At 43.7% G+C, this 281,414-nt stretch overlaps 10 protein-coding genes across 20 annotated transcripts in view; 2 read left to right on the forward strand and 8 right to left on the reverse strand.

Annotated features, from left to right (window-relative positions):
• The window catches only part of kaznb (kazrin, periplakin interacting protein b), a 150,419-nt gene extending 117,563 nt beyond the window's left edge, over positions 1 to 32,856 (reverse strand). The window contains exons 1-2 of one of the 3 annotated variants that reach the window (XR_004210001.1): positions 32,140 to 32,823; positions 7,129 to 7,286 (exon numbers count right to left, since the gene is read on the reverse strand). Coding sequence is in view for 2 of the 3 variants with exons in the window: in XM_020483015.2 (XP_020338604.1) it covers positions 7,129 to 7,286; positions 32,140 to 32,215 (234 nt within the window). In the remaining variant the exon portion in view is untranslated. Of the gene's footprint in view, positions 1 to 7,128; positions 7,287 to 32,139 lie in introns of all 3 variants that reach the window. The other 2 variants (XM_020483015.2, XM_031824851.1) reach the window with 2 other exon arrangements.
• A 4,927-nt stretch (positions 32,857 to 37,783) lies between these two features.
• Positions 37,784 to 58,365, reverse strand: prdm2b (PR domain containing 2, with ZNF domain b). Its single transcript, XM_020483020.2, has 9 exons — positions 58,225 to 58,365; positions 56,787 to 56,837; positions 56,532 to 56,652; positions 55,809 to 55,912; positions 54,336 to 54,488; positions 52,740 to 52,866; positions 50,334 to 50,447; positions 41,085 to 45,727; positions 37,784 to 40,867 (listed from the first exon to the last, which is right to left on the reverse strand). Exons 3-9 carry the CDS (start codon positions 56,644 to 56,646, stop codon positions 40,850 to 40,852), a joined length of 5,274 nt encoding a protein of 1,757 aa, XP_020338609.1. The 5' UTR covers positions 56,647 to 56,652; positions 56,787 to 56,837; positions 58,225 to 58,365; the 3' UTR covers positions 37,784 to 40,849.
• Positions 58,366 to 76,409: 18,044 nt separating this feature from the next.
• Positions 76,410 to 160,313, reverse strand: LOC109890899 (forkhead box protein J3-like). Its single transcript, XM_020483021.2, has 13 exons — positions 160,133 to 160,313; positions 159,270 to 159,515; positions 131,455 to 131,911; positions 101,282 to 101,356; positions 96,909 to 96,992; positions 94,717 to 94,818; positions 89,802 to 89,930; positions 86,744 to 86,918; positions 84,743 to 85,222; positions 84,300 to 84,401; positions 80,999 to 81,199; positions 80,724 to 80,792; positions 76,410 to 80,254 (listed from the first exon to the last, which is right to left on the reverse strand). The coding sequence occupies exons 3-13, from the start codon at positions 131,776 to 131,778 to the stop codon at positions 80,142 to 80,144; spliced, it is 1,854 nt and encodes a 617-aa protein (XP_020338610.1). The 5' UTR covers positions 131,779 to 131,911; positions 159,270 to 159,515; positions 160,133 to 160,313; the 3' UTR covers positions 76,410 to 80,141.
• Positions 160,314 to 163,303: 2,990 nt separating this feature from the next.
• On the forward strand, positions 163,304 to 168,698 carry ppcs (phosphopantothenoylcysteine synthetase). 3 transcript variants are annotated; one of them, XM_020483022.2, is made up of 4 exons: positions 163,304 to 163,439; positions 164,528 to 165,061; positions 165,164 to 165,267; positions 165,354 to 168,698. In XM_020483022.2, the coding sequence occupies exons 1-4, from the start codon at positions 163,337 to 163,339 to the stop codon at positions 165,675 to 165,677; spliced, it is 1,065 nt and encodes a 354-aa protein (XP_020338611.2). In that variant the 5' UTR covers positions 163,304 to 163,336; the 3' UTR covers positions 165,678 to 168,698. The 3 variants fall into 3 exon arrangements, with proteins under 3 accessions (XP_020338611.2, XP_020338612.1, XP_020338613.1); XM_020483023.2 differs by having other exon boundaries at positions 163,363 to 163,439; positions 164,520 to 165,061; XM_020483024.2 differs by having other exon boundaries at positions 163,370 to 163,439; positions 165,359 to 165,736.
• On the reverse strand, positions 167,792 to 175,772 carry utp3 (UTP3 small subunit processome component). 2 transcript variants are annotated; one of them, XM_020483026.2, is made up of 15 exons: positions 175,532 to 175,772; positions 175,124 to 175,211; positions 174,862 to 174,918; positions 174,705 to 174,761; positions 174,489 to 174,594; positions 174,293 to 174,361; positions 174,020 to 174,141; positions 172,210 to 172,350; positions 171,943 to 172,055; positions 171,761 to 171,857; positions 171,480 to 171,611; positions 171,010 to 171,149; positions 168,751 to 168,811; positions 168,357 to 168,464; positions 167,792 to 168,091 (listed from the first exon to the last, which is right to left on the reverse strand). In XM_020483026.2, the coding sequence occupies exons 1-15, from the start codon at positions 175,546 to 175,548 to the stop codon at positions 168,002 to 168,004; spliced, it is 1,398 nt and encodes a 465-aa protein (XP_020338615.1). In that variant the 5' UTR covers positions 175,549 to 175,772; the 3' UTR covers positions 167,792 to 168,001. The 2 variants fall into 2 exon arrangements, with proteins under 2 accessions (XP_020338615.1, XP_020338614.1); XM_020483025.2 differs by having other exon boundaries at positions 168,751 to 168,814; positions 175,532 to 175,767.
• Positions 175,773 to 177,647: 1,875 nt separating this feature from the next.
• On the reverse strand, positions 177,648 to 183,339 carry fam83e (family with sequence similarity 83 member E). The gene is made up of 9 exons (XM_031823876.1): positions 182,450 to 183,339; positions 181,989 to 182,135; positions 180,616 to 180,740; positions 180,073 to 180,522; positions 179,558 to 179,620; positions 179,341 to 179,400; positions 178,954 to 179,200; positions 178,587 to 178,799; positions 177,648 to 178,329 (listed from the first exon to the last, which is right to left on the reverse strand). The coding sequence occupies exons 1-9, from the start codon at positions 182,909 to 182,911 to the stop codon at positions 178,129 to 178,131; spliced, it is 1,968 nt and encodes a 655-aa protein (XP_031679736.1). The 5' UTR covers positions 182,912 to 183,339; the 3' UTR covers positions 177,648 to 178,128.
• A 2,290-nt stretch (positions 183,340 to 185,629) lies between these two features.
• emp3a (epithelial membrane protein 3a (MAM blood group)) lies at positions 185,630 to 197,933 on the reverse strand. Its single transcript, XM_020482131.2, has 5 exons — positions 197,767 to 197,933; positions 188,168 to 188,290; positions 186,633 to 186,735; positions 186,262 to 186,402; positions 185,630 to 186,058 (listed from the first exon to the last, which is right to left on the reverse strand). The coding sequence occupies exons 2-5, from the start codon at positions 188,243 to 188,245 to the stop codon at positions 185,883 to 185,885; spliced, it is 498 nt and encodes a 165-aa protein (XP_020337720.1). The 5' UTR covers positions 188,246 to 188,290; positions 197,767 to 197,933; the 3' UTR covers positions 185,630 to 185,882.
• A 2,933-nt stretch (positions 197,934 to 200,866) lies between these two features.
• On the forward strand, positions 200,867 to 237,730 carry si:dkey-264d12.5 (myosin-11). 4 transcript variants are annotated; one of them, XM_020483027.2, is made up of 21 exons: positions 200,868 to 201,168; positions 201,406 to 201,453; positions 204,115 to 204,291; positions 204,465 to 204,585; positions 205,007 to 205,239; positions 205,577 to 205,660; positions 206,371 to 206,530; positions 206,825 to 206,896; positions 207,115 to 207,230; positions 207,392 to 207,463; positions 207,644 to 207,729; positions 207,896 to 208,292; positions 221,949 to 222,131; positions 222,446 to 222,582; positions 222,740 to 222,905; positions 224,903 to 225,015; positions 225,140 to 225,281; positions 231,088 to 231,224; positions 231,447 to 231,579; positions 236,889 to 236,950; positions 237,095 to 237,730. In XM_020483027.2, the coding sequence occupies exons 1-21, from the start codon at positions 201,154 to 201,156 to the stop codon at positions 237,324 to 237,326; spliced, it is 2,886 nt and encodes a 961-aa protein (XP_020338616.1). In that variant the 5' UTR covers positions 200,868 to 201,153; the 3' UTR covers positions 237,327 to 237,730. The 4 variants fall into 4 exon arrangements, with proteins under 4 accessions (XP_020338618.1, XP_020338616.1, XP_020338617.1 ...); XM_020483028.2 differs by having other exon boundaries at positions 200,868 to 201,453; XM_031824853.1 differs by lacking the exon at positions 201,406 to 201,453.
• Positions 237,731 to 248,746: 11,016 nt separating this feature from the next.
• LOC109890162 (alpha-1,3-galactosyltransferase 2) lies at positions 248,747 to 264,219 on the reverse strand. Of its 3 annotated transcripts, none has more exons than XM_020482132.2 (6): positions 263,639 to 264,219; positions 263,311 to 263,349; positions 262,058 to 262,150; positions 256,957 to 257,052; positions 254,624 to 254,761; positions 248,747 to 254,482 (listed from the first exon to the last, which is right to left on the reverse strand). In XM_020482132.2, exons 2-6 carry the CDS (start codon positions 263,313 to 263,315, stop codon positions 253,795 to 253,797), a joined length of 1,020 nt encoding a protein of 339 aa, XP_020337721.1. In that variant the 5' UTR covers positions 263,316 to 263,349; positions 263,639 to 264,219; the 3' UTR covers positions 248,747 to 253,794. The 3 variants fall into 3 exon arrangements, with proteins under 3 accessions (XP_020337721.1, XP_020337722.1, XP_031680715.1); XM_020482133.2 differs by having other exon boundaries at positions 252,781 to 254,482; positions 262,058 to 262,147; positions 263,639 to 264,147; XM_031824855.1 differs by lacking the exon at positions 262,058 to 262,150 and having other exon boundaries at positions 252,781 to 254,482; positions 263,639 to 264,146.
• A 282-nt stretch (positions 264,220 to 264,501) lies between these two features.
• On the reverse strand, positions 264,502 to 279,634 carry znf362a (zinc finger protein 362a). Its single transcript, XM_020483030.2, has 9 exons — positions 279,520 to 279,634; positions 276,006 to 276,069; positions 275,369 to 275,621; positions 274,859 to 274,984; positions 273,227 to 273,563; positions 272,889 to 273,113; positions 271,087 to 271,165; positions 266,837 to 266,995; positions 264,502 to 266,600 (listed from the first exon to the last, which is right to left on the reverse strand). Exons 2-9 carry the CDS (start codon positions 276,066 to 276,068, stop codon positions 266,484 to 266,486), a joined length of 1,359 nt encoding a protein of 452 aa, XP_020338619.1. The 5' UTR covers position 276,069; positions 279,520 to 279,634; the 3' UTR covers positions 264,502 to 266,483.
• Between the last annotated feature and the right edge of the window lie 1,780 nt (positions 279,635 to 281,414).

The following is a 281,414-nucleotide window of genomic DNA, read 5'->3' on the forward strand; positions in this document are numbered from 1 at the left end:
GAAATCTGTCCTTTGGTCTGATGAATCCAAATTGGAGATTTTTGGTTCCAACCACCATGTCTTTGTGAGGTTGTGTGGTTCCCACCGTGAAGCATGGAGGAGGAGGTATGATGGTGTGGGGCTGCTTTGCTGGTGACACTGTCTGATTTATTTAGAATTCAAGGCACACTTAACCAGCATGGCTATCGCCATCCTTAGTGGGACAATAATTTGTTTTTCAACAGGACAATGACCCAAGACAAGGGCTATTTTACAAAGGAGAGTGATGGAGTTTGAGATGGTTTGGGATGAGTTGGACCGCAGAGTGAAGGAAAAGCAGCCAACAAGTGCTCAGCAAATGTGGGAACTCCTTCAAGACTGTTGGAAAAGCGTTCTAGGTGAAGCTGGTTTAGAGAATGCCAAGAGTGTGCAAATCTGTCATCAAGGCTAAGGGTGGCTACTTTGAAGAATCTCAAATCTCAAATAAAATTAGATTTGTTAAAAAACAAAATAGGTTACTACATGATTCCATATGTGTTATTTAATAGTTTGATGGCTTCACTATTATAATACAATGTAGTAAAATAGTGAGCAATGCAGTTAACCCACTGTTCCCAGGGCGCAGAAGACGTGGATGTTGATTATGGCAGCCCCACCCGCACCGGTCTGATTCATGGGGGTTGGGTTAATAAATTCAGTTGGACAACTGACTAGGTATCCCCCTTTTTCCCTTTCCCTTTGCAGCAATTCAACCATGAAGTCCTGATTCACACAGTCTCCTTTGAACAGTCGATGTTGAAATGTGTCTGTTAATTGAACTCTGTGACGCATTCATTTGAGCTGCAATCTGAGGTGCAGTTAACTCTAATGAACTTATCCTCTGCAGCAGAAGTAACTCTGGGTCTTCCTTTCCTGTGGCGGTCCTCATGAGAGCCAGTTTCATCATAGCGCTTGATGGAGTTTGCGTTTGCACTTGAAGAAACTTTCAAAGTTCTTGAAATGTTCCGTATTGACTGACCTTCATGTCTTAAAGTAATAATGGACTGTCGTTTCTCTTTGCTTATTTGAGCTGTTCTTGCCATAATATGGACTTGGTCTTACACTACCCCTGCCTTGTCACAACACAACTGATTGGCTCAAACACATTAAGAAGGAAAAATATTCCACAAATTAACTTTTAACAAGGCACACATGTTAATTGAAATGCATTCCAAGATACAAACCTCATGAAGCTGGTTGAGAGAATGCCAAGAGTGTGCAAAGCTGTCATCAAGGCAACAGGTGGCTACTTTGAAGAATCTAAAATACAACACTTTTTTGGTTACTACATGATTCCACATGTGTTATTTCATAGTTTTGATGTCTTCACTATTATAATACAATGTAGTAAAATAGTAAAAATAAAGAAAAACCCTTGAATGAGTAGGTGTGTCCACACTTCTGAGTGGTACTGTAGACCATAAGGGATTCTGGTATAGTTTGCCATTGTTTTGATTCATTCAGAAAGGAGAGATGTATGAACAATACCATTAGTTCATTATTTAGCATCTGTATGTCTGTGAGATTTCTTCTCCTGCTGTTGGTGGTGTTGCTTCTTGAGGCCTGGCTGCTCAAGACATCAGCTGCTGTGCACAGACGACCAAGAGGATGGAAGTTTGATGTGAGATTATTATTCTGCACGGTAGAAAATAGTAAAAATAAAGAAGAACCCTTGAATGTGTAGGTGTGTCCAAACTTTTGACTGGTACTGTATGCTGAACTCTGGTGTTGGCAGCATCAGCTTCTCTCTCTCTCTCTCTGAGGACATTCTGCAGCCATCTCCATGCCTCCCCTCAGAGCACTCTCAGAGTTTCCAATGCGAGACGAGTGAACGTATTCCCTTCAACCAGACACAAACAAGACCACAACAAGGGCCCCGAACAGCACAAACACTCTCCCTGTCAGTCAGGAGCAGATGGGTGGGGAGGAAGAGACCTTTTATATCATCAACACTCTCTCTGAAATTGAGGTGAGCACCTTTGGTCTGCAGAAAGAGTGAGTGTAGTGATCCGGATCACCTTTGTGACAGCACTCTCCGTATCTATGGCAACGTGCACACAAGTGATGCTCCAGTTTAAACTGCTTCAACAGGCAGCTTTGGTAAGGGCTTTAGACGACCAAACCCAACCTGTTCATTCACCATCACAAAATTCCTGCATGGAAAGCAAAGGCTTGATCTACCGAGCAATGTGCCCTCAATGTACAGGGGTTATTGGACGTATGATCAGAGATGATATTCTACTGTATTCAAGGGACTTGGGGGACAATGCAAAGAATCACTTACATCTGCGTATCATGCCATTGAAAGGCGGTAATATCCTCAGTGTGATAAAGCAAGTGAAGTATCCAACTGCAGTGCTATTCTGTCCTCCTCCAGGCATAGGAGCCTTGGATATGACAGGTATTTAATTTAAGCAGATTCTCCACAGTTGGGATGGATCCAAAACAGATGTAAAATAACGAATGTATCAGTGGTTTAAAATGCCTAGATCGGTTTGAAAGGGCATATCAGCTCAAACCGCAAAGCTAGAAAATGAACAACCTCCTCTCTTTGAAGTCCAGACCACACCAGTCAATCAAATGAAGAAACCTTGGTTCAGGAAATTATCTCACACCGCCACACGACGAATCAGGTGGCAGAGAAAGTAATGACGGCCAGTCAAATGAGACGAAAGACATTGTCGTTTGCGGAGATGAGATAAGACCTGTGTTCTCCTCTGACAAAACAATGTCATTTCTTTTTTTTTTACCTCGGCAGTAAAGGGTTCACACTTGAAACGAAGGCCGACAAATCTCATACACACCATCCATGGCCTGCAAGGGCTCTAAGTAATGATGAGATGCTAGCTAGGATTTATGGATCAATATTTAACATGGGGCAGCAAATCAACACTCGCCTGGGTCGTTCTTTGTGTGTCTGTTGATCAGTTTATTAGTGCAATATGTGAAGGGCCTGATCCCCCTCTCAGACCCAGACACACACATACACACCTCAGCTGAAGGAGTTGCACAAAGGACTGAGGGCTGGAATCCAAACCCTGCTGGATCAATACCCCAGCCTCCCAATTCATTTTCTCACAGGCCATTGGCTCACATTCCTCCTTAACTCTTGATTGGTCAATAAATAATTTAAAATGGTGACAGTGCCAACAACTCTATAATTGTGCATCAAATTGGCGCCTTACCCATCTGTCTAATCAAAACATGTTTTGTAGCAGCCATAACATAATTCACTGTAGTTGTAAATCGGCACACTCCACCATATTTACTCAATTCTTCCTAAAATGTTGTAATTGACTAGAATGTTTTTGATGTGCATTGCTCATAATGAGACTCCTGTGAACTGACCGTAAGTGGCTGAAGGTGATGGCTAGGATTAATAGCACTTCTAATCATACTACTGCTGCCTCCTGCTCTGGCAGCCTTTTCGCCTCAGTGTTCGTCCAGTATGGAATTTCTAGGCTCTCTGTTTTTGCTTCCACTACAGACTCGGTTCATTGCCAAACAGCCAGACCCTGACCCTGAACGTCCGAGTAGTGGAAGAGAGGGGAGATTAAGGATGTGCAAGGTCTGCAGAACAACCCACCCATAACGCCAGCTCACTGTCCGATCAATACTGTAATCACTTCCTGGTCTCCCATCTAACAGCCTGCCTATAGTGGGCTATCTATTATTCTGTAAAATGGCTCAAAGCCTTTAGCTAATACACAAGGAAAGCTCTCCTGCTTGGACAGAGTGACCATGACACCCAAACGGACAGTGAATGGTGTATGAGTGCCAGGACTGCTCTTTTTGGGGTCTCTAACCAGTCCCAGTTCGGCTTTGTAATTAGTCTGAATCGATTCAGTATTGCAGCAGTTTGAAGTACTGCTCCTGAGCTTGGGTATTGTTTACGGGTACAGTATCTTGACATTCTGAGCAGTGCTAAGTGGTTGAGCAGTGAGTTCTCTTTCCAGCATCATCAGATCAGAACAGCAACCTATGGAAAACCCACTGACACCTCCACCAAAGTAACGCAAGGTAACGCTCCGCTACGTCAAGTCAGTCGCCATACCCACAGAAAGGCTTTGGATTAGTCACCCAGCCACAGCACAGCACATAAATAATGCATCCGTGCAAAATGATTAATGAGGCAATCAATTATGTGACAGCATTCAAAGAGAAACTATTTAAATCCCTTCTCCCCAAATCAATCTGCCTTTTAGTGGACTTTGCCTTGAGAAATTAACAGTTAAAAACGGATCAGATTGTTTTTTTGTTTCATTTATTTGCAGTCAAACCAAATATATGATTTAAAAAAATATTTGATTCAATTTCCAAAGTCAATATTGCTTATTTCACATCATTCGCTTGTGACTAATTCTGTACTTTAGCACTTTGTGAATCCCAACAAGATGGAGTAAACAGATGTGATCATTATGATACAGTGTTTAATGAGAAACATGAATACTTTTGGTGACAGATATCGTCCTTCAGCAGCCCTATGCCTGGCGCTCACGCTCCTCAACCACAAGTAGCACTAATTGGAGTTATCGATCTAATGACCCACAACATGATGGGTGATGAAGTGAGAGCAGGCGCAGGGCTGTGCCGGGCTGGTGACAGCGGGTGATGATGTCAGAGCAGGCTGGAGGGCGGCGAGGTGAGGGTGTGTCGGCTCTTTAAGGTTATGCGGGGCACCAGAACAGCCCAGTCTGGCTCTGCCACATAACCAATTAGACTGAGAGGGGCAGCTGTAGCTCTGCTGTCAGCTAGATGAACTCTGGTTCAGACTTACCCCGAGATTGACGGCTAACACGGATGGAGAGGGGGGGGGGGGGTGATTTCACATTTTTGCCTGCTGCTGCTCTACCCTCAATGAATGCAAAACACTTTGGGTAGACAGGCTGGAAGACAGGCTGGGAGGCAGGCTGGCAGGCACTGCTCCTGTGTAGGTAAATTGAGAATAGTCTCTTGACTTTTCCCACATCCCATTTTGCGAGGTTCCGTGGGTAGAGTCAAACACTACGGACATGAGGATGTAATCACGGTGATCATGACTGATCAAACAGAGCATTGGGCTGCACAGTTCAGAAAGGTCCCAGTGTGCCCGGGGGGGGGGGGGGGGAACGTAACAGAGAGACACTGTGCTGCCCAGACTGATGTGTAAACCTGCCTACCATTCCAAAATTAAGAGAAGGTCCTGTAGAGGACGCATAGCTCATCGCCATGGCAACAGGTAGCTGTCAGTCAAACAGGGGCAGCCTCTACTATAGCTACTCTACTGTGTCTCTACAACTGACAGGGCAGAAGAGGGCATCATGGACGGGCTCAGGTGACAGGATGGGCCTCATGGGGGGGGGGGGAACGGGTGCAAGTGAAGATAGTGGGTCTTACGGGACACAAAGCCAGGGCAACAGGTAGACAATTAGTCAACTTGACTGCTACAAGACGCTTCACTTAACATTGAACTGCTACTAACTTCTCACCCAGATAATCAGCAGTCCATTCGTGGCAGAAGGCCCCTGCTCATCCATCACCCGTACAGTTTTATATCGTTGAGCTACAGAGAAACTGACTGCGGGCTAGCAATCTTTCACCCCGGCTTGCATACGATTGGGCCGAGGAGAAGGCGATGGCCTTTTGCTGAATTACATTCTCTTTAATCAATGACACCGCAGCGTCTCAGACAAATATCTCGGGGAGAATGGCGAGGGGACTCTATATTCATCATGTAAGTGTGTGATGTGACTAAAGGATGAGCCAAATCCATCACTGTGTCAAGTCCCGGCGCACATCTAGCAAAACAAGAACAGAAAAGGAATGAGACGATTCAGGGGTAACTGTAAAGAGGAATTATCAAACGATCCAAGGCAAACCAGAGGACACATGTGGATTGTTGTATTACTTCTTTCTGTAGACATTCCTCACATATTATACATAGAGTCCCTTCTGATGTAGGAAGGATATCCTCATGTTCAGGAAATAACTGTTTAGAAAAGGCAATGGAAAGCATTGTGATTGAAGCAAGCATTTTCCATACATCTTGAAGACGGAGAGAGAAACAATACAATGCTTTAGCTCATGGCCAGACTCCCCTGTACAACAACAATGAAGATAGGCAGCGTCCTGCCAGATTGGAGACAATTTCCAACATGGATGTGCACTGTTGGGTACTTGAGTCGGCATGATATTGGGGCCTTGGTTTATGCGTACTGTAATCCGTGAGCCAGTCCGAGTCACATTATGTCCATATCTGCAGTGCTGATGCTGTCATAGCGGGGGTTGGGGCTAATGATTTCGAAAAGCTCACTTGAATTGAGAGCTTAAAAAGACTGAGAGCCCATTACATTATTTATGCTCCTCTTTGAACGAGGTGACATTCAATTATTCAAACATCGACATTTGGGGACGATTCCGTTTGGTTTGACTTTTGTCTCTCCCAGGTCCTGCATAGAGTTAGCTCGCTCATAGCTGCCCTGTCGGTGACCGTTCCCTGGGAGAAGCTATATCCTCTCCAGAAAAAAAAACACAAGGTGAAAGATTTGAACAAACACCCTAGGACTGCATGAGAACTACCTGCAAAACGTCATCATAACAGTCCGTAATGAAAAGGATGGAGCAGAAGTCAACTGATGTAACAGAGCACATTAACTCGCTTAGTTTGCTGGGAAGGAAATAGTCCGGCATAGTATCAGTTGAAATCCATTTTTTTATTCATGAAATTGGAGTGAATTAACTATAAATACTGTAGTCTTAACAGCCCAAGTATGAGTCATCATAATATGATTGCCCTCTCTCTTTATGTAGTGTTGTGTCTCTCTTGTCGTGATGTGTGTTTTTTCCTATATTTATATTGCTTTTGTTTTAAAAATCCCAGGCCCCCGTCCCCGCAGGAGCCCTTTTGCCTTTTGGTAGGCCGTCATTGTAAATAAGAATTTGTTCTTAACTGACTTGCCTAGTTAAATAAAGGTTAAGTAAAAAATAAATACAATTGCTGTGAAAAGATCCTGCCTCACTGGATTTCAGTAGGCTCCAACAGCAGAGACTTGTTTCCCCTTTGGAGTCTTGCCCTGGTTTTAAAGGAGGTGAATGATCAGGGGTCAGGGATTAGAGATCAGGGGTTAATACCTGTGCGTCCATGAGCAGGTGCCTCATCAGGGCCATGGACTTCTTCAAGGTGTCTCTCTCTCCGGGCATGAAGGCCTCGCCCTCCCGGGACAGAGTGCCGGGCCTGGTCACCATGAAGTGGACTATCTGGTCATTCAGACTGTTCAGGGACTGGACCGCTAGGAGAGAGAGTGAGACAGAGAGAGGGGGGGGGAGGAGGTTCAGGGCCATGCATATTTAATTTGACTCACACACAAGACACACACAACATTTACAACAATAAGACAGTCTGCCTTTCCATCCATTGCCATGGTGACCTGTCAGCTCAACTGATTTCCCTCACGCTGGCTTTGCTCTCCCATCTTCTCCCTCCCTGCCCTGGCTGATCTCTCCCATTTGCATTCTGAGTGCTGAGCTATAATCGCTCCCATCCCCATTGCCACAGCTACAGCACTGCTCCCTCCACTGGTCTCCTCTCAGCATTAATCCCTCTCTCTCACGTAACCATGGGGGGGGCATCATTAGAGTAAGTCCATTACCGGCACACAAGTCTCACTCCAGTCCATTTGCTGCATTTGTTCATGCTGTAAGCTCCGGCGATCATGCAACCCTTTGTTTTTCAGCCACTAGAGTCGAAAGCAACAATATGCGCAGCACTTTCAAACTAACACACTATGTTCACTTCATAGAGACCTCGCCGCAGAGGCTGTAAATGCTCCATTAACCTCTCTGGCCCAAACCCCTGTGATGGGAGCACTAATGTGACCAAGTCCTGTATGATGGATAATGACGGTCTTCACTTCAACAGGCAGCTGTGCAGACCACACAGGCTATAGTAGCTGTCTAGGGGTGAGAGGAGGAGGTTGTGCTTGTCTAAGCAGGTCAGCATATCAGACGTTAGAGCAGATGACATTTGACCTTGTGGTGGGAGGCCACACTGAGGTGAAGAGGAGGGTGACCTGCAGAGTAGGTTGAGAGGTCAGCGGGAAGTGGAACCAACACTGGTCACGTGTGACCCCGTCCCAGATGACAACCAAGGACAGTCTATCAACACAATGATGAAAGATTTATGTTCCCACCTTTCAGCATTTCATTTAACTGCAACAGCATCACACAGGCAGGGAGACATGTTTATGAGCACACAGCCCCGCAGGCAGGCAGCGGCACACATCAAATCAGGGGGAAAATGTAATGTTTATGGCACCGGTTGACGAATGGATTCTAATTTGACATTCAACGTTTACGAGGTGTACAGTACCTCTTTCTGGCTGAAAGACGGGCGGCGGGCAGACAGGCTGCAGTGTAATAAAATGCTGCTGTTGAAAACGACATTCTGCCCAACGTGGGGAACAGACTGTACTCGGAATTTCCATTCAATGCATTCTGTCAAATGACAGAGAGATAGCTCAGCTCAAAAAAAAAGAAGCTATTCTTTAACAATCCAACTTCAATATGGCAAAATAGAGTGAACATGCAGTTCTCTCTCAAATAGGTTCCCACTATTCACATAAGAGGATAAAACAAGCTGAAGGCAGGTTATTACAAAACCATCTTAGAATAATACTCCAGTTCTCCTCTTTACGTCCAAGTAAAGTTCTGTAACAACCTCTAGACTCATAAGACCCGTGACTCCTTACATTAGTGTAGTTCCCGGGTACACAACTCCGGTCCTTGAGGGCCACAGGGTCTGCCGATTTTCATTCTACGCTTTTGATAAACGACTGTTTACCTCTGGGGAAAACAGATATGTACACTCTCTGGGAAATCACTAACATGAATTGATCCGTTATGTTCCCGGTAGAAACGAAAACATGGGCGGCCCTCAAAAAGGACTTGGTGAGGTGCTCTCCTGCACACGTTCCTAGCTTCACGTGTAATCATATTCACAAAGCAAGTGCAAAAGCAGACAAGGAATTAGCATGGAAATGAACACACGCCCCTTTATTCTACAGAGAGTACAACGGTAGAGGAAATGTCAACGCTTGTTTTTCAGATCAATGATTGAATACCTTGCCTAAGCATTCAAATCACCTGGAGAGCTGACCATGTGTGAACTCAAGCATTTGATAAGCATAACTGAGAGAAAATGTTATCACTGCCCTTTCTCAGCAAGCGCTACACGGCTTATATCATTATAAATATAGGGAAATGTCTAGTCCCTTCACTATTTGCTCAAGCATACATCTTTAAAGTCAATAGCGTTTTTGTCTTTCAGATAGCCCTCTGAACAAGGTCTCTGTAATAATTGATGTTCCCAAAATGTACTTTTTACTCCATACATTTTCCCTGACACCCAAAAGTACTCCCTGACACACTTATCAAGAGAACATCCCTGGCTCTGATCTGGCAGACTCACTAAACACATGCTTAGTTTGTAAATTATGTCTGACTGTTGGAGCGTACCCCTGGCTATCAGTAAATGGAAAAAAACAAGAAAATTGTGACGTCTGGTTTGCTCAATATAATAAATTTTAAATGATTTATACTTTTACTTTTGATACTTAAGTATATTTAAAACCAAATAGTTTTATTCAACTAGTATTTTACTGGGTGACTTTCACTTGAGTCATTTTCTATTAAGGTATCTTTACTTTTACTCAAGTATGACAATTGGGTACTTTTTCCAGCACTGCACCTGTGAAACAGATGAGGGGAGCTCATTACAGGGTCTGTAGAGCCACTAAAAGACACAATGGCATCAACAATGAACTGTACTGAGACCAGTCAACAGCAGAATCATAAAACTGTGAGAAAACAGTTAACTCTTATTAATGTAATAGCTCTAGAGGGGCATTTGGCGCTTAATTTCTGTGTTTTGTGATGTTTGTTAAAATATCAATCTGCATAGTGTTTCCTATGGGAGCCAGATTTGTTTCGCTACGGTGTAATAGCAAAACTAAACAATTTAAAAGGTAATGATGTGGTTTTTCACCCAATCCATCGCATCCAGCTCTGCAATCTAGATAAATGAGAATATTCTGCTGGAGCAGAGAGAAATAAAGATGAGCGTTTCAATTCTTCAGCAGCTTTGGGGATCCCTCCCTGCCCTGGTGCTGTGGTACAGTCTCAGAAGCCTGTCTACTGCCAAGGCAATTTAAAATAAGTTCTAAGGACTTCCCTGCAAACAATAATCAGTCGTTAGGACGTCCCAGAGACGTCACAAAACGTTGCCTAAACTCATCAGGACGTTGTGTCAAGGTCCCCTGGAGGTTTGTGCCGGGGTTGTTTTTAGGACGTTCTTGGGACGTTGCGCCATGATCTCCTGGAGGTTTTGTCTTTTTTTTTGTGTGCCTGTTTTGCATGTTATTTTGGCATTCATTCATGTCACATATCAGTTTGCAAACAACGTAAAAAATAATGTGGTCCCTCTCCCCCCTAAGAATTTAGCCTACTGACTTGATGTTGCACATGTATCCTATAGCCTGTTTTAGAGGAATGTCATCCTCGAATATTGTAAGAGCGGCCCATGTTCTGATTTACGTCGCTGTCCATTTCAAAAGGGCTGAACAAATAGTTATATCAACTGCTCGCTCATTAATGTCTGCATCCAAATGACGGCTTGTCTCTTATTGGCTCATCGTTCCCTTATGCCATAGTTTGTCCATCTCAATTGTTATTTTGCCTCATTGGTCTCTCTCATGAATTTCTTATTCATAATTTTAGGAAATGTTGGAATGATTTCATTGTTTTGCTTACTTTGTCTATTATAATTAGCTCATGTGCTTTTCTTCACGAGGAGGGGATACTATATCATGTTGTTGGGTCTGTAACCATGTTTGCCAGTGACAGTCTCTTCCCATAAAAAAATTATAATTCAACATAAAGTTCAGTAGTAGACCCATGTACTTCCAGTTGATATTGCGAGAGTTGTTTAGTTCGCGAAATGCGCTGTCTGTGCACCAGTATATTGTCAATAAAAGTGGATCCATGTGACTGTGTTTTCCTTGCGTAATTAAATAATTGGCCTAATTAAATAATAACGTTGTATAGTGGCTTTGCTGGCATGCATCTAAAAATATTTCCATACTAAAATCGCCACTGGTCATGGTCCCCTGTAGGTTTTGTCTTGTTCCCGGGGACATCACCTGATGGTCTAAAATAAACGTTATAGCTAGGGCAAGCAGACCATAGTTTCATTACACATCCCCCCCCTTATTACTGTTGCCAAGCCCATCGAGGCTCTGATAGGTGACACACTGATCCATTCACAGCTCTTTGTCTTTTGGCAATGCTAAACAGTGCTTTTAACACACATATTTGACACAATTTGACATACATGACATTGTGTATGTTTAGTCATACAGTAATGACTATTTAACATGTCCTCATGTCGGATGTACTCACAACTTGTTGGGTCTGTATCAATGACTGAATTCACCTGTAGGCCTATTCCGACACTTTGCCCATCAAGGTACATTTCAGCTATGTTAAAAATACACTCAAGAAAAACTATTATATTTATCATAGTGATTCCTTGAGTAACATTAAAGCCCCACCAACGTTAGAAAACTAAACAAAAAAAACAAACTCAAAATGCTGAAATAAGTCAATGAAATCAATGAGAGAAGTCAGATTAAGTGATAATTAAAATAGCAGTGCAGTTGGCACTCTTTTGTGGAGAGATGTGTTATAAGTAATTGTGTAGGGAATTCTGTAATTCTTCAGTCTTTGTGGCACAGCAGAAAGATCAGCATACCCCAGATGCAGAGGTTGTGAGTTTAAATCCCAGGTGGGGTCATATTGATATGGTCAAATGTAAACATACTGTCATTGATTTGATATGAACACTATTTTAGCTGAAAAGTGTACAACTTACCTCAAAACCAGATACCATTTCATTACTTTACTTATAATGGTTTGGGACACCTGGAACAATCAGGGGAGCCTCAGGGGACATTGCCACAACGTCCCAAGAATGTTCATGGGAACAAGAAAAAGGTCCCCCAGAAAACATTCCCTTGGGACCATCACACAGCGTTCTTAGAACGTTCTCAGAACGTCAGACGGATAACGTCACACCAAAACCTTTAAAGGACCTAATGGGAACATCGCTGAATGTCCTCAGGACGTCTCCTGTTTGCTGGGTTCACACTTCAAACCCAGGCCCAGGGCTGCATCAATGGATGAGAGGTCTCCAAGGTTCTGAGACCACCAAGAGAATGCCACTCGGCTGCGTCTCAATTGCACCGTTGCCAGGAAAGCACCCAACACAATTATGTTGGGAGAACAAAGCCTGTATTGAATCTAAACTAAAGGCTATACAGTAACATGATCTGTTACTTTCAGAAAGAGGAGAGATTGAGGCTCATTTTGAGGCTTTGGAAAGCTTACAACTGTAATGCTAATTGTAAAGCTGCTCAAACACAGGCATTTGGACAGAACCATTATAGTTTAGAGGTTTGCTTTGCATAAAATAACCCAATCCCGCTCGGTATCTAACAGCGTCCACACAGGCCTGTAATTTTATTGTTTACCACATTGTTCTGCTTCACTATCCGAAGGGTGCAATTCATCCCCCGACTGTCTATGCATCTAAATTCTCCAGAGAAATTGGACACTTTTCTCAAAACCATGCTCCAAACAATATATCTAATTGAGAGCTAAAGTGTCCCCTTAGAGAGAATCAAATGGACCTTGTCGACCTCTCAAAGAATAACTGCATTTATTCTGCAAAAGTAAATCCTTGCTGCAATAGGGATAGCTGCCAAAAACCCTACTATGCATTGACCACAGTGCTGGCTCCAAAATATTTCCTTTCTGAGGATAGAATGACAAATACTTCACCTTGGTAAGCCTCATTCCATGGTCCCCCAGTTCCTCAGAAAGCAACATATCCTGTCACTCTCAACATTGATGTGTGACTGTGTGAAGATGATGCTTAGCAGATGGAGATGTGTGTGTGAAGCTTAGATGTGCTCTATTTTGGGGGCGGAGAAGGAAATAAAAACACAGCACTGACAGCCACTGGATCCAGGAGGCTGATCTAAAAAAGGAACTATACAAGGTTCTGGAATTCTGTGCGTCATGGTTTGTGTTCCCCAGAATCAAGAATCTGAGAATCCACAGACCTCAGTTTATCCAAAACAAACACCCAGACTGGCATACATACAGACAGGCATACATACATACATGACAGGCATACAGACATACATACATACATACATACATACATACATACATACATACATACATACATACACAGATAGACAGGGCTTGGGTTCCCCTGCTTCGCTCTGCTCCATGCCTACCAGCTTGCAGAGATCCCTTGTGTCCTTATCAGATGTGTGATTCCTATGGCGCAACAGTCTTGCTTTGGTTTGTGTGGAACAAAACCTTCGGTTCTAATCACGAGCTCAACACAACACTTCAATCTGTGACAAATGGGAAACACTCACATACTCTATACAGACCACAATATACTAAACACACACCACTGACACTCGTACATTAGCATATTAATAAATCATAGTAGACATGTACTATCGACACCTTTCCTAACGAGGAAAGCTTTTTTAAATAGACACTAAGTGGTTGCTGTAGTGTTAGGGAACAGCACCAGCAGCATTAGCCTAGTGTTGACAGCCCAGCACACACAGCAGAGGCTTTAGTGGAGCTGACTTTAAGGTGCAAAGACGTGCTTGTATACAGCCGAAATCTGGTCCTTACAGGAGTTTACATAGAAAACTCTTGAATGAGCTATACATGCACTTCTGGTTATAGTTTAATGATATACAAGTCTGCTTATAAACTCAGTCAACTATTTATGAATTTGTTCATGTATTTCTTAACATCAGTGAATACATGTGTATAAACCATTTATTACGTTAAGAACCTTCAAATTGCAATCATATTGTATTTAAACGATGAACAACCTTATCGGGCCTCACCCGAACCATGGAAAAGAGCCCAAGATCATTATTCCTCCTCCACCAAACTTTACAGTTGGCACTATGCATTGGGGCATATAGCGATCTCCTGGCACTCCGCCAAACCCAGATTCGTCCGTCGGACTGCCAGATGGTAAAGCGTGATTCATCACTCCAGAGAACGTGTTTCCACTGCTCCAGAGTCCAACGGCGGCGAGTTCTACACCTCTCCAGCCAACGTTTGGCATTAAGCATGGTGATCTTAGGCTTGTGTGGCTGCTCAGCCACAGAAACCCATTTCATGAAGCTCCCGACGAACAGTTATTGTGTTGACTTTGCCTCCAGAAGCAGTTTGGAACTCGGTAGTAAGTGTTGCAACCGAGGACAGATGATTTTTACGCACTTCAGCGGTCCCATTCTGTAAGCTTGTGTGGCCTATCACTTTGGGTCTGAGGCGTTGTTGCTCCTAGACGTTGCCACTTCACAATAACAGCACTTACACTTGCCCGGGGAAGCTCTAGCAGGGCAGAAATTTTACAAACTGACTTGTCGGAAAGGTGGCATCCTATGACAGTATCACTTTGAAAGTCACTGAGCTCTACAGTAAGGCCATTCTACTGCCAATGTTAGTCTATTGAGATGGTGTGGCTGTGTGCTCGATTTTATACACCTGCCAGCAACGGATGTGGCTGAAATAGCCTAATCCACTAATTTGAAGGGGTGTCCACATACTTTTGTATAAATCGCACATCTCAAAGACATTTCTTATCTGAAATTTCACTGTAAAAGTCTGAATCTTATTTTCTTATATGTATTGTTTTCACTGAGCCATACAGCTGTGTCTATTCAATTCCAATACATTGACCACATTCTGCATTCTATCAACATTTTTGTTACCAAGGGAGTGAAAAACAAGAATTGCATTTGCATATTTTACATTGTTTTATTTTACTTCTTGATGTACTAGAGACTCAAATGGCAACGCAATCTATCCTCTTCAAGTATTCCCTATATTCCTTAAACATATAGCAGTATAGATTGAATGTGATTAAATGTGTATAAAACTGAAATGTATCAAAGCATTTCTAGTCCAGCAAATAAATACTAAAGTAGCTCCCTCAGTTTCCCTTGTGGGGGTCCAACTAATTACACTGATAGTTATTCAGCCCTTTCAGTGCTCACCCACGATAAGCCTACAAAGACACCCGCCCACTCCTACTTCTCAACAATGAGGGCTGCTGAAAAAAAAAAAAGAAGGTTTATCCCTCCTTCAAGAAACTCAAAAGTATTTCAACAGGCGCAGTAATCAAAATTCAAATGAAGGCGAAAAAAAGAAAAAAAATCCCACTTACATTTCTAATGAAACTTTTACAGCATATCTCAGTGCTGGTTGCTATGGTGACGGTAGAACCAGAACCTACATCCTCCCTATATGCACTCGTGGGTCTTGATGCCAGCAGGAGCAGGCAGCACTGGCACTGCAACACTTCTTAACCCTCGTACGATCACAATATAACTAAACGCCATTGCATTAACACACGCCTTGAGGGTCACACCAATCAAGTCTCTCTTGAACAGCAGTAGCAGTTCAGTGTCCACGTCCAAAGCAAAAGGTTAAAACCCCTGAAACATCTTGTTGAAGTCATCAGCTGTACTCAGCGATGTTAAATATTCACGTGATACAGCCCACTCAGTCAGCAGGGTTCTGCTTGAATAGGAAAGACATTAAAAAGCTATGCTTTAATCATGCTATGGTGCGTTCAGGTGAGGACCTGACATTACAATATTCTAGCACTTCTCTCTGGGTATACAACCCCTTTGACAAAAACTGGTTGAATCAGCGTTGTTTCCACGTCATTTAAACCATAACAATCTATGTGATGATGTTGAATCCACGTGGAAAGCTGATTGGATTGGCAAAAAGTCATCAACATAAGGGCATTTAGTCTTTTTTTTTTTCAAATCAAATTGTACACGTCACATGCGACGAATACAACAGGTCTAGACTTTACCGTGAAATGCTATCTAAACCCTATCTAAACAATGCAGAGTGTAAAAGTACGTTTAGGACACGGTGAAACATTTTACTGAATTCACGTTAGTTGACAACTCGACCAAATGTAAATCAACACGAGACGTTGAACTGACGCCAGCGCCCAGCAGGAAGGCACATACAGAACTCCTCAAACTGATGTGCAGGCAAAAGAGTATACAAGTTCACAGAAGTGGATAAGTAAGACCAAATCAAAGCATGCACCTTGATTTGTCATTTGAGTTTTCTACATTTGTTTTAAGTATGATCAAATTCTACATGGTAAGCAGACTGAATTGTTAAACAAATCCTGGGTGATTTCAGAGTGCATACCAGTATAGCTGTCACTATGATCCAGCAACATTTCCTTCTGTAAATGTCAACCAATGGCCCCCCAGACCCGAAATTCCAGAAATAAGAGTTTGACCTATGAGGCTTGACCTCTCTATCTGTCAGATTTATCCTTAAAAAGGTCAACAGACAGTTGGCTCTGGTTAGCTATGTGGGTTCATCACTATGTTTTGTTGTTACTGACCTGTTGTTCCAGCAGGTAGCAGGCAAACCTGGGGGAAGGTGAGTTGAGCCCTTAAATAGTCTGTGTACTGCATCATTTATTTCAGCATACACTCCCCGTGTGCAGAGATTCCACCTGACTTTTACAAATCAACACTGCCACCATCTGGTAGTTCCGTGGCATGGTAGGCTTCTGTATGAGCATGGGAGTGGTGTAAATCCTCAAGTCTGGACTATTTTCAAGGGCTTGTTGATCAAATAGTAGATCAAAGCCTACTATAACATCCCTTCAATTTAAAACAGACTGACATCAACTATCACATGCATCACAAATCAAGACGTCCAGATCCACCTCAAATCTTTGCCACACGATCCCTCAGGTGTATCGTCCAGCAAAACCGACGTCTCCAGACGCGGCGTTATCACAGAGAGTTCGGCATTGGGGTCTCCTAAGGTTGTGATTGGAGACAGCGGTAGGACCGAGCTGTGCAGAACAGGATGCCGAGTGAAACAGCGGCGGGAGCAGAGCAGCTCGAGGCAGCCTGGAGGAGAGTGTCCTCCACGGGCCCATCGTGTCTTTGATCAGTGTGCCTGCCACCTAGTGAGACAACCCAGTGAGCAGCACTAGGAGCTGCTCGGATTCGCCGCTTTCAGTCTTGAGCTTTAGATGGAGCAGCACATAAAAGTCTCCTTCGGCCCTTTAATATGATATGCCAAAGGCCTGGCTGCTCCGCACTACCAGGGCTGGAAGAGCTTTTCGGTATTATTACACTGACATTAGTGTGCGTCCACACAGGCCCAGAAAGCCCACAGACTAATTGAAATGAATGACAAATGAGTGCGGCGAGGCGCACATCGAGAAGGTGCATGTAATGGCTCTCATGTATTGGTGCATGTAATGAGAGGGAAGTGAGAGGAGCGTCTGTCTGGTGGTACGAGAGGTCAGGTGTTAGGGAAGGCCAACTTAACCATCTGGATCGATCCTCAGCCGAAGGTCAGCTAACATTAGCATCCCCATCCTTATGCTGCACGCCCACAACAACAACACAGAGCCTACCAGCCCAGAAGCATAATGGAAACTCGGTTACAACAGTCTGTTTTATTCTACTATATATGAAAGGCAAAAGATGAAGAAGAAATTGTTGAAGGATGGGAGTGGCACATGCTGAAGGAAAGAGAAGAAAATAGGCATCTGTGTGTTTCTTCCAGCTGAGAAGAAGAAAGCGTATGAGGATAAGGCTCTTCTCTTTGAGAAGTCAGGGTAAATAGAGCTTGTTAGAGGGGACCCACAGGAACTACACAGCTACACAGACGCCACCGTTGTCATCGGGCACATCAAATCCAGGGGCTGAATTAGGTTCCTTTGGAGAGTCCGGACTATGGGGAGAATATGTGACAAGTCTGCTGCCAATTAGGCCTGTTTGTGTCTCAGACCCTGTGTCTTGTTTGTGTTTGTCATTCAGGGGAAGAAAATAGGGTAGAGGCAGATCTGTTCCTAACTGTGCAGCAGGAAGGAACGCTGTCTGATAGCTAGCAACTCTTCACAACCTAAAATAAGGCTATTGAGAAAACATTTTAGATCTCAGAATTACTCAAATAGTGCACATTGGGACCCATTATACCCACTTTGAAGCTCAAAATCCAATTTCGTAACCATGAAAGTTGATTATATGTCATTCAAAAGGTAGAAAAGTGTTAGCAAAAACTTGGTTATACTGTTTTTATTATATAAGGCTACCAGGTTTATATGAGGCCATACTGTGGTAAACAGCCCCAGAAATTCAAAGGCAACTCAAACCAAAGCATACTGAGCTTGACAGTCCCGAAGAAAAGTTAAAGAGCACTCACATCCTTCATACATCAAACATTCCAAGCTCTCCTCACGCATGCACAGACAGCTCCGTATTCACATGTCTGCTAACAGTGAGATCAGGAGAGAGGTGGAGAGAGGAATGCAGCTTGATGATGCTGACAGTATCTCTCCTACTGAGTGCCTACTGAAGAGCCTATTACTGATTGGATCAGACAGGTTATGCCCGTCTGAAAAGCACAGATAGGGTCTTGATCCTGTGGTCTTGATCTCCAGACCACTGCAGACCATGTAAATGCAGTTTGGACACAGGAACTCTGCCTGGACACAGGAACTCTGCCTAGAAGGCCAGCATTCCGGAGTCGCCTCTTCACTATTGTTGTTGAGACTGGTGTTTTGCGGGTACGATTAAATGAAGCTGCCAGTTGAAGACTTGTGAGGCATCTGTTTCTCAAAGTAGACACTCTAATGTATTTGTCCTCTTGCTCAGTTGTGCACCGGGGCCTCCCACTCCTCTTTCTATTCTGGTTAGCACCAGTTTGTGCTGTTCTGTGAATGGAGGAGTACACAGTGTTGTACAAGATCTTCAGTTTCTTGCCAATTTATCTCATGGAATAGCCTTCATTTCTCAGAACAAGAATAGCCTGACGAGTTTCAGAAGAAAGTTCTTTGTTTCTGGACATTTTGAGCCTGTAATCAAACCCACAAATGCTGATGCTCCAGATACTCAACTAGTCTAAAGAAGGCCAGTTGTATTACTTCTTTAATTAGCACAACAGTTTATGGTTTTCTAATGATCAATTAGCATTTTAAAATGCTAAACTTGGATTGGCTAACACAATGTGCCATTGGAACACAGGAGTGATGGTTGCTGATAATGGGCCTCTGTACGCCTATGTAGATATTCCATAAAAAATCTGCCGTTTCCAGGGAAAATAGTAATTTACAACATTAACAATGTCTACACTGTATTTCGGATCAATTTGATGTTATTTTCATGGACAAATAATGTGCTTTTCTTTCAAAAACAAGGACATTTCTAAGTGACCCCAAACTTTTGAACGGTGGTGTAACATTTCTGAAATTGACCATATTAAATTATCATTGTAATAGCGAACAAAATTGACGTCAGACATGCACCAACCCTGTTGAGGATGACTGGGATGAAAGCAGGAGCAGATTTCAGGAGCAGGACAAGACACCCTCTTTTTGACTGATATAAGGGCATATAAGGGCACTGATATAAGGGCATGCGACAGGCCTATCTGGCTTATATGATTATAATGGTCATAATGCTTATTGACAGTGTCATAGTGTATTTCCTGCAAGTTATTTAAAATATGGTGAGAAAAAAAACATGACTGTAAATAATTAATTACAACAACAAAGGAGGTAAGAAACGTTCACACGAAATTGGATCTCCAGCTGCCCCATATAGTAAAGAACAGGTTGGGAGTCAGACAGGCAGGCAGCGTTTCTCAGCCAGTCCAAATCATGAGTCAGCTGGCATCACTTTCATGGATACATACAAAGAAATGTCAACAGAAAACAGGTCACACTAAACGAAGTCTAGCCACTGTGGTTTGCAGTCTTCCCAGCGTCAGTTTGAAGTGATTGTGTGAGCTGTGTCGTTGGCTAGCTCCTCTGAACAAGTGTTCACATTTTCTATGCTCATTTATTAGCTCATTGTTATGGATGTATCCAAATAAAAACGTCACAATAAAACTTAAACAAATGCAAATGCAGTTACTTTGCTGTTATTCTGGCTGCAAGCAATTGGTTAGCTAGCAAGCAAGGGATAAGAACCTTGCCAGCCAGTATGGCAACAGAACATTTAGAAGAACGTCTGGGTCGCGTCCATAGATACAGAACAAAAAGACTGGACGACTGGTTCGCGTCCATAGATACAGAACAAAAAGACTGGACGACTGGTTCGCGTCCATAGATACAGAACAAAAAGACTGGACGACTGGTTCGCGTCCATAGATACAGAACAAAAAGACTGGACGACTGGTTCGCGTCCATAGATACAGAACAAAAAGACTGGACGACTGGTTCGCGTCCATAGATACAGAACAAAAAGACTGGACGGTTTATATCCTCCAAACACTGGCTTCTCGGGTGTTATCACTCAAATATGTCACAACACAATATGGGTCATGACAGTGTTTTGACCAGGTTATGAAAAGTTATGTCAGCTGTTATGACATGGTTAAGACCCTGTCATAACGTGTTATGACTCTGAGTGTCAAGTGTTACCCTGCTGATACAATGTCGCTGATGCAGAAAACTACATTCTCACTGGCAGTCAGCAAACTGATGTATCTCAGAGAAAGTTGACTGTCAAAAACAGAAAGCATTTGACACACGAGACTGCTTTTTCAGGTTCTGAGAGGCAGCGTATGTAAATTATACTCTCACTTCGTGAGCACTCTCCCCAAAATAAGATCAGTGAGTAAATATACCAGCAGACTCAAACCATTTCAAACCTGCCTCACGTCTGCTATATCTGGCTCTGCATCGGTCTCAGGTCTGTGAATGCCGCGGTGCTGCATGGAGAGTCCTGAAGGTGTGAGAAGAAGAAGCAGCAGCCTACTGTAGCTAAGCCTCATCATCCTCTCGATGGGTTTCTGTGTTTCCTGCGTCATTGAAACGGAGGCTGCCTGTGTCTGCTGACTCCACACATCTGTCTTCCCTATCCAGTACCCAGCGCCGCTGGCCTCCTTTCCCCTTGGTCTGGATTATAAAACCCCTTAGTTACACTGCTGAGTCCTCCACTGCAGATACATGTTGAGATGCTTGCCAAGCCTCCAGTGTTCCTCTAACAAACGATAGAGATACAAACAGGGAGGGGGGGGGGGTGAAAAAAGATAATGACAAAGATAAAAACGACTGTAATAAAAAATGAATATATCCACACTGAGCCACAACACAAAACCATAATGCCACAGTATCCAGAGCACATTACCAATAGTACAAACACCCATACTGTAGGACAATACCTTTATACTGTGCCTTCAGTAAGTATTTACACCCCTTAACCTTTTCCACATTTTGTTGTGTGGGATTCAAATGGATTTATTTGTCATTTTTTGTCAAAAAATCTTGGTTAGAGAAGTATTCAACCCCCTGAGTCAATACATGTTAGAATCACCTTTGGCAGCGATTAGAGCTGTGAGTCTTCCTGGGAAAGGTGAATTTGTCTCCCAGTGTCTGTTGGAAAGCTGTTGGAACCAAGTTTTCCTCTTTGATTTTGCCTGTGCTTAGCTCTATTTTATTTATTTTGTAATCCTAGAAAACTCTCTAGTCCTTACCGATGACAAGCTTACTCATAACATGATGCAGCCACCACCATGCCTGAAAATATGAAAAGTGGTACTCGATATGTTGTGTTGGATTTGCCCCAAACATAAATGCTTTCTATTCAGGACATAAAGTTTATTTCTTTTACACATTTTTAGCAATTTTACTTTAGTGCCTTGTTGGAAACGAGATGCATGTTTTAGAATAGTTGTCATTCTGTACAGGCTTCCTTCTTTTCACTCTGTCAATTAGGTTAGTATTGTGGAGTGACTACAATGTTGATCCATCCTCAGTTTTCTCCTGTCACAGCCATTAAACATGTCTGCTTTTTTAAATTATAAACATGTCTGCTTTATTAAATTTTAAACATGTCTGCTTTATTAAATTTTAAACACGTCTGCTTTTTATTTATTCAGACTATTTCATCTAACAATAGTTGCCCTTTTTTTGCGAGGCATTGAAAAACCTCCCTGGTCTTTGTGGTTGAATCTGTTTGAAATTGACTGCTCGAGTGAGGGACTGTACAGACAATTGTATGTGTGGTGTATATTGAGATGAGGTAGTCATAAAAAAAATGATGTTAAACACTATTATTGCACACAGAGTGAGTCTATGAGTGAGTCTTTGTGGATTGTTAAGCACATTTTTACTCTTGAATTTATTTAGGCTTCCCATAACAAAGGGGTTGAATACTTATTGACTCAGGACATTACAGCTTTTCATTTTTCAATTCCAAAAAACATAATTCCACTTTGAGATGCGATATTGTGTTAACACCAGTGACAAACAAATCTAATTATAATACATGTTGAATGCAGGCTGTAACACAACAAAATGTGGAAAAAGTCAAGGGGTGTAAATATTTTTGCAGAGCTCATAACACAGAGTACAATGCGCTTAAATCCAGTAAGAGAAAACAGAGCCTATTGCATGTAAGTAGCCTACACAGTCCATAGCACAGAACCTATAGCGCATCATCATCATTCTATAGCGCAGAGCCCATAGAACATCAAAGACATTGATAATCCATATTAATTAGCGCATCAGTAGTTAGTCTGGGCTCACGTTGTGGTGAAATATATAGCCTTTACAGCATTCAGTGGCAAACTCTTTAACAGGCAGGGCACGCTCCACACAGATGGGAGTGCACAGAGCAGAGTGTGCATGTTTGTGACAATGAGACAAGGTAACGGAATAGTTGAAATTGGACCGCCTCTATGCATATAGGATCACCGTCTAAGGCATCGCAGTGCTTGAGGTGTCACTACAGACCCGGGTTCGATCCCAGGCTGTGTCACAATCGGCCGTGACCGGGAGTCGCACAGGGCGGCGCACAATTGGCCAAGTGTCGTCCTGGTTAGGGGAGGGTTTGGCCGGGGGGGGCTTTACATGGCTCATCGCGGTCTAGCGACTCTCTGCAGGGCCGGGCACCTGCAGGCTGACTTTGAACCGTGTTTCCTCCGACACACATTGGTGCACCTGGCTTCCGGGTTAATCGGGCGGGTGTTAAGAAGCGTGGTTTCGGAGGACGCATGACTCGAACTTCGCCTCTCCCAAGCTCATTGGGGAGTTGCAGCAATGAGACTTAGACCATAATTGGATATCACAAAATTGGGGAGAAAAGGGTCATATACAAAATAAATAAAGTTATTGTAACCCTGTGTTTTCTGAAGGTTAATTCTTTTTAAAAAATAACCCTTGGCACCACAACTTTTCATTATCTTGTATGAAGGTTCAGTGGTGTTTTTCATTAACGCTGAATCTGTGAGCAGGGTTATAATGAAAAAGTGTCTCCAGCTGTTTCTATTTTCAGCAAAACAACATCAGTCTTTATCATTAGATGGACTCGACCGGGGTGTATTGTGTGCTATTGGTCGTGTTTAAGAGCATGCGTGTACCACAGTGTGCTGCTTGCCACAAGAATTCTGCAACAGAATGGGAAGCTAAGTGTCTGTTAGGAGCTTTTTAATGCCGTATAGAATTGAACAGATCTTAAAACAGCTTGAGCACCGGAGCATGAAAGCAACTGTCTCTAAACAAGCTACTCTTCCTGAGTACAAGCTCTGTGATAACACAGACACCATCTTACATTTTATCACAAAAGAAAAGCAAATTACCGGCTACTATCTTCAAAAAAAAAATGCAGGAAGGTGTGTGTGTGTGTGTGTGTGTGTGTGTGTGTGTGTGTGTGTGTGTGTGTGTGTGTGTGTGTGTGTGTGTGTGTGTGTGTGTGTGTGTGGTATAGAGCAAGAGAGCTCTAAAGCAAGCCCAAAGGTAAATCAATATGAAAGAGAGAAACAATACCGCAATACAATGTGTGAAATCACGATGAGCATCTCAGGCATTTCTCCACATCAAAAGCCTGGGGAGCGTGGTTTGAAGTCAGATTCATTCGAGTCAGATTCTGTCATTGGCTCGGTGCTCCATAAAGGGCTACTGACATCAGCAGGTGTCGGTCTCTCAACGACGACATGATTGGTCAGGGCCAGGGGTTAGACCCACAGATCCCACTTAGGGATGAGCCTCATGCCAATCACGCCCAACATGTGGATTTCCTGTCCAGGGGAGACATCTGTTTCCCTCAGAGTTAGTGTTTTATTGAACCAGCTTAGATAGGAAGGAGGACGGTGCACTAATGAAGAGACCTCGCCCAGCAGTACACTCCTAGCACTAGCCACAACACAACTACACAGACACACACTATGTCTGCAGAATAGCAATTAGACACTTTTGTGGCTACTACACACTTTGCTGTAGTCACTACTTATGCAGACACACATATGCATATATAGATAAATACACAGTATTGACTACCCTGAGACAGTACACACACACACACACACACACACCCCACTGACCCCGTTCTTAAACAGCGACCATTAGAGACATGAGGCCTGCCCATCTCCGCAGTCAGATGCACTAATGTAGTGCTGAAATCCAATACGAGGGATTAGATCCGAGATAAAGAGAGGTATAAATTAAGCCTGTATTTACTCTGATGGAGGGATTAGCAGAACCACTGGGAACACCCAGCGACCACTGTCAATAAGGACCTCTAATCTAAATACAGATATGAAAGCCACTGTGACTGAGCCGTTCATCGTAAGCCTAATAACAAAGTGTGACTGGCTTTTTATTAGGAACTAAGGACACTGCCAACAATATCAAATGTGTCTGGCCGTGATTCGAGACGACACTAATGTTTTAGCAGTCAATCTGGGCACACAGAAAGAGAGTTGGAACATTGGCCGTGCGCCAGCCCCCTACCTCCCTCCCTCTCACACACACACGGGATGAAGACAGTATGAAGAGTTATAGGCTCCTTAGACTTGAATCTGCTGATAACCTTGTTCTCCCTCTGTCCTCTCATCACTGGAATCTAGTGGCGCAGAAAAGGTGACTGGAACTCCTTCATAGGACATTACAGTAGAGTAAAGGGGCTTTTAGCCAGAGCAGACCCAGATATGGGCTTGATTTGAGTGACACGCATTTAATGCATTAAAAAGGCAATCTCCCAACTTTATAGGCCCTTGTGAAATGTGATGGCCCTTGTGAAATGTGATGGCCCTTGTGAAATGTGATGGCCCTTGTGAAATGTGATGGCCCAAGCAGCATTTTTGGCAGAAGTGGGACTAAACATTACCCAAAACGTAAGATGTGTATACAGAATATTTTTGGGGTCAACTCTGGTCCCACATAAAACAATGCGGTCAGAATTAGAGCTCTGCGTTACCTTGTAAACACAATAACACTTCAATGTTACAGCCACCCTTACAATGTTGTTGAGGAGCAGAGAACCGCATTGAAAAGACAAACCTGGAGAACGGCATGGAAATATAAACCTGTAATTGATACAATTCATTCAATGTTGATGAGCGATGATAAACACGCTGCCAAAAACCTACTGGTTACTGTTTTGTGACAACAACCATACCGGATCTGTCATCTAAGAATTCTAACCTGTTGAAATGTTATTTATTAATAACCGCAACTTTACAGATTAGCTGATTTGTATAATTGCATTAGCTAGATAGATTTGGTTAGGCAGAGTGGGCTTGATTGTACAAATCAAGTTACAGTATAGCCGGTGTGACTCAATCAACCCCCCATTTACACAAGTGCAAAAGAACAATTTGTGTGTGTGTGTGTGTGTGTGTGTGTGTGTGTGTGTGTGTGTGTGTGTGTGTGTGTGTGTGTGTGAGAGAACTTTATCCTATTTAGATAGGATAAGGCCTAGCGTTGCTCTCCTAGATACAGAAGAGTCTCATCATCAGCAGTACTTCAAAACCCAGCACACATTTAGTAAAGAGGCTTTGAGCCGCCTGCGATCCTCCAGTCAGCGGCAGAATATTAATCAGGGCCCCGTCACCCCATCCGACAGTAATACGCTACTGAATACCAAACACACTTAATGAGTCCACAGACACATTCAAACAAAGAGCATTATTTATATGCAAAGAGAGGACAGGAACAGAGAGAGAGACACACTCTCGTCAAAGACAACGAACAATATCCCACCAGGCTGGATAAGCTCGTTTATCTTATCAAAATCACTCCATGGCCTGCAGTGAGCAGAGTTGACTAAATCAATCACCAGATAGTAGATATACTACACTGTATCACACCACAGCTCGTTACACCCCGGCAAGGAACATGTGTTAGTGAATTATGTTCTCATTATCACAAACAACTCTCTTTCGGCCCCTTATGCTTTAATAGTGTGAATCCCAATCAAATGGCTTTTACTGCGCGTCTCTGTTGAATTAACGCATTACTGAATCAGGACCGAGGCCTCTCTCTCTCGCCCTCTCTTCCGGTTGTGCAAATAAATACTTCTGAACTATGACGTTAACTTTCTCTAACTTCAATGAGAAAGTACTGTTCAGGTCTCTCTCTCGGACTGCTCTGGCAGTGTTTCATCTGGCAAAGGACGTTCTCATTACCCAACATGCATGTATGTCAGTTTGTACTTATGGCAGAAGGGAGGTATCAAAGGATGTGAGTAAGATCTCTCTGCAAGACCCCAAGAGAGAGAGAGAAAGAGAGAGATATTCAATCTGGAGGCAAGTCAAGGGAAATCATCTGTATTTAGGAGCTATGTGACCCAGAACATTGTTGAATAAGACATCAGCCAAACATGGTTGACATAGAGATGATCAAAAAGTTGCAGAGACCTGTCAACGCATGTGAAAACGTGAAAAAGTAATAGATTTAGCTCAAAATAATTCAGCCTTCAGTTTGGGCAATATACATGTCCTAAATAGTTTCTCAGCCCCCTCACTCTAATGCCTTGAGATTAATACTGTGTAAAAAAAATATATATATATATAATTCTGTCATGAAGGATTAAAAGACAAATACAAGCAGGCAGCTGGAAGAAACTGGAATGGGTTCAGCCACCACTGATATTTTAACTAAATTGGTTAACAGATATTATCGGCAGATATTAGCTTTTCGCATAAATATTTGCATCGGTCTACATTTCACAAATAAAGCGCTGGTACTATATACATAGAACAAATAAATACGTCTGCTCATTTGAGGTCATTTAAAAAAAAAATTCAATGATTGCCTGAAGAGGGCGCTCTACCAGCTGCTGATTGAACATCATTCAGCCCTAAGTCACAACGTGAGAGAGTAGGCATTGTGGTTAACGTAAGTAGCTTGCCACAGCCAACATATTTGAATAAGTAAATAATCAGAAGCACTCTTCATCAAGCAAGCACCTCTGACCTCATCACATTCTCACTTAGTTAACATTAGCTAGCTAGCTAGCTAGCCAGGAAGGCAGTTAACTTAGCTATCTAGCCAGCATGGTACACTACATGGCCAAAAATTGTGGATTTTACTATTTCAGCCACACCCGTTGCTGACAGGTGTATACAATCGAGCACGCAGCCACACAATCTCCATAGACAAACATTGACAGTAGAATAGCCTCACTGAAGAGCTCAGTGACTTTCAATGTGGCACCTTCATAGGATGCCACCTTTCCAACAAGTCAGTGTGTCAAATGTCTGCCCTGCTAGAGATGCCCCGGTCAACTGTAAGTGCTGTCATTGTGAAGTGGAAACATCTAGGACCAACAACGGCTCAGCTGCGAAGTGAAAGTCCACACAAGCTCACAGAATGGGACCGCCGAGTGCTGAAGCACTTACCTCGTAAAAATTGTCTGTCCTCGGTTGCAATACTGACTACCGAGTTCCAAACTGCCTCTGGAAGCAACGTCAGCACAATAACTGTTCATCGGGAGCTTAATGACATGGGCTTCCATGGCCGAGCAGCCTAAGCCACATTGCACAGCATGTGCAATGCCAAGCATCGGCTGGAGTGGTGTAAAGCTCGCCTCCATTGTACTCTGGAACAGTAGAAACGCGTTCTCTGGAGTGATGAATCACACTTCACCATTTGGAAGTCCGACAGACAAATCTGAGTTTGGCGGATGCAAGGAAAACGTTATCTACCCGAATGCATAGTGCCAACTGTAAAGTTTGGTGGAGGAGGAATAATGGTCTGGGGTTGTTTTTCATGGTTCGAGCTACGCCTCTTAGTTCTAGTGAAGGGAAATGTTAATGCTACAGCATACAATGACATTCTAGATGATTCTGTGCTTCAGACATTGTGGCAACAGTTTAGGGAAGGCCCTTTCCTGTTTCAGCATGACAATTCCCCCGTGCACAAAGCGAGGTACATACAGAAATGGTTTGTCATGATCGGTGTGGAAGAACTTGACTGGCCTGCACAGAGCCCTGACCGCAACCCCATAGAACACCTTTGAGATGAATTGGAACACCGACTGCGAGCCAGGCCTAATATCCCAACATCAGTGCCGGATCTCCCTAATGCTTTTGTGTCAATGTTCCGAAATATAGAGGAAAGAGTGGAGACTGTTATAGCAGCAATGGGGGAGGACCAACTCCATATTAATGCCCTTGATTTTGGAAAGAGATATCCAACAAGCAGGTGTCCACACACTTTTGGCAATATGTACTACTTATGTGCTAACACTAGATTGATTGGTGCCAAAGTGAACACTCGCCATTGATACAAAAAAATTATACTGTTACTGCCTGGGTTATTATGTCAGCTAGTGGGCTTATTCAGTTAGTTTACCCAAAATATGCCATCTGCAAAAAGCAAGACAGGTGGTGCAGATCTATCATTCAGGCCATGCACTTGCATTCATGATGAGATAAGTATCTAACGTTAGCTAGCTATCTAAATTAAAATGTGTGACTAAAACCAGTGTGGCAAGCATTTGCCTGAATTTTGTAATGAATAACATGCAGTGCCTTCGGGAAGTATTCAGACCGCTTCATTTTTCCCCACATTTTGTTACGTTACAGCCTTATCCCCCCCAAAAATAGTTTTTTTCCCTCATCAATCTACACACAACACCCCATAATGACAAAGAAAAAACAGGTTTTTAGAAATGTTTGCAAATAATAAAAAACTGAAATATCACATTTAGTATTCAAACCTTTTACTCAGTACTTTGTTGAAGCACCTTTGGCAGCGATTGCAGCCTCGAGTCTTCTTGGGTATGACGCTACAAGCTTGGCACACCTGTATTTGGGGAGTTTCTCCCATTCTTCTCTGCAAATCCCCTCGAGCTCTGTCAGGTTGGATGGGGAGCATCGTTGCAGGGCTATTTTCAGGTCTCTCCAGAGATGTTCGATCAGGTTCAAGTACGGGCTCTGGCTGGGCCACTCAAGGACATTCAGAGACTTGTCCCAAAGCCACTCCTGCATTGTCTTGGCTGTGTGCAAAGGGTCATTGTCCTGTTGGAAGGTGAACATTCACCCCAGTCTGAGGTCCTGAGCGCACTGGAGCAGGTTTTCATCAAGGATCTCTTTATACATTGCTCCATGTATCTTTCCCTCGATCCTGACTAGTCTCCTAGTCCCTGCTGCTAAAAGAATATTGCCACATCATCATCCTGCCACCACCATGCTTCACCGTAGGGCCAGGTGATGAGCGGTGCCTGGTTTCCTCCAGACATGATGCTTGGCATTCAGGCCAAAGAGTTCAATCTTGGTTTCATCAGACCAGAGAATCTTGATTCTCATGGTCAGAGTCCTTTAAGGTGCCTTTTGGCAAACTCCCAGAGGGCTGTGATGTTCCTTTTACTGAGAAGTGGCTTCCATCTGGCCACTCTGACATAAAGGCCTGATTGGTGGAGTGCTGCAGAGATGGTTGTCCTTCTGGAATGTTCTCCCATATCCACAGAGGAACTCTAGAGGTCACGCAGTCAGAGTGACCATTGAGTTCTTGGTCACCTCCCTGACCAAGGCCCTAATACCCCGATTGCTCAGTTTGGCCGGACAGCCAGCTCTAGGAAGAGCCTTGATGGTCCTAAACTTCTTCCATTTAAGAATGATGGAGGCCAATGGGTTCTTGGGGACCTTCAATGCTGCAGAAATGTTTTGGTACCGTTCCCCAGATCTGTGCCTCGACACAATTCTGTCTCGGAGCTCTACAGACAATTCCTTTGACCTCACGGCTTGGTTTTTGCTCTGACAACTGTGGGACCTTATATAGACAGGTGTGTGCCTTTCCAAATCATGTCCAATGAATTGAATTTACCACAGGTGGACTCCAATCAAGTTGTAGAAATATTTCAAGGATGCTCAATGGAAACAGGATGCACCTGAGCACAATTGAGTCTCATAGCAAAAGGTTACGTAAGATCTGTTTTTTATTCGTAATAAAAAAAATCTAAAAACCTGTCTTTGCTTTGTCATTATGGGGTATTGTGTGTAGACCGATTTTATTTTATTTTATCAATTTTAGAATACGGCTGTAACATAACAGAATTTTGAAAAAGTGAAGTGGTCTGAATACTTTTGAATGCACCGTACTTCTTCTCCACTGTACCTAAGGTAAAAAAAAAAAAAAAGTGTTGTATTTACTACCGTAAATATTCCGAACAAGAATATAAACGGAACATGCAACAATTGAAATAAATGTATTATGCCCTAATCTGTGGATTTCACATGACTGGGAATACAGATATGCATATGTTGATCACAGACACTGTACCTTTGAAAAAAAAAGTAGGGGCGTGTGACCACCATTTGCCTCATACAGCACGACACATCTCCTTCGCATAGAGTTGATCAGGCTCTTTATTGTGGCCTGTGGAATGTTGTCCCATTCCTCTTCAATGGCTGTGCAAAGATGCTGGATATTGGTGGGAACTTGAACATGCTGTCGTACACGTCAATCCAGAGCATCCCAAGCATGCTCAACGGGTGACATGACTGCTAAGTATGTAGGCCAGCTTCCAGGAATTGTGTACCGATCCTTGCGAAATGGGGGCACACAGATGAGCTTCCCTGAGGCGGTTTCTGACAGTTTGTGCAGAAATTCTTCAGTTTGAAAACCCACAGTTTCATCAGCTGTCTGGGTGGCTGGTCTCAGACAATCCCGCAGGTGAAGAATCCAGATGTGGAGGTGCTGGGCTAGTGAGGTTACACGTTGTCTGCGGTTGTGTAGCTGGTTAGAAGTACTGCCGAATTCTCTAAAACGACGTTAAGGCAGCTTATGGTAGAGAAATTAACATTAAATTCCCTGGCAACAACTCTGGTTGACATTCCTGCAATCAGCATGCCAATTGGATTATATTGGCAAAGGTGAAACGCTCACTAACAGGGATGTAAACAAATTGTGCCCAAAATTTTAGAGAAATCAGCTTTGAGTGTATGGAACATTTCTGGGGTCTTTTATTTCAGCTCAAGAAATCATCATTTAGAGTATCTGTTAATCCTTTGGGGCACAATTAGTGTAAAAAAGGTCTGTTTTTCATTCCTCCGCAAAAAAAAAACGATATATCGGCAGATACATCAGTAATCCGCCTCCCTAAAATTGGAATCGGACCCAAAAATCCCATATCAGTCGGGCTCCAATTTTAACTTGTCAAACAAGGGAGCAATATACATGTATTTTTTACGGTCGTGAAAATAAAAAAGTGGTGTGTGTCCGTACTGTGAAGAGTGTCTTGGGTGACAACACTGCTGTGAGATGACACCGCTTTAATATAATGAACCTCCTCCTCCACATACTGTACCAACACTTGACATGTATCAGCCGTACTAGTGTTTCACTCAACCCTGCCATTGTTTCAACTCAACACAGCAACAGAGATATTAACCATGAGTACCCGACTACTACACAAACTGCACAGTTCCACATGGGCACAAAAACAAAACATCCTGCAACCTAAAGCCCCTGGGTGCAGACCACTGCATTTTCCCTTCATATCAACCTACAGTACATAGAAACACCAATTTACTCCAGAGAGACTAGAGCAACAGTAATCCCAACTCAGCCTCATCTCTATCTGAAACAGTCTCTCCAAGCACCAGCTCAAGTGACAGCCAGGAGATCCGTTAAAACTGACAGACAGAGCAGGCTTGTTATCGACCTGATCTGGGAGTGATCTCCAGGCAGCCGATGGGGGATAAAACACTGACTTGTTTAACAAAGGTGTATGTTTGGTTACTCACTAGCCTGCATGAGCTGTCCCTGACGTCCGAACACCTGGGAGAAGGTGGCAGGGCTGCAGGTGAGGGTGTCCTCCATGGCTGTCCCACTGGCCCACGCTGTGCACACGAGGGGGATGAAGGTCAGAAACACTGCGTCACGTCGAGGCGGAGAGAGAGGGGAGAGAAAGAGAAGCAAAAAGAGGAGAGAAAGAGAAAGAAAAAAAGAAAAGAAAGAGAGGCTTGTTGAGGGCTTCCAAAGTCCAGAGCGTGAGCTGTCCTGGAGTCTGGAGAGAGCGAGTTGACTGCCCTCCACTGGACCAGTCCTGCTGCTAGTACTGCTGCCGCCAGAGAGAGAAACAGTCCACCGCTCACACCGACACGGGCAGAGCTTCTCACTGCACAGATAGAGAGGGGGTGTGCCTGCGTGAGTGTGTGTGTGTGTGTGTGTGTGTGTGAGCGCTTGCGTGGTAGAGTTCTGGACGTGCCTGTGAGTGTGTGTGTTAAGAGTGAGAGAGTGCCGGAGTGTTGGAGGAAGCAGCAGAGAGAGAGCCCTGAGTGCAGCTGTTCCAGTAGTGCTGTGATCTTGCTCTATGTCTGTGCAAGGTTGACAGCAGGTTCAGTAGCTGAAGGCAAAGAGCAGAGCAGACACAGGCTGGATTCTCCAGCAGGTGAAAGTCACACCTCCCTCCCCTCTCTCTCTCTTCCTCCCTGCGTGTTGGCAGTAGGCAGGAGCCTTGTATTCTGGGCATGGGTGGTGGAAAGACGATTGTTGTTCTCTGATCTGTTGAGCATGCCCCCTTTCTCCCCTCCCTTTGCCTTCCCTCCATTCCTCAACCCTCCCCTCTCTATAACCCTCATTTGCTGTGCTTCAGCAATAACATCTCTCTCCCTCCCTCCCATTGCAAACCCCCTCTATCCATCTTAGAGCCGGAGCTGCTTCTGGGAAACGGATTTCTGCAACCCCAGCTCTTCATTTCTCCCTGGTGCTGGAAAACGGGATGAGGGAGAAAGAGGTTGCATACAAGTATGAATTCTATATTTGTCACCTAAGGCTTCACCTTCAAAAAGCAGAACCGAAAACACTGAATATGAACTGAAAACGAGCAAGTAGCTTACTTGAAACCATTATTAATGTATTATACTGTTACATATAGTATGTACAGAAACTGCTCTGCTGTTGCATTTGACTAATTGCATTTAATGAGATGAGTGCCAATGCTTATACGCATCTGAAAACACATTAATGTCCACCTGTTGAAATGAAGGGAATATCCAATTTAATTGAGAGAATATTACCTCAGATCCTGAGGCACCTTGAAGCGTAGTGCTCATTATTTATGTAGGTGTTGGCATGGAAACCGCCACCCTCAGACAAATGATGACACTATTATTCCTATACAATAATTGAATTATGGCACCGAAACCCATATTCCTCTCAGTGAGTCCACCTCTCTTTCTCTGTTCTGTTCAGGTCCTGAGCCTTTTGCGGGATGTCAGCCAGCTCCTCCGATAGGCTATTTCCCTGTTAGCAAAACTTTCCCAGGAAGCCCATTGTCACTGAGCCCTCTCACACACTGAGGGGACCTGGCCATAGAACTCACATCCTCCTTTTTGAATGAAAAATAAAAAATACAAAAAATCAGGAAACGTTAGAGCAGGACACTCCAACAGTGGGAGATCAGCGCTCGGTTGGCTAGCTAAAGCAGGTGGCCTGCATGTAAAAAGATCTGGCCTTCGACGTTAGCTTGTCAAGTGAATAATTAGCCATAGGCATACACATGCTTCCACCATCTTCAGGTGAACATTCAGCCAATCTAAGACGTTCAAGTAGGTGAACAGTTCACCACATAGTGTAGGTAACTGACACACATGCACAAACACACATGCAGATGGACAGAGGAAAATAGATGCTATAGGGCCAGATATGAACTGAGTCTCTGGTACAGGCTCAGCTGTTGCATGACATGAGCAACGACAACAGACACAGAGAAGATGGCTCCTCACTGACATCTCTGCCTAACTCGGAGTGACGCCCACTGGAATTCATTATTCATCCCCTCTCGAACTTCGTTGCCTTTAATGCCATTCTCTTTGAACAGGAAGTCAGGACTGGGAAAGCTTTTTTTAGGACACAGAAGGCTGGGCGCTGTGATGTGTGAGCAGCAGCAGTCATGCCCCTCCCACAGAGCTCGCTGACACTTTCCTATTGGAAAGACAGACTACTATATTCCTCAGGGTTTAGGAGCAGCAGAGTGTTTGGAACAACGGAGGTTACAGAGCGATGAGGCTTACAGCGCCGCAGAAACTGCACCCCTTTAGGACTAGGATAGGTTCCTGTCTAGGAGGTTACAGTCTTACGGTTATGCTGAATTTGCGTGGTACTTTATATCTGCAGCATTAGTAGTGTGTCCATGCACTTTCTAAATCTGCCAGCTTTCCTCTGTATCATAGTTTATTTAGTGCTCTCTGCCAGCCTGGTACAGAGCTGCATGGGATTGCATTTTTATGAATCCGGCTGAGGCCCTGTACACAGCAATCAGGAGTGCAATGATATTTCATTCTGACAGATGGGGCATGGCACAGCGCTCCTCTCCCCACACACACGGGCTGCAGAGCACCCATAAACAACAACACCGACCCACGAGGGAACCATAAACCAAACCGCCATGGCACCAGGGGAAAGATAAACACGTCGCACCAGCCCACTGAATAAAGACCCTCTCAAATCAAATTCACACACACACGACATTCAATCCCTCATTCGTCTATCAACCGTATAGCTCCACACACCTTTCTAGTGATACAAATTCATTAGAGAAGTTCTAGTCCTGAAGACATTCCAATTCTCCCGCGACCAGTACGGTTTAATGTTGCCGCTGCTTGCTCGTCTAGTGTGTGGGCTTGATCAATCAAAAATCGAATAAAATTCAAGGCCATTAACGCGTGTGAGAGAGTGTGACGGATGGGGCTTGGACAAAACTAATTTCGGCACAGATGCACGCAGGCCAGAACCTGACTCTAAGCGTATTCATGGCAACGCAGCATCAATGTGACGGAGATGCACAGCATTGCATCCAGTAAGCTAACCTGCTTTACTTGCCAGTAAAAGACACATTTTATTTTACTGTGAACGACACTTACTTTGTCCATGGTATCATACAGATCTGAAAAGACAGGGAGAGACTGACCAGAATGTTATCTAACAATAATGGTACCAGTAATATTGCTATTCTCAATATTTAAATCAAAACAGAGGGAAGGGTGTAGTAGAAACTGACGTAGTGGCATAATAAATATGAGCCCTGTGGACTACAGCGAGTTTCGTCTTTCTGATGACTGGCAGCAGCAGTAATGAAAAAGACAGGTAGGATTGAGGAGGTGGCTAGAAAATCCCCCCGCATGTCCAACATCAGCACGAAAGTGTACACCTCAAAATACATGTCTTGAGGGTTCGTGTCAGATGAATGCAGTCCATCCCTGATAAAATGCAGTTTAGACTGCATGCTGTAAAAACCTGAAAACAAAGCTCACAATTAGCATTTGGAACATGAGAAATACATACAGCAAAGTACAATTGGTATTTGGAGGACAGGTGGTTAACATTGTGTAATTTAATGGCAGATGGTTTACATTTCTATGTTACTTTAAAGCTTTTAATCTAGTACTCAAATCTATTATTAACTCTGACCTCTGGTCATATTGATGTCTAACTTGTGTTGCTGTTTTAGCACCAGTCTTAGACGTCTCAAGGTCACGGTGTCCTGGCCATCACTGATTTTTCTGATGAGGTCATTTCCTGGTCAAGCTGCACTGAAACAATACATCTCCTGGAACAAAGACAGCGATTCCACTGTCAGAATAAATCTGATGCAATTTGTATGCAGTGCTCATAACTTTCAAGTAGAAAATTCTGTGACTCTTCAGCAGTTTGCATACTGATAGGTGACTCAGGACTCATTTGCACACAGGTCATTGTTGTTCATGAGGCTGACTGAAAAGTGTCAAGGCTCTATTGCCTGTCCCAGAACAAGCCTTTCACAAGGTATCACCCACGCAGAGGAACGAGGCGAGGGCTGTAGGCATGAGATGACTCACATGTCAAATTTACTGACAAGTGTGCTACACTCAAAATAGACTCAAATCACAGGAGCTAGCAAGCCAGCCATGGTCCTCTGACAGTCCACATATAACTTTTGATACGCCTTGATTACAGTATCTATCTAAACTTTTTTTTTTTTTTTAAGAGAACATTCCAATTGGTCACAACTTGCCAATGCCAAGATAGGCCTAGCTTTATCAGCCACCCAGAATATTACATGATGTACTCTGTCAAGGGTAGACTAAGGAATAAATAAACAGAGCATTTGGCATTCTGACCACAAGCCAACTCCAGCAGCAATGCCTCAGGTAATATTCTGGCTCTACAGCAAACAAATAATGACAGACTACAGCTTTAGCATTACAGCAAGATAGTTCATCTAGAGGGTGCTAATCACGCTTCAGGTAACTTTTGATCTTGATTGAAGAAATTCATATCTATTCTTTGGCATGTCGAGAAGACCCCTTCTCTTTTCCCACATTTTGTTATGTTACAGCCTTATTCTAAAGAGGATTAAATGTAAAAGAAAATGTCCCTCAGTCTAAACACAATACACCATAATGACAATGCGAAAACAGGTTACCCTTCTATATAAGGTCCCACAGTTGACAGTACATGTCAGAGCAAGAACCAAGCCATGAGGTCCAAGGAATTGGCTGTAGAGCTCCAAGACCGGATTGTGTCAAGGGACAGATATGGGGAAGGGTACCAAAATAATGTCTGCAGCATTGAAGATCCCCAAGAACACAGTGGCTTCCATCAGTCTTAAATGGAAGAAGTTTGGAACCACCAAGACTCTTCCTAGAGCGCCGCCCGGACAAACTGAGCAATCTGGGGAGAAGGGCCTTGGTCAGGGAGGTGACCAAGAACCCGATGATCACTGACAGATCTCCAGAGTTCTTCTGTGGAGATGGGAGAACCTTCCAGAAGGACAACCATCTCTGCGGCACTCTATCAATCAGGCCTTCATGGTAGTGGCCAGACGGAAGCCACTTCTCAGTAAAAGGCACATGACAGCCCGCTTGGAGTTTGACAAAAGTCACTTGAAGACACTCAGACCCTGAAAAACTTGATTCGCTGCCAAGCTTGTAGCGTCATACCCAAGAAGTCGAGGATGTAATCGCTGGCAAAGGTGCTTCAACAAAGTACTGAGTAAAGGGTCTGACTACTTATGTAAATGTGATAAAGTGTGCCATTTTTTAAAATAAATACCCATTATGGGGGTATTGTGTGTAGATTGATAAGAAAAAAACATTTAATACATTTTGGAATAAGTGTAATGTAACAAAATGAGGAGAAAGTCAAGGGGTCTGAATACTTTCTGAAGGCACTGTATAAGTAGTGTATCAGTGTTTCTGAAATAGACTACATTTCAGTCAGACGGTGCATAATTACTGTTCAACATATCACTATGCCTCCCAAATAGGCCTAAATACTCACCACCATGTGACCAAGATGAGCAAATCTGTGCCTCGCCTGGCTCAAAACAGATGCCCGAAAGTACGATGACTAAAGTTAAAAAGGACATAACCAAAACATTAAATCATACATGGCAGCACACAGACGGCAAATTGAAAAAGGCTTTAATATATCAATTAGAACAATATGTTTTACATAATGAGGTCAACAGGGATACGTCTTTGTTCATTCATCCTCAAACATATAGTGGAAGATTCTCCATTAATTTCACTCCGAAGAGAATTATCAGGAATACCGATGCAGGAAGGCAACGGAAATATCATAAATTAGCTTTATAATATATATATATATATATATATATATATATATAGTTCAATTACAGTTTTTTTCCCAAACATGCTACAAGCACTTGAGTCATATCCCTCTCCTCTACCTCAGCTGTAAAAGGCAGATGGTCCAGAAGGAACAACAGTGGGGTGAGCATTGTAAACAGGGACAGAATTCCTCTATATAACACATCATGGGATAGATAGGGAATAATCATAATCAAAAGTACAACACTTTGTCAAAGTATAACATGTAATAGGTCTACATATAGATGACATTGAAGAAGATACACTACCTTCCCAGCCACCCTTGACTGTAGGTACAGAAAAAAAACAGCAATCAATTGACCTTACGTAAGGTCTGTTTGCAGCTGCAAGGAACATAAGAACTGAAGCAACTTTTCAAGGCCATCCTTATTACTGGAACACAGTGGCTTCTGCTCTCCCCATCTACAGCCATGACTCCAATTTTCAAACCTTAAACAACAAAAAAATCCTAACATCATCATGGTGGAACATTTTTGGCAATCCTCCACACACGATCACCGCTGCTACATATTTCAGATTAATGCATTTGATTACATCATACGGGTGAAATCAAGTCTGGGGAACTATTCAAAATTGCTCAATCTACAGGGAGTCTTAAACGAGGGCAATATTCCAACGACTATATTTCACTGACTTTCTGAGGCAACCCAGTTCTCAGTCATATGTAATAGAGATCTCCACATTCCATTCTTCACATTTGAACCTAAATCATTCAAGGATTCGTAGCGATTCAATCAAAACAGTTTGGCAGATGTTTTTAAAGTGCTTTCAGACAAGACGACTTATAACCATGTATGACACATCAATAAAAATGTGAGCCTCTGAGAAATCCACAATGTCAATAAACTGGATAAGTGGCAGTGTCCCCCCCCCCACACACACACATTTTCAATGTCATCTTCCCCTATCCCTTCCCAGGGAACTAACTGTCAGAGGTATACGGCTGCATTGTTCTAGTTATCCTCTGATAAGCAACATCAGGAAAACATGCCGGAGAGAAAACAGACATCTCAACTTTGAGATCAAGGGGACAACGGTTGTCAGCCCACACATAAGGTGCAAGCCTACCCATACGCACGTTTGAATGCATATACACACACACACTTGGGACACGCCGTTTCTGACAAGCCATTTCTACAGTTGAAAACAGTTCCGTTTCATCTTGGCTCCCCGACGAAAATAAAAATCTGCCAATGAAGAGATGTTCCAAAATGCATTCTCAACGGAGCATTGCGTGAAATCAAATATACATATTCATTTGCAAATCATGTGTATTAATCAAAGTAGGCGCAGGACTTAACATGGAGACAAGCAGACAAGGGACAGGTCTCTGTCTAGTTCAGCTGGATTCAGCACATGCATTAAGAGACGGAGATGTTGGAGGATTCATCAACCACCAAACAATGGAAAAAACGGAGCGAAAAGAAACACCAGACCAGTTTTGTGAACGGATATAAATGATTGCCATTTGCAATATCAGCTTTTAACCGTTACGGAACCCCAATATCAATGTTACGAGTCAAGTTATGACACACAATATATATATATTATATTTATTCATTGTCATTAATAGTCTGTTTAATCCTTTATTTTTTCTGTTTAAAATCTGCACCCTGTCCCAGGCTCATTTCACAGAGAGTGATGTCGCGCCTCCCTCTGTTCAGCCAACACAGCATGTGATGTGAAGGGAGTAGAGAGCAGAGTTCATGTTGTCCTGTAATGGCGCAAGCACACCTCCAGATCCTCCTGTCTGTCTGTCTGTCTCTGTCTGTGTGTCTGTCTGTGTGTCTGTCTGTCTGTCTGTCTGTCTGTGTGTGTCTGTCTGTCTCTGTGTGTCTGTCTGTCTCTGTGTGTCTGTCTGTCTCTGTGTGTCTGTGTCTGTCTGTCTGTCTGTGTCTGTCTGTCTGTCTGTGTGTCTCTGTCTGTCTGTCTGTCTGTCTCTGTGTGTCTGTCTGTCTGTCTGTCTCTGTGTGTCTGTCTGTCTGTCTGTCTCTGTGTGTCTGTCTGTCTCTGTGTGTCTGTCTGTCTGTCTGTCTCTGTGTGTCTGTCTGTCTCTGTGTGTCTGTCTGTCTCTGTGTGTCTGTCTGTCTCTGTGTGTCTGTCTGTCTGTCTCTGTGTGTCTGTCTGTCTGTCTCTGTGTGTCTGTCTGTCTGTCTCTGTGTGTCTGTCTGTCTGTCTCTGTGTGTCTGTCTGTCTGTCTCTGTGTGTCTGTCTGTCTGTCTCTGTGTGTCTGTCTGTCTGTCTCTGTGTGTCTGTCTGTCTGTCTCTGTGTGTCTGTCTCTGTCTGTCTCTGTGTGTCTGTCTCTGTCTGTCTGTCTCTGTGTGTCTGTCTCTGTGTGTCTGTCTCTGTGTGTCTGTCTCTGTGTGTCTGTCTCTGTGTGTCTGTCTGTCTCTGTGTCTGTCTGTCTGTCTCTGTGTCTGTCTGTCTGTCTCTGTGTCTGTCTGTCTGTCTGTCTCTGTCTGTCTGTCTGTCTCTGTGTCTGTCTGTCTGTCTCTGTCTGTCTGTCTCTGTCTGTCTGTCTCTGTGTCTGTCTCTGTGTCTGTCTCTGTGTCTGTCTGTCTGTCTCTGTCTCTGTGTCTGTCTGTCTGTCTCTGTGTCTGTCTCTGTGTCTGTCTGTCTGTCTATCTGTCTGTCTCTGTGTCTGTCTATCTGTCTGTCTCTGTGTCTGTCTATCTGTCTGTCTCTGTGTCTGTCTGTCTATCTATCTCTGTGTCTGTGTGTCGGTGTCTGTCTGATCCTTGGCAAGGCCAGAGTTTCTCCTCAGAGGCGAGCCAGCACAGCGACATCCTCCTAGCCGGGGACTTGTTAATCCTCAGAATCCACATTTCTCTACCTGGCTCACTTCAGCAAGTACTCCTGGAAGACACGAGACAACAAGTATCAGCTACAGTGATACGTCTTCTCTACCTTGAAGTGCAACACAGAACCTGATTAACAGAACCACCTTGCGTTGAAAGTGCTCTCTAAGACACAGATTATTGTGTAAAGGTTGATTAAAAGTAACTTGCTATGAATTAATTAGGTAATAGTTCTACATGGGCTGAGACTGGACACTGTTTGAAAGTAACCTTACCTGGGTCTCTTCAGGCTCCTGGCTGGAGAGGTCATCTGTTTTCACCTCCACAGGAGCTGCAGTGTTGGCCATCTGTAGGCTCCGGGTCACCGGCCCGACAGCCCGCTCCCTCGCTCTCAGAGAGAACCGTTCCCCTTCTTTCTTAGACGGCACCCGAGACTGCTGCTGTGGGGGCGATTTCACCTCCGCTCCCTTCTTGGGTGGCACTTCCTTGCCCATGCGTTGCTTTGTCTGAGCTGCTGGCCGCAGTGCAGAGTCACTGGGACTCTCGGAGGGCAATGGGGTGGGGGGTAACGATTGAACTTTGCCTTTTTTACTTTTCTTGCTGAGAGAAGCTGTGGCTGCTGGGAAAGAGGCTGGCCTCTTGGTGCACACCTGTGTGGCAGCCATCTTTCCTTTACCCACCAGTGGTGGGGCCTCAGCCTCCGCAGGGCCAGGTCCAGAGTTGCGAGCCCGAGTTTTGCTAAGCGTTTTGGGAACCGGCTCAGCCGGTTCTGGCTGCTGGATCTCAGAGTCTGTGGTTCTCCGTCGAAGGCTCATGTTTTTGTCTACAGCCGGTGTTGCCTCTGTTGCGGCTTCCTTTTTGGCCTTCTTAGAGACTGGCTTCATGGGACAGCTGCCTGCTATATGTTTATTGAGGCTGGCAGGGTAGGTGAACTCTCGGCTGCAGTGAGGGCATACGTGGACCTCCTGCTCTTGCGGCTCCTCCTGTTTAACCTGGCTAGGGGCCTTGTTAACAGTAGCTGCAGTCTCATTCCTTTGCCCGACGGCCTTCTGAACCAGCTGGCTCTTCTTCTTACCGAGGGAACTCATCTTGGTTTTGCCAAGCGGTTCTTGGTTGAAGTTGAGCCTCTTGGGTTGGCCCATTCTGCGGAAGGCGGTGTGCCCTGCATTGGCAGCAGAGGCAGGCGACAGAGAGCCGTTCTGGGGCTTCACTATCTGTCTCAGAGGGATGGGGTTCTTCTTGGGAGTGTACCGCCTCTTATCACTGGCGTTGGCACAGGCTAGTATGTGCTTGTGCAGCTCGGGCATGTTGTCGAAACTCTTGCCGCATTTGGTGCAGCGGATGGCAGTGCTGAATGTCTGGGGGATGTTGTGGGTAGTGAAGTTGGTGGCCGAGGCCACAGAGCCTGCAGCAGTGCGGTTGTGGTAGGGGAAGGGGGGTGGCTTGAAACTGGGGTAGTGTTGATTAATGCCCAGGCGTACGTCTGGGCCTTTAGGCTTGCCTCCCTCAGAGGCCATGATCTTTATAGTAGTGTACAGCTCTTCAGTTAGGTACTCCAGTCCATCCTCCTCATGCTTCCCGTTAGTATCAGGCTCCTCCTTCTTCACATCAGAGACCCCCTGGGAGGAAGCAACTTCAGGAGAGGACTCAGGCCCTGTGGCTACGGTTGAGGAGGGGTTACTCTCCTCTTTGGCCCTGGCTGGGTCTGTGTAGTTCTGTGGCCTGGGCTTGCCGTTCTCCACCGCTGTGTGAGTGCACGGCTGGCTGGGATGCAGGTCCTTCTGGTGCTGCTGGAGGTTGCAGAGGAAGGCGAACTCCTTGGAGCAGACGGAGCAGACAAAGACGCGTCCCACGCCGTGGAGGGCCGTGCGGTGCTCCAGCAGAGCAGGGGCGTTCCCGAACAGCTGCACGCAGAACTCACACTTGTAGGGCCACTCAGCTGCGTGCTCTAGGATGTGCCGACTGAGCTCTTTGATGGCGCGGAAGGGGTCCTCACATACATTACACACAAAGCTCTTACTGAAGGGCTCTGGCGGCGATCCCTCTTCCTCCTCTGACAACGACGAGGGTTTGTCAGCAGCAGCAGACAGAGGTGAAGACCCTGTGCCACTAGGAGAAAGGACTAAGTCAGCCAGTTGTTCACTGTGCTGGGGATCCCCTTTAATCACAGTGCTAGAGAGAGATGGCGGGGAGACCGCTGGTGGAGCTGGGATATCCGATATGGCAGCAGGCGAGGTCGATGAGGCAGAGAGGAGGGATTCTGTTACGGATGATAATACAGGGAGTTCAGAGCATTGGGATTTCTCCTGTCCCTCAGTAATAATCGGTTCCAGGTCTTGATTCACTTGGACATCCAGCTGGTTCCCAGTCCTAGCAGGTTTCGATTGTGTTGAGGACAGACTCAGAGCGACAGCATCAGATACCAAGGAGGTCTCCGTAGAGGGGCTTGAAATAGCTTCCCTGGTAAGGGGATCTGGATTAGAGTCTATTGGCTTATTGATATGTTCCTCATCTCCATAACTGTTACTTACTGCAGCTAACATTGTCTCTGCTGTGGTAGAGTTCGATACGCAAACTGGCTCGTCCTCACCTTGGTCGATAGATCTGGGGGACATTTTGTGGGAGAGGACAGGGAGAGAGCTAATGAGCGTAGGGCAGTCTGGTGAGGGCATGGTGGGTAGGACAGGGGGAGGTGGCGTTGGAGAGGTCAGGCTGGAGCCGCAAGGGGAGGAGGGGTTCATCGTGACGGGCGTTAGAGAGGGGGGAGAGGGATGGGCTGATTCAGAGGGCAGATTGGAAGAGGGACTGTGAGATGCGGTACCTGTACCACTGCCTGCAGTATACTGAGAATCTGGGCTTCCCAGGGGAGAAGAGCCTTCCTCTTCTGCTGGGTTTAAGCCGGCATACTCGTTCATCAACACCTTCTCTAGCATGCTGGTGTTGGGCTTCTTCTTCTTGGTGGGGGGCTGTGCCGGAGATGGACTTCCCTTAGACTCTGCTGTACTCTTCCGACTCATGCTTAAATCCAGCACTACCTCCCCGGGCGTCTTGTTGAAGCTGTCCCTCCTCTTACTGATGCCGCTGGACAGATCCAAGGGCTGCTGATTACACGAGTTCCCTCCGGTCCGAGAGGCAGACCAGCTGCACCCGTCCTTCCCGCTGGGACTCAGTGTGTCCCTCTCCTCCTTGCTGGACAGACTCCAGGCAGGGGACATGCCCAGGGTCTCCAGATTTGGCACCTTGAGGGTGTACGACGAGACCCCCGCCTCATTCTTACAGCCGTTTGCTTTCAGTGCAGGGCTGAGCTGTGGAGATGAGGGGGAAGCTGTTCTTCTCTTGAACCTGCCTGAGGCTGCAGGCAGAGACGTAATGGAGAGAGGGGGAGCTAATCTGTGCCTCTCTGCTATCAGGGCAATGGCAGGTTTCTGACTGTCTGTCTGAGTCTGGAGGAGCTGTTTGAGCTTAGGAGACAGATAGATCGTTTTCTCCTTTTGAAATGCTAATGAGTCTGAGGACTGAGGGAAGACACTTCCCACCAACAAGGTGGATGAGGAAGACGTGGAGGAGGAAGAGGAGGCGGAAGAGGACCCAGTTTCAGACTCCATTTTAAGACTTGGCATGAGCGGGGGTGTCGACGTTCTCCTTTTCGACATGGGCTGGCCGAGATTCGAGACCTGCCTCACAGCACATGTCCTGGTATCCACTTTGAGAGCCTGACTGATCTGATTGGGGCTGATGACCACTGCATCGAGACCAAACAGTGCTGCAGAACTGGAGTCCACTTCGATCACCTCACAGCCACTGACTGAACTAGTGGACAGGATCTTGCCGTCGATGTACAGGCTGAGATTCTCCGAGATGTTATTGGCTATGTCGACCAGGTACTCCTCTCGGTCCCCCTCATCCTCAGTGTCTGCACTGGGCACATAGACGAGGGGTGGGCTGACGCTAGGGGACTGTTCAGGCAGATGATGCAGCTGCTGCTGAGATGGGCTCTCCTGCAGCAGCATGCCTTTCCTGCGGACACCCTTGGGCAGTAAGTGGCGCTCGTGGATTCTGCGCTGGTGTCTGCGCATGTTGGTGTGAGTGCCGAAAGCCTTATTACAGTACTTGCAGGGATGAAGCTCCTTTGTCTCACCATTCTCATCCACGATAAACGGCCGGTCACTCTCAGCCGCAGGGTCCTTCTTCACAACCTCAAGGCTCCCCATAGGTCCTCCAGGGACAGGGGAGCCCCTGACAACATAGTGGCCAGAGACAGTGCCACAGTCTGGGCTCGAACCACCAGCCTGCCCCAGAGGAGTGAGTAAAGTAGCAGTCCCAGCTAGTGAGCCAGGCCTTTGGCCTTTGTTTTTTGGCCCGTTCTCATGCCTCCGCTCATGCCGCCGACGCCCCACCTGCGAGCCGAAAGACTTGCCACAGTAACGGCATTTGAACGTGTGCGTTTGCTGGTTTGCGGTGGCATGGATGTGTGTGTGGCGCTCCAGGCCCTGTTTGGTGGAGAAATGGCGCTCGCAGTGCTGGCAGGGATGGGACTCCTCTCCGTGGGGGTCACCTTCCAGGTCAGGGTCGGGGTCAGGGTCTGCCTCTGGTTCAGCCCTTGGTAGCGATGAGGCAGTCTCAGTGTCATGCTGAAGGCTCCCAGGCCCCTCCTCAACTGGGCTGCTATGGCTTAGTGGCCGATCAGGCTGCTCACTCCTGTCCTCTGGCTCAGCTTCAGTAGCAGACTGAACACTCTGTTGTGTCAGTGACAGCGACTGCTGCAGATCCCCTGGGTCTTCCTCTTCATCATCCTCCTCCGCTTCCCCTCTCATTGCTGCTGAGATGAACTGGGCTTGAGAGGGGCCGTTCCTCCCCATAGGGGAGCTCTCCCGGGTCCCCTGGTGATGGGAGAGTCTCTCGTCTTCCTCATTTGGACCTACAACAACAGCAGAACAACAACAGTTAGTTACATCATTTAAATGTAAAAAATGTCATTGAAAAAATTCTGAGATTTTAAGAGAAGAGTATAGCCGAAACGTTTGAAATACATGAATAACAGGATTTAACTAGCTTATACCTAGGGCTGTTGCGGTGACCGTTTTACCGCCACTAACGACTGCAGTAAAATGCCACATGACATTTGAGTCACGGTAATCTCCTTATGCTCTCAGGTCATGCGTTGGTAGGACCCTAACGACCAGCTGGTCCTAATACACTGGTACTCACCACTATTGTTCCTCTAACCACTCTGACATCAACGCAAATACAATAGAAGATCACATCAAAACAGTATCATCCTTTTAAATCTCAGCATTTCGCTACACTCGCATTAACATCTGCTAACCATGTGTATGTGACAAATAAAATGGTCATTTTGAAGAAAGAAGTTCAACTCAGGTTGAAACGGAGTGTAGAACAGGGTTGTTGTGGATGTTGTTTCAAAGTCTAACAACGAAATGGACAACTCTTTCGAAGGTGGTTACTAATTCATAATACCCATACACATATTAGAGCTTATGAATATGAGCCTGAGCCCGAGCCCCCCCCCCCCCCCCCCCCCCCCCCCCAAAAAAACGGAATCAAAATATGATTGTGCTGTTATACAATACATTGCCTACCGCATATTAAGTATGGCAGGAAAAACATGAAACAAAACTGATTTAAGATGTCTTTGGTACATAATTGGTCGAGCAGCCTATACTCCAAAATGAAATGCATCCACACCTTTGAGTGTGGACTGTATTATTATGCATACTGGATGGACTGGTTACCTTATCCTACGCACCAAACGTTCTATCCATGAGTCTGGGGGAGAACGTCTAGCCCTGGGATACGCGCAATGCCGTCGAGGGAACACAAAATATTTTACTTTTCTTCACATTTTCAAACAGCCCATTTATATTTTCTAACGGAGCTATACTTTTGGGTGAGTAGCCTCATTTCACTGCCAAAAATACAATTAAACCATCTAATGTTCAGCGAAATAACGACACAATATCAAATACAGGTAGCCTAGGCAAATACTGAACATCAAATCACATTAACCGTTACTCTCTCAGCAGGAATTCCACTAACGGTCCGTATGTAGCCAAAAATAGCTGCAGCTCATGTTGGTATCTGTACTGATGGCGCAAAAGCAAAAGCCATGACAGGGAGACGTAGTGGAGTGGTAACGCGCTGACAAGCAGTTTCTCCTGACGCCACTTGGGTACACTGCAGCATCCACCGAGAGGCTCTTGCTAATGCTTTTACAACATACAGAAGTGCGCTAGTTATCAAGGGGCAAAGTATGGAGCTTAAAGTTCTTTACTGACCATCATTTTCACTTGTCTGACCACTTGCATGATGACGAGTTTCTCACGACTCTGGCCTACCTGAATGATCTGAATCTAGGATTACAGGGACTCTCTGCAAAGTATAATCAATGTGCGGGACAAAATTGAGGAGTTGGAGCTGATTAAGAAGTTGGAGCTCTTCTCTGTCTTCATTAACAAGGACAACACACAGGTCTTTCCATCATTGTATGATTTTGTGTGTGCAAATTAACTCAAGCTTACGGACAATGTCAAATGTGATATAGCGAAGCACCTGTGTGAGCAGGTACTTTCCCAAAATGGATGAAACAAACAACTGGATTCATTATCCCTTTCATGCCCTGCCTCCAGTCCACTTACCAATAACTGAACAAGAAAGCTTCATCGAAATTGCAACAAATGGTTCTGTGAAAATTTTATCTAATCAGAAGACACTGACAGATGGATTGGGGTGCGCTCAGAGTATCCTGCCTTGGCAAATCGCGCTGTTAAGACACCGATGCCCTTTGCAACCACGTACCTATGTGAGAGTGGATTCTCGGCCCTCACTAGCATGAAAACTAAATACAGGCAGACTGTGTGGAAAATAATTTAAGACTGAGACTCTCTCCAATACAACATTGCAGAGTTATGTGCATCCTTTCAAGCACACCCATCTCATTAACCTGTGGTGAGTTTTTTTCCATTTTTGATGAACGAAAGGTTTTATATGTAAGATGGTTAAATAAAGAGCAAAATTATTGATTATTATTATTATTATTATTATATGTGCCCTGGTCCTATAAGAGCTCTTTGTCACTTCCCACGAGCCGGGTTGTGACAAAAACATACTAATTCGTATGTTTAATAAATGTATCGTATAGTGTGTGTGGCAGGCTTACAATGACGGCAAAAAACAACATTTGAGAGTGCGCTGACCCTGGTGCTAGAGGGGGTACGCAGCTGGAGGTTGAATGGGGGTACAGGACTACAATAAGTTTGGGAACCACAGCCCTAGGCGATGCTGTTGGTTAACTGATTGTGCAGGGCTGCTTAACAGTTCGCTTACAGTGAATTCCAATATGATTTTGAATAGCCTAGTCATTTTTTCTATTTTCAAAATGAATAGGATGATATTACCTTTAGCTACAGAATCTCACCACCATGCGTTTCCATCTCCTCCCCTGTGTCCTTTATTCCTTTCTGCAGCGTGCAGACTGGCTATCAACAGTTTAGTGAAATATGTTTTGTTATCAAAAACATGGTTTACTAACCAATGTTCCCCAACAGATTTGACTTGTTCTCCCAAATTAAGCACTGAGTAGGTGGTGCAGGAACAGGGTTGGAGAGCCCATGGCATTCAGAGTTGGGGTGGAATATCACCTGTCGCGCAGGGAGAGCATGCTCCTCAAACAGTGGTTGATGTGCGGAGGGAAATAAGTCTTCTTATGTTTATCCCTCAGCTGCTCATATTAAGCACATGCTCAGCTATAAAACCAAAGTAGCCTACCAGGCATCATTGAAAAACGGACTGGCGGGAAAGTGCGAGGCCACCATTCCCTATTTGAGTGCATAGAGATGCCATGTCTTTTTCCCCCTGTTCCTGCCCATTTGATAAAAAGGCCATTCTAAATCGAAACTAATTTGACATATCAGTTTCAATTCTGAATAGTCTGATAGGTGAACATATGTTCACTTGAGAGAACAGCGTGTGCAGCCTGATGCAAGGAACAGAGCGCAGGCTTTTTTTCTGACTTTCTCTTATCATCAATAGCCTATAGTTGCATCATGCAGCCCATATACGTTTTGATTTCTAAGACATTCTAAGGTTTGTATCATTCGCAAGTAAAGTTCCCAATAACTCTAAACCAAGCATATAGGACCTGTTTCAAATTATCACTTTTTACACTCAACATAGCCACATGCACTCTTGCTCCAGAATGGGAAAAATATCCTTTCAGGTAAGTTCAATTATATTCTTCTTACTATAAAATCATATAAAATAAAATAATGGCATGGTACTTATTTATTTATCCTTTATTTTACCAGGTAAGTTGACTGAGAACACTTTCTCATTTGCAGCAACAACCTGGGGAATAGTTACAGGGGAGAGGAGGGGGATGAATGTTGCTCAATTGTAAACTGGGGATTATTAGGTGACCGTGATGGTTTGAAGGCCAGATTGGGAATTTAGCCAGGACACCGGGGTTAACACCCCTACTCTTACGATAAGTGCCATGGGATCTTTAATGACCTCAGAGAGTCAGGACACCTGTTTAACGTCCCATCCGAAAGATGGCACCCTACACAGGGCAGTGTCCCCAATCACTGTCCTGGGGTATTGGGATATTTTTTTTAGACCAGAGGAAAGAGTGCCTCCTACTGGCCCTCCAACACCACTTCCAAGCATATCATTTCAGCTAAATGAACAAGCCAACTGCCAATGAGCATAGCCAGATAACATAGTTGGCCAATTCATATTCTGTTATTCTAAAAAAGATTTTATTCATGTCATAATGTTTCTTTAGTCCTAAAATAAACAATGTATTTATTGTGATGGTGTGTATTAATTTTATTATATATATATTTTTTACCCCCTTTTCACCCCAATTTTGTGGTATCCAATTGGTATTTAGTATTTTCTCAACGCTGCAAATCCCGTATGGACTCGGGAGAGGCGATGGTCGAAAGCCGTGCGTCCTCTGAAACACAACCCAACCAAGCCGCACTGCTTCTTGACACAATACCCACTTTAACCCGGAAGCCAGCCGCACCAATGTGTCGGAGGAAACACCGTGCACCTGGCGACCGTGTCAGCGTACACTGCGCCCGGCCCGCCACAGGAGTCGCTAGTGCGCGATGGGACAAGGACCTCCCTGCCGGCCAAACCCTCCCCAAAACCCAGACAACGCTGGGCCAATTGTGTACCGTACCATGGGTCTCCCAGAATCTCTAGTGGCACAGCTAGCACTGCAATGCAGTGTCTTAGACCACCGAACCACTAGGGAGACCATCAACTTTTTACATGTAGCAGTTCCAAAGGTGCACATCAGCGGCTTGAACGCAGCTGGGATGCGTGGAGATGCTAAACTTGTTTATGTTAATTAACGGTCAATTACCGTGAGACCGGCAGTCTTTTGCATGACAATAATTGGCTGACAAAAAGTCATGACCGCCATAGCCCTACTTACAACCTCAACTAACTCCCAAAATTAAACAAATATCCATAATAATGGGAGAACTACTAACCTTCCTCTGTGTCCCACATCTCTTTGAGAATAGGTTTGGTTACGCCTGTTTGCTTGGGCCCACGGAATGCACCCAAACCAGCCTGTCTTGCTCCCTCCAACAGCTTTCTTCTGGCTAAGGGGGAAAGCACACATCAACCAACAAACATTAGCTAAACTCAAATAAACCATTTCACACCAAAGCAATACTGGTAAGTTGTGGAGTTTAATTATTTCAAAATGTTGACATTGGACTACTTCTATGTAAGGGGGGGGGAGTGTACTAATTCCCTTTCACACCTCAACTCACAACTGTGCTGCGTATTGGTTGGCACTTAAAACCACGTGGAATTACAAACTCATAACATTAAAATGTGGAAAGCAAAGCAAGATTTGACTGCTGAACAGGATCTGAAAAATGTAGGTCAAGTACCACGTGAGCTTATGTAAAAATGTTCTTTGAATATTGACAATGTTTTGTTTTTTACAAGCTGCTGCAGGTTAAAAAGTCTGTTATAAGTCCAATACATTAAAATAAAACGACCGGCCAAAATTACTTTTAGCAGCCTTGATGCCCTCATTCTGAATATTTCAAGAATAAAACACTTGTCTTGGCTACATAATGAACACACAAATGTGAAGTGAATTATGGAATGGCTCATCATTGTGGTATTTATGGCCCTAGGCAGGAGACCATTTTAAGTTTTAATCTCAGCCTGCCTCAAGAGACTGGGCTAGCACCCAGTCATCACTGGAGTTGCTGTGACAAGTAGGTAATCTGGTATGGTCTACAAAGCCTGATTCATGCCACAGAAACACATGCTACAGCTCAGTCATCTGACAAGCATGGTCAAATACATTCTGCAAAATATAAAACTGTGCCACTCAAATGGGTTTCAAGTCAGAAAATGTAACAAGTTTGAGTGCTTGGAAACAAGTATTGAAATGTTGCTAGCATTTAGGCTTTCTGCCTGAAGTACCCACTTATTGTTGGGCATTTGATACAGATATGCTAATATCGTTTAGCATAGAGGGATTGCAGATGAATGACAAGCAGGCTCAATCTCAATATTACACAACTCAGAATGTTGAGACTTCTAACATATCACTGAGTCAATAAATCATACTGCAAATTCAAAAACAGACAAGGGTTGCATGCATAAACCTACACCACATATAGACGTACAGTAGTGAATGTGGATATACTACCAACACTAACATTTTCCTTCATATTGAAAAATAAACACTAGTCCAAATACATGGAGAAAGAATGATCAAATTCTACAGATTTCATTCTAGCAGCTAGCCTAAATCAAAAGATAATTATGGAAAATGCAACTCAATCTGAAGGTTTGAGAAAGGAAGGGTGGGACTTCAGAGCTTGTGCAACTGCATTCATCCAGGGCCTAGTCTGCACTACCTCAACTTTGCATTGGTTTTGGCTGAATAGCTAGCTACCCTCCCTAGGCCAAATGAAAATAGAGCTCACACCTACCTGGGGAAATTAACAAAATATCTAACCGTTCAGCTAAATAGTCTTGGCTACATCGAAAAACTCAAACAAAGTGTGTTTATTTTCAGGGCAGGCATATGTTCGTTGCGATGGTAAAGCCAAAATTGATAACTTATCCAGCTAGCTAACAGTGAGTAGCTGGCTAGATGTAGCTTCCGTTAAGGGTTTACAACACATGTATGACACATACCTTAAGTTATCTACCCTAGCTACTTTTCCCCCCATTATCACAACGGCCTTGTTTTGATCAGTTAGCCATTTGCCTAACACAAAGCCAGCGCTTGCCATCTTCCCTGCACGGGTTGTCTGGCACGTCCGGGCTTGATTTAGCCTGCTAGCTACCTGAACTGGATTGACAGGTCCGATCGAAACAAACAGATCAGACTATGAAATCCATAACCTGCAAGCCTTGTAACAGAACTAACTAGCTGGGTACCTTTAAAATATAGGTAAGTATCTAATGTAATCAACCGATCAGATAACGTGGCTCGCAACTGAGTTGTAAATCTGGAAAGGACGCGTCATATAAAACGACATGATGAGTTAGCTAGCTAACTTATTATTCTGATTTATTTAGCTGACTAGCTAATGTTGACAGTGACGTACTGCCTGTGTTGTTACATAACAACTACCAATTTAGCTGAAATCACACTCTTTATACGAATGAACAGTAGTATAAAAGTATCTAACTTTTTGAGAGAAAGTTTGGAAGAAAAAAATGGACTGCTTCAAAACCTCGCTACAGTTAGCTAAGCTAGCTAGCATGCTATCAATAATTAAACTTTGAAATGGCATAAATACCATTTTCTTCGACTGCTGCTAACCACTGCGAACTACCGTATCGAAAAGGTTGCTGAATAATCTCCTGCAAAATGTATGACAGGATTTGTTTTATTGTAGGGGTGTACGCCTTACCTCGCTTTGCCCTGGGTGAATTTTTCTTGCTCAGACTGCTGCCTCTTTCTTCCTCTAGTGCAGCTGTTATCTCAGGGTTGTCTTCCCCATTGTACAACACCAGCAGCTCATCCCCTGGCCCAATTGGCTGTTACAAGGAAAGAGGAGAGTGTGAACCAATCAGAGACATGTTTGCTAAAAGACAGGACGAAATATTTGGGCCCCCGTCGTGTCTGTCAAGTCAGAGTCCAACAACAGGAATGTTAGGTCTTGACATTTTGGTAGCTACTGTAGTTAGGTGGCAAACGGTATTTTAAAATGTAAAATGTCATTCTTTTTATGTAAATGATTTATTAGCCTACCCAAGTATACCAGAGACAACATGTAAAATTTGCATTAATTATAGAAAGAGGTACATACAATGGTAAACATAGCAAAGACCAAAACGTTGTAATTCTCTCATTTGGCTTCAAAGCAGAAATCAGCTGATGAAACACAAACAAAGCTTTCCCCACCCCTGTTTTCAGTAAAAAGCTGAGGGTTGGGGCAGGACAAATGTAACCACTGTCAAACTCATAGACAGAGCTATGGATGCAAGGACTAACCATCCATGACAACGATGATCGTTTTAACCATGTTTTGAGGCTATATAGTGTTTGTTGACATTTACTTTCTTTACAAACATTGGATCACAACAAGCTTCCATTTTAGATTCTGATGGGGTACGACAGCTGAACTAAGCTAATGGGGCATTTATAAGTTAAGTACCTATTGATTCTTTAAGAATATAGCAGTAATTTGTTAGTCCAAAAATGGATGTAGCAAACTGATTGCCCCTTTAATAAGAATCTAAATAGCCAATACTCTAGATTCACATTAGAGCTGGGACGATAAACCGAAAATCTGACCATACGGATCACTTATCGCATGCATTTTGCTGATATCGTTCATTACAATAAGTAGCCCATAATAGAGAAATGTTAAGTTTGAAATTAAATAAGTTTGCTTATTTGGGTGATAGTTAATGGGACAATTGATGGCTACAACCATCAAAACTAGTAGTAGTAGTTTAAAGGAAAAAAATGTAAAACTATGGTGCACATTAATTATTATAAATATATTCTATTCATCGTTATTGCATCAATTCAAGTAATTTATCCCAATATGGATTTTTGTCCATATTGCCCAGCTCTAATTCACATGCCTAAATAGCAAACCACCCCATCACTCTGCTTTAGTGATCAACTGAATGAGAATAATGCTGCTGCTGCTCTAGTTTCAACTGTTCTGCCTTATTATTATTCGACCATGCTGGTCATTTATGAACATTGAACATCTTGACCATGTTCTGTTATAATCTCCACCCGGCACAGCCAGAAGAGGACTGGCCACCCCACATAGCCTGGTTCCTCTCTAGGTTTCTTCCTAGGTATTGGCCTTTCTAGGGAGTTTTTCCTAGCCACCGTGCTTCTCCACCTGCATTGCTTGCTGTTTGGGGTTTTAGGCTGGGTTTCTGTACAGCACTTTGAGATATCAGCTGATGTACGAAGGGCTATATAAATAAATTTGATTTGATTTGAATACCATTTTACCAGTGAGACTAAATGTCTAACTTACCCGTAACACTTTGTAGTAAATGGCTCGGTTTATCTCCATGGGGAAAAGGTTCTGTTCTTGAGTGGAGTTAGCCCAGTTTACATACCGTTGCCAGTTCCCCTTCATGGGGTCTGTGGCATCCACACACATCCAGCCCCTGGCTGGAAAATACACCTACAGAGGACATCTTGGTTATCTAGCCAATATTCTTTCAAATGTATGTATGAAAATGGATAACAGGATATAAAATAATAGGGAGGGTGCCCTGTGCCTGTAATGTGTACAACCTACAGTGCCAGTCAAAAGTTTGAACACCTACTCATTCAAGGGTTTTTCTTTATTTTTACTATTTTTTTACATTGTCGAATAATAGTAAAGACATCAAAACTATGAAATAACACATATGGAATCATGTAGTAACCAAAAAAAGTGTTAAATTAAAATATGTTTTATATTTGAGACTCTTCAAAGTAGCCACCTTTTGCCATGATGACAGCTTTGCACAGTCTTGGCATTCTCTCAACCAGCTTCATGAGGAATGCTTTTCCAACAGTCTTGAAGGAGTTCCCACATGCTGAGCACTTGTTGGCTGCTTTTCCTTCACTCTGCGGTTCAATTCATCCCAAACCATCTCAATTGGGTTGAGGTCGGGTGATTGTGGAGGCCAGGTCATCTGATGCCTCCCTCCATCACTCTCCTTCTGGGTCAATTAGCCCTAACACAGCCTGGAGGTGTGTTTTGGGTCATTGTCCTGTTGAAAAACAGATGATTGTCCCACTAAGCACAAACCAGACGGGATGGCGTATCGCTGAAGAATGCTGTGGTAGCAGCAAACCAACCCCACACCATCACACCCTTCCTTTCCTGTGGCGGTCCTCATGAGATCCAGTTTCATCATAGCGCTTGATGGTTTTTGCAACTGCACTTGAAGAAACTTTCAAAGTTCTTGACATTTTCCAGATTGACTGACCTTCATGTCTTAAAGCAATGATGTACTGTCATTTCTCTTTGCTTATTTGAGCTGTTCTTGCCATATTATGGACTTGGTCGTTTAGCAAATAGGGCTATCTCCTGTATACCACCCCTACTTTGTCAAAACACAACTGAGTGGCTCAAACGCATTAAGGAAAGAAATTCCACAAATTAACTTTTAAGAAGGCACACCTGTTGATTGAAATGCATTCCAGGTGACTACCTCATGAAGCTGGTTGAGAGAATGCCAAGAGTGTGCAAAGCTATCATCAAGGCAACGGGTGGCTACTTTGAAGAATATCAAATATATTTTGATTTGTTTAACACTTTTTTGGTTACTACATGATTCCATAGGTGTTATTTCATAGTTTTGATGTCTTCACTATAATTATACAATGCAGAAAATAGTATAAATAAAGACAAATCTTGGAATGAGTAGGTGTGTCCAAACTTTTGACTGGTACTGTGGATGTGTGTTAATAAGGTTGATCTGAGGCTATCGCTCTATTCTCTGCTGCTCACCTCCCACATGTATACATTGCTGGACACCTGGGACCGCTTTTTCTTCTCTCCTACAAAAGGGCCGAACCTCTTGCCTTTAGGAATCGACCTAGAGGCCCAGACACCTGGGGAAAAGTTCACCATGCAATAGAGAGAATCTTTCAGTTTCTAAAAATGTGTTAAAATGCTCTGATTCTCTGAGGCATGCCAGGACAGGCTGGAGATGGGTTTTTTTTATAATGTACTCTGCTTCCACTACCTTATCTAGTTCATCCTCTCCCTTGTGATCACTTGTTGTTACTGTATGGTCATCAGTATCAGGAGCTCCACTCGTCCTAGGGTCCTAGGCCCCCGTGTTTTGATTGATAAAGGTTAAAATCCAGGTTAAATTATTTAAAAAGCCTTTTCATCAAACTTTCCCCTTTTATTTTTATGTCAGATGGTCCAACACCATCCTCAGACAATTGCTTCCATTTTTGGTGTAATTATCATTTCTGGAAAATAGTTCAAATGAAAGTTAAAATCCAAGTCATGTTACATGATCAACCAAAACACAGGGCCCTAGACCACACCAGCGAACACCACAGAATCAGAAACCACACAACCACTCACTGCTTATCGTAAGATACACTGCTGCTATTGGAATTTTTATCACAAACAATCAATCACTTGGATCACTTATCTACGAAACTGAAAAGTAATGTGATGTTAGAACAAACCCAAAGTAGCTAATTTTCAACTCACCAATTCGACTTTGATCAACAGCAGAGGGGCTTAGTCTCAGGCCATCGGGCAAGCTCTTCCACACATGGTGTGGAATGTCAGCAAGCGTTTCCATTGTCCCTCCAGGAACAGCCATGGTCACCTAGAATATAACACATCCTCATGTCTCAAACAGACCAACACCCTGAGCAAATTTTTTTTTTTTTAAATGTCACACCGGGAACACTAAAACTCATGTACAGAATGGGCATAAATGTATTGGCTTCTTTAACCTACTCAGGTAAGACTCCACATGGACACTTTCGGCAGGCTGTGCTCACATGGGATCTAAAGGGGAGGCAGCACAGGGGACATGGTAGGATAACAGCATTGAGGCTTACTGCCAATGCCACATGCTGGCAGAGTCACTGTACTGATTATCAAGGGGATAGCTATCATTACTACTCAACTATAATTATGTGTGCATGACACTAAAATGTAAAGATGAACTGCCCCTGTATTAACAACAAAAGGTTGCAGTATATGATCTGCCAATACCACACACATTTCAACAAGCTTGAGGAGAAATATCCTTTTGTAAGTAGTTGTATTTGTTTCTCATGACTGTCCTAGCTGTCACTGGTTCCAAATAACACACTCTCCTTTATGTAGGCTATCGACCAGCTGTGACATGGTTTTCTTCATCGGTGACAAAGTCCTACACAAAGCAGATAACATGTCGGCCAATTGTTTGAAGCTTGCAGACATGCATATATTTGAGATTATAGGATGAATTCAGTGTAATAACTCATTTTTTGTAATAGAGGTGAGTTTATATAGCCTGGAATAGTGATCAACTCAAATAAATTAATCCCATCTCAAAGATGCAAGATAATGTACAGTCTTCAGTCAGCTATATATAGGCTGCACCTCATGTAGAATATAGGGTAGGCTATAAGGAATTCATTTTAAAAACAGATTCCACTGATGATAATTTTAATGAAAAGAGACTGTGGCATATTGCCCATTAGAAAAAATATTATTTATCCAGAACATTCCTAGGCTGTCCACAAATCAGTTAGACCTACAAGAAATATAAAGACGAGCAATTTAAGGTCTGATGGTTAAAAAACGCATACAGGCCTGTATTGTTATCTATATCGTTATCATCGAATACATTGAGACTTAGTTTGTATTGAAAGGTTTGAATTAAGAGATCAAACTACCCTTACCATAAGATAAAATAATGGATATAAGGGAAGTTTCCAAATGTTCTTAGTTCATAAATCAAACAAATCAGCCTTTTAATTTAACCGTATATATTGCTTTAGCCTACTTATATGCTAGAATGGCCCAATAAAAGCCTAGATTTACCACAAAATCTTAACAAAAGGGATTTTATTTTAAATTGCCTACATCATGTGCTTGGAGTTGTATTCCGAGATTAGATATCAAGCAAGTGTTCCATTGTTACAAACAAATAGATACAGAGGATATCACATTTTTTCTTTCAGATTGTGTAACGCGCTTGACCGAAAATTTGCGCGAGATGTCGTGCATCCTGGTCAAATAATATGACAAAAATGTTTTTTATTGTTACCCTTGTATTGCATCGACCATTCGCAGGGTAAGCTATTCCAAGCCGATGCAACCATCGACAAGGCGTTTCTGGTTTTCCAATGTAGGCCTATGTGTCGTCAACAGGTTTGATTGGGATACATATTTGTGGACTTACCGGTTTTATTTTGATCAGCACTGTGATTTTTGTCTACCTGCTTTCAATCTGCTGAAAATGGCGGATGGAGGCTTGAATCGAAATGTTATCCAATAACTATTCGTTCGGTTCGTAGTTGGGAGAGGCAGGCAAGCGTCTCGTGCAACCATCGAGGGGCAATGTTAAATTCGTCTCTTAAAATATTTTTATTCAGTGACTTTGGAAAATGGACAACAGACGTCTCTTGAATTTAAAAAAATTAAATATGAATATTTGTTTTAAAATGTACGCCCCCAAGTCACTAAGTAGCCTAACCTCAAGTGCCAAAGTGTTTGCATAATAATGCCTCACATCATTATTCAAAGTCATATCTAATGGCATTTAGGCTAGATATGACCAGAGATTGATAAATCACATTACATCTTTTAGTGGAACTGTTACATCAGGCAAATAACATTAATTAATAGAGTTGTTGGTGTCAAAAACATTTCCACATTATTTTTTTAAACATATTAGGTCAGTCAGGCCTTTCCTTTCATTTATTACACTCATTGTGTGGAAATGTAAGGTTTATTTTGTATGCATGTGCTGGAGTATTAGGGCTACTCTGTACTTAAAAAGAAAGCAGGATATACTATCACAGAAAAGCAGAAGAAGAGATTGCAGAGATAGCTTTTTTGCTCTACCCAACTCCCAAACACACACACACCTGGGAACCCTGACAAGCCTGCGGTGCAGCACCCCTAGAGCTGTTCTAGGGGTCAAGTGCCTTGCTCAAGGGCACAGTGGCATAATATGGCACCTAGGATACTGATGCCGGCTCACTCCCCAAGAGATTTTCCCTTCGGACTAAGAATGGAAGTACTCTTAAATACACCATCACATTGATTTAATCGCATGGTATCTTATCCAGTTTGTTTTTTACTTTAAGATAATGAAATGCAGTACATATGAAACTAGCTACTGCTTTCGGGGAAAACATTTGTTGTCAATGTTATGTTTCAAACATGTTAGTGGCCACCAGAGGAGGCTGTGTTCCCATGTAATGTAGGTGATGACAGCCGAAACTCCCTTTCCATCTACCAACAGTAGTGCTCTATTGCACACTGTCATTGCAATAAATATTTACAAAGTCACAAGCCTATCAAGAGTATCCAGTTCATAATCCATGGTGAGTTGTCAACCTGTGCAATAAGTATCTCTCATTCATGTTGTTGGCAAACAGATGTAATCATTCATTAGCAAACCCCAGGCATTGTTAAAGGGCAGCTGAACTCAAGAAACAACTTCTCAGGATGAAAACGAACTATGTTGCATCAATATTAGTCAGAAACTTTTATTTTAGTGTTGTGTGTGTGTGTACAAAGTGAGTTGTGTGACATGTACATACACTGAGTGTACAAAGTTCCAACCCGACTTTGCTATTTAGTTACTTTGTCCTTGTTTCTCTTGACTTTTTTTGTACAGAAAGTTCATACTATTATCACATATGACCGTGACGCACTTTTGGACATCAGATCGACAGTTACTAACCTTGATTTCGAGGTTAGTCCAGCGAACCCTGCAACTACTGACAGTCCGGTTGCCTGGGATGGATCTGCGATCCCTGGGACTACAGCCAGTCCAGTCACCTTTGGTGCTCCAGCCAACACCCCAGCTGAGGAGAGAGATGGCACTCCAGCTGCTGCTGCAGCTAAAAATCCAGCCTGTCCGTGGGCCACGAGCACCCTCACCAGATCATCATCAGCCAGAGCTTCCCGGAGAGAGTCTCCAGCAGCAGGGGAGCATCCTCAATCAGGCCTGCTTTCCTCAACTGACCCAGCATAGGGGGCCCTCCTACCTCCCTCCGGGTACACCTTGGGTTGGGGAACCACCGCCACCAAGCCTGCTCTCCTCTGCTGGGGCAAGGCCGTCTCAGTTGGGGAGCCACCACCACCGCACCTGCTCTCCTCCCTGACCCAGGCCACCTGGGCCCTCCTGGCCCACCTTGGCACTGAACGAAAAGGGTCAATATCAGGTGATATACTGTATTTTCTGGATATCTGAGAATTTATTAGAGATAAGAAGTAGACATGCTCCAAATAAAATACGCATGTCCTTAATTTCATATACGAAGCTAGGATATTCTCAGTAATGGGACAGTTTCTACATGCATCCAATCTGGACCTCAGAAATATCCCTGCTACCATATACAGTGCATTCAGAAAGTATTCAGACCCTTTCCCTTTCTCCACATTACAGCCTTATTCTACAATTGATCAAATTATATATTTTTTATCATCAATCTACACACAATACCCCATAATGACAAAGCTAAAACATGTTTTTAGAAATGTTTGCAAATGTATTAAAACAGACTCCTTATTTACATAGATATTCAGACCTTTTGCTATGAGACTCGAAATTGAGCTCAGGTGCATCCTGTTTCCATTGATCATCCTTGAGATGTTTCTACAACTTGATTGGAGTCCACCTGTGGTAAATTCAATTGATTGACCATGATTTGCTAAGGCACACACCTGTCTATATAAGGTCCCACAGTTGACAGTGCATGTCAGAGTAAAAACCAAACCCTGAGGTCGAAGGAATTGTACGTAGAGCTCCAAGGCAGAATTGTGTCGAGGCACAGATCTGGGGAAGTGTAAAATAATTCTGCACCATTGAAGGTCCCAAGAAAACAGTGGCCTCCATCAGTCTTAAATGGAAGAAGTTTGGAACCACCAAGATTCTTCCTAGAGCTGGCCGCCCCGGCCAAACTGAGCAATCAGGAAAGAAGGGCCTTGGTCAGGGAGGAGATGAGAGAACCTTCCAGAAGAACAACTATCTCTGCAGCACATCACCAATCAGGCCTCTATGGTAGTGGCCATAAGGAAGATATTGCTCAGTAAAAGGAACATGACAGCCCACTTGGAGTTTAACAAAATGCACCTGAAGACACTCAGACCATGAGAAACAAGATTCTCTGGTCTGATGAAACCAAGATTGAACTCTTTGACCTGAATGCCAAGCGTCACGTCTGTAAACCTGGCACCATCCCTACGGTGAAGCATGGTGGTGGCAGCATCATACTGTGGGGATGTTTTTCAGTGGCAGGGACTGGGAGACTAGTCAGGATGAACGGAGCAAAGTACAGAGAGATACTTGATGAAAACCTGCTCCAGACCACTCGGGATCTCATACTGGGGTGAAGGTTTACCTTCCAACAGGACAATGACCCTAAGCATATAGCCAAGACAATGCAGGAGTGGTTTCGGGACAAGTCTCCGAATGTCCTTGAGTGTCCCAGGCAGAGCCTGTGCTTGAACCCAATTGAACATCTTTGGAGAGACCTGGAAATAGCTGTGCAGCAACAATTGGCTTTGGGGGTGACCAGTGAGATATACCTGCTAGAGCGCGTGCTGCGGGTGGGTGCTGCTATGGTGATCAGTGAGCTGAGATAAGGCGGGGCATTACCTAGCAATGACTTATAGATGACCTGGAGCCAGTGGGTTTGGCGACGAACATGAAGCGAGGGCCAGTGGTGGGTAGTATATGGGGATTTGGTGACAAAACGGATGGCACCGTGATAGACTGCATCCAATTTGCTGAGTAGAGTGTTGGAGGCTATTTTGTAAATGACATCGCCAAAGTCAAGGATCGGTAGGATAGTCAGTTTTACAAGGTTATGTTTACCAGCATGAGTGAAGGTTGCTTTGTTGCGAAATAGGAAGCTGATTCTAGATTTAATTTTGGATTGGAGATGCTTAATGTGAGTCTGGAAGGAGAGTTTACAGTCTAACCAGACCCCTAGGTATTTGTAGCTGTCCACATATTCTAAGTCAGAACCGTCCAGAGTAGTGATGCTGGACAGGTGGATAGGTGTGGGCAGCGATCGGTGGAAGAGCATGCATTTAGTTTTGCTTGCATTTAAGAGCAGTTGGAGGCCACGGAAGGAGAGTTGTATGGCATTGAAGCTCGTCTGGAGGTTAGTTAACAGTGTCCAAAGAAGGGCCAGAAGTATACAGAATGGTGTCGTCTGCGTAAAGATGGATTTAGAGAATCACCAACAGCAAGAGTGACATCATTGATGTATACAGAGAAAAGAGTCGGCCCGAGAATTGAACCCTGTGGCACCCCCATAGAGACTGCCAGAGGTCCGGACAAGAGGCCCTCCGATTTGACACACTGAACTCTGTCAGAGAAGCCATTGGTGAACCAGGCGAGGCAGTCATTTGAGAAACCAAGGCTGCCGATAAGAATGTGGTGATTGACAGAGTCGAAAGCCTTGGCTAGGTCAATGAATACAGCTGCACAGTAATGTTTCTTAACGATGGAGGTTATGTCTTTTAGTACCTTGAGCATGGCTGAGGTGCACCCATGACCAGCTTGGAAACCAGATTGCATAGCGGAGAAGCTACAGTGGGATTCGAAATGGTCGGTGATCTGTTTGTTAACTTGGCTTTCCAAGACCTTAGAAAGGCAGTGTAGAGTAGATATAGGTCTGTAGCAGTCTGGGTCTAGAGTGTCTCCCCCTTTGAAGAGGGGGATGACCTCGGCAGCTTTCTCAGACGATACGAAAGAGAGGTTGAACAAGCAAGTAATAGGGGTTGCAACAATTTTGGCTGATAATTTTAGGAAGAGAGGGTCCAGATTGTCTAGCCCTGCTGATTTGTAGGGGTCCAGATTTTGCAGCTCTTTCAGAACATCAGCTATCTGGATTTGGGTGAAGGAGAAATGGGGGAGGCTTGGGCAAGTTGCAGTAAGGGGTGCAGTGCTGTTGACGGGGGTAGGGGTAGCCAGGTGGAAAGCATGGCCAGCCGTAGAAAAATGCTAATTGAAATTCTCAATTATCGCGGATTTATCGGTGGTGACAGTGTTTCCTAGCCTCAGTGCAGTGGGCAGCTGGGAGGTGCTCTTATTCTCCATGAACTTTACAGTATCCCAGAACTTTTTGGAGTTCGTGCTACAAGATACAAATTTCTGTTTGAAAAAGCTAGCTTTTGCTTTCCTAACTTCCCTGAGAAGTTGCATATCGCGGGGGCTATTCGATGCTAATGCAGTACGCCACAGGATGTTTTTGTGCTGGTCAAGGGCAGTCAGGTCTGGAGTGAACCAAGGGCTATATCTGTTCCTGGTTCTACATTTTTTGAATGGGGCATACTTATTTAAGATGGGGTAGCAGTTTGGGGTTGCCACTCAGTTGTTTTTATCGGAATAATTCATGTGGTGGTCTTCCAACATGGCCACCGGGAGGCATTAAAAGTCAACTGCAAGCCCTCTATAGGGAAAATATGATAATAACACAACAACTGATGGCAGTAGCCATTACGGCTTTTGGAAGGAGAGGACCAAGATGCAGCATGGTAAGTGTCCATGTTAGATTTATTCGATAAGCTGAACACTGAAACTCAAAGTAAACAAAAGACAACCGAAACAGTCCTGTCTGGTAGAGACACAGAGACAGAAAACATAAAAAGGAACTAAGGTCAGGACGTGATAGTAACAGAACTACCCACCAAAAAAGGACCAAGCAGCGTGGTCACCAGGAGCAGCGTGGAATGGACTCATGGACATGGGAGGACATTCTGGACGGGAAGGGTTCCTATACATGGGAGGAGATCCTGGCTGGAAGGGACCTGAGCCAACTCCCTGTGCTTACAGTGGAGTGAGGTGGACCGGGCAGGCACCGTGTTATGCCGTGAGGCGCACGGTGTCCCCGGTGCGCAGGCATAGCCCGGTGCGCCTCGTATTGGCCGGGCTATAGTGGGCATCGAGCCAGGTGCCATGAAACATCTGGTCTCCAGTGCGTCTCCTCAGGCTGGGGTACATGGCACCAGTCCTACACACGGTGTCCCCGGTTCGCCAGCACAGCCCAGTGCGGTCTGTTCCACCTCACCGCACTAGCCAGGCTCGGTGCTTGCTCGAGACCTCCAGTCCGGTCTATCCGGTGCCTCCTCCACACACCAGGCCTCCGGTGCTCCCTCCTGTCCAGCGCTGCCAGAGTCTCCCTCCTGTCCTGAGCTGCCAGAGTCTCCCTCCCGTCTGTCCTGAGCTGCCAGAGTCTCCCGTCTGTCCTGAGCTGCCAGAGTCGCCCGTCTGTCCTGAGCTGCCAGAGTCGCCCGTCTGTCCTGAGCTGCCAGAGTCGCCCGTCTGTCCTGAGCTGCCAGAGTCGCCCGTCTGTCCTGAGCTGCCAGAGTCGCCCGTCTGTCCTGAGCTGCCAGAGCCGCCCACCAGTCAGGTCCTGAGCTGCCAGAGCCGCCCACCAGTCAGGTCCTGAGCTGCCAGAGCCGCCCGCCAGTCAGGAGCTGCCAGAGCAGCCCGCCAGTCAGGAGCTGCCAGAGCCGCCCGCCAGTCAGGAGCTGCCAGAGCTGCCCGCGAGTCAGGCGCTGCCAGAGCCGCCCTTCACTCCGGCGCTGCCCGAGTCTCCCGTCTATTCGGGGCCCACTGAAAGGGTCCCCAGTCGAGGGTCGCTGCTACAAAGGCGCCACCTAAGTGGGCCCTGACTAAGGTGGAGTGGGGTCCACTACCCGCGCCAGAGCCACCACCGCGGACAGATGCCCACCCAGGCCCTCCCCTATGGGTTTAGGGGGGGGGGGGGGAGGGGGTACTGTCACGTCCTGACCTTAGTTCCTTTTTTACGTTTGCTGTTTTGTCAAGGAGTGTTCCTGTTTTTTGTTGGGATTAACGCTGTACAGAGTATTTACCAGTTAGTACATTGTTGGAGTGTTTTACGCCTGTGTTCGTCACCGGTTCGTGCGCTGTTACTGTATGGAGAATATAGCGGTTTCTCGAATCCTCTGCTCTCTGCGCCTGTCTCTACACCCATCACTCTTCAAGCGTTACAGTAGCTAACTACTGTAGCTAACTTCTGTAGCTAGCCAGTAAACAAGCAACACTAAAGGGATTGCAAGTGGGTTAGCATAACTAGCCCAAAAAAATATGTTTTTCTAAATATTAGCTAGCTGGCTAGCATTTCTGAAACACGTTCCACACATGCTAGGAATGTACAGTATTTCCTCCAACGTTATAATGAAAAGGTGCCTCTCGGTCCCAAAACACACATTTTCTGGACACTTGTGGGAGGAGTGTGTTGTGTTCATCGCTGATTGTCTATTATAACATCCATGATTCGTATCATCGATTGGACAGTCTATTTTGTTTATCGGAAATGACTAGGTGATTTGGTGGCTCTATTTCCGTTGTATTTTGAGATGCTACTCATTGAGATAAAACCTCAGCTTCAACTGAAGACAAATGTTTGTTGAAACATTTGGCAAACGAGGATGGCTGAAAGTATTTCTACAATATCCCTACCTCCACAGGAGCAGTTCTTGATTCAAAGGGCCATTCTTCTCCACTGTCTCGGCACTGAGGGCCTGCTCATCTTCCAAACGCTCGGGGAAGCACACACATATAATGCAGCTGTTGATCTTTTGGATGTACATTTCTCAAAGGAAGAGAAACTCTGAAGAGTTTGGAGAGAGGGAGGCGCGAGCATACATCTGGGCCTGCAAGCGGTGGCACATTTACCTCTACGGATGTTCTTTCACCCGGCGCACCGACCACCAGGCCCTCACATCCTTGATGTCTACCTCCGGGTCAGGTCACAAGCCCCTCTGCATGTATTGCTGGTCAGACCGCCTCCAGCAGTATAACTTTAAGCTGTAGTTTACTCCAGTCAGGGACAATGTGGTGGCCGACCTCCTTTCACGTCAGTTCCCCCAGACCCCACCTGTGCCCAGGTTGACTCCGAGGAGGACCTCATCCAGCTCCTACACTCACTTCTCCAAGACACAGTGTCGCTCAAGGAGCTGACCCAAGAATCAGCCAACAACCCCATCCTCACGACCTTGCGGGAATACGTAGCTAATGGCTGGCCAACACAGCTCCAGTCGGAACTCCAATATGCCAGGTGCTGGGATAACACGTATGGCTCGCGGAAACTGCACCGTCATACCAAGCAGCCTCAGAGGACGAGTGTTGGCCATGGCTCATGAGGGCCACCGTGGCATTGTGAAGCTGAAGCCGCGCTGCCGGAACCTGGTGTGGTGGCCTGGCATCGATCATGATATCGAAGGGCTAGTACATGACTGTGCTTCATGCCTTGTCAGTGGAAAGACAGGCCCACCCTCGGCACCACCACTGCAGCCAGTGGTCTGGCCTTCCTGTCCATGGGAACATATCCAACTGGACATCTGAGGTGAACTCTACAATGTGCCACATGACCAACGCTTCCTGGTGGTTGCATATGACCTTGTCTAGTATAGCAGCCATGATTCGTATCACTGATTGGACAGTCTATTTTGTTTATATGTTTTTTATCAGAAATGACTAGGTGATTTTTGAGATGCTACTTGTTGAGATGAGAACAAGTGTTTTTTTAAAACATAACAGAGTGCTGATGATGTCGCCCACTGTATGCGCTTTCGGTAGTTTGATTGTGTCCAGGCTGAGGAGAAATCTGCATACAATGCAGCCCTGGTCAGCCAGATTTGAACACAATCAGACCACAAAGCGACTTTTGTGTGTCTAGACCAGAGTATGGGAGCAGAGTTTAGCAGTTAGTTATCCTGTTCACGGATAGCGCTCCACTTCCTTTCCAAACACTCAGCTAAAACCAAAACAAAAAAATCACAATTTAACCAACACCCATATATTTTTGTGACTAGCTGGACCTAACATTTGGTTTTGAGGTATTGAAAACAAACCATTTGAATGAAAAGTATAATAAACATTAAAAGGTAAATGTAAGAAGCGCTCATAATTTAAAATAGGCTACATGTCATATTAAACAGCATATAAACACTCTAAATAGGTCAGGAGCCAGACAGGGAACCTAAGAAGGAATTTCAATTAATTATTTAGGCTATATTATTATTTCAAGGCTATAGCCTACAAAGAAATACATTGTAAAGCATTTGCGAGTGCAACACTATAGGCTGGTATGGACATAAAGCGCTCAGCATTTAAACAACATTTCGTTGTTTAAATCATTATATTCTATAAATTGCGCATATCGGCTGTGACTTACTTAGAATTAAATACAAATTAAATGAAACATTCCTTATTAGGCTCAGTCTACAGTGCCTTTGAATTACTTTTTAGAAACAAGAGTTTGGCCAGTCTGTGGCTTCAGGCTGATGCAATGGTGCCTGGAGAGCAGGCCAGCAGCGTTCTCTGAGCTTGCAGAGCCACTGGGGATGCTAAACACCCTTTTGGCCACTCTTGCCAGGCTAGGGAGAGAGTACAGTACAGTATGTTTTAGCAGGGAAGTTTGGTAGGGTGACTTGTTTTTCTAACTATGAAAATAATTTTGTCGAACAGATTGGGAACCCAAAAGTTTGATTCTAGATAGGGAACGATAAATCAAAAATGATTTGGTTTGGTCTGATCAGTGGATAATTCTCATTCTCAACCATGTGCTATAATATAGCGTAATTAATGTGCTTGTCAGCAAGAACACTACTGTTATTCCCCACACTTATTTTTGTAACGTCTGCTTCCAGTTTACACTCTCAAACACGTAGATCCCCTGAACGCAACTCACTCTCCAGATCCCAATCACCTGAATTCTGATCACCTGTAAACACACATGTATGTCATTGTCACACACTATTTATTTCAGTTCTTTGCACTCCATCATTGTGAGGTATTGTTTGTTTTGATAGACATTTCTATTTGGAGTGCTGTTTTTTCCCGTATTAGTCCTCCTGTGTACTGTAGTGTTTGGCCGTCCTCACCGATTCCCTGCCTGTACTTTTGCCTATCAGATTTCCTGTCATCAACCTCTTGCCTGATCTCCCGGACTACGTTATTAGCCTTTTCCCTGTCTGTACTGTTACCTTTTTGGAGTCCCTGTGTATGACCTTCTGCCTGCCCCTGGACCCAGCTACCTGCCTGCTCCTGTGGTCGTTTACTAATAAACACCTGCTGAGCTCTGCGCTTGAAACCAGCTCTCTGTCTCCCATCATATTCATTGCAATTTTATTATTCCACTTCTTCACAATTTTGCCAGTGTAATCACATATTTGAAATTTGATATGCCAACTTGTGTCTTTGAAAATGAATTATATGAGGCTATGTATTTTGGCAGCCATTCATGGACAGTTTTGAATACGTCGTACAAATATGCATGGGATATGCTTAAGGAATCAAATCAAATGTAGGACATTTTAGTATTGTGCACATGCTAGGCAGAAATGGTAGTGGGACTCAACTTTTGTTTATGTAGAGTAAGATAATGGCAAGGATATTCAACTAGTAGGCATAAACCACCTGAATACTGATATTAATTGGGTTTTTCTTAAAGGTTGGATGTTTTTGAGAAATTAATTGTTATAAGAGCATTTTCAAACACTCAACACTTGGGAAACAGATCAGGGGTGGCCAACCCTCCTGGAAGGCAGGATTTTATTCCAGTCCTATTTTAAAGAGATCGTTCACCCAAATGACAAAATATCTACTTACCTTGAAAACAGTCTATCAACAAGGAGACTGCGATCTATGATTTGGTTACCCACTGCCATCAACCACTAATATAAAACATTTCCTGGGCAGAGTCTTGGTGTAGTGGTTGTCCTCCCTGCCACGTGTCGTATACAACTTTCCACCTTAGAACAGGGGTCAATCCCTGCTTCCAACCTTCTGACTTTTTCACCCATTTGCCTGTCTCCCCACCTCATTTAATTAGTGTAAATAAAGTGTCAAACCACCTAAAAAATATTACATTTCATCCCCCTCAAAATCTCAAAGTAACAAAATCGTTGAATTTTGAGTGTTCGTTTAAAGTATCCTGAATTCACCAAATTCACCCTGGTTATAGTCCTAAACCATGTCGAAATACATAGAATTGCAGGAAATTAGCTTTACTGGGGAAGACCAGTTCCCCCCATCTAGGGGTTGTGCCAGAAAATCTCGCACCAAGCTTTCTTCAAAAGTTGACAGCCCTGGTATACTCTAGCCTATTCACTCTATTGTTTGGCGGTGCTTGTCTATTCAACGGCACAACTGTAAGTGCTCATACACAACAATACACGACTAGACTAACCCGGAAGCAGTGGGTGGGACTCTAACCCTTGCCACATCCGACGCTCGTCGGATGTGGCAAGGCTTGAAAACTTTACAGACTACAAAGGGAAGCACAGCTGTGAGTTTCCCAGTGACACGAGCCTACCAGATGAGCTAAATTACTTCTATACTCGCTTCGAGGCAAACAATACTGAAGGACACATGAGAGCATCAGATGTTCCGGACGACTGTGTGATCACGCTCTCCGTAGCCAATGTGAGTAAGACCTTTGAACATGTCAACTTTCACAAAGCCGCAGGGCCAGATGGATTACCAGGACGTGTACTACGAGCATGCGCTGACCAACTGACAAGTGTCTTCACTGACATTTTCAACCTGTCCCTGACTGAGTCTGTAATACAAACATGTTTCAAGCAGACCACCATAGTCTCTGTGCCCAAGAACATTAAGGTAACCTGCCTAAATGACTACCGACCTGTAGCACTCACGTCTGTGGCCATGAAGTGCTTTGAAAGGCCGGTCATGGCTCACATCAACACCATTATCACAGAAACCCTAGACCCACTCCAATTTGCATACCGCCCCAACAGATCCACAGATTATGCAATCTCTATTGCACTCTACACTGCCCTTTCCCACCTGGATAAAAGGAACACCTATGTGAGAATGCTATTCATTGACGACAGCTCAGCGTTCAACACCATAGTGCCCTCAAAGCTCATCACTAAGCTAAGGACCCTGGGACTAAACACCTCCCTCTGCAACTGGATCCTGGACTTTCTGAAGGGCCACCCCCAGGTGGTAAGGGTAGGTAACAACACGTCCATTACGCTGATCCTCAACACGGGGGCCCCTCAGGGGTGCGTGCTCAGTCCCCTCCTGTACTCCCTGTTCACTCATGACTGCATGGCCAGGCACGACACCAACACCCTCATTAAGTTTGCCAATAACACAACAGTGGTAGGCCTGATCACCAACAACGATGAGACAACCTATAGGGAGCAGGTCAGAGACCTGGCCATATGGTGCCAGGATAACAATCTCTCCCTCAATGTGATCAAGACAAAGGAGATGATTGTGGACTACAAGAAAAGGAGGAATGAGCACGCCCTCATTCTCATTGACGGGGCTGTAGTGGAGCAGGTTGAGAGCTTCAAGTTCCTTTGGCTCCTTAACAGCTTCTATCCCCAAGCCATAAGACTCTTGAACAACTAATCAAATGGCTACCCAGACTATTTGCTTTGTCCCCCCCTCTCTTTTATGCTGCCTCTACTCTCTGTTTATTATCTATGCATAGTCACATTAACTCAACCACATGCACATATTACCTCAGTTACCTCAACGAACATGTGCCCCCCCGCACATTGACTCTGTACCGGTACCCCCTGTATATAGCCTCGCTATTGTTATTTTGCTGCTGCTCTTTAATTATTTATGTATTTTTTTTACTTATCTATTTTTTTACTTAATACCTATTTTTCTTAAAACTGCATTGTTGGTTAAGGGCTGCAAGTAAGCATTTCACTGTAAGGTCTACGCCGGTTGCTTTCGGCGCATGTGACAAATAAAATGTTATTTCATTTGGTCTGCTAAACCGGCTGCCATTACCCAACACAAGAAGAGGTTCACCAGCTGAAGAACATTCTGGAACCTGCCTGAAACATTCAACGAACACAACATCCATATGGATTTCAACTGATGTTGTAGTATAATATAGAATGCCTTGTATGCTCACAACTGCATTGTGGTATTGATATTGCTAGCTGTTATACATATGTATATGATGGTGTTTTATGTAATATTTTCTACAAGTGACTAAATGATTCCGGCTGCATCAGAAACCAATAAAGTGTTGAATTCAACTTCTGTATCAATTTAATGTGATATTCATTAAATGTATTTGGATAAACTAGCTTCAATTTTACTGATAAAACAAATGATGTAGGGAATTGGTGTATCATTTAAACTTTAATTTGTTGGCAAGTAAACATGTTTCAATAAAACGGTATATTAGTCTGTCAATATAGCAAATAAGTCGACATATGGCTTGTATTCAATGCAAAGTGTAAGGACAGACACTTGAGTAGAGAAGTAGGTACGGGGAGTCAACATTTAATTGGAACAGACATGGCACAGGACAGGAACAGCGTCAGAACAGGATAATACACAGACGTAAGACAATTAATGCAGAAGCGGGGAACAGAGCTGGGGAACAGACAGATATAGGGGAGATAATAAAACAGGTGATTGAGTCCAGGTGAATCCAATGAATCACTGATGTGCATGACGAGGGAAGGCAGGTGTGCGTAATGATGGTGGCAGGAGTGCGTAATGCAGGGCGCCCTCGAGCACCAGGGGGGAGAGCGGGAGCAGGCGTGACACAAAGTTTATTTGCTCAGGAGATTGAGAGGAGTTCACACAGCAGTATGCAGGAACAGTTATGGCAATGTATCACATATACACAGTAGAATAAAAATATACCACTAACGCCTAATAAATACGACAGTTTTACAAAGGGAATACATGCACATGGTGTGTTTGGGTGGTGCAGTGAGGTGTTCAGAGTCACTTTGATACAAGGGGAGATTGTTGTTATGGGACCTTTCACATCTCCTCTTGAGAGTCATCAGATTTTTGGATCCAAGTGGTATTGTCTGTGAGAGAAAAAACAAAAATGCTATTAGATATTCATGCGCAATCGTTGTCTACTGTCTGTATTCCTGCTGTAGCATCATGGTGTAAAATATGAAACATCCCACAAACACACGTTAGCTAGCTTGCTACAACAATCAGGTATAATTACTCCAAGACTAATATGATTCATAAAGCCAAAGCCATTATTTTACTCTCTACCACCATCATCATCAACATTTCTCCATTTCTACACCTAATGAGAAGCACTGAGGCTAGCTAGGCTAGTAAGCTAGCTATAATGTCAGACTACAGTACATTTTAGGTATAGCAAACACAGCTAAACTTGGCTCGGTTGGCTTGTGGTGGTACTAGCAAGCCCAGTTATGGCCAAATCTATCACAAAATGGCACTGTACTGAACAACGCTGCCTCGTGCAAAAAGAGAGGTTATATTGCAAATGAGTCAACCTAGATATCCTGCAATGTCCTGGCAGATAGGAACATCGTTGAGACCAATGGCTCTATTGAATAAGGACACTCATATCGACTCGCTGCCAGCATGATCATGCAATCGGCGAAACACAAAGGCCACAATAATTGCTATAAAACATGACTCCATTCATTTTTAGATCAGACAGCAGGCTCAATCAACAAATGAAGTCATTGGTTGAACTCTCCTGGTGCGAAAATAAAACAAAATACAGATATAGTGCATAATTGAATGAATTATATGTTTGAATGTATGAAACACCCTCTCATCATTCATAATTATGTAGGGAGACTGGAAAAATACAGGGACACCCACCCCGTAGAGGTTAATGCATTTGAGCCAATCAGTTGTGTTGTGACAAGGTAGGGGTGGCATACAGAAGAAGATAGCCCTATTTGGTAAAAGGCCAAGTATATATTATGTCAAGAACAGCTCAAATAAGCAAAGAGAAACGACAGTTCATCATTACTTTAAGACAAAGGTAGTCAATATGGAACATTTCAAGAACTTTGAAAGTTACTACAAGTGCAGTCGCAAAAACCATCAAGCGCTAAGATGAAACTGGCTCTCACGAGGACCGCCACAGGAAAAGGAAGACACAGAGCTACCTCTGCTGCAGAGGATATGTTCATTAGAGTTACCAGTCTCAGAAATTGCAGTCCAAATAAATGCTTCACAGAGTTCAAGTAACAGACACATCTCAACATCAACTGTTCAGAGGAGACTACGTGAATCAGGCCTTCATGGTCAAATTGCTGCAAAGAAACCACTACTTCAGGACACCAATAATAAGAAGAGACTTGCTTGGGCCAAGAAACACGAACAATGGACATTAGACCGGTGGAAATCTTTCCTTTGGTCTGATGAGTCCAAATGTGAGATTTTTGGTTCCAACTGCCATGTCTTTGTGAGACGCAGAGTAGCTGAACGGATGATCTCCGCATGTGTGGTTCCCATGCAGTGGCGGATTGAGGTATATGCCACATGGGCAGCATCTTTCTGGGGGCGGCACCGGCTGCCCGCACAAAAAAATACGTAATGGTGACATTTGAGGCGATTGGTTTTCTATCGCTCATTTGCACGGCACGTCAATGATATCATGTCACCGTGTGGGACTGTGGGTCAATTAACCTTGTCGGAGTGGGCGCCCTGATTCAAGTTTGTGAGCTCGGCAGGCTACTACCTGGGAAGGTCTCCCACTCAGAAGTACGAGATGGGAGGGGAGCGGGTAAAGTTGACCTCAGGTCTTCCCACTGGAAGCCCGAGGTAGGGGGAGTGGTGGAATCTATCAATTAGCGCACCTCTAACTTTGTCCAGTACTAATGCAATTAGTAAAATCAGTCACACTACGAAATGCTACCAAATCAATCACAAATCATTCATAATACTGTGAATATATAGTTTCACAGACATAATGTTGCATTTCATTAAGAAATCATTAAGAGTAATATAAAACCAGTCTGCACACCACCAAGGTGAATTGGTTAAGTCTTGACTCTTGGTTGACAGTGTTGGGGGATGGGTAATGTGTTGATGCTTGGGTGCAAAATCAACTCAAGTTTTTTTCTATTTGTCTTTGTTACTTCTTTTGATATTTATGAGTCTTACTTTTGTATATATTTTTATAGTCTTAAATGTTATGATTATTTATTTGTGTTTTCCAAATGTCTGAATAAAAATTACAGTTAGTGCAGAATGGTGCTTTTTTTGGGCGGGGGCTGAAGGGGGGGGGGGGGGGGGGGGGGGGTTCGCCCTGGGAGCCATACAAGGTAGAACTGCCACTGAGGAGGTGTGATGGTGCTTTGCTGGTGATGCTGTCATTAGGGCAAAGGATGGCTACTTTGAAGAATCTCAATCTCTTTTGACTGGTAGCGTATATTGTTTTAATTCAGATTTTTCAGGGGGTGCTGCAGCATCCTCAGCGCCCCTATTTCCTGCAGCTATGTGTGGAGGCTCTTCAGTTAGTTATTCACTTCTAATGTACTTCTACCAGTTTGGTCCAAAGAGATGGAGCAGAATTTCCGAAATGAGCATGAAGGCCAGTGTGTCATGGAGGAAGTGTGAAAGTCTCCTGGTGTCATTGAGAGCATGACCTGGACATACACGGACCTGTTCGTCATGTGTAGGGGGTAGGGGAGGGTCTTCGGAGAGCTGGGCGGGGAAAAGGACATGCATGTCTTGATAAACCTTTGATTACTGATATTTAAGGAGGTTCCCATCTTTTTATGCGAGTAAAGTACATATCGGATGAAAAAAATGTAATGACAGGCCTGATAGAAACAGAACATTTTCCGGTAAACTTTCCAAATGTCAACAAAACAAAATATGGTAGACAAGGTAGGGTCTTTTTGTGTAGCTAAAATGAATTATGCGAGAAATGTGCAAATATTGATATAATCATCATATCGAAATAAATGTAAGAGTCGCGCCATGACATGTTGTACTCCCGCTACGACGCGTCGAAAAAGCATGCCGTTAATTAGGCTACAGATTAAATAAATTATTAACTTCACAGGGTAGTGAAAGTGCAAGATGAGCTTGATGCTCCTTTCCAATAAATATCGAGTCTTATTCTAGTGATCATCGATGCGTTGTCATTTGACAAATTAAAATAATCTTGCTATTTTGTCCATAATAATTTAGGCTATAAAAGCACATAGCTATTGGCTAGAGCGCACGTGCCAATTGGATGAAAACCTAGCTAGTAACCGTCCTGGGAGACTATTCTAGTCCAGGAACGTGTGAATGTGGAAAAGAACATATGGAACCTGTCACTAGGCAGATTTCCATTGACCCAGGTTTTTTCGCCAGATGCAATCATTGCGAAATGTGTAGGCCTAATGGAAATGGCAGATACAGGAGAAATGTTCGACATTGTACATTTAAGTAATTTAGCAGACGCTCTTATCCAGAGCGATTTACAGCAGTGAGTTCATACATTTTCATACTTTTTTCCCTTCTTAAGATCGATAACATTTTCATCCGTTCAACAAAAGGTGGATTTGTATTTTTTCTAACTTTTTTTATTACGACAAATGATTTTCTAATCATTTTGACGCAGTGCATGTGATGTCATCACGTAACTATAAAGCTCCACTCCACATGTAATTCTAATTGTCTACTGCATACATTTTTCCCCCACATATATATATATATATATATATAATAAAAAATTTATTAAAAAGTGTCTTTGCAGGACAAGGATTGTCCTGACGTTCAAGAATGCCTGAATTGCTTAGCCTTGCTTTCCTGATCGGCCGGCAAGATTCACCATCCAATTATTTCAGATCTACAGGATTGCAAGGACTGTGGCGATACTTTGGCACATGCTAATTATTAGAATATGGCAAATAGTAAATTATTGCATTCTATCCATGTTGGCATTCGCAGGCTACCGGAGATATTTAACAGATAGTCGGTGGGATGGCATGTAGGCTGTCGCCAGTTTATTAATGCGCAATTGTCTAATATAAGTAATGGAAACATTTCAACCACTTACCTTTTATTCGACACTAGGTTTTTTGGGAAAACGGTTTTATTAGGTGTTACGTCATTGTTTAAAAAAATCTAATATAGTGAAATGTAAATGCACCATAGAAAATAGATGTAACAATTGCTTGCTATATTGTTCACTTGGGAAAGGACAATGAGTATGTAAGACTACTGTACTATTGTAATACTAACCTTCTGAATTAGGACATGTTTAGAAGTTGAGTGCACCGATCAAAGTGGAATGTTGCAAGGTGAAAAAATACTTACCGAAAAACAATTTTAGGTATCATGCTTGGGAGATGTGACCACATAGGAGCTGCACTACGACCTGTTATATTCAACCCGAACCTTTTAAGTTCGCTGTTTCAACACAATCGCTGTCATTTTACACAGTGCACATAGAAAGTGCAATTCCACTACGCACAACTATTAGTTGAAATAGACTGCAAAACTCATGTGACTGATGGCAGCTACTTCTACTGTTCAAAATAGTAAATCATTCACAGGACAATTCACTTTAGCACAAGTCTGCTTCATATAGCTCGTTCAAATACATACAAAATATGACAAACACCACACCATTCCACAGTGAAGTTAACATATTTTATTTCTTTAAGTGCCATTCATGCATATTGGGGATGGGGGTGGGATAGACAATTCTAATAACACTGGAGTTATTTTACAGCACTAAACCAATACAAAGAGTAGCTGTGTCACCTCATTGGACAGCAAAAGTAATAAACCGTGCAATAACCAAAAAAAGGACAAAAGGAAAACAAATACAAGAAATGACGAAGACAAAAATCAAAAAACAGAAAAACAAACATTATCAACATTGAAACACTGAATGTAGAACCATAGTACAGGTAAAAGGTAGTGTCACACAAAAAGCCAACGCATTTTCATCACATATATACAATATAGATATATACATACTGTGTCACCCTCTGATTGGACAATAACAAAATACTCTATTCTTTTTCCCTCCTCTCATGAATAAGTCCCACCCTTGCCTTGATGCCCCACCCCCAAGAGGAAAAAGGGATGATTGAAAATACATTTATTTACAAGAAGCACAACACACCAGCACTGAATAAAATAGGCCTCAATCAGCAGTACTTGTTGGCAGTTCTCCCATGTAACAAGGCTTATTTTTTTTTATTTTTTTTGATATCATAGTAATCTCTCTGGCAGGTACATCTCCAGTGGTATTTTAAAAATTGAGTTAGTCTTTTCAAACAAAATGTACTCGCTCACACGGACAGACACACAGACTCAGTAAAGAGGGTGATGCATAAACATGACCCAGTCATCCGTCTTTCCCTTACTCGTTCACGCGCATCACATCTATGAGCTCTTCCCCGCCCTTCCCATCTCCTCTTTGCGCTGTGGGGGGTGGGTTAACAACTACATACCCTTTGACGGTCCTCTAGTGTTTTTCCATTAGTGCCCTCATCATTACCAGTGATGAAATGCAACATACCAAACATGCCCTGCCAACCATGGGCTGCCAAGACTTCCCTATCACATTTAGATCCACATTCTAACACCCATTCCTTGGGTCAGTCTCAATAGTCTACAGGACCCACGCTGACCTTATCTAGCAGTCAAATGGTAAATTCACGATCACTACTACTTCATAAAGTATTCATTGTTCACTAATGAAGGACTCAATGGTTGAGAATCTGAAGTAACCTTGGCATTTTAACTGAATGAGCATTCTGACTGTTTTAAAGGGATACTATGAGATTCTGGCAATTAAGCCATTTTTCTACTTACCCATACGCTAGCGTACCTGCAGACTTCCAGTCAATGTGCTAACAGAGGCTTGCGAACTACCTCCAACTTCCTTTATACTGCACGTAGAGACATAAAAAAAGGGATCCGCGAGTTCATCGGACTCTGGGTAAGTAGAAAAACAATTGTCCGAATCTCTCAGTATCCCTTTAAATGACTGACTGATTTGGGCCAATAAACAAAGCCTAAACACTCAATGGGTATCCACAGGCAAGAACATGAGCCACACACACACACACAACGGTTGTTTAAAATACAAGGAACATTTGGGAATCTAACCCAAAACCAGCTACAGGTAAAGGTAGAAGTAGCAAGACATGATGGATAAAGAGAGGAAAAGCAACAAATAAAAACAATTAGCCTAAAATATCAGAACAAAATGGGTAGTATGAACCATTTACAGAGTGAACTGGCTGGCAAAAGATCTGTACAACCTTGCAGACACGCCTGGCAGTATAGGTTTTTGTGAAAAGCTCTAGTTCCATCCAAGCTTTCCCACTTCTGTTTTCTGCAACCTGTTTCAAATAGGACAGCCACACAGTATCTACACATGTATACTAACTGTTACAACAGACAAAAGGTGTCTGGGCTCAGCTGTGTTAATGTGATACTACAAACCTTGTCACGATTGTCGTTAGATCACACACACAAAAAATAAAAAAAACATTTTCAGCAATGGAGAGAAACAAAATCCAACCCAAGCTAAAGTTTGTCTAAAGGGGGAGGGGGGCAACAGTGAATGTTTAGTTTATCTCGGTGATCCGTAGTGAAAGAAACAAAGTGAAAAGGTAAGCTGGACTGTGCTAGACTCAGCCCAAGCTCCCATATAGGTTGCGCAAGCAACCATGTTGAGGGTTCAGGACAAGTCCGATTCAGTAGCCACTAAGGGACATGACAGGTGAACAGGAGTGTTTCCAGCACCACTAGTCTCCCACCCATTTTTTTCTCCTCTCTCTCCCCCTCCCCCCCTTGGCTGTTGACCAGAAAAAGTGCTCATTTCTCTGAATAAGAAACCCTGCCTAAAAAAATGCATCTCTGCCTCTAACCGTTAATTTCTCTGTTTTTGTGCATCTGTTTTGTGCTCATTGATAGCATATGCAGATGATTGCAGCAAACAATCATAGCCCTAAAATTACATTAAAATCACACACTCTCACACACACACACACACCACATTCCCATTGTTTTTTATTTTATTGTTCATGATTGTATTACAGCATATTCTCTGCCTTGCAGTGCAAGTCTGACTGGGTCACAGCAAGGAAGATATTGGGGGAGATCGATACGGATTCAGATGTATAGCATCTGAATGAAGAACATTCCTACTGCATGGCTTGTAGTAGACCTTACGACTGAAAAATGAAGTTAGCCTGTAATTTCCTGCATCAGAAGAGAACAGGGAGATATCCTACAGTTCTTTGTGCAGCATGTGCACAGAATGTAATAGGTGAAGAGACACCTACAGACAATAGGGCACACACATGTACTCAAATTCATTGTGTATGACTAGTGAAAGGATGTAGTGATTGAGAATGAGACTGTACTTGCAGTCTTAAGTATTATTCAACAAGTCAAAGGACAGAAGGTGAAAAGGAGGTCTGGATTTGTTATAGTCACCCACTCATGCATCTTTTTCAGTCTTGTTGGAGTATTGGAGATTTAAAAGGTATGATACATTGTTGACAGAATAGACAAAACCACAAATACTGCCGGTAATGTTGCTGAATTTCCACAATTAGCTTCTTTTTTCATTTTTTTCTTTTTAATGGACCAGATGGGTTGGTTGAAGGACAACTGGATGGATTGCTCTATGATGAAGCATCTGTGATCTTTATATCAAGCAGAGTTCAATGCAAAACACCCTGGTCATAACGTAACCTTAGCTACTGTAAACCTAACCTCACTACCAATAAACCCACCATTGGGGATCCATCGTCCACTCACAAGGTGACCAACAAGCACCATCACGTTACTCAAAAAGGCTGCCTGCGTTTTCCATAAAAAAACAACAAAAAAGAGAGAAACTCATCCAAGAAGCAGCTGAGGCCTAAAGTCAACACGAGAAGGATAACAAGCCGAAAAAGGTCGCTCAAATCACACAACAGTTACGGACGGACCTGGGGGGACTTTGGATAGATGCTGGCTGGGGGGGGGGGGTGAAGGGGGCTGGCCGGGGGATGAAGGCTGGAACATGTGTTTTGACATGAACGTGTGCTACTTGCCTCGTCAAGACAAGCACATAAGCCACCACTTTAAACATGTTTTACTAAATATGATTGTCTTCAAAGTAACACTTTTTTTTTAAACGTTTTGTTTTTGTTTGTAAAAATGTCAGGACTCTGAAGTCTCTCTCTTGCTCTCTCCTCCGAAAGTGACACCTGTTCTATGGTTCTGTATCCCACCAACAACAGTTCCGTCTCCTTTTACTGTGAGCGTACAGCTCAGCCTGGCTTCTTCCTCATACACTCATCTCCTCTGCACCTCCTGGAAGCTCCTCGTTAGGGGCAGAACATCTAACGTTAGACAATGGAGTCCCAGTCAAAGTCATCCTGGATGTCATCTGCTGGCATGCGGTGCATCTGGAAGTTTCTGGGAGGGATCATGTGCTGCTGGTTCATCTGCGCATGGTGTCCTAAGAGAGGGAGAGAAGGGGAATGAGGGCATACTACATATACACAGTAGAAGTATCATTGGTTAAATGAGTAGTTTTGGGCTTCCGAGTGGCGAAGCGGACTAAGGCACTGCATCTCAGTGCTAGAGGCCTCACTACAGACACCCTGGTTCGATTCCAGGCTGTATCACAACCAGCTGTGATTGGGAGTCCCACTGGCCAAGCGTCATCCGGGTTAGGGTTTGGCCGGGGTAGGCCGCCATCGTAATTAAGAAGTTGTTCTTAACTGACTTGCCTAGTTAAATAAAGGTTAAATAATTGTTATGAAATAATAGTCAAATGGGGAAAGGACCTGTCAAGGTGTTGTTCTAGTGCTTGTTTAATGTGGAAGGACAGGTTTGATGGATACCTAGTGTACTGTTGAGACCATGCCCTTGGCTGAGACCTTGTTTAGTGATTATTTGAATGGGGGCTGCAGCTGTACTTGTACCTGTCATGTGGGGGTACCCTGGGGGCCCCATCATAGACATGCTCTGTCTGGAGTCCATGTAGAGATTTCCTGTGGAGAGAAAGACCAACTTCACTGAAATACCACAATCCCAAAATAATGTATGCGCTAGCTTAAACAATCCTCCTCATCCCCAGCGTTATTGCAATGTAAGTTCACATAAGAGGAACATGTCGTCAATGTCCTGATAATGGGAGTGGTCTGAAATGCTAAATGCAATAATAGTGTGAGCTAGGATGTAGGTGAGGGTCACTGACCTGTGGTGATGTGCTGGCTGGGCTTGTTGGGGTGCATGGAGCCATGGCATACGGGTACGGGCGGCGGCTGCACTGCCCCCTGTGGCTGAATGACACCAGTGCGGGTGAAGAACTGGTTGATAGACGAGCAGAGGTCAGCGATCTGCGTGGGCTCCAGAGACCAGTTGTTCAGCTCTGCTTGTCTCATGCTCTCTTTCAGTCCTGCACGGGGTCAGACCCAAATGCAACATCAGCCAAGGAAAAAAGCAAGACACAGCCACCTCTGCAGCACACCAGTCAAACCATATCAGTAGTACTAGCTGCCAGTCACAACAGTGGAGTTCTAAAAATCACACCACATTAAAAAAGGTCAAGAGGGTGTAGATAAGTTTCTGTAAAAAAAAAACATTACACATAACTACATTTTAACAGTGAAATCTAATTAAAACCTAATTTGCCATTGTAGATTGTATACTCAGCTAGCACAGATTGGAATATGTTCTGGGATTCATCGGATGGCATTGAAGAGTTTACCACAGCCACCCGCTTCATTATCATCCTTGAGATGTTTCTACAACTTGATTAGAGTCCACCAGTGGTAAATTCAATTGACTGGACATGATTTGGAAAGGCACACCTGTCGATCTAAGATCCCACAGTTGACAGTGCATGTCAGAGCAAAAACCAAGCCATGAGGTCGAAGGAATTGTCCGTAGAACTCCGAGGCAGGATTGTGTCGAGGCACAGATCTGGGGAAGGGTAATAACACATTTCTGCAGCATTGATGGTCCCCAAGAACACAGTGTCCTCCATCATTCTTAAATGGAAGAAGTTTGGAACCACCAAGACTCTTCCTAGAGCTGGCCAATCTAAGCAATCAGGGGAGTAGGGCCTTAGTCAGGGAGGTAACCAAGAACCCAGTAGTCTCTCTGAAAGAGCTCCAGAGTTCATCTGTGGAGATGTGAGAACCTTCCAGAACTCCAACAAACAGGCCTTTATGGTATAGTGGCCAGATGGAAGCCACTTTTCAGTAAAAGCCACATGATAGCCCGCTTGGAGTTTGCCAAAAGGCACCTAAAGACTCTCAGACCATGAGAAACAAGATTCTCTGGTCTGATGAAACCAAGATTGAACTATTTGGCCTGAAACCCAAGCGTTACGTCTGGAGGAAACCTGGCACCAAGTACAGAGATCCTTGATGAAAACCTACTCCAGAGCTGGGGCAAAGAATCACCTTCCAACAGGACAACAACCCTGTTGCACACAGCCAAGACAATGCAGGAGTGGCTTCGGGACAAGTCTCTGAATGTCCTTGAGTGGCCCAGCCAGAGCCTGGACCTGAACTCGATCGAACATCTCTGGAGACCTGAAAATAGCAGTGCAGTGAAGCTCCCCATCCCTTCCTGACAGAGCTTGAGAGGATCTGCAGAGAAGAATGGGAGAAACTTCCAAAATACAGGTGTGCTAAGCTTATTGCGTCATCCCCAAGAAGACTCGTTGCTGGAATCGCTGCCAAAGGTACAAGCATTTCACTACACCCGCAATAACATCTGCTAACCATGTGTAAGTGACAAAATTAGATTTGATGTGCTTCAACAAAGTACTGAGTAAAGGGTCTGAATGCTTATGTAAATGTGATAGAAAAAAAAAAAACAGTCAAGGGGCCTGAATACTTTCCGAAGGCACTGTATCCCAATCAGATGCCATGGATTACAGGCAACATCCGTACTCTGACGCTTGTCGGATGTGGCAGGACTTCAACTATAGTCCCTGTGCCCAAGAATGCCAATGTAACCCATCTATGGCCCCGTAGCACTCACATCTGTAGCCATGGGGGGAAAAAAAAACTTTGAAAGGCTGGTCATGGCTCACGAACACCATCATCCCAGACACCGTAGACCCACTCCAATTCGCATACCGCCCCAACAGATCCACAGATAATGCCATCTCTATTGCAATCCACACTGCCCTTTCCCACCTGTTCATTGACTACAGCTCAGCGTTCAACACCATAGTGTCCTCCAAGTCAAGGACCCTGGGATTAAACAACCTCCCTCTGCATTTGGATATTGGACTTACTGACGGGCCGCCCCCACAGGTGGTGAGGGTAGGCAAAAATACATCCGCCACACTGATCCTCAACAAGGGGCCCCTCGGGGGTGCGTGCTTAGCCCCCTCCTGTACTCCCTGTTCACCCACGACTGTACACGACTCCAACACAATCATGAAGTTTGCAGACGACATGACTCTTGTAGGCTTGATGACCGACAACGAGACAGCCTACTTGGAGGAGGTCAGAGACCTGGCAGTGTAGTGCCAGGACAACAACCTCTTCCTTAACTTCAGCAAGACAAAAGAGCTGATTGGAGACTACAGGAAACGGAGGGCCAAGCACTCCCCCATTCACATTGACAAGGCTGTATTGGAGACGGTCGAGAGCTTCAAGTTCCTTGGTGTCCACGTCACTAAGTACCCATCATGGTCCAAACACACCATCATAGTCGTGAAAAGGGTACGACAACGCCTCTTACCCCTCAGGAGTCTGAAAAGATTTGGCATGGGCCCTCAGATCCTCAAATGTATCTGGCTGCACCATTTAGAGCATCTTGACTGGCTGCATCACTGCCTTGAATTGCAACAGCTCGGCATCCAACCGCAAGACGCTACAGAGGGTAGTGCGTACGGCCCAGTACATCACGGTCATGTCATACTTCAATCAATCACCTAACCTACATGTAGATATTAACTCAAGTCACCCCAGCTGCCTCGGGACTGGTACTCCTTGTACATAGCCTCGTTATTGTGATTTTATCGTGTTACTATTTTCTTTATCCATTTGCAAATGTTTTTCATTGTTAACTGCATTGTTGGGAAAGCGCTCGTAAGTAAGCATTTCACAGTAAAATCTACACTTGCATTCGGTGCATGTAACAAATAAAATAACATTGGTAATTGGATCAACTCTGTGACCTGCTGAGCAACACTGCATTTGGTAATTAAACTTGAAGGCAGCGTTCTTTAATTGAAGAGCTCCTTCAAATGAAACCCTTGATTGGCAACACTTCAGCACACCAACAAAAAAGCTCCAATAAACTTGCCTGTTGGTGCTCATCACAGGCATTATGGCATGAAATAATTTGGATAAAATGACTCGTAAACACAATAAACAGCTTTTGAAATGTTGGTAAAAAATAAAATAAAACACAGGTTGACAATAAGAATATAAAAAATAAAGACAAGTGTATAATTATTTTGCTTATTGAGGCTTAAATTGGATATGCCAATGCAATGGAACTGCATTCACAATCCTTCATGGCCGCACCTTGAAAAGGTGAGAGGTCGACATCAGCCCAGTTATAACTGCTGGCAATACGGCAGCTCTCTTTCAGTGCGTCCAGATTGGGGTACCAGTCAGAGGGAAGACCTGCAAACACAGAGAGGAGCACAGATTGGTTTTTAGAGGCTGGAGAGGAATCAGCATTTTTTTTTTTCAACAGTACTCTACTTTGGCCACCGGGTGGAGTCGGTTCCCTCTGAAAAGGTTGCAGGGCTCCAGAGGTACTGTCTGGATGCAGCATTTGCTTTGTTCTCATTACAGCAAACCGCATAAATCAGATGATAATTTACTGTCTGTTGACCAAAATCAGGTCTCTGTACTTAATGCAGAATAAATACTGAGGTAGCCAGGTCCAGCTGTGTCTCACTGGGTTATCTCTGAATGCATCTGAATGTGTGTGTGGTGCAGAGGAAAGAGGCAGGTCTTACCTGTGTTGCAGGCCATCTGTTGCTGGGCAGGATGGGGCTGGTGAGCCAGGCTCTGGTGCTGCTGCTGGGAGGGGTGCTGGCCGTGCTGCTGGGCATGTTGGGAGGGGTGCGGGGTGTGCTGTGCGTGTTGGGAGGGGTGCGGCGTGTGCTGCTGCGGGTGCTGGGCATGGGAGGGGTGCTGCCCATGCTGAGAGTGTGGAGGGTGCTGTGGGTGCTGGGTGTGTTGGCCGTGTTGGCCATGTTGGTTGTGTGGGCCATGCTGGCCGTGCTGGGAGAGGTGCTGTGTGTGGGGCGAGCCGTGGCCCGGGTGGGTGTTCTGGCCAGGGAGCTGGGGAGGGTGGGACAGGGGCACCTGGCCACCGCTGCTGGAGTGGTTGTTTGTCAGGCTGTTCTGGGTGCTGATTGTGCCACTGGGGGAGTGCTGATAGGAGCAGGCGGTATGGGTCTGCTGGGACGACTCCGTCGGCATGCCCATCAAACCTGGAAGTCCATATGCACACACAGTCATACCTATTACTCTGTGCTTCAACAAAGTCATTATTTGATATAAACATACAATGCAACAAACTACAAGAAACCACTTAAATATTGCAGGTAAGTCATTAACACCAAGGGGGCTTGTAGGTTTCAGTTGTAAAAGCACCCATTCAAGTGAACGACGACAACATCATCATGCAATCAGTGGATCTGGGATTCCCTTGTTCAAGGAGCACTACACTTGATGACACAGCTGCCATTTTGAACGAGCAGCTAAAAGGAATGAGTCAGCGGCGGCAGAGCTTCTGAAAACCACAGAGAGCCGGGGCATTTCTTCTTCCGAACCCTGCAATTCTTTTGACACTTCATCGTGTTGCCGCACTATTTCGAAAAACAAGCACGACTGGAGCGCGAACATCTGCACATCCAACAGCAATAATCTGAGTGTAGGGGAGCGGTTCTTAAGAGGCCCTGGTCCATCACAGCTTTGGCACGGTAAAACCTATTTCACTGGAGTGCTTTTAGAGCCGACTCCTGCCCTGCCGCAATCGCCCCCAGAACACTCACTGCAGGGGTGACAAAGGTACATCTCTTATCGGTACAGAAAGCCCATTGTCCAACCAGGGAAATACAGAAAGCAATTAGCGCACAGCCCCAGAATAACAATGCGAGCTCATTACCTATTATCAAAGCCAGTGAATTAGCTCACTGTCTACAGCACCAGGGTGTGAAATCCTCTCGCTCGCATATTTACACTTTTTAATTGCAAGGGCTTGTCTGACTAAGAGATTTCACTTTTATGCATATATAAAATGTAATATAAAAAAAAAGGTAACAACTTTAAACTAATGAAACCTAGATGATAGATTAAGGGAGAGGAACACTTTTGAAAACATTAGCATGAAATGCATTTGATTTGTGAAAGTAGGTTATACAAGAAAAAGCTTTGTCGGCGTTTGGCCATAACCCGCTTGTCAAGTGCTTTTTGTTCATCAGTCAATCAGATTACAAACAAAAAGCATTACGTTCTAAAGGGCTGACAGGCTTTTGGAGTGCCACACTTAATCCGACCCTGTGCGATGGGCCTATACCATTATGAATATCATCGTTATGGAAATTGCGTCAACAGACAGAGGTTTGATGCTGCAATCTTGTAACCGTCTGAAAAAAGAAGTATAAAACGCCGTAAAGACATACGAGACGACAGGCAGAGTAACAAAGCTGCATTTACACGTTTACAAAACGGCATTATTCTGCTATGAACTCTTCACTCTTTTGTGCATTCGCATTGGGAATGAGGCCAGAGGATTTAGCATGTAGACCGTGTAAACAGCCATATGGATTTGCACTAGAGCTACTGTCTATCGAATCCCGACTCATCCAACCCACTTAACCTAATTAGTGCCAATTCCACTCTCCTTCCACCAACTGTTTAGTGCAAAACAAAAAGGCCATAGAATCATCCTGGCCTCTTGTGCACAAACTACAGTACCTGATGTGTAACCCTTCTTGACGAACACTCACCCTGTTGGCTGAAGGACTGCTCAAAGACAGACTTGTAAAGGCTGCGGAAGGAGGCACTGAGATCTTCAAAGTCGGAGAAGAGGAGTTGCTTGTCCCTCTCTGGCATACTGTACTGGGGCTGGGGCGGCTGCTGGAGGCTCATGGACTGAGACACCGACTCTTGATGGTTAGTCACCTGGGGAGGAAGAGAGAGCAGGAGAAAGAGAGGAGAGATAAGAGATTTGGGAGCAGTGAATTAAATCTATTCTGCTGTGCTTAGAACCTGAGGGCTCTTATTTCAGTCATTCAGTACAAGCTAGCGGTCACACCTCAGTCTAAAACTAACCACAATACAAACCTATTCCAGACAGACTACAACTTTCACTTCAACTGTTGAAGAGTGCTGATTAAACCGTCAAAACTGACTCTCGACTGGGAAACATACTTCTGAGACATCGACGGATATCTGCACATAGATCTGCTGGAGAACAAGAGAGACACTGAAACATTTCACGCAAAACATGTCTCTCCATTTAGTGCAACAGATCTAGGCATATAGATCTATATCTTAGTCCAGTCCACTAAGCTAATTGAACTTCTAAAGACATAATGGACATGTATAAGCAGCTAAATATCAGTGTTCATTCTTCAACCTATCAGCGACTTGCCTTTGACAGTCTTAAATCGCTGCTTGCAGCCTCATCTCAAATAGTAACCAACACGAACACAAAGCCAATAACTCAGATGGCCGGCAAAATGTATTTAAAACAAAACAAAAACAAAAATCAATACCAAAGCCTTGTACAAATATCCATTAATTTTAGTCATGTCCAGCATATGCCTGGGGGTCGATTTTTATCTGCGGGTGTATGAGAGTGCAGGCAATGTTGCGCTCTAGCAAGACTGTCTAATGAAGTTCATCATGAGAAGAACACTAACATGGAGTCACCACTATTCTATAACTGAGGACACAAAATTAGTCTTTATGATTTAACTCCGCATCACAGAGGTAGCTTTCAAGCCATACCAGGTTTAACATTTGAAGGACACTAATAATTGAGCCATCACTAGTCTATCGCTAGGGAGACTCCTTCAATTCATGTATGTTGGAGGCCACGTTATTTACAACAGCAAAGGCTTTGAAGCCTTACGTGGGCTACGGTATAGATTGCCTTACTATAGAATTCAGTCAGTGTGGCTGACTGAAGTGAGGCAGTAATAAGAAGAGACTGGTCTCAGCAGCACTGGAGAAACATCCATCAGTCTGAACAGATCGATGCAGAGAGCCTGGAGCAGAGAGCACCCTGGGAAGCGGGAGGACCACACCAAAGAAGGGGGCCTCTCTGGTGGGAGGACATCACAGGCAGCAGCTCTCCAAGAACGTGTACAGATCTCTCTTTCCCTTAACCCTCCCCCCTGGTCAGGGGCACGGCCCTCAGAGTGGAGCTGCTTCACTGTGTTAGAGTTCCAGGCTTTCAGCTAACTAACCGCTATGTAACTCTGTGATAGTGAGGTTAGGGATCGGCATGCACGGTCTAAATGACTATGTCTAGTGGTGAAGCAGACAGTAGCGGTTTTAGGATCTCAGTCTTAGAAGTATATGGTTGTCAGTGTGATTACAGATTGACATGTACAGTCTATATTACTGTATATCTAGCTGTGATACAGTGGCGTTTCTTTGGTCTTAGCTCGTGCTTAGCCCAGGGCACTGTGGTTAGAGGTTGATATACTGTGCATTCGGAACGTATTCAGACCCCTTAACTCTTTCCGAATTTTGTTACGTTACAGTCTTATACTAAAATGGATTACATCGTGTGTGTCCCCCCCCCAATCTACACACAATACCCCATAATGACAAAGCAAAAACAGGTAAACATTTTTTTGCAACCATTACATTTACATAAGTATTCAGACCCTTTACTCAGTACTTTGTTGAAGCACCTTTGGCAGTGATTACAGCCTCAAGTCTTCTTGGGTATGACGCTACAAGCTTGGCACACCTGTATATTTGGGGAGTTTCTCCCATTCTTCTCTACAGATCCTCTCAAGCTCTGCAGGTTAGATAAATGATTTCTATCTATCTCTATATATATATAAAAAACGGAAATATAACATTTACATAAGCATTCAGACCCTTTACTCAGTACATTGTTGAAGCACTGAGAAAATGTAGGTGCCTTTTGGAAAACTCTGAGCTGGCTGTCATGTGTCTTTTACTGAGGAGTGGCTTCCGTCTGGCCACTCTACCATGAAGGCCTGATTGGTGGACTGCTGCAGAAATGGTTATCCTTCTGAAATGTTCTCCCATCTCCACAGAGGAACTCTGGAGTTCTGTCAGAGTGACCATCGGGTTCTTGGTCACCTCCCTGACCAAGGCCCTACTCCCCCAATTGCTCAGTTTGGCCGGGCGGCCAGCTCTAGGAAGAGTCTTTGTGGTTCTAAACTTCTTCCATATAAGAATGGAGGCCACTGTGTTCTTGGGGACCTTCAAGGCTGCAGAAAATGTTTTGATACCCTTCCCCAGATCTGTGCCTCAATAAAATCCTGTTTCGGAGCTCAACGGACAATTCCTTCAGCCTCACGGCTTGGTTTTTGCTCTGACATGCACTGTCAACTGTGGGACCTTATATAGACAGGTGTGTGCCTTTTCAAATCATGTCCAATGAATTTAATTTACCCCAGGTGGACTACAATCAAGTTGTAGAAACATTAAGGATGATCATTGGAAACAGGATGCAGCTGAGCTCAATTTCAAGTCTCATAGCAAAGGGTCTGAATTCTTATGTAATTTAGGTATTGTTTAAAAATATATTTTTAATAGATTTAATAGAAAAAGAAAAAAATGTAAACCTGTTTTCACTTTGTCATTATGGGTTATTTTATGTAGATTGATGAGGGAACCAAAATTATTTAATCCATTTTAGAATAAGGGTCAAAGGGTGGGGTCAAGTCAAGGGGTCGGAATACTTGCCCTGTACATGGTCTAAATTGTGTGTAGCTGGAATCTTGTCGTTGTTTGTGGTGCTTGGTCAGAGAAGTGTGTAGCACTGTGGTTAGAGGTCGCAGTGCAACGTCTTACCGGTGTGTAGCTGTGCACGCTGCCAACACTGTTTAGATTGACTGAGGCCAGACTCTGGTCAGACAGGCTGTTGTTAAGGCTGCTTCTTGGGCTGTCACTCCCATCCTGATCTGGGTTGTATAATGCCACCTGAAATAAGATGAAGGTACTGCATTAGCTTTTCTTGCATACCACACATCCTGGAGATTCACCAACAGGGTTTTTACGTAATGACTGCATGCCATCTAAAATCATTATCCTTCTGACAGTAAATATGCATGCAAATCAGTTTGGTTCCGTAACAAACTGAATTTGGTTTGTGTGTGTGTCTAGGAATTCGATACCTGTGTGTGCGTAAAGCTGTTGTGTACTGGATGTTATCACTTGTCATTACTGCAGAGCGTTTTCTCTGAACTGAAATGTTGGCTGGCCTGGAACACCTTTACGGAGGCTACACAGCCAGCAGAGCCCCAGGGGTCCCTTCTGAATGTGTCCAGGTAAAGGCTCTTCTCTCTGGGTAGGTAAAGTGGGACCGCCCCCTTCTTTACTAAAGGTCACACTACTGGCCGTGTCAGACCCATCTGCTCACAGTGCGCAAATCGGTTTGGGACAACCAACAAAAGGTCTTCGGCGCAACCGAGACCCTGACCTTTCAATACAGCGACGCAAGCAGGCCGAGCACTTCAGAACACTTCATTATCATCATCTGAAAAAGGTTTTGCTAAGGGGGGAAAAGTGTATTGTGGCATAACACAACAGACCGCAAATAAGTAGCATTGGTGGTAGAAACAATCTGGTCATGAATATAATGAGATCCGGAGAGAAAAGCTGTTGCATTCAGTTTTTGTGTGGAATGGCAGCTATGTGGGATGCTGTTTGGCTGGTGTGTGTGCAGGGTTTCCCCTCATACGCATCGTGGACACCACTGCAACGGTTGTTTTTACAATAAAAAAAACACTAAACTTGGGATGGTATAATGTTTTCAGTGGAAACGGAAACGACTAAAACAGATACAAAGTAAGTAGAAAAGATAAAATGGACATTATTTTGTTAATAAGATAATCTTTGAGAACTAACAATCACCAGAAATCACCAGAAATTCCAAAAATGGCGTGGCATGGGGCCCCCATTGATTTTGTTATGCCATCTGAGTGACTCAAACATTAGAACAAGGCATAAGCCATGGCAAAATGTGTAGCATTACAGGACATTTGCCTTAGAAACAGCAACATTTTGTCTTTGCATCCAAGAAGTCCTCTAAACCCTCCTCCCACTAACTATGCCACCGCAGCTGAAAAAAAACTTGGGGAAACACTGGTGTGACAAACCATGCAGATCTTGGCAGCCTCAGCCTGGATGGTGCTGGTGATGAATCCGAGTCTTGCCCAGTGGCCGGTCGGGGCTGCCTGCTCATCAGGCTGAGTGGAACAAGGCTGGGCTCTGTGCTCTGCACAATGAGACATGCAGCCCTTGGGCCAAGTGGCTGTGGCCCTGCCTGCGCCCTCTCTATAGCGCCCTCTGTCTAACACACAACAGCAGGACATGGCTGCTTTGCCTTCTGAGGCCAGAGGGAAGTCCAGGCCTGACTGCCCTCCAGTACTTGTGCGTGATTGAGCATGACGGGCACAATGGAAGTCAAACATTTATTATCTATTATGAAAGAAAACAAACATTCAAACCCAGATCGGGCTGCTGTCCTTATTGTTATGTCGCCAGTCTGAGCACAGATACGGAGCACTCTAAACTCAGTTTGAGCCGTCTGTCATTCTAAGCTCTCACTTTCTCAGCTAGAGAATGACACAAATGTTGTGCTTTAATGACAACAGTCAGAAGAGAGAGCATTGAATCCAGTATTGTATTGTGTGTCGGGTGGGGGAAGGGGATGCAAGAGAAGCTCATTAGTCGACTCTAGCCTTCCACCACTCAGTGTGGGCTGGGCTCCAGTGTTCATTAGCGTGAACGGGGAACTCAATGAGCGGCTAAGACTGAGGGCTTAGACACGTCTGAGAATCAGCACTACAATGCTGATCAAACTCAGTGCGCTGCAGAAATATAAATGGTATGTGTAATGAAGTCATAAAAGAGGCTTTTAGCCTTAAGCTGCTCGCCATAAATCTATTTTTACTCTCCTCATCCATAAAGTGTGATGATTTCCAAACCTCACTGTGCTCTGTGGTTTTAAACAGACCCCAGAGACCCGGGAGTCAAGTCGCCCACTTGAGCATGTACGCCACACAGTCACAGACACCCAATGTCATCATGTCTCACACACATGCACTGTTCTCCCCACAGTTCACTCAGCCCCCTCCACACACACACACACAGCTCACCCGACACACACACCCTCACACAGCTCTCCCCAACACACCCCCCAGCTCACCTCAACACCCCCCCCACCCCCCTCCCCACCCGCAGCTCACACACACTGCTCACCCCACATGCGCAGCAACTCCCTCTACAATAAATCCTGATGCGTGTTTGGTGGTAGCGAGTCAGTGTGTGTGAGTCTTAGCCATGAATTAGGTAAAAAGCCAGGGGTATCTTTTACACGAGTCTAATCTGGAGCATGAGACACGGATTATGAAATCAAAGCGAGATTCACCCAGGTGTCGCTGACAATGCCAGCCAGTGTTCCTCATAATCCCTCTTCATGGGATTTAAGTAGGGAGAGAAGCAAAGCACAGGGCCAGACGTTTCCTCGGTAAACACACGTCTTCCTACAATCCGCCTTCCTTTATCACACTAGTGCCTGACTTCCGTCTCATTCACGCCACTGCAAACGGCTACCTCAGAATAGAGAAATAATGTACGTTTGTTTGAGGGGGAATGAGAGAGGAAGAGGGCTACTTGAGAAATGTCTGAGGGATCGTGGGGGAAACACTCACTGGTTCTGTAGTCCTGACAACCTCACATTGACCTCTCAGAGAAGGCGGGAATTTGAGAGAGCGAGCAAGAGAATTCCTGTGGTTTGGCACAGCGCACTGAAAGAGGCGTGGCCAGTTGTGTATTTACAGTGTACTACAATGAGAAACGAGCTCTCTGGCAAGAGCAGGGCTCCGATCTGCTGCTGCTATTTCTCCTATCCACTTGATCTTTGCTTTACCATAGCAACAGTTACAAGCAGGAGAACAAAAAGACACATAATAACATCCTCACACACACACAGCCCTGCTGTAACCTTGCCTGGAGCGGGCATGTTCAGAAGATTTGTTTTGTTTTCCTGCTCATGATTCTTAGCATGTGTGAAATCTAACTTTTGTTACTCTATGGAGGACGTCCGTGTTAAAATGCCCAACTGAGGTTCGAAACCCCGGCAAATCAATGACGAGTGCTTATTTGTTGAGATGAGAGGAGGAAAGACAGACGCGTGTGTGTGTGTTTACAGTGCCCCCTCACCACCCACCCCAAGACAACGGGCAGCCACTCACACAAACAAGACTCCTCTAACTGCACCCCCCCCCCCCCCCCCCCCGTTTATATTAAACCCAGTCTTTTTTTGTGCCTGCTGCAGTAAATTAATAAGCGTCTTGCAGGCTTTTTAAAAGTACTCCAGAGAGCTGCCCCCACTGGGCCCAGAGGAGAGGGCTTAAGGTTAAAAACTTATTTCAATTCCAGAGTGAACCGCACACTCAGAGCCAACAGCTTGCAGTCCCAGGGGTTTCTCAACATCTCTGCAGTATCGGCCCCACCCACACACACACCCACCCCTGCAGCAGAGAGGTTAATGTCCCCAACCACACTTGATGGACAGAGAAGGATTGGGCATCAACTACCAGGTGTGTCGGCAGTGGGGTTGGGGTCAGTTCCATTGCTCCTCAACAAGTAAACCAAATTCTAATTCGACATTCTCTTCATGGAAATTAGAAATGTCAGTGTACTTCCTGAATTGACCCCAACCCTAGTGTGTAGAGTATCACATTGCAAAGTCTGTGTGTAGGGTCGATCATATTGCAGAACGTCCAAGTATCGATACCGTATTGCATAGTACGAGTAATCCCTTGTTGTGGTGCTGTGTGTGTGTGAGCGGAATGAAACTGGAGTGGAGCGTGCCTAATTTGGCTGGAGCGGATAAAAAAAAAAAAAATGTTTGGCTCGACCTTCTCCCCCACTCCAATTTTTCTCCGGTACCACTCAGCCACGAGCTCTAGGCTCTGCCCAGCATTTTGCTTCATTTCCTTCATCATGGTTCTTTTAAAAAGCCAGGGCCTCCCGTTGTATTTATTTAGCCTAACCCACCACTAATGCGCAGAGATGTTGACGTGAGTCGACTGAGAAATAGGTCACACGGCCTGTGTTATTGATGGCAAGACAACCAATGAGCGGACGCAGCAGCAACGGAGATGTTTTGATTTCTATATAGGCTATTGTTAAAGAGGAGTTTGTAACTGTCCATCAACTGTCAAATGTGAGCACCACAGAGACAACTGAAGTATCCGATTATCAATTGATTTAAAAAATATATTTAAAAAAATTACACATCAGGTAGATCCTTGTTGAATAGCCTGCCCTACAACATGTTGAAATGTTGACGATTGTTATGATAGCCAACTTCAAAACCAAATGGTTGAAGGAGTGACTGTTAAATTATATTTTAAACACAACATTTTAGAACATTTGGAGCAGCATTTTTATTTATTTTTTTGCAGAGAGGAGGAAAAGGACATTGACCGTTCTAAGCAACGAGGGTGGATTACTGACCGCTCAACTCCGCTTGCACACTCACCACTACAGTATTTTTGTATACAGTGCTTCTTGTGCTGCATTGCAGCTGGGCGTTAGTGTGAGATGTACTGGAAAGAATCTGTAAATGTGTGTATGTGTGTGTTTATCCCAGTTGAGTGCTACTCTCAGGGGGGGAATAAGCTGTGGGTGGTTGGGTGTAGGGGAGGGAGGGTCAGGGCGGTGCAGTGTGTGCAGGTGCATGCTGGGTAGGTACCTTGTTCGTCACAGTGTTGATTGCCAGCGTTGGAGAGGCACTTCCAGAGATCATACAGTCCATTCCCAAAGACTCCGACTCCAGGCTGTACGGTGTGGAAGCCTGGAGGAGGGAGACCAAAAAGAAACACTCTTAGCTAATTATCAAATAAAAGGAGCACAAACAAAAAAAAACATTCTAAACTCATTATCAGAATGATACAGGACCTCAAGCCATAGGTGGAGGTAAAGGTCCTAACACTCATGTTCCAGTGTTTGTTGGGAAGCTCGTTTTCCTTCCAGGCAATAGGGAGGGATGCAGATCCCCAGTATGGAAAATACACCAGGACCATTTATAAAACAACAAAAAGGAGCAACACCTTTATTTAGGTCACATCGGAAATATTTCCAGAGGAGATGGAGAGAAGAGCACAGCCCCCATTGCTCCCTGCACGGCTCGGTCGGAGGGAGATAACTCCACCACGCCTGTCTCCCAAAACTGCTTACTGTAAGAGGATTGGCTGGCAACAATACCATTTTTAATTCATGATAAACATAAATGAGATTTCACCATTTCTAATGTCAGAGGACTTAAATGGGATGCCTTGTAGGCAGCCAGTCAAAACTGTAGGGGAGGATGGCGTGCACGTGTCATACCAACAACATACATGTACAAACTTGAGTGAACACTGTGCATGTCATGCTTTTGAATTACACAACAATTACTATATTTAAGCTCATTTACACTGTGTGTCACATGTATGGAATGTGCGTTGCTCTATCCCTCTCGCTATCTTACAACCGCAGATAGACACACACACACGTGGGTGGTTAACGGAGTGAGTGGGTTTGCCTTTCCACTGATTCTTTGCGTCTTCGTCTCAGTGTTTCAACCGAAGCCCCACATGTCTTCTTGTAGCCTATGGCGGGCCACACAGGGGAGGCCAGACTGCAGTAGCCAGGGAGGAAGGGATGATGCCTCGTAGCCAGGTCAATCTGGGCAGTTGACTAAACCAGTATATTACACTGGACACGACTCATGCATAATTAAAAGACAAACGCTCCCACTCAGAATAACCAGCCAGAGGACATCAATTGATGTTCGAAAAAATATATATATGTACACAAAAGTATGTGGACACCCCTTCACATTAGTGGATCCAGCTATTTCAACCACACCCGTTCCAGACAGGTGTATAAATAAAAAATAAATCTGCACAGACATGCAATCTCCATAGACAAACATTGGCAGTAGAATGGACGTACTGAAGAGCTCAGTGACTCAACGTGGCACCGTTGTTACATTTCTGCCCTGCTAGAGCTGCCCTGGTCAACTGCAAGTGCTGTTACTGTTAAGTAGTAGGCCCAACCGCAAAATGGTAGGCCACACAAGCTCACAGAACTGCCGAGCACTGAAGAACGAAAAACATTTTTTTTTTTAAAGTCTGTCCTTGGTTGCAACACTCACTACCGAGTTCCAAACTGCCTCTGGAAGCAACGTCAGCACAATAACTGTTAGTCGGAAGCTTCACAAAATGGGTTTCCATGGCCAAGCAGCCGCACACAAGCTTAAGATCACCATGCGCAATGCCAAAATTCAGCTGGAGTGGTGTCAAGCTCGCCGCCATTGCACTCTGGAGCAGTGGAAATGCATTTTCTGGAGTGATGAATCACACGTCACCATCTGCCAGTGCGACGGCTGAATCTGGCAGACGCCAGGAGTAGGCTACCTGTCCCAATGCATTGGAGGAATAATGGTCTGGTGCCATTTTTCATGGTTCGGGCAACACCCCTTAGTTCCAGTGAAGGGAAATGAACACAACAGCATACAATTCTGTACTTCCAACTTTGTGGCATCTTTCCTGTTTCAGCATGACAATTCCCCATGCAGAAAGCAAGGTCCATACAGAAATGGTTTGTCGAGATCAGTGTGGAAGAACTTGACTGGCCTGCACAGAGCCCTTACCTCAACCCCATCTAACTCCTGTGGGATGAATTGGAATGCTGACTGAGCCAGGCCTAATCTTCCAACATCAGTGCCTGTCCTCACTAACGCTCTTGTGGCTGAATGGAAGCAAGTCTGAGGTGTTCGACAAGCAGGTGTACACATACTTTTGGTCATGTAGTGTATTGTAAATAATGGCATGTGTTAAGTGAGGGTATCTACAACTGTATGAAGACAAAGAATCAGGGGGTGTTGTCTGGGGGACTTACCCTCTCTCCGGACCGTGGCCTCTTCTTCGGCCGTGTGGGCAAGGCGTCTTCCTTTGGGTTGGTGTCGATGGCCCAGTAGGAGCCCTGTGTGTGGTGGGGGAAGAGGACCATTGAGCACCGCAGTAAAGAACAGAACACACAAAGCCTTGCCTGGCACCACAGGAATGTTAGCAATGGACATGATGGCTTTCCATCTCAGGACAAAGAGTAAAATCTGACTTTTCTTTGGTACTGCCACATTAGCTCTTTGGCAAAATGCTAGCAAAACACAATCCACAAAAAAATGAAAAAGTAATCCTGTGTGGGTATTAAGTGTGTACGTGGGTTTTGTTTGTAATTGGAGGGAGCTGTGTTTCGTGGCAAGGCTTCCCTTTGTCTTTGGTGCTCGTTAGTTAGAGACTGGGGCTGTTGAACTGGTAAACCCCTCCTGAAGCAGTGCTAGTGTATCCAACTGTAGCTGGGCTGCTGTCGCCAGGCGCGGGAGCAGCGCTTTGGGTTTCTGTTCCATGTCTGAGCCCAGCTAATCAAGGAGAGAATAGACCTGCTGGCTCAGAGGCTGCAGCTCCACACAACTCCACCCCGTGGCTGCATTATTTATCTCTGCATTCGGACACATTTAATTCATTTTTCAATGGCAATTCCTCCCTGAAGCCACAAGCATCACTGCTTACAGTGGTTAAAATGAGATTCTCAGCCCCAGGCCATTACAAGTTGTGATTTAAAAAAATATATATTTTTGTATATTACTCCTGATAGAATCATTCACAATTGTCCGGGGAAGTGAGATCAGGACCTTTAAAATGACTTCCTTAGCAGAGAGAATAATTGATATTTACAGAGAAATTGTCAGTCTAGACAACAGAAGAGAAAGTGCTGTTGCAACAACCTGTGTCTAAAACCTGTGACTCCACTGCTGCAACAATACAATGTTGAGAAAATATGTTTTCATATTTTTTAAAGCTCGAGGTCAATTAGTGTTTCCCTCAGAGGGAGAATAATTCACAGTGGAAATTAACCAGAGACAATTAAGTGGTAATAATATACATATAGAAGTCAGAAGTTTACATACACTTAGGTTAGAGTCATTAAAACTCGTTTTTCAACTACTCCACAAATTTATTGTTAACAAACTATAGTTTTGACAAGTCAGTTAGGACATCTACTTTGTGCATGACACAAGTCATCTTTCCAACAATTGGTTACAGGCAGATTATTTCACTTATAATTCACTGTATCACAATTCCAACGGGTCAGAAGTTTACATACACCAAGTTGACTGTGCCTTTAAACCACTTGGAAAATTCCAGAAAATGATGCCATGGCTTTAGAAGCTTGAGTCAATTGGAAGTGTACCTGTGGATGTATTTCAAGGCCTACCTTCAAACTCGGTGCCTCTCTGCTTGACATCATGGGAAAAAATCTAAAGAAACCAGCCAAGACATCAAAAGAGATTTGCAGACCTCTACAAGTCCGGTTCATCCTTGGCAGCAATTTCCAAACGCCTGAAGGTACCACGTTCATCTATACAAACAATAGTACGCAGTATAAACACCATGGGATCACGCAGCCGTCATACCGCTCAGGAGATGCGTTCTGTCTCCTAGAGATGAACGTACTTTGGTGTGAAAAGTGAAAATCAATCCTAGAACAGCAAAGGACCTTGTGAAGATGCTGGAGGAAACAGTTATACAAGTATCTATAATCGACAATCTGAAAGGCCGCTCAGCAAGGAAAAGGCCACTGTTCCAAAACCGCCAGAAAAAAGCCAGACTACAGTTTGCAACTGCACATGGGGACAAAGATCGCACTTTTCTGGTCTGATGAAACAAAAATAAAACTGTTTGGCCATAATGACCATCGTTATGTTTGGAGGAAAGGGGGAGGCTTGCAAGCCGAAGAACACCATTCCAACCGTGACGCACAGGGGTGGCAGCATCATGTTGTGGGGGTGCTTTGCTGCGGGAGGGACTGGTGCACTTCACAAAATAGATGGCATCATGAGGTAGGAAAATTCTGTGGATGAATTGAAGCAGCATCTCAAAACATCAGTCAGGATGCTAAGGCTTGGTCGCAAATGGGTCTTCCAAATGGACAATGACCCCAAGCATACTTCCAAAGTTGTGGCAAAATGGCTTAAGGACAACAAAGTCAAGGTATTGGAGTGGCCATCACAACACCCTGACCTCGATCCTATAGAAAATGTGTGGGCAGAACTGAAAAAGTGTGCGCGAGCAAGGAGATCTACTAACCTAATTATACCAGCTCTGTCAGGAGGAATGGGCCAAAATTCACCCAACTTATTGTGGGAAGGTTGTGGAAGGCTACCCGAAACGTTTGACCCAAGTTAAACAATTTAAAGGCAATGTTACCAAATACTAATTGAGTGTATGTAAACTTCTGACACACTGAATGTGATGAAAGAAATAAAAGCTGAAATAAATCATTCTGACATTTCACATTCTTAAAATGAAGTGGTGACCCTAACTGACCTAAGACAGGGACTTTTTTACTAGGATTAAAGGTCAGGAATTGTGAAAAACTGGAGTTTAAAATGTATTTGGCAAAGGAGTATGTAAACTTCAGACTCAACTGTATATGTGAGTATAAATCCCATTATACCTCACTGTTCTGTAGCCCAATTCCATTGTTGGTATATTTGGCGATGTTGGTCTTCACTGCAAGAGGCTGAGAGTAACGGACAGAGAAACGTCTAAGGACGCCTGAAGGTGAGCTGCCTGAGCTGCGTGTTTTGATCAAAGCATCTGGTTCACTGCTAGATGTATGAGGATTTTGGGGTTAACCGTTTCAATTAGAGCTCTTGGTAGACTCAGACTCACTGCGCTGGTGGAGAGACGGGCGGCGTTTCTTTTAATTAGGCAAAAAATAATAATCTTTAAGCACAAACCCTTGGGGAGTTTCTGCATTTCTCCACACGCCCCTCGAGACTCGACGGGGAAAGAGACTTCTTAAATAAATCACAAATGCACTGCATCATAGTGAAGCCGGCAAAGCAAGAATGTCTGTCCATAATGTAAGCTACAAATGTAAGGAAACCTAAGCTCTACCATCCATGTAGTCTCTACACAAAATGCCATGGACATGTGATGATTCCACCAGAAGCCCTGATGACCTGTTTCTCTCAGAGGCTGGTGATTTTCCTACAGTATTGTATGTCAACCTATTTGTTTTAATCACAGTGCACATTTAGCATTCCTAACCGGTTAACATGTGAAATAAATATGTCTCTGCAGTGGAAGCCGTAACAGCACTTTTACACCCCCCCCCCCCCCCACGGTGAAGGTGTACGCCACGCATGTCATCTCTTTCTCCATCTCAGAGGTAGACACGGTGCTCTCCTATCTCATCCGACCAGCACTGCTCATATCCCTGCCACATTACAATACTGATGGAACCTATCTAGAGGCTAGCACTTCTTTGAAGTTGTTTTGGGGGGGGTGAGGAAAATTCCAAATTAAGTTGGCCATGCATTTGGAATGGGACTCACAGCAATAGATTATTTTGTATTTAGTGCAGCTCCCAGGAGTGTCAATATCAGAGGATTACAGCAAAACATGAAATTAGCATTCAGTCCCCAACCTCTACAGTACATAGCTTGGCGTAGCTCTTCAAGCCACTGTGTGCCTGTTCATGTGCCTGCTCGCCAGACAAAAACTCTTACACATGGTTCGACCCATTCACATAACCAGGATACACTAAATATAGGCCCACATGGTCCAACCACGTGAGAAACAAAGCGTAGTGAGAGATACTAGTAAGACAAGGGACAGGGCGAGAGATGGGAGTGATTGTGTGGTAAAACAGGCTGGTATGGGAGCTGGTGGTGTCATAGCAGCAGTCCCTGCCGGCCTGAGATGATGGGGCGGGAGAGGCAGGTGCTGTATGTGTCAGTGTGGCCTCCCTCTCCTCTCACCCTAAATGCTGATCTGGGGGCTTTTCTCCTCATAACCCAGCCCCGAGAGGCACTTTTGGAGCGTTACTCGAAATGCACTGACTACGGCCTTATTTTGGACTATTCCCACAAGGACAGTGACTTATTATCACATCTTCGTACTTAGTCTGCCCGCAGGTCTAAAAAAACAACAACAACAAAAACAAACAAACACAGTCTTTACATTTGACATGCAATTTTGTGGGGGTGGAATGTTCAAAATAGATTACGGGCGTGCCATGCATTTCCAGACTGTCAGAGCACACTGGCAGGCGTTCACAACGAACATGTTCCTCATGCAGATAGCATTAGAGCATATTGGAGGACTACTTGCAAAGAGTGAGTCTAGACTAGTAGGTCTGTCTGTGGACACCAGCCGCTTATTTCTGCTATTTTGGGATTGAATGAAACACGGTCGTCTTACCTTTCCCGGGTCGTCTTTGGAGCGAGGCACTTTGAGAAAACACTTGTTCAATGACAGATTGTGCCGTATTGAGTTCTGTGGGGAGAGAGAGAGAAATTTGGGGTTAGAGATAAGGGATTTCATTTTTTCCCCACTTTTTAAATCACATTAAAAAGTGAAGAGGTCTCGTGTCTTGTCATAGCCACAGAGGCTGTGCCATTGTGAGAAAGACCAAACAGGGACCTTGGTAGCATGGTACAACGTCATCCTTTGGTGTCAAGTCCCATTTCCTGTCAAGATACACTTGTTTTAAAAATGACACCTTGGGAGGAAATAAACTGCCATATCTGTGACTAGATGTCAGTCTACACACTGTCACTGGACCAGGCCAAAGCTACCAGGACCGGGCCTAATCTACCCGGTAACAGCAGACTGGCTTCTTCTACTTCTCAAATTACATGGGCGCCAACAATCAAAGCTCAGCTTGAATTAAGAGACACGCATCCCAAATGAATCCCTCACTGGGACGATGCCTGATATTAATTAATGCTACACAAGTCTCCTTGGGGGGGGGGGGGGGGGGGGGGAATAAATTATGTAGATCATTCTGAAACTTAACTCATTACGGTGTTAGCTATTCCTCACCCACAGAGGCTGATATATATCTGCCTGGTCGGGGGCTCGAAGCAGCCATGATGATGGCTGTAGAGTGGAGCGTATCAATTAGGGTGGAGCCGGCCAGCCTCCTGGAATCAGCTGGGGCTGGGCCAGTCACAGGCTTAACGGACTAGCCGAATGCACACATCTCCACACCATTCTAGTATTGACAGATGGCTGCACTAAGCACCTTTGAGATCCTCAGACGAGTCAGACGGTCGTTGGGCAGATGTGTGATGTGTACAGCCCAAAGCCGATAAGATGGCGCTGATTGTAACAGCAGTATAGAGAAATACACCTCAGGAAGAGAGGACAACGACAGTCTTGTTATCAAGCTGTCAATCTCCGGTGGTAAAATCCCCTGAAATGCTCAAATCCAATACACCAAAACATACACAACCTAATGCAACAAAAAGTGGCAGGACCGTTACAGGAAGGGCAGATTGTGTTCATTATAGAAAAATAAAACGTTTTCATTTTTAAAATGTATTTTTTAAACTCAATAACGAGGCTAATCAAACCCCAAAATCTGTGTCACCGTCTGACAGCATCAGTGCTATATCTTCCAGTCTAGTGTGGGACTGGAGTGTCAGTCAGTGTCCGTGGTTGATGGAGAGATGGTCCAGCAAGCCTGCCTGCTCTACTGGGAATCTGTTGGAGCAGCCGTTCAGCCTGGCAGGGCTTCCTCACAGACTGCACTAAAATCAGTAGGATGGTCTGTATCCAGTCTGCCCGCCAGTCAGTCTTAGCCTACACGCCTCCTGCATTAGGGCAGGGGTTCTCCAAACGTTTTCACTCAGGCCCGCCTTCCAGCATTGGGGAGCATTCAATATTTCAATTTTTGTGTGTGTGTGGGGGGGTTGATATGACCACATGTCAAGTGGGGACACTCAGCTGTGTCTGACACCGTGCATGTGGATACATTTGTATAGACATCCAGTAGACTATGCAGAATATTCATAGCCTACATTCAGGTCCAGGAACAGAATGGTGTGATGCACGCCATCAGTTTGGAAAACATTAAGGCCATTAGGTCCCTAGGAAGACAAAAGAGAGAGAGAAAGGAGGGCCTGAGTGTAATGCTGACCTTACAATGTCTTACAAGTGTAAGCACTTAAGACTGAAGTAAAACCCATCCACCTTCCACAGACTCAGCCGGCGAGGAGCAGGAGGGCATGTCGAGCACTTGATGCCACGAGGTGAGAAGGGCAAGTAGCGCTCAGCGAGATGTTGCTCAGTCGCCATTTAGTGCCTTCTTGCAGGTCTAAATCATTGATACGGTCATCCAGGTCTGACCCAGCCTAGAGTACTGCCAGTGCATTAACAGGTTGACTTTTTAAAATGAACTCTTCTCTCCGACCGTCTCTGTGCGCCAGCGACACACTGTATTCTATCAAACACGCTCTCATCTAAGCTTACAAGTCACTGGTGTGAAACTAACAGGCTGAGGGTCAATCATAGGAGAAAGGGTGAAATGGAATGGATAGAAGCGTTTAACAGGTTACGACCGCAGCGTCTCGCAGAGAAACGTCAGGAGAGCCACTTCGGCTCCATTTGAGAGACCCTAGCATCCTTGCAGAGAGGCAGAGCACAACCCGTCAATAAGATGACAACGCGCTGGTGAGAATCCTCCCAATTAAAGCCAGTTAGCTTTTCCAAAACAAACACTTTATGGCTATACTACAATTAGCCTTAGCATCTCCAGCATGCAGCGCATCATACGGACACACAATGATGACGGAGCAGCCAGATCAGTAACCCACAGTGTGGTCAGAAGTACACTGAGTAGAAGGATTTATTGTGTTAAGGCAGTATTGCAGGGGTCCATCCAAAGTACTGCCCAGCACGTACAGCACCTGCAACCCCCACAGTGCGGCTCACGCCCAGCTGGTGTGCGTGTCTCCCACTGTCGCCTCACACACGCACACAGCGTCTCAAAACTAACGTGGTGATCCAACGCCAGGACAGCACCGTCCCTGCCCCGTCCCGCCTTAACACATCACTCACCACCACCCTCCCGACGCCCCTGCGGCTCAGCAGAAGGGTAGCCAGGGGAAAGTAGGTCACGTTGACGACCTCGCGTCGCGTGTCAAACGTTCAGAGTGAGGCAAAGGGACAGGCCGTGTCACTGCCCTGCGCCTCACTGGGGGGGGGGGGTAAGGAGTGGGGGCCAAGGAGTGGGGGCCAGTGCACCCTGCCGAGACCCAGCGGTCCGCAGCCTCACCGGGATGCAACTGTGACACAGGGAGGTGGAGTTCTCTCACACAGAGAGAACCCGTGGAGTAAAGAGGACTCTCCACAGGTCTAACGCAGTCCTCTGCTGCTGCGCCTCTACATGTCCTATTGACAGGCATGCCAACACATGGCATTTCTCCCTCCTCATGTAAAAAGTTGAGTATTTACTTGTGAGCCCATTTAAAAAAATGAAAAAAATGAATCTTAGTAAGGGAAGGCCCAAACGAGCTCTTTAAACATTTAAACTCCAAATGGAACAGCGCTTAAATGCCTTCAGATTTGCAGCAGTGTGTGATCAATATGTTTTCCCACAACTGTGCAGTGTCAGGATTGGAACCCATTATATTGCATAACCCTGAGCTGTTGTACTGGAGTTGCACGGTTTCTTTTGACACTTTTCCCCAATAATAACACTAACAACGTACCCACAAGTTCACTTTACATTCCAAACATCTCTCCTCAACATTAACAATTAAAAACAGACAGCACCACAAGGCTTTTAAGAGCATCTTAAACATGCATGTAAAAAAATAAATAGAATTACAGGCCTTTGCAGCCAAAAGCAAATAGTACAAGGATAGCATGACCTTTAAATGACCTGTGGGGAAAACTCCATGTGAATGACTGAGGCAGACAAAAAGAGTTGAGCCACTGCTGCTGCAGTGCATACATCAGATCTAGTCTTGTTATACAGAAAGGGATGTGATCTTTCAGATAAGGCCTGCAGCAGCATTCTGTTAGCGAGGACAGAAAGAGAGCAAGAGAGCGGACTGATGCACAGCACAGCTATGATACAACAAAGGAAGGAACCAACCAGCAGCGAGGATAAAGCATTGGTACAGTAGATTTGTTTGCATTGTTGTTACACACATTCTATACAAGGTCCCATTCCTACACAAAACATAAACCTGACCTCAGCTTCAGAGATCTCCACAGGGGCTAAGGAATGTAGCACCTTTGCTGTCTATTTGTTGTGGGAAGACGTTGAACGCCACAGCGCACACGCACACACGCATTCCTTCACTTCCCCACCTAACAGTTCTCCCCCAACCCCACCACCTGAAGAGTAGACGCACAGTCAAGCACAGGCTCAACGCACAGCACACACCGAAAATCTCTCATAACCAAAGTACTGAGACCCGTAGCCCACACTTGAAGAGCCACGAAGTCAACCGCAACGATTTTCAACTTGATTGTTTACAGGCTTCAAAGGCATGTAATCTGCATCCCTTGGTATCTTGTAGCAGTCTTGGCATGCTAGGCTTTAAACCCCTTAGTCTCTGATCTTTACTCGCTTGTATGTCGTTTTATTAAAACAGTTTGCTTGCTGCAGCAAAACGCATGCCAAGGTAAAACTAATACATTTAAAAACCCTACTTGGCCTGACTCCATTTAGTCGACTAGTCAATTGTTTGGTCGATAGGCTGTTAGTCGACAGAGATTTTTTTTTTTTTTAATTAGAGACAGTACCGGTCAAAAGTGTGGACACCTAATTCTGGGGTTTTAATTTTTACTATTTTCTACATTGTAGAATAATAGTGAAGCCAAAACTAGAGGTCGACCGATTGATTTTTCAAGGACCAAAAAAAGCTGATACTGATTTAAAAATAAATAAAATTAATAATAAAAAAAATTTGGATGATTTTTATATATTTGTAATAATGACAATTACAACAATGCTGAATGAACACTTAATATAATACATTAAATATATTTAGTCTCAAATAATGAAACCTGTTCAATTTGGTTTAAATAATGCAAAAAAACTGTTGGAGAAGAAAGTGCAATGTGTGCCATGTAAAAAAAACCTAACGTTTAAGTTCCTTGCTCAGAACATGAGAACATGAAAGCTGGTGGTTCAATATTCCCAGTTCAAGTTTTAGGTTGCAGTTATAGGAATTATGACGCATCAACTATTTCGCTCCATACCATTTGTATTTCATATACCTTTGACTATTGGATGTTCTTTATAGGCACTTTAGTATTGCCAGCCTAATCTCAGGAGTTGATAGGCTTGAAGTCATAAACAGCGCTGTGCTTCAAGCATTGCTAAGAGCTGCTGGCAAACTCAGGAAAGTGCTGTTTGAATGAATGCTTACGAGCCTGCTGTTGCCTACCACCGCTCAGTCAGACTGCTCTATCAAATAGACTTAATTATAATATAATAAACACAAAAATACGAGCTTTTGGTCATTAATATGGTCAAATCTGGAAACTATCATTTCGAAAACAAAACCTTTATTCTTTCAGTGAAATACGGAACCGTTCTGTATTTTATCTAACGGGTGGCAACCCAAAGTTTAAATATTGCTGTTACATTGCACAACCTTCAATGTCATTTTATAATTATGTACAATTCTGGCAAATTAGTTCAGAGCCAGGCGGCCCAAACTGTTGCATGTGCCCTGACTCTGCTTGCCCTGAACGCAAGAGAAGTGACACAATTTCCCTAGTTACTATTGCCTGCTAACATGAATATAGAGGTTTTATAAACTAAATATGCAGGTTTAAAAAAATACTGTTTAGATTTTAAGAAAGGCATTGATGTTTACGGTTAGGTACATTTGTGGACAAAATGGTGCTTTTAAATCGGCAATGCGCTTTTGTTAAATCACCCGTTTGGCGAAGTTGAAGTAGGCTGTGATTGGATGATAAATTAACAGGCACCACTTTGATTATATGCAACGCAGGACAAGCTAGTTAACCTAGTAATATCATCAACCATGTGTAGTTAACTAGAGATCATGTGAAGATTGTTTTTTTTATAGGATAAGTTTAAACCTAGCTAGCAACTTACCTTGGCTCCATGCAGCCACAAAGTCCATTTGACGCTGTACTTGCGTGGCAGGCTCACTCGCATAACAGGTGGTCAAGCCTGCCACGCAGTTTCCTCATGGATTGTAATGTAAATAGGCCATAAATTGCCATTCAAAAAGGCCAATTACCAATTATGAAAAGTTGAAAAAGCTAATTAAAATCGGTCGACCTCTAAATCAAAACTATGAAGTAACACATATGGAATCATTAAAAAAAATGCATTTCATTTAACTAGGCAAGTAGCTTAGGAACAAATTATTATTTACAATGGACGGCCTAGGAACAGTGGGTTAACTGCCTTGTACAGGCGCAGAACGACAGATTTCTACCTTGTCAGCTCAGGGATTCGATCTAGCAACCTTTCGATTACTGGTCCAACTCTCTAACCAGTAGGCTACTTGCCGCCCCAATCATGTAGTAACCAAAAAAAGTTTAAAATCTTGAGTAAGGAAACACACCGGATTACTTTTGATCCCTTGCATGAATAGCCGACAGCCGTGTCTGTCAGGAGCTCACTGGCACAGGAAACTGAGGGGCCAGGATATTTTATACAATGCTGCAAGTTAGCTAGCCCAAACTTCAAGCTGGACCAAGTTAATAGTTGATACAATGTTTCAAGTTCCTTGCAGGCAGGCCATGGGTATCCAATGAGATTTATAGATATTTTTTGTTTTAAATCAGCATTTTTACCTATGGGCTGCAAATGTTATTTGTTGGCTTTATGTAGGCCATTTTTACATACTGGCAATAGAAGTTAACTTTAGATTTGTACAATTTTCATTTAGAGAGAATTTTGATTAACCACATGACATAGATTTTGAGATATGAAGATATGGTCAAATGAAATGGTTCCATGAACATCCTAACTGGCACACAGATCAGTAGAAATGGTACGATAGTCCTGTGGTCCCGGGCGCAGTGCACGCCGACACGGTCGCCAGGTGTACGGTGTTCCCTCCGACACATTGGAGCAGCTGGCTTCCGGGTTAAGTGGGCATTGTGTCAAGAAGCAGTGCGGCTTGGTTGGGTTGTGTTTCAGAGGATGCATGGCTCTCGACCTTCGCCTCTCACGAGTCCGTACGGGAGTTGCAGCGTTAGACAAGACTAACTACCAATTGGATACCACGAAAATTGGGGAGAAAACAGGGTAAAGAAAAAGACACCAAAAAAATTAGAAGAGGTACAATAACTTGGCACTCCAAATGGAAAAGGTTGCCAACCGCTGGTGTAGCCGATCACTAGCAATTTCAGAGCTTAATGGCTGCAAAGGACAGTGGGAGGAGTCAGGAAAATGTTTTTCCCTCTTCTGTTTAGGCTATAAAGATTCGGGCTCAGTCTTCATTTTTAAATCAGAGCTTAAAAGCTTCCGACGTGCTCAGTAGCTTTACATATAGTTGATTTTATTCAAACATAGGGTATCTATATGGAAAAATACACTTTTTAAAAATGTTGACCAAGCATGAAAGTTGAAGCCATGTGAATTAAAAGACGGAGAAGTCAGTAAAAAAAATAGAAAAACATGTCGATCACAAAACGCACAGTTTGTGATGCAGATCCTACCTAGCCTACCTGTGTGTAACATGTTGAAGTAGGCCTAATCTACACCAAAACAAATCCTCTGCAAAGTGAGATTACACCAACTGGTGTAATTAGATTAAACTCATCCTTCACAAGTATATTAAAATGATGAAAGCGATAAATGCTTGCATATGGAAATTTAAAAGATAAGATGCATGCGCATAGCCGGGCAAAGAAATCAGTGCTGAAAATAACCACAGTGATAACTCCTGTTTCTACTGTACAATAAACTATTTGCTTAAAATCAGATAAAGCTTTTCAAAACGTACTGACTATTTAGAAAGGTTTCTCCTTACCATTTGGTGCTGAAGAGCTTCAGATCCAGTACAATAAAAAGCAACCCACGCAAGCCGTTTTAACCCCAGTTGAAGCTGTGCCGTCTACACCCACTGGATAACCATGGTGGGAGTTGCCTTCTAGGGTCATTTAGTTCCATACAGATCTTAGATTCACTTCTGTATAGGCTGGTGTACATCTTCCATACATATGCATTGGGTCATGTTAGGTAATAGGCAGATGAGAGACGGGCTGGTTCCTGTCCATCAGGTGGGTATGGGATCATTCGCTTGCCAGGCTTAGAGAGCTACTAGCCGATATTAACTACACTTTAGTGCAGGGGTGAGCGAAATACGGCCTACGGTCAGGGGCCGGCCAATCGGCCGATTAAATATGGACCTCGGTATAAACTCTGAAATAACTGCACCTTTTCTGGTCCGCAAACTGATTGTCAATTTTTTTTCTCCATTAAAAAAAAAGAAATAAAATATAAATAAATTTGTGCAGCCTTCAAGACACAATTATTACCCACTCCTGCTTAGTGCGTGGCTGGCTGTGAAGAGGAGACATGACTGGGAATGAAAATAGGTGTGGGAGACACGGAGCCCCTCCCAGGCAGGTATGCAGGGGACAAGAAGATGCCAAGAGAGAACTGGACACCGACTCACACGCCAATCAGTCACGGTCGATCCAAAATGCACTGATAGATACTCTGCTATTCGAAACAGAATATTCCCCATATTCTGGCTTTTCAGTTAGTCATAGAGAGTGTGATCCTAAAGACATCCATCTTCATCTGAAGTTACTTCGTGAAAGTAATCCATACTTACACCCACATTCAGTTTAGGCACAGACAAAACTCCTATTCTCCGGAGTGGCACAGAAGTTTATGAAAGCTGCACTAAGGATGTTCCCTTTTCAGCAGTAGGAGGGGATTGGAGACCAAAAGCACTGCAAAGAAAGTGTTCTGAGCTCAACCTCGCTCACACCCACATCTTTACCTGCTTTGTTGGGTAACCTTGAGCTCAGTCTGCGGAGAAAAAAGAAAAAAAAATCCAAACTCTTCTGCATTATTTTCTGGATGCATTAAAGGTTACAGACCTGATTCTTCAGTGCATCATTTGAGATTTTTCAACGTTTCCTTTCAAAATTGGTAGCCAGGTTGGCTGCTGCGAATTATTTTTGAAAGGCTACGGGGGGAAATTCACTTAAATGTAACACTGAATGACAGGTCAACACAATGACAAGAGCCGAGCCACTCGTCTGAACCCTTTTAATCATAGTCCTTCAGGAGCGCTCCCTCGCCTGGTGCTGAGAGCAAAGCACACACAGTCAAAGGGCTTTCCACAGTCTCCAGAGCATAGCAGCTCCACTCATAACTAGAGCCTTTCAAATTGTTTTATTTTTGGCCTGATTCGGTTTACTTCTCCCCAAAAATGGTGTTTAGTTTTTCCAGGTTTGAGCCCCCCCAAGTCTCGCTCTCAAAAATCACGAGGACATGGACCTTGTTAAAAACAGTCAGAGAGAGGAGAATAGAGGAGAGGGATGGAGCCACTGTTCTGTCATCATTCACTGGTCAGCACAGCACAGCACAGGAGACTAAGAGAAGAATTGGGTCTAGAGGAACGGACGAAAGAACCAGGTGGTCCAGAAGAGTTGGGAAAAAAAGTAGTGGACATATAGGCCTAGCCTAACGTTTGCTTCATTGCCCAGGCTATCTGTATATTTGGCTCATCTTACCATTCTGGTGAGGTTCAAATTGAACTGAAGGTCTCGCACAATTGATTTGCAGACAAAGGAAACATCTAAAAACAAGATCTGCATCATCTAGATGAAGGCCAATTGCACTTCCACTCTGACTTGATCCCCAAACTGTGAAACTCCAAGAGAAAACAAAAAGACAATTTGACAGGTTTTCAGAAGGGAAAACAATCCTCACACATTGCATTCACCATTTGACATAACATCGCAAAAAAACTGTTCTGAATTTGCAATATTTGCCATAAGAGAGAAGCACACAATAAGCCTGGCTATAAATTGGGTCTGTTCCATTCTGACGGATGCAAGCTTGCACTTTCGTGCTTCTGTGCAATACATGGCTCTCCCCTCCCTCCCTCTCTGCGGAGGCAGCACAAGGCCATGAGAGATTGGAGGCAAAGTGACGTCCTCCAGTTTATCCTCCCTGAAAGCCTTCGCATGCTCTCAGTTCCACATGAGAGATCTGATGAAAGCCGTTTGTCAGCACGCCACTTAATTATCAGGCAGTAGAGCGTCCGATAGTATCCTTCCACTAACAATAGCTGCTCACAGCAGCCCCCTATAGTGCCCACACTCACACAGCGCCATCGGTACCAAGTAGTGCCAACGGCCCACTTAAGAGTAGAACAAATTAAATGCTACAAAGACGTATTGGGTATAAATTCTGATTTCTATGGCCTTGTCAGTCTCTAGCCTTGTAAGCTGTGGAAAGAAAATAGACATATGTAAAATGTGGTTACCAGACAGATTTTTTGGACTAATAAAAAACACCTTCTGTAAAAGACCACAATAATGCTGTATAACATAGCCCATGTCACCAAAACTAAATGCAGTTACCCTTTGAGGTAGAGGGCATAATATTGAGAGGCAGATGACATGTTTCAGGTTACATTTCATCTTGACCCGACCTCTTGGACGCTGATTTCATAAAGACAATTGAAGGATCTGAGAAAATAATGTGGTCGTTTTGTGTCATGAAGTCTGGCAGAGAAACTAAACACATTGACCTGTAATTTGCTTCCATTGAATTTACAGAGCCCAATAATCAAAACATACAGAGCAAAATGTAGGCAACATGCATTCATTCTTTAGGTCTACCATTCTTGGCAGAGTCAAATTTGTTGACTTTAAAAAAGCCTGAGAATAGCAAAATGTCTCGGGGATGGAAGATAGATAAAAAAATAAATTAAAAGAAACACCACATCTAACGTAGCGAGAAGGTCAAAGTGGAATAATATGAGACTGAAATAAGGCATATGAATTTAGTATTCAATGTCAGAGAGACGGAAATGACTTGCCAGCCATGATTGAGCACCACTAAAAAAAAAGGCAGGAGGAAGTACGTTTTGCGATTGGGACGATCTCATCAGAAACGTGGTGGAGTTCTCTGGAGGCATCATATATTCACTATGCTTGGTGAATGCAAACTGACTGCTTTTGAGAGTTTGGTTGTTTAATGAATTGCAAGAAAATAATATTCTCAGTGGAAATACAAGTCCATCGTTTCATATTCAGTCGTGTTCTTCTCCCGTCACTCTTAGAGAACAAGCAGTGAAAAGACACGGATAAATGAAGGGTTCACAAATAGACCAGGGGTCTTACGGTCCATGTTTACCTCCACCCAAAGATGGGGGCGTCAAACTCATTCCATGGAGGACCTAGTGTAGGGCTGGGCTGTATACAATATTTGACTATACACACACAAATGTATTGCTGCACGGACCGGTTTGGGTTTTTACTTTGCCTTGTATAACTGTATTTCAATGTTTGGTTTATTAAATGTGATACGCCACTCGGCCTTGTGTCACGTCCGTTTTTATAGTTTACTATGCAACTTGAGTGAGTCGTCCCTCTCCGCCTCTCACCAAGCCCCGACCCGTCACTCAAGGAGCACCGTTGTTGTTGCTCGCCCACTTCAACCGACTTCAGTCTGCATGATCAACGCAGCAGCTGGCAACAAGATGTTGATGAAAAACGATGCTGCTTTCCACTTTGTGTCTTAAATGTATAAAACCACAGCGTTCTATGACGACATTATTAGTTTGTGCATCTTACCGTCTGCAAAAAGCTACTTTATCTTTTCTTAGGTAGTTGTGGCTAAAATAAGTTCTGTTAGCCACTTATCACTAGATAGTACATTTATTAGCAGAAAAACGTAGCTAGCTAATACAGCCTGATTAATACCAGTGCTGATGTAGGCCTAAATCAGCATGTTGCTTGTACAACACCTAAAATCTGAGAGGAGTAGGTGAAGAATGAACATGTTAGCTACATGTACATGAAGTAAGAGAACATAGTTAAAATGTTGACAAAGGCTATAGGTTTCCCTGGAAAACACATTGGTTCCCACCCTGACACAAATTCCTCCCCGACTTTTTCCAATAGTTGTCATGTCAAACTGTATTCAAAGTGACCAATATTATATTCCAACTATATATTTAGAATAATCACTATATTTCAATGATCGCAACGGTTCACCCATGTTTTGATCTAAATCAAAATTGCAACAGTCGGTTAAAAAGAAGCGCTTGATTGTTTGCCCATTTCATACAAACCTACGTAGCAGTGTAGAAACTCTCTCAAGTGCAAACATTCAGCATTTTCATCCATTTCTGCAAATGATTATAAGCAGTTAAGTTTGATTGAACAATATCAAACCAATCAGAATTGAGAAAGACCCATTGAAATCACTTAGAATGTACGTGTTGCCACCAATGTGTATAAACCCTGGATGACTGACAGGGGGCGTTGTATTGAAGCCACTGCACAGCCATCTTGGTACACCTCAAAATACATTTATTTATTCATGTCTACGTTCATTTGACACATTTTGTCTACTACAGACACCTTAATTTATCATTTAAAAGTATATTATGTGCGCCAAAACATTTTCCTTGGTATTTTTTGTTGTTGTTGTGAGGTAATGTTACTGTCCCCACTACAACCCCAAAATATTTCAAAGCTTGTAATTTTGTCCTTTAATTGAAATACTGTAGAATTGCATTCATTCCTACGGAGGACTGCTCCTACTAGGAAGTGCCAATATGGTCGACCGGTGGCTTCAAAGCCTCTCACTGGCCAACACATATCAGCAATCCAGGGTTTATAAGTCATTGGTTGCCACCCTAGGGTTATGCACTTCTCATAAAGCAATATTTTTTTTTTATGTAAAAAAAAAAAAATTATAATAAATATATATATATATTTATTTACCATTTATCACCCAGCCCACTGTCTGCTGGTTTTTCCATTCAATTAAGACCTACATAACCAAATGAGGGGAGTTCCTTACTAATTAGTGACCTCAGTTTGTCAATCAAGTACAAGGGAGGAGAGAAAATCTGCAGAGACGCTGCCCTCCGTGAAATGAGTTTGAGACACGCGATCTAAAGCCTCTGGATATACAAACAATCCCCCAATAGGACACAGAAACTATCCTACCTCGGATTAAACTATAGGGAATCAAAGAAGTTCATATGGGTCAACCAAGCACATCATGCCTTTGCATCACAGGCAGACAGAGTATGACACAACCCCGGATCTGCGGTAGATCTCCCATGGTAACCTGTCCTCAGGGTACACTATTCATCCTTACAGGAATGTACAGAGGAACAGAAAAAGAGCCTTTAAAAATGTGAAGTGTTGCCTTAGCTTCCACCTTCAGACCAAACCTAGAACTTTCCTGAATTCTATTTGACTTGCTACCGATTTAAAAAGCAGCTACAGACCTCCTTTTCAGCCCATTAGCCAAGTTAATGTTGAGCTGACAGACTCGCTGACCCATAAATAATACATGGCAGTGGTCAAGAGAGGCCAGACACCTCAGAGCACCCGTTCATCCCTCTACACGACCGCATTAATGGGCTAATTCAGAGGCAATTAACTGGTGGGGAAGAGGGCTGTGGCCTCGCGGCTGCAGGGCTCAAAGCCGGGGCAAACAATTGCTCTGAGCATTCACACACACACACACCATCTCCGACACGGAGCCCCATTTACATATTGTACTAGGACAGAACTCCCAGCATCTAGATAGAGCTTGAGCAAAACCACAAGGTAACAGTAAACGCGTGTTAAAACGTTGGTTTCCGTTCTTCCTGGTCACGGCTAAGATTCCAGAGTACAATCCTGTCTCAACACTGGCGACTAGTAAGCATAGTCAAACTGTGCTGCTGTGAGCCACATTGGTTTTCTACTGCAGCCTTTATGCTTACACAGCCCCTGCCTCGTAGCAAATTGACTTAGACCATTTCTTTGATGTTTGTCAAATGGGACTTTCATTCGATAAATTAACTGCAGAAAACTTGCATTGAAAACGGTGACATTGACAAACGAGCAATTACAACCAGCAATATTCATGTGTCATATCCGTGGGTGTAGTGACCTGCGATTAGCCACACTGACGCTGGATGGGAGAGTCGTGGCTGTCAATAGGAGTGGAGGGAAGGCTGAGCAGCCCATTCTGACATGTCATCCATCACTGGTTCCGCTCTGCCGCCACAGCTGTGTCACTGTCCCCCTCTCCGTCGAGCACCGACCCCAATGAGGACATGCAGGCACGGGGCTCAAGTTTCTCACTCAGAGACCGTCCAGACGTGAGCAAGGCTTCCAGAGAGAGGCGTAGAAAAGCTCTCAGATGTGGCAATGACAACGTTAAAATAATCAACATGTCGCCACGTTATGCTTTGCACATGGTGATATCTTGACATTCACACCACATTCATGCCATTGCAGAAAGCGGCGATCGCAAGCGGCAGCGTGAGGTTATTAGCTCTGGAACAATGACCGAAAGGGTGATCAGGGTTACGTAATTACCATGGAGGCTCGAGGATGCATTAGAACAAAAATGAAATGAAATAAGCCAGGAACCTTCTCACTATAATTACTACCCATGCTGATTAGATGAACATGCCAATCATTAGGGCTTGTTCCCGCTGCTTTTAATTCCTATCAGATAACGGTGACCTGCCGTGTGGATGTATAGGCTAGTTAGCTCAGATAACCCTCCAGGTTTAACGGTATATGCTCAGTGAAGGGCTTTACCTCAGCCAGCCTCCAGAACTCCAGCCTGATCCCCAGTCAGTCAGTCTCATGATCCCCAGGACCTTCCCACAGGTTCTAATAATTAGTCTTGGCTGGAGCTTTATTCATTTTGAAAATATTTTTTTTTAAAGAAGAAAAAAAAACAGGCGCACGAGAGAACAGCTGACAAATTAGCAGCGAGCTTCACGGGAGGCAAACGATCTACAGGGAGAACAGACTACCTCAATTATGGATATTATTAATGAAATCAAACAAAGACCGGGAGACCGAGAGAAGGGAAGAAATCCGTCACACATACTTTATTAAAAACACGAGAGCATTGATTGTTTGATCGTTCATGTTTTCTGGAGGATTTGTGAAAATAATAGTTTTTATATAGCAGAAGCCAGCAGCAATAGCCGGCCTAGCCCAGCTTAGGTGGATTTAACAGGGAAGATTCAGAGTTAAAGGCGGATTCCAAGGACTTGGCTCTATTTATAGCATGTAGAATTCATCATGGCTCAGCGCCTCTCCACCCCTCTGTCTATCCCACACTCTCCACCCACCCACCCCCCCTCTTTCCGGGAGAAATCAAAGTACCTATGAGAGGCCATGCTTAGGCTCAGACTGACCTAACACCGAAAGGCCATGAGTAGGAATTGAATTCCAAACGTCGAGCTTAGGCTTTCAATTAAAACGAGACTGGCAAAGCAGAGGATTTCATGATTGGGATTCAGTCTTATACTGAAGCCATGGTAAAGCCTTCACCATCTCTCAAACTAGGGCCCTGTGTTCGCGCGATCATGTGACATGCATGATTTTAACCTATTTAAAGCTTTTTCCATGAAACTTTCCCCCTTTTCTTTTTATGTCAGATGGTTTAGCACCATCCTCAGACAACCACTTTCATTTTGTGTAAGGCTTTAAATAGAGGATTAAAATGATGATGTCACATGACTGCACAAACCAGAGTCCTGCACTTAGGACTGTTAAATGCTCGCTGCCCTTGCTACAATGACAGGAACACCCATAAGGCCAAAATGGACACCACCTCAGAAGAGCATCACATCTAAAAAATGAAATAAAAATATCAAAATTCGGTTGGGTACAAAAAGGATGACTGAAGGATTCTCATACTACCCATCCGTTTTCCCTTTAGAAGAACCTGGGGACTAGCTCATTATTTTTCTAGTTTGAGTTTTTTAAATGTCTAAAATTCCTTGCAGTTCATAACTCTGTAGCTAGGGTGATTTCACCCCCGCCTCCCAAATTGTCTCCATTTCCAGCCTTACATCTGAGACAAAGCATGGGCACAGCCCATTGGAGGTGATGATCTCAGTCGCCACATAAGCGAACAGATCTGGAAAAGCCATAAAAATACAGAACCACCCCCTTTCTTCAGTTATTAAATACACACAAATAAATCTCAGCGAATCCAAATTCATCCCTATACTGTGCTTCACTGCATTGCTGAGTCTCAGTCCAAACCCTACCCCCAGCTACTGAGCAGCTGTAGAGCCCATTCTGCTTCCTCACTGCTCTAGTGTCGTCGTAGCACTCAGCGGCTGAGCAACATGCCCCCATAACACAGACCGAGACGCGCTGCTTTTCAGATAGGCCAGGAGCAGGCCAGGAGCAGTGACTCAGCAAGTATGCACCCCATCCAGAGCGCAACAGTGGAACACTGTCCAACACCATCGGTGGAGAAATAAACAGCACAGCAGCAGTACTACTACTACTGGGGTCTCAGTCAGGCGGCAAGTCAGGTATTGACTTTAAACAGATTTCATTATCACAGTCGAGGGAGCTTCGGCGATCAATTCGTGACTAATGACGGATGGTAAAATGTGTTGCTCAGCAGGGAAAGGAAAAACCGTTAAAAAAAAAGGTTAATATTTAGGCTAAGATTTGCTTGTATGGAATGGAACCTATAGATAAACTTAACTGTGAAGTCATGGTCATGAGCTGGGAAAAGACACAGTTACATAAAAACGGAGCCAAAATCTGTACATATGGGCCACAAGAGACAGATCCAGAGCCCCGAGCCCTTTCATGTTCCTCAATGTAGTCGACTCCTCACTCAACGGGGTGTGGGGACAACAGCTCCTGCCAAATGGATGCGAGGCATGCCAGCCAGCATGTCCTCCCCGCCCACTCCAAGGGGCAGAGTGTGAGCAGTGGGGAGGCGGTGGGGGGAGGAAAGGTGAGGCTGGTGGGCGGGCAGCCAGGCAGGAGCTTCCTGACACGGGAACCCGCCACACAGCAGGATCAAACCGGCTGCCGAATGATTCACTACCACTCCCACCACCAACACAGTCGGCACCGGGCCTCCACACAGCCACTTCTGCTGCATCTACAATTAACAACAATCTGGGGAGAAACGGAGTTGCTAAAAATAATCCCACATGCATCTCAAAAAACAGGGCTCTCACTTTGCACTGTCAGTGCCGTTCTAAAATGGTCGTATTTTTTGGGGCCGGGGAAAATAAGCATTAGTTACTCTAAATATGTATCTCAGCTGCTGAATTATTGAATATCTGCAAAGCATTTAAAATGTAACTGCTTGCTTAGCGGGGTAATGGAGAAGTAGATGGAGGTATCAGAGTCTACCGTTGAAGCAATTTTACACTTTCACATTCCACGCCCTGAAACCCAAGCTTGAGGTGGGAGATAGCAGGGGCAGAGAGAAGCGCAAAACACGCTTACCTGACTGATCACATTTAAAATAGGCAACAGGAGCTGCCTGGGATTTCTGTGCTACAGTCAGTCACTACGTTAGTGAGCAGCAACATTATCTCCAAAGTAAATAATGTCCCGGAGGAACGGCAGCTCCCCAAATCACTTCTTAAAAAACAGAAACCGCTCCAGGCTGCTATTATTAAACTTGCGCCATCCAATGGGAAGGGGAACCTTTGATCCTTTAGGGTGCAGCGCATTTGCATTTTATAATGAGATCAAAGAGGCTAGGTCTGTCCAGGGCCCCTGCAGAAGGCAGCGCCGTACCCCATCTCTAGTCTGCAGACTGGCCCGATTTATAGCCTCCTAGACACTGGAGCAGTTTCTTAATCAACATGACACAGTAGCTGTGAGGACATGTGGACATGCAGTAGGGAGATGGTGTTTGTAGGGCAATCGGCATCCATTATTTGCCAGCTTGCCTTCACACAGGTGTGGAAAACATGGGAAAAAAATCACAGTCGCAACAATCTCCTCCTCAACAGTTAAAGTTCAAGAGCAAACATTTCAAACCTGGTTGAGAATTGCGCCACGTTCTCTTTGGCATCCTTCACCTGCTAGAAACGCAGCAGGGAAAGAGTTTCTGCCTGCACTGGACGACATACGGTGTGGGAAGAAAGATTTGAGACGGAGGTGGGCGGCTCCACATTCAGCGACTATTGGATTGGGTGTACATGCGTGCGCGTGTGTGTTCCATCCGAGAGCACTAACGAGTCGGTTTCCCGGAGTTGGAGCGGGCTGAACAGGAGCTCCGCTGGCGTCATCTGTGGGTGCTCTAGCGTCTATACATTTAATACCTTAACACCGAGGTTTATACTGAATGTGCCACACGTCGAAGAATCCCACACTACTGCATTTCAGCGGTAGCCTATAGGCTGTGTGGTCGGAGGAGCGAACAAGTCACTGCAGGGCCCGAGGTATGAGACCCAAGCAGGTCAGGTAGAACTTGGATCACTTTAAATTCATTAGCGGTGCGCCCATCTGCCAAGGCCCGGCCGGAGACACGTTTTCTGAGGCTCTGATCAGATTAGATGGCCGGTTTGAAGCGGGATTATAAACCTGTTTTGTAAACAGATTTCAGATCTCTGCAGATAACATGAGCTTTTGCATGGACTGGGTGCCCAGTAATCCTCTAGTGTCTATACATTTAATACCTTAACACTGGAGGTTTATACGGAACGTGTCACAAAACAAAAAGGATCCTACACTAATGCATTTCAGAGGTAGCCTATAGGCTGTGTGGACTGAGGAGAGAACAAGTCACTGCAGGGCCAAGGTATGAGACCCAAGCAGGTCAGGTAGAACTTGGATCGCTTTAAGTTCATTAGCGGTGGCTCAGGCAGGAGCCAGCCAGTGTGAAACTAATAACCTTAGAAACTGATCCACAGCCAAAACGTCTTGATAAAAAAAAAAAGAAGTCTCATCAGCATCAAGAGCTTTGGACAGGTGAAGCAGGACATCTTAACCTGGGAGAAACCAGGTCACTCTGATTTGCCTTTAAATCTGTAGAAAGTCATTAGGGCCAGCTCCACATACCCTACACTGCAATGACAGACTGGAATGGATCAGTTGGAGCAGCAAGATTGTATTGGACTAGAGGGAACAGCAGACAACACAGAAGGGTCTGTTTTAGAATACAAGAAGCACTACATACATACATACATTATTCTCCCATGTAACATGCTAGGCGATGTTGGTACAAATATATGCTATGGGATGAGGGGGGGGGGGGGGGGGGGGGGACTATAGAAAGGATGATATATCCTTAAGCAAGTATTCATGTAGCAGGCATAGTGGGCCAACATAAGTCAGGACTAGCCAGTGTGTTTCTCCAAGTACTAGCTATTCCCCAAACATCGTTCTCGTCAGCTAGTGTGACCTACAGCACAGGCCTATAAAAAAAAAAAACAAGAGGTCTCTTTTTATAACTCTTCTGCATCGCTTAAGAGTGCAAAAATGTATCCAAAAGTGCTTTAGAGAGCTGGAGAGTTTAAGAAAGCCTCTGTTTAATTGCCTGCTCGTGGACGCAGTGTGCTTATTCACTCCTTCAAAAACGACCACGCTCATATTTTTTGACCTTGATGAATTAGCTGTTCCTATTGACAGCACTTATTGATATTTCTTAAAAGCGTGGGCTAATGGAGTTCTATGGAGATGATTAAATGCCTGGATTAGCCCGGTCTCATCTCAGAGGCACAGCCCGCATTATCATACAGAGCAGACGCGTGCGTGCTCTGGCTCCTAAATTCTTGCAGCCCGCCAACATCTCTCCAGGGGAATAGCGGAGTGATGACTGCATCCGACCTACATTCACCCCGCCCAGACATGCTCACATCAACCCCTCACACACAAACACGAAAGGAACTAGACACACGCTATCCACATTTTCGAACGTTGCTATGTGCACAGACAATGGAAGTGAAGGATTCGACTTACGCCTTCCTTACCTACTGCAGTGCCCTCCTGGCAAACTTGCTAGAGTCCATTTTTTTTTCTAGAGTCTCAAAGTCAAGTAAACAAGTGAAATTGTATATGTATTTAATTAAAGTTCGCTACTGTTAGCTATATCTACGAGCAGTTATGTTGTGATAATTAGGTTAGTTGTGTAAGAGTTAAAACCTCTACAGGATTGGTGTTTGTCCCACGGGTCGGTTGAGCTAACATGCGTTAATGTGATTAGCATGACGTAAGTAACAAGAACATTTCCCAGGACATGGACATGTCTTATATGGGCAGAAAGCTTAAATTCTTGTTAATCTAACTGTAGTGTCCAATTAACAGCAGCTATTAGAGTGAAAAAAATACCATGCCTTTATTTGAGAGCGCACAGCAAATTATTTTCTCATGACAACTGGTTTGATACATTCGCATCGGAAGGTAAATAAAGTACTTACATTCAGTAATCTTGCCGATTTGTCATCCTGAGGGTCCCAGAGATAAAATGTTGCATTGTTTTGTTTGATAAAATACATTTTTATATTCAAAATGTAGGCACTGGGTTCTACAGTTTGAACCCCTGCTGTGTCTGCTCCCATCTAGATGTTTCTGTGAAGGTTAGTGCCTTTTCTGTAGGGAAGCTATCATTTAAAACATACCTGGGAGTGTGTAAAACATATTTTTTTTATTACCATATCATTTCTATATGTTCTCTTTAGTTATGGACTTAAATGTATCAATTGACCAAGTCGGCACTTTTGGCTTGATACAAGATTTTGAACAGTAATACAATGGTTCATTAGATCAGTCTAAAACTTTGTACATACAGTGGGGAGAACAAGTATTTGATAACCTGCTAAATCGGCAGTGTTTCCTACGTCCAAAGCATGTAGAGGTCTGTCATTTTTACCATAGGTACACTTCAACTGTGAGAGACAGATTCTAAAACAAAGATCTAGAAAATCACATTGTATGATTTTTAAGTAATTCATTTGCATTTTATTGCATGACATAAGTATTTGATACATCAGAAAAGCAGAACTTAATATTTGGTACAGAAACCTGTGTTTGCAATTAGAGATCATACGTTTCTTGTAGTTCTTGACCAGGTTTGCACACACTGCAGCAAGGATTTTGGCCCGCTCCTCCATACAGACCTTCTCCAGATCCTTCAGGTTTCGGGGCTGTCGCTGGGCAATACGGACTTTCAGCTCCCTCCAAAGATTTTCTATTGGGTTCAGGTCTGGAGACTGGCTAGGCCACTCCAGGACCTTGAGATGCTTTTTACGGAGCCACTCAGTTGCCCTGGCTATGTGTTTCGGGTTGTTTACATGCTGGAAGACCCAGTCACGACCCATCTTCAATGGGGGAAGGAGGTTGTTGGCCAAGATCTCGCGATACATGGCCCCATCCATCCTCCCCTCAATACGGTGCAGTCGTCCTGTCCCCTTCGCAGAAAAGCATCCCCAAAGAATGATGTTTCCACCTCCATGCTTCACAGTTGGGATGGTGTTATTGGGGTTGTACTCATCCTTCTTCCTCCAAACACAGCAAGTGGAGTTTAGACCAAAAAGCAGACCACATGAACTTCTCCCATTCCTCCTCTGGATCATCCAGATGGTCATTGGCAAACTTCAGACGGGCCTGGACATGCACTGGCTTGAGCAGGGGGACCTTGCGTGCGCTGCAGGATTTTAATCCATGACGGCGTAGTGTGTTACTAATGATTTTCTTTGAGACTATGGTCTCAGCTCTCTTCAGGTCATTGACCAGGTCCTGCCGTGTAGTTCTGGGCTGATCCCTCACCTTCCTCGTGATCATTGATGCCCCACGAGGTGAGATCTTTTATGGAGCCCCAGACCTAGGGTGATTGACCGTCTTCTTGAACTTCTTCCATTTTCTAATAATTGCGCCAACAGTTGTTGCCTTCTCACCAAGCTGCTTGCCTATTGTCCTGTAGCCCATCCCAGCCTTGTGTAGGTCTACAATTGTATCTGTGATGTCCTTACACAGCTCTTTAGTCTTGGCCATTGTGGAGAGGTTGGAGTCTGTTTGAGTGTGTGGACAGGTGTCTTTTATACAGGTAACGAGTTCAAACAGGTGCAGTTAATACAGGTAATGAGTGGAGAACAGGAGGGCTTCTTAAAGAAAAACTAACAGGTCTGTGAGAGCCGGAATTCTTACCGGTTGGTAGGTGATCAAATACTTATGGCATGCAATAAAATGCTAATTAATTACTTAAAAATCATACAATATGATTTTCTGGATTTTTGTTTTAGATTCCATCTCTCACAGTTGAAGTGTACCTATGATAAAAATTACAGACCTCTACATGCTTTGTAAGTAGGAAAACCTGCAAAATCAGCAGTGTATCAAATACTTGTTCTCCCCACTGTACACTGCTGGCATCTAATTGCCTAAATCACACCTAGACTCCTAAGTGATATAAATGGCCTTTCGCTTGCATTTCAAAGATGAAACCATTTTTTTTTGACCAGATCTAATGTGTTATATTCTCCTACATTATTTTCACATTTCCACAAACTTCAGTGTTTCCCTTCAAATGGTATCAAGAATATAAAACTCAGCAGAAAAAATAAAACATCCCTTTCTGGACCCTGCCTTCCAGATTACAATGAAGATCTGTGAAGTTAAGGGTTTAAAAACTGTTTCCCATGCTTGTTCAATTAATGAACATGCACCTGTGGAACGGGCAATAAGACACTAACAGCTTACAGACAGTAGGCAATTAAGGTCACAGTTATGAAAACTCAGGGCACTAAAGTCAGGACACTGACTCTGAAAAACAAAAGAAAGATGCCCAGGGTCCCTGCCCATCTGCGAGAGCGTGCCTTAGGCATGCTGCAAGGAGGCATGCAGATGTGGACAACGCTACAGGGAGACAGGACGGACAGCTGATCGTCCTCGCAGTTGCATAACACGTGTAACACCTGCATAGGATCGGTACATCCAAACATCACACCTGCAGGACAGGTACAGGATGGCAACAACAACTGCCCGAGTTAAACCAGGAACGCACAATCCCTCCATCAGTGCTCAGACTGTCTGCAATGAGCTGAGAAAGGCTGGACTGAGGGCTTGTAAGGGCCTGTAAGGCAGGTCCTCACCAGACATTACCGGAAACAACTATGGACACAAACCCACCATTGCTGGACCAGACAGGACTGGCAAAAAGTGCTCTTCACTGATGAGTAGCAGGATGTGTCTCACCAGGGGTGATGGTCGGACTCAGCTTGTTGTCATTGCAGGCAATCTCAACGCTGTGGTGTACAAGGAAGACATCCTCATGTGGTACCATTCCTGCAGGCTCATCATGACATGACCCTCCAGCAATGCAATGCCCAGCCATACTGCCCTTTCTGTGTGTGATTTCCTGCAAGACAGGAATGTCAGTGTTCTGCCATGGCCAGCGAACAGCCCGGATCTCAATCGCATTGATTACGTCTGGGACCTGTTGGATCGGAGGGTGAGGGCTAGGGCCATTCTCTCTTCCCCCCCCCCCTCCCCCCAAGAAATGTCTGGGAACTTGCAGGTGCCTTGGTGGATTGGTGGAAGAGTGGGGTAATATCTCACAGCAAGAACTGGTAAATCTGGTGCAGTGCTTGAGGCGATGCACTGCAGTACTTAATGCAGCTGGTGTCCACACAAGATTGAGACTTACTTTTGATTTTGACCCCCTCTCTGTTCAGAGAAACATTATTCCATTTCTGTTAGTCACATGTCTGTGGAACCTGTTCAGTTTATGTATCAGTTGTTGAATCTTATGTTCATACAAATATTTACACGTTAAGTTTGCTGAAAATGAACACAGTTGACAGTGAGAAGACGTTTTTTTTTTTTTGCTGAGTTTACATATCCTTGCTTCAGGTCCTGAGCTACAGGCAGTTAGTTGGTTATGCCATTTTGAGGCAAAAATTGAAAAAAAGGTTCCCGATCCTTGAGAGGTTTTAACTTCTTATGGCTGGGGGGCAGTAATGAGTAGCTTGGATGAATAAGGTGCCCAGAGTAAACTGCCTGCTACTCAGGCCCAGAAGCTAATATATGCATATTATTAGATTTGGATAGAAAACACTCTGAAGTTTATAAAACTGTTTGAATGATGTCTGAGTATAACATAACTCATATGGTAGGCAAAAACCTGAGAAAAAAATCCAACCAGGAGGTGGGAAATCTGAGGTCTGTATGTTTTCAAGTCTTTGCCTATCCAATATAGTGTAAAATGTTCCGATTGCACTTCCTAAGGCTTCCACTAGATGTCAACAGTCTTTAGAACCTTGTTTCAGGCTTCTACTGTGAAGGGGTAGAGAATAAGAGCTGTTTGAGTCAGGTGTCTGGCAGAATGCCATGTGCTCAGTCTCACGTGCGCCCTTGAGAGTTAGCTGTGTTCCTTTTCCTTTCTAAAGACAAAGGAATTGTCCAGTTGGAATATTATTGAAGATTGAAACATCCTAAAGATTGAATCTGTTTCTACGAACTGTAATGGAACTGTCATCTGAACTAAGTGCCTGCCCCTTGTGAATTTGGATTTGTGAACTAAACGCGAACAAAAAAAGGAGGTATTTGGACATAGATGGACTTTATCGAACAAAACAAACATTTATTGTGGAACTGGGATTCCTGGGAGTGCATTCCGATGAAGATCAAAGATAAGTGAATATTTATAATGCTATTTCTGACTTCTATTGACTCCACAACATGGCGTGTATCTGTATGGCTTGTTTAGGTCTCAGCACTGTACTCAGATTATTGCATGGTGTGCTTTTTCCATAAAGCTTTTTTGAAATCTGACACAGCGGTTGCATTAAGGAGAAGTATATCTTTAATTCCATGTATAACACTTGTATTTGTCAACATTTATGATGAGTATTTCTATAAATTGATGTGGCTCTCTGCAAAATCACCAGATGTTTTGGAAGCAAAACAATACTGAACATAACACGCCAATGTAAACAGATTTTTGGACATAAATATGAACCTTATCGAACAAAACATGTACTGAGTAACATCAAATCCTATGAGTGTCATCTGATGAAGATCAACGGTTAGTGATGAATTTCTCTCTATTTCTGCTTTTTGTGACTCCTTTGTTTGGCTGGGAAAATGGCAGTGTTTTTCTGTGACTAGGTGCTGACCTAACAATCGTTTTGTGTGCTTTCGCTGTAAAGCCTTTTTGAAAATCGGACACTGTGGTGTGATTAACAACAAGTTTCTTTAAAATGGTGTATAACACTTGTATGTTTGAGGAGTTTTAGAGATTTCTGTTGAATTTGGCGCCCTGCACTTTCACTGGCAGTTGTCAAATTGGGGATTTCAGCCGTAAGAAGTTTAAGGGCCATCAAGCCAATAACTATAAAAACAATGATAAACTATAGGCTACAGGACTAGAAAATGTTGGTGAGCATCCACAAGAAAGTTAATTGTTCTACAGTCCTGCAACGGTCGACTGATCAACACATCCTATTACATGTTGCCGATTTAAAAAGGTGGCAACAAGACCATTCATGGCATTTAACACACTGGTTCAGACAATTCAGTGCGTGTTTGTCATAGTGACAACTGAAAATAATACTTTAAATGTACATGTAGGCCTGAGGAAAAATAATATGGTAATATGTATTTAATTTTTTTAAATTTGTCGCAATTCAAACAAAAACCGCTATTTAGGCTGGGCTAAACTTTACAGCATGCCATTGCCCAAGTGGATTGCAAGTGATTTCCATTTTTCTAACGGTTGTCAATTCCTCTGGGTCTTTCACTGTGCTCATCTAGGCTATGTAACAGTGTTATCATAAATGGCCAAAAGTGATCACACCAATGCACTTTGTCCTCAACTTTCCCCGACATTCATTTTATATGCTGTAGGCCTGTTTTACATTCAGCAAATGAGTAAAAGTAAGCCTGCTTCTTTCCCCAAAATAGGCCATTAGGCTTAGAATATCAAAAAAGTATAAAAATAGTAGCCTATAGCTTTCATGGGATTTCATGAAAAGAGGACTGGCCTATTATCGGAGAGGCTTGCGTAGCCTAGAGCCTGTTGAGCACAGGAACAGCTGTAACAGAGGCTTGTGATGTGTAGCTGAGGTAAGAAACTAAATATTAGTTATATATTAGGCCATTCATTAGCTAAATACACTGCTCAAAAAAATAAAAGGGAACACTTAAACAACACAATGTAACTCCAAGTCAATCACACTTCTGTGAAATCAAACTGTCCACTTAGGAAGCAACACTGATTGACAATAAATTTCACATGCTGTTGTGCAAATGGAATAGACAACAGGTGGAAATTATAGGCAATTAGCATGACACCGCCAATAAAGGAGTGGTTCTGCAGGTGAAAACCACAGACCATTTCTCAGTTCCTATGCTTCCTGGCTGATGTTTTGGTCACTTTTGAATGCTGACGGTGCTTTCACTCTAGTGGTAGCATGAGACGGAGTCTACAACCCACACAAGTGGCTCAGGTAGTGCAGCTCATCCAGGATGGCACATCAATGCGAGCTGTGGCAAGAAGGTTTGCTGTGTCTGTCAGCGTAGTGTCCAGAGCATGGAGGCGCTACCAGGAGACAGGCCAGTACATCAGGAGACGTGGAGGAGGCCGTAGGAGGGCAACAACCCAGCAGCAGGACCGCTACCTCCGCCTTTGTGCAAGGAGGAGCACTGCCAGAGCCCTGCAAAATGACCTCCAGCAGGCCACAAATGTGCATGTGTCTGCTCAAACGGTCAGAAACAGATTCCATGAGGGTGGTATGAGGGCCCGACGTCCACAGGTGGGGGTTGTGCTTACAGCCCAACACCGTGCAGGACATTTGGCATTTACCAGAGAACACCAAGATTGGCAAATTCGCCGCTGGTGCCCTGTGCTCTTCAGATGAAAGCAGGTTCACACTGAGCATGTGACAGACGTGACAGTCTGGAGATGCCGTGGAGAACGTTCTGCTGCCTGCAACATCCTCCAGCATGACCGGTTTGGCAGTGGGTCAGTCATGGTGTGGGGTGGCATTTCTTTGGGGGGCCGCACAGCCCTCCATGTGCTCGCCAGAGGTAGCCTGACTGCCATTAGGTACAGAGATGAGATCCTCAGACCCCTTGTGAGACCATATGCTGGTGCCGTTGGCCCTGGGTTCCTCCTAATGCAAGACAATGCTAGACCTCATGTGGCTGGAGTGTGTCAGCAGTTCCTGCAAGAGGAAGACATTGATGCTATGGACTGGCCCACCCGTTCCCCAGACCTGAATCCAATTGAGCACATCTGGGACATCATGTCTCACTCCATCCACCAACGCCACGTTGCACCACAGACTGTCCAGGAGTTGGCGGATGCTATAGTCCAGGTCTGGGAGGAGATCCCTCAGGAGACCATCCGCCACCTCATCAGGAGCATGCCCAGGCGTTGTAGGGAGGTCATACAGGCACGTGGAGGCCACACACACTTGTGGTGAGAATATTTCATTCATTCATTCAGATCTAGGATGTGTTATTTTAGTGTTCCTTTATTTTTTTGAGCAGTGTATATTAGGGCAATATTTACCCATCAAAGTGCAGGGGTTCCCTGGGAACGCAAAGTTCCACTAGTGATTATGCATAGGGCTATGTTTTTAGATGACAACTGCTATACCTGGGCTACAACAGGGCGACAAGTAAATTTATTTTTGTCATCTAGTGAATACACAATTATTGTCCATAGGTTGTAAACTGCAGTGACGTAGCAACCATTTGGATAAGTTTGGGTATATTCTTAACAGTTTAGAAGGACAAGGTACCATAGCAGGCCACTCATACGGTGTATTTTATCAGTGTTAAGATAATAATTGCCTAAAGTAGGCGTACGAACTTCCCCTTTCCATCTCCCTGACCGTTCTTAATGCTGTAGCCTATTTTACATTCAGTAATCAAGCGCAAATCTCTCCTCCAATAGGCTATTAGGCAAAAAACTACATTTGAAATAAGTGTCCAACAAGCTTTTGTAGTCTGGCTTTTCCTGGGACTCCAGGAATAACCATGGCAGCGGCGAGGCCAGGTGCATAATTGTGCAACAGAACAAAGACATGCTGGAGATGTAATCTACAGCCTAAGTAGAAGTGTAGGCATATTAGACCAGAATTTATAAGCTCAATACCGCACGCAGTGAATATATCCAGTCAATTTACACAGCGAAATAAAACATTTATTAGATAACGAAATCATAGGTAGCTACATTATGTGCCTCCAGAGGCTGCGCTGAGTGCGCTCCCTACCAGTCCAGGGGTACGCAGCTGGAAAAGCTACCATACGTTACAATACAATGTAATGAAGAATGTTATTGTTTTCAAGTCAGTATAAAACTCTAGGCTGGAAACTGCAGTGAATAGCCTATGCAATTTGAATAACTGCTCAGATGCCTGGTGTTTTGAACACATCCCGGTATTCATTTCAAAAGAACTGCATCTAGACTGACTGATTGGGCAACCATTAATATCAGTTACAGGTTCCCCCCCTCGTCAAATACCCATTTTTCCTAACTAAAACTGACGATAATGAGATTCCCCGAAAAAGAACCCCAATAACTTTTACAAATGTTAGTTGACAAAAGTGTGACAAGACGAGAATTCCACATGAGCCTACTGGACATTTAATTTGACAATAAAATCCATTTCATCCGCTTTGTCAAATCCTAAACATGTACAATATTTAATGCAATGCATCGGCATCTTTCAGTCGCGTGGTCTGATCGAGCGGATCTGCCCGGCTCTAACTCACAGCTCCCAGGTGGTTACTTCAGTCACTTGTCAATCTTTTAAACTGATGCGAATCCAGGACACTTGACTTGCAACTAACCTCAACTAGAAACAATGTTTACGCTCTCTCGTACTTTCATGTCGGCTATTTTTGCTTTGATCACATCAGAAGCTCTATTATCCCATGTGTGCTGCTATTCACTCATCGGTGTTGCCGCTGCCACGCCGCAGTCCGCAAATGAGAGTTGTGGTTGCTTTTTTCCTATGGGAAGAACAAAATGCTATTTGTTGAATATTAGGAGTACAGTAATACGTCTGGCATTTTTGGAAAGATCCCATTTTCCCACTTTCAAAAGGAAACCACTGTTATTTACCCCCTTGTTATTTATCTCCCTTGACTGTTATGATGGTGTGTGTGGGTGGGGGGGTAGGGTTAGTTGGAAATGGCTATCTGAATATGAACATAATGGAAGTTGGGGGTAGCCTAAATATTCATTATTTCACCTAGACAAATCTATACGGAACAATGTTTTTTTACACACAACAATTTCAAAGATTTTACTGGGTCACAGTTCATAAAGGGAAATCAGTCAATTGAGAAATTCATTTGGCCCTAATCTATGGATCTCTCATGACTGGGAGTACAGAGGAGTCTTGGTCACAGATGCATTAAAATAGGTAGGGGTGTGGATCAGAAAGACAGTATCTGGTGTGACCACCATTTGCCTCGTGCAGCAAAACATCTCCTTCACATAGAGTTGATCACGTTGACTGTGGACTGTGGAATCTTGTCCCACTCCTCTTCAATGGCTGTGCGAAGTAGCTGGATATTTGGTGGGAACTGGAACACATTGTCGATCCAGAGCATCCCATATATATATTTCCTGAGCTTTCTTATATCTCCTAGATACAGGGCAAACATCTCAACCTTGTTTCTTATGATACATTGTTTGCCATTTATGGGCTATACTAGTAAATTGCCAAATTCAATATTTTATCAAATAATTCTAATTTTTATACATAAAGGGGCCCTAAAATTCATAATCAAATAGCTAAATGATCCATCCACCAGCTTAAAACAATTCCATTCGTCACCTTAGAACCCCCCCCCCCCCCCCCCCCAACGATCATATTAATCTCAAATGACTCAAGCAAACAGCAAAATTACCTTTTAAATTAAAAAAATTACATAATAGTTATGACACATGTAGTAAAGTATTTTTGTCTAATACATTAGTTTTTTTTGCGCCAGACCAGAGGAAGACTAGCTGTCGCCACTGGCGTTGGCTAATGGGGATCCCACTAAAATCTAAGACATTGCATATCAACATGGTTGACAATGAAGCCAAATCAACCCATTTAATGCTGGATACTTTCTTATCCCCTCCCCACATAGACGCACACAGGAAATGGGCTGCATACATCATGTCTGACTGCAATAAACCAGTGCCGCACATCCTACTTCCTATAAATGTCTACTGATTGGAAAACTCATTCTTGTATCACTTTCCATCTGGGCTCTTTAAAAGCCAATCAGCATAGCTTCATCTGTGTTGATCATGTGCTCCTTGAGATGATGACACAGCACTGGCTCTCTCCTACACAACGGCCTTCTCCCTATCAAGGCATCTGCAATGAATAATACCACCCATGAATGAGTTATTTAGTCTTTGTTTGCTCAGATCGGGACATCTCTGAATATTAATCCAGAATTTTACACTTCTCGCAGGGCTGCTCCTATTTTTATTTTATTTTTTTATTCAAAAGATGTACAGCTCGCTTTGAGCTTTACGGGAAATTAGTGTGGTGCTTGTTATTAATAATATTGAGCTTTCACGTCCAACTCGATGTCTACAAAAACTAAAACCACACACCGGGTGATGTCATCAGCTGGGAATTGACATCCTTTCTACTCCAGCTCGTCTGTCCTCTTACAGTACGTACCTTCCAGCCGCTGCCTGCCTCCCGGTAGTAGGGGAAGTTGTCACAGATCCACTGGTAGATCTCGCTCAGAGTCATCTTCTTCTTTGGCGAGCTGTTGATGGCGAAGGTGATGAGGCTGGCGTAGCTGTAGGGCGGCTTGCCGTCTTTGTGCTGCTGGACCTCCTCCTGGTCCAGCGTGGTGTTGGGGTCCAGCATGGCGTTCTTCTTGCCCATGCCCTGCCCCCCGTGGCCCCCCTGGGCATCCGCCTTCTGGATGGCAGCCCGCATGGTCAGCTGAGGCAGCCAATCCATGGAGGTCAGACTACTCTCCAGCTCCGACGTCATAGCGACGGCAGGCTGGGCTAGGCTGGGGGGGGGCGGGGGGGTGTTGATGGGTGGAAAGCAGGCCAGGTGAGGTGAGTGGAGGCTGAGGGCAAGGCTCCCCCAGCTCAGCTGTCTAGCGGTCTCGGAGTGAGGCCTAGAAGATAAGACAGGCAGGGTTCAGTCCAACTACACACATTTTGAAATTACACTTTAACAATGAGGTTGGTGAGCATAAAAAAACACCATGTCTGGCAGCTAGCTAGACATACTGCATTAAATTAGTATCATATTCCCTGTAGTAAAAATATAAAATGTCTGATTGGTTTTGGGTACTTTCAAAACATATGGATGCTTCCCGTTTTACAGGATACTAGAAAAACAGGTAGGTTTGATTGACTCAGCCTGGCCTAAAACCACATACTGGTAGTCAACGCTGTGCCACATATTTTGTTACAGAGATGGTTCACAATATCACACAAGGCTGTCTGACACACACTCCATAATCCCAATCCAGCACACAGGAACTCAAGTCCAGGAGCCAGCAGCATCCCACTGGCTTGCTTCTGAAGCTAAGCAGGGTTGGTCCTTGTCAGTCCCTGGATGGGAGACCAGATGCTGCTGGAAGTAGAGGTGGAGGGCCAGGAGGAGGCACCCTTTCTTCTGGTCTTAATTTTCTTTTTACAATGCCCCAGGGCAGTGACTGGGGACATTGCCCCTGTGTAGGGTGCAGTCTTTCGGATGGGGCGTTAAACGTCTGTCCTGACTCTCTGTGGTCGCTAAAGATTCAATGGCACTTATCGTAAGAGTAGCGGTGTTAACCCCAGTGTCCTGGCTAAATTCCCAATCTGGCCTTCATACCATCATGGTCACCTTATGATCCCTAGTTTAAAACTTGCTCATTCATCCCTCTCCCCTGTAACTATTCCCCAGGCCGTTGCTGTAAATGAGAATGTGTTCAGTCAACTTACCTGTTAAAATAAAAAAATATATCCCACCACCCCTGCAAGTTAGCACATTCACTCTCCCTGCTGCCCATAGAGCTGACGCGGAGTTAAATACTAGGGGAGAATTGTTTTCACAACTGCCAGCCAAATGGGGAATGGCTCAGGAGGAATTCTGACTGCAGGCTAGTAAACCCTCCTCCCTCAGGCGGAGCCTCTGCCGTAAACAACCAGCCCTGTGTCATCATGCCAGCCGTCCTAGCCTATGCTCGGCCCTTTGTATCCGCCTTGATTTGCACACAAACAGCCCCTCTCGCTGGGCTCGATGCCCTCTCTGGCTTAAAATAGCAGCAGAAGAGAGGGGCCTAAAGTTACAAGCATAGCTAGGTGAAGGCAGGCAGCCATGCAAAACAAGCCCCCTGTAAAGGACTGACACTGCACTATGGTGGGGGAGAAAGCCCCACAGGAGAAAGAGCGGAATCTCCACTGTGTGTGTTGCTCACACGCCCACCCTGCTGTAATAAATACCTCACAGACCTCGGAGGGTTTGAGGAGCAGTAGGAATGCCCTTCACAGAGACAAGGCTATACGCTGCAGCAAGTCACTGACTGGAGCCTCAGCCTAGTGGTAACTAAGACCCTGATCTGAGAGAGGAGACGTAGTAGCAGCACTTATGCAAGCTCACTGCTGCTTTATTACCTGAAACGACCAAATGCCACAGTGGCTCTGGAGGCAACCTTTTTAATTGAAATGAAAAAGGTGAGTCACGTCCTGCTAATGAGTCATTTTCCACTTTAAAAGAGATAGCAGGGTAACCAACCCTCTCCTAGATCAAATTAAAACACACTATTCTCATTATCTTTATGTACCATTGAAAATACGAATCTCTAATTGTTCTACCACCAATTACATTGTAACACAAGCCACAATACCCTGAAATACAACTAGCAGACTTTCCCCTGCATCTCTGTCTGTAGCTGGTTCTAACCTGTGGCCATCAAGCTGACAGACGGCAGGTTGATGAGTGGCTCCACCCACAACACATAGGCGAACGCCATTTGACCCTATACTAATGATCCAGATGTTTCAGAATCTGCAGGGCCGATAGTCTTACATTGGCGAACCCTGGCTGGGGCAGGAATGATGAAGAGCGGCAGCAGCGCCTCTGCCTTCATCAGGCCAAGGCTCTGTGAGAGGCAGCCAAGGGCAGGACCATCCAGAGGCCAGAGAGTTCAGGCCCCGACATTTAGGAGACCCAGGGAGGAGATTACCACTCCACACATGGAACCGCTTTGATCCGGCTGAGTCTGTCACTGTCGCTTTCACAAACCAGGGTTTTTCCTCAACTGTAATTTGTTTTGAGTGTGGTGCTCTGGGGCGCGTTTTACAACAGAGGAATAAACGCCTCGTCAAATTCATTTCTATTCAGTGGCGCTTGAAGGGTTTTATCCCCCTCAGATTAATAACAGATTTGGTATTGAAATATCTTAATCCAACAAGTTCCCTACCTTTTTATTACGCATAGCACCGACAGTGATTCAGTCATGCCTCACTGTCAATAAGTCTGATGTGGCTCAAACACAGTGCAGCCATTGCGTAGTGCCAAACCCTTTTGTCTGTAGGCGTCATCCTCTGAGGCAACAGGGTGACTAATGATGGAGCCTGCCGTCCTCGCCATACCGTCACAGTAGATGACACCTTCACGGTCTTGAGATGGAGCGGAAAGAATTGGGTTTTAAACTCACGCCTTCCCACTGTCTACTGCATAGCCTTACACTTGGCAAGCCGTCGTTTCAGTACCTGCTTATAGTTCCATATAGGCTACATTTCCTGGTACCTAATGCTTACCACGTTCTCTTTACCTAGCTATAGAAACCTGTAGATATCCAGAACCCTGAATCATTCCCTATCCCGGAGAAAGGGATATCCAGACTCCACATTCTCAGTCACACTTCCAGACGCAAAACTCTTGATAGGTACCAGACCAGTGTTCCTTCTAATGCACTTATCTACAATGAATTCCCCCCCCCACTCCAGCCATGCATCTGTCACACTTAACACCTCAGCACAGCATATGTCTGCCTGGCTACACAAGACCATGAGACCCATGGCCATGATAGTGCTGCACATCTTAAGACCCAACACAGTCACCGGTAGTCAAAAACTCAACAGTAAATATTTACACCACCGGTGATTAAATGCTGCCCCTGAGCATGTTGGAGAGAGAGAGTACAGAGAAACTAAGACGAGAAAGAGAAAAGCTTGCGGTTATAAGAGATATCTTCCTGTAGTGGGAGGGATGGCAGGTAGCCTAGCGGTTAACAGCACTGAGCCAGTAACCGAAGAAGAGCAGACTAGGTGAAACATCTGTTGATGTGCCCTTGAGCAAGGCACTTAACCCTAATTGCACCTGTAAGTCACGCTGGATAAGACAGTCTGTTTAAAAAATTAAAAAATAAAGAGTTTAGTCATTTAAGTGTAATGTAACTTGGCGAAAGAGACAGGAATGGCTCAGTGAGTCCCCCTCTGCTATGCCTGAAGATCTGGCACACAACTCACAACAGTGATGTAACCTGGTAACAAGCTTTTGGTATGATCTTCACTCTCGACCGAAACCCAGGCCATACCTTCTATATCAACAGCCTTATTCCACTGCTTGAAAAGCCCTTGTTTTCTTAGAACCCCGCTCACCTGTCTGTCACTCAAAAGGGAGATTCGTCACTTTTTCCCCAGTCCTGGAAGCAAACGGCTTATTGGAAGAGTTATTTTTGGAAGAACACGGCTGGCCATTGTGATTGGAATGCTCACGTTTGTAATCGTGTTGTGTGTACACCCCCAAGGGGGTTTCATCTTCATTTAAAAAAATCAAGTAGGTAATGGCAGTGCCAAGGCAACGACTTTTAATTTCAATCTTCCTACTCAATTAAAGGCTTAATGGTGCCGTTGAAACCACCGCCAGGAAGTGAGGGAGCATTAATAACCCAATCCTTACTTGCATTTTTTAGGATGTGTCAATTATCGCTTCACTGCTCAAACTGCTGAGCACATTGTTCAGCTTATTGTAGCCCGCAGCCAAGCTGGGCTCAGAGACAGGGCCTGTGTTTGCAGATAGCTGCTAGCTGCGCATTTGGAGTTCTGTTTCAGTGTTGGGAACCGGTCTATTTAATTGGTTGGGTTTGGTGGTTATGTGAAGCAGTCTATGGTATACTGTAGGGGAAGTGGGTTCTCTCGGTTCACCTGCTCCCACCTCACCAGTGACTTAACACCATACTCCATAACTATTCTGCCAAACAGTGGAGATTACCACCATGCTGTGTGTGAGGCAGTTTAAAGCCTTAGTTGCTGAAATGTTTGGATTTATATGTACCCATTGATTCTTAAAAGAATATAACTCGTAAATACCTCATGACCAAGCAAAATTTACTCCAATGTTTGTGAACAAAGTAAATGTAAACAAACACTAACCTCAAAACACGGGTAAAACGTTAATATCATGGATGGCCAGTCTTCGCAGCCACGGCGCTGTATGAATTTGAGAGTGGTTGCTTTTCTCCCACCCCTCAGCTTCTTACCAAAACAGAGGTGAGGTGATCATTTCAATTCAGGACAAAAGCTTTTAAAAAAACACATATCCAGGTCGGAAGAGACTCGTCTTTGCCCGCTTGCCCTTTTCATACCACGTTGACATGAACAACTTGGCTCTTGTTGCACTGAGCAAAAACATACTAGTGGGGGTGCTCGAAGCACTCAGCATCAAACCAACAAGAGTATAATAGGCCGCATGGATGTGCATGTCTGTCTACATAAGCCGTTTCAGGCAGCTGACACCAGGCCAGCCAATACAGTCGGAGTTGGATGAGGCCCAGCCATGCAGCTCCAACCTCAAGGCTGTCATGAGGTTTCAGCGCAGACAGACTGTGACCCCCCCACCCCACATCAAGACCTGGTCAAACAGACACCAGGGGTCACGTTAACGCAGATTGTGATTTTTCAGGCGTAAGAAATACCTTGCTGGATATTGTAAACAGATGTAAAATGGTTATTGTAATCTCTGCTCAGAATCAGACTCATTTTAAGCTTCAGTTACACTTCTGCAGTTGAATGAGAATTCAGGAACTGGCATTCTATCAGCAGACAGCGCTCTGACTGATGTGGAGCTACTTGTCTCTGGTATTTATCCTCTTGTAGCCTACTTTTCTCCAGTAAAATGCGAGCTCAACTTCAAGCAAAACATTCGGAAAATGTAGCCGGCTGCATTCGCTCCATGATAAACAGACATAGGATGGCCTGCATTGTACTAACGTAGTGTCTGAGAATGTAAACTATAGCTGTACGCCCCTGATCACTATTGAACAAACAAAAAACGCAGTTGAAACGGGGTTTAAAGATGCAGATTTCTGGACGGTCTGTTTTGAAACAGCAGACGTAAGGAAAGCTAACACGACCCCCTGGGTCCTTGAAAACAAGAGAAAAGGGATTCTGAATGGAAGCTGCAGTAATTACGCCGTTTGGGGATATTAGAAATTAGCAGTCTGCCGTTATTCAGGGTAGTGTTCGGAGCCTGGGCTTGGAGAGAGCTGCGCACGCAGGCAGGCAAACACAAGGCCCTCAAGCTCATTGTGCAATCTGCAGCAGGTCCTCACACACACAAAAAAAAGCACATACAGCATTCCAGTAATTCAATAAGCCTTTCCAATGAATTACACCAGTGATCAGGAGGGGTTTGTGTTTCTGTCCCTAACAGCTTGGCTGGGAGGTGGCCTTTGTGTAGGGAGCGGTGGGGGTGCCCTGACACCGACCATGCAAACCCAATTACCCTGGTCCCTGGGCCTGAGGGCCTGCATTAACACTCTCCCCCGGGGAGCTCGACTCCACGCCAGCCTGGCAGCCGGAGTGTGAGACAGAGACAGACAGGACACAGAGAAAGACAGACAGGACAGAGAGGGGCTGCTGCTGAATCCCAAATAGACCACTTAAGGGACTGGCAGGAGGACTGTTTTGGTGGCATTCTTGAGCCTTTCCCCTCATCAGCATTCCCCAGATCCCATCCTATAGGCCACAATTAAATTCCAGGCACTGGGGTAAGGAGGGAGGCGCTGGCACTGCCTCTGGACCAGATATGATTGGCTCCAGTGTCATATCAGTAGAGATACAGCAAACTCACAAATCAGGAAGTTCTCCTGCAATTAAAAAAACCGCATGGACTCTGCCGGAATAAGCCGCTTCGTCTTGACATGGAGTTCCAGCACCACGTTGTGCATTTGTAAATCCCATATCACCGACCTTCACAAGCGCTCTTCCTCGCGGCAACTGAAACGTGTTAAATAACGAGAACAAGCTGAAGTTGCCAAAGCGTGAGTCGAAGGAATTACCTGGGTGGGCAGAGAACGCTCAGAAATCACATCACAGGAGCTGGAATAATGTCCTGAGTTTCAAAATGGAGACAGGGTTCAGGCTAGGCAGCACATAAGGTTGTGGAAAGACAGAGTGATACTAGCGCAACATATAGTTACAACACTAGTCAGGCCTATTTAGTGCGTCAAATATAAATACAACGCCATTCTAAATTGGGAGAATAAGGCACTTTGGTTCAGTCGTAAGAGGTTCTCGTCACGTAAGCCGAAAAATTGTCTTCACCTGGGATGGCATTAATATTAGAGTTTAAAATTAAAACCGCTTTGCTTTTTAATCAATATCCACTCTCTCAGAAATAATGAACAGCTTATTAAAAGAGTTCACTGCCTGACGGAACTGGATGCTGTTGAAGAGCTGCTCTTTGACTCCGCGAGTTCCATTTCAGCGTTTTACTGCACCTCCATCCCCTCCCTCTTTAAAAACAAATAAAGCGTCACTGTACCCTCTACCCTGCATGAGATAACGCCGCCCAGTAGCCAGTGGAAAAACGCATGCAGCACAGCCCACAAACAGATAAACACAAACACACAACAAAAATAGTATGGAACAGACTGCAGCCTTCCAGACAGTAATTGACTAAGATAAAGCTTATGCTAGAGTGACCATGCACAATAAGAGCATGATGGGCATTCATGGCACATTGCAAAGGGGCTGGCTGGGCCACCCGTCATAAAACTGTGCCCTTTCCCTGGAACGATAATGCCTCTACATTTGTGGTTGCACAATAACAGCGGAGATTAGAGGATTAAGTCACAGGTCAATAGTTTCATCTTATGTTGGAGCGTCAGCTTAGCCTCTGCTCAGACAGCGTAGCCATTTGGCGCAGGGCAGGCAGGCTGAGGAGGACATCTTTGCAGAGGGCTGCTTGATGTGACGTCGGAGCGTTCTGCGGAAGTGCGTGTGGGGGACAGCATGCCATCACTAGATCTGTGAGTGACCCCCCCATCACTGGGTCACAGCCAGCACAGACAGTCCATCGGCGGCCCATATTCACTGCCAGGAGAAACAAAACATCCATTACAGAGCTCTACATTCTTTCTGGAGAGCGATCCCATTCCATTCGAGAGTGAGACTGCTGCTGTGTGTTCCGTTAGCCCTAGTAAAATGAGAGAGTTGACAGAGAGTGGAGAAACCACAATCAGCTGTGGAATGAACCAGGGACACCACGAGTCAGTCACCAGGACTCAGCCATGGTCAAACCTGGTTAGAAACTCCTCAGGCATTCTCTGGAAGCCTTCCAAATCAAATCAAATTCGATTTCTCACGTGCTACAACAGGTGTAGATGAACTGTGAAATGGAAACTTATGGGCCCTTCCCAACAATGCAGAGAAAGGGAAAAAGAGAAATAAAAAAATATATTAACAAGGAATAAATACACAATGACTAACAATAACTTAGCTATACACACACACACACACACACACACACACGGGTACCAGTACCGAATCCATGTTTTTATTGTTCATTTTAACTAGGCAAGTCAGTTAAGAACAAATTCCTATTTACAAATGACAGCCTACACTGGCCAAACCCCGACAATGCTGGGCCAATTGTGCACCGCCCTATGGGACTCCCAATCACGGCCGGATGTGATACAGCCTGGATTCGAACCAGGTACTATAGTGACGCCTCTTGCACTGAGATGGTTTGGCTTGGTTCCAGACTCGGTGCATCCGTACCCCTTGCCGTGCGGCAGCAGAGAGAACAGTAGGACTTGAGCGGATGGAGTCTATAACAAGACTAGCTGGAGTAGCACGGCTTCCTGCCCTCTACCTGGCTGAGACTGAGCCACTTCAGAAGGCAGCTTCCTGGAAGCTTTAGGCCACGTGAGTGACTGAGAGTCGGAGATAGACAGGCATTCAGCATCGCCACCTGTCAACATCATCCCTCCCACACACCCTGTTCCAGGTTGCGTCAACGCGTTTGGTTTCCAAGAGACCACACTGTTTACCTGGGTGTGGAGGAGGAGAGGAGAGAAGGCAACTGTACGAGTCATTGTTGTTCTAGGCCTTTGCTGTTCAAATACCTCCAGGCAAAAGGGAATCAACATGGCATTGCTCATCAAACAGCACAATAGGGCATCACTAACCCAGAGGATTTATCATGAGACCAGGTATACGATTTAGATTTTAAAAAGTTCAAAGTAAGCAAAAATCATCTCCCAAAGCCAAGTGCACGATGTTCAAATGAAGCGATGGAAATTTCAGACACGCTGTCCGAACAGCCGCTGTGCAGCAGTATCAGACTGTGAAATCACCATGGGGACTGAACTCATACTGCCTGGCAGAGCCACTGCTGACACGTCGCTGATCACAGATCTGATCCGAGAGATCACTCCACCTGCTGACCAGTCCACACAGTTGGAAATGTTTTTATTTTATTTTAAATAATAATAATAATAATAATAATAATAATAATAATAATAATAATAATAATACAAACTGAACAATACAGTGTTGCAGACAAGTCTCCTGCACAGACCAGGCTTGCTGAACTTGTTTACTTACATTGAAGCTGCAAGGCAACAGAACAAAGCCACCAGCCACCACTCCCACATGGCAGCAGCTTCAGGAGAACAGCACCACAGTGTTGTGTCCAGTGACATGACTCAACGCTACGGTAGCCTGGCTGTCAAGACAGACAGAGGAACTCCCTCCAGTGTTAGGACGCAGCCATAGCCAGGTGGTAATCTGAAACTGGTGTTGTCAGAGAGAAGGCAGCAGCCCATGCAGGTAGTGAGGAGAAGCATGCTTCTGCTATGGAACTCGCACTTTACGAGGGGAGGAAGGCATGGGGGCTGCTTGACAATTCCTGAATCTGGTCACTAGCGAACTGTACTCGTGGGACAGACTGGTGTGGAACGCCCTCTGCTCCTCCCATGAAACAGCTGCGTCAAGGCCGTTTGTAGACGTGTGGTTAGAAACATCTGGGAGGCGCATAAAGCAGTGGACTACACTGAGTGTTGTCATCATAGCCACCATATATCATTTATCCAATATTTTATGACATTATTTAGAGCGATAAGTCTCTGGGTTGTCTAATTGCACTACTGTGGAGATTGTACAAATTGGTCTAGTATTTTATAGAAACCGCCTAGTGAGCGCAGCCATTTCGCAGGGCTATAAGGACCTCCAGGGAAATTCCGATCAAGTCAGTGGCAGCTGATGAGGTTGTTCACCGCCAATCGATTTGCAAAAGCTCATCAAAAAAAAGTCTTAAGTCCTCAGTGTATTAACATTATATGACAACGGCTGAAGGCGATAAATCGTACATTGATCCAGGATCTTTACAGACAGCGCAAAGCTCATCTGCATCACGGCTCCAGAGAGCTACATGTCATGACCGAACATCCAGACGTCACATGACATGCACCACTGATGGATTATCACTTTCCAAAGATCAGGTAAAAGTACCCTGCACGCTTTGTAGCAAAGTCCACAGCAAGACTAAAAGCTGTTATGTCCCTGAATGTACTGCAGACACATACGGGGGGGGGGGGGGGGATTCTAAAACATCCAGACGAATAAAAACATTTTTTTTTTTTTACTTTCAAAGCCCTCACAGTAATTCTCTGCGTGAAGCAATGTGCATTATTGTTGATGCTGGTTGGAAATGTAATCACCAAAAAAACCTTTGCAGCTTCACCCCAGAGTGTTTTAGCACCAAAGAGAGGGAGCCACGTCAGATATCAGAGGGGCTAATGAATGTTTGAGTCGAGAGAGGAGACTTCCTATCACATCTGACATACCCCTCAACCTCCCTCACAGATTACAAAGCCTTTTTCTCCCATTCTGCTCTGGCACGCTGCTGTCGGTTGCTCACCTTACCTTCCTTTTACCCCACTTTAAAATTCCTGAGCATATCCCCATCCCCCTACACACACACACACACACACACCACAGGCTGCGCTCATTAAAAGCGGATTTGCATGTCTGCTCCAGAGCTGTATGAGAGGAGATGAAACACAAGTCCCAGTTGCTGCCTCTGCAGAGCGTCACTCATCTGACAGAGACACCTTCACTTAGGGGCCCCAGAAACAGCCAGCCAGCAGACACAGGCTCCCCTTAAAAAGGGGCCATGCACACAACACCATAGAAATAGGATTACTAATACGTCTAAGGGGGTACACACCGCCATTGTGCAATACATAATATTCACAATGAGTAACAGCCATACGCCGAAAATCCACAGAAACAATGTCAACCCTATATCCTGCAGGAGACACTGCGTGCGCTTCATCAATCAGAACTGTTCAGCTGAGAGGGCGAGAGACCGCCGCAATACGAGAGCTCCAAACCAAATCAGTCTCCATTGCCTCAGAGATCACATGCCCAAGACAACGATCACTTCTTATTTGTGCGTCTCAGCCTCTATGCCTGTCATTATGGTTTTATTATAGCCTAAGCATGAGAAAGCATGTGTTGGCCAAGGACAAACAGCTGTATAGGTTAATAAAACTCCCCATTGCTCTCCCGGGTCTTCGGCATGGCTTCTGTTTAACAGTGAGCGAGAAAGGAATTATACTTTAGAGCCACAGTAAAGATTCACTATGAATTCTACAACAAAATTGACTAAGACTTCAATTGATATAGCAGGATTATTAAAACAAGGAAAGCCAGAGAGTAGAAGGCCTTGGAGTTCAAATAAAATTCTGGGGGGGGGGGGGGGGGAGCTATGGATATTGTGAAACAGCCATGGAGGACATGTCTGTCAGATAACAAGCACGTGAATACATTTTTTTTTTTTTTACGATTCAAAAACAGATTAAATGCACAACACTATGCTGCTTTAAGTTCTCTGCCAAGATGGCTGGGAATACGAGAAATGACAGGACAATGACGACAAAATGCGTTGAACAGCACTATGCTATACAATCCTCACCAATTCATGGTTATCAGAAAACAGAACACACGCGTACGCTCACAAACTAGGCTAATGACGAGACAGATTCAGAGAAGCTGATAGCGGACAGCATGAAGAAATGTAACATATGACCATTTACTGCAATTTTATTGAAAAAATTAAAATATTTCTCAGAAAGAGGTTCCTGGTTCCCCCTCAGCCTCCTCCATATGAGGCGCTTTTGTTAGAGATGACTCACTTGGCGAAAGTGGTGAGTCATGTGGTATGCAACATGACTCACTGGTTCAGAGGAGCTGTAGTGCAGCAGAGCAGACTGCTGACCTACAGAGCCTGTCCACAGGAGCTTCAACATATTAACAGTTCCAAGATCATGCCACTTACAGACCCAAACACTTATCGAATAGCCACACACACACCCACAATCATACTGAATGTATTCTGCATGTAGACTCCATCAACTGAATACAATTCCAGGCTCTCATGACTGAATTTCTAAACATTTGTTAGCACTACAGTGGCGTGTATCACATTTTTGGGGGATTAATATTCAATTATCCATGAGTTTTGAAATACACTGCTCAAAAAAATAAAGGGAACACTGAAACAACAATGTAACTCCAAGTCAATCACACTTCTGTGAAATCAAACTGTCCACTTAGAAAGCAACACTGATTGACAAATGTCACATGCTGTTGTGCAAATGGAATAGACAACAGGTGGAAATTCTAGGCAATTAGCAAGACACCCCAAATAAAGGAGTGGTTCTGCAGGTGGGGACCACAGACCACTTCTCAGTTCCTATGCTTTCTGGCTGATGTTTTGGTCACTTGAATGCTGGCGGTGCTTTCACTCTAGTGGTAGCATGAGACGGAGTCTACAACCCACACAAGTGGCTCGGGTAGTGAAGCTCATCCAGGATGGCACATCAATGAGATCTGTGGCAAGACGGTTTGCGGTGTCTGTCAGCGTAGTTTCTAGAGCATGGAGGCGCTAGCAGGAGACTAGCCAGTACATCAGGAGACGTGGATGAGGCCATAGGAGGGCAACAACCCAGAAGCAGGACCGCTACCTCCGCCTTTGTGCAAGGAGGAGCACTGCCAGAGCCCTGCAAAATTACCTCCAGCAGGCCACAAATGTGCATGTGTCTGCTCAAATGGTCAGAAACAGATTCCATGAGGGTGGTATGAGGGCCCGACGTCCACAGGTGGGGGTTGTGCTTACAGCCCAACACCGTGCAGGACGTTTGGCATTTGCCAGAGAACACCAAGATTGGCAAATTCGCCACTGGCGCCCTGTGCTCTTCACAGATGAAAGCAAGTTCACACTGAGCACGTGACAGACGTGAGAGTCTGGAGACGCCGTGGAGAACGCTCTGCTGCCTGCAACATCCTCCAGCATGACCGGTTTGGCGGTGGGTAAGTCATGGTGTGGGGTGGCATTTCCTTGGGGGGGCGCACAGCCCTGCATGTGCTCGCCAGAGGTAGCATGACTGCCATTAGGTACCGAGATGAGATCCTCAGAGCCCCTGTGAGACCATATGCTGGTGCGGTTGGCCCTGGGTTCCTCCTAATGCATGACAATGCTAGACCTCATGTGGCTGGAGTGTGTCAGTAGTTCCTGCAAGAGGAAGGCATTGATGCTATGGACTGGCCCGCCCGTTCCCCAGACCTGAATCCAATTAAGCACATCATGTCTCGCTCCATCCACCAACGCCACGTTGCACCACAGACTGTCCAGGAGTTGGCGGATGCTCTAGTCCAGGTCTGGGAGGAGATCCCTCAGGAGACCCTCCGCCACCTCATCAGGAGCATGCCCAGACGTTGTAGGGAGGTCATACAGGCACGTGGAGGCCACACACACTACTGAGCCTCATTTTGACTCATTTTAAGGACATTACATCAAAGTTGGATCAGCCTGTAGTGTGGTTTTCCACTTTAATTTTAAGTGTGACTCCAAATCCAGACCTCCATGGGTTGATACATTTGATTTCCATTGATAATTTGTGTGATTGTTGTCAGCACATTCAACTATGTAAAGAAAAAAGTATTTAATAAGAATATTTAATTAATTCAGATCTAGGGTGTGTTATTTTAGTGTTCCTTTAGCAGTGTAAATAAAACGTAGAGTTAGACCTTAGGTTCTAAAAAGTGCATTTGTACTTAGCATGGTAAGTAGGGCTACAAAACAGCAAGAATAGAAAACAAATAGGCTAACACCAAATAAACAGTGCCTGCTTGCTATGAACCCTTAAAAATGTGAAGTTTATAGGACAACATGAAAGTCAAAAGAACAAGAATGAGGCAGGCAAGGGGGTTTCAAAGCCAGTCATTTCTGAGGGATAATGTGACGAGAGCACTATGGGGATTACGAGTCTTGAACCTCTCCACCCAGTAGTAAATCAGTATTAGCCGAAGAGGCACTACTCATTTCTTCATCCTCAATCATGATCACTTTTGTCATAACATTAACTTTGACACTCTGCAGCTAGACATTCTGTGAGCTACAGAACTTGTGCGCTCGGTTTCTACAGCGCCCATTAAGTAATTAAGGTCCCAATGCGCACAGTCTCTCTCTCACCCCCCCTACCGAACAGACTTTCTCTGCCTCCTGCATCTTAATGGGGGGAGAGAAACCAGAAGGGAAGGCATCACAGTATTAGAGGAACCCTAAGAAAAATTTGTGAACACACCCCCTGGAGCGGCCATGCCGGGTCCAGGGTGGTCATACTGAGCTGGGCCGATCGTGTCAAACTGACATTTCAAAGCAGCAAAGCCTTGTACAAGGGAATGAGCAGCCAAGACGCCGCATTCAACAGCACAGCTTGTTTCTGCTTCAATGAGGCAACACGCCGAAAAACTGCAATTAGAGATTAGTTTGAGATGCTGTCCTCATAGGAAAACAGCACCGTTTTCCAATTAAAGCCAGCTCATATCAGACCGCTCTCATAAGCATTGATCTTCCCTGTGCTTCATTTTCAGTGATCACCAAGCTTTATGGTCCCGTCCCTTTTAAACATAATTAATGTAGAATCGGTTCTTCGGGTCTAGAAAGGCTGGGAATTGCCAAGGACCTCACGATACGATATTACCACAAGACTTCGGTGCCGATACAATATGTATTACAATTGTCCTCATTCTATACGTCTTACGATTCATATAATATATATATATATATAATATAATATGAGTTTTGGTGCAGGTAGGTCTGATTGATTAGTGCTTTGAGGTCAGTTCGATAACAAAATAATCGTTTTCTATTTCAAATATATATATATATTTTTTTTTTACATGCATAAAAAAAAGTTACAGAACTAAATGGAATTCAACTAACTTAACCTATTCTCGAGTACTTCTCCTGTCTTATCCGGTGTCCTGGGTGAATTTAAGTATGCTCTCTAATTCTCTCTTTCTCGGAGGACCTGAGACCTAGGACCATGGCTCAGGACTACCTGGCATGATGACTCCTTGCTGTCCCCAGTCCACCTGGACATGCTGCTGCTCCAGTTTCAACTGTTCTGCCTGTGATTATTATTATTTGACCATGCTGGTCATTTATGAACATTTGAACATCTTGGCCATGTTCTGTTATAATCTCCACCCGGCACAGCCAGAAGAGGACTAGCCACCCTCATAGCCTGGTTCCTCTAGGTTTCTTCCTAGGTTTTGGCCTTTCTAGGGAGTTTTTCCTAGCCACCGTGCTTCTACACCTGCATTGCTTGCTGTTTGGGGTTTTAGGCTGGGTTTCTGTACAACACTTTGAGATATCAGCTGATGTACGAAGGGCTATATAAATACATTTGATTTATTCGCAATAGGAAGCATGTACAGTCAACTATCGCTAGCTAATGCTACCTACTGAAGCAAAAATATATACTTTGAGCCATATCTATAATAGTCCCAAAATAATAGTGCGTTATGCAACTATCGGTTCTTCCCCGCACTTAATACGGTCTACGCACACGTATGGGGGTAGACCATGGTACTATAGGGGTTTTCCCCTTCATGCCCAGTGCCACTACACTAACTAAAAGCCTTTGATATCGATTGAATCATACGTCTGAGTGACAACATGGATAAACTGGATACATCAAACAGAAAGTATACCATTACGGACTTTGACAAGGCTAATTAGTTAGATGCTGACATTTTTGGAATTGGCTTGAGGGAGGTAGAGCCAATATAAAATTCAATCATTTGTTGCTAATGAGATATTACATCTGAAATGTTTGCAGAATGCCTCTGTGGCTCTGCGATAACGAAGGGAATTCTCTGAGGTGACTACCATGCTGACACAGCCTTTGGGTGCTTAAATCCTAAAATGGTTTTAACTACAATTTAATTGACATATTTAACCACCGTATTCTCCTGCAAATATAAGTATCTCGGGCACTCTTAGAAGACATAAGTAGGTCACTCAGACTGAGTTATTGATCCTGGCAAGGGATCAAATAGTGCCGGTATAGGGAAGACAGGACTAAGCCGAGTGAGGCCTAATGGCAGTCAAACACTAACCGTTATCAACACTAATGTGAACGCCATGTGATTTAACTATACACCAATACAGTTGACATAGCCTATATAACAATGACTACGTCAAATCAATGACTACGTCAAATCAATGGAGTCTGTGCATTGTGCAAAGTAAACAGTAGCCTAAGAATTCCCCTACTATAAAAAAATATATTCTTCCTAGACGTCAAGGTTGGCAGATGTGTGTGTGTGTGTGTGTGTGTGTGTGTGTGGCCCAAGACGTAACAAAGTGCAGGCTTTGATGAAGGAATCTTAATTCCTGCACTGGACAAAAGACTAACAACACCAAATTCCTCCAGAGATAGAGGCAGCAATTGCTTCAGACATGACCAGGTGCAGCAGGCTCCATCCTCTCCAGCCCCAGGGCCTGCCTGCCTCCCAGGCCCAGTGGAACATAGCCCTGCCAGGGTCAGCGGCTGGGCTTCCAGGCCATCAGTTTACCAGAGGATGACTCACCCTGGCTGACCATCACATCAGCCACCTGGGGACGGCCATTCTGTTGCACCATGGATCTGCCTCGCCTCAAGCTCCTTCACAGACACGCTGAAACGGGCACTATACACTACACATGCAGTTCTACTTACTCTTTTGTGGCTAAACATTTTTTTATAATAAAATGTTGGAGCGGACCGTGTACAACGCTCCGACGCCGTTTGCATGAAGTGTGGCGTGGCCTTGACACTTCCTTATTACATTATAGGCCACTGGCACAGTGGCAGGGCACCGCAGCCATCCTGCCACTCCCCTCCCCCCACTGCACACCCGCTCATTCATCCACTCTGAGGGAGAAGCACACAGGCCAGAGGAAGTATGACTCATCTGAGTAACAAGATGCATTCTTCAGAAATCTCCACAGATGTGTTGTTTGCTAAGTGAGGAGCAGCGAGTGAATGTAGTGGTATGGGTTAGCAGAGAGAGAGAGGGGAGTAAATCACTCATTGTGTCGGTTATGGCTCCACAGACCGACGTTTCCGCAAACTCCACAGAGATCCCTTGGCTTCATTCTGGGATTTTCTGAATCACAAATGAAACCTGTGTGCACATGAACTACGTGAAGAGCAATTTATTCGAGTTTCAGAAACGCACAATATAGTGGGGGAGACTTAAGACGTTCTGCTGAGCAGGCAGAAAACGTTGAGGCACAAGGGTAAAAAAGACCATTTAAATTCATAAGGTTGAGACATCTAACTTAACACAGCAGCCCCCCCCCCCCCCCCCAAATAGTCCATCTGCTAAACTTGGCCATCATTCCTAAAGATCATGTGCATTGCACCACATCACAAGTCTAGATAAAATCTCTGAAATTAGGTGGAGATAATTTGTCTGGTCTGCATTAGCATTGAGAGAGAAAGATGAGAGGGAGAAGAATGAGCAGTGACTGAAGCCGTAGAGATGAGGCTGGTTGAATGGCTGACTGGTTCAACCCCAGCAGGACTGACTTGGGACAGGGACCGTCACAGTGAGTAGCGTCTCCAAATACTACTAACACATTTAGCCTGACTTTCCTAAAAATCAGGATTAAGAGCAAAAGGCTTAATTAAACCGACCCTACTTTTCCTCACTGAACAGAGAGGCTGGCAGTATAAACACACACACAGGTCATTGTATTATTCCAGTGTTATCAATGCTTCCAGCAAAAGGACTTGGCTACAACTTTGTTTTGGGATGAAGATTCCTCTCTCAAAAAAGGTCATCTTTAGCAAGTTAAGCCATTTAACTTGGTGAAATTTGCATTCGCTAAGAGCGAATAAGCTAGCCACTGTAATTAAAATGGATACTAAATAGCAGGAGGAGAGCTCCATTCTCATTACTTAAGCTGTGTAAGCTTAGCAAAAGCCGTCGCCAGCACACAGCTCACAAGTCTCTTAAGAGTGTGAATCGTATAGGCATATCAATTGCTTCTACTGAGCATAGGAAGAAAAAAGAAAAAGTCCTGCGATAGGCGATGACAACTCAAGGACACCAAGTACAATATGATGAACTCATGAAATCCTGTCAAGGTATTAGCAGTCAGTCTTACTCATTACGCATACTGTTAGTCTCACATGGCAGAGATGGCAAGGTCCTACTATGGGATGTTCTAATCTACACTTATATATGGTCAAACCTTACCTGTAGTCAATTCCCCTGGAACATTTCTTCTTGTGGTGGTTAGGCCTTCTTACAGCTGCCACGTGCAGCCTATTCTGAGAGAACCACAACAGCCCCACGTTGCAAGAGATGAATTCATGATTCCCTCTGTCCTCTCTCACCCACACGTTCTCGAGCGCGAACCCACCAGGCCACAGTGTGGGTAGCTGGTTCCTCTGTAGCGGCTTCAATAGTCAACATGGGGAAGGTTGGTCCAAAAACATGGCACCAGCACACAAACAAGGCCCTTATCTAAGCTAGCGGATGGCAATATGGACACATTAAGAGATTGAGTTCAAATGTGTAGACTTGTTTCGATAATTCTGGGCAAGCAGAATAATTAAAACGTTTTTCACTGATCAGTGTCCACAACTAGTTTCTTCCCAAATTTTACAGACATTTTCAGCCTTGCATATTGGAGAGAGGGAGACAGAGTTAGGCAGTGTATTGCTAGATGATTTTTTTTTAAATTAACTCAAGCGTAGTTCTTCAGTAAACTTGCTCTCTCCATCCCATGAGGAGGTAGGGGGGGGGGGGGGGGGGGGGTTGTTTGAAAACTCTGAACCAATGCTGCATTCCAACATCCAGCGAACGGCTCTTTAAAAATTCATTAATTTACAGCAAAAATAGATTAAAGCGCCCAGCTGAGCAAAACAAAAAAAAATTTGGCTCCTGAATAACATTAATGATAAAACATCTCCCACAAGCCCTGGGGGTTTTTGCCTGAGGGAAAGAAGTGCTGGCTTTCTTTCACCTTACAGCACCTTGAGAATAATTTATTTTTAATCATTACAAAAAATAATGCGTTTCTAATTGTTATTTTTAATTATGACTTTCCTTAGATGCAAAACAGCTGCATAAAACCTGCAAAACTAATTAAAATCCATCCTTGAACATTCCATTTCCACATAATGCTTTGCCAATGTCAATCTATTCACCATTTGATATCACAGCTTCAGAGTGTTCAATGACAGCTGCTGCAGGCCCCCGAAAATGCCTGGAACTGCAGTTACTGTAATTGCTCTGGCCAGCACTAAATGAGGTTCACTTAAGAGCAATTATCCCCCTCTGATCTCTCACATAAAGATATTTCTTTAACATGGAGAAGTGGGCTCACACAACTGCAAATAAGATTCAAATTGGAATCAGGGACGCATTTCCAGGAGATGAATGGCTTCATAGCTCATCTGCATTCTGGTGATGCACAGCGTTGCTAATGAAGACTGAGCTAGTCCCATCTCACCAACACCACAACCAGGAGCACAAACTACATACTGGATTAGAGCAGAACATAGGAGAGGTTTCAAAGGAATCCTTCAGAGTCACTTAGGCCTGAGCTGCTTCAGAGAAGGCACCTGCAATAGTTTCCTGCCATCATAGCAATGAACAGAGGAGCATGCATGTGCCCACCCAATACCCAGCAGGAAGTCTCACGTATGAGGTATTTTTTTGGCAAACATTAGATTAAATAAAAATCATAGACCATTCATTGCCCATAATTTCTCCATGGCACCAATAGACCTTTTTGCAGTTGAAGAATTTCTTGCAATTCTACACATTTTTCCATTTTGCAGCTTTAAAAGCTAGTTCCCTAAAATTCTAGGCATTTTGCATTGCTAATGCTGTGTTATTTGCTCAAAACAATGGTTTTGGGGGAATTGTCATTTTCTCCCCTTCTTGCGTTTATATTGGTTATCGTTAGTTCTCAAAGATTTTTTAAAATATATATATATTTTCTACATACTTTGTGGTTTCAGTCATTTAAGTTAATACTGAAAGCATTGTTTTCCCACTGTTTGGCAGCCCGCCCAAGAATGGCAAAAAAAAATCCCTGGTTTTGAACAAAGATATGATCAATCAATAAGGACAATGCACCACAATATTGCAATTGGATTGAAGACATACTGCCCACTATAGTTGCACTACTGCGGTCAGTCATCAGTCAATCAAAAGAATAGCCCAGCCTATAATATATAATAGGATGATGATTGCTAATATCTTGACATTGACTGCTTGGGCTGGTCTGAATGGATAGCCTCCCTCCTGAGTTCTGTCTGTACGATCCCTGGGCAGCAGGGGACTGGTATATTCAGCCTGCCGGGCCTGGGGCTCAGCTACCACCAGCCGTCGGGTTACTGAGTCTCACGGACTGCCATTTGAATAATCGCTTCAACAGGGGGAGAAATTAAAAAGCCTCAGTGAGATGGAGCTAGGCACAGGGCCACAGATGAATTCGAAATGAGCTGCTCGTATGTGAAAGGTGAGAGACTGCCTCTTACAAAGGCTTTGTCGGTTTGGAGACCCTACCCACCTCTCCACAATGGTGTCATTATCCTATTAAGCTTATTAAAAGAAATAGCACAATATTCAATACTGGATTCCGCAATTTTATGAAATGCAAAACCTGTGAAATACAGTACTTGCAGGTAGATAAAGATTAATACCATAAGCCAGTGAACAGGCTCCAATGATTAAAAAATAATAATAATTTTGTTTCATTCAGATGTTTGTAGTACCACTGTTAAGCACAGCTGGATCAATCAATGCTGCACAATATCTCAAAAGCCAGGGAAAATGCAGGTCTTCCACAGAGGGCTCGGAAAAGACAGCAGGCAGACTCAAACATGATCCTTGTGAGGGTACATCTGAAGCATTACCCTAAACCATCAGCACACTGTATAGATATTCCCGTCCCTGATCACAAGAAAACCTGCCAATCTAGTTTGTGAGGAATAGAGTCTTTCAGTCCATGACAGTAAGGTGGAAATTGGGTGGGGGGGTATAGCCCCTTTCAATGTGCTGGTTTTCATTTGTGGAACGCTTATGTTGAGCAGATTTAACCCCATAGTGCTTGCTTGTGGTCGCATTGTGCCTCATCTCCTCAAAATGCTGCACATCCTTGGATGGAAATGGTTTCAGACAGACCGAACAAACAGAGGCTGAACCTCTACTTCCTCAACTGACATTGTGCATTTATCCCTGCTTGGAGCTTATTTTAAGATTTTCAAAAATGAGGCCTACAATTTGAAACTGAAAGGGGTAGCCTAATCCTTAATTATTTGTGGATACATTTAATTACACAGGACCAACGACAGAGCATTTAAGAGGTGCCCAATTTAAAGCAGACAAACGTTGTGGCCAATACTGTTCAAAGTCTAGGCTACATGGTCCATACATTTGCATAGATAAGGGATATGAAAACCCTCAATAGAAGAGGTGAACACTGATGCACAGACTGCTGGACTAATTTCACAATGCTCAGAGAACAGTTCAGCACACAAAGCCGCAACAATGCTGCATCATGCCGCACAATATCTCCCGCTCTACTACCCAGTCATCCAGAAACAACTCATTCACAGTTCATACAATTCCTTGAAAACAGATTTTTTTTTTTTAAACGTGTGAATCTCTCACTATCTTGCATGTTGTGTGAAACTAACGGGACGTGGGGGGGGTGCCAAAAAGTCTTAAATCTAATAAAAGATGATTACTCCACTTATCACCGTCAGAACAGATTAGGTTATAACCAAATAGCAGACTACCATCCCTGTCCTAAAGACTCAAACTGTGGACAGCTTTAAGGATAGTACAATGTCGAACCCAAAGGGAAATTGGCGGGGGGGGGGGGGTCAATAAAGAACACCTATACATCACTAGGGGAGGAGAGAGAGAGAGAGAGAACCTCAATGGCACATTGAATGACAATTTATATTTTAAATCACCCACATTTGCAAAGTTTTTGTTACCGCTCAGTAACAAAAACTGTACTTTGAGGAATCAGACAAATGTGTGACTTATGCACAGTCATTTCTAAAAACCAAGTCAAAATAGAACAAAAGACTAACTCAAGTCATTAATGTAATGCCGGTGGAGTGATATCAATACTTGAACAGCTTCAAGGCTGCATGTACATGCAAGACAGCACACTGTAGCTGCTATTTAAAGATGGACTATGCAGAAATCACGCCGCCATTTCCTGGTTGCTAAAATTCTAATAGTTCGTCATTTCAGTTTGTGACAAAACAAACAGTCATTGTACCATTAAACAGCTGTGAAATTAAATGTTCCATAACCAAAAATTTTGTATATTCAGCTGTTTGAAGCGGATTTACATAACCGAAAGACTCAAACTTAACTTCAGAACGGGAAGCAATGAAATAGCACACAGAACAGAACTATAGCTTCTTAGAATTGCATTCAACGGGAATTAAAGACCTAACTCACATTTGTGTGTGAATTTGGTCAGGTCACCAAAAAAGTGAAATATTGTAGCTATAAATAATGGATGATTAAGACAGACCAGACCGGGTTTATCTTTGTGGGACTAAGTTTGAGATTTGTTTTGTATTTGTTAGTAGGACATATAGCAGAGATGGCACATATATAGAAACAACTTAACCTCTGTTTTGTAGACATGTGATAATAGAAAAAACTGTAGCTACATATTTTACACCAGATCATGTGATATAACCAAAGATTTTAAGAAGTACATTACAGGAAAGTCGCATACAAACCGCCGCCATCAATTTTGCAACTAACCTGTTCTTGCCGATACTTTTTTTCTTCTTCTCCAAATCGAGAACAAAATAAATTCTTCAAAATGTAATTTTCCAGTTGCAGGTGATTCTACAATTCTGAATTTATGTTTTGTATCACGTGGGATACAGTGCATTAGGAAAGTATTCAGACCCCTTCACTTTTTCCACTTTGTTACTTTACAGGCTTATTCTAAAATGGATTAAATAGTCCCCCCCCCCTCAATCTAAACACAATACCCCATCATGACAAAGCAAAAACAGGTTTTAAAATGTGCTTTTTTTTTTTTACTGCAATATAACACTTACATAAGTATTCAGACCCTTTACTCAGTACCTTGTTGAAGCACCTTTGGTAGCGATTACAGCCTAGAGTTCTCTCGGGGCTCCCGAGTGGGGCAGCAGTCTAAGGCACTGTATCTCAGTGCTGAGGAGTCACTACAGACACCCTGATTTGAATCCAGGCTGTGTCACAACAGGCCATGATTGGGAGTCCCATAGGGCAGCGCACAATTTGCCCAGCGTCGTCTGGGTTTGGCCGGTGTAGGTCTTCATTGTAAATAAGAATTTGTTCTTAACTGACTAGCCTGGATAAATAAAAGGTTAAATACAAACATGCTACAAGCTTGGCACACCTGTATTTGTGGAATTTCTCACAATTTCTCACATTCTCCTCTGAAGCCCTGTCAGGTTGAACACAGCTGTTTTTAAGGTTTCTCCAGAAATGTTCGATCGGGTTCAAGTTCAAGCTCTGGCTGGGCCAATCAAGGACATTCAGAGACTTGTCCCAAAGCCACTCCTGTGTTTTCTTGGCTGTGTGCTTATGGTTGTTGTCCTGTTGAGGTCCTTAGTGCTCTGGACAGGTTCTCTCTGTACATCTCTCCCTCGATCCGGACTAGTCTCCAAATCCCTGAGAAACATCCTCACAACATGAGGCTACCACCATGCCTTCACCGTAGGGATGGTGTCAGATTTCCTCCAGACGTGACACTTGGAATTCAGGCAAAAGAGTTCAATCTTGGTTTCATCAGACCAGAGAATCTTGTTTCTCATGGTTGGAGAGTCTCTAGGTACCTTTCGACAAAACTCCAAGCTGGCTGTCAGATGCCTTTTACTGAGGAGTGTCTTCTGTCTGGCCACTCTACCATAAAGGCCTGATTTGTGGAGTGCTGCAGAGATGGGAGAACCTTCAAGAAGGACAACTCTCTGTCAGAGTTACCTTCTTGGTCACTTCCCTGAACAAGAAGGACAACTCTCTGTCAGAGTTACCTTCTTGGTCACTTCCCTGACCAAGAAGGACAACTCTCTGTCAGAGTTACCTTCTTGGTCACTTCCCTGACCAAGAAGGACAACTCTCTGTCAGAGTTACCTTCTTGGTCACTTCCCTGACCAAGAAGGACAACTCTCTGTCAGAGTTACCTTCTTGGTCACTTCCCTGACCAAGGCCCTACTCCCCCAATTGCTCAGTTTGTCTGGGGCGGCCAGCTCTAAAAAGAGTCTTGGTGGTTCCAAACTTCTTCCATTGAAGAATGATGAGGCCATTGTGTTGTTAGGGACCTTCAATGCTGCAGAAATGTTTTGGCACCCTTCCCCAGATCTGTGCCAGGACACAATCCTGTCTCGGAGCTCTTCGACCTCATGGCTTGGTTCTTGCTCTGACATGCACTGTCAACTGTGGGACTTTATATAGACTGGTGTGTGTCTTTCTAAATCATGTCCAATCAAGTTGTAGAAACATCAAGGATGTTCAATGGAAACAGGATGCACCTCAGGTAATTTTTTGAGGCTCATAGCAAAGGGTCTGAATTAGAGGTCGACCGATTAATCGGAATGGCCGATTAATTAGGGCCGATTTCAGGTTTTCATAACAATCGGAAATCAGTATTTTTGGGCGCCAATTATTTTTTTTTTTACACCTTTATTTAATATTTATTTAACTAGGCAAGTCAGTTAAGAACACATTCTTATTTTCAATGACAGCCTAGAAACGGTGGGTTAACTGCCTCGTTCAGGGGCAGAATGACAGATTTTCACCTTGTCAGCTCGGGGGATCCAATCTTCCAACGCAATAACGACCTGCCTCTCTCTCGTTGCACTCCACAAGGAGACTGCCTGTTACGCAAATGGAGTAAGCCAAGGTAAGTTTCTAGCTAGCATTAAACTTATCTTATAAAAACAATCAATCATAATCACTAGTTAACTACACATGGTTGATGATATTACTAGATATTATCTAGCTTGTCTAGCTAATCTGACTGAGCATACAAGTATCTAGGTATCTGACTGAGTGGTGGTAGGCAGAAGCAGGCACGTAAACATTCATTCAAACAGCACTCTCGTGCGTTTTGCCAGCAGCTCTTCGTTGTGCGTCAAGCATTGCGCTGTTTGGGACTTCAAGCCTATCAACTCCCGAGATCAGGCTGGTGTAACCGAAGTGAAATGGCTGGATAATTAGCATGCGTTACTCGCTCTGAACCTTGGGGTGGTTGTTTCCCTTGCTCTGCATGGGTAACGCTGCTTCGATGTGGTGGCTGTTGTCGTTGTGTTGCTGGTTCAAGCCCAGGGAGGAGCGAGGAGAGGGACGGAAGCTATACTGTTACACTGGCAACACTAAAGTGCCTATAAGAACATCCAATAGTCAACGGTTAATTAAATACAAATGGTAGAGGAAAATAGTCCTATAATTCCTATGATAACTACAACCTTAAACTTCTTACCTGGGAATATTGAAGACTCACCAGCTATCATATGTTCTCATGTTCTGAGCAAGGAACGTTAACATTAGCTTTCTTACATAGCACATATTGCACTTTTACTTTCTTCTCCAACACTTTGTTTTTGCATTATTTAAACCAAATTGAATATGTTTCATTATTTACTTTGAGGCTAAATTGATTTTATTGATGTATTATACAGTATTAAGTTAAAATAAGTGTTCATTCAGTTTTGTTGTAATTGTCATTATTACACATTTTTAAAAATGGCCGATTAATCAGTATCGGCTTTTTTGGTCCTCCAATAATCGGTATCGGCGTTGAAAAATCATAATCGGTCGACCTCTAGTCTGAATCCTTATGTAAATAAGGTATCCGTTTTTTTTTATTTTTTATCAATTAGCAAAAAAATTCTAAAAACATGTTTTGCTTCATCATTATGGGGTATTGTATCTAGATTGAGGAAAATAAGTACTCGATTCCATATTAAAGTTATGACTAAACATAACAAAACGTGGAAAAAGTCAAGGGGTCTGAATACTTTCCAAATGCACTGAATACCTCTTACATGTGTGCAGAACTTTGCTTTTGGTCACATTGTATGACGAGCTGTCATCTACTACGTGGCTGCAGCCGTGATGCATTGAAACAACTAGTTTCTGCCAGGGTTTGGAACCGGTTCAGGGAAAAGGAGTACATTTTCAGAGCAACAGAAACAGGACCAGGAACAAAAGTGATTTCTAGTGTTCCAGAACAGAATCGTTATTTTCAAAATCTTGAGAACTGGTAAATGACGTTTTACATATTTTTTTCAAAAATATTGTCTATTAGTTATCTAATTCGGTGAAGTTATAGTGCTAGTAATAGCCCAAATACATTCCAATTCCGTCATGATGTTCAGAGCTTCAAGCCAATCCCCCTCTATGTCTGCCCCTCTCCCCACCTGTGACATTTCAGTTACATCTAGCTCCTGCAATTATCTGACCAATCAAAACATGTAAACAACTATTTTAGGCGTTGCTGCTCTATTGGCGCTAATTGGAGTAAATTAATGAGCTAAAAGTAAAAACGATGTTGATTTCACACAACAAAAAAATATATATACGAAAACGAACTATATGAATCGTAACTTTTCGGGGGGTTCGAACTGGTACAGAACTTTATTTTTTACCTCAACAGAAATAAAAATTATTTTAAAAATAAATACAAAATTCTGCTCACAACAGAACTATTGTAAAATAATTTCGGTTCCAACACCTGGCTCCTGCAAAGATGCTGGGCAATGCCATATGTGCAGAAGCTACGATGGCGAGTAACATCCTCACGCAATACAACAACAAAAATATTATCCGAGTTTTCGCTGGTTTTTGTGTATCGACTTGTAACTGGAAATGAAAAATATATATACTTTTTTTCACGGAATCGAGAACCAAGAAAATATCGCAAAGAACAGCTAAATTGATCAAATCTATGGCGGTGGTTTGTATGGTGCTTTCATGTAACGCCCAGTATGGACACCAACAATATGTGGTTATGTCACATTATCAGGCGTACAATCTGTAGCTAACAAATCAGGAGTTGGTGTTACATCCCTGGTTCTGGAGTCATCGGTTGTGCAAGTCAGAACTACTATAACCTGAATCAACTGATCAACAAAGCCTTGCTCTCAAGTGCTTTTCCCCCCCTTAAATTCTTTACTTCAGGTAGCCAAACTAGCCAGTGACATTTTGACAATGCATACATTTTTGATGAGCTAGTTAAAGTACAGACGCTTAAGACCATTGATTATCATCCATATCTCGGGAAATCCCACAAAGTCAGACAACATTAAATTGACAGACGTAACGCATTCCAACAGCTGATGAAGGACCAAACGTACCAGCCAGTCAAGCTGGCTAGCTCGAGTTAGCTAAATACAGTGTGCGCACAGTGTGACCCATTCCCAAGTTAGCTAAGGATAGCAACTTAGCTTGGATAAATGTTGCTAAAATGGCTAACCTTTTAGCAACACACCTTGTCAAAGAATGGTCGGGCTTCTTTTCAATATGGCTAGTTAGCTAAAGATATGGAAAAACGAACGCTACCGTGGCGTTAGCTGTCAAAGTTGTTCGTTGTCAATGGTGCTAACTGTCAAGTTCGAGAGTTATAGCTAGCTACCTACGCATTGTGATCAAGCATGCTAGTTATCGTGTTAGGAAACGAGCTACCTGGATCGTTACGAATGATGCACCTATACACCCCGTCCCAGCAAAAATAAAACTATCAAGGCCTGATTGCTGAACTCAATCCCCAGAACTTCAGTACAGCTCACTTCCCCCATGAAAGTCGTCCATTTCATGGGCCTCAGTTCAACTACCATTCCCATGTTCTTACAGCTCACTTACCCTGGGTATGTCAGGTCGTTACTTTGGTCCAGGGCAGTATTGAAGTATCTGCCCCCTCCCCTTTCACCTCTTCTTCAACAAGAAAGTCCCTCAGGTGCCTATGCTCTTGGAGTTTGTCCTAGGTAAGACCCGTTGAACTCTCGCCAGTGTCGTCCCTCTTCGGCTTCTCTGCCTTTTCCCGTTCGCCTTTCTCTCGAGCCCAGTCTCGACAGCCAACATCCGGGACTCTGTCGTTTTCTACACAGGCTACAAAAAAAAAAAATACCCGGAACTACTTTCAATACAATTCAGAGAACGACGCAAATTACAAACTGCACTGGCTACATTACTGCTCTCGGCAATGTACACAGCCACAAAAACTAGTCCTCTACTTCACTGTCCCCCCTCTCTCTCTGCCTCTGCTAGAACTACGTTCACAATAATAATAACAACACATATTTACTCAATCATTATAATTACAACAACATACGTGATTTAAAAAAAAAAAATCTTAGCTATTAATACTCGTACTACAGTACCACTCGAGGTTATATTTATCAGCAAGACATTATTAATTTAGCTATTTTCTTGACTTTCTTTAGATCTATTACACTGTTAGACGCATCCTGTCAGCTACATGGAGCATTATCTTAATAATGTTCATGAAACATGAGAACGACACAAATTACAAACTGCACTTGGAGATGTACACAGCCACAAAAACTAGTCCCCTACTTCACTGTCCTCTCTTCTTCAACTACTTTAATAAAAACAACAATAGTAATAACTGTAGTAAGAATAACAATAAGAATAACAACACATATTTACTCAATCATTGTAATAACAACTAAATACAAAAAAAAGTTGTTTCTATGTGTTCTTACGCCTCGATCACTCCAGCAGTGCTTTGTATTTTGGTACACCAGAAGAAGTATATTCATTTCCAGTGGAACTCTGCATTAGCCATACTGCATTGCGTTGTAGAGGCTGTTGCAGTGCGTTCTTTGTGGTGCATACGTTGAATATATCGAAGGTATGCATCGAATTGTATGTATAGATCGATGGCTTGGCGGAAATGGTAGCATGTGAAAGCTGAAATTTTGTTGCACACATATCCAGATCATGCTGCGTACCATTTTGCGTAAAAATACTGTAGGTGTGTTCGAGGTGTTAGCTCTTAATAATCGTATTACAGGAGTTACTACAGTACTACTAGAGGTCATATTTATTTGCAAGAAATTAATTATTTTGCTATTTTATTGACTTTAGATATTTTGCACTGTTTTTAGAAGCATCCTGTCAGCTAGGATCTTAATAATGTTAATATTCATGAGACATGCATCGACATTTCGGTCAATTCATCATACCTTGCTGGACTCAAAAACGTCTAATCTGAGCTAGTCTAGTTCAGTATCATTTCAGTTTCCTCATCCAGTTTTTAGTGAGGCAACAGCACCTCCAGTGGATTAACATTGAAAATGCTTCACTTGCGCCGCAAACAGGTTGCGATTCATATTTCTTCCTGTCCAAATACACATGACCAAAAGTATGTGGACACTTGCTTGCCGAATATCTCATTCCAAAATCATTAATAGAATAGAATATAACTTTATTGTCCATCCAGGATGGACATTTGTCTTTGGCATCACCTTAATTAAAGTAATCACATACACATACATTCTCAAATCATACACATTTAAACCAGTCAGTCCATCATGTTGCATACACTAACAACATAGAGGACATTAATACATTCACTCCCAACCGACCACTGTCCCAACTGCACTAGATAGATAAGTACATATACCGATACAATGTACTTTGCATTTAGTAGTCCAACAGCACAAGGAACGAGTGAATGTTGAACCCGTTTTTCTTGGCCATGTGTAACGGATGTGAAACAGCTGGTTTAGCAGTGCGCGCTAAAATAGCGTCTCAATCGGTGACGTCACTTGCTCTGAGACCTTGAAGTAGTAGTTCCCCTTGATCAGCAAGGGCCGCGGCTTTTGTGGAGAATGGGTAACGATGCTTCGAGGGTGACTGTTGTTGATGTGTACAGAGGGTCCCTGGTTCGCGCCCGGGTATGGGCGAGGGGACGGTCTAACGTTATACTGTTACATTGATGCTGTTGACCCGGATCACTGGTTGCTGCGGAAAAGGAGGAAGGTCAAAAGGGGGGTGTAACGGATGTGAAACTGCTAGCTTAGTTAGCGGTGCGCGGTAAATAGCGTTTCAATCGGTGACGTCACTTGCTCTGAGACCTTGAAGTAGTAGTTCCCCTTGTTCATCATACCCACCCCCCAAAATACTAACCTTCCCTGTTAGTGTAATGGTAAGAGGTCAGCATGTCTTGGGGGTATGATAACTGTGCGTCTGTAGCTTTCTCACTCATCATTATTCACGATTCATTCAGGACTATCCGTAATCACCGTAGCGTCCATATTAATACAGAAGTGTTTAGAAACATATCCTATTCTTATTTACAATAAAAGTGACTCAAAAATGATAATACATTTCTTTACCATTAATTTCTATTGGGCACAAAATCATCTGAAACATATCCAATACAAATAGCAATTGCATCCACCAAGTTTGTAGTGTCACAAGCTGTAATTGCTGTACTTTCTGAACAGTTCCCCCGATATGAATGAAAATAGCCTCAAATTAAAGCTTAAAGTCTGCATTTTAACCTCTTAGTTATTGTATCATTTCAAATCCAAAGTGCTGGAGCACAGATAAAACAACAAAACATTTGTCACTGTCCCTTTTGGAGCTCACTGAAAGCGGATTATAGCCTCTTTTTCTTCTTCGATGGGGTTTAACGGCACTTGGCATCCAATATTATCTATCTCAAGGCCATCAGACTGTTAAACAGCCACCACTAGTGGCTACTGCCAACACACTGTCAATGACACTGACTCTACTCCAGCCACTTTAATAATGGGAATTGATGGGAAATTATGTAAATATATCACTAGCCACTTTAAACAATGCTACCTTATATAATGTTACTTACCCTACATTATTCATCTCATATGCATACGTAGATACTGTACTCTATATCATCGACTGCATCCTTATGTAATACATGTATCACTAGCCACTTTAACTATGCCACTTGGTTTACATACTCATCTCATATGTATATACTGTACTCGATATAATCTACTGTATCTTGCCTATGCTGCTCTGTACCATCACTCATTCATATATCCTTATGTACATATTCTTTATCCCCTTACACTGTGTATAAGACAGTAGTTTTTGGAATTGTTAGTTAGATTACTTGTTCGTTATTACTGCATTGTCGGAACTAGAAGCACAAGCATTTCGCTACACTCGCATTAACATCTGCTAACCATGTGTATGTGACAAATAAAATTTGATTTGATTTGAATATTAATGGTGCATTACCGCCACCAGCTGGGCGGGGTATTGAATGAGAAAATACAAATCCATTTGCGTGAAAGACTGCAAAGCAACGCCAAACAAAATACAGAAATTGACACTTCGACAAAACAATATCCATCCCACTTATTCAATCACAACCCATTAATCTCTGTGCTATTATCTTCACCCGACTCACTAGCAGTTTCAAACAAAACCTCAGTTTCCACTATCTTCTCCTATATGTTGCTTTCAGGACTACAGCATCTGCCAAGAGATGTGGACTTGTAGGTAGTGCACTTGTCCTGTCGCTGATTTTTAGCTCAGGTGTTCCCCCTGAATCACTTCATTGCTGGCAGCGGAGTGATAATCCTGCAGTCTCAGACTTTTGTTTGAAGTTTGCCTTATTTGTATAGCCTTTCTAAGGAAGCTTACTACAGCCCCTGCCAGGTGTGGACCTTCATGGGACAGGAGGTTGTTTGCCTGTGACTAAAAGTATCTAGGAAAAGGGCCACTGAATCACTACGTGGGTTATTATTATATCTGAAAAAATTGTTTAAGTGTGATAAATAACTGAAACACAATGTATAGGCTAGCCCCTACATTCCCTTTGTTGTTGGAATCATTTGTAATGCAGTCACCTGGCAATTCAACCTCCACGACGTTAGGCGGCGACATAATTCCGAGTTCTTTACATTCCAATGAATGTAGCTAATCGAAGAAGACATCACGCCAGACAGCATCCGGAAGTCGCCCGGTACCTCTCAATCATCAGCTACGATTTTCCCTCGGTGCCTTTTAAAAGTAAGGAATGTTTCTATTAATGAATAAGATTCATATGAATATTAAGCTAATTCACTGATAACTGCAACATTAGCCGAATGATCTTAGGTGCGTGTTCCATGCCAATGAACTTCCTTGTAATAGCAGCTAGTGTGAACCGCATTTTCTAAGGCATAACGTTAACTGCTGTAAAGTGCAGTAAAGTTGTAGCTAGTAGACAAAGGTGATTCTAACATACTTACGTATCATAGAGGCAAACCAGATACTATTTCAAATAATCAACCAGTGACTACTGTTCGTCCCCTCAAAAGTTTGTCAAGGTCACAAGTATCCTTATTCCTACCAAAAAACGTACATTATCTAAGAGATGGCTTGGCTCCTCTCCACGACTTTAACGGTGCACGGCCATTTCTTGGTTGTTAAAATTCGAATAGTTCCCCTAATTTCAGTTTGTGACAACAACAAAAAAACAGAACAATGATTCTCAACACTATACCTATCTAAACCGCTGTGAAATATCTTGTCCATAACCAAAAATATTTCATTTTCAGCAGTGTAAAGCTGGTATACAAAACCAAAAGACGCAAAAACGAAACATTAGAATGTGAAGCATAGAAATAACACAAAACAGTTCTACCGCTTCTTAGACTTGCTTTCGATGAGAAATTAAACTAAAACTCACATTTTGTATGTAAATCTGGTTTGGTCACCCAAAAAGTTACATATTGCAGCTTTAAACCAAATTATATACTGGGTGGTTTGAGCCCTGAATGCTGAGAGGCTGACAGCCGTGGTATATCAGACTGTATACCACAGGTATGACAACATTTATTTTTACAGCTATAATTACTTCGTTAACTAGTTTATAATAGCAATAAGGCACCTTGGAGGTTTGTGGTATACGGCCAATATACCATGGCTAAGGGCTGTATCCAGGCACTCCATGTTGTGCATAAGAACATCCCTTAGCCGTGGTATATTGGCCATATACCCCCCCCATGCCTTATTGCTTAATTACATACTCTGCAATGCATGTTAGGTTTCACATTCCTTTTCAATGTAATATTTGTCTTGTAAGCTGATGTTCCCCCCTCTCCTCGGCCAACCAGGCATGGCAGACCCCAGGACCCTCACTGCAGAAGGGAAGCTGTCTGAAGAGTTTGCTGTTCCCTCCCATGTAGAGGAGGTCAAAGGGCAGATGGCAGCTTTTGCTGTGCAGCACAGGGCTGCAGGGCACAGGGTAGTGCTTATCACCTCAGGAGGCACCAAAGTCCCCCTGGAGTCCCGCACCGTCCGCTTCCTGGATAACTTCAGCAGTGGCCGGCGCGGAGCCTCCTCGGCAGAGTACTTCCTTGAGTCAGGCTATGCTGTGATCTTCCTGCACAGACACCGTTCCTTATATCCTTTCACACGCCTCTACTCTGGGATTAATCTGCTGGACAGCCTACAGCTGGAGAGTGGAAAGGGGGGTTCGGTCTCTGACCAAGTCGTGGTCAACCAGCAGGCACTTCCCAACATTGCCAAAATCCTGATGCGTTACCAGGCGGTGAAAAAGGCAGGGCTTCTTCTGCCTGTGGAGTTCAGCACACTGTCCGAGTACCTGCACCTCCTCAAAGCAGCAGCACAGGCACTCAGCCCCATAGGTAGGTACTGACACTCAACTAGTGGTAGCAGGGCTTGTTAAGATGTACAGTACCTGCATGTGCAGGGATAACTAACATGCTCTCTATGTTCATTCCACTCAGGGTCCAACGCTATGTTTTATTTGGCTGCAGCAGTGTCGGATTTCTACATCCCAGCGTCTGACATGCCAGAGCACAAGATCCAGTCTTCCAATGGACCACTTCAGGTGAGTAAAGAAAGCCATCAAATACAACGGCACATGCTCTTTATTAGAGATCCACTGTTAAGTCAAGATTCTTTCCTGTCCTGTAGATCAGTATGAAGATGGTCCCCAAGATGTTGTCGCCGCTGGTGAAGGACTGGGCCCCTCAAGCATTTGTGATTTCCTTCAAGCTGGAAACAGACCCATCCATCCTGCTGGACAGAGCTCGGCGGGCTCTGGCCACCTATCGGCACCAGGCTGTGGTAGCCAATGTACTGGACACCAGACGAGGTTATGTAGTGGTGGTGACCCCTGACACTCAGGCCGAGCTGGTACTCACAGATGAGGAAGCAAGCAGAGATGTAGAGATTGAGGACAGGATTGTCAGTAATCTGACTGCAGCTCACAGCCAATTCATAACCCAACAAGGCTGAGACCCCAGTTAACCATGCTAGGGCTTTCCCCAACTAAATAAACATTTTGTTGACCGAAAGTTCTGTTATTTTGACCAGTTCATTGTTTGAAATTTGTAAGTGTATTTTTCCATATATAGACATACCTTGTGTTTTAATAAATTCAACTATAGGCATTGATCTTCTGACGCTTTAAACTTAGTTTGATATAAGACGTGCCTCAAGAGGGCACCAGAGATCTAGATAACCAGAAGAAAACAAAATAGCCTACATAGAAACATTGCAGCCTGCAGGTAGAAAATAACCTGATAAAATTAAATATTCTATAAATCACTGGCTACACATGGCCTGTCTGCAACTATTTTGAAACATTGTATCTATTAAGTTGGGTCTAGCCCAAAGCTTGCACTAGCAAAGTTGCAAAATTGTATAAAATATTGTGGGCCTACAGACACTAAGACACTTGCACTAGGATAAGAAGCAGTGCTTGACTTGGGCAGGAGCTCACCGGAGCAGAGTACAGGCACCTCATTTTTTTCTACTGCTTGAGCTTCTGTTCCTCTTATATATTAGCTTAAGAATTGTGGCGCTCCTGCACCTCAATATAAACAGTACCAGAACCTACACTACCGTTCAAAAGTTGTCACTTAGAAACGTCCCTGTTTTTTAAAGAAAAGCACATTTTTTGTCCATTAAAATAACATATTGATCAGAAATACATTGCAAAGGACATAGCTGGAAAGGTCAGATTTCTTTAAATGGGTGTAGAGACCCATTATCAGCAACCACCTGTGTTCCAATGGCACGTTGTGTTAGCTAATCCAAGTTTATAATTTTAAAAGGCTAATTGATCATTAGAAAACCCTTTGCAATCATGTTAGCACAGCTTAAAACTGTTGTCCTGATGAAAGCAATAAAACTGGCCTTTAGACTAGTTGAGTATCTGGAGCGTCAGCATTTGTGGGTTCGATTACAGGCTCAAAATGGCCAGAAACAAAGAACTTTCTTCTGAAACTCGTCAATTTTTGTTCTGAGAAATGAAGGCTATTCCATGCAAGAAACTGAGGAGCTCATACAGCACTGTGTACTACTCCCTTCACAGAAAAGCGCAATCTGGCTCTAACCAGAATAGAAAGAGTGTGAGGCCCTGGTGCACAACTGAGCAAGAGGACAAGTACATTAGTGTCTAGTTTGAGAAACAGACACCTCAAGTCCTCAACTGGCAACTTCATTAAATAGTACCCGCAAAACACCAGCCACAACGTTATCAGTGTAGCCGGAAACTGCAATTTTTTTAATAACATTGTGGAATATCTACATCAACAGTGAAGAGGCGACTCCGGGATGCTGGCCGTTTAGGCAGGGTGGCAAAGAAAAAGCCATATCTCAGACTGGGCATTAAAAAAATGAAATATTAAGATGGGCAAAATAAGACACTGGAAAAGAGGAACTCTGCCTAGAAGGCCAGCATCCTGGAGTAGCCTCTTCACTGTTGATGTAGATATTCCATAAAACATTTTTTTTAAATGCAGTCCCCAGGTACAATAGTCATTTACAACATTAATGTCTGCACTGTATTTCTGATCAATTTGATGTTATTTTAATGGGGGGGGGGGAAGGGCTTTTCTTTCAAAACAAGGACATTGCTAAGTGACCCCAAACCTTTGAACGTTAGTGTGTGTGTGTGTATTTTTATATATATATATACACACACACACACGTTACTCGTTACTGCTCGGTCGACTAAACAACCGTGGTCAACTAACAGCCTAATGACCAAACAATCGAAAACATGCTGCTTACTAGGAGACCTGGCTACTTGTAGAACACTAATGTACAGTGCAAGTCCCCGGGCTTGGGACAATCTCGTGTACTAAACTCGGTTTTAAATCTGGCTGTAATTCATTCTTGTCGAGTTTGGCTCATTATTTTATCTGGCGTGGCTTTCACCCACCTAGATCAGACATTCATGTGCATGGGTAAGCAGGTTTCGGTACTCACCGTCTGCCAAAAAAAAAAAAAACTTTACATAACAACGGCAAACCGATCCTTGAGCATCTTAACTTTGTTTCATACCATCTTGTCAGGAAGCAGATTACAACATGTGGGTTGTGGAACAGTAATGCCAAACGAAGTTTGACTTGATTAAGAACAACTTTATTGCAGTTTCATTACAACAAAGTAGATTACTCTGTCAGACAGTATTATATCGGTAAAGTGACAGACTTGGGACATTAAACCCCAACTGTATGTTGGTATTACATTGTGCTGGAGAAATCACACAAATCCCCTCCAGTCCACAGGGAACTGTTGACAGTCTTCCTTAAAGGAAACAGTTGGGTTGGTTACTTGAGTTTGACACTCTTTTTAACTCCAGCACGAATACCAGACAGCTCTCCACTGTATCTTGTCTCCTCACGACGGACTTCACGAACCTGGAATACATTAAATACTTTCATGTAGATTTGTTTGAAGAACTAAGAATTCCAACAGTCTTTTTGTAATTTGGCCCATAATTGACAAGTTAAACGATACACGTTGTCAATTTTGCTTTCAAATACTGTATATAATATCAGTACACAGCAGTGGTTCTGAAAGATCTGCCTGAAGGTGTCAGTAATTCCTGCAAAGCACTTATAGTCAATCATTCATAGGATGTGTGTACACTGCAACTTCCACGTTTAAATGTAGTCTACAAACCTGTCCCTTTCTGCGGATTTTGGCTCGTCTGAACTTCTCTCTGTGTTTGACCCTGGGATTGCGGTCAATCTTCTTCCTCTTTGGTGTAAGCCCTTTGTTCTTGGCCATCTTCAGAAAGGATAGATCAACATGTGCTAATTAGACTAATGGATTAAACTAGGAAGGGAATATAATACTCTTCTATACAAAGTACAAGATCGATATGAAGGCCATGAGTTCATGTATTGGGAGAATAAATGCCTCATACTGTGCTTTGTACAATGAAAATGTGAACAAGAGACATGAACCAGTTCATATTGTACATAAAGGCTAAGATGTACAATAAATCATGGCTGCTGTATACTTGAATGTGTGTGTAACTAATTTCTAATTCTCAGAGGGTGTTACACTGTACCTGGTAGGTAATGCGTCTCTTGGCATCTGGATCCACATAGTCATCTCCTGCCGCCTCCAATCTGCTACGAGGAAACAGATCTACCATCAAACCCTGCCCATCTCATTCCTACTCTTTGAACTTGATTAGAGAACCACAGTATGTCCTAATACCCAATATCCGGTCAAACGGAAATGGTTAGAATCGTTTTTCCACCATTCATTTTTCCCGTAGGGGATTTTAGAAACAGCCGTACAAAAAAAAGAGTGCCGTTTTGAAACTGCAGTCGACTGGTATTTTGGACAAAGTAATTGCAGAGGACTGCAGTTATACCACACTAACTGCAGTTACACTACAAAACTACTGCAGTAAAAAATACTTATTTTGCAATCCTTTTTTGTAAGGGCACTTAAAATAAGGGCTGTATTTCATGAAGGCTTACCCCTAGCGTGACGTTTTGATAACATCAATATATATTCGCTTGTATTTACCCCCAACCCATGAAATGCCAATTATCTGCTAATGTGGCTATCATAAAGAACTACAAATGCCATGATGATCTGGATGAGACTGACGAATCGAGGCAACCCTAAGAATCTCTGGGATAACTATTTGTAAGCTAAAATGTTGTAATTAATCAATTGGCAACATTTCTTTAAATTGACAATTCTGTGAACGGTCTTGGGGAAGTTTTAAATTGACACGTCAGCAGGAGCTTGCAGAGGTTTGCAGTATTGCATGATGTCCACACTCAACGACCTGTATAAGTCCATAGGAAAACAAGAAAATGCTCACCCAGAAGGGGCGCTCCTAGTGTGTACAAATTCTTACTTACACCAAGCTAAGGGCCCTGGGACTAAACACCTCCCTCTGCAATTGGATCCTGGACTTCCTGATGCCCCCCCCCCCCAGGTCGTAAGGGTAGCCAACAACACATCTGCCACGCTAATCCTCAACACGGGGACTCCTCAGGTGTGCATGCTTAGTCCCCTCCTGTACTACCTGTTCACCCACGACTGTGTGGCCAAGCACAACTCCAACACCATCATTAAGTTTGCTGACGACACAATGGTGGTAGAACTGATCACCGACAACACTGAGACAGCCTATATGGAGGCGGTCAGAGACCTGACAGTGTGGTGGCAGGACAACAACCTCTCCCTCAAGGTGAGCAAGACAAAAGAGCTGACCATGGACTACAGGAAAAGGAGGGCCGAACAGGCCCCCATTAACATCGATGGGGCTGTAGTGGAGCGGGTCGAGAGTTGAGTTCCTTGGTCTCTGCATCCACAAACTATCATGGTCCAAACACACCAAGACAGTTGTGAAGAGGGCACGACAACACCTTTCCCCCCTCAGGAGACTGAAAATACTTAGTATGGGTCCCCAGATCCTCACAAGGTTCTACAGCTGCACCAGAGAATCTCCTGACCGGTTGCATCACCGCCTGGTATGGAAACTGCTCGGAAACTGCTGGTATGAATCTGACCGCAAGGCGCTACAGAGGTTAGGGCGTACGCCCCAATACACCAGCCACCCTAGTCAGACTGTTCTCTCTGCTACCGCATGGCAATCGTTACCGAAGCGCCATGTCTAGGTCCAAAAGACTCCTTAACAGCTTCTACCCCCAAGCCATAAGACTGCTGAACAATTAATCAAATGGCCACCCGGACTATTTACGTTGACCACCCCCCTTGTTATACACTGCTGCTACTCGCGGTTTATTATCTATCCATAGTCACTTTACAAATGACTAACCTGTACCCCAGCACATTGCCTCGGTACCGCCACCCCCGTATATAGCCTCTTTATTGCCATGTCATTTTCTTGTGTTACTTTTTGATTATTTTTTTTCACTTTAGTTTATTTGGACTACAAACATTTCTTAACCAACTATGCAGTTCAATAAATAGAGTTAAGGGCTTGTAAGTAAGCATTTCACAGTAAGGTTGTGGTATTCGACGCACGTGACAAATAACATTTGATAAGATGTCTAATGTGATGCTAATTAGCATTTTCGAATCTGAGTTTAAATAGAGCCGAATATATTGATAAAAGTCACCTTGTCTGAAAGAGAGAGATTTACACGGTTTTCAAAGCGTTAGGCCAGGGTAAAAGCCCACAAGAAACACAGCCCTAATTTGAATTGTTTCTAAAATCCCCTATGGGGAAAATGAATGGTGGGGAAATGATTGGAACCATTTCCCAGTTTGACCACTAGGTTTTATGGGTATTATGACACCACTGTGGTGCTCTATAATATACTCGGGTAACGCTCACCCTTCCTCAGCCTGCGGGTCCTTGCGCTTCCTCTTCAGTTTCAGCCTCTCCTCCACGCCTCGGTAGAAACGCAGAGCAGCCTCCTCATCCAAGTCAGAGTATGAGTCTTCAGATGATTCCGCCCCAGCCTCTTCAGATACCTGACAACATAGGGAGCAGTCCAGTTTAAATGTAGACCCGGCAAAATGACATTGCCACGAGCAGCGCCGCAGATATTGCGTTGAGCGAGATGCAAGACTTCCCTCTCACACAGTATATGCGCACGGGTTCGCTTCGCGCTGTTACAGTGTGGTAGCAACGGGACCAACACAGCAGAGAGAGGTTTAGCCTTGTGATTCGACGCTCGAAGTTGTTGCAGAAATTGACCCAATACGTTTACTTTGTGCATCTATGTCATATCGCTGAGTCCACCTTGAAGTATACGCAACATCCACATCACCCAATGGACCAACATCCAACTCATTTCTCACCTTGACCTTTTTGTTGGTGATCTGCTCGCTGCCCTCCGACTTTCTAGCGGACTTCTCCTTCTGGTCTGCAGAGAGCAGCTGGCGCAGCTGTGGGGCAAGCCGAGCGTCTACCTCACCCATCTCATTAATCAGCTGCAGGGACAGTCAGAGAACGCAATTATTATAGGACACAATCGGAATCATACCAACTACATGACAAGCACTGTGTTAAGTTCACTACATACAGTATACCTACAATTGGATCAAATCACAAATGACAAATGACAAATGCATCTACTCACATTTCTGTAAGTCAACAGTCTTTCAATCACAGGGTGGTTGTGTGCGGGAATACGCTTTGCTTTCAGGACCAGGTAGAAACTGATGTTTGTGCAGTAACTAAAGGACAGAAATAACAATAAGCGAGGCCATTCTCATTGGCATTCTTTATGCAATTTATGTCACAAATAACATTCACACTTACTTTAGATAAAGCTGCTGTTTGGTCCTGAGGTAGTTGGCACCCTTTCCTGGTGGGATCCGTCCATCGTTGACCATCTCCAAAAGAGGCTGCAGCTCGTCCTTCAGCTCTGCCAACTGCACACACCACCATTGGCAAACAGCACGGCATTACCATACCACCATTAGTAACTGTAACGCTTGTTACAGGCTCAACAACATTAAGTGTGGATTACACTATGTTTCTTATCCTGTTGCACATAGAGTAGTAGTGATGTTGTGGTTATCACACCTTTGCCTTAAAGTCCTGAATGAGCTCCAGTAGCTCTGGTGACTCTTTCTTCAGCAGCTTCATCTTCTCCTTCTGGGACATCTGCTGCAGGTCCTTCACAATCCTCTCCTTCTCCACCTCCTGCTCCTCTACAGCAAACTCCTACACATACAGACACACAATGAGGACAACAGGAAAATGTATTTATTTACTTCGATAGAGCTAGAGGCTCAAGCATGTACAGGTGAAGTCGGAAGTTTACATACACCTTAGCCAAACACATTTAAACTCAGTTTTTCACAATTCCTGACATTTAATCCTCGAAAAATGTGCCTGTGTTAGGTCAGTTAGGATCACCATTTTAAGAATGTGTAATGTCAGAATAATAGAAGATAATTATTTCTTTCAGCTTTTATTTCTTTCATCACATTCCCAGTGGGTCAGAAGTTTACATATACTAATTGAGTGTTTGGTAGCATTGATTTTAAAATTGTTTAACTTGAGTCAAACATTTTGGGTAGCCTTCCACAAGCTTCCCACAATAAGTTGGGTGAATTTTGTCCAATTCCTCCTGACAGAGCTGGTGTAACCGAGTCAGGTTTGTAGGCCTCCTTGCTCACACATGCTTTTTCAGTTCTGCCCACACATTTTCTATAGGATTGAGGTCAGGGCTTTGTGATGGCCACTAATACCTTGGCTTTGTTGTCCTTAAGCCATTTTGCCACAACTTTGGAAGTATGCTTGGGGTCATTGTCCATTTGGAAGACCCATTTGCGACCAGGCTTTAACTTCCTGACCGATGTCTTGAGATGTTGCTTCAATATATCCACATCAGTTTCTCTCCTCATAATGCCATCTATTTTTTGAGGCGCACCAGTCCCTCCTGCAGCAAAGCACCCCCACAACATGATGCTGCCACCACCGTGATTCACGGTTGGGATGGTGTTCTTCGGCTTGCAAGCCTCCCCATTTTCCGCCAAACATAACGATGGTCATTATGGCCAAACAGTTCTATTTTTGTTTCATCAGACATTTCTCCAAAAAGTATGATCTTTGTCCCCATGTTCATTTGTAAACCGTAGTCTGGCTTTTTTAATGGCGGTTTTGGAGCAGTGGCTTCTTCCTTGCTGAGCTGCCTTTCAGGTTGTGTCGATATGGGACTTGTTTTACTGTGGATATAGATACTTTTGTACCTGTTTCCTCCAGCATCTTCACAAGGTCCTTTGCTGTTGTTCTGGGATTGATTTGCACTTTTCACACCAAAGTACATTCATCTCTAGTTGACAGAACGCGTCTCCTTCCTGAGCGGTATGACGGCTGCGTGGTCCCATGGTGTTTATCCTTGCTCCCAAGGATGAACCAGACTTGTGGAGGTCAATCATTTTTTATGGGGTCTTGGCTGATTTCTTATAATTGTCTCACGATGTCAAGCAAAGAGGCACTGAGGTTGATTGTATGCCGTGAAAAATACATCAACAAATACACCTCCAGTTGACTCAAATGATGTCAATTGGCCTACCAGAAGCCCCTAAAGCCATGACACCATTTTCTGGAATTTTCCAAGCTGTTTAAAGGCAGAGCCAACCTAGTATATGGAAACTTCTGACCCACTGGAATTGTGACATAGTGAATTATAAATTAAATCTGTGAACAATTGTTGGAAAAATTAATTGTGACACGCACAAAGTAGATGTCCTAACCAACTTGCCAAAACTATGGTTTCTTAACAAGAAACTTGTGGAGTAGTTGAAAAACTAGTTTTAATGACTCCAACCTAAGTGTATGTAAACATCCGACTTCAACTGTATACTTTGTTGCTGATAATGTATACCTGAAGGAGGTTAAGATCATAGTCCTCCTCGCTAAGATCGGCAGCCAATCGTCTCTGAATATTCTTAGCTTCTTCCTCTTCCTCTTCATCCTCTGCCTCTGCGTCTTGCTGAGATTTCCCCTCTGCAACAAACAAAAAAGCGAGTCGTTTCAAGGAAACAGCCTACGTCGAACAAACGTAACTACATCAACCAGATATAAACATTCAGGAATCATAAAAGACTACAGGTAACAGGTCTCAATAATATGAATGAATAAAATGTGAAATACTCACTGGCAGCCACATAGTCAGAGTCATAGAACATCTTCTTCCTGTTTCCCCATGCCATATCATTGGGGAGATCTAGGAGAAAACAACCACATTTAATATGTTAATTCAGCAAAATACATACGCAGGGAAAAAAAACAGGTTAATAGTTGAGTGGGTACAAAAACTGCTATAGTATGTTGACATTGGGCTGTATAATTACAATCATCCTTCTTCCCCTCCAGATCACTGTCCATATCAGCCTCTTCTTCTTCCTCCTCCTCCTCCTCCTCCTCTGAGTCAGTGAGGTCCAGAGCCATCACTTCCTCCTGCAAACCACACGACACTCATCGGCTCAATGTGACGTTTGCACGGGTAAGTCATTCAAGTTCTGCTCTATTAGATACTGCTCACCTGCAGTTGTTGGCCTTTGACTCACCTCGTCATCACCATCTTCCTGGTCACTGTCCATCTGAACACCACGTGCCATGAGTTTCTATAGTGGCAAACATACGCAACATTAAGACGGAGTAAGGTTAAAAAGATAACCAGGGTTAAGAAGTTGAACTCTTCAAATATACAGATGGGAGACTCACCGAGATTTTGTCATCGTGGAACTCGTCGACCTTGTCCTTCGTATACTGCGAGGATCTCTTAAAAAGATTGTACGTTGAAAGGAGGTTGAACGGAAACTTTCAAAAATCGTTCAACAGCAACCATGACAAACAACTCTTGGTCAAGTAAGGGACAAGCTCCATAAGCATAGTTGCCCATCAACATTGTGCAGATGTTGATAACATGTGAAGTTAATCACACTTCTAGTCACACAGGCTTCTCCATAACATATATAGACTGTACCTTATCTGGGACAGGCATGTCCTTGTATGCTTTAGGGTCATCTTCGTCAAACTGTTCCGTCTTCTTCACCGGAGGGGCGCGTTTGGTTCTGAGTGGAGCAGGGGGTTTAAGTTGTCACATCCAAGCCAGGGCCCAGTTTTTCGAAAGGAATCCATTTGGATTTCGCCTCTCGGATATGATTAAATGCATAGATATTGAATGAATAGAACGGACGAAACATGTACTTGAACGGTAACTTCCGTTCTATTCATATGCATTTGATCGTATTCGATAGGCGACATATAGATAACTTTTGAAAAACAGTGCCCTGGACATCATAAAGACTACAATCTTGGCATCTAATATGACAATTTAAAGGTCAAATGTCTAGCATATAACTGTTTATACAAAGAAATCTAGCTAACGTACCTTAGCGCCCGAACCATGTTGAGAAGCTCAGTAGAGTAACGTTAGCCTGCTAGCTATCTTACTAGTGGGATAACTTTTTATTTTGCCTAGAAATGTGATCTTCCAAAAAATGCTGTTTCTATTCCGGTGACTCAACAAACGATAAATTGTCATATAATCGTTTGCAACTCTTGGCAGCCTCGTATTTTCTGTTTTCTTTCCACGTGCTTCCGGGTTGTTTTCTTCCTCTTCTTCGGTGGGGTTTATAAGCGTTTGGCATCCAACGGTATCAAATATGTTCTAGTGAGACGTTATGGTGCGTTACCGCCACCTACTGTACTGGAGTGTGGGCCAGAGAAAGGGAAAGTTAAATTCTTCCAGCCAGACCCGTTGCTCTTAAAATAATATGACAAAATATTTGAAACTATATTTAATGAAGTTCCACTCAATCTACTCTGAATTTATTTCCTGTATCCTCTTCTTCCTCATACTAGATGTCAGCCTCTCTCTTTCCCTCTGATACTCCCCACACTGTAGCAATACATGCTCCACGGTCTCTGTTTCCTGTCAATAATCACACTTTCCTGTTGGATGCTTTCCTATCACATTTAAGGTCTTATTCAACTGGCTGTGTCCCACCCTTAATCTTGTAAAAATAGCCTCCTCTCTTATGTCCCTTCCTGCCATCCTCCCCTTCCCGACTTTCCTCTGTACTTGAAATAAATGCCTGCCCTTTTAGTATCTCAATTCCACTGCTCCTGCTATCTCTGCACCATCACTGTCCATATCAGGCTTTTTGCCTCTGCCTTGCTCATTAAAACTACAACATCAACATTCCCACTACTAAGTGCTTGTTTAGCCAGTATATCAGCTGCCTCATTCCCCTCCACCTCCACATGGGCTGGGACCCAAGTAAAACGTGTCTGTATGCCCATCTGTCTAATCCTGCCATGGGTTTGTAACACCTCACACAGCAGGTCTTGTCTTCTACGGGACCTAAAGGACTGGAGACTCATCAACACTGCACATGAATTAGAGCACGTAACTACATCCTTCACCCAGTGCAAAGGCCAACAGAATGGCCATCAGCTCTGCCGTATACACAGCCAGATGATCTGTAATACGTTTCCTGACTGCCACCCCATGTTCCTGCACTACAAATCCTGACCCAGTACGTCTTGTCCTTGGATCTTTTGAACCATTGTGTAAATGGCCACAAAATCCTGATACACAGTTTCCAGACGTCTCTTAAACAAATCAGATGCATCAACACCCTCCCTATCTTTCTGTAGTCTCCCCAACACTTCTAGATCAACTACTGGAGGCTGGAGTAGCCATGGTGGATTTACAGGAATAGCTACCATTGGACTAAACTCTCTTCCATACAGTCCCATCTCCCTCGCCTAGATATTACCCACCCAGCTTCTGTCTTCGCTCGTGTTCCCAGCATGCCTGTAAAATCCCTTTCGCAGGATGAGACACCCCATGTCCCTGTAGGTTGATCCAATAATTAATTGCCAGCTGCTGTCTCCTAATCTGCAATGGCATGTCCCCCATCTCCACCTGTAGTGCAGCCACTGGGGAGGTCTGAAACACCCCACTACATATCCTGAGTCCTTGCCCCTGTGTGACATTTAGCCTTTCCAATGAGGTCCAGGCTGCTGAACCAGATGCTATACTGCCATAGTCTACTACAGATCGGATCAATGCAACATGCATGGTCCTCAATGAGGAACGCCCAGCCACATTGTGGATATCATGAACATACTCGTAATACTACTGCCATCTGGCGACTGAACCAGAATATGACTATTTGGCTGAAAGGGATATTTTTTATTTTTTTAAATAAGAACAAATTCTTATTTTCAATGACGGCCTAGGAACAGTGGGTTAACTGCCTGTTCAGGTCAGCTTGGGGATTTGAACTTGCAACCTTTCGTTTACTAGTCCAATGCTCTAACCACTAGGCTACCCTGCTGCCCCGATATACTGTATATACTATGGAAAATATGTTTTTTTTGTCTTCCCTGGACTATAAAATATAGTATATTTGCGAGGACAGAGACATAGTTAATCATGATAATAAACAAAATATTCTAGGATTGAAAGTTATATTAAACAGATCAACCTGTGTGTATTAATATTATGAAAGGTTATTTTATTCAGTTTGACATATAATGAAAAACAGTCCTAATCCAATATTCCATAAGAAACAAATGAATATGTCAAGAAATCTATTGTTCTAGTCATCGACCTGTATGTATAAATTTGTGTGGGGCCTGAAACCATGAATACTGTGGCTGTTTAGATTTGTTCTGCTGAGCATTTTACCATCTTGTAGGACCTACAACGTCAGTATTATGAGAGATGATCAATTGAGTTTACATTGGTCACATCCATTACGTTACATTACAATACAATACATTTCAAACTACTGTCATTAACAGATGGCTTCCCTGCTTCATCTTCCAGGTAAATACAGTAAGCATTTTCACTGAAGTTGCACATCAATTTTGTCCGTGTGATTCAACACTAGACTCTGCTCTCAATGCAGCTACCATTGTCTGTCCAATTCGCATCGTGACATTTCCCCGTTCTCTTCCATCCTCTTCACTCAATCACTTTCTATCCTCCTTCCCTAGATCCCAGTCACTCTGTGGTCTTCTCCAGTCCCTCTGGAGTCCAACGCTGCCACTGCGAGGCCTGGTGGTAGGAGGCAGAAAGGTTTTGGGAGGCCTAAGGATCCCTGTTTTAAACTCATCATTCCTCTTCCTCATCAGGGCGAAGGCTGGGGTCATTCGAATAGGGTCAGAAAAGTACTGTCGGAAAAAGAGAAAACCAGGGAATGTCTCAGTAGATGGTTTCTATTTTTACCTTGCTCTCACACACACACACACACACACACACACACACACACACACACACACACACACACACACACACACACACACACACACACACACACACACACACACACACACACACACACACACACACACACACACACACATACATACATACATACATACATACATACAGTGAGGGTGTGACATAAATCCTAAATCCTTACACTTACACTGGCTTGTGGTACTGATGGTCCCTTCTCTTTAAAGCCTGGGTCTGTATGCATCACACTCAGTTCCATCATGGAACTGCTGAGTTCTGACACGGTGGTCTTAGCACCCCTCCTTAGCTGGGTTGAAGAGCTCTGACGAGGCTGCAGCCTCCTCATGATGTCCCTCAAAGAGCTGAAACTTTCACTTTGAGGCACCTTCAATATCAGAGGTCTCTGCATAAGAGAAAGGCAAACCTTCACTGTCCATACTCTGTCCTTTAACATCTAACAGTATTTTATTTTATTTTACTGAGACAGATTCGTATTTCCATACAGGATGAATCAGTAGCAGTGGGACTGTGTGTATATTTATAAACCAGAGGCTCACCCTAGATATAGAGGGGCTATCAGCACCAGAGTTGACTCTAGATTCAGTTGCCTCTGTGTCTAACTCCTCTGCCATAACATCTTCCCTTCTAGTTGGACGATCTCTTCTCTCTCTGGAGGGAAAGCCCACAGCTTCTTCTCGTGAGCCTGTCTCCATTTTGTTTTCACTGGGCCCCACAGACTCTTTCTCATCAACTTCAGAGCTCCTCTGTTTGGAGAGGTGTATGCCATATGTTTTGAGTTGGACCCTTCAAGAGAATAATTACATTTTAGTACTATTTACTGACAAAGTATGGCTAGGTTTACTATGGTAATGTATCCATTTAATTAATTGGAGTTCTGAAAGTTAATTCACAATTATAGTCACAATTATCACAGCGTTACACACCTGTGTTGGGTTTCTGTTTCAGCGGACGGCTGGTTCTCTTCCTGAGAGGGTAAATCTCCGCTGCAAAATCATCCGAAACCAGACAGGTGTTATAACATTGCTACTCAAAGTATTGTGGAGAGTTATTCTAAATAAAACTCATTCTCTTCTTAAGGATATGCCACAACATTGCAAACCGAGCACGTATGAGTCTCATACTTCCCAAAAATGGACTCACTTAAAAGTCGTTTGATTATCCAGCTGAATTTCGCTCTCCGAATTGACATTGTTGGCCCATATTCTGTAACGTGAAAAGAACAAAATGAGCTGAGCACCGATCATACAGAAACTGCTACTGTCCCCACAAGATAGAACTATTACAGATAAAGGTGACACAGAGAGCAAATACAATCAAGACAGTGGCTCACAGTACACACAATCACACATGACGTGCGTTCTATGACTGGCTTCATATGTTCTAAGGTTTCTACACCCCGAAGCTCACAACAATATGGGCCTGCGTTGACACAAGGGCCATGTTTGCACCTGTTGACACATGTTTAGAAGGGAATGAAAGGTAAACGATCAAACCTGAGTGCACGAAATTGACTTTTTTGTACACTTTAGAGCCGTACACGTGCGGATCAAAAACCTTTCACTGGTTTCAAATGGTTAGGAAATCTGGCCTTCTGTGGCATAAAAACAGGTATGGAAATCACATTGTGGCAATCCCTCTGGTTTCATCACACATACCTCCCCTCGTATGCATGCGTAGTTGTGAGGTGATCAACTTCCTTCGGACAAAACTCCTCCCCAAAAGGTGGCTTTTTGTTCACTGCTGTAAAATGTTGCAATGGTTCCTCCATGTTCACATTCATGTCCATGGGTTCACCGTGTTGATAGACAGGACTTCCTCTGTGGATGACGCCCAGGGCCTCCCAATCCAGGGTGTAGTCTGCAGGTGGGGGAGCAGGGGGGCTGTTGATAGGCTCCATGGGGAAATACATGGGCCGGTTGTTGAGGTCCAGGAGCACTGAGTGGTGATGGGGCTCATCTATTGGGGCCTTGGGGTTCTTCCATGTGTCTGGAACTGGAAGTGAGGCTGCAAAGAGGATCCGGAACTCTCGGTCGAAGGCTTCCACTACCGGGCCACTCAGCACCGTCACCAGCTGCCGGTGCAGGTGGGCGTCTGACCATGTGAAGCTAGTGAACACAATAACAAGCTGTTATTTGATGTCAGAGGGTAACTGAGTATGTAATAAGTTATAACCTGTGGAGACCACCTAGCTGCTTTACCTGTAACTGCCATTAACCACGGTCTCCAAATCCACCAGGAGGAAGTTGTCCTTCAATTCCCCCATCACTATCTTTCCCTCCCGCGAACAGAAGGTCTTTCCTCCAAGAACACGAACCTGTATATTCTGTGAAGTGCAGAATAAAAGGTAATCAACTTTATTTCAACCCTGTCGATTCAAACATAGACTTTGAATTTACTTAAATACTGCCAGAATATACAGTATACATCAAATCAAATGTTATTTGTCACATACGCCGAATACAACAAGTGTAGACCTTACAGTGAAATGCTTACTTACAAGCCCTTAACCAACAATGCAGTTTTAAGAAAAATACCTGAAAAAAGTAAGAAATAAATGTAAAAAATAATTCAAGAGCAGCAGTAAAATAACAATAGCGAGGCTACAGGGGGTACCGGTACAGAGTCAATGTGTGGGGGCACCGGTTAGTCGAGGTAATTGAGGTAATGTGTAGAACCTTTTGAGAAGCGTCTTGGACCTAGACTTTTTGCTCCAGTACTGCTTGCCATGCGGTAGCAGAGAGAACAGTCTATGACTCGGCTGGCTGGAGTCTTTGACAATATTTAGGGCCTTCCTCTGACACCGTCTCGTATAGAGGTCATGGATGGCAGGAAGCTTGGCCCCGGTGACGTACTAGGCCGTACGCACTACCTTCTGTAGTGCCTTGCGGTCGGAGGCAGAGCAGTTGCCATACCAGGCGGTGATGCAACCCGTCAGGATGCTCTCGATGGTGCAGCTATAAAGCCTTTTGAGGATCTGAGGACCCATGCCAAATCTTTTCAGTCTCCTGAGGGGGAATAGGTTTTGTTGTGCCCTCTTCACGACTGTCTTGGTGTGCTTGGACCATGTTAGTTTGTTGGGGATGTGGACACCAAGGAACTTGAAGCTCTCAACCTGCTCCACTACAGCCCCATCGATGAGAATGGAGGTGTGCTCGGTCCTCCTTTTCCTGTAGTCCACCATAATATCCTTTGTCTTGTATATCATTACCACAGACGTGACCTTAGCCACACCAAGAGATGCACAGACTGACACAGTAAATGCAGAACAACCTGTTCAGTTGTGTTGCTTCACCCAGATACATTCCACAAATGCCAAAAAAAAGGAGTTACCAGAGACTAGTCAGCCTGGGTGTGCATCAGCTTCTCAAGAGCCAGATGTCAGGTTAATGACTCCCCTCTCATAAAGTTCATACTGCTTTTATGAAACCTGATGCACTGTGACAAAGATTATTAAAATGTTGAGCTGTTGTTTTGGTACTGTGTGAATTAACAAGGTATGTGGGATTGGCTAAGTGGTATGAATGACATCAGGAGTCAGAGTCTGTAGTCCTTATATGGTGTAGTTACTCACCGGATGCCTCAGCCTGTGAGGGGGGAGGTTCTCCTGGCTGGATCTCTGGTTCAGGACAATGTAAACAGGGACTCCCCGTGAAGCGATAGTGCGTAGATCCCCAATCACAGTGCTATCTGTCAGTCTGTCTGTCACCATGGCAACAACCTGTACAGCAGACACTCTGTCAGAGGAATATTAATATGTGACAGAGTGGATATTCCTCCCTGACCAGGTCGCAAACCCTAACACAACATACTGAAGAGGCACCATCAACAACACTGACCCAGCAAAGAAAAGCCATTTCTGGATCCGGCTTGACAGCACCTTTAGGTCCCATTAAAGCAGTAGCGATGAACTCAGCCATCCGCTACAAATAATCGTCATACAATCCAATATTCTTACTGATGTGCCAAGTGCATGTAGGCCTGATTATATTTTTGTGCCTTAAAAGTATATCATCTTCAATCACTCAGACATACCTTGCTAGCTCCCTGCAGTAGTCTTCTGATGATCTCTCTGACAGGAGGTTGTTCATCTGCAGGTGGGCTGGTGTAGACCATGGCGCGTCCCATTCCCACCCAGGTGACCCCCTCAGGCCAGCCCAGCTCCAGGCACGGTGCAGGGATGTCTGAGTGGGTGGGGAAGTACTTGGCGGAGAAGTCTTGCACACCTGAGTTGCCACCCTCCTCAGCCCCCTCCAACTCCTCATAGCTGCTATGGTAGTCCTTGACCCTGCCACTGATCTGGTTCACCTCCTCTGGGGAGAGGAAGGGGACGAGGTGCTCTGCACTCAGCGTGGTGTAGAAGGCCTCAGGGCCCGCACTCAGCAGGCGTTCTAGCGCATAGCGCTCCCTCTCGCAGTGAAGGTACTCCGGGCTGGACTCAGACATCGGCAGAAATATCACATCCTTATTCAGACTCTGTTCCTGGGAGTTTGACATGGCCGAACAGTATGTAGCCTCCTCGGTCTTTGGGAATGAGGGTTGTCTTTTGAACTCTGCAGGGGGGGGGGGGGGGGGGGGGTACACCCCACCTACAAGCACTACTAGGGCAGCACAGGTCCAGCCAAAATCATGACACCAATTACACTAGCTGGTGATGATATGCTATTTGTTACTGGAAAATTGTGTGCGGTAGAAGTCTCCTTTTCACTACCTCTGTTTCCTCTGAGAGAATCGCAGTCACCAATGAATCTTGATTCTCGCATTAGATCTCATTGAAAGCATTGTCCAGAATCAGTTAAATAAGGTAAGGACACAGATATATCTTCAAGGGAACAATCTTGAAAACACAGGCAAAAAAAGTTCCCAGCCTTTCACAAGTCCTTGTTGACGAAAGGAACAAATAGCTCTGAGTGAGTTATGATATATAATCACTAAAGAGATCATAACCACTAAAAACGATGAAATAATGATAGTGGCGATAGAAAAAGACAACTCACCCTTCACACTCACACTTCATGTCCTAAAATATGAGGACTCATTACCTCCAACTTATAACAGATTCTCTTTTCTTCCTCCTCCCCCTCTCGTACAACTCCTCCCTCACTCTCACCTTCCTCCTCTCTCTCTGCTCACGTTGCCTCTCTCTCTGCTCACATTGCCTCTCTCTCTGCTCCAAGCGATCTGCTCTGCTGACAGATCCTTTCGGTCTATCGCAGCCACGATCGGGACACGACCCTGTTTCCTCAAGAGAATCGCCACATCTTACCCTGAAGTGCACAGCGGACAACTTTCAAATCCTCATGTCAACTTGTGTTCCAACTTGTGGATTCTGTGTGGCTATCTTCCAAAATAAAGCAGTTTTTAGGTGACTCCCTACAGAGAGTGTATGTAATATTTCTTCCCTTGTGTTATCTATTATGTGGTGATGAAAGAAAACCTTTTCATTCACTTCATAGTTGACTCCTGAGACCGGTCCAGCCAGAAGGGCAGGTCTGCTAGCCACAGGAGCAGGACTGGAGTCCCACTGACTGCCTGGGGAAGCCTCGCTGGGGGCAGCCCTCTCTTCCCACACCTTCTATTGACTCTCATTGAATTTCCACCATCCATGCTCAGAATGATGTCACGAGATACGGGTTTCTACAAAGTGGAACAGTCAGCTAATGATGTTATTTGACCATAAAGTTTTTTTTAGTTTTTTTGAGTAAGATAGTAATGTTGTGGTGTGAGTGTGGTAGCTACCTATGAATGCCCCTTCACAGGAGTGTCTCTGAAGCTCAAAGGACATAGTGGCACACCCTACAGAGGTTATTATAGTACGGCATACTGGAGTTCTTCACAATGGGCATGTGGTAGGAATTTAAAGAAGCTTTCACAGAGGAATTAAACACACAAGAGCCATTAACTCCACAACTTGTTTTTTCTTACTGATCATGAGGAAGATTTTATGCAATCAAATAATTCATCACAGAAACGACAGAATTAACCCAAGCTGCAGCAATATTGCCTGCAGTCAAAAATTGTTCTATAAAATGAAATTACTCAATTGATAGATTAAATGAGAAAAAGTGTATTTCACAGATACAGTAATAGTATGCACACAATACATACACTATATATAGAGAGAAGTATGTGGACACCCATTCAAATTAGTGGGTATGGCTATTTCAGCCACACCCGCTGCTGACAGGTGTATCAAATTTAGCACACCGCCATGCAATCTCCATAGACAAACATTGGCAGAAGAACGGCCTTACTGACAGCGCTTGTGGCACGGTCATAGGATGCTAACTTTCCAACAAGTCAGTTTGTCAAATGCTAGAGCTACCCCGGTCAACTGTAAGTGCTGTCATTGTGAAGTGGAATGTCTAGGAGCAACAACGGCTCAGCCGCGAAGTGGTAGGCCACACAAGCTGACAGAACGGGACCGCCGAGTGCTGAAGGGCGTAGCGCATAAAAATTCTGTCCTCAGTTGCAACACTCACTACCGAGTTCCAAACTGCTTCTGGAAGCAACGTCAGCACAAGAACTGTTCATCTGGATCTTCATGAAATTGGTTTCCCTGGCCGAGCAGCCGCACACAAGCCTAAAATCACCATGCTCAATGCCAAGCGTCTGCTGGAGTGGTGTAAAGCTTTCCGCCATTGGACTACTCTGTAGCAGTGGAAACGCATTCTCTGGAGTGATGAATCCCTCTTTACCATCTGGCAGTCCGATGGAAGACTCTGGGTTTGGTGGATGCCAGGAGAACACTACCTGCCCCAATGCATAGTACCAACTGTAAAGTTTGGTGGATGAGGAATAATAGTCTGGGGCTGTTTTTCATGGTTTGGGCTTGGCCCCTTAGTTCCAGTGAAGGGAAATCTTAACACAACAGCATACAATGATGTTCTAGACGATTCTGTGCTTCCAACTTTGTGGCTACAGATTGGGGAAGGCCCTTTCCTGTTTCAGCATGACAATGACCCCGTGCACAAAGCAAGGTCCATACAGAAATGCTTTGTCGAGATCAGTGTGGAAGAACTTGACTGGCCTGCACAGAGCCCCCATCTAACTCCTGTGGGATGAATTGGAATGCTGACTGTGAGCAAAGCATAATTGCCCAACATCAGTGCCGGATCTCACTAATGCTCTTGTGGCTGAATGTAAGCAAGTCCCTCCAGCAATGTTCCAACATATAGTGGAAATGCTTCCCAGAAGAGTTGATGCTGTTATTGCAGCAAAGGGGGGGACCAACTCCATATTAATGCCCATGATTTTGGAATGAGGTGTTCGATGAGCAGGTGTCCACATACTTTTGGTCATGTAGTGTATGTAAATCCCATTGGAAATCTATTACAGAGAAAATAAAGACCTCTCTTTCATCACACATTGCGTCTCTGTTGTTGTTCACCACAGTCGAGTGATAACAGGATAACAGTACCAAGTAATATTGAATGATGCTGCTGATTGACCTCACGTCTGTCTTGGCTCACTGCCTCTTGCGCAGGTGGACATACAGAACTCCACTGAAGAGCAGGAGGGGTACACAGGACCAAGCCAGGATGAAGCAGTAGCCAAAGTGACCCATGCTTAGGTCTCTAGAGTCCTCCAGGATTTCCTTACGGTGGAACGTGAAGATGAGCGAGGCGGCAAATGATGTGAAACCTGGAGGAGCAAAGCAGACAGGGGAGAGGGAGGGTAAATGATCTACCGAGAATAAACGTGTGTGAATCAATAACCACAATTAACAGAGAATGAGGAAGCAACTTATCTAGGTTAATGACAAACCCTCTAAAATAATATACAGTAAGTACACACACAAAATAACTGGCTGCCATAAACTGGTAAGTTCTGGTCCAGTACAGTACCTGCGAAGACCTGACAAAGGCCTGTGAAATAGAAGAGCCCGACTTTAGACAAGGTGAAGAGCTGACCCAGGAAGACCAGGAAGGAGATAGAGGAGAAGACCACAGAGAAGACCATCAGGGCTTGGACAGCCTGCAACCAGTCTGGAGGAACAAGAGATGAGCCATAAGACTCCATGTCATTGGGACAACACATTGAATATAAAGACTACATTGAAACACAAAAACAGAAACATCATGCACATGATCACTCAAAGGCATAATTACACAGAATAACGATGGGAAGCGGTGACATAAAGTGACATCCTCATTCACATGTAGACTAGATCCTAAAGACCACACGTAGCCTGGATAAAACGTCCTATTTTATTTACCATTTTCATTGGAGGCAGCACACAGCCAGTTTCCCGTTGCGTTGTCATGAATGCAGTTATACCAGAGGTCTGTGATCTCAGCATCGGTCCAGACCCACCAGGACTAGAGCGAGACACACAATGGAAGAAAGGTTTAGTTCAGCAGGCAATCTGCCCATATCATAAAAGTGGGTTGGCTACGTCCCACTGTTGGATTCCTTCAGAGCTTTCGATGTGATTGGATATCCATAAATCACATTCCTGCATGTTATATAAGGTCACGGTAGGTTTATCTTAAGCACCATAGTACTATCCGTAGGTTGATATTCAACATTGTTGTGGTTGCTCTCTTCAGCCTTTGATACTCATATCAGCAACATATGCCAGGAAAAGGGAGTGCTGCAGAGTCGGATTTGGTATTTTGGTATTTTATTAGGATCCCCATTAGCTGTTGCGAAAGTAGCAGCTACGCTTCCTGGGGTTCACGCAAAACATGAAACATGACATATTACAGAACATTAGTAGACAAGAACAGCTCAAAGACAGAACTACATACATGTAAAAATGGCACACATGGCCTATATGTCAATACATACACACAACATAACTAGGTCAAATAAGGGAGAGTCGTTAGGTGTTGCTTTATCTGTTTCAAAAAAGGGTTGCTGTTCATTTAAGCAATATGAGATGGAAAGGAGTTCCATGCAATAATGTCTCCATAAAATTATGTACACTTTCTTGAATTTGTTCTGGATTTAGGGAATGTGAAAGACCCGTGGTGGCATGTCTGGTGGGGTTAGTGTGTGTGTCAGAGAAAAAGCATTGTATTTGGGCAAACACAATTTTTACAATAGTTTGCTAAGAGCTGGCAGAAACGTCTGCTGTTAGAACCAGTAAAGGTTGTTTTACCACTCTTGGGTAGCAGAATTCCTTTGGCTTCCCTCCATGCCTGAGAACAATTTTTTATATATTATTATTTTTATTTAACCTTTATTTAACTAGGCAAGTCAGTTAAGAACAAATTCTTATTTACAATGATGGTCTACATAGGCTAAACCTGGACGACGCTGGGTCAATTGTGCACCGCACAATGGGACTCCCAATCATGGGACTCCCAATCATGGGACTCCCAATCATGGGACTCCCAATCATGGGACTCCCAATCATGGGACTCCCAATCATGGGACTCCCAATCATGGGACTCCCAATCATGGGACTCCCAATCATGGGACTCCCAATCACGGTCGGTTGTGATACAGCATGGATTCAAACCAGGGTCTGTAGTGATGCCTCTAGCACTGAGATGCAGTGCCTTAGACTGCTGCACCATTCGTGAGCCCCCCGAATGGTGCAGTGGTGCAACTCCCTCTAGACTCTGATTAAAGATATGACAGATAGGAGTGGCCATAGAGTAAGCTACCATCCTCAGTAGCTTTCCATCTAAGTTGTCAATGCCAGGAGGTTTGTTATTATTGATTGATAACAATAATTGTTCTACCTCTCTCACACTAACTTTGTTAGTTGTTGAGATTGGCTAACAGTGGAGAGTGTCTCACCTTCTCCATGGTAGCGATGAACAGCATGGCCAGAGTGAGCAGATGCAGCACAGTCACAGACATGAGCAGGAGAACCATGATGGCTGCTGCTGGGAGCTTCCACTGAGGCCACACCCAGGGGTCCTGGACATAGACATAGTCTTGAGATAGTTGCCTGAAATACTCTCGCTCTCTCTCTCGCTCTCTATCGCTCTCTCTCTCTATCGCTCTCTCAGGGGGAAACATGTTCACTTTCATCATGCTCCTCAACATATGCCTGCAGTGATTATCTCTCTCTGCCTATCTATCAACCCACCACAGGCATCTTAGTCAGGGGAATAAGTCAGGGGAATCTAGAGAGCCTGAACTGCGTTTGAAGAACATAGCAGAGCTCCAACATGCTGTAGGTTTAGTAAGTAAATGTCCCGTCACTTGTCTGAAACCCCTGTCTGCTGCTACTATTATTACTATTATCATTTCAATCAGACTAGAAACATGTACAGTTGAAATCGGAAGTTTACATACACCTTAGACAAATATATTTAGACTTGGTTTTTCCTGACATTTAATTCTAGTAAAAATTCCTGGTCTTAGGTCAGTTAGGATCACCACTTTATTTGAAGAATGTGAAATGTCATAATAGCAGTAGAGAGAATGATTTATTCCAGCTTTTATTTCTTTCATCACATTCCCAGTGGATCAGAAGTTTACATACACTCAATTAGTATTTGGTAGCATTGCCTTTAAATTGTTTAACTTTGGTCAAACGTTTCGGGTAGCCTTCCACAAGCTTCCCACAATAAGTTGGGTGAATTCTGGCCCATTCCTCCTGACAGAGCTGGTATAACTAGGTTAGTAGATCTCCTTGCTCACACTTTGTTGGCCTTAAGCCATTTTGCCACAACTTTGGAAGTATGCTTGGGGTCATTGTCCATTTGGAAGACCCATTTGCGACCAGGCTTTAACTTCCTGACTGATGTCTTGAGATGTTGCTTCAATATAGCCACATAATTTTCCTACCTCATGATGCCATCTATTTTGTGAAGTGCACTAGTCCCTCCTGCAGCAAAGCACCCCCACAACATGATGCTGCCACCCCCGTGCTTCACGGTTGGGATGGTGTTCTTTGGCTTGCAAGCCTCCCCCTTTGTCCTCCAAACATAACAATGATCATTATGGCCAAACAGTTCTATTTTTTGTTTCATCAGACCAGAGGACATTTCTCCAAAAAGTACGATCTTTGTCCCCATGTGCAGTTACAAACCGTAGTCTGTCTTTTTTATGGCGGTTTTGGAGCAGTGGCTTCTTCCTTGCTGAGTGGCCTTTCAGGTTATGTCGATATTGGCCTCATTTTACTGTGGATGTAGATACTTTTGTACCTGTTTCCTCCAGCATCTTAACAAGGTCCTTTGCTGTTGTTCTGAGATTGTTTTGCACTTTTCACACCAAAGTACGTTCATCTCTAGGAGACAGAACACGTCTCCTTCCTGAGCGGTATGACGGCTGCGTGATCCCATGGTGTTTATACTTGCGTACTATTGTTAGTACAGATGAACGTGGTAATTTCAGGCGTTTGGAAATTGTTCCCAAGGATGAATCAGATTTGTGGAGGTCTACAAATTTTTTTTCTGAGGTCTTGCCTGATTTCGTTTGACTTTCCTATGATGTCAAGCACAGGGGCACTGAGTTTGAAGGTAGGCCTTGAAATAAATCCACAGGTACATCTCCAATTGACTCAAATTATGTCAATTAGCCTATCAGAAACTTCTAAAGTCATGACATCATTTTCTGGTATTTTCCAAGCTGTTTACACGCACAGTCAACTTAGTGTATGTAAACTTCTGACCCACTGGAATTGTGATACAGTGAATTGTAAGTGAAATAATATGTCTGTTAACAATTGTTGGAAAAATTACTTGTGTCATACACAAAGTAGATGTCCTAACCGACTTGCCAAAACTATAGTTTGTTAACAAGAAATGTATGGAGTTTAAATGACTCCAAACTAAGTGTATGTAAACTTCCGACCTCAACTGTAGACGTATGCCTTTCCTGTGAGCCTGTGCACATATATACAGATGTCTAGAAGCAATGCAGGACAAGGTTATATCCCATCCCCATCCTCATACTGTAAATAATCTAATATACATCACCATTCAACAACAAATGGCTGGAATAAGAGAATTTCTTGAGAGGAGTTCATTTCGCAGTCTCCTCTAGCTTGCCCATTCAAGCTGGCCCATTCTGACAGCGCCTGTTTATGGGATGAATGCCAATGGAGGACTAGGTTCAGACATTCAGTTCCAGAATAGAGCAGACTGTGTGTGGGTGTACTGTTCTTCTCCTTTCTAAATTCAAATACAACACATACATGTTCCCCTGCGTTAAATAGTGAGAGGGAGATTTGTTTCCATTAGATTGGTAATGACTATTCTAAAAGGTATGTGTCTCGTCACATTCTTTATCGGGTTGGTAATGCTTTTTCACTGCTGAGGTAAACTGTACTGTTTATGTAGTACTTACCTAGTACGAAGAGGAGCAAACCTGAGGAATTAACATGGTAGGAGGGAGAATGTACAGTTATGAATATAGCTACTGTTCCCTGAAGGAGGGAATGAGGCAAAAAAATACTATGGGGAGTCAACGACCAATCATATTCACCTGAAGAAAACTGAAATCACTCCCAATGGGCCAATTGATGCCGAGACTGCCCTCGGAAGCCCCGCCTTCCTGGCTATAATACAGATGCTCGCATGTATTTCCTCAATTCAGTACCGCTCTTCAGCAAGCCCAAACCCCCTGACGGCGCGGGGCCAAAATATGTTATACCTCGCTCCCTCCTTTAGGGAACAGTAGTTATATTCAAAACTGTACGTTCCCTTTCAGTTGGTCACTCGGTATGACATACTATGGTGATATACAATCTGTAAGGGGACCTGTAAGACTTACTGTAGTACTGTAGTCCTAGCAACATGGGAGGGACCGTGGCTGGAGATGAGCTGGGCTCCTCATCAGGAGCAGGTGGGGGCTTGTTGTTGGCTTCTGAAGCCCCCCTAACTGGAACAGGGATGACTCTTAGCTTAGAGACAGGTGGTGGCCCCTCGGCTACAGCTGGTGGAAGAGATACTGGGACAGGGGCTGAGGATCCCTGGGCTACAGCTGGTGGAAGAGATACGGGGACAGGGGCTGAGGATCCCAGTGCTACAGCTGGTGGAAGAGATACTGGTGGTCTAGAGCTCCACGATGGCTGACTGCTGACTGTTGCTCTGTAGCTGGAGAGGGTGGCCACTCTGGAACAGCAGCTGGCTGCAGGCTACTGTTGGCTAACGGTGGCAGACTGGAACACCTTGTCAGGAACAGGATGGATACCGATGCTGAGGGCAAAATGAGAACCAGTGGCAGGGACAGGTAGATACACCCTGGCACCGTCAGCGGGCTGGTTCTCCACACTGGAAATGTCTGGGAGCTGATAGGTAGGTACAGTATGTCTCTTAGCTGGACCACTAGTGGATGAATAGCCTTCAGACAGGTGTGGTGAGTGCCGGGACTGAGACAACTCAGCTGCTGCTGGAGGAGGCAGGGATGCCTCAGGATGAGGGCTCTGTAGAGGCTGGCTTAGTGAGAGAGAGTCTAGCTATGGACTGGGGTATGAGGTCTCTTCTTGTTGCTCACGTAGCTGAGTGAGACTGTCCCTCTGCTCTCGTGGCTCAGATGGGAGTCTGGGACGAACCTGTACTCTCTGAAGGTCTCCCACTCGTCTGGAGTTGTGTCCCATCTGGCCTGGCTGGAAAGGAAGGGACTGGGTGGAGAGGAGTGTTGTCTTGGCAGCTCCCTCAATAAGAGGCTGAAGGTCGTTTTCTTTCCCATGTGAATACTGTGCATACTGTGCATACTGTGAATACTGTGAATACTCTGCTGTGCTACAACAACTAGGATAAGGTTAGGCGTGGCGCCGTGGATGATCAGACCAGGTCCAGGCTTCACTAAAGGTGTATTATTCTTAGGTTGCTGGTTTGGTATGGGCGTGCTTGCATCTGGGCCTCGGTCAGGATGCACTGATGGGAAGACACAGTGAAACTTGCAGTTTACTTCAAGATAGACCGTATGTAACAGCACCGTATGAAGGCAGCACAGCATATACAGAGCTACGGCTTGACACAAGGCACACTTGGGTGTGAAGCCGTGTGTGGATGTGTGTGTATGCGTGGTTTTCCTATAGGAGGAAGCAGATAACTAAAGTGCCATCAAAATCAGGAATGATATACAACTATTATACAATGACATTGCATAACAAATATAAACTATATGACATCACTATAACAGGTTATTACACATGAAAGGCTTAAACTAAAGCACCACTAGTTGGCAATAACACATGAATGACTACACCATTACTAATAACTGAATGGATGGAATCTCACTGAATCCCATAAAGACATCGGAAAGGGTGGGACACAACACAATTACCGAAGTAACATGCCGCGGCGCCACGTTAGGCTTGACTAACTACTAAATGCTTACTGGATTAATACACTGGAAAGGCACGCTAAAGTGCTATCTTCACCCAAATAGTATGCAAAAGCATACATCCATTTAATAGACAGGTGTACAATAACTCCTCATGCAGTATGACAGAAATGACGGTTATTGTTGCGACCCGCCGTCCACTAATAAAGGACTACCACGGACAAATATCAGACCAACTGTAACAACTTACAGACATAGGCACACCATCATTTTTTGTTTTTTGTTTTAGGAAGACACAAATACATTTAAATGACAGAGACATGCAAGCGCCATAGATGAACTAGTCAATCCAATGTACCACCGCACCAAGTCCGAATGACAATCACATTCCTCAGTAAGAAGATCCTGGGGTTTCAAGCTGTTCTGGAGAGAATTCCAAGACCACCGAGCTGAGTAGTTAAAACACTTTTTTTTGCAATGATCTGTTCTGATTTTAGGGACCGTTAGAAGTAAGTAGGAGTGAGACTGTAACTGGTATTTATTTTCTGACCGTGTCAAATAAGAACAGGGATCAAGTGACAGTCTTCCAAAAATGGCCTTATTGATCATAGCATACCAATGTTAAAGCCGACATAAAGTCAGCGAAGACCAGCTGACAGCACTATAGAGATCACAGTGGCGTGTCAAACTCTTTTGGTCGGTAATAAACCTAAGAGCTGCATGATACATGGAATCAAGTGCCTTCAGGGTAGTGCTTGAGGTCTGCATATAAATACCATCACGGTAGTCGAAGATAGACAGGAATGTACACCGTAGCAGTTCTTATCTGGCCTCCAAAGTAAAACAAGCCTGGAAAAAAACGATTCTCAATTTGATCTTCTTTACCAGGCCCTCAACATGATTAGTGAAGCTCAGCTTCTCATCCGCCCAAACTCCTAGATATTTGTCTTTACTTGCTCTGTAGACTTCCTTTTCAAGGTAGTAATGACATGATTTTCAGAGTGTTTAGTATTGGAAAAATAACATGTATTTTGTTTTAGAGCAATTCAGAACAAGCTTCAAATCGTACAGATTCTGTTGAATGATGTTAAAAGCCATTTGAGTTCGTTTTTAAGCCAAAGTCAAACTACTGTCGCTTGAATAGAGAACAGTGTCATCCACATAAAAATGTACATCAGCTGTCTCAATGTCTCCCAATGTTGTTGATGTAGATACTTAACAACAGTGGACCTAAAATTGATCCTTGAGGCACACCTCTAGGATGTCAGACTTACAACTACTTGCCAAGATTTGGAACGATTATTCAGATTATCAGCAGTAGATTTGAGATAGTGGTCTGCTTACACCAGTTTTCAGTCAGAACTTGCATGTAAGCGGTAACTAAGGGAATGATGCTAGCACTTCATATTGATGAAAATAAAACCTAATATAACTCAAACGGAAAGCATTTGCATTTTTGCGCAGTCCAGGCAGTGCTGAGAGGGATAGTTTGGCCTGCTAGAGAAAGAGAAAGAGTCTCTTAACAACATGGAACTTAGGTCCCAAATGAGGACCCAGCCGAGAAGAGATCAACATCCGACGAGCTTCTCCTTCACGTCTCTATGGATTAAAATGACAATTTTTTTTCAGCACTGCCTGGACTGCGCAAAAATGCAAATGCTTTCCGTTTGAGTTATATTAGGTTTCATTTCTATGCATATACACAATATGAAGTGCTAGCAAAACAGTCCGAAGCTCTAGGTAATTGATATGCTGCGCTCTTTGCGCTGTTGACCAAATCCATCTTTCCGAGTAGCCCACACACAGCGCTCCCCATCCTAGTAAGGACGCATCTGTCGTGATCACCCTGCTGAACATTACCTGGCCCATGAGAATCCCCTGCAACAGCAGTCACGGGTCCCTTAGGCACCACGGGGATACCTTGAACCCAACACTGAAACAGACACATCAACAGAAGTCCCAGAGACACCAGAGCTATCATAGAGGTCATCAGACCCAATATCCGCAGGCACAAGCGAAAAGGCACAGTGCTCTAGCTGAAACCTTGCCAGACAGAGCCGGTATGCGACCCTCCTCTGTTGGGACAAAAACGCATGATTCAGAACCGAGTCCAGAACGAGACCCAGAAACTGAATGCGCTGAGCCGGCGTCAAACAACTTTTCTTGTGATTCACTATGAACCCCAGAAACTGAATATGGGAAACCAATGTGTGGAGCTCCTCCGGTTCCCTCGACACCGCTACGACCAGCCAATCACCCAGATAGGCCAATACTCATAGCCCTGGCACCACACCGGTGCCAAAGCCGGCTCCACCACCACAGAAAAGGTGCGGGTGATAGGGAGAGCCCGAAAGGCAGGACCAGAAACTCATAGGCCACACCCTCGAAATGAAACCTCAGAAACTTTCTGTGAGGAGGATGTTTAGCCACATGAAAATACGCATCTTTCAGATTTACGGATTTGTACCAATCGATGGGACGCACAGACAACAATAGCCGGAGGAGTGTGAGCCTTTTGAACTTGCAAACCTTGAGGTGCTTGTTTAAAACACAGAAGTCCAGGATGGGACACAATGTTCGATCTCTCTTGGGAACTAAGAAGTAACCGCTCTGTACTTCAGACATAGGGACCACCCGAATAGCCTGCTTTTGAAGGAGAGAGGAAATCTCTCTCAAGATAGACGCTAGGACCTCGGGGACCATTGACATAATGATGCCACGAAAAGGAGGAGAATGCACAGAGAACTGCAGACAGTACCCCCTCGTCGCCGTCTTCATTAACCAATGAAACTGTGCATGCCAGCCACTGGACAGATCACACTGCCAGTTTCCCAAACATTATCTCCTGAATGACTGGGATAAAATGTTTTTTTTTGTCATGCTTGTTTTCATATCCACCACAACCGTGTGTCTGAATGTGAGGAATGCACACACCTGGACGATACCACACTCTCAATACCCCTGAACACCGAGGAATCTTGGGTAGAAACAATGTGCTTTCATGGTACTGCCGTTCTGATACCCGGCTCACACCGGGTTAGGGGACTTTGGCAACAAGTAACTTGCCCCCATTGACCAAGCCACTTGGGAGCACTGTTGTCGCCGTAAATGCATCCTGCCTCTGGCCTAGACCCTTCCCATCACGCCTCGGGAACTGCCGAGGTGCCCCGGTGAAGGATCTTCATTGGAAAAAGACCCGTAGAGCTGCGTCCTGTTTTTGTTTCTCCCTGAAAGGGGCCTGTTAGGACTCCATAGCCAAGCTAAACAACCTTTTGGTGAAACTGGTTCATCAAAATACATACGCCTGTCCCTCTCAGGAATCCAGGACAATGTCAACCAGAGGTGGCGCTGAGCCACCACCGCTGCTGCTACCATACTTTCCCCCCAACTAGGATAGTACAGTGGGACAGACGCAGCACAAAATCAGCCGTAGCACGGATTTTGTTGAGAAGCTCTGAAACTGGCTTCCCCAACTCCACACTCACATTCAGCTCCTGCAGCAAATCGATATGATACATCTGCAGCATTGTGACCACATTCAATGACCGGGCCGGCACACCCCTCACCCTGGTACACTTTGTCTATCTGATCTGCCGGCACGGTTTATTCGGAAGCACCCTGCTAGGATTAGCCCCGTTGTTAGCATCTGGAGCTCAGTTTCTCACCAGCTTTCCATCCATCAGACAGCAAAGTGCCCCACCTTCTTCATACCCTCTACAATCACGAACTCGCCATAACCTGGTGGCACCAGCCTGGCTGAATGAGGGGAATCCCAGGTTGCCTTTAGCTCATCCGCGAAAATCTTTATACAGGGGTAAGTGACGCTTCACCGCGCTGAAGTGACAGGAGGTAAATACCTTCTCCCAATACCTTTAGGCTGTCCCAGAGCTGCCCTTGAGCCAACCAGGGATAGTATATCATCCCCAGAATCTAGACTCTGAACACTGCCAGAGAAACCGGAATGAACTCCTACCACCGCTGCTGCTCTTTTTCGGCCACAGACAACCCCATTCCTGAGGTTGCTTCATCAGAAGACCTTCACTGGTTTCATCGGAAGACCCTTCACTGGTCTGAGCCAAAAGCCTACTGAGCGTGTTTCCACCCCAGGCAAACAGGACAACACTTGTGAGTATGCCCTAGGGTACGGTCGGAGGTTAAAACTCAGCTGGTTAGCCTTTTTGAACTCAAGCAAGGAAGTACTGGCTACACAAGCAGAACAGAATGTAGCGGGTTTTTAGCCAACACAAATCCTACCCAAGCAAGGAAGCATTAGCTGAACAAGCAGAGCAGGAAGAAGTGGGTTTTTAGCCAACACAAATCCTACCCAAGCAAGGAAGCATTAGCTGAACAAGCAGAGCAGAAAGAAGTGGGTTTTTAGCCAACACAAATCCTACCCAAGCAAGGAAGCATTAGCTGAACAAGCAGAGCAGGAAGAAGTGGGTTTTTAGCCAACACAAATCCTACCCAAGCAAGGAAGCATTAGCTGAACAAGCAGAGCAGGAAGAAGTGGGTTTTTAGCCAACACAAATCCTACCCAAGCAAGGAAGCATTAGCTGAACAAACAGAGTAGAAAGAACAGAAAGAGGTTGACGTTTATCAAACACAAAAACCGATACCAACACCCAAAACTCGTAACATTTAGGGGTGCCAGTACTCTCTCCCCAATAACAGACACCTAAGTTGAAGCCGAAAATCGTAATCTTTGTGTCCTTGAAAAGTTTGTAGATTGTGTGACCCTTTCTCCCTTTAGGTGAGCTGAAGAGCGAAGAATTGAGGAAATTAATGCGAGCCTGGTATTATAACCAGGAAGGCTTCCGAGGGCAGGCTCAGCATCCATTGGCCTGTTGGGCGTGATTTTCATCAGGTGAATATGATCGGTCATTGACATTGACTCCCCATAGTATGTTACGCTGAGTGAGTGGCTGAAAGAGAACTGTGGCGTGAAAACAAAGTACATTGACTCTGATAACATTATACTCTAGATTGAGAATAACCATTTTAAAAGTATCTATTTCAAAACACACATAATGATGTTGGTATATAGTATATTTGTGTCACTGTTAAATCAAAGCAAAAACACAATAGATATCACTATAACCAAAGATTTATCAAGACTGTCAAGTCAAGTTCAAAGCCTTGATATTGCGACTTACCTTAGATTGCAAATTTCAGTTCCTGGGGCCAAGTGGCTGGTTCTGTAATCCTCAGTAGCCCTGTCTTCTGCTGCAATCGGGCTTTTCTCACAGATGCCAATCTCCTCCCCCTCTACTCTTCGTCTTCTCCCACACTCGGTCTCCAAAATTTAGAGAAAGACAGGGGTTGGAATGCAGAGTGGGATACAGGGGGAGTTTTAAACTTCCATTTCCTCTGCCCTCCCCCAAAGTCTACAGTCTGGACCAACTGACTAAAAATGACTACTGACTACCAACTGCACTGGACCCACCCACAGTCATGAACCGAGTCAATCACATGAAAAGCTACATATTGTAAACATTACATTCGTATGTTGGCATGGTATACATACAATGGGGAATAATTAATACTTTGCTTTCGACCTGTTCCATAACCCTACAGCAAATTGTAAGAGTAGAAAGATGTAATGTATGTGTTCAGTGTCAGTTTATAGAGACAGAAGAATCTTAACTGTCTTAGCAACATACATTATTATTGCATTTGTCAGGAGCAATTTACCTCATGTATTTGTTTTGTCAAGTTGTATCCAAAGTCACACTATAGTTGAGTAGACTACCAGTTTAAAGTGATCCATTGCTTTGATATATGGGCAACTGTGTGGGAATATGGGAGATGTACTGTATAACCCATTCGGGGTTAGTCTGTCTCTAGTACAGTACAGTTGGCTACTGTTGCCAGGCTGGATTCAGTCAATGGGAGGAAATTACTTCTCATTAGAGACCACTTTTGATTCCTAGTGAGTGGGAAAACTGAGACCACACAAGAAACCTAAACAAGTAGGCTAAAAGTTAACACAATAAGACAAACAAAAAGATTTTCACGAAATCTGCTTTATTTGAATGTAAAGGCAATATTTGACAACAAACATACAATAAAATAGAACAATCTAAAAAGACACCAAATTAACAAATGTACATTTTTCCATGAAGTGCCTTGATAAAATTCTATGTAATTCAATTCCATTAAACTGAACACTGATGTTTATTTTTGAATATAATGACCCCCTATTTTGATCTGAATTGCAGCTTGGTCTATGGTTGCATACAGGTTTTTTTTGTTTGTTGAAAATGTCCATAATATAGCTGCAGTAATAGTGGAATGATAGTGTTTCACAGTATTACTAACCCTCCAGTGATGTGATTGGCTGTGATATTCACTTATTGATGTCTCCCAACAGAGCTGCATCTGTTGTCAAAATGGGAAAGCTGCTTGTGGCTGTGTTATCTAGTGGAAATTGGGTCAAGTGGACAATGTAAAAATTCTGCTAAATTCTAGGTTTAGCACCTTTAAATTGGGAATTCAGAGGTGGGGGAGCCCTATTTGGAGGGGTTAGGTTAAGGTTTGAGCCACGGTTGAACATAATGGTTATGCCAATATTAGGCTGATACTAGGGTTAGGGTTGAACTGGGTTGTAGGCATGAAGCTACGATTAAGTTAGTGTTGAAGTGGGATGTAGGCATGAAGTAGGGTTAGGGTTGAAGTGGGATGTAGGCATGAAGCTAGGGTTAAGTTAAGGTTGAAGTGGGATGTAGGCATGAAGCTATGGTTAAGTTAGGGTTGAAGTGGGATGTAGGCATGAAGCTAGGGTTAAGTTAGGGTTGAAGTGGGATGTAGGCATGAATCTAGGGTTAAGTTAGGGTTGAAGTGGGATGTAGGCATGAATCTAGGGTTAAGTTAGGGTTGAACTGGGGTGTACGCATGAAGCTACGATTAAGTTAGGGTTGAAGTGGGGTGTAGGCATGACGCTAGGGTTAAGTTAGGGTTGAAGTGGGGTGTAGGCATGAAGCTAGGGTTAAGGTAGGGTTGAAGTGGAGTGTAGGCATGAAGCTAGGGTTAGGGTTGAACTGGGATGTAGGCATGAAAGTGGGGTGTAGGCATGAAGTTAGGGTGAACTGGGGTGTAGGCATGAAGCTACGATTAAGTTAGGGTTGAAGTGGGGTGTAGGCATGAAGCTAGGGTTAGGGTTGAACTGGGATGTAGGCATGAAGCTATGGTTAAGTTAGGGTTAAAGTGGGGTCTAGGCATGAAGCTAGGGTTATGGTTGAACTCTGGTGTAGGCATAAAGCTAGGGTTGGGGTTGAACTGGGATGTAGGCATGAAGCTAGGGTTAAGGTATGGTTGAAGGGGGATGTAGACATGAAGCTAGGGTTAGGTAGGGACTGGGATGTAGGCATGAAGCTATGGTTAAGTTAGGGTTGAAGTGGGGTGTAGGCATGAAGCTAGGTTTAAGTTAGGGTTGAAGTTGGGTGTAGGCATGAAGCTAGGGTTAAGTTAGGGTTGAAGTGGGGTGTAGGCATGAAGCTAGGGTTAAGTTAGGGTTGAAGTGGGATGTAGGCATGAAGCTAGGGTTAAGTTAGGGTTGAAGTGGGATGTAGGCATGAAGCTAGGGTTAAGTTAGGGTTGAAGTGGGATGTAGGCATGAAGCTATGGTTAAGTTAGGGTTGAAGTGGGATGTAGGCATGAAGCTAGGGTTAAGGTATGGTTGAAGTGGGATGTAGGCATGAAGCTAGGGTTAAGTTAGGGTTGAAGTGGGATGTAGGCATGAAGCTAGGGTTAAGTTATGGTTGAAGTGGGATGTAGGCATGAATCTAGGGTTAAGTTAGGTCTGTGGTTAGGCTTGGTACTTTTATCCTACTGTCTATCCTACTATATCCTGACCACTAGCTCTATGTTATAATTTATATAATGACGACCCTATCTTGATCAGAATTTCAGCTTGGTCTTTTGTTGCATATATGTTGTGCATTATATGTGCGCCCTCTAGTGTTTCTGCTGTCATAGAGAAGGGTTGATGCAAAGTTCACAATCTTACGGTCATTCAGTTACATTCACCGTATTATTTCGATACAAAATAAAGATGATTTCCTAATTAAGTAGTAGGTCTGTGTATAAAAAATATTCAACTAACATGAGGAATGTTAAAGCCTATGATTGGGAGAGTTGGCTACAAAAACGTACATATTCTAAACAGATTCATAGGCCATGGTGGCGTGGGTATATGTATTTTTTCTCGATGTTTCCTATTCTGTAGCCAGAAAATAGAAGCGAATGGTGCGCTGGTATCCCGGTGCGCGTTCACGACTCCGAAACAATCCACCCAGTCAAAAATAACGGTAGCCTATGATGGGAAGGGAGTGAGACCAACTGTGCACTGATCCGTGGCATACCGAGACAGACGAAAAATAACTCATCATCATGACACGTAAAATTAACAATACAATAGATAAATGTATCATGTTTTGAAATAAGGTTTATAAAGAGAAGGGTCAGAGAATGCCTTGTAAAAAAACGTATCCTTGTTTGGAAATAGTGCTGGCTTGGGAGTCGTCGTCCATGCGTCTCGCTGGATGAGTGTTTCTACAGTAAGTCTGCTAACGCCTTTTGTATTCAGCCATGTCCGAACTAAAAACCCGTGAACTGCTCAATGCCTTATTACGCGATCCGTGGCTCTGGAATGGAATGCAACATTGTTGCGTCGCATAAGGATAATGTGTTCCACTTTAGAAAGCGAGTTCGTTCCAGCCATTTTTGGGGGGGAGAAGCAAATCACTTCTATGTCTTTTTGGGGATTAAACGCCTAAATAATAGTACTCTTCCAGTTGTTTCGAGTTGTCTCGCCTATCATGGAAGATACGGAGCAGAGTGAGGTAAGTCCCTCTTTCTTTCATAGTTTTACCATTTGATGTTGACGACTTTATACTAGCCTATTTGCAACTGTTGATCAACATTTACCATTCAACTTTTCGGACAACCCGTCAAAATAAGTTTATAATGAGTACAGTATCTAGGCTACAAACCCTCCATGACAGTGACAGACTTTCTCTGGCAAAACTACAATGATGACTATAATCAACTGTCATTAACCGCAGACTTGATTTAACAGGATTTACCTTGGGCATTTTTCTCATAGTAAATTATAAATGTAAGATTCCTTTCCAAAAATGGCTCTTAAAATAGTTGGGAAGGTCTGGTGGGCATTTAAACAGCTGCACATTTCAGGCAAACCTCTCCTGACTATCCCAACTGCAGCTGACGCTAATAAGCAACAGTTGTTTCCCAAAGTCATGTGGATCCATAGTCTCAACAGTATAGTCATCCACAGAGGAAGGAAAAGGTGATACCTAGTCAGTTGCACAACTGAATGCAGTCAACCTAAGTGTGTCTTCTGCATTTAACCCAACCCCTCTGAGAAAGTCTACTATATGTTTTTCATACTGAACAGTGCAGTGCATGAGATGTGGAAAAAAACATGAATAAATTATAGTTGAAGTCAGAAGTTTCAAACTAGTTTTTCAACCACTCCACACATTTCTTGCTAACAAACTATAGTTTGGTTAGGACATCTACTTTGTGCATGACATAAGTATTTTGTTTACAGACATATTATTTCACTTATAATTCACTGTATCACAATTCCAGTGGGTCAGAAGTTTAAATACACCAAGTTGACTGTACCCTGAAACCTATTGGAAGACTCCAAAAATGATGTCATGGCTTTGGAAGCTTCTAATAGGCTAATTGACATCATTTCAGTCAATTGGAGGCATACCTGTGGATGTATTTCAAGGCCTACCTTCAAACTCAGTGCCTCTTTGCTTGATATCATCAATAGAAATCAGCCAAGACCTCATGAAAAAAAATGGTACACCTCCACAAGTCTGGTTCATTCGTGGGAGAAATTTCCAAATGTCTGAAGTTACCATGTTCATCTGTACAAACAATAGTACGCAGGTATAAACACCATGGGACCACGCAGCGGTCATACCGCTCAGAAAGGAGATGCGGTCTGTCTCCTAGAGGTGAACGTACGTTGGTGCAAAAAGTGCAAATCAATCCCAGAACAACAGCAAAGGACCTTGTGAAGATGCTGGAGGAAAAAGGTACAAAAGTATCTATATCCACAGTAAAATGAGCCCTATATCGACATAACCTGAAAGGCTGCTCAGCAAGGATGAAGCCACTGCTCCAAAACAGCCATATGGTTTGAAACTGCCCATGGGGACAAAGTCCTCTGGTCTGATGAAACAAAAATAGAACTGTTTGGCCATGATGACCATCGTTATGTTTGGAGGAAAAAGGGGGAGACTTGCAAGCCGACAAAAACCATCCCAACAGTGAAGCACGGGGGTGGCAGCATCATGTTGTGGGGGTGCTTTGTTGCAGGAGGGACTGGTGCACTTCACAAAATAGATGGCATCATGAGGTAGGAAAATTATGTGGATGTATTGAAGCAACATCTCAAGACGTCAGTCAGGAAGCTAAAGCCTGGTCGCAAATGGGTCTTCCAAATGGGCAATGACCCCAAGCATACTTCCAAAGTTGTGGCAAAATGGCATAAGGATAACAAAGTCAACACCATCACAAAAGCCCTGACCTCAATCCTATAGAACATTTGTAGGCAGAACTGAAAAAGCATGTGCGAGCAAGGAGGCCTACAAACCTGACTCAGTTACACCTATTCTGTCAAGAGGAATGGGCCAAAATTCACCCAACCTATTGTGGGAAGTTTGTGGAAGGCTACCTGAAACGTTTGGCCCAAGTTAAACAATTTAAAGGCAATGCTACTAAATATTAATTGAGTGTATGTTAACTTCTGACCCACTGGGAACGTGATGAAAGAAATAAAGGCTGAAATAAATCACTAGTATTATTCTGACATTTCACATTCTTCAAATAAAGTGGTGATCCTAACTGACCTAAGGCGAGGACTTTCTACTCTCATTAAATGTCAGGAATTGTGAAAAACTTAGTTTAAATGTGTTTGGCTAAGGTTTATGTAAACTTCCGACTTCAACTGTATGTGTCAGAGATACAGTCCATGCCTCTTCATCAAAGTGCATTTGACAGGCTTCATATTAAAACGTTTATAGGTAAGAATCTGCCTGGCAAGGCAGGTGATCTGACAAGTTCAGCATTTTCTCCTTCAATTAAATCAAATTAGTCTCAGAGAGTGCACTAATCTCTCTCAACACAGGGTCACGTTGCCTGAAGCCGGCCTTGAAACATTGAGACGCTGTTGATAAGTGTCTCTCAGGTGCAGCCCGTTGCCCAGTACCCAGAGCAGATCCCCAGCCTGTCAGAGCAGAAGGATGTTCTAGCCCAGGAGGAGAAGCAGGGAGAATGTGGTCTCTCAGAGTTTCACTTTGTTTTTGCCTTGTCTTTGGCCATCTTCATAGCAGCTATTTGCTTTCCAGCTGATAGTCAATCATCGTACAATTGCAAGAAACAGCATTGAGACATTCCATTCAATGGAAGGTGCCTATCAGTGTCTGATCTCTGTGGTTGTCTCTCTGTCATGTTAACCCCAGGAGGAGCTGGAGCATGTGGTCCTCTGTCTGCAGGAGGAGGGCATGGCCCCCGGGGCCTCGGTGAAGGAGCAGCTGGGTTTCCTATGGAGGCTGTTCCAGCACAGCGAGGGTCGCCTCGTTGCCGTGACCCATGACCTGGACAGCCTACGAGCACGCCACTCTGCCGAGATGGCCGAGGTGAGCCATTACCCAGAGTTTTGTCTGTGATGCTACACTGTACTGTACAGGCTGCACATACATTCATCTCAATACCTTTTCTCTGATTGGCAACATGTTGTGGGTACAGGAACGCACTCATCTGGCTTCAGCCAAAGCTCAGGGCCTGAGCTGATGATATGTGTCTATCTCAGGTGCAGAGGTACCTGGAGCACATCCGTAGCCTATCAGAGAAGAGGGATGCCCTGGCTCAGGAGTACGAGCAGGAGAATGAGGTCCTCAGGGCCCAGCTGCAACGCCTGACACTCCAGCAAGGTGGGACATAGAACCCAGATAAGATGTGACAAATGTAACCCTATGGAAAAAAAATTAACCTTTGGAATGAATAACCATGTTGCTTTAAAAAAAAAATCTCAACTGTCTTTTTTTGGTATGTGTATTCCACATCAAATGTAATTATTGAACGATCATGTCATCACACTTCTCTCTTTCAATTATACGTTCTAATTTGATTTCATACATCCTTTTCTTTTTCTAATGATTCATGAAGTCTATACAAATACAATCTAAACACACATATGGTTATTTGTGTGTCGGATTCAAATGTGTATCCCATTCCCTGTCATATCAGTGTCATTAGTGTCCTTACCAATGTGTAATAGTCCCCTTTTAAGTGAAGTGTTGTAGGTATTGCACTTACACAGTAAGGAAGAAAATAAAGTGTGTGTGTGTGCAGATGCCCAGATGAATGAGGTGGCTGAGATGTTGTACCAGGAGGGCCTGGCAGAAGTGATTCCCAGCAGCCACAGTGAACAGGTGGCCTACCTGCTGGTGGAGAGGGCCTCCCTGCTGGAGAGACCTGATGAACCCCAGGCCCCGCAAGTCCCCGATGCCCAGGCAGGCACCCCCTCTGCTAGCCAGCAGGAGACACAGTCCCAGACTCAGTGCACCAAAGAGAGCATGGACCAGGTGAGACCAACTCGCTGTCTCATGCTTTCTCTCAGTCTAAGATTATACTGAGTTTAGATGAGAGGATTAGGGCTAACCAAAGTACTTTAGAAGTCACATTTATTTTCTTGTTCAGTTTGTTCCAGTGGTTTAGTAACTGTCACAAATGATACATGAAGATATATAGTTACATGGAGATACTATAGTTGGTTCATGTTGTTATAGTGAATTTGCTAAATCAGGGTGTCATAGACAGTGGACGTGGTGCAGCTCCGCTGGTAAGACCATGGAGAGAGAAGATGATCCAGACCCCTGTCTGTGACTAAACTGTTCATTCATTCCACTGTCTTTCCACAAGGGGGCACCCTCACTTGGCCAGAGCCCATGGAAGAGGCTCTTTGGACTCCACAAGGCAACTCAGAGCAAACAGGCTTTGGCCTCAGTATGTCCATTTAGATAATACTGCATCCCCGTTAACACTTAGCCAAGCCTGAATAAGATGCTCTATTTTATGTTGAAACTCTTCAGCATGGTGATGGGACCCCTTGTGCATGCCCTCTAATTGCTGTATCTCTTTCCTGTTCTCTTTGCAGCTTGACGTTTATTGGGATGAGTCTTGTCCTGGAGGAAGAACTGTACGATTTCTGCCAGATCGACTATATTGAAAAAATTCATCAAAACAAAAATATGCTTTTTGGTCTTGATTTAAAGTTACGGTTAGGCATTATGGTTAGCAGTGTGGTTAAAGTTAGGGTGACCACTCTGACGAGCTGCCTCCAGAACAAGATTCATGACGAAAACGCTAACTCTTTCTAGTCAACATTGTTCCATGTTTCTGGGTGTGTGGATGTAATGGGTAATTTGGAGTCTACACCCCTCAGTGTCAATGGTATCTTGTCTGAACCAAATGCATGTACTGCACGTGTGATTTCCTGACCAATTTTTTTATTTTTTTTAATCGAATATTTCTGTTTATTCTGTTTTAACCTTCTCGGCATGAGAAACAGCTAAGGCCTCACAACAGTGATCTTTCAAATGACTCCACCTTTTCCTGCAGAGAATGATTCGTCAAATCAATAGTACTCCTGTAGACAGCGATGATAGATTCCTCTCCGTGCTCAGTGTTGTGGTCTGCTCTCTTCCCCTCCCCAGGTTGAGCTCAGGCCGGGGTCAGGGCTCAGTGTGGAGCGGGAGTGGGCCCGTCTAGAGAGAGACCTGGAGGAGGCATCACGCCGCTTGGCCATGGCCCACAGAGAGATCCGACGTCTGACCGATGAGCTAGAGTCAGCCCGCATGACCCAGAGTGCCTATGGTGAGGCCAGATTTCACACAGCCCGTTTCTCTGCTAAGTGAGGGTACTAGTTACTATTCAAATCAAATGTTATTTGTCACATGCGCCAAATACAACAGGTGTAGACCTTGACGTGAAATGCTTACTTACAAGCCCTTAACCAACAATGCAGTTAAGAAAAATATTCCCTAAATAAACTAAAATAAAAAATAAAAGAGCAACTCTATTAATGTGTGCATTTTTTGTGTGCCAGTTGTGTGTTTTATGTATTTCTCAGACGTCGGTCTTGAATAAGTATATGTGTGCTTTACCCAGAGCCAGAGCTGCAGGGAGCCCAGGAGGAGGTAGAACAGCTCAGACAGGAAGTGGAAAAGCTCAAGAAATGTGGTAAGAAGATATTTACTTTACATTTTGGATTACTGTAAAAAAATATATATATAATAATCCTTTGTGGAGCATTTTCAGAGAACAGCCTTTCAGAATGTCAAAGGAACTGCACTGTATCGCTTTAGGCTTTTCCAGAAGTATGACTGACTGACTAACTGGTGTGGAGACAGTGACACCCATAGTTTGGAGGGTAAAATATCCCTTTGTCCCTCCTATAGACGTGGTGGAGTTGCGTAAGGCCACGGAGCTGAATGATCGTCTGGACCAGGAGATCAGAGCCCTCAGGACAAGGGTGCGCACCATGGACGCAGAGAGAAAGACCCTCCTAGAGACGGTAATCTGCCATTCCTGGATTCAGTTATCCCCCCCCCCTCCTTAAATTGTCATAAAGAAATGGATCATGGACAAGATGCAGTCATTTTGGCTACAATGTGTGAGGGGGGTGAAGGTCAAGATAGTTACTGTATGTAATGTGCTCATACTGTTGTTCCCTAGGTGGAGAAAATGAAGCACTCTGACAACGCGGCTAAGATCCACCCAGAAGCACTGCAGCTTAATTTGGCTAAGGTACAACCAAACGCAGTATGGAGATGAGACCCCATCAAACTACAACAAATCAGCTATTGATATCACCATCTTTATAGAAATATCTGTTGCTTCAAAAATAATTGAAGTGGTCATGCAGTAGGTTTTGTCTTTCAAACATTGCCTGTCACTTTACTGCCTGTCCTGTGTTGTGTGTTTCAGGGAGAAGGGATAGCCGCCCCTCAGATGCACACCGTCTGTCTCCAGACAGAACTACTGCTCCTGGACCAGGTCAAGACCCATGAAAGGTCCCACCTTAACTTTGTCTCTAGAACTTAGCCCAAAACCAAACCCAGTATAATCTCAGATTTGTGTTGGCTGATAGTAGATGCTATTCCAGTTAATTCATTTGAAAGTGGAAAGGAAAGTGAAATCTGTTGTCAGATGGTGATGATGTGTCTCTCTTTCATGCAGACGCCTCCAGCAGTCCGAGACCAAGGACAAGCTGAACGATGTGCGGCGTCAACTGCAGGGGCTGCAGGAGAAATACGATGAGCTGCTGAATGTTACGAAGAAGGCAGAGGAGTACGAGGACTACGAGGAGCTGAAGAAGCAGAGAGAAGAGGAGGAGAAGGTTCTGGAGCTGCTGATGGATAAGACCGAGGAGGTGGAGGAGGAGTATGAGGAACTGAAGACTAAAAAAGAGGAGGCGGAGAGGGTGTATGAGGAGCTGAAGATTAAGATGGATGAGGAGAAGAAGGAATATGAACATCTGGAGAATATGAGGGAGGAGCTGGAGTTGAAGCTGGATGAAGCTCTTGGCCGGCGCAAGAAGCAGCATAGTAGTCAGGCGGTGGAACTGCAGCTTAAGGTGAGGATGACTCCTGTCTGTCTGATGATGTAGTGCTATGCTGTGGCCACTAGCTGGGGCTACCGAGTTAGTGTGAATGGGCTGGTTGGGACCAATTATGTGTCTATGGTTAGGACCTGTCAATGTTTCTCAAATTTGTTAATGGAATGAACTTACAAGTTTTAAGTTTGATAGAATAGTAACATAATATCGACTTCTCACAGCAAATTGCTTAAATTCACGTTTAATATTTAATCTTAAAAATCCTCTTACAATTTAAATCCTCTTTCCTGACTACCTTTCCCAAGGAATGATGTAGTTTTGTTTTTACTGTCTATATCCCACACAGTGACCCATTGATTGAAAGCAGCTGATGTTAATGTGCTGTGTTTTTCATGGATTTAGCGGGTATTCATTTGACATGGCAGCTTGGTTGCGCTCTCTTTCTTCATTTAACGTCACCCTCCATTGTGTGCCACAGACGGTGTATTGTGTACAATAGCTGTGGGCGCAGGCCTGCTGTTGATGTATTGATGGATGATGGACATGTTGTTCTGGGTCATGACTGGTAGAGGAGATATTACCCAGTCAGCAAAATTACGCTGAGAAGACGTCTTTTAGACATCCTTTCCCGATGTTGACATCACATGCATTTCAGTGACTGAATGAAAGGTTCGAAAGCCTATTTTCCGGATGTTTAATACACGTATTTTCCAGACATCGATAAAATACGCCTTATACCGACGTCAAAAAGACACAGCCTGACGGTAAATGCGTAGTGGGTACCCTGAAATCCAGAACCTGTTTCAAGGTAACATTCCACTTCCTATAATCCTTGTCCTGCCCAAATCAAGAAGTGGAAAGACAGCAGAAACAGACCGGTACCCAGGCTAAAGAGATATTGTCTAAAATAGGGAAATCTCAGTTAATCCATGTTTTGATTAGAAAACAACCTGTTTTGAGGAGGTATCTTGCTACTTTATTGAGACAGTTATGAAATTACAGAAGGGGAGACGGGTACATGGGAGAAACAGTTTGAAGGGTTGGAGTGAGGAATTAAACCCAAGTCTATGGGCAGAGGAGTGTATGGGCGCGTTCCTCTGCCCAGGTGTTGCTGACGCATGCCAGATCTTACTATGCCAGGTTAGGTATTTTACGTAACATCTAACCACATATGCAATCTAGTGCCCAATGCCAGTCGATGGCATGGCACCCAACCATTGGTTGATGCAGGGGAATGTAACCTATATGGCTGTGTTTCCAAAGGCAGCCTAATTCTGATGGATGGGGGGGGGATCAGAATTGGGCTGCCTAAGTGTCTATGCCTGTAGTGTTACCACTCGACCACAGGCTCTGCACCTGAAAACAATCAGCTTTAAAGCTGAAAACTCCATAAGTCGAAACAGCGCACTGTTCGGCCCAGCACCTTTGTTATTGTATTTGTTTTGTTGATGAAACAGAGGAGATCAGCATCCGGCAGTGTGGTAAAAAAAAATATTGCTGTACATATGCTGGTGTTCTATCTTGCGTGCAATGATTTTCGTTGTTTGAAGGAACTTCTTTGTTGTAATATCTCAAATAGACGTAGCAGTTTCACCAAGTACCAAATGCTTCCTCAATAGGGGCCCGTTTCTTCAAGATGGCGTCGGAGGGGAGGGCTGCCGTCTTATCGGTGCTTAACCAACCATGTGATGTTGTTTGTTTTTTTGCGTTGTTCGTAACTTATTTTGTACATAATGTTGCTGCTACCGTCTCTAATGACCGAAAATAGCTTCTGGACATCAGAATATTACTCACCTCGAATTGGTTCGAGAGTTCTTTCTTCTTCACTGAGTCGGACACGAGGGATATATAAACACCAGGCCCAGATCCGTGATTTGCTGGAAAAGGAAACATAGGTTTTGCGGAAAGAGATCAGGATGCCTTGTGAGGATCAGGCGACTAGTGGCTAATCTGCCCCTGCCTTCCATTCTGCTAGATAACGTTCAAATCGATGGAAAGTAAATGGGACAATCTGAAAGCACGTATATCCTACCAACGGGACATTAAACATTGTAATATCTTATGTTTCACCGAGTCTTGGGTGAACAACGTCTTTTAAGAACATACAGCTGGCTGGTTATACACTATCGGCGGGACAGAACAGCAGCCTCTGGTAAGACACTGGGCGGGGGCCTATGTATATTTGTAAACAATAGCTGGTGCACGATATCTCAGGAAGTCTCAAGGTTTTGCTCGCCTGAGGTAGAGTATCTCATGATAAGCTGTAGACCACACTATCTACCTAGAGAGTTTATGTATTTTTCGTAGCGGTCTACATACCACCACAGACCGAGGCTGGCACTCAATGAGCCGTATTCTGCCATAGAAAAACGCTCATCCAGAGGCGGTGCTTCTGGTGGTTTGCAGGGAAACTTAAATCAGTTTTACCTCATTTCTATCAGCAAGTTAAATGTGCAACCAGAGGGGAAAACAATTCTAGACCACCTTTACTCCACACACAGAGACGCATAGAAAGCTCTCCCTCCATTTGGTAAATCTGACCATAACTCTATCCCCCTGATTCCTGCTTACAAGCAAAGCAAAGGAAGCACCAGTGACTCGGCCTATAGAAGTTGTGGTCAGATGAAGCAGATGCTAAACTGCAGGACTGTTTTGCTAGCACAGACTGGAATATGTTCCGGGATTCTTCCGATGGTATTGAGGAGTACACCACATCAGTCACTGGCTTTATCAATAAGTGCATTGATGATGTCTCCACAGTTACTGTACATGCATACCCCAACTAGAAGCCATGAATTACAGGCAACATTCGCACTGAGCTAAAAGGTAGAGCTGCCGCTTTCAAGGAGCGGCTCTAACCCGGAAGCTTATTTGAAATCCAACTATGCCCTCCGACGAACCATCAAACAGGCAAGCGTCAATACAGGACTTAAATCAAATCGTACTACACCGGCTGACGCTTGTTTAATGTGGCAGGGCTTGCAAACTATTACAGACTACAAAGGGAAGCACAGCCGAGAGCTGCCCAGTGATACAAGACTACCAGACAAGCTAAATAACTTCTATGCTCGCTTTGAGGCAAATAACATTGAAACATGCATGAGAGAATCAGCTGTTCTGGACGACTGTGTGTTCACGCTCTCCGCAGCCGATGTGAGTAAAACCTTTTAAACAGGTCAACATTCACAAGGCCGCTTGGCCAGACGGATTACCAGGACGTGTACTCCGGGCATGCGCTGACCACCTGGCAAATGTATTCACTGACATTTTCAACCTCTCCCTTTCTGAGTCTGTAATAGCAACGTATTTCAAGCAGACCACTATAGTCTCTGTGCCAAAGAACACTAAGGTAACCTGGCTAAATGACTACCGGCCCATAGCACTCACGTCTGTAGCCATGAAATGCTTTGAAAGGCTGGTCATGGCTCACATCAACACCATTATCCCAGAAACCCTAGACCCACTCCAATTTGCATACTGCACCAACGGATTCACAGATGCAATCTCTATTGCACTCCACACTGCCCTTTTCCACCTGGACAAAAGGAACACCTATGTGAGAATTCTGTTCATTGACTACAGCTCAGTGTTCAACACCATAGTGCCCTCAAAGCTCATCACTAAGCTAAGGACCCTGGGACTAAACACCTCCCTCTGCAACTGGATCCTGGACTTTCTGACGAGCCACCCCCAGGTGGTAAGGGTAGGTAACAACACATCCGCCACACTGATCCTCAACATGGGGTTCCCTCAGGGGTGCGTGCTCAGTCCCGTCCTGTACTCCCTGTTCACTCATGACTGCACGACCAGGCACAACTCCAACACCGTCATTAAGTTTGATGACACAACAGTGGTAGGCCTGATCACGGACAATGATGAGACAGCCTATAGGGAGGTCAGAGACCTGACCGTGTGGCGCAAGGACAACAACCTCTCCCCCAGCGTGATCAAGACAAAGGAGATGATTGTGGACTACAGGAAAAGGAGGTCCGAGCATACCTCCATTCTCATCGATGGGGCTGTAGTGGAGCAGGTTAGGAGCTTCAAGTTCCTTGGAGTCCACATCACCAACAAACTAACATGGTCCAAGCACACCAAGACAGTCATGAAGAGGGCATGACAAATCCTATTCACCCCCAGGAGACTGAAAAGATTTGGCATGGGTCCTCAGATCTTGAAAAGGTTTTACAGCTGCACCATCGAGAACATCCTGATGGGTTGCATCACTGCCTGGTATGGCAACTGCTCAGCCTCCGACCGCAAGGCACTACAGAAGGTAGTGCGTACATCACTGGGGCCAAGCTTCCTGCCATCCAGGACCTCTATACCAGGCGGTGTCAGAGGAAGGCCCTAACAATTGTCAGACTCCAGCCACCCTAGTCATGGACTGTTCTCTTTGCTACCGCACGGGCATGCGGTACCGGAGCGCCAAGTCTAGGTCCAAGAGGCTTCTAAACAGCTTCTATCCCCCAAGCCATTAAACTCATTAACAGCTTATCAAATGGCCACGCTGCTGCTACTCTATAATATCTATGCACAGACACTTTAATAACTCCACCTACATGTACATAATTACCTCGACACCGGTACCCCCTGTATATAGCCCGGCTATTGTTATTTACTGCTGCTCTTTAATTATTTGTTATTCTTATCTCTTACTTTTTTTATTTTCTTAAAACTGCATTCTTGGTTAAGGTCTAGTAAGTAAGCATTTCAATGTAAAGTCTACACCTGTTGTATTTGGCACATTTTTTGATAGTCCAGGAGGAAGAACACAAACTATCCAGACATCAGCAGATGACTATGCAGGTTCTGACCACAGTGAGTCCACTTTACTGTGCCAACAGGACAACCCTAACCCATCAGTCACAGGATCACTAGGGGCCCAATTCAGACTTATGAAATGTATGCCTTTTCTACGCATTTTGATTTTAAGCGCTTCTCAGTATTTGGTATTCAGACTTACCTTAGACTGTTTTTGTTTTATTTATTTAACTTGGCAAGTCAGTTAAAAACAAATTATTATTTACAATGACAGCCTACCAGGGAACAGTGGGTTAACTGCCTTGTTCAGAACGACAGATTTTTACCTTGTCAGCTCAGTGTAACGCTCGTCTGAAGAAGAGGACGTGTTTATGATTATTTATTCAAACTGAACACGGAAACAAAATAACAAAGTGGAACAGTTCTGCCTGGTGTAAACACAAAACAGAAAACAACTACCCACAAAACACAGGTGGGAAAAAGCTGCCTAAGTATAATTCTCAATCAGAGACAACGATAGACAGCGGCCTCTGAGAACAACACCCGGCCAAACCCAAAGAAATAGAAATAAAGAAACTAGAATGCCCACCCTAGTCACACCCTGACCTAACCAAAATAGAGAATAAAAACCTCTCTATGGCCAGGGTGTGAGACTCAGGGATTCGATCCAGAAACCTTTTGTTTACTGGCCCAACGCCCTAACCACTAGGCTACCTGCCGCCCCATTTTTAATGAGTGCATTTCGTAAGTGGCTAGTATGCATCAACTACCTTTAACTAAAACTACGGGAAAGGTTTTTCCTACAAACTTTGGTTTGAATCGTGATGTCCGCAGAATTTGTTTTTCTCTCCTTATTGAAGTAAGCAGCTGCGAAGTTCATTCATCAATGCCAAAAGAGTCAATCATTGAAACCAGACCGTAGTCACTGCCTAGGGTCGGGTTTTGTAAGACTAAATACGGTGTACATTTTATTAGAATTTTGTTGACAGACTCACTATAATATATAGAGAGAACTGGTTCAGAATATTAAGGATCAATGAACGATGGCCATCAAAATATGTTTCAGCACTAATTGGTAAAATTACCTGATCTTGTATATTTTAGGAATCTACCTTCTTCATAAAAAAATGTAAAACGTTTAGGAGAGCCTTTACACACTAAATATATTGTTTGATAAAAAATACAACGGTTTGATTATTAATCCTGAAAGTTGCTATTCAGTTGTTCAATCCATTAAATAGTGGAAGGGGAGAAGCGTGTAACAGTAGAGGTTGACCAAAGGTCCTATAAATCGACTCTTTACCTGCTGTTGTTGTGCTAGCTGATTAGCTGTTGTCTCACCTACTGTTTTAGCTAGCTTTCCCAATTCAACACCTGTGATTACTGTATGCCTCGCTGTATGTCTCTCTCAAATGTCAATATGCCTTGTATACTGTTGTTCAGGTTAGTTATCATTGTTTTAGTTCATAATGGAGCCCCTAGTTCCACTCTTCATACCCCTGATAACTCCTTTGTCCCACCTCCCACACATGCGGTGACCTCACCCATTACTACCAGCATGTCCAGAGAAACAACCTCTCTCATCATCACCCAGTGCCTGGGCTTACCTCCGCTGTACCCGCACCCCACCATACCCCTGTCTGCGCATTATGCCCTGAATATATTCTACCATGCCCAGAAACCTGCTCCTCTTATTCTCTGTCCCCAACGCTCTAGGCGACCAGTTTTGATAGCCTTTAGCCGCACCCTCATACTACTCCTTCTCTGTTCCGCGGGTGATGTGGAGGTAAACCCAGGCCCTGCATGTCCCCAGGCACCCTCATTTGTTGACTTCTGTGATCGAAAAAGCCTTGGTTTCATGCAAGTCAACATCAGAAGCCTCCTCCCTAAGTTTGTTTTACTCACTGCTTTAGCACACTCTGCTAACCCTGATGTCCTTGCTGTGTCTGAATCCTGGCTCAGAAAGGCCACCAAAAATTCTGAGATTTCCATACCCAACTATAACATCTTCCGTCAAGAAGATTTATTTTTATTATTATTATGTTTTCTTCTTGGGCCTCTATGGCTATATCTATTGTTTTTGTTTTTGTTGTTGTTGTGTGATTTGGATTGGTCCCCTCTACCACACGGAACCACACTGATCTACTGACGGAACGCAAGAGGTGGCTAACAGCAGACCTCCATCCTATGCTGGCTTGCTGCCGATGGCCTTGCTGCCGATGGCCAACCTCTCCGCTCACTGAACCCTTTTGATCGCTTGACTAAGCATGCCTCTCCTTAATGTCAATATGTCTTGTCCATTGCTGTTCTGGTTAGTGTTTATTGGCTTATTTCACTGTAGAGCCTCTAGTCCTGCTCACTATACCTTATCCAACCTATTAGTTCCACCACCCACACATGCAATGACATCTCCTGGTTTCAATGATGTTTCTAGAGACAATATCTCTCTCTTCATCACTCAATACCTAGGTTTACCTCCACTGTATTCACATCCTACCATACATTTGTCTGTACATTATACCTTGATGCTATTTTATCGCCCCCAGAAACCTCCTTTTACTCTATGTTCCAGACGTTCTAGACGACCAATTCTCATAGCTTTTAGCCGTACCCTTATTCTACTCCTCCTATGTTCCTCTGGCGATGTAGAGGTGAATCCAGGCCCTGCAGTGCCTAGCTCCACTCCTATTCCCCAGGCGCTCTCTTTTGACGACTTCTGTAACCGTAATAGCCTTGGTTTCATGCATGTTAACATTAGAAGCCTCCTCCCTAAGTTTGTTCTATTCACTGCTTTAGCACACTCTGCCAACCCGGATGTTCTAGCTGTGTCTGAATCCTGGCTTAGGAAGACCACCAAAAATTCTGAAATTTTAATTCCAAACTACAACATTTTCAGACAAGATAGAACTGCCAAAGGGGGCGGTGTTGCAATCTACTGCAAAGATAGCCTGCAGAGTTCTGTCCTACTATCCAGGTCTGTACCCAAACCATTTGAACTTCTACTTTTAAAAATCCACCTCTCTAAAAACAAGTCTCTCACCGTTGCCGCCTGACTGGAAACACTTATCTCCCTCCCTAGCTTTAAGCACCAACTGTCAGAGCAGCTCACAGATTACTGCGCCTGTACATAGCCCACCTATAATTTAGCCCAAACAACTACCTCTTTCCCAACTGTATTTAATTTTATTTATTTATTTATTTTGCTCCTTTGCACCCCATTATTTTTATTTCTATTTTGCACATTCTTCCATTGCAAAAGTACCATTCCAGTGTTTTATTTACTTTGCCACCATGGCCTTTTTGCCTTTACCTCCCTTCCCACCTCATTTGCTCACATTGTATATAGACTTGTTTATACTGTATTATTGACTGTATGTCTGTTTTACTCCATGTGTAACTCTGTGTCATTGTATCTGTCGAACTGCTTTGCTTTATCTTGGCCAGGTCGCAATTGTAAATGAGAACTTGTTCTCAACTTGCCTACCTGGTTAAATAAAGGTAAAATAAAAATAAATAAAATAAATTAGAACTGCCAAAGGGGGAGGAGTTAGCCTGCAAAGTAATGTCATATTTTCCAGGTCCATACCCAAACAGTTCGAACTACTAATTTTTTTAATTACTCTCTCCAGAAATAAGTCTCTCACGGTTGCCGCCTGCTACCGACCCCCCTCAGCTCCCAGCTGTGCCCTGGACACCATTTGTGAATTGATCGCCCCCCATCTAGCTTCAGAGTTTGTTCTGTTAGGTGACCTAAACTGGGATATGCTTAACACCCCGCCAGTCCTACAATCTAAGCTAGATGCCCTCAACCTCACACAAATCATCAAGGAACCCACCAGGTACAACCCTAACTCTGTAAACAAGGGCACCCTCATAGACGTCATCCTGACCAACTGGCCCTCCAAATACACCTCCGCTGTCTTCAACCAGGATCTCAGCGATCACTGCCTCATTGCCTGTATCCGCTATGGAGCCGCAGTCAAACGACCACCCCTCATCACTGTCAAACGCTCCCTAAAACACTTCTGTGAGCAGGCCTTTCTAATCGACCTGGCCCGGGTATCCTGGAAGGACATTGATCTCATCCCGTCAGTTGAGGATGCCTGGTCATTCTTTAAAAGTAACTTCCTCACCATTTTAGATAAGCATGCTCCGTTCAAAAAATGCAGAACTAAGAACAGATACAGCCCTTGGTTCACCCCAGACCTGACTGCCCTCGACCAGTACAAAAACATCCTGTGGCGGACTGCAATAGCATCGAATAGTCCCCGTGATATGCATCTGTTCAGGGAAGTCCGGAACCAATACACGCAGTCAGTCAGGAAAGCTAAGGCCAGCTTCTTCAGGCAGAAGTTTGCATCCTGTAGCTCCAACTCCAAAAAGTTCTGGGACACTGTGAAGTCCATGGAGAACAAGAGCACCTCCTCCCAGCTGCCCACTGCACTGAGGATGGTAACACGGTCACCACTGATAAACCCATGATTATCGAAAACTTCAATAAGCATTTCTCAACGGCTGGCCATGCCTTCCGCCTGGCTACTTCAACCTCGGCCAACAGCTCCGCCCCCCCCCCCCCCCCGCAGCTCCTCGCCCAATCCTCTCCAGGTTCTCCTTTACCCAAATCCAGATAGCAGATGTTCTGAAAGAGCTGCAAAACCTGGACCCATACAAATCAGCTGGGCTTGACAATCTGGACCCTCTATTTCTGAAACTATCTGCCACCATTGTCGCAACCCCTATTACCAGCCTGTTCAACCTCTCTTTCATATCGTCTGAGATCCCCAAGGATGGGAAAGCTGCCGCAGTCATCCCCCTCTTCAAAGGGGGAGACACCCTGGACCCAAACTGTTACAGACCTATATCCATCCTGCCCTGCCTATCTAAGGTCTTCGAAGCCAAGTCAACAAACAGGTCACTGACCATCTCGAATCCCACCGTACCTTCTCCGCTGTGCAATCTGGTTTCCGAGCCGGTCACGGGTGCACCTCAGCCACACTCAAGGTACTAAACGATATCATAACCGCCATCGATAAAAGACAGTACTGTGCAGCCGTCTTCATCGACCTTGCCAAGGCTTTCGACTCTGTCAATCACCATATTCTTATCGGCAGACTCAGTAGCCTCGGTTTTTCGGATGACTGCCTTGCCTGGTTCACCAATTACTTTGCAGACAGAGTTCAGTGTGTCAAATCGGAGGGCATGCTGTCCGGTCCTCTGGCAGTCTCTATGGGGGTGCCACAGGGTTCAATTCTCGGGCCGACTCTTTTCTCTGTGTATATCAATGATGTTGCTCTTGCTGCGGGCGATTCCCTGATCCACCTCTACGCAGACGACACCATTCTATATACTTTCGGCCCGTCATTGGACACTGTGCTATCTAACCTCCAAACAAGCTTCAATGCCATACAACACTCCTTCCTTGGCCTCCAACTGCTCTTAAACGCTAGTAAAACCAAATGCATGCTTTTCAACCGGTCGCTGCCTGCACCCGCATGCCCGACTAGCATCACCACCCTGGATGGTTCCGACCTAGAATATGTGGACGTCTATAAGTACCTAGGTGTCTGGCTAGACTGCAAACTCTCCTTCCAGACTCATATCAAACATCTCCAATCGAAAATCAAATCAAGAGTCGGCTTTCTATTCCGCAACAAAGCCTCCTTCACTCACGCCGCCAAGCTTACCCTAGTAAAACTGACTATCCTACCGATCCTCGACTTCGGCGATGTCATCTACAAAATGGCTTCCAACACTCTACTCAGCAAACTGGATGCAGTCTATCACAGTGCCATCCGTTTTGTCACTAAAGCACCTTATACCACCCACCACTGCGACTTGTATGCTCTAGTCGGCTGGCCCTCGCTACATATTCGTCGCCAGACCCACTGGCTCCAGGTCATCTACAAGTCCATGCTAGGTAAAGCTCCGCCTTATCTCAGCTCACTGGTCACGATGGCAACACCCATCCGTAGCACGCGCTCCAGCAGGTGTATCTCACTGATCATCCCTAAAGCCAACACCTCATTTGGCCGCCTTTCGTTCCAGTACTCTGCTGCCTGTGACTGGAACGAATTGCAAAAATCGCTGAAGTTGGAGACTTTTATCTCCCTCACCAACATCAAACATCAGCTATCTGAGCAGCTAACCGATCGCTGCAGCTGTACATAGTCTATTGGTAAATAGCCCACCCTTTTTCACCTACCACATCCCCATACTGTTTTTATTTATTTACTTTTCTGCTCTTTTGCACACCAATATCTCTACCTGTACATGACCATCTGATCATTCATCACTCCAGTGTTAATCTGCAAAATTGTAATTATTTGCCTACCTCCTCATGCCTTTTGCACACATTGTATATAGACTCCCCCTTTGTTTTCTACTGTGTTATTGACTTGTTAATTGTTTACTCCATGTGTAACTCTTTGTTGTCTGCTCACACTGCTATGCTTTATCTTGGCCAGGTCGCAGTTGCAAATGAGAACTTGTTCTCAACTAGCCTACCTGGTTAAATAAAGGTGAAAAAAAAAACTGATCATGGAACTGATATGACAGCAGTCCAGTCGTCGTGTGCCAGGCTCCAGGTTTAAACTGCCAGGCTTGGTTTGCGTTCCGTGACGATTCCATGAAGTGGGCGATTGAACAACTTGTAATATGTTAAATATGATCTATTATTGCTTTTGAGCAATAGGGCTGAAATTTAAACATCTAGGGTGCACAAAGGTTCAATTTGGCCCAACTGTCACTCTTCGCGGATTTGGCTTGTCATCTCATTTGGCTTGTGTCTCCAAGATTTATCCCTGCAAGTTATAAGGCCGTACAATTTAAATTCTGTAAGCACAGCATTTCATATACTTCAGTGTGGGAACGGGGCACACACAGCCTACCTGTCATGTTGATATACTTCAGTGTGGGAACGGGGCACACACAGCCTACCTGTCATGTTGATATACTTCAGTGTGGGAACGGGGCACACACAGCCTACCTGTCATGTTGATATACTTCAGTGTGGGAACGGGGCACACACAGCCTACCTGTCATGTTGATATACTTCAGTGTGGGAACGGGGCACACACAGCCTACCTGTCATGTTGATATACTTCAGTGTGGGAACGGGGCACACACAGCCTACCTGTCATGTTGATGTGCTTCAGTGTGGGAACGGGGCACACACAGCCTACCTGTCATGTTGATATACTTCAGTGTGGGAACGGGGCACACACAGCCTACCTGTCATGTTGATGTGCTTCAGTTTGCTGCCATATGACTGGTTTCACATTTGTCTCCAAAGATCATGAGGTAATATACATCTAAAACAATTTATATTTATAATTTATATTTACAATCCCCTTATCCAAAGGATTGATAATTTACCTAGCTCTTATCAATAACTCTCATCAATTAGTAAATTACAGTGCATGGAGAATTAGTGAATACCACTGGTGTTTTTTATAATTTTTTTTACACACTTATTTATTTCTCTATGTCAATAGGTCTTTGTTGTAAATGTTTTAGTGCCAAACTGGTGGCAGTTGTGAAAAAAGAAAATAGTTAGAAGAGATGCAGAGTTAATGTCCTTCTTGATTGTATGCTTTTTTCATTAATTAGACCAAAAAAAGAGTTCAACAAATCAAAATATATTTTGATTTGCCACCTTTTGCATGACAGCTTTGCACACTCTTGGCATTCTCTCAACCAGCTTCATGAGGTAGTCATTTGGAATGCATTTCAATTAACAGGTGTGCTTTGTTAAAAGTAATTAGTAATTTGTGGAATTTGTTTCCTTCGTAATGTGTTTGAGCCAATCAGTTGTGTTGTGACAAGGTAGGGGTGGTATACAGAAGATAGCCCTATTTGGTAAAAGACCAAGTCCATATTATGGCAAGAACAGCTCAAATAAGCAAAGAGAAATGACAGTCCATCATTACTTTAAGACATGAAGGTCAGTCAATCCAGAAAATGTAAAGAACTTTATTCGCGTGCAGTTGCAAAAATCATCAAGCGCTATGATGAAACTGTGTCTCATGAGGACCGCCACAGGAAAGGAAGACCCAGAGTTACCGCTGCTGTAGAGGATAAGTTCATTATCCAAACTGCACCTCAGATTGCAGCCCAAAATGCTTCACTGAAATCTGTCCTTTGGTCTGATGAGTCCAAATCTGAGATTTTTGGTTCCAACCGAGTAGGTGAACAGATGATCTCCGCATGATTGGTTTCCACCGTGAAGCATGGAGGAGGTGGTGTGATGGATTGGGGGTGCATTTCTGGTGACACTGTCAGTGATTTATTTAGAATTCAAGGTACACTTAACCAGCATGGCTACCACAGCATTCTGCAGCAATACGCCATCCCATCTGGTTTGCGCTTAGTGGGATGGCCCTCCGGGCTGTGTAAGGGCTATTTGACCAACAAGGAGAGTGATGGAGTGCTGCATCAGATGACCTGGCCTCCACCTGACCTCAACCCAATTGAGATGGTTTGGGATGAGTTGGACCGCAGAGTGAAGGAAAAGCAGCCAATAAGTGCTCAGCATGTGGGAACTCCTTCAAGACTGTTGGAAAAGCATTCCTCATGAAGCTGGTTGAGAGAATGCCAAGAGTGTACAAAGCTGTCAAGGCAAAGGGTGGCAAATCAAAATGGCTTATCAAAATAAATGTTGATTGTTTTTTTGGGGTTACTACATTATTCCACATGTGTTATTTCATAGTTTTGATGTCTTCACTATTATTCTACAATGTAGAAAATAGTAAAAATAATGAAAAACCCTTGTGCCCAAACTTTTGACTTGTACAGTATGTCAACAATCCTTCCTCCAAAGGACCATTTTATGGATTACATTTTGTGAAAACAAATCATGGTTTCTCTGTATGTAAATGTACTGGTTGTGTGTGTGGTTGTGGTGGTGTTCAGATGTGTGCTGAGTTGAAGCAGGACCAGGCTATGGTCAGCCATCTGGAGCAGAGGGCTCTGCAGCAGGAGAGTAGGGAGCTGAGAGAGGGGCTGGCCCAGAGCAGCCAGAAAGCCCAGAGTTGCAGCCGTCTGCAGGAGGAGCTGAGCGCTGAGAGGGCCAAGCTCAAAGCCATGGAGGTAGAGGTGAGACACCATGCAGGAGTACAGTGTCATTCATAATCTTCAGCCTATAGTCTCAAGCCAGGGGTTGCCAATCCATTTCCGCAGAGGGACAGTGAAATTTGTTCCAATCAACTTTGTTCCAGTTCATTAAACTAATTTAAATTCCACGCCGATTAGTTGAGTCAGTTGCATTACTGTGGATACGATTGGCACCCATAGAGAGAGAAATAAAATCTGTAGTTCTGAGCTCTCTGGCCAAGCCAAACAGAATAATAGTAGTAGTACTTTTCACACAAGGTAAATTATCCCTTCCCTCCGCTGCCTCTTTGACTCAGATGCAGGGTCTGCAGCAGCAGCTGAAGAGCACAGAGCACCAGCTGAACGTGGAAAGAAACCGCAACACAGAGTCTGGCCAGCAAGAGGAGGCAGCAAGATACACGGCCCTTAGGACTCAGGACAACCAGCTCCACAGGTACCTTCTCCTACTAAAGGCCCCTCTGCTGCTTCAGTTAAACTGTTTAAACCAGCAACCAGCTGTGTGATGGTCAATTATGGTCTTGTAGGGGTTTGCTTGTGCAGTTGTAGATATGTGGTCCTGGTCTAAAAGTGTGTGTGTGTGGTTCATTCAGGAGGATGTGGGAGCAGAGGGAGGAGGAGCTGCAGGATGAGGGGTGTTCCCTGCGAGAGGTGGAAGCCTCCCTGAACTGCACTAACTCAGAGCTGAGCCTCCGATTTAAAGGCCAGCAGACACAGCTAGATGTCCTACAGAGTCAGACTGGCACTGCCAGCCAGGAGGTGAGTGACCTGGCACCCTCTGACCATGGGGCATGGCACTCTCTCTTCATTTCAAGAGAAAGCTGTCAAATAACTAAATGTATAGTGCGGCCCTTGATAAAGATTAGCAACAATGATTGTATAAAATAAATAATACAAATACTGAGCTATATTGTATGCCAAAATAGGATATTTACAATGGGGCAAAAAAGTATTTAGTCAGCCACCAATTGTGCAAGCTCTCCCACTTAAAAAGATGAGAGGCCTGTAATTCTCATCATAGGTACACTTCAACTATGACAGACAAATGAGGGAAAAATAATCCAGAAAATCACATTGTAGGATTTTTAATGAATTTATTTGCAAATTATGGTGGAAAAAAAGTATTTGGTCACCTACAAACAAGCAAGATTTCTGGCTCTCACAGACCTGTAACTTCTTCTTTTAAGGGGCTCCTCTGTCCTCCACTCGTTACCTGTATTAATGGCACCTGTTTGAACTTGTTATCAGTATAAAAGACACCTGTCCACAACCTCAAACAGTCACACTCCAAACTCCACTATGAGCAAGACCAAAGAGCTGTCAAAGGACACCAGAAACAAAATTGTAGACCTGCACCAGGCTGGGAAGACTTAATCTGCAATAGGTAAGCAACTTGGTTTGAAGAAATCAACTGTGGGAGCAATTATTGGGAAATGGAAGACATGCAAGACCACCGATAATCTCCGTCGATCTGGGGCTCCACGCAAGATCTCACCCCGTAGGGTCAAAATTATCACAAGAACGGTGAGCAAAAATCCCAGAACCACACGGGGGGACCTAGTGAATGACCTGCAGAGAGCTGGGAACAAAGTAACAAAGCCTACCATCAGTAACACACTACGCCGCCAGGGACTCAAATCCTGCAGTGCCAGACGTGTCCCCCTGCTTAAGCCAGTACATGTCCAGGCCCGTCTGAAGTTTGCTAGAGAGCATTTGGATGATCCAGAAGAAGATTGGGAGAATGTCATATGTCAGATGAAACCAAAATATAACTTTTTGGTAAAAACTCAACTTGTTGTGTTTGGAGGACAAAGAATGCTGAATTGCATCCAAAGAACACCATACCTACTGTGAAGCATGGGGGTGGAAACATCATGCTTTGGGGCTGTTTTTCTGCAAAGGGACCAGGACTACTGATCCGTGTAAAGGAAAGAATGAATGGGGCCATGTATCGTGAGATTTTGAGTGAAAACCTCCTTCCATCAGCAAGGGCATTGAAGATGAAACGTGGCTGGGTCTTTCAGCATGACAATGATCCCAAACACACCGCCCGGGCAATGAAGGAGTGGCTTCGTAAGAAGCATTTCATGGTCCTGGAGTGGCCTAGCCAGTCTCCAGATCTCAACCCCATAGAAAATCTTTGGATGGAGTTGAATGTCCGTGATGCCCAGCAACAGCCCCAAAACATCACTGCTCTAGAGGAGATCTGCATGGAAGAATGGGCCAAAATACCAGCAACAGTGTGTTGCCAACGCATTTGCAGTTGGTTTCAGATTATTTTGTGCCCAAACAAAATTTATGCTAAATAATGTATTGTATCATTTTGGAGTCACTTTTATTCTAAATAAGAATATGTCTCTAAACGCTTCTACATTAATGTGGATGCTACCATGATTACGAATAATAATGAGTGAGAAAGTTATAGCGGGTCAAATGTCATACCCCCAAGACATGCTAACCTCCCCTGTTATTATTCATGGTAAGAGGCTCTCATATATAACTAGCAAACTATATTAGTATAAAATAATTTCTACAACAATTTTAGCATACAACACAGTTCATTATTTGAATTATTTATTTTATACTGTCATTATTGTTCATCTTTATCATGCGTGTCAATAATTTCAGACCCCACTGTATCTGTGTTTCAGTCAGAATTGTATGGTATTGGAACAAATGTAAACTGAGACCCTCATCTAGCCTATGTAGATGTTGATCATGTCTTTCTGTCTGCCTGCCTGTCTGACTGACCACAGATTCCTGCTGATTATGTAAAGCTGAAGGAATGCCTGGAGGCCAGGCAGGAGGATTGTGAGAAACTAACAGAGGAGCTCATGGAAGTTCTCACGTGCCTGGATTTACAGAAAAGGTAAAGATCCTAGAGAACATTCTCAAAGCAAAACCAGGGACTTAGCCTAGCTACTGTAGTCACACTTTCACTCTCTTCTGGTGCTCAACAACGCTGTGTGGTTTGGTTTCCTCTGCTCCCACAGCAAGAACGCCGAGAAGCGATCTCAGCACAAAGCCAAAATGCGGCGAGCCAAACAGATTTATTTGAAGGAGACAGGATGTCGTGATGAGAGGATTCAAAGCCTTGAGAGAGACCTGGCTCTCGCCTTAACCTCATCAGCCAGGGTAAGAGGTCAGACCCACCAGCCAGCTTGTCAGCCTGCACAATAGGGGTCCGCTCCCTTGCCTGGCACAACAATAGGTACCACCTGTTGTGTGCCTGACAACTTTGAGCCAATCAGAGAGCACAAACTTCTGCGAGAGGGAAAGGAGTGACAACAAGAAGGAGAAAAGAGGGCACTTTTCCTGCACAGACACTTTCATGTTCAAAACAGTTAACTAAAATAATAATTTTGACAATTTTGTTTTTGCTGTTGCAAGTCTTGCATCGAGCTAAGGGAGTTTTGCGCTTGAAGGATAAACAGTATTTTGCTTAAGTTTGACAATATACAGTAATTAGCTAAGCCAATCACACTTCATAAAACAAATGGGAAAGCTTCCTCCATGCTAGCTATCTAGCCACTGTAGATAGTAACCAATGGGGTTTATATACATCATTGGTCGTAACAAATCAGAGTGAATTTTGGCTGCATTGATTATTCATTCAAATCAATTTAATTAGAATTAGAATTTTCATAATCGAGTACTCGTCAAGATTGAATGTTAGCTCATTTTGCGTCCTCATAGCCACTGGCTCTCGTTGTATTTTTGGTCTCGTCTCTCTCGCTCTTTCTGTGCTCTGCACCTTCCCCCCACAACACATACAAACCAAGCCCTACCCGCTGCCACTCACAACAAGCAGTTCCAACTCTAATGTGAATGCTAACTATGCTAACGCTTGCATCCGAGTGCTTATACTACGTGGGGGGGGGGGGAGTTTTTATTGATTCAAATAAGTGGGCGAGGCTACATAAAGTGGATAAGCAACTCGGTCTCATTCTGAGCTCTAAATAAGCATCTTATCCAGGTAGGCCACTTGATTTCAACATACAGTATATCCAAAGTGGACAGGCTAACATGCTGTTCGGACAGGTGCAGACAGACAGGAGGGTGTGTTCGCTAGCTAGCTAGCTACATTAGATCCATGTTGGCAGTGGCAAGACTTGAACTATAGATATTAGCAGGCTGCTACACATGGAAGGGGACTTGTGCTTGAGAGATTGAGACCTGTGTTCATTTTCTATAGCGTAATCCATTCATCTGCTACAAAAGCTTATTCATGATTAGTAGATGTGCATTGGAATGGGGTGGTAGGTAGCCTAGTGGTTAGAGCGTTGGATTAGTAACCGAAAGGTTGCAAGATCGAATCCCCAAGCTGACAAGGTGAACATCTGTTGTTCTACCCCCACTGTTCCTAGGCCATCATTGAAAATATAAATTTGTTCTTAACTGACTTGCCCAGTTAAATTAAGGTAAATAAAATCAAATGCTCAAAGTCTGTTGGTCAATGGGCAGGAGTTCAAGCAGTTCATTCTAGATATGCCAGCAAAACCTGATGTGATTCGTGTGCACGAAACATGGCTCAAACTGACTGTGGAGTTTTATCATACAAGGATACGTAGTGGTTCGTAGGGACAGAGATGTGGGGGGAAATGGCCAAGTGATGGAAAATCTGATAGAGATGAAAGATCTGGGCTGCGTTTCAAACTCAAAGGTCAACAGCCCTTAACCCTCATCCACATGCTCTTGGGGGAATCCCCGCATCCATATTTGTCATCGGTCCAAATGATTAGCCAAGCAAGGGAAGTTTGCAACGTAAGCCCCCTCAGCCCTCGTTTTTAATGGAGTTTGCGAGTATACAATTATGTTCACTTCGGGGCCTGAAACGCCCCATAATTCAATTCGTGATGATTGTACATCTGCTAAGAAAAGTCAGCGAGAACATCAATGTCAATATGGAGTCAACATATTGAACATTTTACTTACTAGGTAGGTAAAAACGAATGTAAATAGTTAGAAATTGTGCTACTAATGCACAAACATGTCTCATAAAAGTAATTATGTTTTTTGTTTGGATAGTTTTTGGAAATTGTGGAAATAAAACATTTTCCTTATTCAGAAGTAGCTAGGCAGGCTAACGTTATTTAGCTAATTAATTTGATAGCTATCATACAGTAGGCATATATTAATTATTATATAGTTAATATAAGTAGACATGTAATCATAACTGACTGTAGTGCATATAAATCACCCACAAGCTACTTGGTGGCTGAAAACACAATCATCGCGGGATGAGCCAGTGATGAATTTCCAGGCAAGGGCGGTCCATTTAAAAAATAATTCCTTCCTTCCTCGCCCCTTGCCCTGCAAGTGTATACTCGTCAGACGTCATGATACTTACTCTGAAGTGTCCACTTAATTTGAGGGCTGAGGGTATAGGGTGTGTCTTTTAAGTGTTTGGAATGCAGCCCTGGTGTGCCTGAATGATGGCCGAGGGACCAGGATTGATGTAGCCATAGGGAAAGAATCTGCCTTGGACCTCACTCTGGCATCTAATGCAATGGCAGGAATCTGTGAGTGGGAGGTATGGGAGGAGTCGACAGTAGGGAGTGATCATTACCTCATAGTATTCACAGTAGGGAGGAGGAGGTGTCAGTGGATGGAGTAGGCAGGTGGGTGTTTGGAAGGGCAAAGTGGGATCACTTTCAAGAGCTGAGTGAGGTGATGACTCGGGTGGATATGAGAGGGGATATGGATAGTATGAATAACTGGGTGAGAACAGCGTTAGTGGGGGCAGCTACTGAGGTTATACCTAAGAGTTCAGGGAGGAGGAAAACAGTCCCATGGTGGACGGAGGAGTGTGGGACAATGTTGAGGAGTCGGAACAGGGCATTTAGAGTACTAAAAAGGACGCATAACTTCCATCTGATTCAGTATAAGCAGGCTCAGGCCCTGGTGAAGAGAACTATCCGTCAGGCAAAGAGGTTATGTTGGCGTCGGTTCTGTGACACCATTGGAAGGACGACACCCATGGGAGAAGTGTGGGGGATGATTAAGAGGATGAGTGGGGTCAGAAGGGATTGGGATTATCCAGTGTTGACGACTGGCAGTAACAGATGAGAAGGCAGAGATGATGGCCAAAGCATTTGTCCAAGTGCATAGCTCAGCATATTTGTCAGAGGAGTGGCAGAGGTTGGAGAGAGAGAACGTGAGAGGAGCATCCTGGAGTGCTAGATGGGAGGGAGGATGCAAATGATGCGTTGAATGCACCATTTACCATGGTAGAGGTGAAAAGGGCAATAGGTAAGGCTGGGTTAACTTCACCTGGGGATGATGAGGTGTGCTATGTTATGTTGACCCAGCTTAGTGATGAGGCCCTGGATAAGGTGTTGGTGTTGTACAACAGAGTGTGGGAGGAGGGGAAATTACCAGGCAGTTAGGAGGCAGTAGTGGTACCAATCCGGAAGCCAGGGAAGGACCCAATGAGGCCAACAAGCTATCAGCCAATAGCTTTAACATCACATGTATGTAAGATTATGGAATATCGCCACATCAGAGTGGGTTCAGGAAGGGTAGGAGAACTATGGACCCAGTGCTCTGCTTAGGAGCAGAGGTCAGGAAGACTCAGGTGAACAAGGAGACTGTTGTAGCTGTCTTTTTTGATGTGGAGAAGGTGTATGATATGATGTGGAGAAGGTGTATGATATGATGCAGAAGGAGGGGTCGTTAATCAAGCTTGATATTATGGCGGTAGGTGGAAGAACGTACAATTGGCTAAAGGATTTCCTGTTTGGAAGGTCTATCCAGGTGAGGGTGGGAAAGTCCCTATCAGGCAGCTACCTGGTGGATAACGGTACACCGCAGGGGAGTGTGATTAGTCCTCTGTTGTTCTCAATCATGATCAATTATGTTTACTCTCAGGTATAGCCGGATATTGGGAGGTTGTTATTTGCATATATGGGGCCTTATGGAAGAGGGGAAGGAATGTGCCTTACATAACCAGGAAGATACAGGAAGCAATTGATGAGGTAGTGTGGTGGGCATTAATGTGGGTGTTCAGGTTCTCTGTAGAGAACTGTGTTCTTTACAAGGAGGATGATGGGAGATGAGGTATGCTTGAGGTTATATGGGAGGAACTTTGAATGGGTGGAGCCCTCAGGTTCCTTGAGGTATACTTTGACACTAGACTGACCTGTGCAGAACACATTGAGAGAGTGGTGGGAAAGTGTAAGAAGGTGCTAAATGTGATGCGCTGTCTGACGGGGAAGGAGTGGGGGGGCTGGGCGTTCCTCATTGAGGACCATGTATGTTGCATTGATCCGATCTGTAGTAGACTATGGCAGTATAGCATCTGGTTCTGCAGCCTGGACCTCATTGGAAAGGCTAGATGTCATACAGGGGCAAGGACTCAGGATATATAGTGGGGCGTTTCAGACCTCCCCAGTGGCTGCACTACAGGTGGAGATGGGGGATATGCCATTGCAGATTAGGAGACAGCAGCTGGCACTGAATTATTGGATCAACCTACAGGGACAAGGGATGTCTCATGTGAAATTGATTTCATTGGCTAACCGAGCTATCTGCATTGTGTTACACCCACCACCCGCCAACCCCTCTTTTACGCTACTGCTACTCTCTGTTCATCATATATGCATAGTCACTTTAAACATATCTACATGTACATACTACCTCAATCAGCCTGACTAACCGGTGTCTGTATGTATTGGTTAGAGCCTATAAGTAAGCATTTCACTGTAAGGTTGTATTTGGCGCACGTGACAAACTTTGGTTTGATTTCACAGGCATGCTGGGAACATGAGCGAAGACAGAACACACGCATTGGGTGGATGGGTAATATCTAGGTTAGGGAGATGGGACTGCATGGAAGGGAGTTTAGTCCAATGGTAGCTATTCCTGTAAATCCACGATGGCTACTCCAGCCTCCAGTAGTTGATCTAGAAGTGTTGGAGAGACTACAGACAGATAGGGAGGGTGTTGATCCATCTGGTTTGTTTAAGAGACGTCTGGAAACTGTGTATCAGGATTTTGCATCCATTTACACAATGGTTCAAAAGATCCAAGGACAGGACCTACTGGGTCAGGATTTGTAGTGCAGGAACATGGGGTGGCAGTCAGGAAACGTATTACAGATCATCTGGCTGTATATACGGCAGAGCTGATGGCCATTCTGTTGGCCTTGCAGAGGGTGAAGGATGTAGTTACTTGCTCTAATTCATGTGCAGTGTTGATGAGTCTCCAGTCCTTTAGGTCCCGTAGCAGACCAGACCTGCTGTATGAGGTGCTACAAACCCATGGCAGGATTAGACGGATGGGCATACAGACAAGTTTTACTTGGGTCCCAGCCCATGTGGGGATGGAGGGGAACGAGGAAGCTGATATACTGGCTAAACAAGCACTTGGTAGCGAGGATGTTGTAGTTTCAATGATCGAGGCAGAAGCAAAAAGCCTGATATGGACAGTGATGGTGCAGAGATAGCAGGAGCAGTGGAATAGAGATACTAAGAGCAGGCATTTAATTCAAGTACAGAGGAAAGTTGGGGAGGACGGCAGGAAGGGACATAAGAGAGAAGGCCATTTTTTACAAGATTAAGGGTGGGACACAGTTGTGGCTATCTAGCTAAAGTATGAGCCAGGACGTTATACAAATTCTAGCTAGCTAGCAACATTAGCGCAGCAGAGCTAGTTTTGGCTATCTAACAGAACATGGACATACCAATGGGAACAAAGCAAGCAACGCTACAACCCGTTCTGGCCTGGAGTATTTTAACCAGGCTGACGGCCGATGTACTGTGCTATTTGAACACACACAAAAATGACTGCCGACATGCTGGGCAGAGGTACCACGGCCAACAGTCTTGGTGGTCTGTCCAAGCCCTAAATCTGCTGCTCCCTCATGTCACACACTCTGGACAATGCCAATTGATGCCATGCATGCAAAACAGAACTAAGGAACTTTCTCTGTTTTCTCTAGGAGAAAGAGATGATAGTGAACATGAATGAGGAAAATGGGAAACTGCTGGCAGAGAAGAGGGATCTGCTCGGAAAACTGAATGATGTGGAGGAGAAAACAAACAAGAGTGTGCTTGCTGCCACTACCACTCAATGCAGGTATTCAGAACACCCCTCCCCCCACTAACACCACTCAATACAGTACTGAACCCCAGCAATGGTACTAAACACAGGTACTACTAATCACTTCCGATTTAGCACAGTAATGAGAGTACAGCTCCACCATTTAGCACAGCTACTGAACCTCCTGTCGTGTTGTTAAGTGTTGGATGTCTCTGGGGAGTGGCTAAGTGTGCTGTTTCCTATCGTTTCATTCTCCAGTGTGGATTTCCTGGAGAAGGAAAGTGAGCACCTACAGGACACCATAGTGGAGATGTCCGGTCTGATTCCTAACGGAGCAGCATTGCAGCACGCACTAAAGAATCTCCATAAAGCACGCAGTGCTAATGTACAGGTACATTGGGTGGCGTAGATTATTATTATTTTTTAAACTTTTTTTGTTTAACTAGGCAAGTCAGTTAATTTACAATGACGGCATAGGAGCAGTGGGTTAACCGCCTTGTTCAGGGGCAGAATGACAGATTTTTTTACCTTGTCAGCTCGGGGATTCGATCTAGCAACCTTTCAGTTACTGGCCCAACGCTCTAACCACTAGGCTACCTGAAACCCAGAAATATGAATTGTTGTTTAAGTTGTTAAAGTATCCAACTATTTAGATTTCCCAGAGTCTGTGTTCTTGGAAAGTCATAATTTGACTTCATACTTAGCAGCGTTTTAAAGTTGCAATCTGCAGTTCAAACAATAACAAAGTGGCTCACCCTGCCACTTATTTGGTAAAAGGCTCAGGGATGTAACCGCTCAAAGACAGAGCTATGGATGCAAGGTCTGGCCATCCATTGTACATGTGGTTGTATTGTGTTTGAAATGATCAAATAAATCAACAACAAAAAAGCTACCGAAATGACATTTTAATTAACCATGTTTTCAGGTTATACATTCATCAGAGGAGTAAAACAATATTGTTTGGTTTCTGATGGGGTCAGACAATGCAGCTAAGCTCATGAGGAATTTACAAGTTGTATTCTTCAAGAATCAATAGGGCATATATCATGAATTTAAAATAATAAAAAAATTGATAGAGCAATAACAGATTCCCTTATAGGGGCAATGTAGCTGCTTGTTAAAGTGCAATTCCACCACTTTACAACGTCATATTCATTATCTCCAGCACGATACCAGTATCTACATACAGTGGAAGTCGGAAGTTTACATACACTTAGATTAGAGTCATTAAAACTCCTTTTTCAACCACTCCACAAATGTCTTGTTTACAAACTATAGTTTTGGCAAGTTGGTTAGGACATCTACTTAAGTCATTTTTCCAACAATTGTTTACAGGCAGATTATTTCACTTATAATTCACTGTATCACAATTCCAGTGGGTCAGAAGTTTATATACACTAAGTTTACTGTGCCCTTAAACAGCTTGGAAAATTCTAGAAAATGTCATGGCTTTAGAAGCTTCTGATAGGCTAATTGAGTCAATTGGAGGTGTACCTGCGGATGTATTTCAAGGCCTACCTTCAAACTCAGTGCCTCTTTGCTTGACATCATGGGAAAATCAAACGAAATCCGGCCAAGACCTCAGAAAAAAATGTTTGACCTCCACAAGTCTGGTTCATCCTTGGGAGCAATTTCCAAATGCCTGGAGGTACCACGTTCATCTGTACAAACAATAGTACGCAAGTATAAACACCATGGGACCACGCAGCTGTCATACCACTCAGGAAGGAGACGCGTTCTGTCTCCTAGAGATTGTCGTGGAAATTTCCTCTATTTACCAAATCATGGGAGCAAACCACAACACAAGTCAGTTAGTTATCAAAGTCCATCTTTAATTATATGAGCTCTATCACAACCCTGTGACTCTCAGGCAATTCAGTGTCTATCAATGAATTCTCTGAGAGCCCCTTACACATTGCAACTGAGATCCTTTAATGGCAAAGAACACACGTAGTCAGACAGCATAGACATAATAAATCGTTCAGCTTTGTCTCCCTACTCAAACCCAGAAACATAAACCAATCCTCCATATCAACAGGCATTTATCAAATTGTCATTTAGATACAACCAACTCTAAATACAACCAATCCTGGACAAGCTCACGGGGAGCATAGAATGATTCCAGACACTGCCATCCTCCTCTCCCCGATGGGAAAAGTAGGGAGTGACTGGCACACAGACACAGTGGAGCAAAAGATATGTTTACACATGATGATACCTTGACCTCTCCCCTCTCTGCGGACCATGCAACTTAGTCTTGACATAGAACAGATAACTGCAACCCCGCCACAGTATTATACAAAAATAACATTCTGATGAGAAGTAACTTACAAACATATGATGAATATAAAACATCTTACCTATGTTACCAACCAATTCTGATTATTCCCCAACAAGATGAACGTACTTTGGTGCGAAAAGTGCAAATCAATCCCAGAACAACAGCAAAGGACCTTGTGAAGACGCTGGAGGAAATGGGTACAAAAGTATCTATATCCACAGTAAAATGAGTCCTATATCGACGTATCCTGAAAGGCCGCTCAGCAAGGAAGATGCCACTGCTCCAAAACCACCATAAAAAAGCCAGACTACGGTTTGTAACTGCACATGGGGACAAAGATTGTACTTTTTGAGAAATGTCCTCTGGTCTGATGAAACAAAAATATAACTGTTTGGCCATAATGACCATCGTTATGTCTGGAGGAAAAAGGGGGATACTTGCAAGCCGAAGAACACCATCCCAACCGTGAAGCACGGAGGTGGCAGCATCATGTTGTGGGGGTGAATTGCTGCATTAGGGACTGGTGCACTTCACGAAATAGATGGCATCATGAGGTAGGAAAATTATGTGGATGTATTGAAGCAACATCTCAAGACATCAGTCAGGAAGTTAAAGCTTGGTCGCAAATGGGTCTTCCAAATGGACAATGACTCCAAGCATACTTCCAAAGTTGTGGCAAAATGGCTTAAGGACAACAAGAAATTGTGTGTGAGCAAGGAGGCATACAAACCTGACTCAGTTACACCTGCTCTGTCAGGAGGAATGGGCCAAAATAAACCAAACTTATTGTGGGAAGCTTGTGGAAGGCTACCCAAAACGTTTGACCCAAGTTAAACAATTTAAAGGCAATGCTACCAAATACTAATTGAGTGTATATAAACTTCTGACCCACTGGGAATGTGATGAAAGAAATAAAAGCTGAAATAACTAATTCTCTCTACTATTATTCTGACATTTCACATTCTTAAAATAAAGTGGTGATCCTAACTGACCTAAGACAGGGAATATTTACTCTGATTAAATGTCAGAAATGGTGAAAAACTGAGTTTAAATGTATTGGGCTATGGTGTATGTTAACTTCCGACTTCAACTGTATGTGAAAACAGCACGTTTCTATCAAATCAAAGTTATTGCGAATGTAGAGAAATGCTTGTTCCTAGCTCCAACAGTGCAGTAGTATCTAACAGTGCAGTAGTATCTAAAAATGATTCACAACGATACACACATCTAAATGTTTAAAAAATGGAATTAAGAAAATTATTAATATTAGATTGAGCAATGTCGGAGTGGCATTGAGTAAAACACAGTAGAATAGAATACAGTATATACATATGAGATTGGTAAAGCAGGATGTACACATTTTAAACATTTATTAAAGTGATTACGGGATTCCAAGTCTGTATATAGGGCGGCAGCCTCTAAGTTGCAGGGTTGCGTAACCGGGTGGAAACCGGGTAGTGATGGCTATTTAACAATCAGATGTCCTTAAGATAGAAGCTGTTTTCAGTCTCTCGGTCCCGGCTTTGATGCACCTGTACTGACCTTGCCTTCTGGATGATAGTGGGGTGAACAGGCAGTGGCTCGCATGGTTGATGTCCTTGATGATCTTTTTGGCCTCCCTGTGACATCAGGTGCTGTATGTGTTCTGGAGGGCTGGTAGTTTGCCCCCAGTGATGCATTGATGCTGGCCGACAGGATGCTCTCAATTATGCATCTGTAAAAGTTTGAGGGTTTTAGGGGCCAAGGCCAAATTTCTTCAGCCACCTGAGTTTGAAGAGGCACTGTTGTGCCTTCTTCACCACACTGTCTGTGTGGGTGGGCCATTTCAGATCATCAGTGATGTGTATGCCGAGGAACTTGAAGCTTTCCACCTTCTCCACTGCTGTCCCGTCGATGTGGGTAGGGGCGTGCTCTCTCTGCTGTTTCCTGAAGTCCACAATCAGCTCCTTTGTTTTGTTGACTTTGAGTGAGAGGTTATTTTTCTAGCTTCACTTTCTCAGGGCCCTCACCTCCTCGTCATTGTTGGTAATCAGGCCTACTACTGTTGTGTCGTCTGCAAACTTGATGATTGAGTTGGAGGCTTGCGTGGGCATGCAGTCATGGGTGAACAGGGAGTACAGGAGGGGGTTGAGCACACACCCTTGTGGTGCCCCTGTGTTGAGGATCAGCTTAGTGGAGGTGTTGTTTCCTACCTTCACCACCTGGGGGCGGCCCGTCAGGATGTCCAGGACCCAGTTGCAAAGGGCAGGCTTCAGACCCAGGGCCCCAAGCTTAATTATGAGCTTGGAGGGTACTATTGTGTTGAATGCTGAGCTATAGTCAATGAACAGCATTCTTACGTAGGTATTCCTCTTGTCCAGATGGGATAGGGTAGTGTGCAGTGCGTTGGTGATTGCATTGTCTGTGGATCTATTAGTGCGGTAAGCAAATTGAAGTGTGTCTAGGGTATCAGGTTAAATAGAGGTGATATGATCCTTGACTAGCCTCTCAAAGCACTTCATGATGACGGAAGTGAGTGCTACGGGGCGATAGTCCTTTAGTTCAGTTACCTTTGTTCCTGTACCCAAGAAAGCAATGGTGAACATCTTGAACACTCCAGCCAGCTGGCCTGAGCATGCTCTGAGTACGCGGCTACGGATGCCATCTGGGCTGGCAGCCTTGAGAGGGTTAACATGCTTAAATGTCTTACTCATGTCGGCCACAAAGAAGGAGAGCCCACAGTTCTTGGTAGCGGGCTGCATCGGTGGCACGGTGTTATCCTCAAAGTGGACAAAGGTGTTTCGAGAAGTTGAATAGCAGTTGGCCAATGTTTTACCAGCGCGAGTACGACATACAGTCAATGTGTTGGTAGAACTTCAGTACCGTTTTCCTCATATTTGCTTTGATAAAAAGAGAAGAAAAGTCCTAAAATTGCTTCTGAGAAATCACAGGGTAGGGTTAAAAGTAAGACAAACTGTGATTTTCAAAACCTGCAATGAGTTTCTAGCAAAAGGGAGGTTATTTTCTTATTCCCCACGTCACTGTGAATCGCATAGAAATGCACCGTTTTCACACATGTAGGGTATTGTGCTTGAGATAATGACAGAGGTTGAATCATGATGGAATCGCACTTTAAGGTAGTCAACAAACAACTCCAGTTGTGCGTTCAACATTCTCATGTTTCCACATGTTTTCATGAGCCTAGACTTACCCTGGATGCATTCTTGCTATATGGAATTTATTTGATGATTTAATCCCGAAACACAGCACTGCACAGAACAGAGCGAGTTTAATTGATTGTGTGTGTATGATGATGGATAAAGTTGTGGCTGGAGAGTGCTAGCTCGGTGTGCAGGATATGGTTCAAAGTGAGGTTGACTTGGAAGTGGGATTTTGCCTCACCATAACATGCCACGTTTCCTTCTTTAAAAAAAAATCAGGAATCGAGGAAAATGTCTCATTTTGAGAGCATACTGCTAACGTCTAGCCTTCTGGAAACCAGGTAGAGAAACTTCACCTTTTTTTTCCAAACCGCCATTGTCATGAAAGGATACTGTGTTCACTTTAACAGAGCATCTTACATGCAATCTTTGTTGCACTTTCCTCAAAGTAAGACACTGTATTGAATGTTTTCTGTGGTCAACAGAGTTCTGCCTGGAGCATTTGACATGAGAAGCCATTTGGACAACATCTATAGGTGCAAGGCCAGTCACACAGAGGAAGCCACCTCTCCACGCTCTTCACTCACCTCTTCACGCTCTACCCTGACCACGCAGCCTGTGGAGATGGGCTATCTGAACCTGACCTCATCCCCAGGGGTGTGGGACAGCAATCTGAACCTGACCCCCCCTCTGACCAGGGCTGACCACAACCTCTGACGCACTGAGCTCGGACAGTGATGAGGTGTGAGGACAGACAGGCAGATACAGCCAAACTTAAGAAGGGAATGCTGCAATGAATAATACCATGACAGGACTAGTTGTTTTATTTTTAAATTACATATATTCTATGCATTGTGGTTTCAGTCTATTTAAAGTTCATTTTGTGTCATGATATAACTTTTGATATTTTCACATTGTCAGTATTTAAAGGGGCAATCAGCAGTCACTATGTCCACTTTTGGACTTAAATGAATGACATGTATCCATTGATTCTTCAAGAATATAACAAATGCCTCTTGAGCTCAGTTCAACTGTCATTCAACTGCTTGTTTTACTCCCAATGTTTGTAAACAAACACAAAACATGGTTAAAACTATAATTTTGATATCATGGATGGTCAATCCTTGTATTCATAGCTCTGTCTATAAATTTGAGAGAGGTCAGATTTCTCCAGCCCCACTGGTCAGCTTCTTACCAAAAAGGGGTGGGCAGTGTTATGTTTGTTCCTTACATAATGACAAACCGGGGCGTAGGTTTAACTACTTTTAATGAACATATACTTCAGCTAGAAAACTCCTTGTTTAGCCATGCAAGGCATTCTTCATCCCCCTGCCCCCCACATAGCCTGCTGGGTAACGTAGTCAAAATTTTATTAACACATAACAACACATCTTCCTTCCTTTAAAAGGAAACTACTTTTCTATGTAACTACACATGTCACATCACATTTGTTTACTCAACCTGCAACCTCAACACGTCATTTTCAATAACACATTTCTTTCCCCCCAATTAAAAAATGTATATATTTTTTTAGCAATTCTCAATAAGCCTTTCAGGGGCTCTGACAGTCCTTTTTGGTCGTTCTGCTGAAGTTCTTCCTGAAACAGTTGTGGACAGCGCTCATTGTCAGTCAGGGTGTTCTGACTGAATTGTCCATTGCTAAAGGCATTTGACGCTTCAGCAGTATCCTCCTGATGATCCTTAGTCCCTTGAATGAATGGCTGAAGCCTTAGATCCACTCTGTTTCGTCTCAGTTGTGATCCACACTCCGTTTGGATCTCATAGGATCGCGGTGCAACTTCTCTCTGCACACACCCTTGCAGGATCCAGATTCCTGTGGTGATGTCTCGGAGTCGTACCTGATCTCCAGGTTTCAGTTCAGGTAAGTGTCTTGCACTTTTGTCGTGTCGCTGTTTTTGTTTGTCTTTCTGTTGTTCCTTCACAAGTTTGACTTTGTGAGCACCTCTGGGTGTTAGCAAGTCCTCATGGATGGGTAGGTTGGTTCTGACACAACGTCCCATCAACATTTGTGCAGGTGAAAGTCCGTTCTGCAGCGGTGCGCTGCTGTAGATCATCAGATTTTTTAGGAATTCCTCCTTTCCATAGTGTGCCTTTTTCAACAGACCTTTAAAAATGTTGACTGAACTCTCTGCTAAGCCGTTGGACCTTGGGAAGTTGGGGCTGGAGGTGTTGTGTCGGAATCCCCAGTCGTCAGTGAATGATCGAAACTTGAGAACTGCGGGCCATTGTCTGAGTACAGTTCAGACGCAGCCCCATGTCTTGCAAAGACTGACTTCAGGTAGGTGATTACAGCTTTGCTGGAGGTAGTTGGCAGTGTTGCTACTTCAGGGTAGTTTGAGTAGTAGTCGGTAACAACAATGTGACTTTTGCCATTGCAGTCAGAAAGGTCAACTCCAACTTTGTAGTCGGGTCTGTTGGGTACTGGATGAGGCATTAGCGGCTCTGCTTGCTGCTTTGGCCTGTAGGTCAAACACAGTTCACATGAATCAGTGGTCTGGCTGATTTCCTGGTTCATTCTTGGCCCAGTACATTACTTCTCGTGTTCGTCATTTGCATTTTTCCTCACCCAAGTGGCCCTCGCGTATTTTCTGTAGCATTTCTTTGCGTAGTGTCATGGGAATGACAATCTTGTTGCCTTTGAACACTGTCATCCACAACGGTGAGCTCTGCTCTGCACTTCCAGTAATCCTGTATTCTCCTTGGACAGTTCTTTTTTTCTTTCAACTCTGTCATTGTTTGGTCAGCTGTGGTCTCTCTTTTGATCCGCTCCATTCTCTCAGAAGACACAGGAAGTGATGCTACCATCATGTCAACGTAGGCCTGAATCTGTGTTTTTCTGTGTGACGAAACTCTCCTTGTCTACTGCTCAAGAAAGAGTGTTCGGTGGCGAACATGAACTTTCCCGGGGTATAGATCATCTTCACATCATACTTTTGCAGTCTGATCAACATTCTCTGGATTCTCATTGGACAATCATTCAGTGTCTTAGACATGATTGACACCAATGGTTTGTGGTCGGTTTCTACTTCGAAGTCTCGTCCGTAGACGTATTGGTGTAACCTTTCGCAAGCGTATGCGCTCGCCAGTAGTTCTTTCTCTATTTGTGCATACCTTGTCTCTGCGCCTGTCAAGGCTCTGGACGCATAAGTGACGGGTTGCCATGTGTCGTCATGCTGTTGCAGAAGAACTGCTCCCAGGCCAAACTGTGACGCGTCCTTGTGTTTTTCTCTGGATCATAGAACCTGAGCACTGGCTCTTCTGTGATTGTCTTCTTTAGGTTTTTGAAGCAGTTTTCCTGTTCATGGGACCATTCCCATTCATTTTTATGTTCCAGAAGACATCTGAGTGGAGCGGACTGTGCTGACAGTTGAGGTATGAACAAGGTAGGTGATCATGCCCATGAAGTGTCTCACATCGTCCTTGTTCTTTGGGCGCTCCATGTTGTTGATGGCTGATGTTTTCCTCTGGTCTGGTTTGACTCCATCCCCTGAAAGGACGTCTCCCACAAAGGTAAGTGTTTTCACTCCAAACTCGCATTTGTCCTTGTTTAGTTTTAGGCTGACTTTCCGTGTCAGGTCCAGCACTTGTCTCACTCTTGCGTCTTGTTCTTCTTTTGTCATCCATCATGGTCTCCACTCTTGGGATGTGCTCAACGATCATGTGGATTGTCTTGTGGTAGACCTCTGGCGCTGAGAGAATCCCATATGGTAGACAAAGAAATCTTTACCTGCCCTCAGGTGTGTTGAATGTGCATAGCCTTGAGCTTGCATCATCTAGCTTCATTTGACAGAATCCTGATGAGGCATCAAGCTTACTGAACGACTTTGCTCCAGCAAACTGCGACATTATCTTTTCTCTGGTTGGCAACTTGAAATGCTCTCTCTTGATTGCTTTGTTGAGATCTCGAGTCTAGACATATCCTGAGATCACCGTTCTTTTTCACCACAATAACCAGTGAGCTTACCCAGTCTGTAGGTTCCTCTAGGTTCCATGCGTCCGAGTTCCTCTTTGAGCTTTTTCCTCAGTGCAAATGGAACTTTTCTGCATGCATGCACAACTGGAGTAATTTTGTCATCAGTACATATTTTGTGTTCTCCTGGTAAACATCCAAGACCCTCAAACACATCCTCATACTCAGCCAGTAGTGATTCTTGGTCATTTTCAGTCTGTGATGTCACTACATACACTTTTTTCAACAAATTGAGCTTTTCACATGCATTGATTCCTAGAATAGGCTGTATACACTTTTCCACAACCAGCAGCTGTGCTCTGAACTGTTTTCCTTTGTGCTGTAAAGTTACTATGCAGCTACCTTTTGACTGGTACGTTCTCCCCAGTATAACCAGTAACCTTCATTTTCACCGGGTGTATTTTGCTCACCTTCAGTGTTTTGTAATCATCCAGCGATAACAGGTTTACCTGTGCTCCAGTATAAAGCTTCAATGGTATTATGGTTTAATTCACAGTCAATGGCACAATCCATTCAGCATTTACTGCATTGCATATTTCCACAGAATCAACAAAGAATTCTTCAATCTCCTTGATTGTGTGAACCTTTTTCTTTGTAGCCTCAGCTTTGCAGCATTTTGAGAAATTATTATTTTTCCCACAGTTGTTACATGATTTGCCATATGCAGGGCAGTTTTGGGGCTTGTGGATAAATCCACATTTTCCACATTTATTGTTTTGATTTCTCTCTTTAGCTTGTTTTTGTTTTGTAAGGTGTGTGGTGCTCCTCTCTTTTTATTTCATACACTGACGTCTCTTCCCTGCACAGCTCTTTAGCTTGTGCTCTGGTGGTTTCAGCTGCTCGACACATATTCACTGCTTTATCCAAAGTTAAATCTTGCTCACGTAGGAATCTCTTCTTGAGTCCATTATCAAGTATACCACAGACTATCCTGTCTATCACTAGTGAGTCTTTCAGATTTTTAAAATCACACGTTTTGCTCAGTGTTCAGCTCAGCCAAATACTGGTCAAAACTGACTCCCTGTTTCTGAACGAGAGAAAAACTTGTATCTCTCAAACGTGACGTTCTGGCTTGGTACAAAGTACTCCTCTAATGTATCCATTAGCACAATGTCAAGTTTGCCTCGTCTTGCTAAAAGCGATTGTAAATGTCCAATGCATCCTCTCCAATAACATGCAGAAAAATGGAAGCTTTCAATTTGCCATCTCCCCCTGCGCCACTGGCTGCTAGGTAGATATTGAATCTCTGCTTGAAACGTTTGGAAAATTATCAGCTAGATAGCCTGTTAACTGCATAGGAGTAGGAGGACTAAGCCTATCCATGATGGAGAACAGGAACAGTGTCAATTTCTCTTACTTCAGTATGTTGCTCATCAACTTGCTCGTCAACAGATTCCAATGCAGCCTCGCTCTCACTGCTGTCACTCTCGCTGCTGCGGCTCGTTGCCCTCGCTCTTGCAAGCTGGCATCTTCGACTACTCGCGTGACTTGACTTGTGGTAGAATGTTATATTTTCATTGTGGAAATTTGCAGAGTTACTCCTTTCTTATCTGTCTTGTCATAGCGACTATCAATCTGACACCATGTTATGTTTGTTCCTTGTATAATGACAAACCGGGACGTGGGTTTAACTACTTTTAATGAACATAGAAAACCCATGTTTAGCCATGCAAGGCATTCTTCAACCCCCTGCCCCCCACATAGCCTGCTGGGTAAGGTAGTCTAAATGTTATTAACACATAGCAGCACGTTTTATTGTTTCAAATGCTTATTGGCGCTTTAAGTTGAAACCAAGGAGATGAACTAGTATTAGAACAATATTTAGACTTAGAAAACCAGCAATAACTTGTTTAAAATGGGTGTAAATACGAGAATCTGTCAAAGAATCGAGAACATCACTGTTTTCAATTCTGCCCACACAGGACCGTTGCCTGGCACTGCTGGCAGCACCCGCAGCACCCACGTCGTCCCGAGCACAGCTGCACCTGTGCTGCAGTGCACGCTATCCAATCGTAGCAGCAGAACCAACCTACTGTCTGTCACGAGAATTTTCAATCCCAATGATAACTAACACTTATTTAAGCTTTGACCAATCCCCGAGGTTTGTAAGACCCTGGGTTTAATAATAATTAGGCAGACTCAGTTTATGCAAAAGGTCCGTAAAGTTTACTCAAGAGAACGTTCTAAAGTCCATAATACAAAGACATGCCATTTTATAAATCACTCCCTCCCTACTTACGCACATACCTACACACAAACAGTCGGTAGCCTATGCACATACATACACACGAACAGTAGGTGGGATGTATCCTTCCCCATGGTTCTCACCACTGTTTATCACTACCAAGCTGGCAGTTCCAGTCCCCCGAGATTAGAGGACCTTGATGGGACTCCCTTTCCTGCCGTAAGTTTCTCAGAGTTCTAGCCAGGTCAGGTCATACACAGTTTAATTGTTCTCTGTATATTCTTAGTCACACACACACTCATTTCTACTTGTCTCGACCAAACCTTATTAGACTGAAGTTTATCATTCTAATTCATTATACATGTTACAGAATCTAATAATTACTAATAGTTACGTTTGTCTAATTATTCATTATATATGCTACATAATGTCATAATTACATTTCAGGGTGGTATTCTTTAGTCATTACCTTTTAAACATATAAATTCCCTTATCACTGTCCACCCCATTTCTTTTCAGAAAGAACTACCAATCATTGCCAATGTTATGTTGAAAGAACAAGATTTGTTCTTTACAACTAAAACATCTAAACATTCCTGGGCTAACGTTAGCATCACAAAACACACGTATTCCTTTAACCAAAGTCAGAGATTGTATGGTGGCTTGGGATGTGTGCTGGAAATTCTACCTTTAACTAATGAGAGGAAAAATCTATAATAAATCAAGGTATTACTTTTATAAAATGTATTCTAATGAGGCTGGTCGCACCACCCACGCAGGTGAAATGGAGTGAGAGCCTCCTGTACAGAAAGTACAGGACTATTTACAGTGGCTTGTGGAAGTATTCACCCTCCTTGGAATCTTTCCTATTTTCTTGCCTTACAAGCTGGAATTAAAATAGATTTGGGGGGGGGGGGGTTCGTATCAGTTGATTTATACAACATGTATATATACAACATGTGCAGAAGTACCACTTTGAAGATGCAAAATATATTTTTAAATTTTTAATGTTTTTTTATTTGACCCCTTTTTCTCCCCAATTTCGTGGTATCCAATTGTTTTTTTTTAGTAGCTACTATCTTGTCTCATCGCTACAACTCCCGTACGGGCTCGGGAGAGACAAAGGTTGAAAGTCCTGCGTCCTCCGATACGCAACCCAACCAAGCCACACTGCTTCTTAACACAGCGCCATCCTACCCGGAAGCCAGCCGCACCAATGTGTTGGAGGAAACACCGTGCACCTGGCAACCTTGGTTAGCGCGCAATGCGCACTGTGCCCAGCCCGCCACAGGAGTCGCTGGTGCGCGATGAGACAAGGATTTCCCTACCGGCCAAACCCTCCCTCGGGGTGATGTGTTCGGTTTGCACCAGACATACCATTTTCCTTGATAGACAAAAAGCTCAATTTTAGTATCATCTGACCAGAGTGCCTTCTTCCATATGTTTGGGGAGTCTCCCACATGCCTTTTGGCGAACACCAAAAATGTTTGCGAGATTTTTTCTTTAAGCAATGGCTTTTTTTCTGGCCACTCTTCCATAAAGCCCAGCTCTGTGGAGTGTACGGCTTAAAGTGGTCCTATGGACAGATACTCCAATGTCCGCTGTGGAGCTTTGCAGCTCCTTCGGGGTTTTCTTTGGTCTCTTTGTTGCCTCTCTGATTAATTCCCTTCTTGCCTGGTCTGAGTTTTGGTGCACGGCCCTCTCTTGGCAGGTTTGTTGTGGTGCCATATACTTTCCATTTTTTAATAATGGATTTAATGGTGCTCTGTGGGATGTTCAAAGTTTTGGATATTTTTCTATAACCCAACCCTGATCTGTACTTCTGCACAACTTCCTCCTTGACCTGTTTGGAGAGCTCCTTGGTCTTCATGGTGCTTCTTGCTTAGTGGTGTTACAGACTCTGGGGCTTTTCAGAACGTGTGTGTGTGTGTGTGTGTGTGTGTGTGTATATATACACACTCGGACCATGGTGACAGATGGCACACGTGTGGACTTTAACTAATTATGTGACTTCTGAAGGTAATTGGTTGCACCAGATCATATTTAGGGGCTTCACAGCAAAGGCGGATTTTTCATTTCAATTCACCAATTTTGATGTCCATTACATGAAATCCAAATAAAAATTCATTTAAATGACCGGTTGTAATGCAAAAAAATAGGAAAAATGCCAAGGGGGATGAATACTTTTGCAAGGCACTGTATATAGTCAAGCTACCCCATGCAAGCGTCTGCGACACATGTGACTGTATGTGTATATTAAGGGAGACAACTGTGTGAAAAAGTTGCCTCAGTCTGTCACAACTGAGTGAGGTTAACAAGGGCCAGAATGACAGGAAGTCCATCCACACATACTTCCTCTAACAACAGCGCAACGGTTCCCCCAATTTGGGCAAGCAAGTGCATTCGACTGTCTGTGCAGATGGCTTGTGGTCATACTGGTCACACACACACACACAAACACACACACGAAACATGAATCTTTCACCCAGAAACAGGCTCCAAACAGAACACTTGCGCTATCACTGGTATGCAGAATACCACAGATACCCGGATATGGATACCCGGATATGGTCATGCTACACACACACAGAACAGTTAGAACAGGCCTCTAATTCGCATACACACATTTCTATCATATGAGTTTAAAGAAACTAACTCAAGCCCAATACCTAGGCTTAAAGATGGATAATTTAGTACAAAAGCATTAGTAAGGTTTAACAGAAAATGCCCTCACATTCCCCATTTTTAAGAAATGAAGTTTATTTGAAACCTTCAGTTAAACCCTTACAGCGTTAAAACAATAAAATGAAAGAAAATAAAAACCCTTCTGGTGCTCAGCCCTGCCATACATGGTAAATAACCTCCCTTGGGAAACGGAGTAGAATCCCTTCCTGCCATCAGCACAGTCTTTTCTATATCAAATCATATTTAGGAAATGAACTGACTCTGGGACCACATATTCCCTTTAAAACACCACCTACAGTTGCTCCTCTCAGGACTATGTATACAAACTAAAATGGGCCATCAGATCAATTTGGGCCCCGTGCTCAGGGTTTGGATCAAAAATGTAATTTGGTAATGGATATAGATAAAATAGATTTGACTCTCAGGATCAGAGTTCACCCCTCTCCATTCACCAGGGCATGCTGAGTATAGTGTCAACATCTTCAGTACAAAACTTCTTCACCCATGTCACAATTAGCATAACATCAATCGAAACAACAAATCCATAATACATTAATTGCTTCACTCATATAGTGAACATACTCAAATCAATTGGTCAGTTTTCCCCCCCAAAATAATTAAGTTACCAAATTATAATCAAAACCCAATTAATTATCCGTCCCAAAATTTTAACGACTTTGCTTCAGTGATTCACATTGGTCCGAGTACTCAGTTAAAAAACAGTAAAAGGCAGAACGCACAAAACGTACATTTATATTAACATACAGTATGATTATAATATTCACTTTCTTATGAGTATAACCACAGATCAGTATCCCAATGCATTCTTAATCTAAATTACTACTCAATCTTCTGTCGTCTCTTCATAGTCTTCTTCAGATAGCTTCATAGTTCAAGTGGATGGCCCATGATAATGTCCCACCTCGTCCGCCCCCACCTCTACCACCCATTCATTATATCTTGACCATTTGGCAACCAGCAACATGAGAGAAGTTAAGGAACGGATCTCTCTCCATGCTTACTCCACGTGGACTCCGGTCACACGCCTGAGAGAAAGCAGTTGAGAGCTTTGATTGGATGCTGTACACCGGTTACTGGCTCTGACTCAGGTCTCTCGGTAAAAGGGGTGCGGACAGGGTCGTATTGAACACCGTTGTCACTCTTCTTCAGCTGGTTAGTGGGGGTTCACACTGTTCTCGCGTACAGAAGTATGAATGCATTTAGACACCGACCGTAGTCACCCTCACAATCTCTCACAAGAGAGAGGACAGAACAGTTTAGTTCAGTTCATTTCTGATTCAGGAAAACCAGACAAGCATCGACCATATAACAAATTATTACTTTGACCAATTATTCTTAATACAAATCTAAAACACGTCAATGAGAAAAACACATTCTGTTGAAACAATTTTCAAATTGGCTTATCCTCCACACTGTCAACTTCACCGCAGCCCTTATTTTGGAGTTGGTTTGCTATGGGTGGATCCTTCTGACAAGTTCTTATACACGTTTTTTTTTTTTTAAGGTATCCATCTTTATTTTGTAAAAGTGATACATAAAAACAATTTCCAATATATAATACAACTTTATAAAACAGATTTTTACTTCTAATCCACAAATATAAACCATACAAAAGAAGCAGTGCCTATAGCATAGCCCCATAGTGCCTATAGCATAATCCCATTGAGCACGTCCCAGACGTGCTCAATGGGATTGAGATCCGGGCTCTTCGCTGGCCCTGGCAGAACACTGACATTCCTGTCTTGCAGGAAATCACGCACAGAACGAGCAGTATGGCTGGTGGCATTGTTATGCTGGAGGGTCATGTCAGGATGAGCCTGCAGGAGGGGTACCACATGAGGGAGGAGGATGTCTTCCCTGTAACGCATAGCGTTGAGATTACCTGCAATGACAACAAGCTCAGTTCGATGATGCTGTGACACACTGCCCCAGACCATGATGGACCTTCCACCTCCAAAATGAATCCCGCTCCAGAGTACAGGCCTCGGTGTAACGCTCATGCCTTCAACGATAAAAGCAAATCCGACCATCATTCCTGATGAGACAAAATCGTGACTCGTCAGTGTAGAGCACTTTTTGCCAGTCCTGTCTGGTCCAGCGACGGTGCCCATAGGCAACGTTGTTGCCAGTGATGTCTGGTGAGGACCTGCCTTACAACAGGCCTACAAGCCCTCAGTACTATCTTTCAGCCTATTGCGGACAGTCTGAGCACTGATGGAGGGATTGTGCATTCCTGGTGTAACTCGGGCAGTTGTTGTTGCCATCCTGTACCTGTCCCACAGGTGTGATATTCTGACGTACCGATCCTGTGCAGGTGTTGTTACATATGGTCTGCCACTGCGAGGATGATCAGCTGTCCATCATGTCTCCCTGTAGTGCTGACTTAGGCATCTCACAGTACAGACATTGCAATGTATTGCCCTGGCAACATCTGCAGTCCTCATGCCTCCTTGCAGCATGCCTAAGGAACGTTCACACAGATGAGTAGGGTATCTCCCTAGGTATCTTTCTTTTGGGGTTTTTCGGAGTCAGTAGAAAGGCCTCTTTAGTGTCCTAAGTTTTCATAATGGTGACCTTAATTAAGCTGCTATAAGCTGTTAGTGTCTTATTGTCTGTTCCACAGGTACATGTTCATTAATTGTTTATGGCTCATTGAACAAGCATGGGAAACGGTGTTTATAATACCTTTACATTGAATATTTTTATGAATTATCTTTGAAAGACAGGATCCTGATAAATTTACTTTTTTTGTTGTTGCTGAGTATATAACTTAAATCTAAAAAGATACTCACATTAACTTCTTGAGTGTAGGGGGCAGAATTTTCGTTTTTGGCTAAAAAAACTTACCCATTTGAAACTGCCTATTTCTCAGGCCCAGAAACTAGAATATGCATATAATTGTCAGATTAGGATAGAAAACACTCTAAAGTTTCCAAAACTGTCAAAATTGTGTCTGTGAGTATAACAGAACTGATATTGCAGGCGAAAACCTGAGGAAAATCCAACAAGGAAGTTCTGTTTTTCCTGAAAGCTCTCTGTTCCATTGGATGCTTTGCCTCCATTTAATGGGATATCAACCAAATTCCTTTTCCTATTGCTTCCTCAAGGTGTCAACAGTCTTTAGACATAGTTTTAGGCTTTTATTTAGAAAAATGAGCAAGAAATATGACATGTCTGTGGATAGCTGGGTGTTCGCAGAGTTTTCCTTGCGCAACAGAGTGGGGCGGCCATGGTCTCTCCCTCTCCTATTGAAAAAGCTACAGTCCCGGTTGATATATTATCGATTATATATTTTAAAAACAACCTGAGGATTATGTTTGTTAGGACATCTCTCTCAGCAGACATGTGGCCAGTAAATCATTGTCCTTAGAGGCATGCAATATCCCCAACCTGAGATGTTGCCATTTTTAAACATTTAAGGCCTAGATTCAATCTGTAGCGCTACTGATGGAATCTAGCCCTTATTTTGGAGTTGGTTTGCTATGGGTGGATCCTTCTGACAAGTTTTAAGGTATCCATCTTTATTTTGTAAAAGTGATACATAAAAACAATTTCCAATATATAATACAACTTTATAAAACAGATTTTTACTTCTAATCCACAAATATAAACCATACAAAAGAAGCAGTGCCTATAGCATAGTCTATTTCCCCATTTGTTCAATCCCGCCAGCCACAGACAGCAGACTTCGTGGGTGGAGAGACAATACCACCAGACAACTGAAGCAACACAGGAGAACCAAGAAACCGTAGTCCGTAGTCACCCTCACAATAACCACCAGACAACATTAACCACCAGACATTTTGACAAGACTCAGACTGTGTTAAAAAATAAAATAAAAAACACCACTGTTGTTTAAAAATAAAACAATTTCAAATGACAAAATCTAATTAGAATCACTACCCATAACTCCATAAAGATGTTTTAATATTTTTTTATACCCATACAGTCATAGGAATATAGACTTAAGACAGCCTACCCTTATTCAAAGGCAACACCCCCTCCTTCTTCCCGTTAGTCCGAATCACAAATAAGGAGATGAACCATAAACTTAATAATTATCAGTATTACAAATCACCTTAAATTTATCATCCAAATGGCTTTCCAGTGAGGGTGATCAAACCAAAAAGTTTGAAAGTCAGGACAGAGGTCAGACAAACCCTTCAAAGAAGTGTTTCTTACTATATTCGACTAATTAATCAAAAACAGTCTAACATTTCATACTGGAAACCTGGGATCCAAAATGTAAGTTTCCAGTACATTTCTTATCAAAAGAATGTACATGTGTTCAATTAAAACTCAGAAACACAAAAACGTTGAAATTCCATGTGTGAAAACTCACGAACCCAAATGAAATAGTCCACTCAACAAGTCAAACCACGGTATTAACACCACTAACAAATATTCATAGCAAATGTGTTGTGAGTGTGTTTTTACAAACCATATGGCTAAAACAAACAAAAAACAGCCAGGCCAGTTCCCTTTACAAATCTATTTCTGAATAAGACAAGATAAAAAATAAAAACATCTCACATGAGATTAAAACACCCAAGGTTCTGAGTATTTTTTATTTATTACCCTTTAGACTCCATTGTCTTTAATTCTCGCGAGCATTGTCCAACCCCAAAAATCGGATCAATTTCCTCCCATGTCAAATGATCCTGGTGTCTTTACTGGACCAATGTCCAATTACATTGGTAATAGCTGTATCGCCCACTTCTGGTAATGTTATCATTTTAACCTGTTGCATTGATTTAGTCAAAATATTAACCTGTTTAACAAATCTAGAGCCTTCAACAAGTCTGTGCTGTCCTATCAGCGTAATAGTCAAATGCTATTTGGAAACATTTACTTGGATCTACTTTCATTTTTTAAGCACTGTTCCCCGGCAATGGAAATAGATTATCGTTTGAGAATTCATTAACTTTGTGCTGAAATTCAGTGGTGTTACCTAAACCTATAAAACCCAGCAACAGTAATCAGCAACGATCAAAATAACGTTTCCGATTCAACTATTCAGACCTCTGCTGCAAATGTCCCACTGCGTCCCTTACAGCCCAGTGAGCACGACTCGCTTTCACCAGCCGACTAAAACATGGCATTAGTAGTCTATCCAAAAACCACCAATAACTAATAACATATTTCCATTCAAATTATTAGAAGGTATTGTTTTCATTTCAGTCTACCCAAACAATATTAGTCTGTATTTTTAATACCAACCTCTGCTTCACACTTGTTAATTTTAAAGTCATGGACGTTTAATTAATATGTAAATGTGCCAAATTAAAATACATCCGTCAATTCATGAGGAAAAAAATACATTGATGGGAGCTAATAGTTCACAATAAGAGCCTCTTTCTGTCCACAACATCAATCCATTGCTGTGGTAGCCTTGTATTATCATGCAATAATGAATACCCATATTTTATAATCATGGTCATGGATCTATCGCAATTGCCTATCAGCTATTATTAGAATTAATTAGATTTAGTAACTGTCCCTTCTGATTAGGCTACAGGTAATAAAACAAACACTTGCAATTTTTAACAAGCATATATTCAGTTCATATCCATATCATTAATATTTGATTCAGTGATTTGAATTACGACATCATTCCTAGTAGCCTATTCTATCAGTGGATTAAAGAGTCCTTCAATTTGAACTAAGCAAGCTGCAAAATCGTCAAGAGTTTATATCTTTAAACAAACACTGGCTGCTATAACTAAGAAAAAAATGGCAATAGTTGAAATTACAATCAGAAACAGTCAGTAACATAGACCCTATGCTATTGAAATGACAAATAAATACCGCAAATAACCCAATTATAATGGTCTGTAGTCTTAACATTTCCAGAAAATAGCCTTAAAGTTCGTTAGTGTTTCTCCGCAGAGATTTTCACGTGCAAAGTGGATTTATTAGCAGTCAATGAGTCCCATTGACTTAACACCAGACATTTCTGGGGGGGAATGGCCCTAGCCCTCACCCTCCAATCCAATAGGTCCCAGACGTGCTCAATGGGATTGAGATCCGGGCTCTTCGCTGGCCCTGGCAGAACACTGACATTCCTGTCTTGCAGGAAATCACGCACAGAACGAGCAGTATGGCTGGTGGCATTGTTATGCTGGAGGGTCATGTCAGGATGAGCCTGCAGGAGGGGTACCACATGAGGGAGGAGGATGTCTTCCCTGTAACGCATAGCGTTGAGATTACCTGCAATGACAACAAGCTCAGTTCGATGATGCTGTGACACACTGCCCCAGACCATGATGGACCTTCCACCTCCAAAATGAATCCCGCTCCAGAGTACAGGCCTCGGTGTAACGCTCATGCCTTCAACGATAAAAGCAAATCCGACCATCATTCCTGATGAGACAAAATCGTGACTCGTCAGTGTAGAGCACTTTTTGCCAGTCCTGTCTGGTCCAGCGACGGTGCCCATAGGCAACGTTGTTGCCAGTGATGTCTGGTGAGGACCTGCCTTACAACAGGCCTACAAGCCCTCAGTACTATCTTTCAGCCTATTGCGGACAGTCTGAGCACTGATGGAGGGATTGTGCATTCCTGGTGTAACTCGGGCAGTTGTTGTTGCCATCCTGTACCTGTCCCACAGGTGTGATATTCTGACGTACCGATCCTGTGCAGGTGTTGTTACATATGGTCTGCCACTGCGAGGATGATCAGCTGTCCATCATGTCTCCCTGTAGTGCTGACTTAGGCATCTCACAGTACAGACATTGCAATGTATTGCCCTGGCAACATCTGCAGTCCTCATGCCTCCTTGCAGCATGCCTAAGGAACGTTCACACAGATGAGTAGGGTATCTCCCTAGGTATCTTTCTTTTGGGGTTTTTCGGAGTCAGTAGAAAGGCCTCTTTAGTGTCCTAAGTTTTCATAATGGTGACCTTAATTAAGCTGCTATAAGCTGTTAGTGTCTTATTGTCTGTTCCACAGGTACATGTTCATTAATTGTTTATGGCTCATTGAACAAGCATGGGAAACGGTGTTTATAATACCTTTACATTGAATATTTTTATGAATTATCTTTGAAAGACAGGATCCTGATAAATTTACTTTTTTTGTTGTTGCTGAGTATATAACTTAAATCTAAAAAGATACTCACATTAACTTCTTGAGTGTAGGGGGCAGAATTTTCGTTTTTGGCTAAAAAAACTTACCCATTTGAAACTGCCTATTTCTCAGGCCCAGAAACTAGAATATGCATATAATTGTCAGATTAGGATAGAAAACACTCTAAAGTTTCCAAAACTGTCAAAATTGTGTCTGTGAGTATAACAGAACTGATATTGCAGGCGAAAACCTGAGGAAAATCCAACAAGGAAGTTCTGTTTTTCCTGAAAGCTCTCTGTTCCATTGGATGCTTTGCCTCCATTTAATGGGATATCAACCAAATTCCTTTTCCTATTGCTTCCTCAAGGTGTCAACAGTCTTTAGACATAGTTTTAGGCTTTTATTTAGAAAAATGAGCAAGAAATATGACATGTCTGTGGATAGCTGGGTGTTCGCAGAGTTTTCCTTGCGCAACAGAGTGGGGCGGCCATGGTCTCTCCCTCTCCTATTGAAAAAGCTACAGTCCCGGTTGATATATTATCGATTATATATTTTAAAAACAACCTGAGGATTATGTTTGTTAGGACATCTCTCTCAGCAGACATGTGGCCAGTAAATCATTGTCCTTAGAGGCATGCAATATCCCCAACCTGAGATGTTGCCATTTTTAAACATTTAAGGCCTAGATTCAATCTGTAGCGCTACTGATGGAATCTAGCCCTTATTTTGGAGTTGGTTTGCTATGGGTGGATCCTTCTGACAAGTTTTAAGGTATCCATCTTTATTTTGTAAAAGTGATACATAAAAACAATTTCCAATATATAATACAACTTTATAAAACAGATTTTTACTTCTAATCCACAAATATAAACCATACAAAAGAAGCAGTGCCTATAGCATAGTCTATTTCCCCATTTGTTCAATCCCGCCAGCCACAGACAGCAGACTTCGTGGGTGGAGAGACAATACCACCAGACAACTGAAGCAACACAGGAGAACCAAGAAACATACTACTTGCAAGATCATGTTTCAACACACAAGCCAAACATTCCACAGTTTCACAGCTCTAATAGTCTGACAGCCCATTGTGACACATTTACAAGCCTCATTGCTCTGAACAAGGCATGGACATAAATCACATTGGGCTGTAGACTATCGCAGCTCTGTACTGTGGACCATGTTTGACGCTTCAGGGGCTTTTGCTCATTAGATTATTGCACACAGGTTCTGATTACTCACTCTGTAACCCGGAGTGTGCCATATTTCTTCTCTGACCAGAGCAGGCGGGCCACATGTATGTCACCACGGTAGCCAATGTTCCTGTCCCAGCAGTACTCTGGAGACAGCACTTTGCTGGGCTTATGGATCCACAGGTACTTGTTGAGGTGACTCTCGTCGTGCCACAAAGCCTCCACCTGGTTCTCCTTGTCCTTCATGATGGTTTGGTAACAGGTCTCCGTCATATTCTTCACAGTTCGCCACGAGCCTCCGAACACAGCAGCATGATAGTAGAAGTCCCCAGTCTCCATGTAGGCCCTGGACCTGGGGTTGCGGTCGTAGGCGTACAGGCTCTGTGGTCGGTGGTAGTAGTAGGCGTGGAGCAGAGCAACAGAGTCTCCCAGAGCCTCGGAGCCGAACCGACCCACAAACACCTGGTCCACGTCAAAGCAGAAGACGTAGTGGCTGTGGTGACGAATCCGTGACTCGATTGCATCTGCGATGGCCCTCATACGCATCATGGAGATGTCCTGCCAGCGAGAGTGTCTCTGCACCCTCACAATTTTCAGGCTCCGCCCAGGACCAAGATGGATGTCTGGTACCCTCTCGGGAACGTCCGTGAACACATAGTATGTTACAGGTAAAGCCTCCATAAAGTGACGCTCAGCAGAGAGAAGGAATGCCTTCAGGTAGGCATCTAGATACCTTGGGATGGAAAGGAGTAAAAACTCTGGTTCAAGAAGAACATATCAAAATGTTGTTTAAGTGACTGAGAAGTGTTTCATAAGAATTGATGAGTTGATATATAAAAAAAAAAAAAGAAGGTAACTGAGTTTAAAAACCGACCTGCCCACAGCGAATACAGTGAGAGAGACAGATGAGTGGTTCTTCCTGTGCTCCTGGTCGTAATGATCTGGGTCAAACATCCCATCCCAGATCACAGGTGCTCCCCAGTCAGTGCAGGTCTGAACATCACCTCTGGACCTGGTTGGAGAGAAAATAACAGATTGGGTTTCAGAACAAACAATGGTAAAAACAAAAGTGGCTTCACTGTAGTGTGTACTGTGTGGTATATGGAATAGGAGAGGAAAATGTATATAGAATGAGAGTAATAAAGGTAATTAACTCCCTATTCTAGAGACAGTGGGGGATATGAAGCAAGTTAACATGCTGTCAATGCTCAAGGGATTGGCCCTTTTTAGTGCATTTGAATATAGCAGGACTTACAGTGCATGTGGAAAGTATTCAGACCCCTTTCCTTTCTCCACTTTGTCACATTACAGCCTTATTCTAAAATGGATTAAATCAATAACAAAATCCTCAATCTACAAAATGTGGAAAAGGTCAAGGGGTCTGAATACTTCCCGAATGCACTGTATGCAGTAAAGCACTCAAATTCAAATCTGGATCTCGAAGCTAGTTCCACTTTTTTTTCTCCATTTTCCCCTCCAACCAGGGACTGATTTAAACCTGGGACACCAGGTGAGTGCAATTAATTATCCGGTAGAACATTAAACCAGCAGTTCCACTGGGAACAAACGTCAATTCTATGTTGGTCCTCCTCCCCTGATTGCTCAGTTTGGCCAGCTCTAGGAAGAGTCTTGGTGGTTCCAAACTTCTTCCATTTAAGACTGATGGAGGCCACTGTGTTCTTTGGGACCTTCAATGCTGCAGACATTTTTTGGTACCCTTCCCCAGATCTGTGCCTCGACACAATCCTGTCTCGGAGCTCTACAGACAATTCCTTCGACTTAATGGCTTGGTTTTTGCTCAATTTCATTGAAGTGGAAACAACGTTGAGTCAACCAGCGTGTGCCCAGTGGGGTAGTCTGGACCTCGTTAGGTAACATTTGAATACCTCTGCACTGAGGCATGAAGCATTTGACTGTGGGCTGAGATGGGATGGGCTACAGGACAATAGGCAAGCAGCTTGGTGAGAAGGTAACAACTGTTGGCGCAATTATTAGAAAATGGAAGAAGTTCAAGATGACGGTCAATCACCCTCGGTCTGGGGCTCCAAGCAAGATCTCACCTCGTGGGGCATCAATGATCATGAGGAAGGTGAGGGATCAGCCCAGAACTACACAGCAGGACCTGGGCATGGATTAAAATCCTGTAGCACACGCTAGGTCCCCCGGCTCAAGCCAGCGTATGTCCAGGCCCATCTGAAGTTTGGAATGGGAGAAGGTCATGTGGTCTGATGAGACAAAAAATATAGCTTTTTGGTCTAAACTCCACTCGCCGTGTTTGGAGGAAGAAGAAGGATGAGTACAACCCCAAGAACACCATCCTAACCGTGAAGCATGGACGTGGAAACATCATTCTTTGGGGATGCTTTTCTGCAAAGGGGACAGGACAACTGCACCGTATTGAGGGGAGGATGGATGGGGCCATGTATCGCGAGATCTTGGCCAACAACCTCCTTCCTTCAGTAAGAGCATTGAAGATGGATCGTGGCTGGGTCTTCCAGCATGACAATGACCCGAAACACACAGCCAGGGCAACTAAGGAGTGGCTCCGTAAGAAGCATCTTAAGGTCCTGGAGTGGCCTAGCCAGTCTCCAGACCTGAACCCAATAGAAAATCTTTAGAGGGAGCTGAAAGTCCGTATTGCCCAGCGACAGCCCAGAAATCTGAAGGATCTGGAGAAGGTCTGTATGGAGGAGTGGGCCAAAATCCCTGCTGCAGTGTGTGCAAACCTGGTCAAGAACTACAGGAAACGTATGATCTTTGTAATTGCAAACAAAGGTTTCTGTAACAAATATTAAGTTCTGCTTTTCTGATGTATCGAATACTTATGTCACGCAATAAAATGCTAATAAATTATTTAAAAATCACATACAATGTGATTTTCTGGATTTTTGTTTTAGATTCTGTCTCTCACAGTTGAAGTGTACCTATGATAAAAAATTACAGACCTCTACATGCTTTGTAAGTAGGAAAACCTGCCGATTCGGCAGGTTATCAAATACTTGTACTTGTTGTATGTAGTATAGAACTGTGTAGAGCTTTGCCCCATACCTTTACCAATAACACTTTGGTATCAATGCACGCCATTAAAAAGATTTAGGATTTCATTATCGGCCTCCAACACAAAACAAATAAAAGTAGTGAACACAGTAAAAGTAATGGCATATTCTGTGCATGTCATTGTTCAGACAATCACATTTTATAGCCTACCAGAGGTCTAGGGAGGCATCTATACTGTTCCCCAGCTTCAGCTTCTCTGCAGGGGCTTGAGAACATCGGCTCATGGGAAGGAACCCCTCCAAGTACCTGCAACCCAACATGTTAAGTCAGAATGTACACACCGCTCTGTTTGTAGGTGAAGTGTATGGATTGTTTCTATAGTGTGTGACTGGTAATGTGTTTCTGGTTATGGAAAGTTTGCCATACCTTCAACATATGGTTTTACTGAAAAATGTAAATATATATATATACTGCTCAAAAAAATTAAGGGAACACTTAAGCAACACAATGTAACTCCAAGTCAATCACACTTCTGTGAAATCAAACTGTCCACTTAGAAAGCAACACTGATTGACAATAAATTTCACATGCTGTTGTGCAAATGCAATAGACAACAGGTGGAAATTATAGGCAATTAGCACAAAAAAAACAATAAAGGAGTGGTTCTGCAGGTGGTGACTACAGACCACTTCTCAGTTCCTATGCTTCCTGGCTGATGTTTTGGTCACTTTTGAATGCTGGCGGTGCTTTCACTCTAGTGGTAGCATGAGACGGAGTCTACAACCCACACAAGTGGCTCAGGTAGTGCAGCTCATCCAGGATGACACATCAATGCGAGCTGTGGCAAGAAGGTTTGCTGTGTCTGTCAGCGTAGTGTCCAGAGCATGGAGGCGCTACCAGGAGACAGGCCAGTACATCAGGAGACGTGGAGGAGGCCGTAGGAGGGCAACAACCCAGCAGCAGGACCGCTACCTCCGCCTTTGTGCAAGGAGGAGCACTGCCAGAGCCCTGCAAAATGACCTCCAGCAGGCCACAAATGTGCATGTGTCTGCTCAAACAGTCAGAAACAGACTCCATGAGGGTGGTATGAGGGCCCGACATCCACAGGTGGGGGTTGTGCTTACAGCCCAACACCGTGCAGGACATTGGGCATTTACCAGAGAACACCAAGATTTGCAAATTCGCCACTGGCGCCCTGTGCTCTTCACAGATGAAAGCAGGTTCACACTGAGCACGTGACAGTCTGGAGACGCCGTGGAGAACATTCTGCTGCCTGCAACATCCTCCAGCATGACCGGTTTGGCGGTGGGTCAGTCATGGTGTGGGGTGGCATTTATTTGGGGGGCCGCACAGCCCTCCATGTGCTCGCCAGAGGTAGCCTGACTGCCATTAGGTACCGAGATGAGATCCTCAGACCCCTTGTGAGACCATATGCTGGTGCGGTTGGCCCTCGGTTCCTCCTAATGCAAGACAATGCTAGACCTCATGTGGCTGGAGTGTGTCAGCAGTTCCTGCAAGAGGAAGGCATTGATGCTATGGACTCGCCCGCCCGTTCCCAAGACCTGAATCCAATTGAGCACATCTGGGACATCATGTCTCGCTCCATCCATCAACGCCACGTTGCACCACAGACTGTCCAGGAGTTGGCGGATGCTTTAGTCCAGGTCTGGGAGGAGATCCCTCAGGAGGCCATCCGCCACCTCATCAGGAGCATGCCCAGGTGTTGTAGGGAGGTCAAACAGGCACGTGGAGGCCACACACACTACTGAGCCTCATTTTGACTTGTTTTAAGGACATTACATCAAAGTTGGATCAGCCTGTAGTGTGGTTTTCCACTTTAATTTTGAGTGTGACTCCAAATCCTGACCTCCATGGGTTGATAAATTTGATTTCCATTGATCATTTTTGTGTGATTTTGTTGTCAGCACATTCAACTACGTAAAGAAAAAAGTATCTAATAAGAATATTTCATTCATTCAGATCTAGGATGTGTCATTTTAGTGTTCCCTTTATTTTTTTGAGCAGTATATATACACAGTCGTATGAAAACGTTTGGGCACCCCTCTGAGGCTGCATAATAATTTACTCTGTCGTCACAGGAAATGATCACAGTTGCATGCCATTCATTTTCTAATAAAAGCTGAGTACTGGGGTATTGTCCAGACAAAGATTTTTAGTGTAGCAATATTAAGTTGTATGAAATTAAATCAGATGTGAAAAATAGGCTATGCAAAAATGTGGGCACCCTTGTCATTCTGTTGATTTGAATACCTGTAACTACTTAGCACTGATTAATTGGAACACACAATTGGTTTGGTGAGCTCATTAAGCTTTGAACTTCATAGACAAGTGCATCCAATCATGAGAAAAGGGTATTTAAGGTGGCCAATTGCAAGAAGTTGTTCTCTTTGACTCTCCTCTTGAAGAGTGGCAACATGGGGGCCTCAAAACAACCCTCAAATGATCTGAAAACAAAGATTGTTCAACATTATGGTTTAGAGGAAGGCTACAAAAAGCTATCGCAGAGATTTAAGCTGTCAGTGTCCACTGTGAGGAACAGTGAGGAAATGGAAGACCACAGGCACAGTTCTTGTTAAGGCCAGAAGTGGCAGGCCAAGTAAAATATCGTAGAGGCAACGGCGAAGGATGGTGAGAACAGACAAAAACAGCCCACAGACCACCTCCAAAGACCATCTGCAGCAAGATGATGTTGTAGGTGTCACTGTGCATCGTTCAACAATTCAGCGCACTTTGCACAAGGAGAAGCTGTATGGGAGAGTGATGTGGAAGAAGCCTTTTCTGCACACATGCCACAAACAGAGTCGCTTGAGGTATGCAAACGCACATTTGGACAAGCCAGCTTCATTTTGGAATAAGATGCTGTGGACTGATGAAACAAAGATTGAGTTATTTGGTCATAACAAGGGACGTTATGCATGGCGGCAAAAGAACACAGCGTTCCAAGAAAAACACTTGCTACCCACAGTCAAATTTGGTGGGGTTTCCATCATGCTGTGTGGCCAGTGCCGGTACTGGGAATCTTGTTAAAATTGAGGGTCGCATGGATTCCACTCAATATCAGCAGATTCTTGGGAATAATGTTGAAGAATCAGTCACAGAGTTGAAGTTACGCCGGGGCTGGATATTTCAACAAGACAACGACCCAAAACACTGCTCAAAATCTACCCGGGCATTTATGCAGAGGAACAAGTACTATGTTCTGGAATGGCAATCCCAGTCCCCAGACCTGAATATCATTGAGAATCTGTGGGATGATTTGAAGCGGGCTGTCCATGCTTGGCAACCATCAAACCTAACTGAACTGGAGATGTTTTGTAAAGAGGAATGGTCCAAAATACCTTCATCCAGAATCCAGACACTCAGAGGCTATGGAAGCGTCTAGAGGCTGTTATTTTATCAAAAAAGGAGGCTCTTCTAAATATTGATGTGATTTTTCTATTGGGTTGCCCAAATTTATGCACCTGTCTAATTTTGTTTTGATGCATATTGCACATTTTCTGTTAATCCAATAAACCTAATTTCACTACTGAAATATTACTGTGTCCATCAGTTATTTGATAGATCAAAATTAAATTGCTGATCCAAACACCCAATTATTTATAAATGGAAATCATGGAAATTGTCAGGGGTGCCCAAACTTTTTCATACGAATATATATATATATATATATATATATATATACAGTGGGGAGAACAAGTATTTGATACACTGCCGATATTGCAGGTTTTCCTACTTACAAAGCATGTAGAGGACGGTCATTTTTTTTAATCATAGGTACACTTCAACTGTGAGAGACGGAATCTAAAACAAAAATCCAGAAAATCACATTGTATGATTTTTAAGTAATTCATTTGCATTTTATTGCATGACATAAGTATTTGATCACCTACCAACCAGTAAGAATTCCGGCTCTCACAGACCTGTTAGTTTTTCTTTAAGAACCCCTCCTGTTCTCCACTCATTACCTGTATTAACTGCACCTGTTTGAACTCGTTACCTGTATAAAAGACACCTGTCCACACACTCAATCAAACAGACTCCAACCTCTCCACAATGGCCAAGACCAGAGAGCTGTGTAAGGACATCAGGGTTAAAATTGTAGACCTGCACAAGGCTGGGATGGGCTACAGGACAATAGGTAAGCAGCTTGGTGAGAAGGCAACAACTGTTGGCGCAATTATTAGAAAATGGAAGAAGTTCAAGATGACGGTCAATCACCCTCGGTCTGGGACTCCATGCAAGATCTCACCTCGTGGGGCATCAATGATCATGAGGAAGGTGAGGGATCAGCCCAGAACTACATGGCAGGACCTGGTCAATGACCTGAAGAGAGCTGGGACCACAGTCTCAAAGAAAACCATTAGTAACACACTACGCCGTCATGGATTAAAATCCTGCAGCGCACGCAAGGTCCCCCTGCTCAAGCCAGGCCCGTCTGAAGTTTGCCAATGACCATCTGGATGATCCAGAGGAGGAATGGGAGAAGGTCATGTGGTCTGATGAGACAAAAATAGAGCTTTTTGGTCTAAACTCCACTCGCCGTGTTTGGAGGAAGAAGGAGGATGAGTACAACCCCAAGAACACCATCTCAACCGTGAAGTATGACATGGAAACATCATTATTTGGGGATGCTTTTCTGCAAAGGGGACAGGACGACTGCACCATATTGAGGGGAGGATGTATGGGGCCATGTAGCACGAGATCTTGGCCAACAACCTCCTTCCCTCAGTAGGAGCATTGAAGATGGGTCGTGGCTGGGTCTTCCAGCATGACAACGACCCGAAACACACAGCCAGGGCAACTAAGGAGTGGCTCCGTAAGAAGCATCTCAGGGTCCTGGAGTTGCCTAGCCAGTCTCCAGACCTGAACGTCCGTATTGCCCAGCGACAGCCCCGAAACCTGAAGGATCTGGAGAAGGTCTGTATGGAGGAGTGGGCCAAAAAAACTACAGCAAACATATGATCTCTGTAATTGCAAACAAAGGTTTCTGAACCAAATATTAAGTTCTGCTTTTCTGATGTATTAAATACTTATGTCATGCAAATTAATTACTTAAAAATCATAATGTGATTTTCTCTATTTTTTTTTTTTTGATTCTCTCACAGTTGAAGTGTACCTATGATAAAAATTACAGACCTCTACATGCTTCAAGTAGGAAAACCTGCAAAATCGGCAGTGTATCATACTTGTTCTCCCCACTGTATATAGCCATTGATTGGCAAATGGGAGGAGTTATGTTTGATTAGGGAGAGGGTATGTTAATTGTTTGGTTAGGGAGAGACATTCTCACCTTACTGACATGGGTGTGAAGTAGGCTATGAAGAGCAGCACAAAGGCCCAGAATGTAACTGTTAATACACACTTTGCCTTGTACATTAATCTGCTGGAAAATAGACAAGAAAATATGTTTTTTAAAGGTGCAATAGAGAGTCAATGCAATAACTCATTAATAGGCCTATATTTCCTGAACACATGGCAAAATGACAAAATACCAGTTTAAGTCTGTTCTGACAGTGAAATATCATTGTCCCAACATTGTGACCCTTTTATTGTGATCAATTTGATTAGTTCAGGGGATATGAGAGGGATTTTACTTAAAATACATATTGTTTTCGAGTTTCCTAGTTCCAACTAGCACTTGAACCCGGGGAGTTTGGATTAGCATGGTCCCAGTCAAGGTGTTCATTTTTTCAAATGTATGAATACATCAAAATGAATTTAAAGTAAATATAATGAATGGGTCATTTCCTTTATCTTAAAAAATAAGTCTAACATTAATGACATACAGTGGGGCAAAAAAGTATTTAGTCAGCCACCAATTGTGCAAGTTCTCCCACTTAAAAAGATGAGAGAGGCCGGTAATTTTCATCATAGGTACACTTCAACTATGACAGACAAAATGAGAAAAGAAATCCAGAAAATCACATTGTAGGATTTTTAATGAATTTATTTGCAAATGATGGTGGAAATAAGTATTTGGTCACCTACAAACAAGCAAGATTTCTGGCTCTCACAGACCTGTAACTTCTTCTTTAAGAGGCACCTGTCCTCCACTCGTTACCTGTATTAATGGCACCTGTTTGAACTTGTTATCAGTATAAAAGACACCTGTCCACAACCTCAAACAGTCACACTCCAAACTCCACTATGGACAAGACATCACTGCTCTAGAGGAGATCTGCATGGAGGAATGGGCCAAAATACCAGCAACAGTGTGTGAAAACCTTGTGAAGACTTATAGAAAACGTCTGACCTCTGTCATTGTCAACAAAGGGTATATAACAATGTATTGAGATAAAGTTTTGTTATTGACCAAATACTTATTTTCCACCATAATTTGCAAATAAATTCATTAAAAATTCTACAATGTGATTTTCTGGATTTTTTTTCCTTCTCATTTTGTCTGTCATAGTTGAAGTGTACCCATGATACAAATTACAGGCCTTTCTCATATTTTTAAGTGGGAGAACTTGCACAATTGGTGGCTGACTAAATATTTTTTTGCCCAACTGTACATGCATAATCACAGAAGTCACAGCCTACCTCATTGTGTGGCCAATGCGTTTTTTCTTCTTCCGAAGTCTGTTTCAGATGATAAAAAGGAGTGAAACGAATATGTTGAGGGAATAACATTTTAATTGATAAAGTGAATACCAACCTGATGTTATTATGGCCATGACGAACAGCGCATTGTAAAGATAAGTCATTATTTACTTGGATTTAGGATAATAAAATGTAGGCTATACATCTGTGATACTAAAGTAGCAATAGGGATAAGTCACAAATATCCCCAAAATATGACTAAGAGCGTTTACACACATGAAAAACAGCAACAATGTCATCAGGTGTAGATGGAAATGTTGTAGCCTACCTGCTTGTTGACGCGTCTGTAATAAACTGACGCTGCTTTCAAGTGCTAGTCAGAACAAAAAAATGTACATTTTTTCCGATTTGCTAACTGGTTGTAGTTATACAAGTGCAGCGTATACAAGTGCAGAACTTGGCATTAATCTCAAGAGAAGAAGTATCCTGTACATTGAGGGTTGTAATTGTCAACAAAGGATTGGTTGTCATAGTTTGGTTGAAAAGGTAAATGGTAGGTGGTGAAACGTCACAACTCGGGTAACAAACATTTCTCCGAGTTTCCCTGTAATTACGATTTAGAGGGTCGTTAAAATGAAATTTCCAATTTGGAACTAGGAGCTCCAGATAACTCGCGGATAGTACGTGAACGCGGCATCTTTCCCCACGCCAACATGACTCATCGGACCATTCGTCGGTTGTCCTGAGCTCATTTGACATATCACACGACGGAGCGAGATATTTTCGAGATGAGGCGTGTGTGCCAAAGCAACAAGGGAAAGAAATAAATAAGTCTTAAATAAATTGTGAGTTATAAAGCGTGGTGCTGAACATCACCAGGCGTGTATCAGTCAAATGCTTGTTGGCATCAAAAGGTCATGGAATGGTATGGGAGTGAATTTGGGGGCATGAACATGCATGAGGGAATCTATTGATTCAGGTGGATGAGCTAACCATTCCTGATTGCAGTGCATACCTTACACAGGTAGCTTACCTGAAAAGTCAAGTATCTCCAGCATCATATACCTATTTGAAATGAATGTTTGCCAAGGAACAACAGTTGATATCAAACGCTGATGTAGGTCTTGAAGTATAATTGATACATTATTATGTAAGGACATATTGGCCAATGAAAACAATCCCAAACTATTGGAACATTTGAATAGTTTTATTTTTTTGCTCATTCTTACACAAAGTCAATTCACTCTTAAGTCTTGACTGTGTGTAATGTGGACATGGTACCACAATGCATGACAAATGAAACAATGATTTTTGTAATAATAGCTAGACCTATATAATCATTTACTATAGAAAAGGGATTAACAGTTAATATAGTTTATTTACAGTATATTCCATGCTATGAAATAAAATGCATAAAACACTGGGTACAGAGAGGCATCAATATGGGACAAATAAAATGTAATACAATGATACAAGTTAAGGCTTAAATGCGTATAAAATTAACAAAAATGTTAATCATTCATATTTAGACATGAGAGCAAAATGATTACAAGACACAAGGAGGTCTTTTTGTACATAAAGATATCTATACATATTTCATGAGACACCCAAAACAGGAATTTACTCATTTTCAATTTAAACATTAAAGGGCATAAAATAACCTGCAGGACATAGATGCAGAATATATGTACAAATAATCACTCAATAGAAAAGGAGACAGTGAGGAGGCAGCACATGTTGTTCTTCGCAAAGAGCTTCACAGGTGTTAACCAATGAAAGGCCAGGAGGTATCACATTTTGTAATGTGCTCTGCCATTTTCTACCAGATAGCACACCATATCCATCACTGGCAGACACGGGGAAAATATACAAATTAAGAAGGATTACATTCATTTGGTTTCAAACCTGTGGATTCTCGTATTTGTACTTTCCTTTCCTATTTCATAGGTAAGATAAAAGGAAATATGAGGAGACCCCTTTCTCATCAACGCCGGCAAACAAATCTTTGTAGCACACAGGCAGAGCTCATGCATGTAATTGACCACAGCATGACACATGGTAGAGGGTTCAATTGAGTCACATTGAAATGTTACATATAATGGAATGTGTGTTAAGATATTTCATACATTTCGATTTGAAATGAGTTGTCTGCCTCCATTCAAATCTTGTTGAAAATCTGTCAGGTACTGGAATGGCTTGAACCAACAAATATGTCAGTTCCATTATGGACAATTCTTTGTGCTACATTTCTTCAATACGTCACCAAAATATTTAGACTCTTACATGCTGAGTTTCTACAAATACCAACATCAGATTCTAAATATATTTTGGTGCTTTTCAGGATTGCCATAAGCAGTGTCCTTTTTAATACCATGGACAATAATATTAACAAGATGAAAACTACAACAATAAAACATAGGTAATGGCCCTCCATTTTGAAAGCCTTTTGTGTGCATTGTTGTCTAAAAGACATACTTAAGCGTTATAAAGCTTACATGAGAACAATTCCTTTTTAAGTAACAAAAGTGATGCAAACATTGACATTAGGCGTGGCAAAAAAAAATGCTTGGATACATGATTTAGTTGACCTAACCAAAAGGAAGGTAAAGTTCCCAATGTAAATATACTTTAGCAAAGCGTAAAGAGAGAAAAGGACAATATAGAAAAACATAGGAGTGGTCCTTTAATGCATTATAACACCTATGGTTAACTTTTTAGCTGCCTGGAGCAATGCCTTTTATTGTCTTAGTAGACTAAAAACTTTTTGGGCCAATACTATGAGGCCTGAAAGTGCTGTAAAATCATCTTTGGATGTCCCAAACATTACCCAATCACACCATATAGATGACAGAAAAAAAAGTCTACCTCTTGATAAGGTACAAATACAGTTTGACCCATTTTTGAAACCCACATGGGGTATACAAACAAACAAATAAAAGCCAATATCTGGGATTGATTACGCTTAAGTGGAGGGGTGTGACCTTACAGGGGTGTCAGGGGTAGGGTGTCAGGGTAGGGTGTCAGGGGTATGGTGTCAGGGGTAGGGTGTTAGGGGTAGGGTGTCAGGGGTAGGGTGTCAGGATTAGGGTGTCAGGGTTAGGGTGTCAGGGGTAGGGTGTCAGGGGTAGGGTGTCAGGGTTAGGGTGTCAGGGTAGGGTGTCAGGGCGAAGTGCTCAGATGAGGGAGATACGTATGGGGATACTGGGAGACTCCGTCCTCTGTGGAGAGTGATGGCTCACCAGGTGTTCCACCACCGTGTGTTTGGACATGTGCTTCATAAGGTAGGTCTCCTGAGGACAAACATCAAAGAAAGGTTCAGTTAACGCCAAGCTTCAGTAGACAACGAGGTATGAATGCTTCCCCAAAAGTGTCATTTTTAAAAGAGCGATGAGCTACAGTACCAATACTATTTATATATTGACTGAGAATTAAGAAACAACACTAGGACTCCGTCGCTAACGACATTGAGGATGTTTGCCCACATCCTGTGAAAACATCAGCTCATGCTGCCGCATAGCCTACTCACTGAGGTGTAGGCTCTGCCACACATGCTGCAGCAGTAGGCCTTGGCGTTTTTGATGGCATGCGCAGACAAGTGGATCTGCAGTGAGGCGGAGTCCGAGTAGGCACGGTAGCAGTTCGGACACTTGTAGGGCTTGTCTTTGTTGTGCTGTCTCTGATGAGACTGAGGCAGGGAAACAGACGGACATAGTGATCACATTACACGATTCAAAGACCTATCTAGACTTTCAGGGTAGGGAAACTTTATCTTGCTACAAATGCACTTCCTGTCAAACTTCCGGCCAGCATCTGACCAGAATTCTGAGAGGTGGGAATAGAGGAAAATCATGCTGAAAATCCAATAACTCAAAACATAAAATAACAATTCTTTCCAAAGGTTGTCAATATTTTCAGGTATAATAGCATGTGTGTGAAATATAAGAAGAATGAATAGCATTGTTGTCTGTGACTATGTGGATTTGATATGTTTTTATTGCCTTCTCTGGGACAAAATCCTTCGGTTGAAGGATCTACAATCCCGCCTGACAAGGCCAATGCAATCCGTTCCTCGCTGGAAGCCCCGCCTTCCACAGGAGATAAGTGTGAGGCTCGGATTCATTCCTTCAATTGAATACCACTCTTTACCAAGCCGAGGAATAGGCAGTGCGGGGCCAAACAGTTGTTTTACCTAACTTCCCTCCTTCAGCGAAAAGTAATTCGTCATAACGTTCCGTTCCCTTTCAGTCAGTCAACTTCGGTACAACATACTATGGGGAAACATAATCACGCCCCATGCTGACCCCAACAGATACTAAATGAAAGGGCCGATGGGATACCATCCAGACCTGATGCTGCCAAATGCAGGCAGTCTAGGTATTGCGTACATTGTAGGTACTTTCCCCTGTCCCAGCTGTATGTACACTGGGAGCAGTGACATCGATTAAACCTCACAAAAGTGTTTGGTGATGCCCAACTGGCTGCAGCACCATTTTATCCTCTAGAGTACTACAGTATGAGTCATAATACCCATAAATACCCATGCCAGCTAGAGATGACGTGAAGGAGCTTGCATGAATTTGTAGTCTTTGCATGATGTATACTTTGATGCTAATTAGCATTTTCAAATCTGAGAGTAAATAGAGCCGAATACAGTACCAGTCAAATGTTTGGACACACCTACTCATTGTTTTTTCTTTATTTTTTACTATTTTCTACATTGTAGAATAATAGTGAAGGCATCAAAACTATGAAATAACACATATGGAAACATGTAGTAACCAAAAAAGTGTTAAACAAACTTCATCAAAGTAGCCACCCTTTGCCTTGATGACAGCTTTGCACACTCTTGGCATTCTCTCAACCAGCTTCACCTGGAATGCTTTTCCAACAGTCTTAAAGGAGTTCCCACATATGCTGAGCACTTGTTGGCTGCTTTCCCTTCACTCTGCGGTCCATTTATTTGGGCTGCAATCTGAGGTGCAGTTAACTCTAATGAACTTATCCTCTGCAGCAGAGGTAACTCTGGGTCTCCCTTTCCTGTGGTGGTCCGCATGAGAGCTAGTTTCATCATAGTGCTTGATGGTTTTTGCGACTGCACTTGAAGAAACTTTCAAAGTTCTTGTTTCTTGTTGATTTACCTTCATGTCTTAAAGTAATGATAGACTGTCATTTCTATTTGCTTATTTGAGCTGTTCTTGCTATAATATGGACTTGGTATTTTACCAAATAGGGCTATCTTCTGAATACCACTCCAACCTTGTTACAACACAACTGATTGGCTCAAACACATTAAGAAGGAAAGAAATTCCACAAATTAACTTTTAACAAGGCCGTTAATGCATTCCAGGTGACTACCTCATGAAGCTGGTTGAGAGAATGTCAGGAGTGTGCAAAGCTGTCATCAAGACAAAGGGTGGCTACTTTGAAGAATCTCAAATATAAAACACTTTTTGGTTACTACATTATTCCATATGTATTATTTCATAGTTTTGATGTCTTCACTATTATTCTACAATGTAGAAGATAGTGAAAATAAAGAAAAACCCTTGAATGAGTAGGTGTGTCCAAACCTTTGACTGGTACTGTACATACTACTTCAATTACCTCAACTACCTCATACCTCTGCACATTGACTCAGTACCGGTACTCCTTGTACAGTGCCTTGCGAAAGTATTCGGCCCCCTTGAACTTTGCGACCTTTTGCCACATTTCAGGCTTCAAACATAAAGATATAAAACTGTATTTTTTTGTGAAGAATCAACAACAAGTGGGACACAATCATGAAGTGGAACGACATTTATTGGATATTTCAAACTTTTTTAACAAATCAAAAACTGAAAAATTGGGCGTGCAAAATTATTCAGCCCCCTTAAGTTAATACTTTGTAGCGCCACCTTTTGCTGCGATTACAGCTGTAAGTCGCTTGGGGTATGTCTCTATCAGTTTTGCACATCGAGAGACTGACATTTTTTCCCATTCCTCCTTGCAAAACAGCTCGAGCTCAGTGAGGTTGGATGGAGAGCATATGTGAACAGCAGTTTTCAGTTCTTTCCACAGATTCTCGATTGGATTCAGGTCTGGACTTTGACTTGGCCATTCTAACACCTGGATATGTTTATTTTTGAACCATTCCATTGTAGATTTTGCTTTATGTTTTGGATCATTGTCTTGTTGGAAGACAAATCTCCGTCCCAGTCTCAGGTGTTTTGCAGACTCCATCAGGTTTTCTTCCAGAATGGTCCTGTATTTGGCTCCATCCATCTTCCCATCAATTTTAACCATCTTCCCTGTCCCTGCTGAAGAAAAGCAGGCCCAAACCATGATGCTGCCACCACCATGTTTGACAGTGGGGATGGTGTGTTCAGGGTGATGAGCTGTGTTGCTTTTACGTCAAACATAACATTTTGCATTGTTGCCAAAAAGTTCAATTTTGGTTTCAACTGACCAGAGCACCTTCTTCCACATGTTTGGTGTGTCTCCCAGGTGGCTTGTGGCAAACTTTAAACGACACTTTTTATGGATATCTTTAAGAAATGGCTTTCTTCTTGCCACTCTTCCATAAAGGCCAGATTTGTGCAATATACGACTGATTGTTGTCCTATGGACAGAGTCTCCCACCTCAGCTGTAGACCTCTGCAGTTCATCCAGAGTGATCATGGGCCTCTTGGCTGCATCTCTGATCAGTCTTCTCCTTGTATGAGCTGAAAGTTTAGAGGGACGGCCAGGTCTTGGTAGATTTGCAGTGGTCTGATACTCCTTCCATTTCAATATTATCGCTTGCACAGTGCTCCTTGGGATGTTTAAAGCTTGGGAAATCTTTTTGTATCCAAATCCGGCTTTAAACTTCTTCACAACAGTATCTCGGACCTGCCTGGTGTGTTCCTTGTTCTTCATGATTCTCTCTGCGCTTTTAACGGACCTCTGAGACTATCACAGCGCAGGTGCATTTATACGGAGACTTGATTACACACAGGTGGATTGTATTTAGCATTATTAGTCATTTAGGTCAACATTGGATCATTCAGAGATCCTCACTGAACTTCTGGAGAGAGTTTGCTGCACTGAAAGTAAAGGGGCTGAATAATTTTGCACGCCCAATTTTTCAGTTTTTGATTTGTTAAAAAAGTTTGAAATATCCAATAAATGTCGTTCCACTTCATGATTGTGTCCCACTTGTTGTTGATTCTTCACAAAAAAATACAGTTTTATATCTTTATGTTTGAAGCCTGAAATGTGGCAAAAGGTCACAAAGTTCAAGGGGGCCGAATACTTTCGCAAGGCACTGTATATAGTCTCGTTATTGTTATTTTATGTGTTTCTATTTACTTATTTTGCTAAATGTTCTTACTTTTTTAACTCTGCATTGTTGGGAAAGGGCTCGTAAGTAAACATTTCACTGTAAAGTCTACACCTGTTGCATTCGGGGTATGTGTCAAATTAAATTTGTTCCAATTCTCTATTTTAGTAGTGTGATTCATGCTAAAATTGTTTCTGTTCCCACCGAGGTGAAGAGCGGTGTAACTGAAGGAATAAAGCCTTACGCTTATCGGATTTGTCAGGCGTAATTGTAGGTCCTTCAACCGAAGTCACAATAGCGTGACTTCCCCATAGTACATTTTACAGAAGTTGACTGACTGAAAACAAGAACAGGTTTGATGTGTGTGTGTAGGTTGATGGAAATTTTGTGGCCCGGGGAGCAAGAGGTGTGGTTAAAAGACCAGGATGTGGTTAAAAGACCAAGCATGAAGTTAACTGAAAACCCAGTCCAGTTCATACCTGCAGATTGGAGAGCTGAGTGAAGGCTTTTTCACAACCTGGATGGGCACATTTATAGGGCCGATCTCCAGTGTGAATCCTGTAAAATATATAGTAAAGAGGAGATTTAATGAAGCTGCAGCATCCGGCACCGGTGTCTACAGTGTCGACAAAGGAAAAAATCTGGCCTACTGCCCTTTGACACAACCCCACTCTCTTTCCCTACGGTAAAGCCTCTCTGTCGGTTCAATAAAGTCAGAAAATATCTTAATATATACAGTTGAAGTTGGAAGTTTACATACACTTAGGTTGGAGTCATTAAAACTCCTTTTTCAACCACTCCACAAGTTTCTTGTTATCAAACTATAGTTTTGGCAATTCGGTTAGGACATCTACTTTGTGCATGACACAAGTCATTTTCCCAACAATTGTTTACAGACAGATTATTTCACTTGTAATTCACTGTATCACAATTCCAGTGGGTCAGAAGTTTCTATACACTTCCAGAGATGTGGCAAAATGGCTCAAGGATAACAAAGTCAAGGTATTGGAGTGGCCATCACAAAGCCCTGACCTCAATCCTATAGTAAATTTGTGGGCAGAACTGAAAAACGGGTACTCTATAGGCCTACAAACCTGACTCAGTTACGCCAGCTCTGTCAGGAGGAATGAGCCAAAATTCACCCAACTTATTGTGGGAAGCTTGTGGAAGGCTACCCAAAACGTTTGGCCCAAGTTAAACAATTTAAAGGCAATGCTACCAAATACTAAATTGAAGGTATGTAAACTTCTGACCCACTGGGAATGTGATGAAAGAAATAAAAGCTGAAATAAATAATTCTCTCTACTATTATTCTGACATTTCACATTCTTAAAATACAGTGGTGATCCTAACTGACTTAAGACAGGGGATTTTTACAAGGATTAAATGTCAGGAATTGTGAAAAACAGAGTTTACATTTGGCTAAAATGTATGTAAACTTCCGACTTCATCTGTATACACTGAGTGTGCAAAACATTAAGAACACCTGCTCTTTCCATGACAGACTGACCAGGTGAATCCAGGTGAAAGCTATGATCTCTTGTTAAATCCACTTCAATCAGTTTAGATGAAGGGGAGAAGGCAGGTTAAAGAATGATTTTTATGCCTTGAAACAATTGAGACGTGTATTGTGTATGTGTGCCATTAAGAGGGTGAATGGGCAAGAGAAAAGATTTAAGTGCCTTTGAACGGGGTATGTTAGTAGGTGCTAGGTGCACCGTTTTCTTAATCTAGAACTGCAAGACTGCTGGGTTTTTCACACTCAACTCCAACTGGGGGGGGGGGGGGGGGGTGCAACTCAATAGTAGGAAGGTGTTTTTAATGTTTTGCAAACTCAGTGTATATTAAAAACACAGAGGGGTGGCAGGTAGCCGAGTGGTTAGAGCGTTGGACTAGTAACCGAAAGGTTGCTAGATCGACTCCCCGGGCTAACAAGGTAAAACTTTGTCGTTCTGCCCCTGAACAAGGCTGTTAACCCAATGTTCATTGGCCGTCATTGAAAATAAGAATTTGTTCTTAACTGACTTGCCTTGCTAAATAAATAAATAAATAAATAAAATAAAATAAAAATATATATATATATATATATTTTTTTTTTTAAATGTATAATCTATGAAGGCAAATAATTAACACTACTGTAAATACACTTTAAAAGCGTAGTACACACATGACTTTGGGGTTCTGGGAAAGATACATCATCATCATCATCACTACACTATAGAACCTAGTTGGTGAGTACATGAAAACAGTATTTGATTATCAAATTAGTCCATGATTTGACCTGGTGTGCTGCTGCAGGTGGGAGAGCTGGCGGAAGCATTTCTCGCAGTAGGAGCAGTGATAAGGTTTGACGCCCAGGTGTATGCGGAGGTGCTGGGCCAGGTAGGATGCGTTGGCGAAGGATTTGGAGCAGTGAGGACACTTGTGAGGCTTGGCCTCTGTGTGGGACTTGGAGTGGATCTGCATGTCTGACTTGGAGAAGAAGGTCAGCGGGCACGATTTACACCTGCGCAAAACAACACACACATGGAAGACACCGGAAGCAATCAATATGACAGTAAGACATTTGGAAGATAATCAACATGTAGCAGTCTGTAAAAGGTTCATGTGTGCTCATGCCTGTAGCATTTGCCCTGTTTGGGGGTGATGGTGTGGCAGGATTGGTCGTTGCCTGAGGCTAGGATGGGGTAAGGCACCACCAACAGAGAGCCACCACCATTCTCAGCTTTTATCTTCTTACGGCCTCGCCCCTCCATCTTGGGAGGGGGCCCCAGCAGTCCAGCAAGGCCTCCGTTACTTTTGATTTGCTCCATCCCAGGGCCACTGGCCAAGCCTGAGAGGACATGATGTGGTGAGGGGGCTCCGCCTAGTCGGCTCAGACTATTGGAGGTGGGTGTGGTCAGAGTGACGGCCTCTGAGGTGTTATGGTTGCCCATTCGAGAGGAAAGTGGCAGACCTGGCAAGTCAAGAGGTAAAAATGACTCACAAACTAAATAATCACTACATAATTATGTAATGACTAATCTCCAACAGAAGAATACAGTCAGTTACATGTATACTTCTTAAAATTGTGCATACTTTTTCAGAGACAATGCTCAAAATTAACTATTGACATGTTCCTTTTTAGTTATTCGCTCAACATAGGAGAACTCTTTGTGCCTAGTTGTTGGCTGAAGTAGTTTGAAATCACGTTGATACGCCAAAAGTCCTGTCACATTTTGAGAGGCCTGGATTAGTCTAAAGGCCAACAGTACAGGAATCTTGGAATGGGCTATGGAAGTCTGCCTCTCTTTCCGTGTGGGGGAGAGTTGGGTAAGTTGAGCCATTTTTTACATTCAGCATCACTCCATCAAGGGAAATATAGTATTATTTCTAACAAAGATATCTACATATATTTTAGGGTGTTGTGTATCCCTGTAAATAATCTGAATTCATGAAAACATAGCTTGTCTAAAAAAAGTGGTATGTTTGCACGAATTACTCCGGATGGGGGACAGGGTAAGTAAAGATGCCTACAATTTCTGTAATGAATGAAATATTACCACTACCTTCTTAAAAACATGTCTATCTTTATTTCCCAAACACAATTAATCACAAGAACTTTTTTTTTTTGCCTTTTAATCATTCTAAGCTATTTTTGAGGGCTTTAAATCATTTTAAGCACATTTTAACATTTGCTTAACACCTAACAAACATATTGTACTTTTTTTTAACACCTAACACAGGCCAGGCCCTGTTGTTACCTCATATGCCTTGCATTACACCTGGGAAGAAAACGCTTCAATTTGCTCAACTTGCCATTGGCTCAACCAACTAACCCCATGGCCATTGGCTGAACTTACCCCAAGGCAAACATTTTGACTATATTAGCCCACACAGTTACAAGGATGTACTTTCAATGCTAGGTTTAGGACCTCATATTGTAGCTTATAGAGAACCCCAACTGATGTATAGAACTATTTTTAAATGACCTACTTTGGTTTAGATAGAAGCATCATGAAACCTCTTAACACAATAAATGAATTTGACATGGTGAAAATCTTTTTTTTTTAATCTAACTTGCTTAACACTTTTTCCATGTGGTTTTCTTCCTTCACAGACTCCATGAAATGATGACCTTGGTCAAATGAGACATTTTGTGTATGGTTTCCTAGAAACAAGCATGGCTCAACTTACCCCTTTGGCTGAACTAACCCCAGTCTCTCCTATGTGCCAGACGGGCATTACTGTGTCAAAAAATCATGTGATTACCTGACAGGTGGTTCGTTCTAGAGGGTTGGTCTATGATTTGACGCAAATGCCAGTCTTCCCACAATCCTCTAGCTTTTATAGCTGTTTTATCATCCAGATTAAAGTTTACATCACCAAGAATACGTCCTGTTAGAGATGTGCAGAAAATTCACAGAATTTACACAAAAAAAACCTCTTACCATAGAAAATTAACAGGAAATATAAAGCCTGGCTCATACAAGGCTCAACAAGTATTTTCCCCATCCATCTATCAACGATAGAAAAAGATTATAAGTAGGCCTATTACAGTAATTACAAGTGACACAAAAAGTATTTATAAAAAGTGAGGGGATGTGTGCCTATCACTTGATGAGATTGAGGAGGATGGGAGGGGGTGTGATCACAAGACATACAGTAGAGACGCATTCTGATTTGAACCGCCTCTGAGAATAGAAGTGTGTGAGTGGTGGTGGTGGTCAATGGACAGTGGAGGCTGGCCTGGTGAAGGCAGGTGGGAGGCGGTCAGGGTACCTGCAACAGAGCTGGAGGCTGGCCGGGCGTGCAGGGCAATGTCTGGATGGGACGGGCTGTGGGCATGGAGTTCTTGTTGCATCTGCTGCAGTTTCTCAACTGACATCTGGACATGCTGCCCACCTTCTGTCTGTGTAGGATTCCCCAGCAGTTGCTGTTGGGAGGGAACTGTGGAAGACGGCAGGTGGGGCGGTCTGATCTTCTCAGCCATCAGCTGTTCCTTGATCTTGTTGATCAACACAAGGTTATCCAGCTGACAGGAGGGAGACAACAACACACAGAGACAGAAGAACAGTCCTTAGTTAACGTCTGTGTGGGCTTACATTCATTTGTTCTGCTTTGGCTCCCTCCAATGGACTCACAGGAAAATAACTCAACAATGTACCCTAAGCACATTAACAGTAATCTATGTCCTCTCTTCAAGTGAGTCGTAAAAAATAGTGCATATTTTACATGGACATTTGCATGACAATCAAGCGGGCAAAATACCTTTCACTGCTCATGGGTCTCAATGTTACATCACCGAGAATAATAATTGACAATCTTCACAGTCTACTGTCTGCCATCACCATCCTCTTTTATACTAACTACCCTGTTGTTGAATGTGAGGGTAGAGTCTTAGACAATCAGTACTCACCTGGCCAGGCATGTTGGGTGGTGGGGGCCAGAAGTAGGGATTATTAAAACGAGGTTCAGCCATCCTGTGACGAACAAGCCAGATGTAAATACTACCTTCTGCACACTGTCCATATAAATAGATATGACAACAACAACACAGCTAATTCAGCCTCACAATTCATTCAAATGCTTGCAGCACTTTAATGAGTTCATAAATAGTTGCTGAATCTCCAATAGACTTCTTGCAATAGACGTATGTAGTTAATGTATTGTATTCTAGCCTCACGATTCAAAGTAAATGGAACTACTTTCTAACTTTCTCCCCTCCTCTTCCTCCGTCATGTCCACCACGGAAGTTGTTTCCAGTTCCACACGCACTGTAGCTAAGTATAGAGCTTAATAATCACACTTTTCTGAGTCACAACTTCCCGACCGTCGCCCCACAAGACAGCTGAGAATTTGCAGAGGATTCAATTCCGCAAGAAATTATTCAAAGAAAAAAAAAATGTGTGACTCAACAGGGATCCCCTCATTAGGAAGGGAAATACCCATGAGGCCTTGTTTATTCTCCCTCTCCATCAGCAGACACTCTAACCGTCACACTGCATGATGGGCATCTCCCCAAATAAAAACCATAACATCACATGGGAGCTATAGGTTGTTAAGAAACACTTGTCATATTGGCAGTTCCCTATACCATTTTGTGATTAAAGATAGAATTGCATTGATGGTTGAGGCATTTGAAAATAGATGGTATTTCTGCAGCCTCCACTGTTGATATTTTCATAGGGAACAAAATAACCTATATCCCTGCTCCCTGACGTTCCACTGAATCAATTTAGAGTGAATGTCATTGAACAGGCTTTTACTCCAATCTCTCTATGAAAAAGTCACATTTGGAAGAATTTGGGGCAAGTGGCATTGCTGCTCTTTGTCCCATGGTAGAGCCTGCTGCTCTCTCATAGATGTCTGCGATCTGTGGGCTTTCTTTCCATCGCTTCTCTTTTCAAGCCTTATTCATTTCTTTATATGACATAATGCATTGTGTGTTTTGGCACAGTCCACCATTCTAAAGTCTGTTTGACTTAGCAGCAGCGTAACACAGTCCACTTGCATCAGCCAAAAGAAACTAAAATGATACGTCCAGCCGTATGAACAAAAACCCAGAAAATATTTCCCTAATCATGCCGACAGGGTGTCCATTTCACTTCCTGGAGGCACTCTGAGTCTCCTGGGCAAGAGCGGAATATAGGTAGAGAGTTGATCATCTCCCCCATATGACGGCTGTCTCTGTCTTTGATATGCCATGTTTGATGTTGGTGATAATAACAACACATCTTCATAGGCAACAGAGGAAAGTGTCAAAGTAGAGTCCTTTGTGTATTCGAGATGGAGCGTAGAGCATCCTGTCCGACGGAGGCTGAAACGCCTACAAATGTATTACTGCCATAATCAACAATCAAACAGGGGGAAAAAAATCTGTCTATGCCATGGCAACCCCTAGAACCAAGACTGTATACTGTTTTCAATAAATCAATCACATTTAACTCGACACTAAACTGACAGACTTCTTTTAAAAGGTTATTTCAGGGATAACATGGACATGGTTGAGAATCAAGCCTTGGATCAGGTCCAGCTGCAAGATCTATAAAAAAAGAGTCAAGTGCCCGGAATGTTCTGTGTGCAGGTTTCAATCTAAATCAATTACCCCCATTAGCAAGACAATCAAATAGATTAAATCTTAACTCTTCCACGTAACTAAAGCTGCAGAGAGAATAGGTGATAATAGGTTGCTAATCTGATATACTAACTATGTTTCTTATTGATACTCAGCTGGAGTAAAATCCAACACAGTTCTACACTTTGGGTCCCCAGGATCAATGTTGGGAAATGAACACACTTCACTCTTGTTATTGACTGAGCCCCTTGACATCCCCATGATGCCTAATTCCGATTGAAGCCACACTCTGTAAAATGTGCCAACCATCAAAGAGTAGACCACTGCAAAAATGTTTAACAAAGGAGCAAATGTATCCCATTACCTTCCCACATGCAAACATGGCTCGATTTCCATTATGTATAAGTAGTGCTCAAGTTGCTATTCAAGAAGAGCAACATTACATTTTAATAACAACAACAAGAATTTTACCCACATTTGTGACAGTATACAATATTGAATCAAATTTCAATTGTATTGAGGAATCAAGTCTTCAATTGAAATACTACACTATTTTGCATTAGTTGTTACAGACAGTGAAATAGCCACCTAAACTACAGACAGTGAACCACCTAAACTATTTGAGTCACGGCAGAAATAGCTGCATGCTGAAAACATCTGTGGTGAGAACCGCTATCTGAAATGTGTCCGCAGATTTAAGTAAATTTGAACCGATATCAGTGATTTTATCGTTCTGTGTCATGCCCCTACGCAATAAAAACCCAAATACTGCTGTTTCTCAAAATGGTGTCTATTGCTTTCTAGCCAGTCAGATGTATGATTTTTTAAATTACTGTAACCCATCAAATGAAATGTATAGGCTAGTCGTGTTTAAGGAAATTAAAAATATTAGGCTGCAGGTTATCCATCTTCAGGCAATTAGCGGCAAATTAGATAGTCAGCCTCTTGTCAATCGTGCAACATTAGCCCAACGTCATATTTGCAATACGAATACTATAGGCTATTATTTGCTCTATAAATCATTATCTTAAAACAGAAAATAAATGAGTACTCAATTATCAGCCTATAACAAGGGTAGACAAATCACTTGAGGCTGGTCTAGACTTGTGAACTAAAAACAAAAGTTAGCCTACTTAACTTTTCCTTATTCTATCTGGACGTCTACGTCTATTTGCAGATCAAAAATAAAATAAAAACCTTTAGAACTAAAAACACATCATATAAAGATCATTTTGACTGCAGAGCAACTCTGATCCCCCCTGGTGCCTCGCTCCACAGCCTCTCCCACATTCTCAGACAGTTTTATTTAAAGAATTCAGACAAAAGGAAAACAAAAATGGCAGCCTGTCTTATTTTTTATAAGGACTGGACGCCATATTCTGCAGATCCCAAATGTACAGTACTAATTCGCCTAAAAAAAGTAAACGTGTCTCGATGCATGCACATTTGTAATCCATTTCTTTGCATTAGCGTAAGTGTTCGGATGATTGTTTACTTAGATTTGCAGGTTTGAATAGCCCGGCTCGAGGAAGAAGAAAAAAAACGAGACACTTCCTACAACAATCATGCCTTGCAAAATGCAATGCGTTATGGACAACTGGGTTCTCTCGCTATGCAAATCCATCATTTAGTTCCAGAATAGTAGCATAACTGCATCTCATCTGCCGCATTTCCGTGTGCTATGCATAATATGACTAGAACGTTGTCCTTTTCAAATATGCTCTGGTAATGGCTAGTATTTTTTTATTTGAACTTTTTGACGACTCAAATGGTAGCGATAACTGCTTTCAAAATAGCAATGCAGCCGAACGTTTTTAAATTTGCACACAAGAGAGGAGAAAAAATGTATACAAACCTGACACCTCGATGGTAGATTTAATGATATTTTATAAAATAATAAGATGTTCCTTTTGCTTGCCTTCAGTCGGAGTTCAGACCTTCCGGGTCGCCTACTGTTCACTTCTGGGTGCTGCAGGCGAGGATTTGCTTTCACTGAAGCAGATTTTGGAAATATAAAAACTACAAAATAGGCCTAAAGATATTCAGAATTGACATAATTGCTGCGATATAAACTTGGTTTAGGATATGCCTCATTGTAGTGACATAATTGGTGACAGTTTTTTGTTTGACAGGCTGTCAACTGTCTGCACCATAATATCAAGGCATCATCATTTCTCAACTGCTTTACGTGAGGGATGACCATGGATGTTCTCTTGATAAGTGTGTGAATTGGACCATTTTCCTGTCACTTTGTCCACCCAAAGTACTTTTGGGTGTTAGTGAAAATGTATGAAGTAAAAAGTATAATTATTTTCTTTAGGAATATGTAGTGAAGTAGAAGTTGTCAAAATTATAAATAGTAAAGTACAGATACCCCCCAAAAACTACTTAAGTAGTACTTAAGTAAAAATACTTTAAAGTACTTTACACCACTGGGTATCAAACATCCTCATAGTAATACGCTCTCACGCTCACATAGTGTCTTCAACTAGTGTCTTCACTACTTCTCAACTCTAAAGAATTTGAGGATGAGGCCAGGGTTCAAAAACAGGGTGGGGTCTCCGTTAAATTACTGCCCATGTAGCCCCTATGTCGCAAAGCAGAATATTTGGTTATACCCTGAAACAATAATAAATATACTACAATAAAAAAGGCTATACATTTTGAACAGGCATAAATATAATGCATTACCATGTAATAACCATTAGTTGTGTGATTTAATCAGTTTGTTGGTAAACCATGATACATTTAGCCACTTTTCATTCCATAACATTTGACATTCTAGTCATTTAGCAGACGCTCTTATCCAGATAGCTAGGTGAGACAACAACATATCACAATCGTAGCAAGTACATTTGAATAACTCCATAAAGCGAGCCTAACTCATAAAACCACATTTTCAAACTAAAAGTGGGGGCTTCAGGGCAGGGGTCAATTCGAATTGAGGGCTGTAAATAAATAGCTCAGTTGATCGAGAAGTCATTGTAAATAGATTGTTAAAAAATGCTTTAATTGTTATTTAAGTTTACTTCCTGAAGTGATGACCTTAAATTAGAATTGACCTGCAGCACAGAGATGTGTTTTTGCAACCTGAACGCTATGTGCACGTTTCAGCATGAGATGGCAGTACCGAATTATTAGATAAGAATATCTGAGTGATCACATTATGGACATGTAAAACAGTAGTCTACTATCAATGGCAATGTTGCCCAACAACAAGCGTTCATTTCTCAACAGAACACATCAATCTACAAAAAAAAGACACAAATCCTAAAAATTAAAACAAAGGAATTAGGAGATATCAAAACCAGCAATGGCATAGTCCGGAATATAAATATATATGTATATAATGGTGTGTATAGACAGTATATGAATAGAACAGTTGTGTACAGCAGTAGTTATACAAGATTAACCTTGAATAGAATATTGTATTTACATATGAAGTGGGTAAAACAGTATGCACACATTATTCAAGTAACCAGTGTTCAATGATTATGTACATAGAGCAGCAGTCTCTAACAGTACCGGGCAGAGGCCGATTAGTGGTTAGTGGTGACTATTTAAAAGTCTGATGGCCTGTATATAGAAGCTGTTTTTCAGTTTCTCGTTCCCACCACCTGCACTGTCGCTGCCTTCTAGATTCTAGATGGTAGCGGGGTGAACAGGCCGTGGCTCAGGTGGCTGATGTCCTGGATGATCTTCTGTAACATCTGGCGACATAGACGTCCTGGAGGGCACGTCTACATCCAA

This window comes from Oncorhynchus kisutch, linkage group LG5, assembly GCF_002021735.2.
Source record: "Oncorhynchus kisutch isolate 150728-3 linkage group LG5, Okis_V2, whole genome shotgun sequence".
Classification (NCBI taxonomy): domain Eukaryota; kingdom Metazoa; phylum Chordata; class Actinopteri; order Salmoniformes; family Salmonidae; genus Oncorhynchus; species Oncorhynchus kisutch.

What these genes read in the sequence shown, in the direction of transcription:
- LOC109890899 (XM_020483021.2), bottom strand. Translation starts at nt 131,778, where the DNA reads ATGACGTCGGAGCTGGAGAGTAGTCTGACCTCCATGGATTGGCTGCCT. An exon ending in CCAAAGACGACCCGGGAAAG is followed by an intron (nt 96,993 to 101,281) that starts GTAAGACGACCG and finishes CACCACACACAG; the next exon opens with GGCTCCTACTGGGCCATCGA. An exon ending in GCAGTCCTTCAGCCAACAGG is followed by an intron (nt 85,223 to 86,743) that starts GTGAGTGTTCGT and finishes ATGGACTTCCAG; the next exon opens with GTTTGATGGGCATGCCGACG.
- znf362a (XM_020483030.2), bottom strand. Translation starts at nt 276,068, where the DNA reads ATGGCTGAACCTCGTTTTAATAATCCCTACTTCTGGCCCCCACCACCC. An exon ending in CACCCAACATGCCTGGCCAG is followed by an intron (nt 275,622 to 276,005) that starts GTGAGTACTGAT and finishes CCCTCCTGTCAG; the next exon opens with CTGGATAACCTTGTGTTGAT. An exon ending in CACCTGCAGCAGCACACCAG is followed by an intron (nt 271,166 to 272,888) that starts GTCAAATCATGG and finishes TATATTTTACAG; the next exon opens with GATTCACACTGGAGATCGGC.
- ppcs (XM_020483022.2), top strand. Translation starts at nt 163,337, where the DNA reads ATGAATGTAGCTAATCGAAGAAGACATCACGCCAGACAGCATCCGGAA. An exon ending in ACAGGCACTCAGCCCCATAG is followed by an intron (nt 165,062 to 165,163) that starts GTAGGTACTGAC and finishes CATTCCACTCAG; the next exon opens with GGTCCAACGCTATGTTTTAT. An exon ending in CTTCCAATGGACCACTTCAG is followed by an intron (nt 165,268 to 165,353) that starts GTGAGTAAAGAA and finishes CCTGTCCTGTAG; the next exon opens with ATCAGTATGAAGATGGTCCC.
- fam83e (XM_031823876.1), bottom strand. Translation starts at nt 182,911, where the DNA reads ATGTCAAACTCCCAGGAACAGAGTCTGAATAAGGATGTGATATTTCTG. An exon ending in TACTGCAGGGAGCTAGCAAG is followed by an intron (nt 182,136 to 182,449) that starts GTATGTCTGAGT and finishes TCTGCTGTACAG; the next exon opens with GTTGTTGCCATGGTGACAGA. An exon ending in GATAATCAAACGACTTTTAA is followed by an intron (nt 179,401 to 179,557) that starts GTGAGTCCATTT and finishes ATGATTTTGCAG; the next exon opens with CGGAGATTTACCCTCTCAGG.
- LOC109890162 (XM_020482132.2), bottom strand. An exon ending in TTCACACCCATGTCAGTAAG is followed by an intron (nt 257,053 to 262,057) that starts GTGAGAATGTCT and finishes GTTGGGTTGCAG; the next exon opens with GTACTTGGAGGGGTTCCTTC. An exon ending in ACTGTATTCGCTGTGGGCAG is followed by an intron (nt 254,483 to 254,623) that starts GTCGGTTTTTAA and finishes TTCCATCCCAAG; the next exon opens with GTATCTAGATGCCTACCTGA.
- utp3 (XM_020483025.2), bottom strand. An exon ending in GACCCGCAGGCTGAGGAAGG is followed by an intron (nt 168,815 to 171,009) that starts GTGAGCGTTACC and finishes GTTTCCTCGTAG; the next exon opens with CAGATTGGAGGCGGCAGGAG. An exon ending in AAATCCGCAGAAAGGGACAG is followed by an intron (nt 168,092 to 168,356) that starts GTTTGTAGACTA and finishes AATGTATTCCAG; the next exon opens with GTTCGTGAAGTCCGTCGTGA.
- emp3a (XM_020482131.2), bottom strand. Translation starts at nt 188,245, where the DNA reads ATGGTTCTCCTGCTCATGTCTGTGACTGTGCTGCATCTGCTCACTCTG. An exon ending in TGCTGCCTCCAATGAAAATG is followed by an intron (nt 186,403 to 186,632) that starts GTAAATAAAATA and finishes TTGTTCCTCCAG; the next exon opens with ACTGGTTGCAGGCTGTCCAA. An exon ending in CCTTTGTCAGGTCTTCGCAG is followed by an intron (nt 186,059 to 186,261) that starts GTACTGTACTGG and finishes TTGCTCCTCCAG; the next exon opens with GTTTCACATCATTTGCCGCC.
- si:dkey-264d12.5 (XM_020483027.2), top strand. An exon ending in TGCAGCTTAATTTGGCTAAG is followed by an intron (nt 207,464 to 207,643) that starts GTACAACCAAAC and finishes TGTGTGTTTCAG; the next exon opens with GGAGAAGGGATAGCCGCCCC. An exon ending in GCCACTACCACTCAATGCAG is followed by an intron (nt 231,225 to 231,446) that starts GTATTCAGAACA and finishes TTCATTCTCCAG; the next exon opens with TGTGGATTTCCTGGAGAAGG.
- prdm2b (XM_020483020.2), bottom strand. Translation starts at nt 56,646, where the DNA reads ATGGCTGTTCCTGGAGGGACAATGGAAACGCTTGCTGACATTCCACAC. An exon ending in TGTTGATCAAAGTCGAATTG is followed by an intron (nt 55,913 to 56,531) that starts GTGAGTTGAAAA and finishes ACTTTTCCCCAG; the next exon opens with GTGTCTGGGCCTCTAGGTCG. An exon ending in GATGTGGGACACAGAGGAAG is followed by an intron (nt 45,728 to 50,333) that starts GTTAGTAGTTCT and finishes CTGTTGTTGTAG; the next exon opens with GTCCAAATGAGGAAGACGAG.